Source organism: Eumetopias jubatus, unplaced genomic scaffold, assembly GCF_037043125.1.
Source record: "Eumetopias jubatus isolate StellerSeaLion01/CBP00866 unplaced genomic scaffold, mEumJub1_p1.0 scaffold_8, whole genome shotgun sequence".
Taxonomy (NCBI): Eukaryota; Metazoa; Chordata; class Mammalia; order Carnivora; family Otariidae; genus Eumetopias; species Eumetopias jubatus.
Window position 1 is genome coordinate 48,983,972 of NW_028274814.1, and position 259,127 is coordinate 49,243,098.

Here is a 259,127-nt window from a genome sequence, read left to right on the forward strand (position 1 = left end):
ACTAAGCCAACATTAATTCTTTCTCCTAAGCTTCCCATTGCCTCTAGTAGACTAACCAGTTCCTCTCTGCCAAGTCTAAGATTCAAGTGTAGGCAAAATTTATCACCATTTCTTCCTTTGACTTTAGAGATGACATTAGCATCAAGTATGAGGTTCTCTTTGTTCATCGGGAGTGTTTAGCAAAAGTCAAGTTAGTTTAAATCTGCTGTCACAATTAAACTCTGCTTCTATGCCAGTGTGATCTCTGTAACCATTATCCATCTTCCTTCTGTTTATACCAACCCCCCAACATTATTGCTTCAATTCCTTTATTTTGTCTTCATTCGAACATTCTAACCACAACTTACAGGATTTCCTTACAGGTGTAGAGGAGGGAGAAAACCGTTTTCCTTAGCCTATTAGGTACCTCACCTGGGACCCTGCAAATTAGACAAAGGCAGATTAACAACAGAAAAACAAATATAAGTTTATTAACACATACAGCTTACATACACATGGGAGAAACTCGGTGATGAGTAACTCAAAGGGGTGGCTAGAACTTGGGGCTTATATAGCATCTTAACAGAAGAACAATACATCTACACAACTATAGCAGACAAAGAAGCAGTTATTAACAGGCATGCAAGCACTGGCTGTGGCCATCCCCCAGGGCTCAGAGCAAAGGGAATAGGCAAAAATCCTCATCTTTGAGTCTTACCCAGGAAAGTGCACTTTACAAGCTGCTGCCTGAGGGTCTTGCTTCTAATTAGCAAACATCTAAGTGCTAACTGCAATCCTTCCTGGAGCCTGAAAGAGCTGGTCAGCACTTTCCCTGCCTCCTCCCTCCTACTGGCTCCAATAATAAAACCAAATTGTTGGTATCTCCTTGGAAGGATCTAGATGTGTCAACACATCTAGTGCCTCAACTTTTAAGGCTGCCACCTGAGAAATGGGCTGCCAAATCACTCAGCTCTGATAGCCAACATGGCCTGCCTCTGCCTTCTCCCCCTAGCCCATTCCAAATCACCAGTGTCTCCCTGGAAGGAACTTACACACATGTGTGGCACCCCAGCTTTTGCAGATGCCGGCCAAAGGACAGACCCCCAGATCACCTGGTTCTGAAAGCCAATAGGGCTTGCATTCACAGATCCCACAGGACTGTAGCAAACAATGAAGCTGTTCTTAATGGGTGCAAGAGCACCCACCTTCACAGCTATACCCTGAGGTCCAGTGCAAAGGGAGCAGGCAAAAAAGCCCGTCTCCCAGTTTCTACAGGAAGGGCCCTAATTACATACTTTCCCAGCTGCTCCCTAAGGGTTTGGCTTCCAATCAGCCTGCATCTAGGTGCAAACCATGATTCTCCCCTTTGGGACACTGACAGGCACACCCTCAACTACTGGGCGCCACTAAGAACAAAGCATGGTTAATCACAAAGAGAGAGGCAACTAAGAGCCACTAGTAAAGAGATTGAATCAGTACTCAAAAGCTTCCCAGCAAAGAAAATGAAGATGGCTTCATTGGTAAATTATACCAAATATTTAAAGAATTAATACCAATACTTCTCAGTTTCCCAAAAAATAGAAGACAAGGGAACACTTCCAATCTCATTTTATAATATCAACATTACCCTGATACCAAAACCAGACAAGAACACTACAAGAAAAGAAAAGAAAAGGCTAATATCCCCAGTGATTCAAAAACCCTAAAAAATATTAGCAAACCAAATTTAACAATACATTAAAAGAATCAATACACTATAATCAAGTGGGATTTATTCCAGAGATGCAAGGATGGTTCAACATTCACAAATCAATATGATACACCACATAACAAAATGGAAGATAAAAATCATATGATCATCTCGGAGAAAACATTTGACAAAATTCAATTCATCTCATGATGAAAACTCTCAACAAACTGGGTATATAAGGAACATACCTCAACATAATAAAGGCCAAACATGACAAACCCACAGCTAGCATCATACTCAGTGGTGAAAACTGAAAGCTTTCCCTCTAAGATCAGGAATAAAACTAAGATGCCCACTCTAGGCACTTCTATTCAACATAATACTAGAAGTCCTAGCCAGAGAATTAGGCAAGGGACAGAAATAAAAGGTATCCAAACAAGAAAGGAAAAAGTAAATTCATCTCTATTTGTAGATGACATACTATAACCCGGAAGATTCCACCAAAAAAAAACCTCTTAGACCTAATAAATGAATTCAATAAATTTCAGATACAGAATGCAATATACAAAAATCAGTTGCATTTATATATACTAACAATGAACTAGTGGAAAAGAAAAAGAAAACAATCCCATTTACAATATCCCATTTACAGTAGCATCAAAAATAATAAAGTACTTACCCATGAATTTAACTAAGGAGACAAAAGATCTATACCCTGAAAACTATAAAACACCGGTGAAAGAAATTTAAAAAGACACAAATAAATGGGTAGATATTCATGCTCATGGATGGGAAGAATTATTGTTAAAATGTCCATACTACCCAAAGTCATACACAGATTCAGTGCAATCCCCATCAAAATCCCAGTGGCGTTTTTCACAGAAATAGAAAAATAATCCTTATAAGGATCCACACACACACACACACGCACAAAAGGCAATCCTGAGCAAGAAGAATGAAACTAGAGACCACACTTCCTGATTTCAAACTCTATTACAAAGCTGTAGCAATCAAATCAGTACGGTACTGGCATAAAAACAAATACATAGATCCATGGAACAGAAGAGGGGGCCCAAAAATAAACCCATGTGTATATGGTCAATTAATTTTCATCAAAGGAGCCAAGAATATGCAATAGGGAAAGGGTAGTCTCTCAAAAAAAACAGGATATCTTCCTGCAAATGAATGAAACACACAAAAATCAACAAAATTGATTAAAGACTTGATTGTAACACCTGAAACTGTAAAAACTGTTAGAAGAAAACATATGAGTTAAACTCTTTGGCATTGGTCCTGGTGTTGATTTTTTGGATTTGACACCAAAAGCAAAGGGAACAAAAGCAAAAATAAGCAAATGAGACTACATCAAACTGAAAATCTTCTGCACAGCAAAGGAAACCATGAACAAAATGAAAAGTCAGCATATGCTGTGCGAGAAAACATTTGCAAACAATATGTCCAATAAGGGGTTAATATCCAAAATTTACAAGGAACTCCTACAACTTAATAGCAAAAAAAAACTACCAATTTTTTAAATGGGCAAAGAACCTCAACAGACATTTTGCCAAGAAAGAGTTACTGATAGCCATCAGCCCATGAAAAGATGCGTGCAATCTCTAATCATCAAGGAAATGCAAATCAAAACCACGATGAGTACCAGCTCGCACCTGTTAGGTTGTCTATTATCAAAAAGGCGAAGGCACCTGGGTGACTCGGTTAAGCGACTGCCTTCAGCTCAGGGCATGATCCCAGAGTCCGGGGATCGAGTCCCGAATCGGGCTCCCTGCTGAGCGGGGAGTCTGCTTCTCCTTCTGATCCTACCCCCTCTTGTGCTCTCTCACTCTCTCTCTCAAATAAATAAGATAAAATCTTAAAAAGAAAAAAAAAGGCGAGAAATGTTAAATGCCCGTGAGGATGTGGAGAAAAGGGAACTCTTGTCCGCTGTTGGTGGGAATGTAAACTGGAACCCACTCTATGGAAAACAATGTGAATGTTCCTCAAGAAATAGATATAAAATAGAGTATTTTCAGCCTTAAAAAAAGAGGGAAATCTTGCCATTTGTGACAACATGGATGAAACTGGAGGGCATTATGCTAACTGAAATAAGCCAGTCAGAGAAAGACAAATATTGCGTGGTATCACTTATATGTGGAATCTGAAAAACAAAAACAGACTCATAAGAAACAGGGTAGAACCAGGAGCTGGGAGGTGGGGAAATAGGAAGAGGTTAAAGGTTACAAACTTTGTTCTAAGACGCGTAAGGTCTGAGGATCTAATGTATAACATGGTGACTATATAGTTGATAAGACTGTATTGCAAAATCAAAATTTAAGAGAGAACTTAAGCATTCTCACCAAAAAAAAAAAAAGTATGCGATGTGATGAATATGCTAATTAACTCCATGATGAAAATCCTCTCATAATGTAGCAGATATAGTTTCATATACCAATCATGATGTTGTACATTTTAAACATATTACAATTTTATTTGTCAGTTACACCTCAATAAAGCTGAGCGGGGGAAAGAAATTTGTATAGAAGTGATAAGACAAAGTAAAAGGGCTTTAGGGCTTTTGGGGTGGCAGACTGTGGGAAGGTAAATATACGGGGGAAACTAATGGAAGATTAGGGTTGTTTTAGTAAGGTTTCTCTGTCGATTCCTCTGGTGCCAGCTCTAGGCTGGTCCCTATTATGTGCTAGCTTGTTGGTTATGGGAGTTGCCAACTTGAATGATTAACGGGAGTTCTCTGTCCTTGATGAGCCTACCTCCTTGTGCCAGATGCCCCTTTCTTGTGTTTGTACTTAACCTTGCCAAGACCTCATGGGATTGTAAAGGTTTCTGCAACCAGTGTTGCTAAGTTATACGACTCTAGCCCATACTATGCGATTTAGTTATTGATGCTATGCATTTGTTGATTCTTGAACCGTTTCAAATGAATCTCTCTCTTTTTTTTTTAAGACTAAGTTGGTTTTTTAAAAGATTTTATTTATTGAGAGAGAGAGCATGTGCGCACATGCGCACAGGCATGAGCAGGGAAGAGGGGCAGAGGGAGGAGAGAGAACCTCATACAGACTCCCCACTGAGCGAGCGCACAGCCCCATGTGGGGCTTGATCTCATGACCCCGAGATCATGATCTGAGCAAAAATCAAGAGTCAGACGCTTAAACCACTGAGCCACCCAGGGACCCCAAAATGACTAAGTTTTTTTAAAAAGAAAAACCATTCTTAATATTTTGTGACCCCCTAAGTTGACTGACGTCCACATGTCATACGCCGTAAATACTAGTTTGCTGGTTAACACTCACTTTGAGTCACCAAAGAACTGACTTTCCCATAACCACTTTCCGTTTGTTTCTCCTGGATCTGTTTGCCTAACATTTAAACGGCCAGTTCTTCCTTCACTTTTATGAAATTAGCCTTAATTCCTCTTTCCCCATTCACACTTCCTTCATCTTCACGTTTTACTGGCAGGCTCCCAAGGTTTCACGATCACACGTATGGCCATAAATGTCTCTTTCGGTTAAGGATCTGGATAGAATGTAAAATCATTTTTAATTCTCTTCTTTCATATACATAGGGAACTCCATCTTTAAAATTGTGGGGGGGAAAATGAGTTTTTGTGGCTTCCATGGCTGGGGTTAGAGTCCATTTTTAAGGCTTGTCCAGTGGTTCCATTTGAATATAATCTTCAAATCACAGAGGAGGGGTAACAGGATATATAACGTGAAGCTAGGAGGGCCAGGCTTTGGCTTTCAGCTCCACTGACAGGCACCACTAACAAAATACGTTGCTGCCCGGAGCCTGATTCCTCATCCGTAAAATGGGAATCCTAGCACCTGCCCCTCCGTATTAAGATTAAGTATGTGGACAATGCCTGTCCTCTATCAGGTGGCCTGTAAACATTTGCTAAACTGATGAAATGTAAAGAATGTAAAGAACTATCAGGAAAACACCCACTTAATCTTCCAGAAGGGCAGCCCAAGGTTTTGATAAAGGATGCAGAACTACTTTTAGAGTCAAATTACGTGGGCAAAGGTCGGCCCCTCCTTCAGTTAAAAAGCTGGGGGCAGGGCTTAAGGAGGAAGTGACTGTCCTTCCCTGAGCCTCACTTCAGCCTTGGTCCTCAACCTGAGGAGGCTATAGCCCATGGAAGTCTCGATCACATGAGCCTCCCTCCGTGAGAAGCCAAGAAGACCTGGTGAAAGTTTCCTCTTAAGTTCTGTGTAGAGAGACTCAGGTCTAGAAATATCCTTGCTGCCACCTGACCTGAAGAGGCGGAAACCCGTGCCAGCCGCATTCCCAGGTAAACCCAGGAAGCACCAGTCTTGGTTCTCAGCCTTCCCAGGAGGACACAGTTGGGTCTTCAGTCCTGGTTTTGCTAGGGAGGCAAATCTAATCAAGGGAGAGGTTTATAGGGATTATTAGAGAGTTCTTATCATGTCAGTCTCGGGAAGCAAAATGACAGCTGAGAATCTGGGGTGATTTCCAGGAAAAGGAGAGAAAAGATATATGAGGGGTTTCCAGAAAAAGGAGAGAAAGATATATGGGGTTTCTCTTTCATTTCTCCTTTGCTACAGAAGGTTTGAGATAGTGCAGTTAAGCATAAATAACTGGCTGAATCACTTTTTAACATTATGCAGTCCCCTCTCATTGAGTGTGTGACGGCTTGTGTGATAACGTGACCGCAGGTGGGTGGCCAGAGCCCATGGAGATGCCGACTCCCTCGCCGAGAGCAGGGATGGGGCTGAGGACAGGAATCCCTGGGTTTGCCCGAGCACCTGGTGGGAACGTGGTCTAGCTCTGGCTTGACCCTCATTGGCTTCCCTGAGGACAAGGCCCCAGTAAAATGGGCAATCCCTCTCCCTTCCCTCTAGAAAGCTCCCTCCTCTCTGAGTCCCCGCCCCACTCTGAGCCTGGGTGCTTTTTCACTAATGTGCCCCAAGGCTCTCTCAGTTTAGTTTCTCTGGTGGGGAAAATGAAGACAGGTTAACCTCATTTCACCCTTAGGATTAAAAAACAGGTCATCCTCAGAAATGACAAACAGGGGACAGGCATGGAGATACTAGGAAGTCTGAAGTTCAGGGAGGAAGGGAAAAAGGCAGAGAGGCTCCGAAGGGCCGAGGGGGCATAGGGTGCTGACAGGGAGGCTCCAGGCAGCCAGACATAATTTAGCTGACCATCTGGCTTGGGAAGCCCCCTCGGGGATGAGTGTCTAGGGGCGTGAGTGACACCCGGGCCTCACCGGTCTGTCCCGAGCAGTGGAAGTCAGCCGTTCTGCTGAGCCTGTGCAGGTGCCCTCCCCGCCCTGCCCCCCCACCTGGCAGGCCCAGAGCACAGGGGACTGAGCCAAATTCTGCCCAGTTTGCTCCAGGCACTCGTGGCAGCGTCTGCTGGAACCATGAAGCACTCATGCTTCTGCATGACCCGCCATGGGAAGGGAAGTGAAATCTAATCTCAGCAAGTGAATCCACTGCTAAAAATTCCCAAAGCGTGTCTGATGATAACAACAGAGGAGCTTCCCAGCAGGTTTGGCCTTCTCGGCTCCGCCAGTGCTCCCCAAGGCCAGGCTGCGGGCACCCCGGGGGGACTTTGGCCATTTAGGAGGTTGGGGGGAATGGAACCATGAGAGAGGGAAAAGAGGCAAATTCAAGAAGCTAAGCTTGGTAACCTTGCTTTTGGAAAGTAGATTTGCGGCCGTTTGTTCCAGATACGGATGTGAACAGAAGGTGGGAGGGGGAGGCTTGTGCCCCCGGAGTCCCTGAGTTAGCATAAGCCTCACAGGTGTTATTCTGCAGCGGATTCCCCAGTCGTGGGTCTGATCCAGCCGGTGGGGGAGCCGGGCTTCCTTTCCATATATGTGCATAACATGTATGGTGTAAGTTTCCATAAACCCACAAGTCGGGCTTTTACTTTCAGCACGAATGGCAGAGAGCACTAGGGATCCAACCTGTAATAAACTAACCCAGTGCTGCTTTAAAATAAGACTTAGCTACAAAGCTCACAGTAACTCTCCCTTCACTCACAATGAGGATCAGTAGGGGGGGAAAAACCCTCTGCTTGTTAAATGCATTTAAAGTGTTGGAACCAATACTTTGATGTGTCCACTATTTTGTTTCAGCCCAGTGCTTTCCAGGCCCTGGTCACAGCACACCCCCGGCCCGCACCCCCACACCCCCCGCACCCCACAGTGGGGTTGCCTCATCGGGGCCATTCCAGAGGAATGAGCCCTGCAGTGCTTTCTGCTTCTCTCTCATTTTTGGCCCCCAGCAGTTGGGGGGTGGGGTGGGGGCAAGTACTCTGTTTCTTTCCCTGCCCATGATACGACAAAAATCTCTTTCACGAAATGGAAAGACCTTGTGCTCCATCTTGACCTCATTGGTTTTCCCCTTTCCTGATGTTGCTCCTGCATCAGCAGTCAGCAAACTTGTTTCTTAAAGAAGTCAGGCCCTTCCTCCATCAGTGCTGCACACACACAATTTTCCAGTCTTCCTGCTACATTAGAAAGTTTTGGGGTTTTTTAACTTACATGCAGGTGTCTTTGGAAGCATAGTATGTCTTGAAGAGAGGGCGCACCCTCCCACCCAGGACATATATCCTGCGGAACCTGAGTGTATTTCCTGCCTAGAAATACCATCCTGAGCTGCCCAATTCAAAAGGAAGCTTCATATTTAAAACCTCCTTACTTCTGTCCTGACACAGTTCAGCTCTGGGCTCTTGTCTGGGCGCAGCTCCTTCCACACCCCGCCCGCTGCCCCAGTTCTGGTCACCTATCCTGCTCGCCTCACCCTTTCTGGCTGCCTCTCTTGCTGGTCTCAGGTTGCTCACTCCCCACCACCCCTTGGTCCACTTTAGTCGCTTACAGTGTGCCTCAGTTCTCAGTATTTCTAGGCTACATCTTTTGTTCATAGAGTTGCCAGCTTTGCATAAAAATGCAAGACACCCAGTTTAGTTTGCATCTCAGATAAACAACCGATATATTTTTTTTAAGTATAAGCATGCTCCATACAATATTGGGGACATATCTATACCAAAAAATGTTTATCTATCTGAAATTCAAATTTAATAGGATGTCCTGTCTTTTCTCTGGCAGCTCTATAACTATTTTTCATTCGTTCATCAAAAAAATATTTGTGGAGAACTTACCATGTGGCAGGCATTGTGCTAGGCGCTGGAAAAGCCGGCCAGGTCCCATAACTTACAGAGTATATACTTTACACACACATACACTATATACATATACATATATCTATGAACCTATAGGAAGAGGGTGGGTTTTGTACTAAACCTAATATTGTATGTCACTAGTTTCTTTTTTTTAAAGATTTTATTTATTTATTTGACAGAGAGACACAGCGAGAGAGGGAACACAAGCAGGGGGAGTGGGAGAGGGAGAAGCAGGCTTCCCACGGAGCAGGGAGCCCGATGTGGGGCTCCATCCCAGGACCCTGGGATCATGACCTGAGCCCAAGGCAGACGCTTAACGACTGAGCCACCCAGGCACCCTGTCACTAGTTAGTTTTAACTGCTGCATTTGATGAGCTTGCTTTTATAAACATTAATATTTACATAACAAAAAGTCACCTATTAAAATAATTAATAAATAATGGATGCCAATATTTCTTGAGCATTTATCATCTGCCCTGCACTATTTTAAGTGATTTACACACACTAATTCTTTTTACCCACATACAGAGCTGATGAAGCAGGGTTTTTTTTTTATCCCCATTTTGAAGATGGGAAAATGGAGGCCCAAATAAATTAAGAAATGCACCCAGTCACACAGCTAGTAAACAGATGACCCAGGATGTGAACTAGATTATCTAACTCAAGAAACCAACAGGTAAACCACTACTCTGTACAGACCAACACTTGTTTTAAGGATTTTCAGTTTGTAATTCGTTCTCCTCCATGACTTAGATAATATGAGTCACATCTTATAAACAGGAAAACTACACCACAGAGAGGCTAGTGATTTGCCTCAGTCCCTTTGCCAGTAAGTAAAAAAGCAGTTCTTCAACCCAGCTTCTCATTCCAAATGCTGCCCTCCCCCCATGCCATCTGAAACCCCCTTGGAGCTTAACTAAAACAGTGGTGCCCAAAGTGAATTTCATAAATATTCTTTAATGAAAGACTTAATCAAGCACTTGTTCAAACACTTAAGTTCTACTCTAAATACTTTACAAATATTAACTAATTTGGGGGGCTGGGTGGTTCAGTCGTTAAGCATCTGCCTTCAGCTCAGGTCATGACCCCAGGGTCCTGGGATTGAGTCCTGCTTTGGGCTCCTTGCTCAGTGGGGAGCCTGCTTCTCCCTCTCCCACTCCCTCTGCTTGTGTATTTCCTCTCTCACTGTGTCTCTCTCTGTCAAATAAAAAAAATCTTAAAAAAAATACTAATTTAATCTTCATAGCAGTATGAGATGGGTATGGTTATCATCTTCATTTTAAACACGACAAACTGAGGCATAGAGGCAAGTCACATACCCACTAATGGCAGAACCAGGATTTGAGCCCAGTCTGTCTCGGAATAGGAAAAAAATTCCACAAGTCATTGTCAAGTGCCTTTTTGTGCCGGGCATTATTGTAGGCACCGGGCCTGTGGCAGAGACAGAACAGCACACAGACATGCCTGCCCTCCTGGGGCTTATCTTGTGTTGGGGAGAAGAGAATAAACCTGGACAAACTTGGGAAAGGGTCCTAATGAGGAGTGATTAACACCGCACGGGGTGGGGCCTGTGAGACCATGAGGCGGGGGGGGGGGGAGAGGAGTGACGGGCCAAGGGGGGCAGAGGTGGAAAAGCAGGAAGGAGCATGTGCTTTCCGGAGATGGTGAAGTGACTCCAGACAGCAGAGGCGGCACGTGGTGCATCACGTGACCGTGAAATTGGGAGATAGTGAGGGAAGAAAGATTGTCAGATTGTCCAAGCCTGGAAGAGGATGGGGGTATGAGGAAACGGTGGGAGCAAAGCAATCATGACCCCTACCTCATGCCATAGCCCCCAAGCTTTGCTTATGTTCAGTTACCTGAGGCAGGTGTGTGGGGCTTAGATGTGTACAAGCCAAGGCAGAGGATAAAGGAAGAAGGAAGAGAGGACGGGAAGGGTCAGGGACTGACGCAGACATTTGCCTTTGCTGAGTCAGCCTCCCTCTTTGCCCACCCAGCCTCCCCCAAGAAGCCCTTTACCTGTCTCCCGTGGTCTAGGGCTCCTTTTGCGATGTGCTGATGGAGCCCGAGAGAAAACGCAGAGCTTTCAGCGGCACAGTCAAAGGCCCCCATGGTTGGTCCCGTGGCCATTTCACTTCCTGTCCCTCCACACCCCTCAGACACCGCCCCCCTCCGTCCTCACAGAGTGCCTGTGCATGCTCTGCTGCTCTCTCACCACTCTTCAAACTCATCCTGACCTCAACCGGAGTCATCTGCCCTCTGCTCACCCCGTCCCACCCACCTGCGTAAACCCTTTCGGTCTGTCAAGGAGACCTGGCTTGCCGTCTCTCGGAAGCTCCCTGTTCCCCCCGACACTGGCTCTCTGCACCTCTGATCCCCCCTCCTCGCCCACTCTGTGTGGAGCTGTCTGTGTACCTTCTCTCATCCTGGTCTTTCACAAAGAACCCTGGATTTTCCATTTCTGAGGACTTCCTGCCTCCCTGCACAAAATAGAGTAGGTGCTCAATAAATGTTCGTGGAGCTCCAGGCCCGTGCCTCCTGACTCCCAGAGAGTAGCATGCCCACGGGTGAGAGGGCACGTGTGGACTTTGTCGTTGCAGGTCCGCCATGTGCACCACCAGTTCCTGTGACCTGGAGGAGATCCCCCTGGATGATGACGACACAAGCAGCATAGAATTCAAAATCCTGGCCTTCTATGCCAAACACCATGTCTTCAAGAACAGCCCCGCCGTCTTCTTGCCGAAGCTGCTGAGAACAAGGAGTTGGTCCCAGAAAGGACTGGGGGGTTGGTCAGCAAACGAGTCACGGACACAGGTGTCATGGCCTTGCAGAGATTCCCCATGCAGCGAGAAGCCCCTAAACCTGGCCAAGAAAAAGTCTTCCTGGAGAACACTCTTTGGAGTAATAGAGAAGGAGGAAGATGCACCGAGCTCACCTGTACCCGTTTTGCAGGGTGCCACAGCACATCAGGCTGGTCCTCAGAGTCAGCAATGGTCTAGGTCCCTCACTAACGTAGAGCAGCATGCCGAGCGGGAAGGTAGGCTTTTAGGGGCTGCTTCTCTCCCAGGACAAAATCTTTCCCTTCTTTGTATTCGTGGTATTTCATCTCCTCTCAGCTGGTAATGTGGCCTGAGGCAGGGCACTCCACTGTGTGGAGTTACCCAACTTATTAATGTTCAGAATAATTGCCCTGCTTTTCTCGAGACTGAGTAGAAAGAAAGTAAGAGGCTGTCAGTGAAGGGTGGCAGGACTGGTTTTCTGGCTGCACTGTCTAGAAATAAGCTTGCTGCCCTAAGTCCTGATCCTCTGTGCCAGAGACCAGTATGGAGGGAAGAGCCCTATGTGGGGGCTCAGGCTGCCGTTCTTCTTGAGGTAAGTCAACTCACCTTTCTGGGCTTCTGTTTCCAGCTGTGTATTGGGGTATCCCACCCTCCCTACGTCTTAGGGTGGTGGATGGCAAGACCACGTAGCTACATACAAAAATACTTTTCAAAGTATAAAGCACTCTAAAAAAACAAAAACAAAAACAAAAACTGACAAACATTTTAGTTTGGGTTTTTTTTTAAGATTTATTTATTTATTTATTTATTTGAGAGAGAGAGAGAGAGAGCATGAGCACTGGGGAGGGGTAGAGAGAGAGAGAAGCAGACTCCCCGCTGAGCAGGGAGCCCCATGCAGGACTCCATCCCAGGATCCTGAGATCATGACCTGAGCCGAAGACTGAGCCACCCAGGTGCCCCAGCTGAGAAGCATGTTGACAAAACCTTTTCTCAGTGGGACAAAATACATTATATTGAATAAAACATTTTCATGAAGGACTTCACCATAGAGAGTTGCCCTTCATCCACAAACCTTGGCACAAGCATCTTCTTCCCCTTCAACAATGCCCAGTCCCTGCTGCCCAGGTTTTGAAAGAAAACCCCCTCTCCTGCTGAGTTTGATTGCTGGGCTAACTTGTCAGTAATTAGTCAACAGGTGGCAGTAATGTCTCAATTTTAAAATGGTGTGACTCTCCCGGCTTACTTGGAGAATCAGCCCACAGTTGGCGGTTTTTGATCACTCACTAGGACCAAGGAAACTTTTATTTCCCAAACTTTTATTAGTCCCATAGACTAATAAAATTTTAGAACAGGAGTTAGGGGTGAGATTATCTGGGGAACTCCTCCTTTCCCCACCCCCCAGTGATAGAGCAAGCTCCTGCTGGAGATGGTAGCTGAGCTTGGGGCATCAACAGTTTGGAGGTACCTAAATAGGCTTTTCTGCTTGCCTATCCTTTGGACTTCACTGAGACGCAGAGGGAGCATTTACAGAATTTAATCTTCTGGTTTCCTGAGATAGATGACATTCTGTATTTCATAGCCACGGAAGTGTCATTTGACCTTTTTTATTTAGTAAAATTTCAAGATCTTTATATAGATAAAGATATTCTCTAAAATAGTAGAAATGATTACTTCCTAGGGAGCCCTTGCCGTAGACATTTATGTTCAGTGTATCCTCCCTTCCTACCTTTCTCTTGCCCACTTTCTTGTTTGGTGCGTTATGTGGTGGTTAGTTGGTTTTACATTAGATGTGACTCAAGAGAGCCTCGCGTTCTATTTCTGTTTTGCCACGTATAAATCAGAGCTTAGCAGTTGGTGTCACCTGGGTTCTTTTAACTGAAGATCACAATTTAGACCTCGCTGCTGTGTCCAGGATTCAGACACCAGGCCTCAGAACTATAAGCTATGTCCCAAGATCAAAGCCTAGAAGTGAGAGGTCTTAGGAGGTAGAAAAATGGGCGTCAGTACCAACCCAGGTCCTTTGACTTGTGAACCCTTGTTTGTCCACAGCTAGGATTTGCTACATGTGGAATGTTACAGTTACGATTAGGTTCGGATACATAGAGTGGAAAACTCAAATAACTGTGGCTTCAATAATGTAGAGATTCTTTTTCTCTCCTATAAGAGAAGACCAAAGTTTGGCATCCCAGGGCTCATATGGCAGCTCCAGCAATCATTAGCGGTTCTTACTCTGCCATCCCTTGGCTAGTGGCTTCCAACCTCAAAATCACCTTGCATTCCAAGTTGGCTGCAGAGACTTCATTTCAAGCAGGAGGAGGAGGAAGCAAGGTGTGGGGGCCACAAAATGGTGTCTTCTTTCTAGATAATTCCCTTCCCTTTTAGAGAGCTTTCTTGAACCCACACTCAACTTTTCTTAACTTCTCATTGGCCACTCCTTACTGTAAGGGAGGCTAGAAAATGTAGTCTGTTCAGCTCAACCCTTGCTGCCTGTAACACCTCGGGTGGGGCTCTTGCCAAGGAGGAAGAAAATTCATTTCTTACAGGGAAGGAAATAGCAGTCTCAACCATAGAAAAATGCCGTACCCCTTCTATTTAAAACAAATGCCTCAGGCCCTGCATTGGGCCCTGAGCTCAGCGGGGAATCTGAAGATTCTCTCTCCCTCTCCCTCTGCCCCTCCCCCCGCTCGCACTCTTTCTCTCTCTCCCCCTCTAAAATAAATAAATAAATAAACCTTTTTTTTTTTTTTTAAACACATAAATGCCTCAGGCTGGCTGGCACCCTCTCAACTGTGCTGTGCTCTCTTTCTCTCCTTGGCTCCATAGTGACACCCCCCCCCAAATAGACCCCAAAGGATGGGCAACCTTTCTGTTCTCTCCCTACCCCATCCAATTCTCCCTTGCCTATCAGATGAGATCAACTCTTAATAAGAAGGGAATCTTTTCTCAGTGTTTAAAATTAAGGTTTTTAAAATGGGAATCTCAACTAGAGCTAGTTCATCTGAGTCGAAATGTGTTTGCTTATCCTGTTTCCTGCGCATACGTCACCTGCCTCTCTCACTCCGTATCCACCAATTCATAGAAATGGATATGCTGTAAGCAAGCGAGCCAGGGTGGCTATTTCTGTGCCCGCCAGTGGTCTCCTGATTACCTTGCCACAGGATGGGGGCTGGAGGATGAGGAGGGACCACCTCTGGGGCCTTCATCTGCTTCCTCTGAGTGCAAGATCGGGACAGTGTGACTTCTGGTGGGAGAGCCACGCGCTGACCACCACAGACAGGCTGCACAGGGTTACAGAGGAAGAAGCTTTCCTTTCCCATTTTCTGCGGACACAAGGGAAGGCTCCCACTGGCTTTGGGATTCAGCCGTTTTCCCATTTCCTTGCCAGGGGCCATGCATGGCCAGCATTACATAGGAGGCTGGTTGGGCTGCAATAAGGTGAAAAGTATATATTTGCTTTGATTGTTAAAATCAGAAGGAAAAGCATCGGTCCTTTTCTCCTTGACTTCTCTCCTAATTCTTCTCTCTCAGTTCTCTCCTTATCTGTTTTTGAACCCGATGTGCCAAGCATGAAAAAGTGTGGCTTTTTAAGAAAACCATTATGCCCTTCTTTAAAGGAAAGCATTTTGTGGATAGCACTTTATGTATCCTGGTTTCCCTATCGACGTTAAGTAGATGTTTCCCATTAGACGTGGAGGAGAGAGAAGACACGTAACTATATGAGCAAGAGCAAGGGGAGTTCGGTGTTTTCTTGATAATGGGCTTTGAATAATGAATATGGCCTGAGAGCAGGGATATTTCTCTTTCCTCAGTGACAAACCCCCAAAGGCTTGTCAGACTATTGAATGCCCTCCAATGCACATAGGGGCCAGCTCTTCAAGATATAAAGGATGTCCAAAAAAAAAAAAAAAGAATAAAAATAAAAGCATAATGAGCATTCCCTCAAGCAAAGAACTAAGCACTTTCTTTTGTGTTTCTTCCCTTGCAGAGAGGAAAGGGGACCCTAATTTTGCAAGACTTCAAAAAGAGGGTGCAGAAGGGCAATTGTTTCAAGGTGGCAATCATTCCTCGGTGCACTCTGCCCCCACCCCAGCCTCTGCCAGGCAACTCCCAGTGCTTTCTGAAGAATGGCCTCCCCCCCCCACCTCCCCCCTGCATGCACACACCACAGTTTCCCTCTAGGCTGGCCTTTTCATTTCGGGCGACTGTGCATACCAATGAGCTAGACAAAGTTCTCCTGGGAAGGGCCGCTCAGCCCCATTTGGTCTCGTTTCAGCTGTGGACCCCAAAGTTGTTTCCATCGCCCATCGTGTTGCTGAAATCGTTTATTCCTGGCCCCCGCCCGAAGAGTTCCAGGGAGGAAGCTCCAAGTCCAAGGGGAATTTTGTCCATCATTTCCCCCACCGCCAGGGCCAGTGCTCCCAGCCTCAAGCCACCAGTACTAAGAAAGGTAAAAACTTCCCTTCCACACGCTTGGGTCGGGTTGAGTGTTTGCCAGGCAGAGGTGCACAAGCATCAATGTATTAGCCAGCACCAGGCTCTGCCATTGAAGCATCCCTGCTGCCCTGGACCAAAGGCATGACAGCAACGTGCTGGAGGCGCCGCCGACCTTTAGCTTTGGAGACCAGCCCAGGCCCAGGGGAGTGCGCCAGCCACACTCTGAAGCAACAGGCCAAGCTCCCTGCGAAGTGCAAAGAGAAGTCTCCTCCCGGTGGGGGGGGGGGGGGGGGGCGGGGGGGTAGAAGTAGAAAGTGGGCACGCCACCTTGTCCACAGAGGGCAATGCAGTACTCGATTCAGTCATGTGGGCGACGGTCAAGGGCAATGGCCAGTTTGCTTATGGAACTGCACGGGGTATAGATGGCACATCAGCCCGGGGATTTCTAACACTGCCAGGGGCTCCTGGGAAAAAGCAGGGCATTGTCAGACACCAGGTCTGGTGCAGCCCATGAAGCAGACACGAGAAGTAGTGAGCAGAAGGCAGTCAGTTGTCAGCAAAACTGGAGCAGGAGCGAGGACCGGAGTTCCCATTGGATGGGCAGGAATTGAGGGGAGCAGAACCGAACGCCACAGGAAGAGACATTTGGTCCTTCTTTCCCTCTCTGACCACACTGTCCCTGCTCCTGGCTCCCTTTCCCCAAACTGCAGCAGAGGGGCTGGGGCAGAGACGGCCCCCTGGGTTGGCAGGGTGCCCATGTGCCAGGAGCTGGTGTCCGCGACTCCCAAGCCTGGAAGCAGAGTAGTGAGTCCGCCTGCATCGTGCTGTGCTGTGGGGCTTAGAGTGAGTGGCCAGAGGAGGTCCCTCTGAGTGCTCAGAGAAGAAAGGTGTCTCTACTTTATTGTGATCTCCTGGGTGACATAAAGCCATACCCCGCTGCAAGCTCAAGCCAAGGCTATTGGCCTCCGTGCACATGAGAAATCCAGGCTGTTGTTAGAGCACCTTTCCCCGGGAAGACGCAGAAGCAACAGAGAAAAACTCCACACGGGCGATGGGGACCCGCGTTCTTGCTTCTCCCACGGGACTTGAGTCTCAGACTTCCCACTTACCTTGCCTTTCGTTGGACCTTCTTGGGATGTGACGGGCTGGAATGATGTCCTGGCCTCCCTTTCCTTCTTATCTAGAACAAACAGGAAGACTTCACGACTTCAGGGATTGGGCCATAAGTGGAAAGTGCCGCTGGATCAGTAACTAGCTTTTCTCTGTTTGGAGTCTGTTCTGTGGCAACAGCCATTTTCCTTATGGTCGGTGGTTGGCTTGTTTTGAGATAAGAAAAATCATACTCCACCTCCCCCTCCCCTGGCCCCCCGTTCCAACATATACCCCACAGCAACTGTAGCCGTCTCTCTATCCACCTGCCATTTTTAGCCTTCAGGGTGGGAGAACTTAATCATTTTATTTATTTATACCCCACCTGGTTATAAAGACAGCAAAGTATGCACTGTTAGTAAGATCAAATAAATCCCACTTGAAAGATAGTGGAAAATGAAAACACTAGCGGGGAAAGAAGGTGGATTTAGGAATAAGTTTAATTCCCAAAATGCAGGCCAGGAAGACTGTACCCCCTCTTCGATGGGGGCCACAAACTTGGCTCTACACCTTCTCGCAGCACAAAGTGGGGAATATGAACCAAATGGAATTTATGGTGTCCACGTGGAAAAAGCACATCTGCTCAGGGGAATCCTACAGACCAGAGAGAAAGTTCTCCTAAATATCTTCAGAGATAGGATCGTGAGCAGTGGAACTAACGTCTTCAACAACATTCTTACAATAAATATATGATGCATTTCGTGGTGAGAAGGGGGTTGCTGAGGGGAAAAAGGAAGAAGAAAGGAAAGGAGGGGTCTGTAGGAGAGGGTGGCTGGAGTGGTTTGTGCGTCATCACGCAAGGTGAGGCAAGAGTTAAGTTGCTAAGAATTACAAAGCACATGTCTCCCTCAATCCCTAAGCTGGCTACACGTATTGTCCCTGGGGGAAAAAGAATTAAGATTATATCTTTTCTTAAAAAAAAAAAAATAACTGGAATTTTCCCCTGACAGATGGAGAAGACCAAATTATAGCCAAAATCGTTGAGCTGCTGAAATATTCAGGGGATCACTTGGAAAGAGAGGTATGGAGCTTCTTGAACTAATGTGATTTCTTTCTGTGCCCACGCCACTGGGACAGAGAAAGGAATTGTACTCCAGATTGTATTCCTTTGCAAGTTCTGATTTCCACTTAGTCCTAAATTTTATTTCCCTTGGAGTGAAAATTCTTCATGCTGGCAGCATCTCAAAAATGAATCACTTTGGAAAACATAAGTAAACCTTCTGGAGCCTCCCTGGAATTTTTGGAAATGAAAAATGTAACTTTGTTATTGCAAGAAAAGACACCAATAAATTAAAATTTGCTGAATAGAATTATGAATCTAGTTCCCCATGTAACTGATCCTTGGGGAAGTTTAGACTCTTGCATTTGCCCTGCAGTCTGGATATCGATGTCCACGCCAGCTCCAAGGCTGGAGGTCTTCCCGAAATCTCCCCTGAGAGTGGCCGGACTATTGTCTGCTCAAGGTCTTTCTTAGCAGTTTGGCCGGGCGGGGGCGGGCGGTTGGGGACGGGGCGGGGGGGGGGGTGCGGGTTAAGTGTTACTTGGAACACTTTGGCCTTCCTGCCATTTAGAAGTCGAGACCCCATCATTCTGGTCAGGGAGGTATGAGAGCGCCTTCAGATACAGAGCTGGTGAGCAGGACCCCGCTGTAGTCAAAGAGAAGTTCTGTGTGGTTACCCACAGACTGTCGAGTAGTCTCCAGGGCGCGTCAGTCAGGCCCTGGCCTGTGGACCCTTTTCCTTGTCCTACCAGGATCAGTGGGAGGAAGTCAGGCCCCATGGGGCTTGTGCAGGAGGGGAAAAGCACTAACTGGCCAGCCAGCCTTCCCCAGTCCCAACATGCTCAGCAGCTCCTCTCTCAATGCGTTTGTCAGGGGTGTGCCCAGCGGATGGTGACCGGGATGGTGCAGAATGAGAAACGGAGAAAACCAGGGATATCAGATAAAGAAAAGAGAACAGGTTATGTGAGCTTCAGGTCCGCAAGTAGAGGATGAACAGGGGTTCAGAGAAGGAACACAGAATGAGCCCTCCTATGTTTCTCCAGAACTAACATCAATGGATAAGGAATGATGGGGCGATCGATTTTCTCCATTTTAGGAATGACCTTTCTAGCACTCAGGACTGCCTTGTGAAGGAATGATCTTCCTGTCACCAGAAGAATTTCAAGGAGATCCCAGTGACCAGCCAGCAGCGCAGTACTTGAACTGGGAGGGACCTATTCAGATCCTCCAGGATTCTTTACAGCTTGAAGATTCTGTGGCTCTCTCATGGCAGCCTCCTTCCCAGCCTCCCTAAGCAGTGACTTGCATTGAGTCATGGAGGCAAGGGACAGGAGGTGGTAGAAAGCCAACCTCCGTGGTTAGAGAGAGAGATGCTTTCCTTTTCACCCCATAAATTACCACTTTAAAAAATCTCGCTTTTCTTGGTGATTTGGGGTGGTAACTTTACATTCTCTATGTAGAGAACATGGTTGATTCCCCAGTAGCAGACTTTGGTAGCAACACACAGAGGGTCTGACTTTGCTGTGTGGGTGCGGGTTCCCACTAGGCCAGGACAGTGACGATGGGGGGGGGGGCGCTCCCTCCGTGGCTGCAGGGTGCCTGCAAAGCCGCTCATCCCTGAGAGCCTATGTCAGCCTCATCCAGCACCTTCCTGAGAGGCCAGACAGCCAGGGGCAACCCAAAGGAGCAACGCTGGGACGGGCCAGGGTCCTCTGCAGAAGGTGTTTCTTTCTGGTGTTTGATTCTTCCACTGTTTTAGCAAGCCCAGGCTTCCAGCTACCCACTGGGGTTTTGAATCTAGCTTCTTCAACTGGGTCACTGTTCAAAAGGAGTCCATTCTTGCTGTCAAGGACACTAGCCCTTCTTCTTCAGATTTATAATTCAGACGGGCCCCCTGTGTCTCAACGGAAGTTGGGGGGTGGGCTGGGCTCACATAAAGAACATTGCTCCACCAAAACCTTTACATAGCATCAGGTGCATCCCCAGAATGTCCCTTTTAGAAACAATATTTGTTGAGAAGCTGCTTAGCTTAGCATTCCTCAAAGACAGAACTAGAGGATTTCCAAAGAAACATGTAGCCCTCGCTCACTAAGTAATTTCTGTATGACTGGAATCGAGGGTTTCCGACTGGGTGTTTTGGTGGCCCACTGCTGAGCTAGAGTCTGCTTCACGGGGCCAGGCTGCTCAACTGAACGCATATCGTCTTGTACGCAGTTGAAGAAGGACAAGACTTTAATGAAGAGCTTCCAGAACCAGCTATCCTACCCTGTTTTCAAGACCATCACAGACCACTTCTTACGGGGTGTGGACACCAGGGGAGAATCAGAGGTCACAGCTCGGGGCTTTAAGGCTGCCCTTGCAATAGACGCCACGGCAAAGCTCACTGCCATCGACAACCACCCCATGAACAGGGTGCTGGGTTTTGGAACCAAGTACCTGAAAGACAACTTCTCACCCTGGGTCCAGCAGCAGGGTGGATGGGTAAGTGCATCCTATTTCAAAATGAATCTTCCCAGAATCCAGAGGAGGTGGAATGGAAAGTTATGGGTTTTTTGTTTTTTTCAGTGAAGGGAACACATCTTTGAAGCAGCTCCCAAGGATTTAGAACAGTTGAGTGGCAAGAGATAGATCCCAGTGATGGGAACATATTTTTAGTGATTATCTTCATCATTAATAAATATTTACTGGGCTCCCAAAGGGTACAGGGGGTATGTATGTTGGAGGAAAAGCACTGGTCAGATAGAACAGGAAATGAAGAGATGGTGAGATATAAAATGTTTAGATAGATGTAATTTCTGTTTTCACGAATTGTGCAGGCAGCAGAAGTCTGGCAGTGAGACAAGGAGAGGCAGACAGTTCCTTATCCCCTCAGATGCTGACAGGCAGAGAGAGAGAGAGCGCTCAACATATTTGGTCATTGCTGCTTGGACCCAGCCGTTTTGACAAGGACATTTTGATACAAACCAAAAAGCAAACTGTTAGATTTGTGTCTTTTTGGTTTTTTTTTTTAATGAAGTTTATTTATTTATTTTTTAGTAATCTCTGCACCCAATGTGGGGCTCAAACTCACCACCTCGAGATCAAGAGTCACAAGCTCTTCCCACTGAGCCAGCCAGGCGCCCCAAATTTGTGTCTAATTCCTTGCTATCAAGCAAAACAGACACCTTCACCCCCATGCCTTCTCCCCCATCCTTTATCCTCATTCCTTGAGATTTCCTCCAAGCTACCATAACCTCTTTTAAGTTTAACCTCTTCAAAACGCTTTAAGGCATCACTTTAAATCTCAGTAGGCTCAGGGTATTTTTGTCTATTCAGACCCTTCCTTGGAAGGACAGACCTTTGTCCCACATTACCCTTAGTCCTCTTTCCACCAAAATGGTCCAAGGGTAGCAGGTTTGAGTCTGCTCTACACATGGCCTCCAAACAGGCTTGGTCTCTGGGCTACCAGAAGGAAAGTACAGCTGATCTTGCCAAAGGGCTGAAGTGCCCACCATGGTCTTCGGTGGCTGCCTGTTGAGCTTACCTAGTCTTCTGTTCCTTCCTGTTTTCCACATTTGCACCAGATATGGTAGCCTTAAGTGGCTCATCTGAACAACTGAGGCCCTCAAGTATTCTCAACTCAAGCTGCCTTAACTCATGCTAAAAGAAGGATAGATTCTTTGACACTATTTTGGCTTTAACTGTTCTTTCTTCCAGACCCCCTCAAGTCCCTCCCCTGCCCCAGAGCCTTTCCTGACCAGTCTAGCTTAAAGGCCTCACCAGCCTCTGACCTCCTACAACACTTCATGTCTGCACTATAATTATATACAGGAAAGAACCATCCTTGTTGGTCGTGTAGGTATATTTTTCCCAAAGAGATTGTAAGTATCAGCTGGGCTTACAGGCCAGTTCTCAAAAGCCTGTTTAGTTAGTTAATGCAGCTGAAATGCCAAAAGTGTTCTAGAAAAAGGCTACACCAAAAGCACAAACAACAAAAGAAAAAATAAATTGGACTATATCAAAATTTAAAATCTTTCTGCTTCAAAGGACACTACCAAGAAGTGAAAAGACAACCCACAGAATGGGGGAAAAAATATGTTCAAATCACATATCTGATAAGGAACTTGTATTCAGAATATGTAATAAACTCTTACAACTCAACAATAAAAAGACAAAACACAATTTTTTAAAATGGGCAGTGGATTTGAATAGACATTTCTCCAATGGCCAGTAAGCACATGAAGAGAAGCTTGCTTTACGTCGTCATTTCAACATTAGGGGAGTGCAAATCAAAACCACAATGAGGGGTGCCTGGGTGGCTCACTTGGTTAAGCATCCGACTCTTGATCTCAGCTCAGGTCTTGATCTCTCAGGGTCATGAGTTCAAGCCCCATGTTGGGCTCCACGCTGGGCTTGGAGCCTACTTAAAATGTAATGACAACAAAACACCATGAGGTATCACTTCACTAGCCACGCTTCCCCTTTGGAAGCAATTTAGCTGTTCCCCAAAATATCAAACATAGAGTTACCAATTCTACTCTTTGGTATCTACCCAAGAAAATAGATAACATAGGTTCCTATAAAAACTTGTACATGAATGATCCTAGCAGCATTCATTATTATACTCGCCAAAACAACCCAAATGTTCATCAGTGATGGATGATGAATGGAAATACCAAATGTGATCTACCCATACAATGGAATAGTTTTTAGCCATGAAAAGGAACAGAACAGATGGATGAACCTTTTATTCCATTTGTAAAAAGTTTAAATTTAATTAATTAACATATAGTGTACTATTAGTTTCAGAGGTAGAGTTCAGTGATTCATCAGTCTTATATAATACCTAATGCTCATTATATCATGTGCCCTCTTAATGTCCCCGATAGATGAACCTTGAAAACATTATGCTAAGTGAAAGAAGTTAGACAAAAGGGCCCTATATTGTATGATTCTGTTTTCATGAAATGTCCAGAATAGGCAAATTCACTGAGACAGATGAGAGGTGAGGGAATGGGGAGTGACTGACTGCTAATGGATAAGGAGTTTCTTTTGGTGTGATGAAAGTGTTCTAAAATCAAGCAAGGGTGATGGTTGCACAACTTTATGAATATACCAAAAGCTACTGACTTATATACTTTAAAAGGATGAATACTGTGGTATATTTCAGTAAATCTGTTACGAAAAATGGTGGTTCTAATTCTAGTAAGCAAATAAAAAGGAAAGAAGAATATATTTTTATTTACTTATTTTTTAATTTGGCTGCTGGTGCTAGAGAGCAAAACAGTTCTAATTAGAGAAAATAGATGGATTTTGGGTAGAAATAATAAAGGGCATTTTCAAAAGCTTTAGAATTTGACAGCATTTTTTTTTTTATCATTTGTAATTTATTAGTTTACTTTTCCGGGCCATCATAAATCCTAATTTTAAATCTTGGCCACATTTAGGTTTAATTTGGAACATGTAGCTGGAAATTAGGAGAGGGAGGAAAAAGAATAAGAAAGGACTAATTTTCCCAAAGCTGACAGAGGACTTGGAAAAAATAAGGAGGATGTTGATAAAAGAATACTTATGAGTTGATTGATAGGCGCTATTGAAGTGTGGAGGAGATGTGGACTGAGACTTGTGTTCAGTGTCCACGAACAGGAAAGAAGGATGATGCGGGGTGGCAAGAGTCTAGGGACTTCCATTGACCCTTGGTATTTTGGCTCTCCAGGGTGTCCTTGTAGTAGTGAAGGAGGAGGAAAATGATTCCCATGCATAAGGTTTCCAGGGTTCCTGACTATCTCAGTATTCCGCATTTCATGCAAATGTATCTAATCTTCCCAACTAAACTGCAAATCTGAGGGCAGGCTTAAGTATTTTACGCCTCTTAAGTATTTTATGCCTGTTCCTTCTATATACGTTGTTCACATGTTCAGCCAGTACTCCTAACATAATGAATTAGTCAATCAAATGAATAGCAACTGTATCTAAAAGGCATGCTAAACAAGCTACCATGAGATTTCAATTCACTTGTTGGCCCTTTTTCCTCATTGTAAAGCACTGTTCAAACAGTTACTCTGTGGTCCTGCAACCTCATCCATTTTACAGCACTTTGTAAGGAGAGGTTTGCAACCTCCACAGTCCTCAACCTTTCAGCATCTACTCTTTTGAATGTTAAATACAGCATCAAAGCCTTTTCCCATCTAGCTTGTTAGCCTTGGATATATAACATAAGTCCGTAGCATATGTTTCCCTTTCAGAATACCAAGGACACTGGTCATCTTTCCAAACCCTCCCCCAAACCCTATCATAGTCTCCAAACCCTGGGTCATGCCTGGGACATGAGAGCAGAGTTCACAGGTATATGTTTTCAGTTCAACCGTGAATCAAACTTGGAATGTTATGAGTCTGTTTCTCTTGTTTCCCCTCTAGGAAAAAGTATTTGGAATAGCACATGAAGAGGTAGACTGAAGAATCAGAAGAGTTGTCGTCTGGAATACTCATTATCCAACTGGGATCCTGTCTACATTGGTCTCACCATAGAGTGTGGGAGGAAATACAAATGTGCAAGGCAGAGGGAGCATTGAAGTTTCCAAATCATCGTTCCTGTGAATCCAGAGGCATGAGGAGAGGCCTCGTCTGTCTCCAGGTCATAGAATGGGTAGTAGCATGGCCTGTGACATCCATGTTTTTCAGGTCCTCCCTTGAGTGTGGGAGAAAGTCTTAGGAAGACAAGTGGTAATTTTCCTTTCAAATGTTCAGAACAGAAACTGTCATCTTGCCTCTGTTGGCCAATTTAGGGAAATTTTGTTACAGAAATTTGCTGATCCCATGAGGGCAAAATGATAAATCGTGCATGTGCTTACTCTTTGGTTTCTAGTACTGTTTATTTTGAAACTACACTTGCGATGGCCTAATAATGGCATTGTTTCAATGCCTACCTTTAGGAAAATGTTGCTATTCATGTTGGTAAACATAGTTCAAAGAGACCCGAGTTCACTGCTATATCCACTAGTTTGGGGAGATAGAGCCATATCTGCCTTTTGACTCACTTCCCTAGAAAAATTCTTTGGCAGTTTGAAAAAGTTGCATTTGGCAGAAAATAATTACTCCTACCACCCTTAACCGTCTCAGTGACCCCACCTCTATTTCTCAAGGTCTCTGAAACTTTCTTTGTTATTTTTTCATGGTAGTGTAATGATTAGTCACTGGTAAAATAAATATGTGGAAAAACCACTGTCAAAAGAATATCTTGTGGTTAAAATAAGTAAAAAGTAATAGTACTAAGATCTCTCTGAGGATCAAATGAGTTAATTTATAAAAAGCGCTTACAACAGTGCTTGGTATTTAGTGCTGAGTGTTCAGTTATGTTCAGTATTATGTGCTGCCCTCAGCTAAGATGAAAATTTCTTCTCAAAGCAATCACTGATTGTTTTCCTGAAATTGCTACTGCTCAGAATGAGGTTCTATAGTAAGTGAAATATGTTTCACAATTGTTTAACAATTATTTAAAACAACAATTATTAAAATAACTTTAAAAATGCTGTCAAATTATCTTAAAACTTTCTGGATCTGTTGCACCCAGAATGTAGCCTGATATAAAACAGGTGTTTAATAAACCTTTGATGAACAAATAAATGGATGAATTAATCAGACTTACTTTTAGCTTCATGGGAAAATTGGACCTATCTAATATCCCATGCTTCACTGCTCTACCCATCTTAATTAAAATGAGTTATTCTCTTTTACTTCCTGCCCCCCCCCACACACACACACAGAGAAAAATCATAAGTGTTAGGGATAAAGAAGTTTCCTTTTACAGATGGAGACACTGGAGATGGCCTCTTCTCCCATGTTGATCCAGTCATTCCACACTATTTGCAATTTCCCAAATGTATCATGCAACCTTGTACCTCTAAGCCTTCATAACAATACTTTCTCCATTTGGCGTGTCCTTGCCTCCTGGTCCTCTCTCCCCTTATGTCCACTAATTCAATTAATTCCGGCCCATCTTTCCAAATTCACTCCCTCATCTCCTCCAGGAAACATTTTCTAACCCTCCCTTGGCTGCCATAGGGCTATATTTGGACGTCTTCAAAAGGATGTTCCATAACATATTGTTTATAGACATTATATTTAATACATTATGCCATGAGAACCAGTCTTTTGCAGTGGATTATAAACTCTTATAAACAAGTATTATGTCTAATTTAACTTTGTCTAGCTAATGCCTGGCACATTTTAATGTATAACTCAGCCTCACTGCTATAACCTGTAAATCATTGAGATTGGACTATGGCCCAAAATATGTGTCATTTTAACAAACTTGCCAAATGTTCCAATATTATCTGCAGCTTCCAGCCAAGATGAAGTAATAGTAACTGAGTTTAATCTCCTGCTTAAAACACTGGAAAAAGAAAAAGACAAAATGTATGAAAGACTAGTTTTCAGTTTTCAAGACGTTGTACATCAGATAATGAAGAACTTGTCCCTGAGAGATGAGAAATAAAGTGAGCCCTGTGATTGCCCTAGAGTACTGCAGATAGAGTTTTTAGGCTGTGCTGGAGGGAAGGGAACCCACATAGGGCTCAGCAGTCTCCCAGACTGAAGGAGATAGAGCCTTGGAGTCCAGGAAGGCCAGGGAGATCAAGTCTGCAGGACAAATAATGGACAGAAGAGAATGGCACACAAAGTTCCAGAAATTTACAGAGAGATCCCCTCAAGTTTTCAGCTGAATACTGATCAGCATGTGCATGTGAAGAAGTTATTGAGGGGAACACTCCAAGGTTCAAGTTCACACAGGACTGGGAGTAGTCCCTATTTCCATTAGCCAGAATGGAAAAACCTCAAAATTTGCATGGCAATAGGTAGAATACCCAGAAGAATTTTGCTTCAGTAGTGGGGGAAAAATAAGCTCTAGATTAAACATGCTGGCTCTGTCCAACAAAGATGAAGAGCAAGAACCAAAAGGATTAAGCTGCAATCAAGTAACTTAGCTATGTTCCAGAACAAAGCTCAAGATCTTTATAGGATCACAAAAATATCCAATACCCAACAAGATAACAATCACAATGTCTGACACCCAATGTAAAGAAGCAGGAAAATGAGACCTACAATGAGAAAAATCAAGAAAAACAACCCCAGAAATGATACAGTTGATATAATTATTAAACAAGGACATTAAAACTACTGTAACCATATTCCATATATTCAATAAGCTGGAGGAAAAGCTGAACATGTGAAGAACACATAGAAATTATACATATGACTCAAATCAGAAGAAATCTGTAACTCCGAGATGAAAAATACACTGGATTGAATTAACAGCAACGAGACATTATAAAAGGACAGATAAATAAAGACAATTTTTTGAGCCTTTGGCTCAGTTCAGGATCTTGGGGTCCTGGGATCAAGCCCCACATTGGTCTCTGTGTTCAGCAGGGAGTCTGCTTCTCCTCCTCCTTCTTCTGCCCCTGACCACCCCTCACTCACTCTGTCTCTTTCTATCTTGAAAAATAAAAAAAGAAGCCAGAGAAAAAGGTACACTACATACAGAGAAACTAAAATAAACACAGCAAATTTTTCTTCGGAAACGATATAGGACAGAAGAAAGTAAAGTAACATCTTCAAAATAGCAGAGAAAAAAAAAACTGTCAACACAGAATTCCATACCCCCAAAAAAGAAGGTGAAATACTTTGTGAGATGTACAAAAGCTAAAAACTCCACACAAGTAGATTTAAGCTACAAAAAATATTAAAGGAAGTACTTTAGGCAGATGAAAAATTATACCAAATAGAAATCTTAGCTACAGAAAAGAAAGAGCACTGGAAATGATAAATGTGAGTGAATATAAGACTTTTTCTTATTTAAATCTCTTATTTAAAAGATAATGGGGAGCGCCTGGGTGGCTCAGTAGGTTAAGCGTCTGTCTGCCTTTGGCTCAGGTCATGATCCCAGGGTCTTGGGATCAAGTCCCACATCAGGCTCCCTGCTCAGCGGGGAGTCTGCTTCTCCCTCTAACCCTCCCCCCTGCTCGCTCGCGCTCTCCCTCATGCTCTCTCTCTCAAATAAACAAATAAAATCTTTTTAAAAAAATGATAATGGATTGGCGCACCAGGGTGGCTCAGTTGGTTAAGCGTCCGCCTTCGGCTCAGGTCATGATATCAGGGTCCTGGAATCAAGCCCTGCTTTGGGCTTTCTGCTCAGTGGGAAGCCTGCTTCTCCCTCTCCCTCTGCCTACCACTCTCCCTACTTGTGCTCTCTGTCACATAAATAAATAAAATCTTTAAAAAAAATACATAAAAATTGCTCTATTAAAAAAAGATAATGGATCATTTAAAGGAAAAATAATAATATGTTGTAGCATTTATACACAGAATAAAATATATGACAATAATAGTACAGAGGCTGGGAAGAGAGAGATGGAAGCATAATTGTAAGGGTCCATACTACACATGAAGTGTATAATTTCATTTGAAAGTAGACTGGTAAGTTAAAAATGTATGCTATAAATCTAAAAAAAAAACACTGAAATATATATATACACCTACATAGTCACATAAGGTTTATAGCTAATAAGCCCAAGAAAGGTGATAAAATGGAATCATAAAAAATACTTAATCTAAAAATAAAGCAGAAAAGGAGGAAAAGGGGAACAAAGAACAGACAAGACAAAAAGGAAACAAATAACAGTTTGGTATATTAAATCAAGCCGTATCAATAGTCATGATAAATGAAAATGGTCTAAATATCCCAATTAAAAGGCAGAGATTACTCGGTTGAGTTAAAAAGCCAGGCCTAGCTATCTGTAGTCTACAAAAAACCACTTTAAATATAAAGACACGAGGCCAGCCGGCCGCCGGGCACACACCGTCCTGCACGCCCGCGCCCTCTGCAACACGTTGCGCGCCGCTGCGCTCGCCGCCGCTGGCCTCGGGCCCCGCCTGGGCCGCCGTCTCCTGTCGGCCGCCACCACCCGGGCGGTGCCGGCCCCCAACCAGCAGCCTGAAGTCTTCTACAACCAGATCTTCATAAACAATGAGTGGCATGATGCTGTCAGCAAGAAAACATTCCCCACCATCAATCCATCCACCGGAGAAGTCATCCATCAGGTAGCCGAAGGAGACAAGGAAGACGTGGACAGGGCAGTAAAGGCTGCCCGGGCCGCCTTCCAGCGGGGCTCACCCTGGCGCCGCATGGATGCGTCTGACAGGGCCGCCTGCTGAACCGCCTGGCTGATCTGATTGAGCGGGACCGGACCTACCTAGCAGCCTTGGAGACCCTGGATAACGGCAAGCCCTATGTCATCTCCTACCGGGTGGATCTGGACATGGTTCTCAAATGCATCCGTTATTACGCTGGCTGGGCTGATAAGTACCACGGGAAAACTATTCCCATCGACGGGGACTTCTTCAGCTATACCCGCCATGAACCCGTCGGGGTGTGCGGGCAGATCATTCCGTGGAACTTCCCGCTCCTGATGCAAGCCTGGAAACTCGGCCCAGCCCTGGCGACCGGAAATGTGGTTGTGATGAAGGTAGCTGAGCAGACTCCACTGACTGCCCTCTATGTGGCCAACCTGATTAAGGAGGCTGGCTTTCCCCCTGGCGTGGTCAATATTATTCCTGGATTTGGCCCCACAGCTGGGGCCGCCATCACCTCCCATGAGGATGTGGACAAAGTGGCCTTCACAGGCTCCACCGAGGTTGGCCGCCTAGTCCAGGTTGCCACAGGGAGCAGTAACCTCAAGAGAGTGACCCTGGAGCTGGGGGGAAAGAGCCCCAATATCATCATGTCAGATGCAGATATGAACTGGGCTGTGGAGCAGGCCCACTTCGCCCTGTTCTTCAACCAGGGCCAGTGCTGCTGTGCGGGCTCCCGGACCTTTGTGCAAGAAGATGTGTACGCCGAGTTTGTGGAGAGGAGCGTTGCCCGGGCCAAGTCTCGTGTGGTCGGGAACCCCTTTGACAGCCAGACTGAGCAGGGGCCGCAGGTGGATGAAACTCAGTTTAAGAAGATCCTTGGTTATATCAAATCTGGGAAGGAGGAGGGGGCGAAGCTGCTGTGTGGTGGAGGGGCGGCTGCTGACCGTGGCTACTTCATCCAGCCCACCGTGTTCGGAGATGTGCAAGACAGCATGACTATCGCCAGGGAGGAGATCTTTGGGCCAGTGATGCAGATCCTGAAGTTCAAGACCATAGAGGAAGTCATTGGGAGAGCCAACAATTCCAACTATGGGCTGGCTGCAGCTGTCTTCACCAAGGACTTGGACAAGGCCAATTATCTGTCCCAAGCCCTCCAGGCTGGCACTGTGTGGGTCAACTACTATGATGTGTTTGGGGCCCAGTCCCCATTCGGTGGCTACAAGATGTCCGGGAGCGGCCGGGAGCTAGCAGAGTATGGGCCGCAGGCATACACCGAAGTGAAAACCGTCAAGGTCAAAGTGCCTCAGAAGAACTCTCCTGAAGAACTGTGCCGACTCCTGGCGGAGGTTGACATCAGCAGCAAAACCAAGAAAAATGACACTTGTACACTAGAAGTCTCGAAAGAGAAATTCTCTCACAAAATCTCTTGATCAAGAAAGTCTCAGGGGCGCCTGGGTGGCTCAGTTGGTTAAGCGACTGCCTTCGGCTCAGGTCATGATCCCGGAGTCCCGGGATCGAGTCCCGCATCGGGCTCCCTGCTCAGCGGGGAGTCTGCTGCTTCCTCTGACCTTCTTCCCTCTCGTGCTCTCTCTCTACCGTTCTCTCTCTCTCAATAAATAAATAAATAAATAAAATCTTTAAAAAAAAAAAAAATAAATATAAAGACACGATTATATTAAAAGTAAAAGGATGGGAAAAGTACTATGATAACACTAATCAAAAGAAAGATGGAGTGGCTATATTAACATCAGTTGAGCAGATTTCAGAGCAAAGAATATTAATATTATTAATTAATTGTCATTTAATAATAATAAAGGTCAATTCTTCAAGAGGACATAACAATTCTAATGTTTATGCACCTTCCAGTGTGTTTTTTCCACACCACTAGGAATTCTCTGACACCAGCCGGTTATCCTACAGTTCAGCTCAATTCAACTGTCTATCAGAGATAATGTCAGAGCCCACAGGTTAAGGGCCTAGTCCCATGAGATTGGCTTCCCGAAACACAGTCTTTAGACACAATCTAGGTTTTTGACCAATAGGCTATAAATCAGAAGTTCCTATGACCTCCTCCTTGGGTTCAATTAATTTGCTAGAACAGCTCACAAAACTCAGCGAAGCATTTCACTGACTAGATTACTGCTGTATTATAAAAGGATAGAACTCAGGAACAGCCAGATGGAAGAGATGCATAGGGCAAGGTATGGGGAAAGGAGCATAAAGCTTCTATGCCTTCTCTGAGTGTGCCACTCTCCCAGTACCCACATGTGTTCACCAACCGGGAAGCCCTCCCAACCTCATCCTTTTGGGTTTTTATGGAGGCTTCATTACATTGGCACGATTAATTAAATCACCAGCTATTGGCAACTGATTCAACCTCCAGCCCTTTCCCCTCCCCCGAGTCAGTGGGAACTTTCAGTCCCACCCTCCCAATTCACAGTGTTGGTTCCCTTGACAACCCATCCATAGGTCACCCAGGGACTTTCCAAAAGTTGCCTCATTAACATAACAATAAACACCTTCATGGCTCTCATCACTTAGGAAATTCCAAGGGTTTTATTACTTCTGTGCTGGGAGGAGCAGGGACAAAAACCAAATGTATATTTCTTATTGTAAATCATAGTGTCACAATCTAATTACAGCTTCAAAGTACCAAAACGGATAGAATTGCAAGAACATAGGACAAATTCACAATCATAGAGATTTCAATGCCTCTCAATAATTGATAGAACAGGTAGACAGAAAATCAGTAAGACTACTGTAGCCTTCAATGCTGCTAACCCACTAGACCTAATTGACATCATAGAGCATTAAAACCAACAATAGAAAACACATCTTTTTCAGATGCATGCAGAACACTTACAAACTATATTCTGGGCCATAAAACAAATGTCAGTAAATTTAAAAGGATTCACATAATACAAAGTATGTTTGTTGATCACAGTGGAATTAAATTATAAATTGGTAATAGATATCTAGATAATCCCTAAAATGTTTGAAAATTAAATAACCCATGTCTAAATCACCCATGGGGAGATGAACCATGAGAGATGATGGACTCTGAAAAAACAAACTGAGGGTTCTAAAGGGGAGGGGGTTGGGAGGATGGGTTAGCCTGGTGATGGGTATTAAAGAGGGCACGTTCTGCATGGAGCACTGGGTGTTATATGCAAATAATGAATCATGGAACACTACATCAAAAAAAAATTAATTAAAAAAAAATAAATCACCCATGGGTTAAAGAGGAAATTTGAACTTAAAATGAAAGCATAGCATACTAGAATTCATGAAGGGAACTTAAATACTTAGGGGGGTACTTAATACTTGAGGGGAAATTTATAGCACTTAACACCTACATTAAAAGGAAGGGTCATTAACTGATGACTTCAGTTTGTACTTTAAACTAGAAAAAGCAAATTCAGAGTAGGTATAAGAAAGGAAATAAAGGGAATCAAAGAAATAGAGAAAAGCAATGAAACCAAAAGATGGTTTGTTGAGCAGATCAGTACAATCTCTAGCCTGATTGACCAGGAGAAAAGGCACAAATTACCAAGAAATGAGAGAGGGAACATTACTATAGGTTCTACAGATAGATAATAAGAGAATATTATATGACAAAATTCAACAATTTAGATGGAATGGACAATTTTTTTTTAAAGATTTTATTTATTTATTTGAGAGAGAGCATGAGCAGTGGGGAGGAGCAGAGGCAGAGGGAGAAGGAGAAGCAGACTCCCCGCTGAGCAGGGCCCCGTGGGACTTGGTCCCAGGCCCACCCCCCAGGTCCCCAAAATGGACACATTTTTTAGAAGACAAACTACCAAAGCTCACTCAAGAAAAATAGAATGTAAAATTTTACATTTCCAAAATGGAAAACATTTTAGCAGTTTCTTTAAAAGTTAAACATCTACCATATGACCCAATCATTTCACTCTTAGGAATTTATTCAAAAGAAATGAATTTGGTCTAAAACTTGTACCAAATGTAGTAATTATATTTGTGAAAGCCCTAAATGGGAAACAATATCAAAAGGTGAATGGGTAAACAAATGTGGTATATCCATACAGTGTGATACTATTCAATTTAAAAAAATAAGGAATGAACTATTGGTATGTGCTGTAACATGAATGTGAATCTCTAAGTGAAAGCTAAACAAAGCACACACTATAAATTTATTTATATAAAATTCTAGAAAATGTAATTAACTTATTGTGACAGAAAACAGGTTATGGATTACCTGGGAATGGAGGGATGGAAAGAAGGAATTACAAAGAGGCATGAGCATTTTGGGGTGATAGAACTGTCCATTACCTTGTCTTATTATTTTGTGGGTGTATACAACACAAAATTAATTACTGTATACTTCAAATACATGCAGTTTATTGTATGTTGATTATACCTCAATTAAGCTGTCATAAATTTTTTTTTAAGTGAAGGCAAAATGAAAACATGTTGGACAATCAAAAGCACAATTTGTCATGATCAGACCAACACTGTAAGACATGCCAAAGGAAATTTCTTCAGCCTGAAGGAAAATTATACCAGAAACCCAGATCTATAAAAAAGGAATGAAGAGCATCAAAAAATAACTATATGGGTAAGTAAAAATATTTTTCTCATGTTTAAATTTTTTTAAAAGATAATTTTTAAAAAAGAAAATAAGTAAATTTTTTAAAAAAGATAATTGATGGGGCGCCTGGGTGGCTCAGTCGTTAAGCATCTGCCTTCGGCTCAGGTCATGGTCCCGGGGTCCTGGGATCGAGCCCCACATCGGGCTCCCTGCTCCGCGGGAAGCCTGCTTCTCCCTCTCCCACTCCCTCTGCCTCTGCCTCTAATATCAGTCAAAGTGGACTTCAAGTCAAGGAATATGGCGGCAAAGAGGGACATTACATAATAATAAAAGGGTGAATTATTAAGAAGACAACAATCCTAAATCATGCAGAGCTCAAAATGAAGCAAAAATTGACAAAACTAAAAGGGGGAAATAGACAAGTCCACAATTACGGTTGATTTCAACACTCTTTTCCAGTAATTGATAGAACAGAACAGAAAATCAGCAAAGATCTAGACGACTTGAACAACAGTATAAACCAAACTGATCTCATTGAACTTTATTGAACACCATATCCAACAACTGCAGAATACTATTGTTAAATAACAAAAATTGAACCAAGTAAATTTTAAAGATCTAATTGGCTTTACTGAACCATTCATGAATTGGCAGCATCCCATCTGGCAAGTAGAGGATAGCTCCAAAGGGCTACAGAAAAGGAAAGGTTTTTAAAGGGAGGACAAGGAAGTCATAAACAGGAAAAAGGATTATTTCGGGTGATGTCACCTGCCTTTGGGGAACAAAAGGATCTTATTAGGTGGATTGCTTCATCTTCCTTTGGGGATTGGGGAGGGCCCATGTGACGGATTACCTTATTGGTGCTGACCAGAAAATTCCTGACAGGTTAAAACTACATTTCTGGGGGAAGTTGAAACTGCAATTAAGTTAAGCATTACACTCTGGTTTGTTGATGTGGCCTAGCATAAATGACTCCCTTTTGGGCCTGTGATTTTCTTTTTAACACTACTCAAGTGCCCTTAAAACATTCACTATGATCACTATGATAGGCCATAGTCTGGCCCGTAAAACAAGTCTCAATAAATTCTAGAGTTAAACTCATACAGAGTACTTAGGACCCTTATGGAACTAAATCTGAAAATAACAAAATGATATCTGGAGAATCCCCAAATATTTAGAAATTATACATACTTTTATGTAATCCACGGTTCAAAGAAGAAATCACAAGTGAAATTAGAAAATGTTTTAACTGAATGATAATGAAAACATCAAAATTTGTGGGATGCAGCTAAAGCATGCTTAGAGAGAAACAGACAGCTTTAAATGCTTTTATCATAAAAGAAAGGTCTAAAATCAGTGACATAAGCTTTCGTGTTAAGCAACTAGCAAATTTAATCCAGATAAGTAAAATGAAGGAAATAATGAGCAGAAAACAATGAAACAGAAAACGAACATACAATAGAGAAGAATAAGAACAAGAGCTGATTTTTCCAAAAAAAGATCAATAATAGATATACCTTCAGTTTGACCAAGACACAAATTACCAATGTCAGAAATGAAAACAGACACTGAAAGGATGAGACACACTTTATGCCAATAAACTGAAACTTAGAGGAAATGGACAAACTCCTCAAAGACATAAAAAGACAAAATTGACATGAGAGAAAATATAAAGAGCTCCAGCTCTAAATTGAGTTCTTTCTTAGAAACCTCGCCATGATAGACATCTGCACCTAAGAATTACAGGATTGCATAAAACTTGAGGCCCCCTAATCCTTTCCTTCCCAAGGAACCCCCAAGAAAAAAGGACTCTTAATTACAGGACAAAACACAGAAGTCTTCAAGGCCACGACGTTGGGTAATGTAGTAGTGGGGGAGCTTTTGGTAGGATGACCAGAAGTCAAAAAGCTCTTAAACTTTTGTCTGCCATACAGCTAGTGTATGATGGGCCTCAAAGTCTCTTGTGAGAGGTATAAATTACTCTGGAATGCAGAGCAAGACTAGAGAAGGGACCAAGAAGGAAGGATTCCTCCAATAGACACCTGCACAGAATAAGATACCTCACAGGTGTTTGGCCTCCAGCAGACTCTACCTTGTAATACTATTCATTGCCTAGAATGCCTTAAGTACAAGCAGCTCTCTGGAACAGGTAGTGGAAGTGGCCAATTAAAGAGTCAGGGTTCAGAAAACCCTATTAGAGCCTAATACCAACAAATACTGAGAGATTAAATGAGTTTGGACATGCCTTGGCAGTTAATTAAAATGGAACAGAGATTAGAATCTCAATCTCAATTTAGTGTCCTTTTTCCTCCACCCACTGCCAACTGCCTCTGATCAAAATTTTGCACTGGAGATTTTCATACTCAGACTGGGCATTTCCTGTCAAGCTTGGGTATTAATCAGCTGATTATTGAAGGGAAAAAAGGGTGGGGGGACACTTAGCATAGTACCTGGTGCACAAGTAAATGCTGCACAAATCTTAGCAAAATTATCCCTTATTTTTGGCCTCTTAATTGGGAAAGATTGGCTTTATTAGGTGATTAATGATTAATTTACAAATGCAAATCTTGGGTAGATAATTTGCAGGGTGGGGGAGGAGGGCAGGGTGGTGGTGGTGTGGAGACTGCATGCCAACAGCAATCTGAACACAGCGTAGAAAAGGAAAAATATTTTTTAAGTTCTTGAGTTGGATCCCTGTAACATAAGAGATCAACAAGAGAAACACATACAAATGTATTAAGTTTTACATAACACAGGAGCCCTCATGAAGAAATGAAGACCCAAAGAAATGGTTAAACATGTGTTGTTGTTGTTTTTTAATTTTATTTGACAGAACACAAGCAGGGTCAGCGTCAGGCAGAGGCAGAAGGAGAAGGAGTATCTCTTCTGAGCAGGGAGCCCGATGGTGGGCCCCATCCCAGGACCCCAGGATCATGACCTGAGCTGAAGGCAGACGCTTAACCGACTGAGCCACCCTGGCACTCTTTAAACCTGTGTTTTATGCTGGGTTGGATGAAAACTGGAAAGTCATGGGAAGATATGATAGAACAGAGTATGGGCTATGTGTAACAAACCGAGGCAAACTCAGCAAGGCCGGCTTGTTCAGATTCCTCTCCTGTGTCCTTTTGTCTTCTGAAGTAAGGATGCTCCTTTCCTCTGAGTACAGGGAGGGCACTTCTCACATTAGGGTTTGTGACCTGCTTCGGGGGAAGGTCAGAGTGTTCTTCCTGCACATGCCATTTCTCAGATTCCTTCAGCTTAAAATATGCACTATGCTAAGGTGCCATAATTCGGGGTATCATGTCCTGAACCCCATCAACAGTCATTCACCCTTTATTTTCACTTTACAGAAATAACGCAAACTGTACATGAAACAAAGGATTAAAATAAAAAAGACTGTATAAACTTAGCAGAAAACCCACCCGCAGAGAGAAGGACCCAACAGCTTGCACTGTCCTTCCCATTCTTGAGCCTGCCTTCAAATCCGGCAAACCGAAACCAAGGTCTGCCTCTCCTTTCTTTGACTAGATTGGTAACAGCACAACTTGTGATCTTTGTTTTCCAGAAGAATGGGATGGGTCAGCAAAGAAGTCAAGGTGAGCTCACTTACTCAAGAGCATCTGCGAAGAAAAGACCTTTACACTAACATTAGTTTCATCCAACCCCCTGATATTTGAGCTTAACTAATGCCAAGTAATAGAACTTTCCTCTCTTGGGGCGCCTGGGTGGCTCAGTTGGTTAAGCGACTGCCTTCGGCTCAGGTCATGATCCTGGAGTCCCGAGATCGAGTCCCGCATCGGGCTCCCTGCTCAGCAGTGTGTCTGCTTCTCCCTCGGACACTCCCCCCTCTCATGCTCTATTTCATTCTCTCAAATAAATAAAATCTTTAAAAAAAAAAAAACTTTCCTCTCTTCCTGTCAAACCAGCAAAATTTCACTCACGCAGGGATCTAGTGATTTTGAGTTCTCCTTGGTTCTTTCAACCCTCTCTGGAAAGAGTATTGTGAGGAAAATAATATTCTGTCTATCCAAGTTCTTAGCTGAGACACTTGTAATAAAAAACAGATTAACAAGAGAAAAAACAGAAATTTATTAACATGTACACTCTATGTATACATGGGAGATAACAAGAAACTCCCCCAAATAGCTTAGAACTCAGGCTTAAGTAGCATATTAATAGGAAAAGGGGAGGGATGATGTAGGCCTCTTAGGGAAGAGTGATTTTTAGGAAAGATGAATGGGCCCTTAGAAGAGCAGGTGGGAGGGATGATAGTTGTGGCAAAGTTCATCTGGCTGTTTTTTCTAGTCTCCTCTTCTGTGATAAGAATCAATTTTCCCTGTTGATGAAACTCTCAGGGAGGGGGATTTATGATTTATGACAAGTTGTGTTCCTTTTAGAGGAGCTGTCTTTAGGCAGATAAGGGGAGCTCAAAGAAAGCCTCTATTTGTATTTGCTGTTTTTAAAGTGCCTACCCGACTCAAAACAATCAAGATGCCTAAGTGGCATATTTTGAGGTGGTAAATTCTGCTACCCTTCAGTATCATAGCATATTGGGCTCTGCATCAGGAGGAGCAATGTTCACTTTTAAATCTAATCTGGAGAAGGGGGCTATTCAGCGTCCACAGCAGGGCTCCTTCCAGGAGTTGACTGAAAACCAGAGCAGGAAGCACAAAATGTTTTCCTTATTCTCTGTTCCCAATACAGGTATGGCCAAACACTGAACTATGCAACAGGCCTTCTCAAACCTCTCTTCCAAGGTTGTATTTTATTTGAAATGCAAACAATAAAGGTGGGTTTTGTTGCCTCTGAAACACAAGTCACAGCAAAGCACAATCAGCTGTTTTAATTTCTTGCTAAAAAGAAATGACGCTTTTATTTTCCACTGTTTTATTATAAAAATCAACATTTCATTTATTACAACTCAGCTTATTGTAATAATCAAAAGGGGATTTATACAAGGTATTTTTATACAGTTTACAATTAAAGCACTTATTTTACAAAAAGGGGGAAGTGAATAGTGGACAAGGGCTGACCAAATGTTGGCCATTAAAATATAAATACATCCTTGCAAAGCACCATCGTACCAAAGTCCATGAACAAGAACACCAGGTGACTTAAAGACAATAACAAAGATTAAAGCTTAAGAAAAAATTTAAAAACACAAAGGATAAACATCTGAAAGCAGCACCAGATCCTTCACTTGCAAATAAGGCTAGTCCAGCTTAAGCTTCTTGGTATCCTCTTAACTCTTTTCAAATTTTCCTAACCCCAGATACTTAATTTCATGTAAAATTAGATTTATTCACTTTCTTTTCCTTGTAACATTCATATTTAGGTATATCTATCTATCTACAGATATAGATAGACTATAAATATAGATAGATAGATGATAGATAGATAGATATCCCTGCCCTGCTTATATTTGTTTTTAAAAAAATGGACAGTTAGGCATAAGCAAAAGCACATTGTCTCTAAATCTTTGGTGTAAACTTCTGGGTAAACCCTAGGCAGCAGTGAAAATCTACAAGTTAGTTTTTGTTAGGTCTATATTCTTGAGTACAAGAAATCACATAGTCTATAGTTGTATCTGTAAAGTCATGAGGATTTTTTCCAGCAATAAACTTAACAATAGCTTAAGGATGCTTTATGAAAAAGAAAAGCTGAGCAAAATTTACCTGGACTTAAGGAGGGCAAGAGTAGTCAGTAAGAATCTTAGATCTAAGATTCTTCTACTCAGGTGCAGGCTTAGTTTAATGAGATGCAGAATCAAGGCAATGGAAATATCCTGAGTTATATGCATTCACAATGCTCATAATTTAAAAGTTTTAAACTATAAATGTAAAATGTTATCCCCTAAAACTGAAAATTTCATAAGCCAAATTTTGGGACTATTATAAAATGATGCCATCCCAGAAGTCAGAAACCACACATATGCTACCAGTACTTTCTAAAATCATCTGTTATTTCTCTTGGCTCATTTTAGGCTTCGGATAAAGAAAGGAATACCAAATAAAATTAAATTTGAGTTTAAGAATTCTGAGAACATGTTTTAAACAACGCTTGATTATAAACTCCTGACTCAGTCCCTGTCTACACTTAGTGTATAGTCTCACTTGTGGATGCCCAAACATTTGTTGGCCAACTGATACTCACATACTCATAGCCACACTCCAAACATACTATGTATGTCATCATACAGACTTATGCTTATTAAAAGCTTGGGGGTATGAAAAGCCCAAGACTTTTGTTTCTCAATTTTGTTAGATGTGTAATGGTAACCAATACGCAGCTTTTATGGCATGCAAATCAATGAAGTGGCAAGCTTCCCCTGCAGGAGAAATAACAATTTGAAACACTTCGTTTCTAGGAATCGAATCTAGGCACAGGACGCCACCAGCACAACCATCACAGAGAAGCAGAAGTAGTTTATTATGATTGCTGGTGTCCCGTTACATAAACATACACAGATTCATCAACAGGCTAGGGAAGCCACAGCTACTAACTCGCCTTGAAGTATTCTTCATTAATAGGCCTTGATGGCAAAACAAAAAGATTTTACCCCAGAACTAATTGCTACCTAATGCAGATGGGCCTTATACAAATTACTGACCTTGGAGGATTTTAAAATGATGAACAAATATAATCCTCAATTCATGCTACAATTTTACTGCTTAAAAGTCCCGCTCCCAAATTATTGGCCTGTTAGATGAAAATGTACTGTAAAGTCATTTCTAAGTATATATCGTCCCTTTATGGTAGCTGTACTCAAGGATCCCATATACCTCTTGATGGTATATCACAAAGTATTTTATATTAAAATTAAAATAAGGAACTCTAATTTTCTGCTAGACAGACATCTCACGAATGCTAGTATAGAAGAGCAGCCAAGTGTCAAAGGCGTAAGAAAATTCCATGAAAGAAAAATTAATACTGAGAATCCCTTCTATCCCTTAACTCCATTTTTTTCCTTGTGACTTAAGCAGCAAAATCCCTTGGGCCACTGTTCAGAAGACCAGGGCTCTGAAGGAGACAAGTCCTAAATTATAAAAGTTCGGAGTTAAAAAGACCACCTCAATGAAGACTAGTCTACTATATAGTGCACAAAAAATATGCTATGCTAGAGCTCATTTCTCAGATAATTTCAATCACATCAGTAAATAGGCATACTTTAAGACATATGTTCAAAATTAAATACTTTAGTATTTAAGGAATCTAGTAACATTTTATTCCTTTTTTCATCATGGATAGGGAATATAGCGATACATCAAATTCCAAACCCTTTTCCACTTTTTTTGTGGTGTTTATTTTTTATCTTCAGTTTCTCCAATTAAACCTCTTGTGTTTAATAATCAAGAGAGTTTACTTAAGCTTAACTGTCCATGTAACCTGAGGTCCAATCTTTCCTGAATTTTGATAATTCTCTCATTTAAAGGTACCCTCCCCCAAATATTAAGAATCCATCTCAACTACCCCAGAAAGAGGATTCTGAGATTAAGCGGAACTGCCTTCAAATAATTTCAAACAAATTGGCACACAAATCAGTATTTTGCAAGAAGAGGCCATTGCCATCGCAGTACAAGCACTTGGACTGAGATATAACAAGGCAATATTCTTCTTAATTCGTTATAGTGCAAGTTTCCACATGGGAAGCCCACCGGATAAAGATGCACATTAAAAAATGTAAACATATAGAATTCTCAAATTCTAATTGATACCCAGTTATTGCTAACCTTTCCATCTTCATTTAAGCATCAAAGGCCCCCCTGTCACAGAATGCAACTCCAGTGTCCATTCTGTTAGACTGTGAGCACTTTGTCCACCAACAGGAAGAGTTAATGCTTGTCTGACTGAAATGCAAGACACTGATGGATCACCATTTATTTATATGCAAAATCAAGTGCACCTGATTCGTATAAGGAGTCCCCAACAATCTAAGCATTATTCTTAAACCACATTTTTTTCTCTTTAAAAAATTTCCTTAGGTATTTTTAATTGCTTAAAAAGTTACTTCATCCCCGCCAAAATTCTGAATCTTTTCTTCCATTGTTTTCTCTTGGGCCCTGAAATCCAGAGAGGAGGCCTCAGCAAGACAGAATTAAAAAAAAAAAATCATTCAGTAACTGACCGACATCTGTTAAAGTAAAAATACATTAGTTTAAAAACACATTCAGTTTTAGCAGAGAAGTGCTGGAAACATGTAAAAAGCAGGAAACTGACTGTGGCAAGGTGGCAGAGCAGTGCTAGAATCATCCCACATGTCAGCCCTAAGAGCTGAGGATGCAGCAGCCCAAGGACCACACAGGTCAGGCAGATCATGGAAGAGCCTTCCATTATTCCCCTCCACCCAAGTTCTGACAGCTGAGAAGTTACTATTTGGCCTTCTCATTTAACCCATACTGGTAAATTTGTTTAATCATCTTAATCTGTAACGGGATAAGAGAGAACACACACAAATATACGAGGTGAGTTTAAGAATAATTTGTGGATAATTTGAAAACAATCTAACATTCACATTGGGTAACAGGAAGATATTAAACTCATGTCACACATTAAAAGAGGTATGTATGTAGACATCATTCTGAGAAAAATTGGCCTAAAGAACATGAAAATGTCACAAACAGTTAATAAAGGGAAAACTTAATGATAACAAAAAAATTCTCTTTTTAAATAGATTGTCTCTAACCGGAACATATTTAAATGTTTTACTAGGAAAAAATATATATATATATAAATGATTTCATATTGTGATATTATATGCTGAAAGTACTGCAAGGATATATGATTAATTTACAACAAAAACATAATGGTTAAATTTGTAATTCTTAAACATTGCCTATATGTGTTGTAAAAAGAGATTTTAATGAGCATTAAAACAATCTTGGAAGAGGAGCAATAATATGTCTACCCTTTGATCATTATGCAAAAACAGCAGTCAAATTCAAGAGCTAAGCCTACAGAGGAATGGAGCTAGTAGAAATATTAAAATGAAATCTTAATTTAGAAAATTTCATTTAATCAATCCTCAGATAAAAAACTGTGAATAAACTGTGATATCTTGGCAAAATGGCCTACAAAGCTGCTGGGGGGAGGAAGCAAGGTAAAAACGCCTAGAGAAAAAATTAATTCTTTTGACAGAGGTTGTGGGTTCTAAGGTAGGGACGGAAGACTTGCACACACAAAGAGCCCCACACCGTCTTCCTGGACAGCTGATCTCCTACAACAGCAACACCCAGAAGGGATTTTTATAAATACCTATTTTCCTCACTAAAATAACTGGATTCCTAGAGAAAACAAAGCCCTTTGTTCAAAGTTAGTTTTAATTCCTTTTTTTTTCCTTTTGTGATTTCTTAAACTTGTTGGCCCTCAAATGTTAGTTAACATGAAGGCTATTTGGCTACTTCCAAGTATCTATGGTTTGCTACTCTCAGATGGACTTAAATTTTTCTTCTTCTTCTTCTCTCTCTCTTTTTTTTTTGGTATCAATAAAGCCCAGACATTCCTGGTCAGTGATGCCTTTATTATTCCTGTTTCCTTTGTACTCAGTCACTTCACTGGGTTTAAGGCATGCTTTGTGTATTTAGTTTGCAAAAATAAAACTTTTAGTACAAATTTATTTTTTATACAAATTTTTATGGCACAAGCAGCAAATCTGCTGTTTTAAGAAAATATATAAATATCCTTTTCTTCTGTACAAATATCTCCAGTATTCCCTACCCCATTTATAATTTTTAACTGTACATGGTCTGCCTCATCTTTCTCTAATAGCTCCCTCCCCCCCTCCAGATCTCAACCAAATTTGTATTTACAGTTTTGCATTGGAGGCAGTCAGAGGAGGAGGGCCCCTCCTCAGGAGGAGTCTGTACAGGGAGAGGGGGGCGGTGGGTAGAGGTGATGAGAGTAGCTCCTCTCTGTGTATGGAGAAGGTGGGCAGCTTTCATAGTTCTCTTCTGCTGACAGGTATTGGCTTCGGGGTGTGGGAGGCGGGGGCACAGGCTCTGAGTCATAGTTCAAGTCACTAGTGTAGCCCTTGGCTGTTGCCACTGAGGTCATTCTCCGGCTGGGAGCATAGTCACTGTCACAAACATCTGTGCTGCAGGGTGTGGTAGGGGGTGCAAAGTGCCGGTAACTGTATGGCCTGTAGCTGGTAAGGGGGAAAATCAAGAGAAGAAGACACTTAGTTTTACAGAAAAGCTGTTTTCCCTATCAGAATACAGAAGTATTAGATGTAAACTTCACTTTGAATAGAATACGCTACTACAATTTAAATTTGTACAGACCAGGAGGCAATTTGCAACGGCCAATTAAAGGAGGAAGACAGCATGTATTTCATATTTGCAAATAAAATGTGACTAGAGGCATTTAAAAATGGATAGGATGGGAATGCAGAGGTAAACTCAACCTAGCCTCTGGATGTGTTCTTATACCTTCTTCAAGTTAAACTGTATCACTGAATAACAAAGAACTATTCAAAGTTGTACTTAATGATCATCTCTGGAAAATCTGTTACGCACATTTTGCATTTAGTCTATACAGCGGACGGACCTCACCAATTTCTGCTGTTCCACAGTCTGTGAGAAGAATGGGTCTTCACATATTTGATCCTACTCAATCATGTTAGTATTCTTTTAACATTCTTTAACTGCTCTATAATTTACCTAATGAATAATTTAATGATGTCTGAAAACTTCATTCTCTCTTTAAAACAAATATTGTGAAAGCCATGCTGAATTCTGGTAGACAGCCTAAGGGGCATATCTATCCCATTACTGTTACTATCAGCAAAGACAAAGTGCTATGGTTTGGGGGAAAGAGTTTTGATCCCTTGTGTACAGACAAGCATACTGTCCTAACAACAAAATGATCAATTCTAAATATCCATGTAGGACCAGTGTATTTTCTAATATGTATTTAGAGACCTAATTTACTTCTTATACTTGTTGTTCCACCTTTTCAAATAATCTATAGCTATAATCAAGTTTGCAGCATGGTTAACTAATAAAAAAGGAACTGAGAAGACATGAACACACTAGTGAAAAGAGCTAAAAGTGCTAGCTTTCCTATCGTTTCTGCTTCTATCTGTAACCTCATATACAACTTATATTCCAAATATTGTAGAGCTGATCTTATTTCATATTTATTCCAACCAAGGTTTCTTCATATGCTTTGTCACCAAAGTGACCCACAAGTGAGGGACAGGAGCATGTGTAAACCTGAAGGAACAATCCATAAGATGCCCAGTACTACAGACTGCCACAAGATACTATCCCAAGACATAAACCATTTGATATCACCCAGGGTTTGCCTCAAAAAAAATGGCTGCCAAAAGACCAAAAGTTACATGACCTGCTGAGCAGGTTCTCAAGCGTTTTTACTATCAATATTGACATGATGTCATAGTACTTTTTAGGTTTTATCTTTCTGTCCAATCAGGCATTGAGTCTTGGTGAAATTTCTTGGCTCAACATTTAAAAGGCCCAACACTTCCATTTTCATGGGGGTAAAAAAAACAGCTAAGAAGAAAGGAAATAAAATTAACAAAATTCTTTTATGTTCTAGTCTGGACAAAAATCTCAACAAATGATGAGAAGTGTGACTCAGAAGAAAAAAAGTGGGCTTAATTTGAGACCTGGGAAATGGTCAAGTAAGAAATGTTTTTGATGCAATTATGTTCATTTTAATCAAACAATGTTTTATTCAATTTAAATAAATTAATTTTTCATTTATTTTTTCTTTTTAAGTAGGCTTCAGGCCCAACACAGTGCTTGAACTCTTGATCCTGAGATCAAGAGCTGGATGCTCTGTCAACTGAGCCAGCCAGGTGCCCCCCAAAAATTTTTTAAAAATAAAATTTTAAGTCTTTCATTTTGTTTTTCCAGTTTACGGTTTCTGTAACTGAACAATCAAACTAGTGGCAAGGAAAGCAACATTTATAATAAAACATAAAAACATCAATTCAGAATCAAGCCTGTCTCAAATAGTCTTATCTATAAATTGAAATCCAAGTTCTGAGTAAGATACTATAAACAGTTTCCACTTGGTTTTTATATATCTGTAAGGTTATATCAGGATAATTTGACTAGAAGTCTACGAAACACCTTAACTAGAAGATAACAGGCACTTGAGGGATGCCAATAAACACAACACTCAGCATTTAGAGACTATCAAGCTGCTGACTTTCTGCTGGCCTTTGAAAGAAGATGAAAAGAGTGCTCCCTTGGGCAGCACATATATTGAAAGAGGATGAAAAGACTAAGAATTTAATACCTAGTACTTCACCTGCTCAATATGCTCTACAGACACAAATCAGCAGAAAGGCATGATTTCCCCCCTTTCTGTCTTACAAATATATTTCACTTATTTTAGTGAGCCATGATTTATTCCAAGCAATTTTATGAGAATTTTTTCATTCCAGCTTGTAATACACTATGTGAATGAAGCAAGGGCTGAACTTCAGCTTCTCTCGACTTCTCTCCAATTCTACGCTCTTCGGCCCCCTGTTACTTACAGCTCTCACAAGTCTCTGAAGTTAGGTTTGACTGACAGTCTAAGAATGGGTTATTGGACAGTCTTATGTCAATCGACTATCTTACGTCAATTAGATGATCAATCAAACCTAACTTGAGCAGTAACCTATTTTGAGATCAGTTATTTTGGTGGGTAACTTTTCCTTAGAATACTACCAAAAAAATTAGGGGCTCTACTTTATTACTCTAAAAGCTAGCATTTGTGACTCTCTTTAAAAAAAATGTATAATGCCCGAAAGAAAAGGATGTGTGGTAGGGGCAACATTAGCATTACCAAAACAAGATGCCTATTCTCTCTCAGTGACCATCATCCACTTATGCAGGGCTATATCACATCCACAACCAGAGTACTTCTTTCTTCTAATAAATACTTTGATTATACTAGAGGAAGATATGTATTACCTGTAGGACCTATGAGTGGAAGGACTATTTGAAGAATAACCAAATTCCATAGTGTAATGTGATCGCTCTGTGGCTGGGGATGGCGGAGGGTTCAGAATCTAAAGGGAAAAATAATTAAATTATTAAATTAACAATAGTCTATGCCACACAAAGACCATTAGACTTTCCTACATGCTCTTGCTTCATCTGTTTGTATTCCTTTCCATTACACAGGTAGCACAATCTTTCTTTCCCAAAGAACTGACCTCAAATAGTACTTTAGGAGTGGGGCTCTCCACTTCCTAAAACAATTTCATCACGGCTCAACAGTGCAGTGTGATAAGAAGGAAATCTGTACGTCACTGGTTTAAGTTCAGCACAGCTGGGTTCTGATTTTTTTAAATTATAAATGTTTAGAGAAACATTACTGACTGAGGAGAAATACCACGTATGCTTCCTTTTTTGGGGAGGTCACAGAATGTAGATTCTAAGCCTCTCAGGAGATACTATTCAGTAGTTCTACTTTTACCCAAACTATGAAATTACTGCCTAGTGCTTTCAAATATGCTGGTTACTACACAGTAAACTTAAAGATTTAGATTTAAGAGTGCTTGCGTGGTGGTGGTAAATCTCACCTGAGAGCCTTATATGCCTAAACTATATACTAAAAAACTCTTTACATTACCATCATTGAGTACCCCCATTTAAATAGGTCAAAAATCTAGGATCCTATTCATCTTGGCATTCAAAGTCAAACAAAGGAAAACAGACTGCTTACTGCAGGGAAGTAAGTGCCTTTGGTGCTTGAAGAACTACTTGATGATGCTCCTGTGACATGAGCTCGGTCATAAGGGGGTCCACTGCTTCCCCCCATGATACTTAGGGAGCTGATCATTGATTTACCTCGAGACATTCCTAAAATGAAGGATAAATACTGAAGATGAATAAGATCTATAAAAATTATTTCCACGCATGTTTTTATTCAACACTAGGATTACAAATAACAATAGCCAAATGGTTTGATTTTAAAACAGTTATGCCCTCTTTTCCTAATAATCAAAAATACTTAATGGAGAAGGGAAATGAATGTTCTCTAAACATGAACACTGCTGAGAGCTGGCCTAGAACAAGGCTAAGTAAATAGTTCCTATCCCTTCTCTCCAAGGACAGAAGCAGAGCTCTTCAAAATAAGAAGTTTTCAACCTTAGAGGATTTGCAGAAGAAAACGACTCTGGGGAGTGGAGGTTGTAAAGCAGGATAGATTAAAGAACAGATTTACTTAAGAGGAAACTAAATCCACTTTTAAGGGCATTAATACAAAGTACGGATTACTTCTTCATCTTCTGGATGCAAATGTTGGAATCACAACCACCAATGCGAAAGAAGAAATTCTATTATTTTCCAAGTGATTCCCATATTCCACTAACTGAAAATAGGTATAGCAACAAGGAATCATTATCATTAATAGTTTCAAAATCGTATCTGTTTTCTTAGATTTACACCCAGAGTAAGTTCTTATTTTCTGAGAGCTTTTGCCTCCTTCTCCATATTCATTTAAAAAAAGGCTTCTTTTCACTATGGGCACCAGAAGGCACTGAAAAGAAAGTCGTACTTCCCTAGGGCAATATGGTCTACCCAAACACATGGAATTTCTGGCTACTTAGTTATTGTTTAGGCATAGCCTAAGATAATATATCCCTCCCTGTTATCACCCAGCTATTTCTAATCTTTGCTGAAAAGGAATCTTAATCTATTTTTTTCCCACCTTTAATTGCTGGGCTCCATAGTACTGAGGTCCCCTGGTAGGGCACCTAAAGGACCTGTGGTTTATGACTCTTCAACAAATGTCTAGCTATTTACTTTCAGGAGAGTACATCCAGAAATGCAGTACATGTAGTATGTGCAATACACGCAGTTGGTATGTATAAATACGGGTATTATGCATTTGCTTTATAACCTTTCATAAAAAGAGACAGTGCTAAAAGTAAAAGAGAACATTTGTTCTTAGAATTTTTTAAACCCAAAGTAGTCTAGTTTGGAATAGACTCTAGGCAATATCCTGTTTCCACAGTGGAAAGTTGGCAATCCTGCCAGGATCCCAGACTTGATTCTCAACGGATCAGTCTTAACTCACCTGGAAGAGATCCTGACAAAGAACTCGGATGTGGCACATAACCAAGGGGCACAGAAGCTGGTCCATGAACTACATAGTCATTAGTCATGGTTTCCCCATCTCCCTTCATACGTGGACACAACATTCTCTGGCAGATAAAGTATATGGTTCCAGACACAAAAATGGTGACAATTACTCCAATAACTGAACCAACCGTGTTGGTGGCCTGTGGAGCTGGTTCCTCAGTTGGATCTAAAATGAGAATGCAGTAGAGTTATATAAAGGAGAAACAACTGTAGACTCAAAATAGTTATCAAAAAGAGGGCTTCTGAGTAGAATGTGAGCTAGTGAAGACAACTTAAAACCATTTTTTTTATTTCTATGAATACTTATACACCATGCCCCATTGGGTATATAGGTAAATATCATTAGAAATCAAAATGAACTATTTTTTTTTTAAAGATTTTATTTATTTATTCATGACAGAGAGAGAGAGAGAAGCAGAGGGAGAAGCAGGCTCCCAAGGAGCAGGAGCCCGATGCGGGACTCGATCCCAGGACCCTGGGATCATAACCTGGGCCGAAGGCAGATGCTTAATCATCTGAGCCACACAGGCGCCCACAAAATGAACTATCTTTAAGTGAAGACAGAAATAAAACAATACATTGAAAAGTGTATCTATAAATTCATAAAAACAAAGATGTAATCATAGATTTAAACATCATTAAGTTCTAAATACACAGATAAAATTTATCCTACTTCATTTTGTATATCATAAAATAACATGCTTATTTTGAATTTCAGAGAAAATTTTAGGGCCGAAAGGGATGGACCTAGGAAAGTCATCAAATGTTTTACCTGGCATAATGAAGAAGCCAAAAGCAGCTCTGAGCTTGATTTTAGGTTTGAAAAGCGACATACAGGCCTGGTGAAGGGAGATTAGAAGCTAAAGAGAGCATTAGCTCTCAGGCCCAATATGCTGGTACCTTCAGAGTGAATCTATTGCCTGAGGGCAAGAAACGTAAGGTCTCTGATACTTGAGTACTTACAAAGGCCAGAGCCTGAGAGCACTAGAGGAAGACCCTGCTTACCGGATCCATGAGTTATGAGGCTTTAGAAGCCAGAGGCATCAATATTACAGGTAAAGGTAAATAGTAAAAGGGCTCGTCAAGTTTAGAGCGTTACTCTTCTATTTGGAAGGAAAATCCTTCCATTCTGAAGAGTCAGACTATATCTCACACTGCAGATCTTTTATGTGTGTGTATGAAATTTTTTTTGAGAGAGAGAGCAAGAGTGTGAGCGGGGAAGAGGGGCAGAGAGGGAAGGAGAGGGAGAAAATCTAAAGCAGACTCTCCACTGAGCACAGATCCCTACAACAGGCTCAATCTCATGACCCTGAGATCATGACCTGAGCCGAAATCAAGAGTCAGATGGCTTAACCAGCTGAGCCATTCAGGGGCCTTACACCTACAGATGTTTAAAAACCTCTCTTCTGCTTCATCTTACCTTAAATCTCCCACCCACACAGCTAAACTTGACCTCCGACAGATTAAATGAGAGAAAATGCTATCATTAAGTTACAGAGTATGCAGGGGCTGCCAGTTACATATGTTGTCTATGGACTCCGGGGTGCAGATTCTCCCTAGTCCTTGTGAACAGCCATCTATCTTTCTTATTCCTTTCCAGTGCCTTGGCATTGCTTTTTAATGCCAAGCTTCAAGAAAGAATAGTTTATACTCACTATCTCCAATTCTTAGTCTTCACATCTTAACTCACTGAAATCAGGCTTGTATCCTCACGGCCACAGTAAAACTTGTCTGACAAAGGTCAAAGTTCTCCTATTTGCCATATTCACTAAACTCTTCATCTTACTGACCTCTCCAAACATTCAATACCGATGGCTCTTGTTTTCTTCTCAAAAATGTCTAATCAATATCCTTCCAAAATACCACTCTCTTAGTTTTACTAGCTCTGATTATTCTTTTTCTGTTTCTATTTGTTTCCTTCTCTTCCGTCTCTTAAGTGCAGAGTTCTTGCCAGAGTTCTATGTCCCACTATTTTCCTCTACTTAACTCTCTCTGAGACTTCATCCACAATGCCTCAGCTTTAATTATCTTTAATAAATTGAAGAGGCCAAATCTCTCTCTTGAGCTAAAGACCCACATAATCGACAACCACTTCCTGAACAGCTTCATTGGGATATCCCATTGACAACTTGAATGCAACCTATCTACCCTGCACTTATCTTCACCAATATCCAACAGGTTTTGTGGCTCCCAGGAGTAAAGCAGATCATAAATAAATGATGGCACCTGTGGCAAATCAAAGACATTTAAATTAAATTTTTAAAAAGTAATAAAAAACCTGTATCAGACAAATATTACATCTGGAGCCCAAGATACAGAATGATCCTTCAGTTTTCAGTCTGTGCTATATATTCTAGTTAATGACTCCAGTCACTCAGTGAGTCAACCTAAACTTATCAACTACATCTAAATGGTTGCAAAACCTTTTTTACTCTATTTCTGAAATCTATCCCCTCCTTTCCACTACCAGTGCTCCTCTTGATTTAGATAATTATCTTCTGCCTGAACTATAATAGCCTCCTAAGTATTTTTAAATTAGAGGCTGCAAGTCATTAGATGGTGAAAACAATTTAGTGAGTTGCAATCAGCATTTTAAAACAGGAAATTTCAGAATACATTCTATATCATATGGGTAAGTACTGTTGTATGACACTTTTGTTTCTTTATGTGTACACCCACATCACTGTATTCCTCTTGATGTGATCAAAACGTGTGAAAGCAATCAATCTAACATTTCCCTGCCTATTATCTTATACTTCCAATCCATCTATTTTTACAGCTTTCACAATTACATAGCCATGCCAGTCCTTTACTTAAGCTTTTCAATGGCTCTCCGTTATTCTGGATGCTGTCTAGGCTCTTTCAAAGAAAAGCAAAGTCTTCTCTGATCTTACCTTTACCTATGTTCTCTTGCTGATACCCCTCCTCAAGACACAGCTTGTATTCTGGCAGTCCTAGTTATATGTAGTTTCCCAAAGGTGCCTAGTCCACTCTGTTTTTGAATAGCATACTCTCAGCTTGGAATATAATCTCTCCATTTACCTATATAATTAACACTATTCACTGATCAAGACCCAATCTTAAGTATCATTTTTCTAAGATGTCTTCCTTGATGAACCCCATGTTCATTCCTGAAGATCTGACCACTCTCTTTTTTGATGCTACTACTTGTACAGATCTCTATTATAGCACATTTAATACCACTTATCACACTCCTTTATCAACAGTGTCTACTATGAGCCAGGCTATAGAGCTTATATACATTGAATTGTTTAATTTTCTTACAACCACCAGGCTAAGTATTATCTTCATTTTAAAGATAAAGCAACTCAAGTTTAACAACAAATAATTTGCTGGTAAGAGGTGGAGCTAGAATTCAAATCCATCTCTATTTGGCTTTAAAATCTTTATTCTTACTACTAGCTCAACCAGAGAGGACTTTGAGAAACTTGGTACAGGAACCATGTACCCTCAACACATGGCAGGTATTCAGTAAAAGTCTGCTGAATAAATGAGTAAGTTCTAAAAGTCTTAGTAAGGATCCCATTTGAATTTTGTAAAAATACCAGCTTAAAGTCTTCATTATGTGTAAAGAGTTTTTAAATGAATTCTACCTAAATTTCATTAAATCAGTTTGACAGGGTAGACCTGGCTTACTCTGTTTTTTAAAAATTTTATTTATTTATTTGACAGAGAGAGAGAGAGAGACACAGCGAGAGGGAACACAAGCAGGGAGAGTGGGAGAGGGAGAAGCAGGCTTCCTGCGGAGCAGGGAGCTTGATGCGGGGCTTGATCCAAGGACCCTGGGATCATGACCTGAGCCGAAGGCAGATACTCAACGACTGAGCCACCCAGGTGCCCCCAGACCTGACTTATTCTGAATTCCATTCAGAATTAAGTTTATCAGTTTGGGATATAGTTTAAGTCAGGGCATTTGTCAACAGTTATGAACCTTGAAGAAACTATGAGTTATGTACCCTAGAGTCTTTAGGCATAGGGGTATATGTTGGCATAAGAATCCTACGGTGCATTTTAAGGAAGCTCTTAAAGTCACTGAGAAACTGGTGGAAACATGTCAAGAAAAAAGTCAGAGATGATAAACATGGGATAATGTTCAGAATCTCAAGTTCATACCACTGACTGATTTCTACATATCTAAATAGTTTGAGACTTTACTAACTTTAGTTGTGGCAAAATAATATTTATTCTTTTCTGATGCTTTCCTTAATGTTTCTGTGAAGATTTTTGTGCAAAGAAAACTGCTGTCTTTAAGGAATTATTAAAAGCAAAACAAAAAATCCTGGTACAAATAACTAGCTTAACATTAATGCTGGTTTCTTTTCTTCTTCTTCTTTTTTTAAAGATTTTTATTTATTTATTCTAAGGAGAAAGAGAGAGCGCAAGTAGGGGGTAGAGGGAGAGATTCTCAAGCAGACTCCCAGCTGAGCAGGAAGCCCGATGCAGGGCTTGATCTCATCACCCTGAGGATCCTGACCTGAGCCAAAATCAAGAGTTGGATGCTTAACTGACTGAGCCACCCAGGTGCCCCTAATGCTTGCTTCTTAATAAAGAAATACTAATTATAAGTGAAACTCACCCATGAAGAAAAGGAAAAAAGTATTTTAAAAATTCTCCCGTAAGAGTAATATATAAGGTTTTAGTCCTACTTACAACAATCCAGTTCATCTGACTTGTCACTGCAATCCACATTATGATCACATTTCTTATGTTTTCCAATGCACTGACCGTTGGAACAGCGGAACTGATCAATTAAACAAAGCACTGGGGAAATAATGTAAATAGTTTTCTCATTTTTACTAGCATGTAAAGTCAAACTCTGGCAAGAGTCAAAAAGTACTTTCTAGATGTAAATGAAAAACAAATTAGACTTTAAAATATAACTTAAAAATTATTCTCTGGGGATTTCCATTGGTAGAGAGAAAAGAGTAGAAAAAGAAATCCAGCAGGAAATTTCCTATTTTGTTCTTTAAATTTCATCTTTCACTAATAATTCTGTTAAGAATTAAAGAATTCTATCTACATGCATTTCTTTCTTTGTTTGTTTTATTTATTTATCTGAGAGAGAGGAGAAAGTGCACACAAGCAGTGGGTAGGGGCAGAAGGAGAGGCAGACTCCCCACTGGGCAGGGAGCCCGAACCAGGGCTCAATCCCAGGGCCCTGGATCATGACCTGAGCTGAAGGCAGAGCTTAACTGCCTGAGCCACCCAGGTGCCCTCTACGTGCATTTCTAGACACTAAAAAATTATAGAGAATTTGTTTTTACCATGTTAAAGGTTAGTGGTGCAAAGAGGAAGATATGAAATTATTTTACATTGTAATAAATAAATCTGATTCAGAGTTCAATGGAAACAAGGACTATTTTTACATACTGAAGGTCTAACTTTTGGGCCTCATCTCTCAATCTGCAAAGCTTATTAAAGTGTATAAACCTTATGCATGATAAGTGGATTAAAACAACAATTTGGAACATGCTACTAGGTTTAAACATAATAAAGTCAAATGTACTTGAAAAAACCCCAAATCTACCATTGAGCCAAAGCAATACTCTGAATTTCAAACAACTGAACATTAATGGAAAAAAAGACGACACAACCAGGCCCCAGGAATTTCAGATACCTTCACAGTTCTTCTCATCTGATTTATCCTGGCAGTTTGCATCTCCATTGCATCGGAGGGCACCATCAATACACTGCCCACTGGCACACTGGAACTGGGACTCTGAGCATACAGGACAATTGAGCTCGTCACTGTGGTCTTCACATTCAGTAAACCCATCGCAGCGCCAAGCCACAGGAATACAGTCAATTTCTCCCGTGAAACAAGTGAACTGCTGAGGAGAACATGTTGGGGGTTCTTCAAATGAACAAGGGGGAGAGGAGTGACAAAAACACAACAGTCACACAAATGTACAAATACACTTGAGTGAAGCTCACTTAATAATTAACATATGCAAAACACTTTTTCATAGATAAAATCTGTAAACTACCCCATCTAACCAGAAAATAAATACAATTTTTACACTACTACACTTAGATTTACTAACTTGCAAAACTATACGACAGAAAAAAGTTTTCTCGTATATTATAATTCAAGTAGGATTATTTGCAATCCATTATAATCTCACACATAACTGAGGAATAACCACCATAATCATCCACCTACAAATATTTTAAAGTTAGCCTACAATTCATAAATTTTTTAGTGATGAGGTTCTCAAAGAGCAGCCCAGGAACCCTTAGGAAAGAGGATCTACAAAGTCAAAACTATTTTATAATAATACCGAGATGCCACTTGCCTTTCTCACTACACTTGCCCTGACTCAACAAAAGGAATGGCTGGTAAAAGTCTTGGCAAAGGAGCAAATTCAAGTGTTATCAAACTGTTATTAGTAGTCACTGCATTCTGCACAGCCACACACTCACAGTTTAAAAAAAAAAAGCCAGTTTTAAATAATGTTCTTGATGAACCAGTAAAAATATTAACTATATTAAAATCAACTCTTGGAATACATGCTGTCTCTTCAATAGCATTTGATAAAATGGGAAGTATGTATAAAGCTCATGTTGCATACCTCAGTATGATGGTTTCTCACAGGAAAGCACTTTGAGTTCTAAGCTCAACCCAAAATGGAACACCATTTTTATTTTAAAATTGAAAGAACTGACAAATAAACTACAGTTATTTACACTTAGGTATCTGGCAAGAAGTTTAAAAAAATATGAATTAGCGAGGAGACAGTCCAAGATGGTGGAGGAGTAGGAGACCTGAGTTTCGTCTAGTCCCAAGAATTCAGCTAGATAGCTATCAAATCATTCTGAACACCTATGAATTCAACCAGAGATCTAGCTGCAACTCTACAAATAGAAAAGTGACCACTTTCTGCAAGGTAGGAGGTGCAGAGAAGTAAATCTGAGGCCATATATTGGAAGATAAACTGAGCGGGGAGGGAGCCTCCATAAGCCGGCACCCGAGAGTGATAAGAGCAGCAGAACACAAGATCAGAACTTTCAGAAGTCTGCTCTGGTGAGGGATGTCCCTGCCTGAAAGGTGTTCAAGTGGCGAAGTGGGGTGGAATCCTAGGTGGGACAGTGTGGTCTCAGGATCTCTGGGGTCAGAGGAAGACAAGGGGTGCCTGACTGCGGCAGAGCTCCCAGGCACTGGAGCAAGGAATATGGCTGCAATCAGCGAGCCCAGGAGTGGGCTCTCAGCTTGGGGTTGCCATATACCACCAACCCAGGCACCGTGGGGTTTAAACATAATAAAGTCAACCGTCCTCTCTGAGCAGGGGGCCCAGTGGGCAGCAGAACTGCAGCAAGACCCCACTCTCTCCCCCAGGAGCGGCACAAGTGCAAACCACACAAGTCTGCAGGGTTTGGAGCCTTGAAACAGGGTTGTGGGCCTGAGACAGAAATACCTGGTCACAAGTTGGGTGAGCACGGAGTGCAGTTGGAGACCAGGGAGATGGAAGTGATTGATTGCTTTTCCCTGAGGGCACACTGAGGAGTGGGGCCCCCGCTCTCTGCTCCAGGGCTGGAGATTGGGAGGCTGCCATTTTCACTGTCATCCTCTAAAGAGCACAGAAAGCCTTCAGGGAACAAAAGGCACATAGAGCAATCTGGAGCTGCTTACTTAGCCTGGCCCCCTGGCAAGGGTGGTGCAGTTCCACCTGGGACAAAGACACCCGAGAATCAACGCAATAGGCCTCTCCCTCAGAAGACCAACAAAAACATCCCGCTAATCCAAGTTTACTAATCATCATATACAACTGTAAAACTACAGCGCTAGGGGAAAACAGTATATAGAATTCATGTTTTTTCCCCCATGATTCCTTAGTCTTTCAATTTTAATTTTTTTGTCTCTTTCCTTTTTCAACCAATTTCTTATTTTATCAATGCTTTTGTAATTTTCATGTTTATAGTTATATTCTATCCTTTCGTTGTATTTAATTTCTGTATATAAGTTTTTCTTTCTTTACAATTTTGGGATGCAGTTTCTTCTAACAGACCAAAATACACCCAGAATCTAGCGTATGGACCTGTTCTCTTCACCTGTCTGATATTCTTTTTTTTTTTTAACTTTTCTTATTTTTGTTAAAGTCTTTTCAAAATTTTTATCTCTACAATTACATTCTATCCTTTTAATGTATTTAATTTTATTTGTGTGTGTGTGTGCGTGTGTGTGTATGTATAAGCTTTTCTTTCTTTACAATTTTGAGATGTAATTTTTTTCTAACAAACCAACCAAAATACACTCAGGATATAGTATATTGTGTATTGCTCTGTTCTGTTCACCTGTTTATAATCTTTCTTGTTTTCTTTTTTTTCTTTTGTCTTTTAACTTTCATTTTTACAGTTACATTCTATCCTTTAATTGTATTTAATTTTATTTTTGTACATATATAAGTTTTTCTTTCCTTACAATTTTGGACCTAGTTTTCTAACAAACAGACCAAAATATACACAGGATCCAGTGTATTGCTATTCATCTGTCTGATTATATTCTATTTTTTTTAAATTTAATTTTTTTCTTTTTTCTGTTTTGGGTCTCTTCCGATTTGTTTAGTGTGTATTTCTCTGGGGTTGTCATTGCCATTTTAGTATTTTGTTCTCTTGTTCAGCTAATCTTCTCTGGACAGAATGACAAGACAGAAAAACTCACCTCAAAAAAGAAAACAAGAGGCAGTACCGACTGCCAGGGACCTAATCAGTATGGACATAAGTAAGATGTCGGAACTGGAGTTCAGAATGACAATTATAAAGACACTAGTTGGACTTGAAAAAAGCATAAAAGACACTAGAGAATCTCCTTCTGGAGAAATAAAAGAATTATAATATATATAATAATATATAGAAACAGTGACTTTACAGGTAATACAATGGCACTAAATTCATATTTTTTAATAGCTACTCTGAATGTAAATGGGCTAAATGCCCCAATCAAAAGACACAGGGTATCAGACTGGAAAAAAAGCACCACCACTGATATGTTGTCTGCAAGAGACTCATTTTAGGCCCAAAGACATCTCCAGATTTAAAGTCGGGGGGTGGAAAACCATTTACCATGCTAATGGACATCAAAAGAAAGGTGGGTGGCAATCCTTATATCAGATAAATTAGATTTTAAACCAAAGACTGTAATAAGAGATGAGGAAGGACACTATATCATAATTAAAGGGTCTATCCAACAAGAAGATCTAATAATTGTAAATATTTATGCCCCTAACATGGGAGCAGCTAATTATATAAACCAATTAATAAAATTAAAGAAACACATTGATAATAACACAATAGTAGTAGGGGACTTTAACATCCCACTTTACTGCAATGGACAGGTTGTCTAAGCAGAAAATCAACAAGGAAACAAGGGCTTTGAATGACACACTAGACCAGATGGACTTCAAATATTCAGAACATTCCATCTGAAAGCAACAGAATACACATTCTTCTCTAGTGCCCATGGAACATTCTCCATAAGAGATCACATAGTAGGCCACAAATCAGGTCTCAACCAGTACCACAAGATTGGGATCATTCTCTGCGTATTTTTGGACCACAATGCTTTGAAAATGGAACTCAATCACAAGAGGAAATTTGGAAAGAACTCAAATACAGGGAGGCTAAAGAGCATCCTACTAAAGAATGAATGGGTCAAACAGGGATTAAAGAAGAATTTAAAAAATTCATGGAAACAAATGAAAATGAAAACACAACTGTTCAAAACCTTTGGGATGGAGATGCAGCAAAGGCAGTTAAGAGGGAAGTATACAGCACTACAAGCCTTTCTCAAGAAAGGGCTCAAATACACAACCTAACCTCACACCCAAAGGAGCTGGAGAAAGAACAGAAAATAAAGCCTAAACCCAGTAGGAGGGGCGCCTGGGTGGCTCAGTTGGTTAAGCGACTGCTTTCAGCTCAGGTCATGATCCCAGAATCCAGGGATCGAGTCCCACATCAGGCTCCCTGCTCAGCAGGGAGTCAGCTTCTCCCTCTGACCCTATCCCCTCTTGGGCTCTCTCTCTCTCTCTCATTCTCTCTCTCTCAAATAAATAAATAAAATCTTAAAAAAATAATAAACCCAGTAGGAGAAGAGAAATAATAAAGTTTAGAGCAGAAATGAAATAGAAACCAAAAGAATGGTAGAACAGATCAACAAAACTAGGAGCTGGTTCTTTCAAAGACTTAATAAAATTGATAAACCCCTGGCCAGACTTAACAAAAAGAAAAAAGAAAGGACCCAAATAAAGAAAATAATGAATGAAAGAGGAGAGATCACCCAACACCGAAGTAATACAATTATAAGAACATATCATGAGCAATCATATGCCAACAAACTGGCAATCTGGAAGAAATGGATGCATTCCTAGAGATGTATAAACTACCAAAACGGAAACAGGAAGAAATAGAAAACCTTAATAGACCCATAACCAGCAAGGAAATTGAAGCAGTAATCAAAATCTCTCAAAAACAAGAGTCCAGGGCCGGATGGCTTTCCAGGGGAATTCTACCAAATAGAAGAATTAATACCTATTTTTCTGAAGCTATTCCAAATAATAGAAATGGAAGTAAAACTTCCAAACTTGTTCTATAATGCCAGCATTGCCTTGATCCCAAAGCCAGACAAAGACCCCACCAAAAAAAGAGAATTACAGACCAATATCCCTGAAGAACATGGATGCAAAAATTCTCACCAAGATACTAGGCAAAAGGACCCAACAGTACATTAAAAGAATTATTCACCACGACGAAGTGGGATTTATCCCTAGGCTGCAAGGTGGTTCAACATCCGCCAATCAATCAATGTGATACACTACATTAATAAGAGAAAGTCAAAAACCATATGATACTCTCAATAGATGCAAAAAAAGCATTTGGCAAAGTACAGTATCCTTTCTTGATTAAAACTCTTCACAGTGTAGAGATAGAGGGAACATAGCTCAATACCATAAAAGCCCTATACAAAAAGCCCATGGCAAATACCATTCTCAATGAGAGCTTTCCCCCTAAGGTCAGGAACAAGGCAGGGATGTCCACTATCACTACTCTGTTGAGTACTAGAAGTCCTAGCCTCAGCAATCAGACAACAAAAAGAAATAAAAGGCATTTGAATTGGCAAAGAAGTCAAACTCTCACTCTTCCCAGACTACATGATATTCTATGTGAAAAACCCAAAAGACTCTACCCCAAAATTGCTAACACTCATACAGGAATTCAGCAAAGTGGCAGGATATAAAATCAATGCACATAAATCAGCTGCATTTCTCTACACTAACAATGAGACAGAAGAAAGAGAAATTAAGGAGTTGATCCTATTTACAACTGCACCTAAAACCATAAGATACCTAGGAATAAATCTAACCAAAAAGGCAAAGGATCTATACTCAGAAAACTATAGGACACAAATGAAAGAAACTGAGGAAGACACAAAGGAATGGAAAAATGTTCTATCCTCATGGACTGAAGAACAAATACTGTTAAAATGTCTATCCTACCCAGAGCCATCTACACATTTAATGCAATCCCTATCAAAATACCTTCAACTTTTTTCACAGAGCTGGAACAAATAAAATTTGGATGGAACCAGAAAAGACTCTGAATAGCCAAAGGAATGCTGAAAAAGAAAAGCAAAGCTGGTGGCATCACAATTCCGGACTTCAAGCTCGATTACAAAGCTGTAATCATCAAGACAGTATGGTTCTGGCACAAAAACAGACACACAGATCAATGGAACAGAACAGAGAAGCCAGAAATCAACCCTCAACTCTATGGTCAACTGATCTTCGACAAAGCAGGAAAGAAAGTCCAACGGAAAAAAGACAGTCTCTTCAACAAATGGTGTTGGGAAAATTGGATAGCCACCTGCAGAAGAATGAAACTGGACCATTTCCTTACACCTTACACAAAAATAGACTCAAACTGGAGGAAAGACTTAAATATGAGATAGGAATCCATCAACATCCTAGAGGAGAAGAGAGACAGCAACCTCTGTGGCTTCTGCCACAGTAGCTTCTTGCTAGACATGTCTCCAACAGCAAGGGAAGCAAGGGCAGAAATGAACTACTGGAACTTCATCAAGATAAAAAGCTTTTACACAGCAAAGGAAACAGTTGATAAAACCAAAGGACAGTCAACAGAATGGGGGAAGATATTTGCAAATAACATATCAGATAAAGGGCTAGTATCCAAAATCTATAAAGAACTTACCAAACTCAACAGAAATGGGCAGAAGACATGAACAGACATTTCTCCAAAAACATACAAATGGCCAACAGACACATGATAAAGCGTTCAACATCACTCAGCATCAGGGAAATACAAATCAAAACCACAATGAGATACAACCTCATTGTCAGAGTCATTAGTCAGAATGATAATTGTCATTAGTCAGAATGGCTAAAATTCACAAGGCAGGAAACAACAGATTTTGGTGAGGATGCGGAGAAAGAGGAACCCTTCTACACTGTTGGTGGGAATGCAACCTGGTGCAGCCACTCTGGAAAACAGTATGGAGTTTCCTCAAAAAGTTGAAAATAGAGCTACCCTACAATCCAGCAATTGCACTACTGGGTATTTACCCCAAAGATACAAATGTAGTGATCTGAAGGGGCATGTGCACCCCAATGTTTATAGCAGCAATGTCCACAATAGCCAAACTATGGAAAGAGCCCATATGTCCACTGACAGATGAATAAAGATGTGGTATATATATACTATGGGCTACTACTAGGCCATTAAAAAAAAATGAAATCTTGCCATTTGCAACGATAAGGATGGAACTAGAGGGTATTGTGCTAAGTGAAATAAGTCAATCAGAGAAAGATAATTATCATATGATCTGATTCATATGTGGAACATCATAAGAAACAAAACAGAGGATCATGGGGGAATAAGGGAAAAATAAAACAAGATGAAATCAGAGAGGGAGACAAACCATAAGACTCCTAATTATAGGAAACAACCTGAGAGTTGCTGGAGGGGAGGCGGTGGGAGGATGGAGTAACTGGGTGATGGACATTAAGGAGGGCAAGTGATGTAGTGAGCACATATCTTATAAGAGTATTATATAAGACTGATGAATCACTGACCTCTACCACTGAAACTAATAATACATTACATGTTAATTAATTTAAATAAAAAATGAATTAGCGAGCCTTTTACTTCAAAGAAAACAATGGCAAATCATAACACTGTACTTTTGCAGCATATTATAACACTGGAGCTTTCAACCAGAAATTGTATTTTGGAAAACCTGTATCCAACACTGTAAGTTTGAAAGATTCCCCCTACTTAAAAGTTTTTTCTAATGAGATTGGTGGTGATATAAACATGTGTTTTTGATACTGTCTAAAATCTGAAGATCTAGAATTTCTGATTGGAATTCTAGTATTCCAAATGACCATGGTGTAAGGTTACAAAATCATGCCTGGGTAAAATATCCATTCAGAGCACAAAGTAGATCAATGGATTTTAATGTAAGAGATTATGAAAAAATATGGTTTCAAATTCCACATGGCAACTAAACCTACAGAAAACTACCATTGTAATATCTGGTATAGAATTCAATATATATGCATAATTATTTGAAAAGTCTATTACTATAGCTCTCCACCAACTACACTTCTGTATGAGGCTAAATTTCCTTACATATTTCAACCAAAACCACATACTACAACAGACTGAATGCAGAAGTAGACATGAAAATCCCGCCATCACTGAAGAGATTTACAAAAATGTAAAAACAATGTCACATTTCTCACCAAAATTATTTTGTTTCAGAAAATATAGTTAACTTTCTTAACAGGTTTAACTTGAGAACATGTAAGGGTTTATTATTATTTTTAATAAATATTTTTTAAAGTTCTTGGTTTTAATTTTAACCACGGAATCTAGATAAACATAACTTATGCAAACAAAAGCTGTTTGGGGTCCTCAATAATTTTTAAAAATGTAAAAGTTGCTGAGGTCACTCGGAGAATTGCCATTCAAGCCCAATTTCCTTGTTTTTGCAAATGAGGAAACTGAGGCTCAGAGAAGCTAAGTGACTGCCCAAGGTCACAGAGCTTCCTAAAAACAAGGGATAATTAAAAATAAAAGACAGGACCAGAAGGACAGTCTCCCTAGTTTTAGCCCATTGCCTTTACTACTATATCACAGGCTCACTGAGTTCTTTTAAAAACCTGTTAGTAAATTCACTAGATAACATAACTTTTTAAATATGACTATGGATCAGAAAACCTTTTAACATTTTTTTAAAGATTTTATTTATTTGCGAGAGAGTGAACGGGTAAGGGAGGGAGAGAGAAGAAGAGAATCTGAAGCAGACTTGGCGCTGAGTGCAGAGTCTGAAGTGGGGCTCAATCTCATGACCACGAGATCATGACCTGAGCAGAAACCAAGAGTTGGATGCATAAACAAATGAAGCACCCAGGCACCCCAAACCTTTTATCTTTAAAATAGAGAATACTGTAAATTACAGGAGAACATTTTACATGGGGAATTTGAGATATTATTTAGAGAGGGAATTTGAGCCTATTATGTATTCAGCACTATACCAGATCATGTGGAGAATAAAAATAGGTAAAATATATGGTCCATGTCCTTATAGAGCTTTGAATTTGACTGGGGATGATGGGCAGAGACTCATGAATATACACAAAACATCACTCTGAACTACATATCAGGCAAACTGTGGTAACAGTGCTACAATTCAGAGAAAGGGCAGAACAATAAGAGCTAGTTAAGACTTAAAGATTATGAGGAGATGCTCCTTGAAAAATAAGAAAGATTTAGGACGGCATGCGAAAAGAAAAAAACATCTCTGAAATACCACAGGTCCACTGAGGCAAAACAAAACAGAACATGCAACAGTAATCATCAAACTCTAAATAGCCAAGCAAAAATAAAGTGAGATACAAAAGGAGATGAGTAGGTAAGGCAGGCTCAAATGAAAACACATCTTGAAGGTCAGGTAGATGAATTAAGATTCTGTATTTCATTTACCTCCACAGTAAAATCAATGTTAAATTACCAAAAAAAATTTTTATTTATTTGACAGAGAGAGACACAGTGAGAGAGGGAACACAAGCAGGGGGAGTGGGAGAGGGAGAAGCAGACTCCCGGCTGAACAGGGAGCCCAACGTGGGGCTCGATCCCGGAACCCCGGGATCATGACCTGAGCCGAAGGCAGACGCTTAATGACTGAGCCACCCAGGCACCCCAGATCTTTTTTTTTTTAGGATTTTATTTATTTATTTGACAGACAGATAAAGAGCACAAGTAGGGGGAGCAGCAGAGGCAGAGGGAGAAGCAGGGTCCATGCTGAGCAGGGAGCCCAACGCAGGGCTCAATCCCAGGACCCTGGGATCATGACCTGAGCTGAAGGCAGGCATTTAATTATCTGAGCCAAAGGCAGACGCTTAACTGACTGAGCCACTTAGGCACCCCAATAAATAAAAATTCTTAAAAAAAAAAAAAAGATTTTATTTACTTATTTGACAGGCACCACACTATGCTTTAACAAAGGAATGTACCGATTTGTTATGCTCTCATGAGTGAGTGAACCAATTTCACTACATTATTAGAGTGCTATTAATTTTTTTTTTTTTTTTTTTGCTAGGTAAATAAGTAAAAACAATAGGGAACTACCAATAGGTGTGAATAAAAGAATGTTCTTTTCACTGGATACATTTCCTGCAATGATATGTAAACTTGGTAGAATCTAGATCAGTAGATGGAGATTACAGGAGGTAGAATTAATTCATTTTAATACACTCTGGGGTGAAAAAAAGCTACTTTATTATCAGGAAATACATTCATTCACAAAATTAATTTGCCCCAAAATAAGGGCACCTCCACCTCAGTCCCAAGATTAGGTTACATCTGTTACATATCATGATGCATTCCCTCTCAGAATAACCCAAAAGGCTAAGATAGTGCAGATGAATGGAATATAAGTGACTAATCAAGTTAGGAGAAAGAGCAATTTCATTGCCAAATCACAGAATGCCAGATTAAGTCATAGAACATGTTAATTGGCATTTGGACCTGCACAAGAAAATAACATATTTACCTCCACATGATAGCTCATCTTGAAGCAGAACCAAGTGCATGGGGCAAGAGCACCTTGTAGTACCATCTCCTTTTACAAGACAAATATGTGAACAGCCACCATTATCCTGAGCACAAGGGTGCTGTCCTGAAAAAGAAAAACAAGAAGAAGAAAGAAAAGGAAGGGAGGGAAGGAGGAAGGGAAGAAAGGACAGCTTAGTCAAAATCAATTATTTATGAATTACCAAGAAAAACTAAATGTAAAATTACCTTGGACTTTAATCCCACTAACAATATAATTCCTCACTGTATCCCTACACAATTACAAGAAAATGAGGACAATTTAATAATGCAAAATATTTATATCTAACCACTGTCTTTAAATATTTATATATATAAAAAATTGATTATTGAAACTAAAAACATTGCTAAGGAGAATGCAGAGACCTGGACATTATTCTACTTAAAATATAAAAAGTCTTCCAAAGATTTTAACTCAGAAATTCTACCTTTCTAAAAGATGATTTTACTCAAAAACTATAGTTTAATGAAATACGGAAAATTAGAGTTGTTACGTTAGAAGAAAAAAACAAGTTCACATGGCAACCAATCAAAATGATTTGCTTAGTCAATTGTAAAAGGTAACTTGCAATGTTACAAATGTTTCATTTCCTTAAATTTGGGATAAATTAAATAAATACGAACTTAGGCAACTTTTCAAAGTCTATTTTACAAATTGGATTTAATGAAGTTGCTCTGAATTTTCTACTTAGCCTATGTTATAAGCAACTTGACATCTGTCATCAAAATACCAGCATCTAATGTAGCCACCCATCTATTATCTGTGTTCTCAATAACACATCAGCCCTGCTTCAGTGTGTGTTGATGAGACTCAGGGAGGCAGCTATCTGTAACTGAGCAGACAGGTTATACTACATAGATGTCCCAAAACAGACATCAGTCATATTACACTAGAATATACAACCTACCTACATATAGCACAACCTTTTAATTCCATGACAGTTTTTGTTTTTTTTAAGATTTTATTTATTTATTTGCGAGAGCGTGAAAGTAAGAGAGATCACAGAGGGAAAGGGAGAAGCAGACTTGCTGCTGAGTGGAGAGCCTGATACAGGGCTTGATCCAGAACCCTGAGATCACGACCTGAGCTGAAGGCAGATGCTTAACCAACTGAGCCACCCAGGTGCCCCCCATGACACTTCCGATAAACAAAAATCTCACTCTTGTTAATGTTATTAGAAATTTGAAAAAAAAATGTTTTTCCAAATATAAAACCATATTTAAGTGTTTAATTATAAAAAAAGACATCCCCCTAAAATTCTGAAAACCTCCATTGAGATTTTCTGCAATAAAATATTCATTTGTCAACTGAATAGCTTAGAAATTAAGGCCTTATTTCTATTAAATGTTCAGCATGAGTCACATGCATTAACTTAGAATGACAACAATTCTAACTCTAATTCTCAAATGCCTCTAACTTCTAAGTTCACGAACAGTGACAACAAAATGAAGACCTGAACAAGCAATGGTGCTCTCATTCCACTATTCTCCCCTTTCATACTCCAGTTTGATTTGAAAGCCTCAGGTTGAGAAGTTCAGGCGTTCAATAGTTCTCTCTTTAATATTTCATTTAACATTAGCATTCCTGGTACAATCACACAACACCCATAGTAGTGACTGTTATTAGAAGTCTTTTGATATTAACAAGAAATTAAGGCAAGATGATAAGCCATATTTAAAAGCTTTCAGTAAATTAAAAAAAAATTTATGGGTACTTTTCTAAGCTGAGAATTGAGAAATTTATCTAGGAGGAAGAAAACCAAGCATTTGTTAATCAGTCTTTTCTAAGTTCATTTCAAAAACTTCTGAACACACTAATTTTTAATTTGTTTTTGCTTCATAAGGTTATTCCAAGATAACTATATTCATTATTATGTAAATATAATTATTGCTTTTGTTCAAACTATGGGGGCACACAGGGAAAAGAAATATATATACTTTATACCAGTATTCTTAAAGGGGCTGAAGGTGAGAAAGAAGGCATGACAAGCAGTCCTTGTTGTATCTGAGGAAATTTTTAAAAATGAGCCAGACCACTTCTTTCCCCCACTTTTGTTTTATGGGGAAAAGGTGTTTAATTTGAAAAAGCTCCCAGGTGAGTTTGATGTAGGCTTTAAAAACACAGAGTTTAAAAAATGCCAAAATTAAAAGTGTATGAAAATCTTTAAAGAAAAAGGTAAGAAGGAATGTCTGGGTGGCTCAGTTAGTTAAGCGTCTGCCTTCGGCTCAGGTCATGATCCCAGGGTCCTGGGATCGAGCCCCACATCGGGCTCCCTGTTCGGTGGGAAGCCTGCTTCTCCCTCTCCCACTCCCCCTGCTTGTGTTCCCTCTCTCGCTGTGTCTCTCTCTGTCAAATAAATAAAATCTTAAAAAAAAAAAGGTAAAATTTTAAAAAGGTAAGACGACACAGAAGAACATCTTAATTCTATCTTAATTTCTTATAACAAACATGAGTCCTGCAATTAACAGTATGCCATCAGCACTTACTATATTCCTGAAGGTTCAGCTCTTTCACTGCATGAATGTCACTAAGCTGGGCAATTCGAGCCTGGACTTTGGTTCTACCCTCTCGGCCTGTCATGTCAATTTTTTCAATCATCTGCTGCTGCTTATCAATCCAGTATAGCCAGTTTTCAAACACAGTCAGTCCCACAGGCTGCAAGATATTAGAGTCTTCTAATACTATCCGGTTGGCACCTTGGAAAGGAGAACATGCAACAGAAATGATTCATGTGGGTCAAATCATACATTCAGCAACTACTGATCAAATACCAGTTAGATTCCAACAAAAGTACTGAAATGGAAAATATAAGGTATCTATCACAAAAATTAAAAATCATTCTGAGAAGATATATACATACCAGAGAACAAACTAGACATTTAAGTACAAACAAAAGTAAGTGCCCAATACATAGTAAATAGTCTAGTTCACAGAAACATGGAAAAGACAGAGTAACTTTCAAATTTTTTTAAAAGCAGAGTCCATTTCTCAAATTACATTTTATGAAAAGCCTTAGCATATAAATCAGATAAAAATGGGACTTCTTTGGATAGAGCCCGGAGCTCTGAGCTCTTGGCCTCCCCTACTTGCTGAGTATACCTGAGGCCTCTGTGAAGAACCACTCCACTCACACTCCATCTGGCCACTCAGAACACAGAAAAAATGACTGATTCAAAGGTTACCTGGTTCAAACCTCACCACAAAATAAGAATTCTTTCTACAACATCCCAGACATGGGATGTTAACTCTTAACAGGCAACTGTTCTACTGCTGAACTATAAGAAAATTCTTTCATTCAGTGTGTTGAAATCTGTGCCCCACTCTCTCCATCCCCATAGTTTCTCCCTCATTCAAAAAGAAAAAATATATATTCATTCCCTCCCTGCTCCCCATAATAGTCCTTCAAATATCTATAGAACATATTCAATGTTCTTAAATGATGAGAGTTTAATCAAAGAAGGGCATTAGTTCGTATTTTAGAAATATCAGGGGAAATTCTAGGAAAGAGGCAAGCATAAAGCTAAGTTTTAAAAAGGGAGAAAAATGGGGAGATATTCCAGACGAGAAGGCGCTGCCTAAGTCATCATGCAGATCCAAGGTGGGTTAAACACAAGTTTTCTTAGGCTCCTTCCTAAAATTGTAGTAGAAAATGAAGGTATAATCCATAAGGGCAAACAGGACAGTAGAGCACAAAATGATACAGAATTCAGGAGCTGGAGCAGACCAGGGACACAGCAGCCCAGAGAAAGCTAAATGCCTGCAGCTGGTGAAGCCAACAACAAAATCAATTAGCTCAGAAACTGGAAGCAGCAGGGAATTCAGGACGGAGCAAAAGGAGGAGTTACATGGCTGGGGCTGAGAGAAAAGGACTGACTGAAAAGAAGTACAGGAAGTTACTCAGCTCCTGGGTCTCCTTCCTTCCTTTACTAGAAGACGAAGATAGACTTTCTAAAGAGGCTGAACCAGATTTCAACATACCAGACAAAGAGGTAGTGCCATACATGGAATTTTACAGGGGAATTAATGAAAAGTCTACTTTCTAACTGGGGAGATTCTCCAATGTAAGTTGTGCCCTTTTCCCACTAGATTCCAAGAATACTAGCAGCCAGCTTTTATCCTCCTACAGAAGACCGGAAGATATTCCTATAGGAAAAACAAACCACCAACAACAATAATCAAATAAAAAACCTGAGGTATCCAAGAGAAAAGAACTTCAGATAGTGTCACCTTGGAGTCCCATTAGAAAACAGCCAGGTGTCCATAAGAGGTCCACTCCTTCACAGGCAGCAGCAATGGGAAAGGCAGCATTTTAATGCCTCACTATTAAACACGGACAACTAAGGAACACCAGATATTTAAAGAAAACGACTTTATATTCAAAGTCCAAAACAAACAGAATAAAAGAATTTAGAGAAACAGATGGAATTAAAAGCAGAAAAAAAAAACAAAATCAATAGCAACAAAAACCTAAAGAACAGGATGTTTTGATGGGGGCAAGGCATCCCGGAACACAAGAGTCCTTGGAAATTAAAAATATGATACCTGGAAAAAAATCCAAAGGGAGGGCTGGAATATAAATTTGAAAAATTCTCTCAGAAAGCATAACAAAAAGATAAAGAGACGGATAGTGAGAAAAATACAGTTATAGTCATGATCCAACAACTGAGTAAAAGTTCCAGAATGAGGAAACAAATCATTAAAGAAACATTTAAAAAAAAAAAAAAACCCAAAACCAACTTTCCAGAGCTCAAGATATAAGTTTCCAGAGAGAAAGGACTCACCTAGTAACCAGTTCAATGAAAGAAAGAAAGAAAGAAAGAAAGAAAGAAAGAAAGAAAGAAAGAAAGAAAGAAAGAAAGAAAGGAAGGGAAGTCAGAGAGGGATCACATGAAGGCACATTATCATTAAATTCTAGAACATCTGGGAAAAAGAGATGTTAAAAGCTTCTGGAGGGGAAAATAAAGGATCACCTATAAATAGTCAGGAATCACAATGACATCAAACTTCCCAACAACATGAGATGCTTGAAGACAATAGAGCTCTGCCTTCAAAATTGGGAGAAAATAGTTATGGAACATGAATGCTATATACATCCAAGTTATCAACCAAGTGTGAGGGGAAAAAAATTCAGACAAGTAAATGAAAAATTTTAACCTCCTATAAACTCCTTTCAAGAAGCTAACAGAGGATGTGTTCTATCAAGAAAAAGAAATTAGCCAGAGAAATGGAATCCAGTAAATAGGTTTCAGCACCAAGGAGAACTGGCAAGTGCATTTCCAGAATAATAGTGAAAGGAAGCTGGCCTTTAAAAAGCAAGCAAATCCAGATTGGAGCAAGATGATAAAGAGGTAGTGCTTCCAATTAAAAAGAAAAAAGATGGATTGCTTGATGCATCTGTTCTGTAGGTACTGAAACAATATTTAGACAAGATTAACTTCAGGGGAAAAAAAGCTATAGAAAGAAACATGCTAATGGTAATATTTTCATAGCCATCAATAACAATTATGACCTTAAAAATTATGTTATAACTATCCTGGGAGGATGGGAAGAGAGTTCATATGAATATTTTGGGGCTATACAGTTTAAAACAGCAAATATTTTATTTTCCATCAAAGGAAGTCAACTTGTGATGTCTAAAACTGAAAAATCAAGAAATAGCTGTTTTAAAAAAGCAAGTTATAACAAAGTAGATGCCTCAGAGTGGGAACTGAGAGTACGTAGAACAGTAGACTTGTTTTTTGTTATAAACTAAGTAGAAGCATTTGATTTCCACAAATATTTACATGTATCACTTTGATGAAAATTAAAATTAAACCTAAAATAGTAAGAGTGAATAAAAAAGATTAGCTGGTGGTAACGTAAGGATGGTTTCAAGTGGTCCTTAAGAAAAAAGAGTTGTCAACAGTGTCAATGCAGGATTCCAGATATGATGAGGACTGGATCTACTTTAATGGCAGTTATAAGTAAAACACTGGAACCAACAATGAAAAGACATGTTCATTTACTCAATAAACTATGCATGTACTAAATATAATCCTAGTAAAAGGCTCTGTGGGAGGCTAAAGATATAAAGCTGAAAGAGATCCCATGACAAAAGTGTTTGATTGTTTGTGAATATATAAGGAAGAAAAAAAAAAACAACTACCAACATTATACTAACCTTTTGCAGAAAACAGAAAAAGAGGAAACAATTCTTTTCATGAGGCCAATGTAACCTTGATGGCAAAACGTCAAGTACATTATAAGAAAGGAATATTATAGGGTAATCATTCTCATGAACACAGACACAAACATCTTAATTAAACAAAATCCAGCAATATATAAAAAGGAAAATGTATCGTGCCAAGTTTGATTTATTCTAGCAAACTAGGAACAGAAGGGAATCTCCCTAATCTGATAAAAATGTGATCTACAGAAAAACCTTAGCAAACATAATTCCTCATCATGAAGTACTGAATGCTTTCCCTCAAATCAAGAAAACCAAAAAACCCAAGGATTCTATTACTCTATTCAACATTGTAGCCAGTGCAATAACGCAACAAGGAAAAAGAAACTTTCATTAATTTGTAGGTAAATGATTTAAGAAACCACAGATAACTGAATTTAGCAAGGTCCCTGGGAACGAGCTCAATATAACAGAATGGGAGACAAAAGGAAACTATTTTTATATTCCAGCCACAGTCAGAAAATGAACTATTAAAAATTTAAAATACTCTTTACCACAAGCATTCAAAAGCCTCAAATACCAAGGAATACCTCTAATGGAAGATGGGAAAGATCTCTACACAGAAAACTATAAAACACTGAGGGAAATTAAAGTTCTAAATAAATGGAGGGATATACCATGTTTATGGTTTGGAAGACTAATATAAAAAATAATAATTCTCCCTAAATTGACCTATAAATTCAAAGCAAACCCAGTCAAAATTCTACTAGGTTTCTTTCATTTTTAGTGGAAACTCAGAGGCAGATTCTAGAATGTAAATGGAAATACAAAGAATCAACAATAGCCATCTTAAAGAAATATTAAAGACAAACACTGCCAGATAAATTTCTTAAAACATTTTAACAATTAGGACAATAAAATATCACGTAAGACAAAGTGACCAAGGGAACATTAGATTCCAAAAACAAACTCATACAAATACAGTCACTTCATTTATAACAAAGATGATGTTAGAGAATAGTGGAGAAAGAATCATCTTCTCAAAAACTGATGTTAAATCAAAGAGTAATATGGGAAAAAAAATTTTTTTTAATCCCTACTTAACATGCACAAAAATAAATTCCAAATGGATCATATATCTCAATGAGAAAAGTTAAACAAAGTTTAGGGGGAAAAAAAACACAACAAAATATCTTTGTGACTCAGCAATAGGCAAAGATTTGTTAAATAGAACATAAAAGGCACTAATCATAATGGGAAAAATTAGTAAACTGTATTGCACTACAATTAAGAACTTTTTCATCTAAAGATACCACTGGAAGAATGAAAAGGTAAATTACAAATTGGAGGAAGATTTATGCAATATATACCCTTCTCTACAGAGGAAAGTGTAAAGATGGACTAAAAATTATCAAACAAGACCTAAACAAATGGAAGGATATACTACAGTCATGGATGAAAAGACTGAATTTCTTAAACATGCCAATTCTCTCCCAATATATATGTAACTTGATAATGGATTAATAGTCTGATAAAGAATTTTTAAAAATCAGTAATAGAAAAATGGGCAACAAATAGCAATTCACGGAAGAAACATGAATGACCAATAAGTTAATATCAAACAGGGAAATGCAAATTTTATTAATGAGATATAGCTTTTAAACTACTGGACTGGTAAAAATTTAGAAGTCTAACAATACCAAATATTGGAGGGACAAGTCCTATACTTCTGGTGAGGATTTTAAATTGATATCATCACTGAACAGCAACCTGGATGTATCTATTCAAGGTGAATGTATACATAGCACATTACATAGCAATACTACTAAAAGGTTTAGGCCACAGAGAAATGTTCAAATATCTGCACAAGAATACTCACTAAAGCAGTGCTTTTAATGCCATAAACACTGGGAACAGCAGTTTAGATAGAATAAAGTGTAGAATGATTCATACAATGAATACTATTTAGTGGTAAAAATAAATGACATAGAATTGTGGATCAACAGGGATTATCTCAAAACCATGATATATCTGAAAAAAGCAAGCTACAAAGGAATACATGAGACTATTATATTAAGTTTAAAAAGTGAAAAAAAAGTTTAAATGCATATGTGTGTATGTATGGTAAAAAACACACACACAGAACAAAATATGCATGGCAATGAAAAACATCAAAAGTTACCTCAGGGAAAAGAGGGAGGAGAAAAGAACTGGGAAGGGATACGTAAGGGCTTCAGAATTCTCTCTAACGGTTCATCTCAAGGAAGACAAGGATGAAGGGAAGCAAATATGGCCCCAAACACTAGATTTAACAAAGCTGATGGCAGGAACTTTATAGTTTCTGTATGTTGGAACCATTTCATAATGAAGGGTGGAAAAAAATGCATTAAAAAAATGGAAATTAAAGTGTTACTAAGTGTTACTAATGATGGTGTTTTGGATTTTTTTCTTCTTTTCTAAACTGTCTTTAATTGACATGTATTACTTTTCAAATGAAAAACAAACATCATAAATGAAAAGAAAGAGAGAAAAGGAAAGAAGGGGGGAAAACCCCACCCTCAAGACTAATAAGAATTAAAACACTGACATAAATAACTATTATTCAAATTAGAGGTGACGTAAGAGATTACAGGTGATCAGATGAGGGAAAGAATATACCATGTGAGGTATGTGTACACACATGTATAAATGTGTGCATGACTAGACTGAGAGAAGGCATAATGGAAGGAGGCATTTGAACCTGAAAAGATAAGAGTATTTTCTAGTTTTTAAAAAAATTACAAATGTATTCAAACATATAAAAATTCAAATGATACAGAAATAAATACTCTTAACATAGTACGCTAGCCTTCCAGACCTTTCTCAAGGTGTATCTGCTTGCCTATTCCATGAGGAAAATACAAACATATATACTCATATGTTTCTTAACAGTATGTACACCTATTGGTATGTGTGTATATGTACACAGGTGTATACATAGTATAAATATTTTTAGAGGGCAAGCTGTCATCAAATATAGTGTGTGTGTATACATATATAAAATTAATTTAAATTTAAAAAAAAACTTGTGGCACCTGGGTGGCTCAGTCAGTTAAGCATCTCCCTTCGGGATGCAGCCCCACATCATCAGGCTCCCTGCTCAGGGGGAAATATGCTTCTCCCTCTCCCTCTGCTATTCCCCCGCTCTTTCTCTCACTCACTCCCTCTCTTAAATAAATAAAATCTTTAATAAATAAACTTTAAAAAAATTAGGTCTTAATAAACATTGTTATGCAACTTAGTTTTTAAAAATTATCCTTCTATGTCAGTGCACACAAATCTACCGCATTTTTTTGAATGATTGTAATATTCTATACACTAGATATACCAGAATGTATTTCTCTCTGACAGACTATTATAACTAACGCTAAGCAGGGACCCTTGTACAAATGGGTATTTCTGTAAAAAAAAAAAAAAAGCTATCTAAAAGGGAAATTCACTGACAAATTGCCCTCCAAAAAGATCTTACCAATTCCACTTATACCAAAGTACATGAGAGCATGCCATTCTCTACCATTCTGACCAATATTGGTTATAATCAACTTTAACATATTTTTGCCACTCTGGTAGACATAAATAGTGTATTATTTTAATTTCATTTACCTGATCACTAGAGTAAGGCCACACAGAGTTATTTGGACATCAGAAATTCGGGGGCGGGGATGGAGGTGAAGTAACTATGCTTGTAGACAGAGGTGTGAAAACAAATAAGAAAGTAAATCTGAAGAACCAACAAATGATTTAATTTGGTTAAAACACCAGCAATGGTAAGATTATTTGAGTTTGACGATGGGTTTGTGAAAATACAATTAGACTTTTTTCTTCAGGTTATGAGACTATCCTGAAGATTTTTTTAGTAGCAGTGACATGATTAGAAACCATGCTTCAGAAAATTAATTTAGGAACAGCGTATAAGCTTTCAGGGGGGAAAATCAGCAGGGAGGAGATTTCACTGGCTAGACCTCAGGCCAGAGAAGATAAGAACATAAACCACAGCATAAGAATTAGGAAGGGAGAAGTGATGCATTAGAAATATGTTATTTACAGAGCCCAAATCAAGAAAATTAGGAAATTATTAGATAAGAGAGGAACTAATCACGTTGATGGTTAAAGAAAAAGTACTTCCCAACCAACATGATGCTAACTACCCTTTAATAAACAGAACTGTAAAGAAACGTGCATAAAAATAATACAATGGAAGAAAAATACAAATTCTATTAATGAATCATCTCAATAACTCAAATTAAAATAAGGAAATACATTTCTTGGGTACCTGAGAGATCACTGCTTTCAATTCGCCGGAGATCTGAATCTGCCCAAAAGAGCTTGCCCAATCTGCTATCAAGGGCTAACGCAATTGGTTTACTTAAGCCACTGAAAAAGAGGACTTCCCGTTCTGTTCCATCCAAAGCAGCCCGTTCAATTTTGGGAGACCTTTCCTGAAGATTGGTAAAATACATATACCTGAAAAGAAAGGAAGAAACAGTAAGTTCAGCAAAGTAAGAAACCATACAAAATGAGAATATGCTTAAGATAAAAGGAGTATTTTAAAATCTTATTTTTAAAAGTTTAAAAATTTATATTTTTAGAGGCCATAGGATACTTTTATTACATTCAATAATCGTAACACAGGGTACATAGAAGTTCTTAGGGAGCTAATTTTCATGGATTAATGAGTGGTAAGGGTGCCTGGCTGGTTCAGTGGGTGGAGCATGCAAATCTTGATCCCAAGGGTTTTGAGTTCAAGCCCCACATTGGGTGTTGAGATTACTTTAAAATAAAATGAAGTGACAGACACAGGCATACCTATGTTTTTGGAATATTACAATACATAAATAAAATAAAAGAAATAAAAGAACAGTTAACCAGGAAGACCTGAACACCAAATTTTAAATTCCTTCTTCAATTAGTCTATTTCATATCTAAAAATAAGTCACATATGAATTATTTCTCAAATTTAACTTCTAGAGCTCATCTCTTTCCTGTAACTCTTTTGAAATAAGCTACATCCTCTGATGAATTCCTTATTCATTCAGGTGCAAATAAGTACTGTTGACCAAATGTAAATCTCTGTATTGAATGAAAGGAAACGTATTAGTTCTTGTCATAAAGGAACCTAAAGCCTAGTAGAAAATATAACCTGAAAAACAATTAAGTGTAAGGTAGAGGGCTAAGCATAACTAGAGAGGCACAGATACAGAGGGCTGGATACCTGGGAGAGGGGAAAATCACACCTGGCTGGGGTGGGGTAGATCAAGGAAAACTTCGTAGAGGATGTTGAGGTTCCAATGGTCCTGAAGGTATGGTTAGAAATTAGAACTATAGCAATAGTGACTAAGGAAAGAAATTCTAGGCAGTAAAATCAGAGAAAGCAAGTATATAAGAAAATGCAGGGGCAGGTGGATGGAGAAAATCAAGTTTTTCACTGGAGCACAGGATACTTAAAGGTAATTAACACATGAACTGAAAAGGAAGGCTGATGAGGGTCTCGGATGCCAAGATATCTGAATGAACTTTAGTAACATACCCCTTCTCCGGGTTCACCACAATGGCCCGAGGTCTGTCTTGCTCGCCTTTTAGTACCACCCCAATTGATCTGCCATCTAATCTTGTTACATTAATGACATTGGTGGCCTCACAAGTCCAGTAAATGTAGCGGCTATAAATATCAATGCTGAGGTCATAGGGTTGTATTTCTAGGTTCTGATTTGGAACTGAGCTCACAACCACAGTAAAGCCCTGAGGAAAGAAAAAGACATACACATAGAAAATTAGACTCCAAGCCAGAGACCCCTGAGGTGATCACTCACAATGCTTACACGTACGCGGTTACAAACCTGAGAAGGAACTTTCCAGTCTCACCAGACATTTCTTAATACATTTTTTTATGGGTAATGTGCTTCTTTGTTACCATGCATTTCAGATGTTCCCTTTGGTTATTATGACATGGGGCAGATGAAGGAGCTGAGGCCGTATTAGTTGCTCTAGGAACCTGAAGTGCACTGATCAGAGTGAGGAGGTGGCAGCTGTCTCCTGTAAACTGGAGACAAATGGAGCCAGAACCACCCCTTAGAAATACCACTAAAAGCACAGTGGTTCTTAACTCGGGGCCTTTGGAACGGTGTAGAGACATTTTGGATTGCTATACCTATGGGGCTATAACTGGCATCTAGTGGCCAGGGGTCAGGGGCGCTGTTAAACAGCTTACAATGTACAGGTCATCCCTCCACAACAAAGACTTACATGGCCTAAAAAATGTCAACAGTGCTGAAGGGGAGAAACTGCTTATTGAGACAAGAGCAATTAGGACTATAAACCACATCTACCAGTCATGTCTTTCTCCAATCCTCAAACCACCAGAAAAAACATTTTTTTAAACAAAGCAAAGCCATTAGAGAGGTTTAGTTCATCTGTCCTACCCAAATAAATGGTATTTCTTGTACTTGGCAACTCTGAGGTAACATGTATCTTAATGAGGCTATCTTGTTTATCTTCTGTGTCCTTGGCTGTATAATAACACCACTATAACTATACCCCCTCAAGGATCCCTCAACAGCCCTTAAATACATTATCTCTTCGCCCTTTTTTCATGAGATATTAAGACATCAAAAATTAGTAATCCAATCTCCCTAAATTTCAATACACTCAAAATCCAACATCACTGCTATAAGGAAGACAAATAATTATTTATAGTAATCCCAGTCTAAAACTGCTTAGCCACAGAAAATCATGTAGTATGATAGTATGCAAACCGTGACTGCTGTGTAAGCATAGACAAGATTTGTTGATAGTATTTTCATTTCCATCCCATAGTCACCAAGTAATAGCCTCCCCACATCATTAGGTTAGTGATAACATATCCTAGATGTTTTTAATTTTACTGAGAGTGTGTTATAGATTTCCTAACCTCTGAACCTTCTAAAAATAGTTAATAATAAAAGAACTGTTATTTACTGAGTCCCTACCTCCTATGTCACAGATAGTGGGCTATACGCTTTGCATAGTTTTCAGCTAACAAGTTCATAAGAGGGGTGCCTGGGTGGCTCAGTCCGTTAAGCAGCCTACTCTTGATTTTGGCTCAGGTCATGATCTCGGGGTCCTGGGATCAAGCCCCATGTCTAGCTCCATACTCAGCAGGGAGTCTGCTTGAGGATTCTCTCTCTCAAATCAATCAATCAATCAATCAATCAATCTTAAAAAAAAAGTTCATAAGAATCCTAGTGAGTGACAGAGCGAAGATCAAAACCAAGGTCTACTTGATTTCAAAGCTTCTAACATTCCATGTAAACGGAACCATAATGGAAAAAACTATATGAACAGGTGTGAGTGGCACTGACAAAGTCATTACCAATATATGAGCATAAATTTTCCTTATACAATTTTTATTCCAACGCCATCATCAATTGTTTAGTCAAAGATCATTAGGAGGATAAAAAGCTGCTAGGTCCAGAATTTTAGTTTCCCTCTCTCTCTCTCTCTCTCTCCCTCACACACACACACATTCTCTTTCTCTCTCTCAAGAATTAAGTAAAATAGGATGGTTGGTTACTCCAATTACCAGGCCAAAGAAACAGATTTTGAACTGAGCCCTGAATTACCTGGCTGCCGTCTTCTTGTGCTTTTCGGATCATGTTTTGTCGTGAGTCAATCCAATAGAGTTGCTTGTCCAGTGGGTCATAGTCAATGGCCCGGACATTGCGAAGGCTGTGGATAGGAAGGATGATGTCAGGGCTCTGCTGCTCATCAATCACCATGCGGTTGATGGCACTTTTTTGACTGAAGAGCAGGAAAGTAGTTGGAGCTTAAAGAAAGAGCAAATTTGAAACACAATTACTCTAAGTTTTGTATCATCCAAGTATTTGATCAGCTTGTTGCCTGAATTTCATACAAAACAAACATTGATACTGAAGAGGTAAAGTTGAGGACAAAACCCTTTGGAATGTTTCCAGAAACCCTCCTCAAGGTGACACTAATCAGCACCATGCTACCAAACCAGTTATGAATTCACCCAGTGACACAGGCCCCTAGCCTATTTTGTTCCATCTTGTCCAGTGTGGTATAAAAGGAGACTTGATTTCAAAAAAGCATTTGGTAAAGATATCAAAACTCTCCTTGTCTACCAAGTAAATAATCCTACTCTTCCATAACCTATTCTTCTGGGTGGCAGGAACCCTAGCTCCCATAGGTCAAAGCAGAAACTTTAAGACTGGTTTTAGTCTCAGCTCTCTTACTATCTAGTCACTTGATCATAACTAAGTCACTGAACCTCTTTGGGTCAAAGTTAACTCAACTCTAAAATAAGGATATAGCTATCTTGTCCTGCTCATTGAGTTGCTATAAGAATTTTACAACAGATATGAAGATAATTTATTTTTTTTAAAGATTTTATTTATTTGAGAGAGAGAGAAAAAGAGAGAGGCACATGAGAGGGGGGAGGGTCAGAGAGAGAAGCAGATTCCATGCTGAGCAGGGAGCCCAATGCGGGACTCGATCTTGGGACTCCAGGATCATGACCTGAGCTGAAGGCAGTTGCTTAACCAACTGAGCCACCCAGGCGTCCATGAAGATACTTTAAAAACTGTAATGCATTATGTCAATTACACTTCAATGAGAAATTATATAAATGTAAAGTAAAAATAACTATTGTTTATTATTATCAGTAATAGCAATAATAAAGTTGGTGTTAATAGAAATTAAACAAACCTTCATGGACTGCAGATATAGGTTTTATTTTGCACTGTGTATATGTGATAACTGTAAGAAGAGAAGACCAGTAAAAATCTCTCTCTCCTCTCCTCACCCTTCCTCCCTCATTTTCTCTCTTTCTCTCACAAATATACACACACACAAAACTAGTAATAATGAAATCTTTTATGTTCATTAACTCTAATCCTCATAAAAAAAAACCTTGTATTTATATTTTCACTAAAACATAGTCTGCTCTGATGCTAAGATGATGTCCTAAACTTATGAAATGGGGAAATGCAACAGAGACTTAAATTTCCCTTTCCTGGGGACTAAGCCACTGATTACTATGTAATTATCTTTAATGCAGGCAAACATCTAGAAAACAACAGCACTTGACAGTGCTACCAACAACTTCAAAGTCTACTAGCATTTTGAACATCTTCATTAAAACATATATAAAAATTCCATAATTATACTCTATTCTCTTGGTATTCAGTCTACTGAATCCAGTAGAATTTTGTCCTTCTCATGGATATAAACATAAATGGCCAATCCAGAACTCCTTGCTTTATTTCTTCCTAAGCCCCACTCTTCACAACTCCATTATGTGTGGTTCCCTGGTTCACTTTACATTTACACCCAAATGTACAATTGACTTCAATCCCAAAGAAACTCATTGGTATTCATAAAGAAACCTGGTATTCACAACACTGAAATTCTTTTTTTTTTTTTAAGTGAATCATAGTTGACACACAATGTTACATTCACAACACAGAAATTCTGCTTTATGTAAGTTCTTCACTGGCTAAAAGCCCATACCCAGCTTGGAAGATTTAGTAAGTATTTCAATGATCCCACTGGAACCCTTCATTATCTGGAGTCGACTCCATCACATACTGACTTAACAACTTTTAGCAATTTTAGTAGAACCCATGCCTTAAGTAGTAAGAATACATGTCACAACAGAGTAGCTTTCTTTTCTTTTTTTTTTTTAAGAATTATTTTTTTGGCAGTACTACTTTCTTGTAAATCAAGAAAAAAAGGGGGGGCAGGCTCTAAACTGTAAGTTTCCAACAGAATAATCACCACTTTACTAAGACATACAATGAGGCTTAGACTCCAGAGTTTTAGTTGCCAACGTTTTTCCTGCCTGGGAAACAATCAAATATATATTTGGCTCCTACTATGTTTTACTGGGTACTTTTTTTTTTAAATCAAGTTTTAATCTTCAATTAGATTCTATAGTTAGGTGTTCTAGAAATGTAGATTAAGATAAAGCCAAATATGGCTCCAAATAAATGCTTGTTGGTTTTGTTTTTTTTTTTTAAGATTTTATTTATTTATTTGACCCAGAGAGAGAGAGAGAAAGCGCACAAGTAGGGGGAGCGGCAGAGGGAGAAGCAGGCTCCTTGCTGAGTGGGGAGCCTGATGTGGGTCTCGATCCCAGGACCCTGGAATCATGACCTGAGCCGAAGGCAGATGGTTAACTTACTGAGCCACCCAGGCGCCCTAAATGCTTGTTTCAAAAAGTCTGTGGATGACATTAACAACTACAACTGATTGGCTCAATATTTCTAAGAGGAAGCTAATGTTCTCACTTATTTCAATGAAGCCTTGATTCAGTCATTCAGTGCTTAAAGTGACAAAGAATATGCAATTTTGTAAACCTAAATCCATCTTAATTTATGTAACCTCTAACCCCCTTATCTAATACAAAACGGTACTTTAAAAAATTGTCATCCAGGCTATCTGAGTCTTGCATTCCCACAACGAAGACAGCTACACACACAAGCTGGAAGATGAGGTGTTATGTAGGAGGGAGGTTTTCAGTTCTCTTCTGAAGGTACAGCTGTTCCCCTGCAGCTTAAAGGGAGGCGATGCTCTCGTGTAAGACCTTCATACACCACAAGGCCAAGTCCATCGCATCTGACTGTGCCATTTGTGCACTATGCCAAGGGCACTGAGTAGGGACCAAGTTCCAGTCCACACAACATTAACCAAGCCATGCACCTATGTGCCTATGACTGCCCAAAGGAAACGTCTTTTCCTAATTTGCACCAAGGTGCCATAGAGATATTCCACCTCAGTACTGAAGAAGGGATTCCACAATTTGGCTTTCTGTTTCCTCCGTGACTTAATCTCTTTATTCACTCTATGTCAGTGACACTGGCCTCCTAGGTGTTCCTCTAATATGCCAGACCGTCTCCCTCCTCGGGCCTTTGCATTTGCTATCCCCTTTACTTAACAGGTCTTCTCCCAGATATCCAGCTAGCTCTCATTTCCTTACCTCTCTCAGTTCTTGACATAATGTCACTTTATCACTAAGGATTTCTCTGATCATCATATTTAATGTTGTAATCAATCCTCCTCCTCACCCTTTCTTGCTCTTAATATTTCTCCGTAACATTTACCTCCTTCTAATCCGTGATACAGTTTACTTATTTAGTTCAATATCCGTCTCACTAGAATAGAAGCTCCGTAAGGGCAGAGACCGATGTCTATTTCATCCACTGCTACATTTTCCACTGGCTCAAATGATGCCCAGTATGTAGCATTCAGTAAATATTCATTGAAAGAATAAATGAATAAACACATAAAGAAATAAGCATTAGATGACAATAACTATGGAAAGCCCTGTAGCCATAATTTTGAAAGTAAAAGAATAAAATTATTTCAGAGAATTGGGAAGGAAAAGAAACAAACATATATTTAAGACCTCCAATATGTCACTCATCATTTTAGATGTTAATCCCCAAAATTATCACCTCCATTTTTAGGTAAGCAAACTCAGAAAGGTTAAGTTTTTCCCCAAGGTGACAAGGTTGTTGAATGGAAGAGCACATGTATTTTTCCAAGACCTGTCGTGCTTCTTCACCTTTTATTTAACAATGATTTCTTGAATCATTACTATTTACCAAGCACTGTTGTAGGCATCTAAGATGTAAGATGTATAAGTGAAAACACAAATCAAAACAAGACAAAAAAATGCTGCTTTGGGGAGTTTATATTCCAGTAGACAGACAAAAGCGATTAACATAATAAAGAAGTTATAGTATATAAATATTAGAGCATATAAATTGTATAGGATATCAAAGAGTAATAAGTGTTACAGGAAAAAGAAAAAGTACAGGTAAAGAACACTGGCAATGGTAGATAGGATGAGCTAGATAGGATGAAAGGATGATTTGCTTTAAATAGGGTAGACCAGGTCTCACTGTGTAGGTCACAATTAAGCAAAGACTTGGAGGTAAAGTATATCCATGTAAATATTTGCAGGAAAAACATTCCAAAAGGCAAGAAGCAGTACAACAGTCCTGAGGTGGAAGTAACTGGCATATACGAAAATAACAATGAGGTTAGTGTGGCTGTCATGAAGAGAACAAGGGAGAGAAGAGTAGAAGCTGAGGTTAGAGAAGCAAAAGGAGAGGGATGCAAAGTGTAGGGTATGGATCATGTAGGCACTCATAGGCCATTATAAGAACTAGGTTTTTACTTTGTGTGAAATGGCGAGCCATTGCAAGGCTTTGAGCAGAGAAACAACACAATTGGATTTCACTTTTGAAACACAGGTCAGGGGCACCTGCATGGCTCAGTTGGTTAAGCGTCTGCCTTTAGCTCAGCTCATGATCCCAGGGTCCTGGGATCGAGCCCCACATCCGGGCTCCCTGCTCAGCAGGAAGTCTGCTTCTTCCTCTCCCCATGCTCCTCCCCCCTGCTCGTTCTCTCTCTCTCTTTCAAATAAATAAATAAAATCTTAAAAAAAAAAAAGGAAGAAACACAGGTCAAGGAGTAAATCACACACAATGCTCGAAAACTTTCTGACGGCAAGTACTTTGTGTTAAAATTCTCTCATAATCTGCCTTGGAATCTAACATTATCTCTACACAAATATTAAATAGTACTCATTATAGAAAGAGCACACAACAGAAAGTCTCTTGAAACACTAGTGATCTATCACCAAAAGGTACCCAAAGACAGACGGATATTAGGGACTGAAAGCACTGATTTCTCATGGCCTTCACTCACCAACTAATATGCACAGATATCAGCAGCTAAAACAATGATCTCAAAAGGTCTTTCCGTATTCCCCTTGTCTCCATCCTCCATCAGTCATTACCTCTATTTTCTCCTTCCATTCAAAGTCAAACTTCTTGAAAAAGGTACTACCTCCCTTTCCCTTTCTCCATTCACATTCTGACCAACTCTAATCTTTCACCATTATTTCCCTGCAATTACTCTTAAGGGTTACTAATAACCACCTTATTCAAAAATCTAGTGGCTACTATTTTAGGATTCACCTAACTCAACCTCTGCAGCATTCAACGCAGTTCTTTTTGGGAACAATCTTATTTCTGGTGCCTACTTTTCCTTCACCTCTCTGGCTGTGCTTTCTCTCCTCAGAGTTTCTTAGCTTACCAGATCTGTTCCTGTCTCTACACCAGGAGTTGGCAAACTATAGCTTATAGCTGTTTCTTGGCCTGCTGCCTGTTTTGGAATAAAGCTTATCAGAATTCAGACACATTTTAGCAATGTCTTGATAATGGCTGCTTTCATGCTACAGTGGACAGAGCTGAGCAGGTATGACAAACTGTATGATTCACAAAGCCTAAATATTTACTCTCTGGACCTTTACAGAAAGTTTGCTGACCCAGCTCTAAACCTTCTCCCTAAGTAATCTCACCCATTTTAAATACATGGTAGCAATTCCAAAATTTATTTATCTTCAACCTCATGTCTCCCCTCTTCTACCCAACTACTTATTTAATGTATCTATTTCAATGTTCCATAAGAAAATCAATACAAACATGCTGAAAAATAAACTTTTTATTTCACTCTGAAAACGAGTCTTCCTCTCTAGTCTTCTATCTCCTATCAACTATTCAAACCAAAAATCTAAGTCATCCTTGCTCTCTCTCTCCTCTTCTTCCTCACATCCAACCTATTCACAAGTTCTGTTCACTCTAGCTTCAAAACATACCTTTAATCCATGGCTTCTCTCCATCACCACTGCCACCATCCCATCACCAATGCCAATATCCCAAGCAAGTCTACCTGATTACCACACCAGTCTAGTTGACTTCCCTGCTACAACATCTTTTTCTCTTCAAATACCGTACACACAGCAATCAGATCATGTGATACCTTAATATTCACAGCAACCTTACATGGTAGTTAGTATTATTCCCATTTACAAATGAGAAATTTAAGGCTTAAAAAATTTGTGCCTTGGGGCACCTGGGTGGCTGAGTGGGTTAAGCGTCTGCCTTCAGCTCAGGTCATGATCTCAGGGTCCTGGGATCGAGTCCTGCCTCAGGCTCCCACTCAGCGGGGAATCTGCTTCTCTCTCTCTCTCTCTGCCCGGCCCCCACACCCCACACATAAAAAAAAATTTGTGACTTGCTTTAGTAAAACACAAAACTAATATGTGGCAAAGACTCCATATCATTAAACTATAAACTTACAGTCTTTTTCACAACTGAAGGCTTGTGTCAGAACACAATGAATCCTTTCCTGTGTGACTTCTTATACTTTCAGGCACAGAATAATTTCAATAGTTAATTGAATAGTTAATAGTTATTTTATATCATATTATTATTTGTTAGATTATTTACTATAATTATATGTTATACTTAAATATGTTTATATATTTATATATGATATATAATATATAATTTATGTAATATTTTCTATATTACATATTATGCATGTTATATATTACTAATTGAATAATTAAGTTAATCTGATATCCTATATCAGATTTGTTACCATTTACCCTAGTGAACCATATCCTACAATTCTCTGCCATGAATTTACTCTTTCCAATTGAATTCTCTATTTCTTTATCATATCTACCAATTAGTTCTTGTTTATCCATCAAGACATGGGCCTTCACATATACTTGAGTCATAAACCAGGTTACCCCAAGCCAACAGTGTTTGTTACACACTGTGTTTTGCTCTTATTAGCACAGTGTGTGTGTGGTTATGTGTGTTTAATATGTAATATGTATTGCTAATATTTAAATATCAGAAGATATTGCGGCCAAAAAAAAAAATCTGGATTCATGACTGCATGAGTAGATCTGGTAACATCAACTGGAATTAAGTAGCGACCACCCACTACGTTCAGAGCATGTGCTCTCTAGTTCCCCATATATTTACAACTGTTTCATACTAGGCTAAATTTACTCATATGCATTTTCCACTTGGCCTCTTATACACTTAAATTTTTTACCTTTAGTCTATTCTATGAACTTCAAAGGACAAGGAAGTTGTATTTTGAAGATTTTCTTTGCTGTACTGTTTTTACTGCTCTTCTTTTATAAAAATGAATAAATATAAATTATGTAGAGTAATCCATGTTTGACTGCCTTTCTCAATGAAGCTATGCAATTGTGCATTAAATATTTAATGCTCAAAAGACTTAATTTTTTTATTATATCAATTTTTCCATAATAGCAACTAGCTATCATCAAATAGTAAGTTACAAAAACTTGCATTTTTCCATCTTTAGTCTTTCTCTTTTGTTAAACAAACGATCAACTCTGGACTTCGACAACTTTTTACTCTAGAAAGAATATGAATTACACAGTGTTTTCAAAATCCTGTTTTCTCCTTGAATTCTACTTTGCTTTGGGGTGGGGAATGCAGCTTACCACTACAAGTCCTGTTGTCAGCATTAAGAGAGTAGTGGGCAGGGCATCCACAAACAAAACCTCCAACTGGTACAGCCAAGCAGAGGTGGGAGCAGTGCCCATTGCTGGAAGCACACTCATTCCACCCTGCTTGTCGAGAAGAGTGAAAGACGAGGATGTCCATCACATAATCCAAATGGCCCTGAATGATGGTGCGGTTTTGGCCACTGGTTTTGTTGGCACGTTCAATGCTGCGTCGGCTCCAGTCTGTCCAGTAGATGTAATCTTGGTACTGAGTTAAGCCAAAAGGATGAGGCAAGTCATCTGCTATAACTTCACGGTTGAGTCCTATTTTCAGAAAGGCAGCAGACAGGGCAGAAGCAGAGGTATGAAACATGTGAGAGGTACAAGTCTTATTGGCCAAAAGAAAAAAAAATTGTAACATATAAAATATTACATTTGTAAGCAATTTAAAATAGAACAATTTGGTTAAAAGCAATTTTAAAACCAGACCAGTCCTCTGAAATCAATCCATCTGCAGTCTGACCCCATGCCTCAAACTTATATTCTTGCTATAAATCACTGAGTTTGTTTTAAACTCCTACAAATGGTCTATTTTGACTGTAGTCTTATTTTCTCTCCATAAGGAGAAACGACTGTGAGAGCTGAACTTTTCTTCTTCCTTCAATAAAAAGATGGAAATGAATATACTGTATTTTACTAGTACAAAAAGTCACTTCAGGAATATCTAGGGAGTTATAAATTCCATTATAAGCCCAACAATAATGAAATTTCCACAAAATAAAGAGACGTGAATCCAAGTACCTGGCCCACTATTAATAATAATAAACAGGATACAATGCCAGACAGAGGAAGAATCTAGACATTCATATAAAGTTCTATTAATAGTACCTAACCAATGGTAAATAGCAGCCACAAATTTCTGCATAGAAAGAATAACATACTATCTGTCTGAATAAAAAGAAATACAGCTTACCAAGCATATTTGAAGATTCTATTAAGTTGGTATCCAGGTCTGTCCAATAAAGCCTCCTTTTAGCATAATCAATAGTTAGGCCATTTGCCCGCCCCACATTTGGAACTAATGTAGTACGTTCACTTCCATCCATGGCAGCTCGGTCTATCTTAGGTTTTCCACCCCATTCAGTCCAATACATAAATCTAAATTCAAAACAATAGATATTTAACATTTCACTTTTGGTTATTTGGGAGAAAGGGCCATATTCACGTATAGTAACTAAACAAAGAAAATACACTTTAAAACAAAGAATTTGACAAAACAAAATCATTGTTATAATTTTTTCAATTACTTTGGTATCCTCAACTAAATATTTTTTCTCATATCCTAAAAAGGAAGTGAGTCAGCTTTCTTTAGTCTTTCCAATGAATTTGTTCCATCCAAAACCCAGAAACTGGAAATAAACCAATGATTTCCTTACTGCTGCTCTTGCATTTATAAAACTAATATTCAAGAAGAGACCAAAAAATTAAAGCTGTCTCAGAATCCGATTCACTTCTGAATCAAACATTTTTACATCTTTTTATATATTTCTGAACACAAGTAATTTGAGTTTTTAAATTTTTAGACTTATTTTTCGACTTATATAATCAACTCTCCCCAAAAACAAGCTGTAGTAGTACATCAAAGGTAAAAATTAATAGCCTTTAAATGAAGTTAAAAAGCGAAGTTTGAAATGTATTTGGTCACACAGTGCAAGGGAACATAATATATGTATAAGAGCAAGGAATCACGCTTTATCGTGTCAGCTGGGCAGTGACACTACTACTATAATCCCTGTGAAATTTTAGAATACTCTCTTGCTTTTGTTTTATTTTTTCAAGTTTTTCACATTGACCTTAGAGCACCCCACAGTATAGGCTTTGTACAGATGTAAAGAGGTTAAAGCAATAAAAGAAATGTGAATGATCTAATTTCTTCAACTCAGTCACATGGCAGAGCAAGAACTAGAACCTAATCCTTAGCTAAATGCCTTTTCAAGTAAACTAGTGGGGTGCTAGTTCTGAGACATTCTTAGTACTGGGACTAGGAAAGCACTCCACATGCCACCTCTCATCAAATACCTGAGGACAGACACTCCTCAGCCCGTCAGCTGATGGCTGACTTGACAGCAACGCATGAACATGCTCTTCTGAAAATTAAAGTTAGTCCTGGGCTTTGTTTGTATTTGCACTTGTCAGCTGACAGGCACATGCACACAAGAAGCAAGGAGAAACGACTGTGAGAGAAATGTCATGGTTGCCAGCAGCCACATAAACTAGCATCCTTAGTCCCAGCTATTAAATTTGTCTGTCTGGTAACTAATGCTTAGAGTAAAGATCACCATAATCCAACCACAACATGTCAGCACAGAAAACTTTCTTTGCTATGGCCTTCTAACAAGATGGTAACTAGCCAATAATGCAATTAATGTGATTTCAAGGAAACTATTTTTAATTACATATATGGTAAATATGCTTATATGTTCACACTGTTAACTTCTGCTTTTAAAAGTGGAATTACTGGGGGGCGCCTGGGTGGCTCAGTTGTTAAGCATCTGCCTTCCGCTCAGGTCATAATCCCAGGATCCTGGGATCGAGCCCCGCATTCAGCTCCATGCTCCGCGGGAGGCCTGCTTCTCCCTCTCCCACTCTCCCTGCTTGTGTTCCCTCTCTCGCTGTGTCCCTCTCTGTCAAATAAATAAATAAGATATTTAAAAAAATAAAATAAAATAAAAGTGGAATTACTGGGACACCTGGTTGGCTCCGTCGGTCAAGCGTCTGCCTTCGGCTCAGGTCATGATCCCAGGTCCCCACATGAGGCTCCTTGCTCAGCAGGAAGCCTGCTTCTCCCTCTGCCTGCCGCTCCCCCTGCTTGTGCGCTCTCTCTCACAAATAAATAAATAAAACCTTTTAAAAAATAAATAAATAAAAGTGGAATTATTCTTCAAATTCCAGATTTCTTAGCTGTTGGCTTTTTAAAACTTGCTAATTCATGTAAGAGGATCACCTTTCCTTGAAAAACATAACATGTTATAAATAAACAACTTACTGTTTATTGAAAAGTTTACTATTTAATATCAAAGTTCTCTAAGCTTATAACAGTGGTCAAACTAATTGTCCATTTTGAATTAATGACTATTCTAAAATGGAGCTTTTTAAAATGCAACTATTTCTTAGCACATGGCATTATTTCAGTGGGTTTTGGAATGTGGTTTAACTTGAGAGTTAAATCAAGCAAATGCAAACTTGATACCTTTAAAAAGGCGTTTATTAGCATATAAGTATGATTGGTAATATTTAAATACTAATCCATTTCACTAGTCTTTCTCTACCTAATGTTAATAATGACAAGAGCAAAATTTAGCGAATTTACTCTAAATCAGTGAAATCTCAACTAAGGGGTTTTAAAGATTTTGAGAGAGAGAGAGAGAGAGAGTGCAAGCACAAGTGCAAGCAGTGGGAGAGGGAGAGAGAGAATCTCAAGCAGACTCCATGCTGAGTACAGAGCCCAAAGTGGGGCTCGATCTAATGACCCTGAGATTACGACCTGAGCCGAAATCAAGAGTCGGATGCTTAAACACTGAGCCACCCAGGCACCCCTCAACTAAAGGGTTTTAAAATAAAGCCTCCCTATGGTTTAGTTAACAGATTCCTAATCAGCACTACTTAAGATATCAAAAATACAATCCATAATTAGGTTATGTGCAACATAGTTGCAAAGAACGCATACATAAAAGTTGTTTACCCTTCAGCAGGGTCCAATGCAAGAGCTCTGGGACTATCTAAGTCTTTCCACACCAAAACCTGTCGGTGCTGCCCATCCAACTTTGACACTTCAATTCGATTCGTTCCTGTGTCTGCCCAGTACAAATTCTTCCCAAGCCAGTCTACTGCCATGCCTTCTGGATAATCTAAGCCGAATTCTACCACGTGTTCCAGCGCACTGCCATTCATAAAGGCTCTGCTGATGGTCTGCAAAAATAAGATTAACAACAAAAACACATGGCTTAAGTACAAAACACTATCCAGAAAGAATGTTTGTTTTGGTTTTTGTTGGGTGGGAGGATCCAGAAGAGCCAGGGCATAGTTTCTTAATACAAGTCACATATTTACAAGCACAGAAAAAACCTGATGTCAATCTCTAATAAATGCAACTGTGCCCTTAAGTTTTATTATCAAGCCAGGGAGACATTTTTATAATTCTTAAGGACCAAAAACTTATTCTAGTAAGACAGTAGAATGACCTGGCTTTTAAAATCTATTAATAATCTATTAGTAATCAAGTGAAAAACATGACCAGAATGTTGTAGACTCATAACTGGTAGTCAGCTTCCTGAAGGTTCTTGAGAGTATGGCATACTCTCAATGTGTCAATCTGGAAAGATCTCAACAACCTTATACATTATAAAATGTATATAACCATTATCACATTATTACCACTGTAATTCTGAGTCCCCCAAAATTTAAAATCATAATTCAAGCTATTAATAATAGCTGCTACTTCTTGGCAAGCACTACCTTAAGTCCTTTGTACACATATATTTCCTCAAAATATCCCTACAAGATAGGCATTATCTCTATTTTCAAGATGAGGAAATTTAGAAGGCCATACAATACAAGCCAAAATACATTTACTTACTTTATTCATTCACTCAATTAATAGATTTTACTGAACATCTTTAGAAAATTCAACTCTGGCTCCAATACTCCATGATTTTTGCCTATTAGACAAATTTTACACAAGTTATCTGAAATAAGCCCAGAGCTATCTAGAAGAAGGAAAGATGATTCTCCAGATTTTCTGGTCAGGAGCTCCTCCTTGTTATTGACTCAGTATGTTTTTCAATATTTATTTTAAGAAAAAGAAAATAAAGGTATACTCTAACTCTGGAGTTTTCTACCTCAGCCAGACTACAAAATTTTGTTTAAAATAAATTAAGAGTCAAGCTTCTATAAGCCATTTATATAACTGCTTACTCTTTACTTGTAGAAAATGTCACTCATTATCCTCATGTGGAACAAAGCAGAGGAAGTTTATGTCTTGCAGATTTAGAACACTCAAGCAAAGTATATTTTTAAAAAAGCACTTAATTAAATACTGAATGGACCTTCCCCTTGACTTCCTTTAAAAAGTTATGGGCTTTTGTTGAATTCTGCTTACTAAGCAATGAGAGAGAGTGATCATAGTATGAAGACTCAGACATTTTAAAGCTCTCCCTTCTAGTCTTCAGTTGTAACATTCCAATTCTTTTGGCTAACCTTGAGTGATATATCCGTCCAGTAAATGCGGTTGTCTGTTACATCAAAATCCAAAGCAGAAGCTTCTTTGACACCAGTGAGAGGAATGGCCACATTATTATTGTTAGTTTCCAAAGAAATTCGCCGGATATCTGCTCTCCGTGAAAACAAAAGGAAAGCCTCTGGGACAATGCAGGTCTTCATGTCACTGATGAGTTCAAAGCCTATGGGGCAGGCACAGCGGAGGCCCTGAGGCCTATAGAGGCAAAGATGACTACATCCCCCATTTTCCTCAGCGCAGGGGTTGGAACCTAAAAGGTGTATTAATTATAAAAGGGCACAGAAGGACAAACACATCGACACAATCAACATATTTTCACTTGAAAATGACTAGGCGTGTGGTTCACAAACACATGATTATATCTGCTCCCAACTATACTATCAATTCTAATCTCACATAAATAACCACTATGAAGATTAATAGGGAATAAAAAGCCAGGCGCAGTGGTGCAGGCCTGTAGTCCCACCTACTCGGGAAGTTGAGGCAGGAGGAACACTTGAGCCCAGGAGTTCTGAGTTGCAGTGCATCCACTATGTTAGTCGGCTGTCCACAAGAAGTTAGCATCAATATGGTGACCTCCTGGGATGCCACCAGACTGCCTAAGGACTGATGCAAGGGCCCAGGTCAGAAATGGGCCTATGCACTACATTGAATACTAAGCCTACATTTAAAAGGCCTACTCCTGGTTAAAAAAGAATTAACAGATCATTTCTATATTCCCATAAAACATCAACAATTTACAGTGCTGCTGTACAAGCCACTATCTCTGTATTTTTCTCATTCTTGGTTTCCATCTCTGAGGGAATTTGGGAATTACTTACCAATGATTCGATGAACGTTTGTGGCCTTTAGGCCCATGAGGTCAGGAAGTTGATCTATGATGATTTCCCTCTCTGCACTTCGTTTGTGTACTCTTTCGATGCTACGCCTCTGCCAGTCAGTCCAGTAAACATAGTCACCCAACAAAGTAAACCCAAATATGTGAGGAATTTTGTCTTCCACTAGTACTCGTCTCCCAGTGCCATCAGTATTCATAACCTTCAAGTTTAAGTTTAAAGACAAGAGGTAAAGATGTGTACTTATTCTTCAAATGCATATAAAAATAACAAATCCAACTGCCTTTGTATCAACACTGAAAAGTGTCATCTTGGTTATTCCTACTACAAAGCTTTCTTTCAGAAAAGGACAACATGCTAATTTAACAAGAATGATTTCAAATACTTAGTATATAAGCTCATATTTTATCTCTATTTCTCCAATCTCTTACTACCCTTCCTTCTAAAAATTCTGGCAATATTAGCTTAGTATGTATCTCTTCTATTAAGTGACTACATAAAAAATTAAAACTACAGTATCATTTTTGTACATTTGCTTTTATTATAACATACCTTTGTACACATTATTTTATTACATATTTTGTTTTATAACATATTTTATTATTCCTGAGAGTTTTGTCTTTTTTACACTGAAGGAAACTGAAATTCATATAGGATCACACAGCTTGGAAACATAGTTATCTTTTTTAGGACTCCTTCCACTTACTATACTGCTTATTTCATTGTTTTCATTTAAAATTTTTTTGAAAGCCCACAGATAAAAGGGCTCTCAATACATCTCTCAGTCTCCTATGATTATAACTGTAAATGTATCTGGGGTTTATAACACTCTCTGCAACTAAGTTTCAAGTAACTAGGATGTACCTACGCTTTCCAACTATGTAGCAACATTATTAAATTCATTCTGACACTCTCATTATAAAGGTCAGCAATTTCCCTGGAAGTGGCAAAGGCTTTTCTGTCCCTGACATTCCTGCAACATGCACTAATCTTCTGTTCTAAAAGATGGAGTAAGTCTTCTAAAGTACCAACACAAGTCACCAGCTGAGACCATTTCTACCATTAAAGTGGCCTGTGTGCCAGGCAAAGTGGCTTTCAGAAATGTTATTCTGGTAATAAAAACAAGTACATGCAAACAATGTCTGCCCCACATCCTCCTAAAAAACAGTATCACAATCTTTTATGCAAGTATGAATTTTTTTATCCATAAAATTAGTAGGAAATAGTCTACGTAAGTCAATACTGTGAGTGCCTAAATGGAATGACAACCAGATGTTATCTTTATCTCTCCTCTCTAAAATTTTAAAATTCTTGCTGACCTTCCAAGAACAGCCAAACCTTGAAAACAAAGTACTTAAAAATTGAGTGAGGAAAACTGTGCTATATCCCTGTATTTTCACTAGCATATATCAATAAATATTTCAGTTATATCTGATAGAAGAGATTATATTAACTGAATGTTTATCTGTTCATATCAGATACAACAGGACTTCCATTAAGCCAGCTATATAATCGGTATTTAAAAGAATTAATAAACACTCTTCCAATTCCTATATTAAATACTGTTTAAAGTTAATAATTTCTCAATTTGAAACATGAGTCTAGATTTTTTACATTCATATCTTCTTACAAGAGATCATTCCTGGACATACTTTATGTCTATATCTTAAAATTACTTTGGTATTTAAGAGTAAAAGTACCAAGCAGAGAAAAAGGGTCAATAATTTGTTTACATATCTAACTAGAATGTGACTTCTAGAATAGCAGGAACCTAATTCATCCATTTATGTGCTGACCACTTCTACTATTAGTTTGACAAAGAACTCAACAAATATTTGTTAAATAATTTTTAAAAGGAGATAATTTCCTTAGACACTCAGGAAACCTCCCTAAAAATGGAAATGAAAATTTATGTAACAGTTCTTATCCTTAGATTCTACAGCTTAGCCATTTGAATGAATGAACGGTATTCTTGCCCAAATTTTAAATCCATGTTAAAAAAAACAAACAAAACAAAAAACCACAGTACTCCTTATTTTTGGAGAATGAATACATTTCTGATCCCTCCTAAAAGCAAAGCTCCAAGAATTTCTGGCCCCATTGTATTACTGCCTGGAAACTGTGATCAGAGTGAAAATCTTTCCTTTATTAGACATACAACAGAAACACCTTTATTTTAGTAGGGAAAGTTTAGTTTTCAAAACTCTGTATTTTTACCCGCATCCTAATACAAAGATTATTTCTTGACCTCTAGCCTCTTCCTCTAACCCCCTTATAAGAACTTCCTCTCAGTACTACTTCCTTCCTTCCCAGGATCTTCAGTATCTCCCTCTCCATAGGGTCCTTTTCTCTGCCTTTATCATAATACAATTTCTCCCAACTTAGACACAGTTTAAAAGTAGAATGATTCTGTTTTTACTGCCATACTCTTTGAATGTGATCTGTAACAGCTGCCTCCACCTCTTATCACCACTCATTCCCTTAACTCTCTACCACTGACTTCCAATCTATGACTCAGAGGAAATAAATCGACTGAAAATGGTCAATGATACTTCCTTGCTTTTCTCAGTTCTTGTGCTCTTTTGATTTTTTTTTTTTTTTTAAACATTCGATACTCTTCACCACCATCCAAATGCACTGGATTTTCATGGCACCGGGTGACCTTATCTCTTTATCTATAGCGAGGATAGCTTTTTATCTCATTTTACTGGTTCCCCTTCCTTCTTCAAATCTGGTTGGATATTTTCCAAGGCTTCCTGAGTTCTTCTTTGCAAACCACCCTTTAAAGCCTATCAAATCAGGGTGCCTGAGTAGCTCAGTCGGTTACGTGTCTGCCTTCGGCTCGGGTCATGATCCAGGGGTCTTGGGATCGAGCACTACGTTGGGCTTCCAGCTCAGCGGGGAGCCTACTTCCCCCTCTCCTTCCTGCTCTGTCTCTCTCTGATTAAAAAAATAAAGCCTATCAAATTTTATAGCTTCTACTATTATCTTATGTAAAAAAAATATGTAAAGTTCTAATCTAAGGTCTCATTAGTTTCTACTGCAGTTATTTCCAACTGCATCTCCTGGAAAATGTACTGCTACCTTATCTAAAATATCATATACTTAACAGTGAACTTCTGTTCTCTATTAGGGGGAGTTCATCCCATCAGAGTGTCTAACACACAGTGCTAAGTATTATGCATTGTAACACTCTAAAATACTACTCTTACAAGCTTATGATATATTAAAACATGTCTGACTTGATTTTATTCCTAGTTTAGTATTATCTTAAACAATTATTCTGCATTATCTTACATTTAATAAATTAACGCCAATTTTGCTGTACTATGCCCAAATACTGGCCTTCCTATTAAAATTTACTTGCTGATCTAAAGGCTACGCTAAATGCCTAATATTGAACTTCTTTGTAAAAATAGAATTTAAATTTTTCCCCCCAAAACGTCATAGGATCAACCAACTCTCCTTTCAGTTGTTTCAGCCTGCAACGTTTCTGTTTGTTCATTTTGATAAATGAACAACTTAAAAGATGGCAGCTTAAGTATGAATTTGGATAATGGGCGAAGAATGAAACTGAAAATCACAGTGAGAAAAATAACAAAAGCACAATTCCAAAAGATCCTTTTAAGTTTACACAATTAAGCATCTTCTATTTAGCGGTTACTCTCTCTGTTTCTGCTCTCTACAAATCTCTAATCATAAGCAAACAATGTTTTGGCACAACCAGACAGTCTAAGATTTCAAATATAAGCTCTATCATTCACTAGGTACCCTTAGGCAATTTCTCACAAGTAAAATAGGAAGAGAAGTTATATCACTGAATTATTTAAGGATTAAAGAAAATAATATTAAATATATAGAATAGTATTGGATATGTAGATGCTCAGCAAATGTTAGTTCTTGCCCTTTAAAATTATTTTAATAAAATGCTTTAGTCCCTTAAGGTAATATAGCTATGTTTAAATGGCTGTAATGTATAAATTTATTAAAATGTAATATTTCAAAATAAAAACGGATACATTAATATAAAAGAATATGTGGAAATAAAACACCAAAACAACCACACACTGTTAAACTGAAGTATAAAAACAATACAGACCCTTTCTATGTCCTGGCAACTAGTGGAAAATTACAGGGCTGCAGCCTTATTCCCATTCCCAACCCCCAATCGTATTGTTTGGCTTATGCTACTTAGATGTACGATAACTAAAACAGTAAATAAAAAGGAGCAAACAATTTGGTAATTAGATCACATATACTTTTGCTGCTGTACCAGATCCTCACTCCACTCCCCCAGTCCAACATCAAGCACTGACAAACATATCTAATGAATGCAAATCATCATGAAAGACATCATGATGAATGCTCAGAAGTTTATAAGAGGGCCTCTTCTAGCAAAGGGATTACAATTTAGTTGAGGTAAACTATATTTACATTAAAATCATACACATATACCCCTCTCCGGCCTGTAGCTTATCAGGAAAAAGTGTAGGAAATAGTAGGAGCTCAAATCATCTTGAAGAATTAGAAGAATTGTGACAAAGAGAAAGAAAAAAGGATTTTCCAGAATATAAAAGAAATAACACATGTTAAGACATAGTCAAAGATGCCTTGTGTGACTGACTTTGAAAGAAAGGCGTTGAGGCAGAAAGAAGACAAAAGGGACTCAAAGGAGACAACATTAGGCAGATACCATCCTACAGCAGGTATGAAATTCCAGGATGAGAACTATAAAAAACAAGATACTTCTGAGAGCACTTAAAGGAGGGTGACATGACAAAATTCTATTTCAGGAAGACCTCATTTACCTCTGTCACTGTGTTCTGATCGTGCTAATAATAAACATCTTCAATACAGAATTATGGTTAATAAAATATTTTCATTTACTGTGGGATGGTAACGGAAGTCCAAAATCTCTTATCTGAAAGCCTTAAGGCCAGCCATATTTCCGAACTCAGATTTTTAATGGTATTTAGAAGGGTGAATACAATGCACATAGCATATCACCTCTGCCTGGGTCCAGGACAGCACTTGTTGCCAAACATGTTAATATTTTGTGCAGCAAAACATACACATATTCCCATAAAGGGGGATAAATGAAGAGTCCAGATAGTCTTATGTTGCTTCAGGTCAGGTTTTCCACCAAATGAATTAGCAGAAATAACTTGGTTTTGAGAGCTTTTTCATTTTAGAATTACACATACAGGATTATAGATTAGAAACGCTTTGGTCTAGGCCCTTGTCAAAACCGGTGTTTGGATCAGTGTTAATGCTACTCTAAGTGCAAGCCAGGGTCTCAGGAAGAAGAAAAAAGAGCAAAGGACATATTAAAAATAAAAGGTTTTTAGCAACATCTGTCGAACAACAACAAATGGTAATAAAGATCTTACAAAGATCTTTAGATTAGCACAGTGGCCAGGAACTCAAATACAGTTCCCTAAAAGCCACTACTGAGGATTTTGTAGCTTTACCTACTAGAGCATTAGTCCCTTTTAGCTAATCCTTCTTCTTTCACTTTAAAAGCAAAAACCAGAAGTCCTCCCCCCGCCCCCCGTGGGAGGGAGTAAATAAAGTGCACATTAAGGCTAGATATATCACATCTACTTCCAATTAAACAATGTAATTAAGATGTGCTAAAGATTTTTTAATGTAATTTTATAAGCACACTGTTTCCCTTAACTCCCTATCTTCCTGTTTTTGTGTGTTGTAGTTTTTACAGCAGGGTCAAGTCTAGAACAATGCTGCCCAAGAGAAATATTTAAGCCCCAAATGTGTCATGTGTGTAATTTTAAATTTTCTAGTAGCCAGATTTTGAAAAGGAAAAAGGAACACGTAAAATTAATTTTAATACTGTATATACTGTATTTTATCTAATCCAATATAACCAAAGTATTTTTATTTCAACATGCAATCAATACTTAAAAATTTATTGAGACTTTTATGTTTGTTTTCATACTAGGCCTTCTTAGTATGTATTTTACATTTCAAGCATCTCTAGTTAGAGTAGCCACTTTGAGTGCTCCACAGCTATGTGTGGTCACTGGCTACATAATGGACTGTGTAGGATTAGAATTTCATGGCGGTGACTATACAGCCTACAACAAAATTAACGTACTCCTTTAGATTACATCTCTGTCCCCTCTCACACCTGCTGTGACAAGGCTGCCCTCTATACCCTTCAGGCTCAGTAAAGCCACAAAAACAATTAAGTGTCTTCCATTTGGTCTTTCCTCCCTCTTCAGCTATACTATACTTAATTCTAATATGGGTTAAAATTATTTTTAAAAAATTATTTCCGATGGGAAAAAATTAATAATGCTTTTTTTCAGTCTTTATCACATTTGAAAGTTTAAATTTCAACACTAGCTGAGACAAGTGAGAACAAGGACAAAGGCTTGATTCTTTCATTTCTTTTAGGTTATCCCAACATTACAACCACAGTTATATTAATAGATAATCCATACCTGCCATCTCCTTGGCTCTCCCACTAAGAGAATATTCTAGGTTGACCATGTACTAATAATAATGGTTAAAGCTGATGGTTCGTGAGAATCTTTATTCTGCTTTACTGTATGTCTGAAATTTTTCATAATTAAAAAAAGGGGGGAAGGAAAGATAAGGTGCAAGTCCAAGGGCACCTGAATAATAATAATAATAGCTGTCATTAACAAATGCTGTTATCATTTTTGTTGTTATGATGTGGAAAGCAATTATAACAATCCTCTGAAGAGATTAAGGGATCAACAACTTAAAAAATCTGATTGTGAGACTTTACATCTAAAGAACCATATAAATCCCTTTATACAGAGTCCAGTGATTCCTTTCTGAACTCTTATTTCCTCCCATTACTTTTGTAGCGGTGACACTTCTATTAGAAAATGGCTTTTTCCCTAAATATTTCTTTTACCAGCCACACAATCTCTACTGGGCAGAAGCAACACAGTGAAAAAGAACATGCTGCTTTGTCTCAAAGAAAAGCACTATTACATCTCTCATACCCAACAAGTAACAGTTTTGGACAGGTTACTAGGTTTGTAAATATGGTTTTAAGCCCCTTATGTTTAAAATAACAACACAAATCCTGGTTAAAGCTTGCTTGTACATTCTGAACCCAGAACAAATGAACCATTTTAAGTGATTCCAAAAGATTACCCTTATGCTTTAAAAGTTGAGCCAACACTAATTAAATCTTCTGGCAGCTTTTGAGGGTGTGCTTCGCTGTATTACCTCAGAGTGGTTTAATTAGTTAAACTGAAATTGGGCTTCTGTCACTTCTAAAATCTACCTCCAAATCTGAACCAGAGTCTCCAGTGGTTTCAACTGCTTCAACCACATTGTGGTAGGGATTTAACTATTCTGAGGCATTCCCAAATATTACAAACCACACTGAGAATATAGGCTACAACAGGAAACAGATGTGGGTTAACCAGAATATCTCCACAGAAAGGAGGTAATAGCAAACCTTCTATAGCTATCACATTTGGTTTTTTGAGCAGTTTCATCAGCTTATTAAATGTCAAGACAGGATTACCCATGAAATTTAGGTATGCAGCCAGGCTACTACTAAAGTTGTTGCTATGCAACTTCACTTGACTAGACACATTCCAGAAAGAGATGACAACAGGACAACCAGGCACCTATCATAAAATGAGCTAGAGTGGGAATACTATGACATCCAAATTATGCTCACAATGAACCATTCCTCTCTAATGTTCCAGCCAATATCCAAAACAAATAGTGAATTAATATTTATATATAAAGAGACAATAGATCTCATTGGAGGCTGACTGATAATAGGGTATAAAATATAATTTCACAGAAATGGTAAAATGGAATATACATCCAAGGAAAGAACAACTCAATCATGCAGGATCTCACTGGGGTGACAAGTAAAGAGAAACGCTTTGGAACTGGCAGGGGAAGTAAAGAGATACCATGCACCTGTGTAAAAGAGCATAAGGGCAGTCACAGTCCTGCATTTACAGCCTTTTAACCTAGTTCAAGTAAATACAAGAGATTTTTAATGTGAAAAGAGAAATATCATAGTTTCATTGGGTAGTTTTATTTTTTCAAAGAGTCATGCTTACAGCATTAAACAACTGCAGTTAACTACTATGCTCTTTTACAGATAGAGCTAAGAATTGCTGTGACCAAAGCTTTCTAAAACCAAAATTACTCAGGAAAACTAGAAAATTAACATATTTTCAGTTCAAGGCATCATAATGATAAATACAACACCACCTTGTTCAAGTATACTCAACTGCTTCATGAGACACTTGAGAGTGCCACTGTCCTAGGGCCTTCAAAAAACTCTAATGCAGGAAACATGTTAACAAGGGAAAACTGCTCTCTTCCTTTCTCTTCAAGCACAACTAAAATAAAGTCTATTTGGAGTCTGAGTAGAAATAATAATCAACACCTTATTATTGAAAGGCAAAGTACTTCAGTACCAGTGAGTATGCCTTATGTTCAGGTATTGGCTTTATTTACTTTCATTTTTTAAAGTTTTTTTTTTTTTTTTTAAGTAATCTCTCCACCCAATGTGGGGCTCGATCTCACGACCCTGATCCAGCCAGGCAGCCCCCAGATATTGATTTTTAAATACTATTCTTCAGGAGTGCCTGGGTGGCTCATATGGTTGAGCATCTGCCTTTGGTTCAGGTCATGATCTCCAGGTCCCGGGATCGAGCCCCTCATTGGGCTCCCTGCTCAGCGGGGAGTCTGCTTCTCGCTCTCCCTCTGCTTCTCCCCCTCTGCTTGTGCTCTCTCTTTAAGGGATAAATAAAATCTTAAAAAAAAAAATACTATTCTTCATTAAACAGAACTATGGCTCCTTAGAGTAATAGTTAATTCCAGGGCTAACGCAAGATAAATGTAAGATAAAGCTGAATATATTGTTGTTCCAGAAAGTGCTTTAAAATAATGGAGGTTCCTTGAAATACAGAATCACCACATGATCCAGCAATCCCACTTCTGGGTATATATCTAAAAGAACTGAAAACGGGATCTGAAAGAGATATTTATTTGCACATCCATGTTCACTGCAGCATTATTCATAATAGCCAAAAGGTGGAACCAACCTAAATATCCACTGATGGATGAATGGATAAAGAAAATTCAGCCTTTAAGAAGAGAGTCTTGTTATATGCTACAAAATGGAGGAACTATGAGGATTTCATGCTAAGTGAAATAACCCAGCAACAAAAAGATAATACTGTATGATTCCACTTTAGTATCTAAAGAAGTCAAAATCTTAGAAACAAAGTAAAATGGTGGTCACCTGGGCAGGGAGAAAAAGGAAGTTGTCTGACAGAATTTCAGTTTTGCAAGATGAAAAAGTCATAGAGATTTTATTGCACAACAACATGCATATAATTAACACTACCCTCTGCTTAAAAATGGTTATGATGGTAGATTTTGTCATGTGTTTTTTTTAACCACAATTAAAAAAAAGAGATGGAGCCTCGTGAAAAGGTCACAGGAATCAAGTTGAATGGGCTACTAATGCCAATTCTGGGACAATTTTTGCAACAATAATAATGGAATATAACCTTATAATATTCTACAATTTTATAGAATAAATACCCATGGTTCCATATTAATATACATATAAAAAACTGAATAGAGGAGAGTGAACAGCTCTTCCTTACAGGAAAATTCCAATTAATAAATATAATAGGCATAATGGAAATCGTATCAATGTTAATTTCCTGGTGTTGATAACTGTTCTGTAAGTATGTAAAATGAAACTGGCTGAGAGATCTATTGCAAATTTTTTGTAAGTCTGAAATTATCTCAAATGAATAGTCTAAAAAAAGAGGCAACATAGCACAACACCGAAAGTACTGTATTAGGAATCAGGAAATTGGAATTCATCTTTTTTTTCCTAAATAGAAAGTTTTATGACCTTAGGCAAATAAAAGAAACAAACTAAGCAAAAAGTGACAAAGAATGCTGAATTTTAGGAAGAGAAACCTCGGGCAGAAGGAACTAATGTTTCTGTGAGCATGATATCTAGAAACCATAGCTAATTTTATGAGAACTAAAACCAGTTTTTTTTATGCAAAAACAGTTTTGAAAACCCATGAAACATTGTTTACTTACTATCTTGAGACTAATGAAATCTATTATGGCATAGGAGGGTTTTTTTCATATTTTAAGAATAACACTGTAGCTAAAACATAAAAGCAATATTACAAATCTCAACCAAATAAAAAAGCCAAGGCATTTAGTCAACCGAAAATCAAAAATAAATGAACAAAAACAAAAAACTCTGAATAGGGGTGATATTAATTGCATAAAGCCTCTAATTTCATTCCTACTCAGAAACTCTAGAAGCCTGGAAAATTTCAGAAGCTCATAATTATAAATGAAATACTGAACAAATACCAGTCTACTGAAAATCTCACTGCAACCAAAGGAATTCTAATCCTTCTCTAAGATTTAGTTATTTCAAATCAAATCTAACAAAAAAAATTATAGTACAATGAATGAACAGTTTGGGAAATCTGTGTGTTCAACAAAAAAATCTGAGAACCTGCATTGTAATATTCTTAGAAGGTCTAAATTTTTAAATTGTAAACTACACTTAAAGTGCAAAAAAAATGGAGAAGCCTTTCTTCATTATGGGTAACTTCAGGAATAACTATTACACAGAATCTTCATATAGCTGGTGATAATTTTAAATTTAAGTAGGAAGTTAAAAATACTTGTCACTTTTAACTGCTCAGTGTTTTGCAAAGTCCCTCCCAAGAAGTCCCAAAATTGTGGTCCTTGCAATTGTTTGACTGCCTACCCTTTCCAAACTCTCTAAAAACAGTAAATCTCTATGACCCCTGTAAAAGTATAATAGTTTCCCACCTATAGAGAAATAACCTCCTAAAAAATAATGTTTTACATGAACTCCTTTAGTAAAAACATTTACATGCTTGGCTAATTTCAAACAACAGCTTTATTTTTTTTTTTTTAAAGATTTTATTTATTTATTTGACAGAGAGAGACACAGCGAGAGAGGGAACACAAGCAGGTGGAGTGGGAGAGGGAGAAGCAGGCTCCCCACTGAGCAGGGAGCCCGATGCGGGACTTGATCCCAGGACCCTGGGATCATGACCTGAGCCGAAGGCAGACGCTTAACGACTGAGCCACCCAGGCGCCCCTCAAACAACAGCTTTAAACATTTATTTAAACCTCCCAAGCATGTTAATAATGGAACAGCTTGTATATAGGTCAATACAAAATATAAACAAGTATTGCAAGAAGTTGATTTCAGTAAAATTGAGTTACTGAAGATTTTGAACCCCCAAAAGGCAAGTTTTCTTTAGTTAATAGGGATTCAATGCACCGTAGGTAAGGAAAAATTTAAAGAAAATATTCATGTCATCTGAATATAAGTTTCCTTTAAGCAACTCTCCCAAGGCAAATGTATTATCTGTTCTTAATCTAAAATAACGCAGTTAGTACAAAAAAACACCAGAAAATGTTATAATGGGAAGAAACCTAAACATCATCTGGTTTAAATGATCTTACTGGTCAAAATACAAAGACCAGATTATTATGTGAATTATCTAAGGTCACTCAGTTAAATGGAAAAATCAAACAAGAATTAAGGTCAGGGTCTACTATTACAAAATTTTTCTATAAAGATCTAGAGATTACCACTCATAACAACTAAATACCGTTACCAACTGTAAAGAAGCTAACTTCTCTTCCTAAGAAAGCAGGACATTAAAATCAGCACTCTTTTACTTGAGTACAAAAACCAAAGGAACCTAAAAAGGAAGTTTGAAGCTAAAAATATCTCCACATATATTATATGGTTTTATACTAAAACATGAGAAGGGTAACAACAGAACATTTTTAAATGATCCAAGAGCAAGTTCAAACTTGGTCACTAAAATAACATGACTGAGATTTTTCTAATTTACATAGATAAAACTATACTAACTCCTAAGTGAGGCAAAGCATCTTGTTTGGTGAGGCTCTAAGGGTTTGTTGTGGCATTTCAGGAAAGCATGATTATACTCATCATCAAGCAAGTTTCTCTCATTATATATGTGCAATAATTTTTTTAGAGCCAGACAAAGTAGAGTGGATAATGAGACAACAGGGCATATAATTAGATGATGTACTGCTTTGGCTGCTGTAGATTATAACAAGTTAAATAATGTTGCTTGAATTGTACATCAAAAGATAACTTTCAAATAGGAATTCAAAAATATGTTATAAAATACACCCTAAAAAGATGCAAGATGATATAAAAGGATAGCACCATGCTTATAACTCAATGAATATAAGCCCCTAATCCAGGTATTCTGTTGAGCTGAGGAATCTAATGATGGTGTTTATCAATATTCTTCAGTTACAATATGCCAGGAACAAATGAGGAAAAATATATATTCACATACACATACACATTCACATACAACACATATAGTGTTGTAAAGTAGTAGAAATGGGCAAAGATGCAGGTATTTAGGCTCATTATCTTGAATATTTCTCTAAAACTGAAAAAAAAATCAATTTTAAGGAGCATTGAATGTTATAAACTGGTAAAGATTCAAAAGGAAGTACCTGTTGGTACCTGTCATATAATCAAAAGAGCTTTATCTCAACAGCAGATGATTATATTATTATAATTTCTTAAGGAAGAATTAATCTTAGAAAGAAACGATTAAGAAAAACCATAAATGGGCCCTTGTGTACTTTAACAGACTTTCACAATACACAGGCTAAAGATGCCAGACAAAGAAATTACAAAGAAATATGAATACTTGGAAAACAAATTAGGATATTGACAAAACAGAGGAAGTTGTCATGAGGGGAAAATGTAGTCCTACAATTACAGGCTTAGAATATGAACTAGATCATTCACCAATTGTCAAGTTTTCAGCACACATCCTACACAATAATACCCTCTTTATTCAAAATTTCTTTGTACTTAAGGCTCTAATAATCTCTGTTTCCCAAAGTTGTGTCAGGTATAATTAAATGTGGACAAAAACTACCTGTGGACATTATATTCTCCAAAGCAGGGAAATTTATAGTAAGAGAGTAAAAACAAATCTACATCCCCTTAAAGTAGGTAAGAAATCTTTTTTTATCTATAACTAGTAGGTGTTGTGTTTGTCAGAAGCTCAGAAATGAAAGAAGGAAAAATGAAATAAAAAGCATATAATAAAAAAATAAATTGAGAAATATCTGACAATGTCATTTTCAATAAAACCAGTGATTCAAAACACAGTGATTAATTTTGTCAATCAGGTAAGTTGTATATAATGAGAAAAGTATCCTCAAAACAAAACAAAAAATAACCCAAGCTGATGTAACATTCTTAACTTTATATAATGGCAAGAAAATGCTTTAAACTTATAAATTATCATTGATAGTTTATAAGTCTTTGCTACTGAAAAGCAGTATTGCATGCCCTCAGTGCAACAGATGTTTTTGGCAGTAAAACCTGACCAAGAAAAATACAAATGTTGTTAAGACACAATGTGCTTCTGCCTACTGTAGGGTCTTATAAAATAGAAATAAAGGATTATTTGATGATTGTCCTATCAGAAAAACAGAAATGTTCCTTTCTGCTAATGCTTTAGGATTATATAAGGAAGCCCCAGAACACTATAGTAATACTCGGGTTGGCCTGGGGGTGGGGAGTGGGGGGGGAGCTCAGTGCAGACAAATAAATAAGAAGCTTGTTTGTAAAAGGTGATGAAATTATTTTAGCATAATGAATAAGAAGCATAAACAAGTACCAGCATGTACCTTTTATATAACACCTACAGATAAGTGGTCACTATCATCTGACAAGTAGGAAAATCAGATATATCCTAACAGACACATTCTCTCTCTTTTTTTAAGATTTATCTATTTATTTTAGAAAGAGAGAGTGTGAGCACAGGGCGAGAGGGAAAGAGAGTCCCAAGCAGACTCCTTGCTCAGCATGGAGCCCGACATGGGGCTCGATCCCACGACCCTGAGACCACAACCCAAGCCAAAATCAAGAATAGGACGCCCAACCAACTGTGCTACCCAGGCGTCCCTAAACACATCCTTATATTAACGTGCCAGCCAATATTATGACTATCTTTTAAAAAATGTGGCATCATTAGCAACCCCGTGTCCCATCCCTCTTTGCAGAAGCTGGTTATAAACTTAGATAAACCTATTTGTTCTTTCTGCAGCTCTGCACAATAAAAACCAAATCTGAAACCTGCAGCTCTCCAATATATCCAGCATCTGGTTATATCACCATATTACCACTTACAGAAAAGGGAGTGAGAACCTGATCTAAGGAATCTCCACTGATGGCACAGATAGCATGAACATTCTGAGCTCTTCCCATAAGACCCAGTCAAAACAAAGAGTTTCCTATGCCTTACAATTGCTACATAAAAATTTACCAAATCACAATCTTTTCTTTTCAAATGTACTATAAAAACATATAGGGCAGTTTGATCCCAAGTGAACTCAAAGTCTTCCAGAAGAGAACAGGGCTATACAACTATTATTTAATATTTTCTTAGACTCCCAGGAAAAAGCAACTTTCATTCTTGGACATGACAAAAAGCTGGGAAGCTTTCTTTTTTTTTTAAACTGTAGTTGATACACAATGTTACATTAGTTTCAGGTGACTGGACAAGTCCACTGGGAAGATTTCTTAAGAGGATAGACTGGAAGGGAGCATGTCATCACCTAGACCAGGGTAAGATCAGTAGAGTTAGGATCACCTGCTACATAACAGAAGGCTAGCAAATAATCTCTTTAGAAAAAGAAGCATTTAAAAAATTATATATTTTTCCAAAAATTTTCAAGTTCACTATATTCAACCTACTATCAAGTAAAGTGAGATGAAAAGCTGGTTGTGGTAGTTGCTCCTATAATCACCATTAGTCTCAGAAAGAGAAACTAACAGTTTATGCAAGATTAATTTAGATGAAGAGCTGTGCTCCTTCCTTAATAAGCTGTATACCAAAAATTTTACACATCATCATAAATTAAGAAGAGAATAAATAACAATACCTGCTCTCTTTACTTCTCAGATGTGTCTATGAAAAGAAAATGACAAAAGCACTGATGCTCAATTAGAGAAACTTCATCAGAATCTCCAGGGGAAAGAACAAGAGGAGGTCTTTGTATGTATAATCTGGTGGAGGTAGATGTACCACTAACCCCAAATAATCTGTCAAAAAGAGGACAGAGAGCAAACCTGGAAGAGGAGAAATAGATGTGAAAGGCAGGCTTTAAGGATGCTGGTACCACTCAAGGAAGAAAAGAAGGAAATGAGGGAGGAAGTGACACCACTGCATACACATGTATATAGCTCAAGAACACAGAACAGGCCAGAATGAATGCTAATTTTAAGATCTACTGTACTTACTGCAAACCAAGAAAATAAATCCTGTTTAATCAATATTATATGTTGTTATATGATGTGATTCATTCTTATTCTCATTGTCACTCAGAACCTCCAAAAGTTCTCGCTCGTCTACCTAAATCCCTCCTAAACAATTTGTGATTTTGAATAAATTTCTGTATCTAAAGTACTGAAAGTGACCTGAAGTGTGGAAAATAAAGACATGAAAAATTCCCAGTAAGAAACAAATGTCTCATTTACAATCTAATCAGTCACAGTAAGTTTTAAAAGATACCAAATATAGAATTTTAAAAATCCCTACAAAATAATAAATCAAGTGTTCTTCGCTTATGTACAAACATTCTCGTAGGACACATGAGCTTTAAACTGTTTTTCTAAGAGTAGTAATACCTATACCCTCATGTATGGTCCAAAGCTGGTCAACAATACACATTTGTGAACTGCTCGGAAATGGGTGTGCAATTTGTACTTAGGCTGACCCAAGCAGGAAGCTAATAGCCTGTCTAAAAAAAAAATGAACCCATAACTTTGGTTTCATTAGCACTGCACTCTAAGCTGTTAAAGATTCAAATACTAACTTGGATTTAAGGGGGAGGGGGGCAGTGAACACTAGGAGGAAATTTGTATAGACAAGTCTATGCAAAATTTTCTATTAATGCAAACCAGCTGCACGAATAAGAAATACAGTTTTCAGTATTTGAGCCTTATGGAACACTAACGGGTTTTTCTATTCCAAGTTTCCATTCTGAGAAGACCCTTTAATTCATTATTCCCTCAGAGTCCCTGGCACTCCTAAGAACTACCTTTCTAAAATAATGGCTCTGGAGCAAAAATTATGTATCTGTTAGGAGATATGTGCTGTGGCTCTGAATAGCCATTCCAAGCCATTCCTTATATGACGAGTCATGCATCCCCAAAGAAATACTGTGAAAGAAAGTATGTGAGCCGTAAGTATGTGATCCATAAGACCTATAGCACAGCTTAACTCAAAGTTGTGAAAGTTAGAGTTCATATTCAACATCTAGATATATGCCATCTACAAAGCACTGTGATAAACCACTGATTTATTGTGATTTACCACTGGTTGTTTCCACCATAACTCTATTCTGGTTGCTACAACTTAATTCTACCATATGGTAAATATTTTCCCCCAAGCTTTGATGAATTAATCTTTCTCCTATAAAGCTCATAAATCAATTTAAAAACTGTTTGCATGTAACCACCTTAATACTGAATATATGCCACCACCTGCCTCCAACACCAGTGACAACAAAAGTTATACATGCACATATGAGCTTTGTTCTCCTGACAGAACGACCAGCTCTGCCAGTATAATATTTGATTTGTACAGAAACTGTCTCTAGGAAATTCATACAGTGGCTTTATCCATAATGAGGAAAATCACTCACATAAGCTTTTAGGACTGGAAATAGAGGAATATCCATTTCTCATGCCAATATAGCTCAGAAATCTTAGAGGTTTCAGTGGAAGAGAATACATAATCCCTAGCATCCTGAAAGTTGAATAAAATTTCCGTACAAGATACCTCTGGCAACCCAGACAGGAGGCAAAAATATCTGCATCAATTAATATCAACTTAAAAACCATTATAAAACTGGTTTTAAAAGGAAAAAGCAAGAACAAACCTCAATTTTGTCTGTTTTGGCATCTCCCCAGTATATTTTGCCTTCATCATAATCCAAGGCTAAACCATTTGGCCAACCAAGAGAAGTGTTAACCAACACTACTCGGTCGGAACCATCCAGAGCTGCTCGCTCAATTTTCGGGATTTCTCCCCAGTCAGTCCAATACATGTACCTATAGAAGTATACAGAAAATGAGCTAAAAACAGATAATAAACTGTAACCTTCAGATACTCTAAAGGTCCACCCCTCACATGACACTGGTATCAGTTAACACCATAGAAGGGAAAAAAAACAGGACTTAAACATACTCAAAATTCATGTTTAAGACATAACAGCAGTATATGCATGCTTGTAGGAAATTTTCAGATCAGTGTTTTCTAGAACTGATCATAAAAATGCCTTCCAATAATGAGATTCCACTTTTAGTTATGTTTCTTCAAAATATTTTGTGCTCCTTCCCACTAACAGTCATCTCTTTTTCTTTTTTTCTAAACTTTTTATTTATTTAAGTAATCTCTACACCTAACATGGGGCTTGAACTCATGACCCCAAGATCAAAAGTTGCATGCTTTTCTGACTGAGCCAGCCAGACACCCCAGTCATCTTTTTTTCTTGCTGGCTTGTCATCTCTGACACAAAAAGGCTATCCCAGTAGTAATATTCAGATGACAAACTGAATTCCCAAAATAACTCTTTCTGTAGTGCTAAGTAATTGCTGTGGTTCCTGGGAGTTTAAGTGGCTCCAAGCATTGATATACACTGAAGTGTAATAATTTGTCACTATGTTCACCCTTAGAATGAATCTCATAGTAACAAATAACATTGGTGAGTATACAGAAAGCTGTGTTCTTCCCCAAACTGTGGTCAGAGTGTTATGACCCCCAAAAAATTCAAGTCATTCACATAACTTGGGATATAAAAAGTAAGATATATCCTTTACCATATCATTCTAGAAGTACCAAAAATGGGATGAAATTAAATCTTCTAGGGGAAGAGAAAGAGTTCTGAAAATAATTTCTTTCCACATTTTTCATGGTCATGATGCAACCTCAGCAAAATCTGTAGCCAACACCCAAAGTCAGCAAGCATTGACTTAATTTAGAAAAATATTCAAAACAGTCAAGGAAAAAAATTAGCAATTCTTTAACTTGAGATTTTATTCCAATCACTATGTTCTAAAAATGAACAGCCACTGATGAGCTGTTTATTGAAAACCAACACATACTTCATATTGTTTTTGTCAATGTTTTTAGGAACCTGTAGAAAACAGAAACACCAGGCAAAATTTTCTATCAGCAGAGCTTCTTACCCAACCATGGGATCTAACACAATAGCCCGGGGTTCCTCCAAGTCCTCTGAAATCAAGATCTTCCTCATGGTCCCATTGAGCCTTGTCACTTCTATCCGATCAGTGCCAGTGTCTGTCCAGTAAAGATTTCGGGCAACCCAGTCAACAGCAATGCCATCAGGATGCGCAATTTGAGCGGTGACCACAAACTGACTGCCAGATCCATCTATGAATGAGCGGCGTATGGCCCTCACTTCATCATCAGTCCAGTAGATATAGCCTTCCACAGGATCATAATCTATGGCAATGGCATGACGGATGTCTTCCAACTGTAAAACAATGTCTGTGAAATCTGGTGTATCCAAAGAAATGCGTCTCAAGTCTGTCCTTCGTGCTAAAAGCAGTAATTCAGTGGCACCTAGAACAATAACGTGAGATAAATGAAGAAAAAATTCAAAACCACAGGCAAAATTTAGTCACTCTAAATAAAGAATGCAGAATTTCTTCAAGAATTGAAAAGTAAAGGAGTATAAAAGGATACTCAGGGTCCATTTAGGGTGAAAATGGAAAGTAACATAGTGAACCAGGAACAGCTTGACTATGAGGTCAAGCTCTATAATGGCTCAGCTCTCCAAATCAAGTTTTGATTCCTTCTCTGGTTCCTCTGTTATATAGCCCCTGAAATTAATAACAGCTACTTAAAGGTATAATGAAGAATGACTACGTAATGACTAAGAAGTTGAGTAGCTGAGTATTAAAGGAAGGAGACATAGGATATAGGTCCTTTGTTTGAGAAGTGTGTTTACAAAGGTAAATGAATCCAAGACAAAGATCTTTTGTGTTTGATGAGAATGTTCTAAAATTGGATTGTGATGGTTTCACAACAGTAAATTAGTTAAAAACCACTGAATTGTACACTTGAAATGACTGAAATTTATAACATGTAAATTTTATTTCAGTTAAGCTGTCTTAAAGAGAACTATAGGGCAATGCTGGACATAATTAATGACAGAGAGAGCTATGGTGAAGGAAAAAGCAGCAGCAAAGAGAGGGAATCAGATAAATGTAACATACTGGTGAAGAGGAAGAGTTGTAGATCTGACAGAACTGTTGGATTCAAGTTCCTATACAAACTTAGGCAAAACTTCATCTCTCTAAACCTAGTTTCTTCATTTATATCTCACAGGGCTGCTGTGAGGATTAAATAAGATCCATGTAAAATTCAGGAATGTACTGAACATATAAGTATTTGATAAATACTAGCTAATATATTATTACTATCATTAGAAAAGAAACACTTTCAAGTTTTTATTTCACTGAGTTTTAAATCAGATTTATTTATGAAATGTTTTTAACTCAAAGTAGTATTCAATAAAAACACAGCTGAGAATGAGGACATTAAGCTCAATCTTTTTGTTTTGATTTTTTAACGTTCAAGAACCAGTAAAATCATCTAACTATAAAAGACAGTAAGCAAGCTGACATCTGAAAGAGTGAAAAAAGATTCCCAAAGAAGTGTCTAAAAGAAAATACTGGCATTTAGCTTCACATCAATCTAGAATTATAGCTGAAAAAACTGAGAAGAGGAGTAAAGCTCTCAACAACAGCTTTTTGACTCAAGGACTAATTATAAATGAACTCAATCTTAGAGAAAATACAGCCCTAAATGCCATAGCAGGCAACAAGCAGGAGTAACTTTGTACCATTCACTGCCTCTGCTAACTACCAAAAGAAGCCAGCCCCAAAACTCTGCAAACAAAGAAGTCATAGAAAGTGAAGCTGTTAATTTGAGCAAGGTGATCAAAACAGAATAGTTAACTTGAAGCTACGACATGTAAAATGTACTCTAAAATTCAAAATACTAGTTAAACATGTACATTTGCCCTGCTGTGAGTGAGTAGACAAACCACTATTGCTAAAATAAATCCTCTGTTTTAAAGTCAGGCTACATTTTTAAACAAAAAAGCAACATTACAAAAACCTTTTGTTTTAAATTGAAACCAAATTATTGTTTGCCATGGAAACCATCTGACAAGAGTCAGCCAGCTTCACCTTTGACTATGAGGATAATTTATCAATGCCAAGTCATGACAAATAACCTGTACACCAGCTCAATTCCATCTCTCTGACTCCCTGACCCCCTTACCAGGAACTCCCTAACCCACTCTGAAATAAAGGCTTCTGCTTTTCAGAGTTTATAAAGAAGCCACTGCTAAATGTAACAATTTTTTTCCAGGTCTTGCTGGTGACTAGAAAACCAGACAGTGATCAGTCTGGTTGAAGAATGAAGAATAATATTCTCATTAAGAAGAAAAAGGGAAGAACTGGTGTTCTCCCAAACCAGAAGTCCCTTGAAATGTCCTAAATCAACATATTTCTCCAATATGCCCTCTTTCTATAGGGAATTAAGAGAGTAAGGAGAAGAGGCAGTGGTTAAGTACAGAATGAGGTTGCTTTAAAAACAGAATATGGAATTTTTTTCTTCTTCTGAAAGCACTTCTCTGTTGTTAAAAAGCAATTAAAAATATCATTCAATAATTTTTTAGGAATATACCAACCTGATGATATGTCGTTATAGTTGAAAGTTTAGTAAACAGTATTTCCTTGCACAGAGGTCCTTTATTTACAAATGCTACCAACTGTTAAAAATATATTCTTTAAGAAAAGCAATACTCATTTTCACAAGAATCAATTGTGGTATCAATGACTGACATTTCATAAAAAAAGAAATAGCACCTAATTTTTTTCAAAAATAGCATGTTAAAGATTTAGTTAAAATGCTAAACTTATAAAACAGTATTAAAGAGATGCCCTAAAACACAAAACACCCCTGTTATAGAACTGATTGTGAAGACAAAGATTAAGCAACAGTCTCCCCAACACTGCAACCTACAGAGCTTATTATAGAGAAAACAAAATAAATCATAAAGAATTCCAGTTGCTATCTGAAATATGTCCTTCTTGGAGACCATCTTCTTACCATCTTTGCAGGTTTTTCCATTCTCCAGGAGTTTGACCCCAGTTGGACAAGCACACTGATAAAAAGGCTTGACTGGAGACATCAAACACAAGTGGGAACAACCACCATTATCAATTCCACATGGATTTGTAGCTGTCAAATATAAATCACACTGATTAATACCAATGATTATGGATGCCCTCCCTCACTCTAGGTACACAAAGGTTAACAACCATAACATGAGCAACTGCGATAAACCAAATTACTACCAAATGTCATCCAGGTGCTTGACTACCAAACCATTTGCAAGGAAGAGAATTAATCAGTGACAACTGACTTAGCATTTTGTACCCAAAGAGGAATACACAAGAAATAAAGGAGACCCCTGCCCTAAAAGAGCTTACAATCTAGTCAGTATGCCAAAATTAACAAACTAGAAAATACAAAACAATGAAACCAAGTGCTATCTTGCACATGATAGACCATCAATAAGTATAGAGTCAAATGGAAAGTAAATCACTAAGGATTAAAGAAGAAAACTTTCAGGGAGGACATAGGACATGAAAGGACCTCTGAAGGATAGGAAAGACTGATAGGAGGACATTTCAAATGTGGTAAAACTGTATAAATAAAAGCTTTGAGGCTGTACATTGGGAGAGATAATAAGGCAAATAGTCTAACTAGATATTAAGGTTTCTGTTGACTAATAAGAGCTAAAGCTGAGTGAGCACAGAGAATGGGAACAAATTGTGGTGGAGGGCACTGAAAGCCAAGAAAAGTAATTAGAATGTTGAAAAATCCACTTTGGAAAGATTAACATGGAAAAGATATACATAATAGATTAAAATGAGAAGCAGAGATTAATTAGCACTTTTGTCAAAACTATGGAAAGGGATGGATTTAAATAATAATATTCATAAAAAATCAACATAAGATGGAGACCAACAAAATATGAAAGATAAAGCAATGATAACTGCAAATTTTGAAACTAGTAAAATATAAAGGATCAACAGTGCCATTAAACAAAAACAAAAAACAAACAGGGAAATTCCTAAGGGCTAAACATGAAAATAAAAAATTCATACAATACTTTTACAAAAGGGCAACACATACATTTAAAAACATTTTTATGGACTCATGATCATCAGATTCCAATATAATATGTTCATTATTTAACTACCTCCCCCTAAATGGATAGAGCTAATACAAAGCAATGCAGAATCCAAATCCTTTATTTTTGGCTATGGAATACAATCTGAAATATACTTAGACACATGCCAGACATTTATTTATATACAAGTGCCAAACACTTAACATTCTCATATTCCTTTTAAACCTAATTCTACTCCTCTCTTACAAGAAATTGTTGCCAGCAGCCGAAGCCCAAGTCACTGCAAAGGTTGACCAAAAATAGAAGCAAAACTAAGAAAAAGGGACGTGGGGGGTGGGGGGAGTGTGCACAGAAAAAGCAGGTATTTTATTAGGCAACCTAAGGTACTTAAATTCACCAGTTAGATTCACAGAGGTTTCTATTTAAGAAAAGTGCTTGTTTGTTTTTAAAAACACATTAGAGAGAAATAATATAAAGAAGAAATGCATTTGTGTATAAGCTTAGCTATCTCAATTTCTTATTTTATTTCTCTCTTCTCAGACACCCTAACCCCAGACCCAAACAAAGGGCTGAGGTGGTCAACAGTCATAGATAACAAGGTACAAATGGTTTAGGCTGCCATTTAAGCTGAACTATATTTTGACATTCTCCCCATGTTTTATTCCTTCCTACTACCTTTGGATATGACCTCTCTGCTCCTGCCTTCACTAAAGCCAGACATCTGAGTGCTAAAGCTATTCCAACTTGCAATTTAAAAATCAGGATCACTTACCATTTGGCTGCCTCTGTTGGCTGAAGGCATGTATATCCATGGGAGAGAAGATGTTAGAATGGATTTCACGCAGACCCTCGCCAGTGTACTTGTTGCAAGCCAAAATGGAGTGGGTATTCCAGTCAGTCCAGTACAATGTGTCCTCAAATAATGTCAAGGCAAAAGGATGTGGAAGGGAACCTTTAACCACTGCCTGCCTATTAACAAAAACAGAAAAACTCAAACATTTCTAAATTTTCTTTTATCAAAACTTGCTTTTGCCCATTAAAACATCTTGTTTTCTACAATAACACACACAAATCCCAAGTAACACATATCTCAAGGTCAAACACACCTATGAAAAATAAGTCACGTAATAAATTTGAATATATTTTCATAGTGTCCAAAACTCCCAACCAAGTACTTGGCAACAGGCCCCAGGATCATTACAAACTAGCAGAGAGAAGGCTCAAGTACTAGCACTGCTGTCAGTTGCCATCTCTGAACTCACATCTTCCATCCTTCCACAAAATTCATGTTGTTAGAAGACAGGTGGGCAAAAAGAAAAATCCCAAGGTTTAAAGTTGGCACTGTGAAGTAGTTTTAAATCTGCAATAGGTTTTCCCCTTCTTGATGTGTAAAAACAAAGAATCTGAGCCTGTTTCTTCCATCATCTCATATGGTTTTGGTAAGTGAAAGTAAAAACATATACTTGAGGCTAAAAAAGGTGTTCTGGTGGAGCTCTTTCTGCAAACCCCAGTCTAGCTCTGGTAAAGCATCATTTCTGCTTGCTTTCTGCTATATGGTTACTTAATCTCCACAAGTCAGGTAGCAAAAAAAAACAAACAAACAAGTGCTGCCACAGGCATCATATGTTCATGAGACGAAACAGACCCAAAAATCTCTCAAGCAATCCATACTATATGAAAGGAAAGGCAGAGAGCCTGATTAGTGCTCAACCACAGAACTTTGCAGTGTCATGGAGAGTTATTAGTAAATATTCCTGAAAAATGAACAAATCATGTTCTGCTCCAAAATAATATTAAAGAAAAAAACTCGATATTTATCTAATGTCAAATATAATATTTTCATAAAGAGACTGGGAGGGAGGAATGGGAAGTATAAGCAACTGAAGAGAAATAAAGAACATCACATATTTTAGAGAAGATAATCCAGTTTTTAGGTCCTGGACATCACTTGATGATCTAAAATACTGAAGAGACCACCAGCATACTAAATTAAATTCAAGAGCAATAAGATAATTTTTATCTAAGCAGACTTAATATCTGTTATTGTACATGGAATGGTCCTAGCCTAAGGTGTTTTAAATTCAGGCCCGATTTTTAAAAAACTGAATACAAGATTAGCATGACCAGTTTACCAAACAAATTTTCTGTTTTAGACACTCATCCCTACTCTGCCAGCCCACATCACCACAATTTTCTCCTCTCATTTTTCTTCTTTTTCCCCTAGCAGATTACTTTTCCTTCTCATTTCCCTAGAAGAACTGTCACAATGTCAACTTCTGAGGTGGTTTCTTCCACTTTTTATTTTTATTTTTTTATTTTTTTTTCTTCCACTTTTTAAATGAATGGCTTTTACCAAAGTGGTTATGTTATTTACAGGAATGAAATCATAGTTTAAATCCAAATTTAAATAGGTCTATATATTTCACACTAAAATCTACCAAAATTCAGTAAAGGTAAGAGAGTTCTGAGAAGCTGCCAAGAAAGAAGTAACACAACTGAAAAAGGAAGAATAGTAATAAATGACTTAGCATTTCATTAACCACCCTAAAGAACTACAAATTCCATAATCAAATCTTTGAAAAACTTTGGGAAGAAAAAAAAGCCTTCTAAGTCCTTTGTACATTATTAAATAAAAAGTTAAAATTCACTCTTTTTTTTTAAGATTTTATTTATTCATGAGAGACAGAGAGAGAGAGAGAGAGAGGCAGAGAGAGAAGTTAACACAGGAAAATAAACAGGAACAACAAAATCCTTCCCTAAAAGATACACTCACTTTATATACTGACTAAAAACATTTATATATTGGTAAGAAATCAGACAGACCTGAGTTCAATGTCCCTCTGACACTTACTACTTACATCGTTTCTGCAAACTTTATTTTCTTTATCTATAAATGAAAGATAATAATCTATCCCCATTGAGTTACTGTAAACATTAAATGATAATATATGCAAATGGATTTAGCATTATGCTTGGTACTTAATAAACATTTCACAAATAATCCCTCAATTTTAGGATATATATTTTCAATATTTTAATATTCCTGAGATGGGGTAACATTTTACAACTGAGGTGTACATTTCCTGTATTAGTTTGTAAATCAATAAAAAGTTCTTAAAATCAATATCATATTAGAATCAAGTAAATACTAGACTCTGACTTATTTATATTCCCATGATCTCACACAATACTGTGTACACAAATTAAATGGAATGATTAGACACTCAGTAAATGCTTGATAAAATTAAATATCTAAATGATATATGTAATTAACAGAGCTGAACAAAAAGCAGAATTAAGAAGGCTATCACTCATTCTTAACATATTCTTTGGTATTTATTGATTCATCCAAGCAATGGTGACTTGTTTCTGAAAATAGAGATAACTGTACATAGTCTTCACCTTTCATCTCTCTGGTTGGGATTACTAAGTAGGCCCACCTCTTGGTCTCTCCCTGAAAATGTAAGTTTCTTCAAGGAGGAGTTGATCATGGGTACCAAAAACAAACATGGCAGGCAAGATCAAAGCCCAGTTCTTCATTAGTATGTCACAACAACAGGAGTTAAAAAATGGATCTCTACTATGAAGACCAAAGGAAAAAAACTGAGACCGCTGTTGATACTTTGATTTAGTGCTGACAACCTCTGAGTATCATCCCTTCCCTGTGTCTGTCATTTTCAGCAGTGTACTGATAGGGCTCAATCCCACCAGTACCCCCAAGTACATGAGCCACTTGCTACCTCTTTCGTATTCCATGCTTCATGGGTGCCTCTTTCAAATTCTGCACCAACTGGACTTACCCTTTATAGAACACCTGTGCACTTGTATTTACTTTCTGTTTCTGGACCTCTTCCCAGAAAGCTGTCCTCTGCCCCTGTTTCAGAATTCCCCCACCTGTGTGGGTAATAAATCTTTGTTTGGTCATACCAAAGCACTACTGTCATGAATTCTGACATGTGAACCTAACCTTGGAAGGGAGTATCCCTCATCGTAGTGAAGCTGTTATAATACCTAATACATTGTTATATGGTGAAGCTGTTATAACACCTAATATATATACCACTGCTACCAGTGGTAGCAGCACTGGTTTGGAAAATCTCCACAAGCCCTCCACATGAAAGCACAACTAGGCAGCAAAACCAAAAACCCATGGACAACATTCACAACAGAGCTAAGTAAAAGAATATTACCACAAAATCCAAAATCCAAAAAGGTATGGAAAACTACTAACAGCCATAAGACCTGACTGGCATCAGTACTTCTGCAGGAGGAATCAGAAAGAAGAAACAGGACCTTCAGGAGACCTAAGAACAGGAGAGCACACAAGATAGGTAACAATGAAATGTAGGGCAAATACGAGAACATCAGCTGACTAGGAGGGGTTCTGGCCACTCCAAGAACCAGTGAATACAATGAATTCATGGTTGGCGCTGAAAGGGCTAGTACACTTTAACCCACTGTGAACTCTCAAAGCTGACATTCCGGGGCTCCCTTCCAGACAAAGCCCCATACTGAGGATAAATTACTGGGAGCAGAATGAAAAATGAGAATGATAGGTACAAGATAGATAATGGAAAAATAAGGTACAAAAAAAAGTGGGAAAAGGAATCAGAGTCAGGAAATGTCAGAAAGCAAGCTGCCAGGACAAGAAATTTTTTAAAAATAAAAAGATATGAAATACAAAAGACAGGGGAGAGAACAGAATTATCCTGGAGCAAGGAAATGACCAAATGGTAACTTAAATCCTCAGGAAGAATTAAGGAGTACCAGAAACAGCAAATATGTAGGTTAATACAAAAAGACTCCAGGCAAAAAAAAAAAAAAAAGACTCCAGGCACCTGGGTGGCTCAGTCAGCTGAGCATCTATCTGCCTTTGGCTCAGGTCATGATCCCAGGGTCCTGGGACAGAGCCCCACATCAGCTCCCTGCTTGGCGGGAAGCCTGCTTCTCCCTCTACCCCTCCCCCAGCTTGTGTTCCCTCTCTCATGGTCTCTCTCTCTGTCAAATAAATAAATAAAATCTTTTGTAAAAAATAAATAAATGACAACAGCAAAAAGGAAGGGAGAGGGAATGGAGACACACTAGAGTAAAATTTCTATAAAGGAATTAACTCAGTATTATCATAAAGTCAATTTTAACAAAAAACATATTGCAGCCCTTAGAATAAACACTATAACTGTTTTATTCTCAAAAATATAGTTCAAAAATTGGGGCATGTGGGTGGCTCAGTTAGTTAAGTGTCCAAGTCTTAATTTCGGCTCAGGTCATGATCTCAGGGTTGTGATATCAAACCCCCGGGATGGGTTATGTGCTAGGCGTGGGGCCTGTTTAAGATTCTCTCTTCTTCTCCCTCTGCCCCATCACACTCTCTCTCCCACTCTTAAAAAAAACAACAACAACAAATCAACAAAGGAATTATCTACTAGAAAATATCTACTTGGGGCGCCTGGGTGGCTCAGTTGTTGAGCATCTGCCTTCAGCCTAGGTCATGATCTGGGATCAGCCCCGCGTTGGGCTTCCTGCTGCCGGGGAGGAGGGGAGCCTGCTTCTCCCTCTCCCTCTCCCACTCCCTCTGCTTGAGTTCCCTCTCTCTCTGTGTCTCTCTCTGTCAAATAGATAAATAAAATCTTAAAAAAAAAAAAGAAAAGAAAACAACGGTCGCCTGGGTGGCTCAGTCGTTAAGCGTCTGCCTTCAGCTCAGGTCATGATCCCAGAGTCCTGGGATTGAGCCCCACATCCGGCTCCCTGCTCAGCGGGAAGCCTGTTTCTCCCTCTCCTGCTCCCCCTGCTTGTGTTCCCTTTCTCACTGTGTCTCTCTCTGTCAAATAAATAAAATCTTAAAAAAAAAAACAAAAACGAAAACTAAAAGAAAATATCTACTTAATACAAAAGAAGGCAGAAAAGAACAAAAAAAGATATGAAAAAACAAACATCAAAATGTCAGATGTAAGCCCAACTGTATCATTAATAACACTGAATGTGAATAAACACTTCAATCAAAAGGCAAAAGGTTGGGGGATGCCTGGGTGGCTCAGTCGGGTAAGCCTCTGCCTTCAGCTCAGATCATGATCCCAGGGTCCTGGGATGGAGGCCGAGCTGGGCTCTCTGCTCAGCAGGGAGCCTGCTTCTCCCTCTCCCTCTGCCTGCGACTCCCCCTGCTTGTGCGCCCTCTCTCTCTGTCAAATAAATAAATAAAATCTCTAAAAAAAAAAAAAAAAAGGCAAAAGTTTGAGCACCTTAAATATATACAGTTTTTCCTTTTCAAAAAAATACCTCTACATGTATAGACAAAGATTGTTAGACTGGGTAAAACAAAACAAGGTTCAACTATATGCTGTCTACAAGAGACACATTTTATATTCACAGATACAAACTTGAGAGTAAAAGGTCATAGTAAACAGTAACCATTAAGAGAGATGGAGTGACTCTATCAGACAAAATATACTTTAAGACAAAAAATATACAAGGGTAAAGAAGCACATTTTATAATAACAAAGATTCAAATTATCAGGAAGATACAACTATAAACATATACACACAAAAAACAAAGCCTCAAATGAAGAAAAACCTGACAGAAGTGAAGAGAGCAATAAACAGTTCAACATTAACAGTCCAAGGTCTCACTCAACATCCTACTTTCACAGGATAGAACTAGACAGAAATGAGATGCTTGGCTAGCTTAGTTGATAGAGCATGCAACTTTTTAAAAAAATATTTTACTTATTTACTTGACAGAGAGTGTGCATGAGTGGGGGGAGGGGCAGAGAGAGAAGGAGAGGCAGACACCCCGCTGAGCAGGGAGACCAACGCAGGGCTGGATCCCAGACGCTGGGATCACAACCTGAGCAGAAGGCAGACACCTAAATGATTGAGCCACCCAGGTGCCCCTAGAGCATGCAACTCTTGATCTCAGGGTTGTAAGTTTGAGCCCCACATTGGGTACAAAGATTACTTAAAAATTTTTTTTAACAACTGGACAGAAAATCATCAAGGGTATGGAAATCTGAACATCATCAACCAATTTAGCCTCTAAAGAAAATTCTCATCCAATAATAGGAGAACATACATTCTTCCAAGTATGCATGGAACCTACTCCAGGACTGACCACATACTAAGTCACAGAATAAATCTCATTTAATTTGAAAAAAGACTGAATCAGGGGCATCTGTCTTTGGCTCAGGTCATGATCCTAGGGTGCTCGTACGTGCGCTCTCTCTTTCTCTCATATAAATAAATAAAATCTTAAAAAAAAAAGACTGAATGATATAAAGTGTATTTTCTGAGAACTACAGAATTCATTAATAAATCAACAACAAAATTTGAGAAATTCACAAATGAGAATTTTCTAAATTCTTCCTTAATGTCTTCTCAGTAAGCAATGGGTCCAAGAAATCACAAGAAATTCTTTTAAATATTTTCAGATAAAAGGAAATGAAAACACAGCAAATAAAAAATTTATTAAAAAATGTATGGGAGGGACGCCTGGGTGGCTCAGTCAGTTAAACATCTGCCTTCAGCTCAGGTCATGATCCCAGAGTCCTGGGATCGAGCCCTGCATCGGGTTCCCTGCTCAGCGGGGAGTCTGCTTCTCCCTCTGCCTGCCGCTCTGCCCACTTAATGCTCTCTATCTCTGTGTCAAATAAATAAATAAAATCTTTAAAAAAAATGTATGGCATACCACCAAAGCAATGCTTAGGGTAAATTCTATAAATTAACCCCTCAAGTGTCTGTATTAGAAAAGAAGATAATCTCAAATCAATAAATTAAGCTTCAAGCTTAAGAAACTAGGGGAAAAAGAGAGCAAACTAAATGCAAAGCTAGCAAAAGAAAGAAAATAAAAATATTAGGGTGGTGATCAATGAAATATTACAACACAAAAACAGTAGAGAAAAAAATTCAGTAAAACTGCATGAAAATTTTATGAAAAGATCCACAAATCTGAATATCCTTTAGGTAGACTGGGCCCCCCAAAAGAGAAAAGACGTAAATTGAGAAATTTGTGAATAAAATCATGAATATAAGAGGGACATCACTATTGACCTTACAGAAATTAAAAGGATTATAAGGAGATATGAATAACTTTATGACAACCTAGACAAAATGGAAATATTCCTAGAAACAAATTAACAAAAGTGAAAAAAATTTAAAAAATTAAAAAAAAATAAGAAGATTGTAGGAAGGGAAAAACGAAGGGGGGGGAAGTAGAGGGGGAGATGAACCATAAGAGACTATGGACTCTGAGAAACAAACTGAGGCTTCTAGAGGGGAGGGGGGTGGGGGGATGGGTTAGCCTGGTGATGGGTATTAAAGAGGGCATGTACTGAATGCAGCACTGGGTGTTATACACAAACAATGAATCATGAAACACTACATCAAAAACTAATGTAATGTATGGTGATTAACATAATAAAAAAAGAAAAAAAGTGACTCAAGAAGAAATTTAAAAAAATCCTAAAGACCTAGAACAATTAAAGAAATTGCCTTAATAACTTAAAATCTTCCCATAAAGAAATCCCTAGGCCCAGATAACTTCTACTAAATATTACAGCAGAAATACTATCTATCTCATACCCTAGAGGAAGAGGAACTTCCCACCTCATTCCATGAAGTTAGTATTATACTGATACCAAGGCCAAAGACAGAATAAGAAAAATAACTACAGACCAATACCTCTAATGAATAAAGACATAAAAGTCCTCAACAGAATGTCAGCAAACTGAAACTAGTAACATCTAAAAAGGATTCTAAACCATGACCAAATGGGATTTACCCCAAGAATCCAAGAGTGGTTTAACAACTAAAAACAATTAATGTAATTCATCATGTTCACAAAATAAAAAACAAAATCACATGATCATCTCAATAGATGCAGAAAAAGCACTGGACAAAATATAATACCAGTCATGGTATATATTGTGAAGAAACTAGGAATAGAAGGAAACTTCCTCAACCTCATTAAGGTGTCTACAAAAAACCTACTGCTAAGATCATGCTCAATGGCAAAATAATAATAATAATAATAACAATTAATGATTTCCCCCGAAGGTCAGGATCAAGCAAGGATGTCTTCTATTCAACACTGTAACAGAGGATCTAGTCAGTACTATCAAAACAGGAATAGAAAGAAGGCATCTAGATTGGAAAGGAAGAAGTAAAACTGCCATTATTCATAAGTGTCATGATTCTAAAAACAAAAATACTAAAGAATTTAAAATATATATATACACAGAAATAAACTGCATTTCTATATACTAGCAATGAAAAAAAACAGAAATTCATATGATCAACTAATATTTGACAAGAAAACCAAGAATACTCAGTGGAGAAAAGACAGCCTCTTCAATAAATGGTACAGGGAAAATTAGACATGCACATGTAAAAGAATGAAACTAGACCCCTATCTTATACCACTTACAAAAATTAACTCAAAATGGACTAAAACCTTAAATCTAAGAGCTGAAAAACATAAAATACCTAGAAGAAAACATAGGGGGGAAAAGCTCCTTGACATGGTTCTTGACAATGATTCTTTGGATATGACATCTAAATCACTAGGAACAAAATCAAAAATAAGCAAGTGGGACTTCATCAAACTAAAAAGCACTACACAACAAAAGAGGTGATCAACAAAATAAAAAGGTAACCTACAGAGTGGGAGAAAATATTTGCAAATCATGTATTTGCTAAGGGGTTAATATCTAAAATATACAAAGACCTTATATAACTCAGTATCAAAAACAAACAAATAATCCAATTAAAAATTGGGCAGAAGACCGGGGCACCTGAGTGGCTCAGTCGTTGGGCATCTGCCTTCAGCTCAGGTCATGATCCCAGGGTCCTGGGATCGGGCCCTGCATCGGGCTCCCTTTTCAATGGGAAGACTGCTTCTCCCTCTCTCACTCTCCCTGCTTGTGTTCCCTCTCTCATTGTCTCTCTCTGTCAAATGAATGGATAAAATCTTTAAAAAAAAAAAAAATTAGGCAGAAGACCTAAAACAACATTTTCCAAAGAAGATATCCAGATGGTCAACAGGTACATGAAAAGATGTTCAACATCACTAGTCATCAGGGAAATGCAGATCAAAACCACAATGAGGTATCACCTCATGCCTCTTAGAATGGCTATCATTAAAAAGACAAGAGATAGCATACAGGGAATATAGTCAATGGTATTGTACTAGAATTATTTGGTGACGGACAGTAGCTACACTTGTGGTAAGCATAACATAAAGTATAAACTTGTCAAGTCTCCATGTTGTGCACTTGAAACTGATGTAAGATTGTTCGATAAAAAAAAAGGAAGGAAGATTCACCCATATCTAGAAGGAGGCAGGATGATGTCACACTGGCTGCGCTGTGTAACTGTCTGACTCCCAACTAGAATGGACCTCTGGAAGGCAGCAATGTTATTTGCTCTGTGCACTGGATTATGGTCATGGTCAGTGCCGAGAAAGTTGCCTGAACCTAGTGGGGCTTCCTATATATTTGATGACTGTCCCATATGCTCACCCTCAGCGATCTCTGCTTTGGATTCACCCAGACAGGGACTCTACAGACAGAATCTCAAATCTTTTCAAATGGGAAAAAAGCTTAGTCCCAAGCCATGCGGGACAGTGAGGAAAGAGGCAAAAGCCTCCTCATGGGGACAAGGAAAATGATCAATCAGCTCAACCATGGGCCCCCCAGTAGTCCTTTCCACAGGGCTAGACACACATTAACAAAAAAAAAGAAAAGAAAAGAAAAACCATGAGATAGCAAATGCTGGCAAGAATGTGGAAAAAGGGGAACCTCTGTGCACTGATGGTGGGAATAGAAATTGGTACAGCTACTACAGAAAACAGTATGGAAGTTCCTCAAAAATTAAAAATAAAGGAGCGCCTGGGTGGCTTAGATGGTTAAGCATCTGCTTTCGACTCAGGTCATGATTTCGGGGTCCTGGGATCGAGTCCTGCATCAGGCTCCCTGCTCAGTGGGGAGAGCCTGCTTCTCCCTCTCCCTCTGCCATTCCCTCTGTTTGTGCTCTCTGGCTCTGTCAAATAAATAAATAAAATCTTTTAAAAAAAATTTAAAAGTAGAAACATATGATCCAGTAATTCAACTTCTGAGTAAACATCTGAAGGAAACGAAATCACTACGTCAAAGAGATATCTGTACACCCAGGTTCACTAAGAATTATTTAAAGTAGCCAAGACACGGAAACAACCTAAGTGTCCATGGACAAATGGATGGATAGAGAAAATGTGGTGTGTATATGTACAACAGATTACTATTCAACTATTAAAAAAAAAAAAGAAGGAAATCTTGCAACAACATGAATGGACCCCGGGGACATTATACTAAGTGAAGTAAGTCAGAGAAAGACAAATATTCTATGATCTCATTTTTTTAAAAGATTTTATTTATTTATTTGAGAGAGAGAGAAAGCACATGGCGGGGGGAGGGTCAGAGGGAGAAGGAGACTCCCTGCAGAGCATGGAGCCCGATGCGGGACTCAATCCAGGGACTCCAGGATCATGACCTGAGCCAAAGGCAGTCGCTTAACCAACTGAGCCACCCAGGCGCCCTATGACCTCATTTAGATACGGCATCTTAAAAGAATAAATACATAAATTGAAATTAACTAAATAATTCATTCACAACACCATAAAAAATAACTGAATACCTGAGAATACATTTGACATAAGAGTGTAAGATGCCTTACAGAAAATGCAGCATAAATCTGAATATAAGAGTTAAAACAATAAAACTCGTAGAAAGAAAACATAGTTGTAAATCTTCATGACTTTGGATTAGACAATGATTTCTAAAGACATCAAAAACACTTTTAGCAAAAGAAAAAGCTAACGGATTACACTTTATCAAAATCAAAAACTTTTGTGCTTCAAAACACACCAACAAGAAAATAAAAACAAAAGCCACAGGTTGAAAGGAAATAATTCTAAATCATATATGCAGTGAAAAAAGTGTTTCCAGAATATATAAAACTCTTACAACTAAGATAAATAATTTAAAAGTGGATAAACGACTTGAATAGTGTCTTATACATCTAACTGGGCCTCACATGAAGGAACTACACTGTGTTCAAGAAGACTGTAGGTAGGCCAGACAGAAGTAAAGTTAATACTATATCTGAGTAGAAAGAAGAGAGAAACATTAAAGGCATCTAAACCATTTCATCAAAATCTGGTATTTACTTTTTTTCCAAAGTAATTATTTTTTCCTGATTATATAAAGAAATACATGTATGTTCCCCACAAAAATTTGGAAAGAGAAATGAGAGAACATCTAGTCCTTTATTAAAGCATGTGTACAATACATACATGTATATATACAAATACAAGCAATTCCCAAACATCAAGAAATGGAAAAACTGGTTTCTATTTTTATAATAGTTAAGGTACAACGGGAAACCAACTAACCAAAAAGGTTTAGAATTTAAAATTTGGGGCCGCCTGGGTGGCTCAGTCGTTTAGCGTCTGCCTTCGGCTCAGGTCATGATCATAGAGTCCTGGGATCAAGCCCTGCAACAGGCTCCCTGCTCCACGGAAAGCCTGCTTCTCCCTCTCCCACTCCCCCTGCTTGTGTTCCCTCTCTTGCTGTGTCTCTCTCTGTCAAATAAATAAATAAAATCTTTAAAAAATAAATAAAATAAAATTTGGTAAAAATCCATTTGCTCTAAATCATAGCCCCCGAAGGATAAAAAGAAAAAAGCTGAGCCAAACCAAGAAATGATGGAGGTACCTGCACTAAGCCAAGAATAAAGAGCATTTAGCACCCTTAATTACTCAGCTTCTTCACTGGGAATATATGCAAGGCCCCAAAGTCCTTATTTCTCCTCAACAGTGGTTAATCTGCCTTGAGAAAAATGGTTATTTTGAAAGACTCCAACTCATCCTCTCATCTTGATTTTTTTTTTACAAAAATGAGTTTTTGTAAATTTGTGGCATTTACCGCACCATAATGACCTGTTTTCATTTAACAACGAATTGTAAAGATTTTCACGTTATTAAACATTTCTTTCACATTATTTTTGATGGCTATATAACACTACATTGAATGATTGTGCTATAAACATCCATATTGTTCAAAACTCAAGATTATATATTGAAGTGTTTTTAAGCAGAAACATACATTAAAAAGATTATGAAATGATCAGCTGATGAAAATGTTTTGACCACAAGCTAGCAGGAATCTAATTCTGTATTTCCCAAGAGCACTGATTCTGTATTCACTATCTGAGTGTTTGCAACAACTTTAAAGAATTAAGTACCATGAATAATGAGAATCCACTATAATTAACACTATGGAAAATACTCGCTTTTACCAGTAACGAAAAAATCAATAAAATACATTTAAAATTTCAAAATGGATAAAATTTTTTTCTTAATGTAAAAAAATGATAAGAGATTCAGACATACACTGTGTGACAGCGGAAATCATTAAAATCATTTCATGAAAAAAAATGGCCTTAAAATCTCTATGTACCTTGATATACAAATCCTACTTCTAGTAATTAATTCTAAGTATGTAATCAAAGATACAGATTCATAAGGCTCCTCTTTATTCCAACAATATTTATAGAAGTAAAAAATTATAACTTAAATGTTTCACAATAGGGCAGTATGGTTAAAAACAGATATTGTTCAACATTCAGATTATAGAATCTATATCTTGCATCTATATTTAACAGCATAACTGCTGGATCCTACTCCTTCTTAGGCTGCCCATTTTTCTTTCCTTACTCTCCCCCTTTCCCCTTTTTCATGGACTTTTCCCACAAATTGAGTTTATGTGCTCCCTTTATGTCTCTAGGGATCTGGAGGATATACAAACTGTTTTACTCAAATTCAATTATCTTTAAGTCATATTTGATCCAATTTAGATAACTATCAATTGCAATAACAGGCAGTATCTCCTGATAGCCCCATGTAGAAGGTAAGACGTTAAGATGGTTTTACTCCTGCAGGCCCTTCTTCCTCATCTAACCATCCCATCATCATTTCTCATTTTTACTATTAACACTTGATATTTACATATTATATACTTTTTAATCTTCTATTTCAAAATATTTCATGGTCTAAGTTTTAAAAACACATTAACAGCAATTACTAGATTTAACTCCACGTTTAACTAGTTTCATTCTTCAAAAATATTTAATTATCTGACTTCCTCACTAAAGCTCCACATTTTAATTCTAAAGCATATCAAATAACTTTTTCGGAAAGAGCACTGGAAATAGTATATTTTGATTCTTTACATATCTCATATCTTTCTGTTGCAGTAACACATGAACAACCCCTGCATCAACCTCCAGACCTCACATCTTTTCTTCCATCATTTTCATCTCTGTTTCTCCAAGTTCTGGGAGAATTTCTCAAGGTTAAATTCTACTCCACTGATTTGGCTTTTTTGGGGTTTTTTTAGTCCTCAATGCTTAAACTGTTTTAAACAATCATGCTTTTTATTATCATTGTTTTTACTGAACTTAAATGTATTCTTTCATACTACTTACTCTATTTGCATGTATACTGTGTCCTCTTAAACTCATGATAATTTTTTTTTTCCTCTATCTTACAGGAGATTACAGGAAGACATTTGCTCTGATTCCTTGATACAGGTCATTCTTTGGACTGTAGTATCTTCTTGTGTGCCCCTTTTTATTTTTCCCTATTTGCTTGTATTTCAGAGGGAGGTCTGTACTTTACTGGAAGTTGAGATCAATTCTGTTATAGCCTAAAAATTCCTGGTCCAGGCTTTCAGATCAAGAAGAGAGAAGGTAAATAAATTTTCAATTTGCAGTTTTACTTAGTTTGGAAACCAAATCACACAGAGGGGAGGAGGATTTGAGGCTAGCAATAATAGCATATTCATGTATTTTATTTGCATGTTTCTGGTAGCACCAGAAAGTCTTTTAATATATGTTGAGTCTGCTTATTCTCCAACACCATTGTGCTAATTCACAGCCAGCTTTAGCTACACCTCTGATCTTTGCCTAACATGCTCAATCACGTCAAGTATGGTTGCCATAACATAATGTGTCCTTCAGTACCTGGTATGGCTCCCAGAAGTGCTAACAGAATCCAGATGAGGCCTACTTTCACCCTAGCCCACCTCCTCCTCATCATCACCCTCACCTCTAGACATCATCTCTGGACAGCTGTGGTTTTACTGTTTATTTGGGCAAGTCTCTTCCACTTGCTTCTTTGGGAAGTAGATTCTTCACAAGTTCAGTATGTAATGAACCATGTCAGTCTGCCTAGGTCTGAGGGGTTTCCTGAAACCCAGGCAAAAAGGGATGGTTAATCACACAACAGCTCAGTCAGACTGGGACATCCTTCAATCTTGAACCCTGCAGAAATTCTTCAAGGTTTCTGGTATTTTGTTACCTTTGCCTAAGTCTCTGGTACTGATACAAAATTCCCCTATGTTTGTAGTTCATGGTTTTAATAGCCATTAACTTGATAATGACTATAAATCTGTATCGCCCTGTGAGACTGCTCTACTGAGCTGCAGGCGCACAGATCCAAAGCTCTCCAGACTTCATAACCATAGTTTTCTCTAAGCAACTCAACTGCAAACATGTCTAAAGCTGAACTCAACCTCACTCTCTTCCAACATTAAAAGAAGAAAGAAAAAAGAACCTATTCTACTTTTCTGAATCCATCTCAAAGGAATGGCACTTCCATCTAACCAGCCATTCAAAGCAGAAAAAGGAGTCACCACAGATCTATCTTCAGGGAGCTACAGGTAGTTTACCAGGATTGGGTCTTAGTGTGCAAGGAAGGAAATGGTGAGGACGTTTTTCTAAAATGAGATAAAGGAATTAGATCATTTAAGTCGCAATGAAGAGTTTGTACTTCACCTGAGAATAATGATGATTTACTGGAAGATTTAAGGAAGTGAACTAATTACAAATAATCTTCAAACCATTTTCTATACAACTATCAAATTGGGATTTCTAAAAGATGAATCTAGCCAGGTCAGTTTGCTACCTGAAAATCTCCAATGACTCCTACTATTTTTCAGGATAAAATTCCAAATGCCTTATCTTAGAATACTAAACCCACACGATCTGGCTCCTACCCATCCTCCTAAACTTGCCTCCAACCATTCCCCCACATTTCCTACTGCTGCTTAATAACACTGACAAAACAAAGTGTTCTTTAATAACCTTAACTTAAAAACCTGACTCTAGTTATTAGGAATTGTTTTCCAAAAAGGCCTTAATTACTCCCTCAAGATGTTAAAGTTTATTATTTTTCTTCAGTATCTGTCAAGGCAGGTTAAAATAGCATATTTACACCCTTGATATCTACTTTAAAATCGGTTTACTATATATGCACCTGTTTCTGAACTCTATTCTGTTCCAGTGGTCTCTATCCTTAGATTTAATACCTCATTGTTTTAATTATTCTATCTTTACAGTAAATCTTGAAATCAAGTTGAAAGATGGCATACATTTTTTTACCTTAATAAAATCAACTGAACTATTTTAATAGGTTCTAGACATTCCCATACAAATTTTAGATCCAACTTGCCATTAAAAAAAAAGTATGCACACATGTGTGCACAAGCATGTGCACATACACACATTCAAAAACTCCTTTGAAATTTTTGTTGAGACTGTATTGAATCTACAGATCAGTTTAGGGAGAAATGCCACCTTAACAATACAGTTGACCCTTGACAATGCAGGGTTTAGGGGCACTGACCCCCAATGCAATGGAAAATCCACACATAACTTTTGACTCCCCAAAAGCTTAACACCAATAGCCTACTGTTGATCAGAAGCATTACTGATAACATAAAGAGCCAATTTATCAAATGTTTTGTATATATATTATATATTATATTCTTATAATAAAGTAAGCTAGAGAAAAGAAAATGTTACTCAGAAAATCATAAGGAAGACAAAATACATTTATTGTACTGTATTTATTTTTAAAAATCTACATGTAAGTAGACCTGTGCAGTTCAAATCCATGTTGTTCAAGGGTCAACTGTATATTGATAATTGTTTTTTTAAGCAGGCTCCATGCCCAGCACGACCCTGAGATCAAGACCTGAGCTGAGATCAAGAGTTGGACACTTAACTGAATGAGCCATCCAAGCGCCCGTTGATAACTTTTTTCTTAAAAACTAAATATTGCAGTCTTTCCTACTGCAGTCTTCCCACTGTTGCAACTGGAGATGAATGAACTATGAATTTTATATCTCACAAAGCACATAACAGTCTCACAGGTAATGTACCTTCTGCAAAGACAGTGTTTAGGAGTATTAATGTAGGTTAGGAAATGCATATGAGAGCCTTGAGTTATCTGTGTCCAAAAGCAACTACATTCCACAGCTTATATGAAGACTGTTTGAAAGGAGATATACAAATATAAATAACTAAGTATACACTAAAAATTCCTGTTGTTTATTTTCTTTAAAGGAAGAGGGGCAGTAATGAATCTTTGCAGTTCATCATGGAAATCATACAGCTCATGTGGGTTTTTCAGATTTGGAATCAACAATTATGTAGCTTTTCCCAGAACTGAATGGGTTAAGACACTTTTTTTACTTCTGTGTGAGATTTCTTTGCAGAATGTAACAGATCTAAGGTTAAGGATATTGTTCTCAACTGATGATCAATTGGCTTACTCCTTCCAAGACCAAACTGCATCCTTCAAGTATTTGTATGGCTTTTTGACAAACGCATTGGCGTTCTCTCAAAAGGAACTCCGAGAGTGTGGAAGTTTAAGAACAAATCCATTATCACTGGAAGAGCAGCTAAAAAGATCATGCGTTGCTGATGACTAACCGAAAGCACCATTTTCATAAAGAACAGCACACAATTATTCTTCTATAATAAATAATATCATCTGATCCACATTTACTAAACACCTAATAAGTACTAGGTACTGTGGTCTGCTACATGCTCTTATCAAAAGCAAAAATCAAAACACTGATGACTGAAGGAAGGCTATTTAAGGGATATAGAGTTTATTCTTTCCCTGGGTACTCTAAGGTCTACCCTTATCTTAACTTCCAAAAGATTTCTATCTCAAATAACATTAGCTTAATCATTTGTAGAATTACCTCTACCGTATTATGCCCCAATTTTAAACAGAGACCACCACAGGAAAGTAATATAAAATTAACATACACACAAAACTGCATTTTTAAAATACATTACATCCCTTAGTGACTACATGTGAAAATTTTTTTCCTCAAATTTAATCTGATGAAAACATTTTCTTGCAAAGAACTCCTAAGTTTCCACCTTTCCAATGTATGCTGGTAATTCATTTTCCTTTATCTGCTAAGAAGCTTCAAGGTAACTTGTTTACCTTTTTTTTTTTTTATAAAATAAGGCTGATACAGAAAAACCTAGTGTAATCCTCACCCAGACACCCTGTAACCTTCACCCAAATCAGGAAAGAAATTTGCTAATCACCTCAGAAAACTCTTCTCGACCCTTCTTTCTCCTCAAAAGTAACCACTATTCTGACTTTACAGTAATCACTTCCTTACTTTTTAGTTTTATTAGCTGAGGGTGCATCCACAGAAAAGTTTAGTCTTGATGACCTATTGTTTTTTGTTTCCTATGTCTGTTAAGTCTCAAGACTTTATTTTTTTTAGGGTAGCTTTAGGCTCACAGCAAAATTGATGAGAATGTACAGAAAATTTTCTTTTAAAGAAAAAAATATTTTATTTAGTTGACAGAGAGTGAGAGACAGCAAGAGCAGGAACACAAGCGGGGGGGTAGGAGAGAAAGAAGCAGGCTTCCCGCGGAGCAGGGAGCCCAATGTGGGACTCGATCCCAGGACTCTGGGATCATGGCCTGAGCCGAAGGCAGACGCTTAATGACTGAGCCACCCAGGCGCCCCAGAAAATTTTCCACATACCTCCTACCCCCATTCACAGTCTTCTCCATCCTCAACATCCCCCACCAGAGTGGTACTTTTGTTACACTTGATGAAACCGCACTGACCCATCATAATCACCCAAGGTCCATAGTTTACATTAGGGTTCAGTCTTGGATGTTGTCCATTCTACAGATTTGTACAAATGGATGACATGTATCCATCATTATAGTATGATGCAGAATTATTTTCATTACCCTAAAAACCCTGTGCTCAGCCCATTCATCCTTCCTCAACCCTCTTTTCAGTCTCTTTTAATCTACAGGTTCCATCATCATTCTTTACAGTTTATCTGTTGAAGGACCTGGGATATATTTGACCTCTGTGTCCATATCCACTGATGCAAACTCATATAGCAGTTGAATATGTTTCTCTGTCCTCTGTTTCTCCTGCAAATTCCAAGTTCAATCAGACTCATGTTGAACTGATACCTTTGGCAAAATGAAAGATGGTGCACTTTTCTTCCAACAGCAAGGCAAATAATGTCTATTCTTTTTCTGGTTGTGATGTTAGCAGCCATTGATGTTCACTGCCTAGATTCAATAGTTCATTGGAAGTTATAAAATGCTGATATTCTAATTACATCATTTATTTTTCACGTATTAGTGGGTACAGCTTTCCCATATCTACTTTTTTGTTAGCTACTGGTAGATTCACGTAGGAAAGGGAAAATAAATTGCTTCTTTTCCTTTATTACCAACATTAGGGGTAATGATGAATTGGTTTCCTATCATCCTTTCAAACTGACCACTTCCTTTCTACAATATCATTATGAACTCAAGGATTTAAACATACTTGATGAGTTTCTTTCCGTTCTTGAACCGAGAGAGGCTTCTCAAGTTTTTCTCCAGGCTTATTAAAATAACCCTAGAGTCTGTAACAGATTTTTTGCTATCTGGTATGCCATATGTTCTAGCTCACCTTGTACACTTCTTGCCATAGACACAGAATCAACAATTTCACCTGAAAGATATGATTTCTTTTAAGGTGGAACAGTTTTCCAAGATTATAATATGGGTGGTTTTATTCCCATTCCTCTTCAGTGGTCATAGTTAGGAAATAAATGTATTTGTGTGTATTTATCCATGTAACATAAAATACCTAATGAGCTCATGCCAGTACTTCCAAGTAAAACTCAGAATTATCAGTTTTCCTCAGTTAACCTCTAGAGTATTACATTTATTTCCTTTCACACTGAAAATCCTGCATATGCAAGGGCAATAGAATACACCCAATGATTACTCACTTAATCCAACATTAAACAGTCTCAAAAAAAAAAAAACACACCAAAAAAACCTCAGAATGAGTATTAATATCAATACACCAATGTAGTTACTATGAAGAGTTTTACAAAATTTTTGCATGTAGTACCCTCTATTTTCCCTCCAGTTTTTTATAGTGGTACTTTACCTTATCTAAAAGTAATTGTTACATACTATACCCTCTCAATTTGAATCCTTTAACTTTCATACTACAAGTAATTATATATTTAATGTTCTTCATCAAACCTTTTTTGATATCTCACTCATCATTTTGGTGGTCTAAAGCTCAGACACTACCACATTTTCAGGAATGACTCAGGGAAATAGTATTTCTTGACTTCCTGCATGTTGGTAAGAGTGGCAGACTAGGAGTCAGTTGTGATGTATTTTTTTAAAAAAACCTGCCTCACATTTTTTTCACTCTTGAGTATCTTGAAAATACTACTCCATTTAATTCTGACGTGAAGTGAAACTGTGGGAAAGTCTGATGCTAATTCAATTTTCTTTTCAAGTAATTTATTTTAGAGGCCGAAAGAGTACTTTTTTTCTCTACAGAATAATTTTACTAGAATATGTCTTGGTGTTGTTTGTTTTGACTATTATTCTCAGGTACATAGTTTTTTTTTTTATTTAAGATTTACTTATTTATTTGAGAGAGAGAGAGATAGCACACACAAGCAGGGACAGGAATGGAGGGAAAGGAAGAGAATCTCAAGTGGATACCCCACTCAGCATGGAGCCCACCACAGGGCTCAATCCCACAACTCTGAGATTATGACCTGAACTGAAATCAATAGTCAGGTGCTTAACCAACTGAGCCACCCAGGTGCCCCCATAGTGTTTTCTTTCAAACTGAACTTTCAAATCTTGTTTTAAGCAATTTTTCCTGAATTATAGTTTTTCTTATGTATTCTATTCCCTTGCTTTGGTTATCTTCCTAAGAGGGTCTTTTATCTGTGTTGTTTCTTCTTTGACTATCTTCAATATTAGTCACTTCCTCTCCCACCCTTTTTACATTTCCTTTTGGTCTTTAAATTTTTCTTCCTTTTCAACTCCTAAAGATCTTTTCTGTTTATTCACTCAAATAATTTTTCTTCTTTTATTTAGAATTCTTAGTTCTGTCATCTCATTTCTGAACTTTTTTTTTTGTTTTTTAAGTAGGCTCCACGCCCAGCGTAGAAGCTCGAATATGGGGCTTGAACTCACAACTGTGAGATCAAGACCTGAGCCGTGATCAAGAGTCGGACACTCAACTGACTGAGCCACCCAAGCATCCCTCATTTCTGAACTTCCTGATTTTAATTTGTTTGGTTTTTGACATGGGATATTGGTGTCTCAATTACTGACAGTGCATTTTTAAATGGAGGTTTGATCTGTTCTGTGGGCATATCCTTCTGGAGAGTTTTCTGTGTAAGGACATTAATCTGTTCCTCATTCTTTTGCCTTATAATAATTTTTTTCTTCAAGTTTATTGAGGTATAACTGACATAAAACTGAAAGATGTTTAAAATGTACATAGCGATGATATAACACACATATAAATTGTAAAAAGATCCCATCTAGTTAATCATCACATCTCACGCATTTTTCGTTTTTCTTTTTATCGGGGAGGAGGAAACACTTAAGTTCTATTCTCTTAGCAAATTTCAATTACACGGTACAGTGTTATCAACTATAAGTACAATGTTACATATTAAATCCTCAGACCTTATTCATCTTATATCTTAAAGTGTATACCCTTTTACAAAAGCTCTTCCTATTTACTCTACCCCTCAACCCCCTTTTCTTCTCTTTGTTTTTATGAGTTTAACTTAAAAGAAAAAAAAGATTCCACATATATATGATACCATGTAGTATTTGTCTTTATCTGGCTCGTTTCACTAAACCTAATGTCCTCAAGGTCCACCCATGTTATCACAAACAGCAGGATGTCCTTCCTTCTCATGGCTGAATGATATATACATTGCATTGAATATATACATACCACACATCTTTGTCTAGCACCTTTTCCTGTAGCTGACAGCCATGTGCAAATCCTCCTTGGAAAAATTAAACTAAGTTCCTCTGTCCATTTTTTAATGAGATTTTTTTACTATCAGGCTGTATGAGTTCTTTATATATTTTAGATATTAGCAACTTTTTCAAACATATAATTTACAAATATTTTATCCCATTCTGAATGCTGCCTTTTCATTTTGTTGATGGTTTCCTTTACTGTGCAGCTTTTTAGTTTGATGTAGTCCAACTTGTTTATTTTTGCTTTTAATGCCTTGCTTGTGTTGACAATTCCAAAAAATCAACACCAATAATGATGTCAAGGAGCTTACCCTATGTTTTCTTTTAGGAGTTTTATGGTTTCACGTTCTATATTTAAGTCTTTAACCCATTCTGAGTTGATTTTTGTGTATGGTATAAGATACAGGTCTAGTTTTATTCTTTTGTGCATCTGCCCAATTTTGCCAACATCATTTATGGAAGAGACTATCCTTTCATTATTGTACATTCTTGGCTCCTCTGTCATAAATTAATTGTTCATATATGTACTGGTTTATTTCTGGGCTCTCTAATCTGTCCCATTGATCTATGTGTCTGTTTTTATGCCAATACCATACTGTTTTCATTACTGTAACTTTGTAATGTAGTTTGAAATTAGGAAGCATGATGCCTCTAAGCTGTGTTCTTCATGCTCAAAACTGCATTGGCTATTAGGGGGCTTCTGTGGTTCCATACAAATTTTAGGATTGTTCATTCTATTTCTGTGAAAAACTTGACTGGAATTTGTTAAGAATTGCACTTAATCTGTGGGTGGCTCTGGGTACTATGGAGATTTTAACAAATTAATTCTTCCAACCATGAGCACGGATTATCTTTCCATCTATTTGTGTCTTCAAATTTCTTTCATCAGTGCCTTATAGTATTCAAGGTACAAGTCTTTCACTTCCTTGGTTAAATCTATTACTGTGTGCTATATACATATATTTTTTGATGCTATAGTAAATACAATTGTTTTCTTAGTTTCTCTCCCTTTTTTTTTTAAAGATTTTATTTATTTGAGACAGAGAATGAGAGAGAGAGAGAGAGAGCATGAGAGGGGGGAGGGTCTGAGGGAGAAGCAGACTCACTGCCAAGCAGGGAGCCCGATGCAGGACTTGATCCCAGGACTCCAGGATCATGACCCGAGCCAAAGGCAGTCGCCCAAACAACTGAGCCACCCAGGCACCCTTAGTTTCTCTTTCTGATACTGTTACTAGTGTATAGAAATGCAATTAATTTTTGTATATTGATTTTGTATCCTGTACCTCTACTGAATTTATTAATTCTAATAGTTTTGTGGCGGTTTTACAATTATCTCTATATAACATCATATAACATAACATGTAACTGCAAATACAGTTTTACTTAATCCTTTCATTTATGGATGCTGTTTATTTCTTTTTCTTGCCTAAGTGCACTGGCTAAGATCGTCAGTACTAAGCTGAATAATAATAGCAAGAGTGTTTGAAAAGAAAGCTTTCAGCTCCTCACTTTTGAGTACAGTATTAGCTGTGGGTTTGTCATATATAGTTTAGAAAAAAAAGCTTTCAGCTTCTCACTTTTGAGTATAGTATTAGCTGTGGGTTTGTCATATACAGTTTTTATTATGTTAAGGTATGTTACCTCTATACTCATTTTGTTGAGACTTAACATGAATGAATACTGAATTTTGTCAATGGAATATATGCCACTTGATCATGGTGTATGATCCTTTTAATGTACTACTGAATTTGGTTTGCTAGTATTTGTTAACGATTTATGCATCTATATTCATTAAGAAGACTGGCCTGTAATTTTTTTAAATTTTTTATTGTTATGTTAATCACCACACATCATTAGTTTTTGTTGTAGTGGTCCATGATTCATTGTTTGTGTATAACACCCAGTGCTCCATGCAGAACGTGCCCTCCTTAATACCCAACACCAGGCTAACCCATCCTCCCATCTCCCTCCCCTCTAGAACCCTCGGTTTGTTCCTCAGAGTCCATTGTCTCTCATGGTTTGTCTCCCCCTCCAATTCCCCCCCTTCATTCTTCCCCTCTTGTTTTTTTTTTAAATATATATTGTATTATTTGTTTCAGAGGTACAGATCTGTGATTCAACAGTCTTGCACAATTCACAGCACTCACCATAGCACATACCCTCCCCAATGTCTATCACCCAGCCACTCCAGCAACCCTCAGTTTGTTTCCTGAGCTTAAGAATTCCCCATATCAGTGAGGTCGTATGATACATGTTGTAATTTTTCTTTCTTATAGGTTCCTTGTCTGGTTTTGCTATCAGGGTAATATAATAGTCTCATAAAATGAGTAAGAGTTCCCCCCTCTTCTATTTTGTGTAAGATTTTAAGAAGGATTGGTATTAATTCTTCTTCAAGTGTTTGGTAGAGTTCACCAGTGAAACAGTCTGGTCCTAGACTTTTGTTTGTTGAAGGTTTTTGATTACTAATTCAATCTCCTTACAAGTAATTGGTCCATTCAGATTTTCTTTAATTATCTGACAGAGACATAGCAAGAGAAGGAACATAAGCAGGGGGAGTGGGAGAGGGAGAAGCAGGCTTCCTGGGGAGCAGGGAGCCCAATGCGGGGCTCGATCCCAGGATCCTGGGATCATAACCTGAGCCGAAGGCAGATGCGCTTAACGACTGAGCCACCCAGGCACCCCTCCATTCAGATTTTCTATTTCTTCATGATTAAGTCTTTTTTTTTTTTAAGATTTATTTATTTGACAGAGAGAGAGAGACAACGAGAGAGGGAACACAAGCAGGGGGAGTGGGAGAGGGAGAAGCAGGTTTCCCGCTGAGCAAGGAGCCTGATGTGGGGCTCAATCCCAGGACCCTGGGATCATGACCTGAGCCGAAGACAGACGCTTAACGACTGAGCCACCCACCCAGGCACCCCTCCATTCAGATTTTCTATTTCTTCATGATTCTTTTTTTTTAAGATTTTATTTATTTATTTGACACAGAGAGAGAGACAGTGAGAGAGGGAACACAAGCAGGGGGAGTGGGAGAGGGAGAAGCAGGCTTCCTGCTGAGCAAGGAGCCCGATGTGGGGCTCAATCCCAGGACCCTGGGATCATGACCTGAGCCAAAGACAGACACTTAACTGACTGAGCCACCCAGGTGCCCCTCTTCATAATTAAGTCTTGATAGGCTGTATGTTTCTATGAATTTATCCATTTCTTCTAGGTTGTTCAATTTGTTGGTGTATACTTGTTCATAGTAGCCTCTTCTGATCCTTTGTATTTGTGTGGTATCAGCTGTAATGTCTTCTCTTTCATTTCTGATTTTATTTCAGTCTTTTTTTCTTGTTAAGTCTAGCTAAAGGTTTGTCTATTTTGTTCCACTCTTCAAAAAGACCTCTTGATCAGACAGATCTTCTCTACTGTCTTTATAGTCCCTATTTCATGAATTTCCACTCTGATTCTTTGGTATTTCCTTCCTTCTGGCAACTCTGGACTTAGTTTCTTCTTATCTAGTTCTTTGAGGTATAAATTTAGGTTGTTTGAGATATTTTGTTTCTTAATGCAGTCATTTATTGCTAGGAACTTCCCTCTTAGAACTGTTTTTGTTGTATCCTATGTTTTGGAATATTGAATTCCCATTTTCATTTGTCTCAGACATTTCTTTATTTCCCTTTTGATTTCTTCCTTGAACCACAGATTGTTCAGGAAGATCTTGTTTAATCACCATATATTTGTAAATTTTCCAATTTTCTTTTTTTAAAATTAAGGAATAATATATATTATGTTTGTTTCAGGTGCAAAATATAAGCATTTGATATTTGTATATATTTTTAAATGATCACTACAATAAGTCTAGTTAACATCCATCACCATACATAGTTACAGAGTATTTTTCTTCTAAGGAGAATATTTAACATTTACTCTTAATAACTTTCAAGTATGCAGTATAGTATTATTAACTACAGTTGCCATGCTGTACATTACATCCCCCTGACTTATTTATTTTATAATTTAAGTTTGGACCTTTTTCTTTTGACTCCTTTCATCCATCCTTTGACCATGCCCAACTCCCTGCCTCTGGCAACCACCAATCTGTTTTCTGTATCTATGAGCTTGGTGGTTTTGTGGGGTTTTTTGTTTTGTTTTTTCAGTTTTTTTTAGATTCTACATACAAGTGAGTTCAGTATTTGTCTTTCTCTAACTTCTTTCACTTAGCATAATGCCCTCAAGGTCCATCCATGTTCTTTCAGATGGTAAGATTTCATTCTTTCTTATTTCTGAATAATATTCTTTTTTGGAATTCAAAGATTTTCTTCATCCATTCATCCATCAAAGGACACAGGCTGTTTCCATATCTTGGCTATTATAAATAATGCTGCAAAGAACATGGGGGTGCATATATATTTTTAAGTTAGTGTTTCTGTTTTCTTCAGATAAATACCCGGAAGTGGAATTGCTAGATCACATGGTAGTCTTTTTTTTTTCCTTTTGAGGAATCTCCATATTATTTTCCACAGTGGCTATGCCAGTTTACATTCCCACCAACAGAGCACAAGAGTTCCCTTTCCTCCACATGCCTGCCAACAATTAATTCTTGTCTTTTTCATAACAGCCATTCTAACAGGTATGAGGTGATAATTCTCCACTTTTCTTCTCGTAACGGATTTCTACTTTCATACCACTGTGGTCAGAAAAAAAGCCTGATATGATTTCAGCCTTCTTAAATTTATTAAGACTTGTTTGTGGACTAACATATGACCTATATTGGAGAATGTTTCATATACACTTGAGAAAAATGTGTATTCTGGTACTATTGGATGGAGTGTTTTTAAATGTTCCTTAAGTCCACCTGGCCTATCAGGTAATAAGGCCAATGTTTCCTTATTGATTTTCTGCCTAGGTGATCTACCTGTTTAAAGTGGGATATTGAAGCCCCCTACTATTGTTGCATTGCTTTCTATTTCTCTCTTCAAATCTGTTAATATTGGCTTTATGTCATTTAGGCACTATGATGTTGAGTGTATGAATATTTACAAAGTTATATCCTCTTACTGGACTACCCCCATTATCATTATATAATAAACCTTCTTTTCTCGTTACAGTCTGTGGCTTAAAGTCTATTCTGTGTGATAGCAGTAGAGCTATCCCTGCTTCCTTTTGGTTTCCATTCACATGTAACATATCTTTTCATCCCCTCACTTTCAGAGTGTGTGCTCTCTTAAAGCGGTCTTGTATTTTTACCCATTCAGCCACTCAACATGTTTCCATTAAAGAATTTAGTCCAGGGGCGCCTGGGTGGCTCACTCATTAAGCATCTGCCTTTGGCTCAGGTCATATTCCCAGGGTCCTGGGATCAAGCCCCACATCAGGCTCCCTGCTCAGCAAGAAGCCTGCTTCTCCCTCTCCCACTCCCCCTGCTTGTGTTCCCTCTCTCACTGTGTCTCTCTCTGTCAAATAAATAAATAAAAGAATTTAGTCCATTTCTATATAGTTATTGATAGGTATAGACCTAATATTGTCATTTAGTTCATTGTTTTCTGGCTGTTTTGTATTCTATTTGTTCCTTTGTTCTTCTCTTGCTCTGTGATTTGAATTTCTGTAGTAGTATGCTTAGATTCCTATTAATCTTTTCTATATATACAGATTTTTTGCTTTTGGTTATTACCAGGAGGCTTAGACATTGATCCCAGCAGGGTTCAGTGCAGAGGAAACAATCAGAAATACCCGTGTCCCAATATTCCCCTGTAGGAAATCTATTTCCCTGAAAGTAGCCTGAGGTCAGGCTTCTAATTTAGCAGACAACCAGGGGCTGACAGCAACCCTCCCAGGAGACCAGGGAAATCTGCAGATACCACCTCTGCCTTTTCTCTCTAGCCTAATCCAAATCTCCAGTATCTCCACACAATCAGCTTATACACACATCTGATGCCCCAGCTTTTACAAATGCTACCCAAAGGAAGGGCCCTGGATCACCTGTCTCTGAAAGCCAATGGGGCTTGCATTCATAATTTGCACAGGACTGTAGCAATGAAGTAGTTCTTAAAAATGGTAAAATAGCAACCTCTTCAGTGGCTGTATACCTGGGTCCAGTGCAGAGGGAGCAGGCAAAAATGTCCACCTCCGAGTCTCTCCCTGGAAGGCCCCTAACTATATACTTTCCCAGTTACCGCGTGGGGGATCCAGCTTCCAATCAACCTACATCTAGGTGCTGTGATCCTACCCTTTGGAACACCTGACAAATCTTGGCACAACCTCAATTACTGGGAGCCACTAAGAATAAAGAAAGCAGTTTGGGCAATCACAAAAATCTGAGAGAAAACCAAGAACTCAGGCCAGGCTGTTAATAAGGTTCATCTCCTACAGAATACCATTCCATCAAGACTGGGAAAGGAGCTTTTTTATCTAATGCATAGAAACCAACAAAAAGAGTCAAGAAAAATGAAGAAACAAAAGAACATGTTCCAAACAAAAGAGCAAGATAAAACTTCAGAAACAGACTTTAATGAAACAAAGATACATGATTTACTTGATAAAGAGTTCAAAATAACAGTCATAAAGATGCTCACCAAGGTGAGCAGAACAATGCATGAACAAAGTGAGAATTTCAACAAAGAGACAGAAAATATAGGAAAGCACCAAAAAAATCAAAGAGGGAAAGAACACAAACCAAACTGAAAAATTCAATAGAGAGGTTCAACAGACTAGATCAAGTGGAAGAAAGTATCAGCAAATTCAAAGACTGGGCAATAGAAGTCATCCAAAGAAGCAGAAAGAAAAAAGAATAAATATGAAGATAGCTTAAGGGACTTTTAGGAGACCATGAAGTAGACCACCACTCACATGATAAGGGTCCCAGAAAGAGAGGATAAAGCAAAAGGGACTGAAAGTTTACTGAAAGAAAATGTCCCAAAAATGCCCTAACCTGGGGAAAGAAATAGACATCCAGATATAACCCACAAACTTTCAAATAAGATGAATCCCCAAAAAACCCATATCAAGACACACTGTAATTCAAATATCAAAAGTTAAAGACAAAAAGAGTATCTTAAAAGCAACAGGAGAAATAGAACTTGTTTCACACAACTGAATCCCTGTAAGACCATCAGTATATTTTTCAGCAGGAACTTTGGAGGCCAGAGGGGGGTGGCAAAATATACTCAAAGTGCCAAGGTAGGAGGGTGGCAACTGCCAACCAAGAATACTCTACCCAGCAAAGCTGTCTGAATGGAAAGAGAAATAAAGAATTTGAGACAAGGAAAAGCTGAAGGAGTTAATCACTACTAGATCAGCCTCACAAGAATTGTTAAGGGGACTTCCCCAAGCTGAAACAAAAGAGTGCTAATTACTAAACAAGAAAACATGAAAGTATAAATCTTATTCATAAAAAGCTAAATATATGGTTAAATTCAGAATACTCTAATTTTGTAATACTGGTGGGTAAATCACTTACAAATCTAGTATGAAGGTTAAAAAATTATAGTAAAAACAACTATAATGTATTAATGGAGAAACAAGGTAAAAAGATGTAAATTGTGACATCAGAAACGTTAAATGTGGGAGGCAGAGTAAAAACTATAAAGCTTAAGATGCATTCAAAGTTGTTATTAGCTTAAAATACTGTTATAAATATGTTTTTTATAATAACCCTAAATGGGATTTTTACCTTGATACTGCTGTGTGTCTCATGTTTATGGATAATTAGTTTTCCTGAATTTTTAGAAGAAGGTGGTGTTCAAGGTAGTTTTTCTAACTTTACAAAATTCACTCTTCTGTTGTTTTCATGTAATGTTAAACAACATGGTAGTTTCCTTTCTGAGAACTCCCAGCTGTTATCTGAACCTTCTCTTTTCTTCCTCTTTTGACCCTCTAATTTTCCCTGTTCTGCTCAATTTTGATGCTACTATTGTATTCAATTTTGTTTCCATTCAGTGTAGAACCCTGTGCTGGTAGAGATCTCTAGCAGCTTCATTTCAAGAATTATTTGGAGCCAAATTGTTCTATCCTGTCTTTACAATGAACACACTGTACTTGGTTGATACTGGACTGGGCAAACCCCCCCCACCTCATTTCAGCTGCTGCTCTTAATATAGTCCACCACATTGTCTAGTAAATAGTTGAGGCTATTTTGGAGGTCTCCTGCTTTTAAGTTCTATGAAACACCCTACTCAACTCTCTCTGCATACTTTTGCACAAACAGTAATACTAGGGAGGTCTTGTAGCTGTTAGTGGTCTGCTCTTCTCTGCTTTTATTTCTGGATGCCTGAGGTTAGTTTTATGGTATGTTTTTGGATTTGCTATCTAGTTTCATTAGTTTTTGTGTGAGTCTTCCGAGGAAGTAAAAAAAAAAAAAAAAATGATATGGCCAGATTTACTTCCTACCATCCCTCTTAAAGCCAAATTTGAAATTCAAAGCAATTACGTTTTTATATTCAACATATATTTATTACTTCTCTTGACTTATTTCTACTTATTTTTAAACCACCTTGTTGTCTTTTCATTCTTTTTTAAAACAAGGCAAAAAAATACTCCAACTCCATAATTACAAAAACTTTATTTTAAAAAATGCTTTAAATCTTCAATGATTTTCAATACTTCTAAATGCTTCCTGATTCACAGTTCAGATAACTCACAAATGTTTACACTTGGAAAAAATTCCTTCAACTACCTAAGACTCTGTTTCTGCTGAGACCTTAAGAATGAGACCACCAGAAACCAAAATAATCAAACACAAGAACATAAAAAGATAGTGCCCTTAAAAATCTGAACATGATCTGACTAGAAAATCCATGTTTATGTATTATAACTTTGTTTTCCTTGAATATTGGTGTGCAGCATGCATTCAGATTTTTTCCTAGTCCTGGGGTCAGCAAACTATGGCCCACTGACTTATCATATGTTTTGTAAATAAGGTTTTACTAAAACACAGCTGTGCCCGTTCCCTTATGTATTATCTGCAGCTGCTTTCACACCTCAACAGCAGAGGTTAAGTAGTTGCAACAGAGATCTTATGACCCACAAAGCCTAAAATATTTACTATCTGGCCCTCTCCTAGTCTAGAGATGTATCAAATGAGCTTCCCTGAGCAGCACCTGGGGGCTCTATGGATAGTTCTGAGTAGGATGACTGTTGTGCTAGGTGTCCAGCACACTGCGGGATGTTTAGCGTCTCTGGCCCCCCATAAACTAAAGCCAAAATGTCAGCAGTACTCCCACTCCTCGTTAACCAAAACTTCCCACACTCTGGGAGAGAGGAGAAATACAATCCCTGTTTAAGAATCACTAAAGAACTAATTAGCTCAGAGTAAAGAAAAAGAAAATACAGTCGGTAAATTCTAAATCCTACCAAGATAGATGAAAATGTAGTTACCTTCTTTTAAGAGCAAACTAAAAGTCTACTCTTCTTCCTCTTTGACAGCCAAAAATACATTAATTTCTTCTTAATAAAGTTAGGCTTTATAATTTGATTATGATATCAAAACACCATGATGTTTAATTAAAATTTAAAATTAAATTTATGAGGCCAGCTTACCTATTTGTTCCATCCAGATTTGATTTGTGGATGAAATTGAGTTTTGCATCTGCCCAATAAAGCTTCTGTTCCTCATAATCCAAAGTCAGTCCATTTGGCCAGTAAATTTCAGTGTTTATTATAATGAAGCGACTTGAACCATCCATTCCAGCACGTTCTATCTTTGGTACTTCTCCCCAGTCTGTCCAATACATGAACCTAAAAACCATATAAACAAATAAACCCATGATATAAAAGCAGGTTAACAGCCAAGTATTTTATAATTATCACGATTAGACAAAGAAAGCTCTCTCAGGAACATTAAAACTGAAACCCTTAGAAATTATCAAAATTTTAATAATCTACCTTTTTGTCACCACCATGATAATAACTGATTTAGGCAAGCATCATCAAGCAAGCAAAAAACTATGTGATCAAAGTTTACTGAGAAAAAGGGTATTTACACTGTCTTAATGTATCTCCCCACAGATTATTTATTAAGGACAAAAGGGAAAATGGTATAAGCACATCATCTAAGTTAACATCATCGAGAGAGGGACCAAACTGGTGTCATGTATGTGGTGCACTGGCAAGGACAAACCATCTTTCATGCAGATTCTCTTACACAGTATTCCTGCCAAAAAATGTATAACCTGAACAAAATTATGAGGAAAGGGAGAAAACCAAATTGAGGAACATTCTAGAAAACAACTGGTCTTTGAAAATATCAGTGTCACAAAAGTCAAAGGATGGCCGAGAAACAATCTAGATTAAAGAGGAATAAAGAGACATGGCAACTATAGAGTGCATGATTCTGGACTGATCAGTTGAGGGAAATGCTATGAAGACATTATTGGGAAACCTGGCAAAATCTGAGGGACTGTCAAATTATATAACAGCTGTGTACTGATGTTAATTTCCTAAATATGATCACTATACTGCAGTTAGGGTATATAGGATTTCATAGTACCATTTTTGCTTCTATTCTACAAGTTTAAAATTTTTTTCAAAATAAAAAAAATGGAAGTCTATTATTAATAGTCTCATACCAAAGGTAAAAACAAAATTTTCCTTGTTAAAGGTAAAACTCTTAGTGTGTTATATTTCATGGAGTAGGTTCCATGCCCAGTGTGGATCCTAATGCAGGACTCGAACTCACAACTGTGAGATCAAGACCTGAGCTGAGATCAAGAGTTGGATGTTTAACCAACTGAGCCAACCAGGTGCCCTAAAGACATATTTTTTAAAGGTAATGAGGGTGCTATGAATTAGATATTATGTACTCAATAAATGTGTTCACACACAATTGGAATTCAAGTAGAAATTTTACTCAAGAAGTTGGTGAAATGGTAATACTAAAATAATTCCACTTGTACAAATACATATTTCATATAAACTGCTTACTCAGTGAAATTATGGGAAGAGAATAGCAGGTAGGGAATAACATACTTCCTAGACACAAGGCATTGTGCTAATGGTTTTACATATACTATCTCACTTAGGCAGTGTCATGAAATATTATTTGTCCATCACCGTACGTATTTCAGATGAAACAACTCAGTATATTGCTCAAAGTCACAGAGCTAATAAGTGCGGAAATTCAAACCTACATCCCCAGATTCCAAAGTCAATTCTTATGCCACAGGTCAGGGCCTTGATCTATAAGGAAGAGAAGGCAAAGTGTTCCCTAAAGAAGATAATGACTGGATATTGTCCAGAATGAGGAGCAGGGGAATGGTTAGATTTATGCAAGATAAAACTATATAAAAAAGCAAGGCAGACAATTTTAGACCATGTTAAAATTTTGGGTTTTTATTCTGAGAGCAACATAAAAACACTTGAAGACTTTTAAGATTGGAGGTGAAATGACTGGCTTTGTTTGGGGGAGTAGGACAGCTGAGGAAGAAGAAACTGGCTACACTGTAGAAAAAGACTAGAGGAAAACTAAAAAGAATACACAGAGGCTCTCCTCTAAACCAAAGTAAAAACAGGAAAAGATGGTCAAAAATAATTAAAGTCTCTGAAACATGATCAAAGGATAAACAACAAAATGAAAAGCATTTACTAAAGAAAATGAACTCTCAGGAGGAAATGTGATAATTCAGCCATAAGGTACTCACACCACCACCCACGCTGCTAGGTTTATGGCACAAAAGCGCTACCCCAAGCAGACGTGGCAGACCCTAAAGATTGGCAGCTACATGGCCCTGCAAGAGGATGCTGACTTTATTTGAAGTAATGGAAAAATCTATATACCCAGGAATGCTGTCAAAAGTAAGAATGCTCTCAGAGCACCTGGGTGGCTCAGTTGGTTAAGTTGCTGCTTTCGGCTCAGGTCATGATCCCAGGGTCCTGGGATCGAGCCCCATGTCAGGAAGCCTGCTTCTCCCTCTCCCTCTGCCTGCCTCCCTGCCTACTTATGCTCGCTCTCTGTCAAATAAATAAATAAAATCTTTAAAAAAAAAAAAATAAGAGTGCTCTCCATGGCAAACAATCAGGGAGGGCTATTATCCCAAGCAATACTGGTCCAAAAAGTGTAAATGTAATGTAGGTAAATTTTAATTTTTTTAACAAATAAAAGACTTTACACTGGCTACTTCACAAAAGAAGATACATGAATAGCCATTTGGCAGATAAAAAGATGCTCAATTTCATCAATCATCAAGGAAATTGGAACTATAGTAACAAAAAATAAAATATAAATAAATAAAACCTTAGTAATATACCAACTCCACACTCACTAGAAAAAGGCTGACATTTAAAAGACTAACAATACTAAGTGTTGGTGACAAGCAACTGGAACTCTCGTACACCACTAGTTTAATCACTTTGGAAAACAGTTTGGCAGTTTCTTATAAAGTTAAATGTACATTTAACTCTGTGAATCAGCAATTTCACTTTTAGGTATTTATCCAAGAGAAATAAAAACATATCCACTCAACAACTACACATGCAAATTCACAGAAACTTTATTCATAACAGCTAAAAATTAGAAACAACACAAATATCCATTAATAGGATGATATACAAACTCTGGTATATTTATACAATGGAATACTACTTAGAAATACAAAAAAAGTAACTATTCTTACATTCAACAACGACGAATTTTTAAAATTAGCCTGAACAAAAGAAGCCAGACTCAAGAGAGTAGTGACTTCATGACTCTATTATATGAAGTTCTAGATCCAGCAAAACTAGTCTATAGTGATAGAAATCAGATCATTAGTTACTAGGGTAGAAACAGAGGTTGACTTGAAAGGGACTAGAACAGCTTCCTGGAATGAGGTGATGGAAAATTTGGGGGGAGTAATGGTAGACAAATACATTTATCAAAACATCAAACTATAAATATAAAAATATGCATATTTCTGCATATGTTATATCTCAATAAAGTTGCCTAAACACAAATAAGAAACAAGAGACAATTTTTAAAAGCTAATTCAAAAGTACCTTCTTTTCTGTAGAAGCCTTTCCTAGCTTGCCCAGTGTTTCTCCCTCCTAGGTGCTCCTAGAGCATGTTTCACTGTGCTATAGTACTTATCACACTTCGTATATCAATTATGAAGAACTCATATGGACTGAACATCAGCAGTTTGCACACTATCAAGATGGATACAGCAGTAAGTGGTGTTGTCTATTCTGTATAATATAATTTAGATAGGTCTCACAATTGTCATTAACCTAAGCATTAAACTTATAAATTAAGAATCCAGTGTCTAGTTTATGGTGAAATAAAAAGTTAATAAAATTATTTAGCTCAACAAGAATTTTAGTACTAAGATTATGTACATGCTGCTGCTTATCAAAGCTAATAGGTAACTCTCACATTACTTAACAGTAAAAAAATAGATCAGGTCATGTTGCTTCAAGGATAAAGGCTTCAAATACAAAGAGGGAAACAGACATTTGTTAAGATGAGAATCTGATTAAAGTTTAGAATTTTTAAGTGAATTTTGCAGATATTTTCATTTGTTCAAATATTTAAAATGCAAAATAAATGTTATCTATAAATACTAAAATTTCCCTGTTATTTAACATTTAAATTAAAAACTCATTACAAATTTAATATAGAAAGGGAATGAGGCACAGGAAGTAGAAAAACAGAGAAGTGTTTTATAAATTGCCAAGATATTATTCAATTTTTAAAAATGTACTAAGTACCTATTAGGAGCTAAGCATCATCCTTGACATAATACAAAAATAAGCAAGGCAAAACAATTGCCCCTATGAAAACTGCATCCCAAGTAAGGAGTGATAAATGTAGCATGAGATGTATGAACAGGGTGCTATAAGAGTACAAGGAAGTGATACCCAATCAAGCTAGTAAATGTTAAAAGAGTTGTCAATAAAAGCTTACCAGAAGAACAATACTTTTATTTAGGCAGTTGCCAAAATGAGAAACAGCATTCCAGGAAGAAGACATAGCATATGCAAAAGACATCAGAAGTCATGACACGTTCAAGAACCAGCAAGAAGATCAGCAGAGCTGCAGCATATAGTGTATTTGCCGTGGGGGACACCAGGCAAAAAAAGAAGTCCCACAGAAGGGACCTATTCTGCTGTACAAAGAACTTGAACTGTATAACCTACAGGTGGTGAGAAGGGACTTCAGACTGTAAGCAGAAAAGTAAAATGGTTAAGATTATCCTTTTAATTACTGGTGATAACACTGAGGGACTGGCTAGAGGGGGAAGGAATTAGAGAAAGAAAATTAAAGCACAAAACTTCTGAAATATTCCAAATGAGAACTAATGAAGACAAAAGTTGAAAGATGGATCAGTGTGAGAGAAGAAAGATAAACGAGAGAGAGAGTAGGATGGCTCTCAAGAGTTGGCAAATGTGAATGAGTCCATGTTGGTGTCATTCAACAAAATATGGAATACAGACAGTTTAGGGGGCAACATGATGACTTCAGATAAGGATGAAATGAGTATCTTCATCTCATTGTTTTTCCTTATATATCCAAAGAACCAGTCAATTGAGTAAAAGAAAAACTAGTGTAAAAACTAAGGGAAAGTAGGATAGAAAAGGTAAATAAAATTAAAAGGATGTTAATAGTCAAAAAAAGTTGGACTACAGTAACAGGGCAAAAGAAACTGCAATAAAAAGCTGCATATGAAACCAAACCAGTCCCAAAGTGTAAGAGTCATTAGGAACATAATGGGACAGATACATGGTGAAATTTTACAACCAGTGGGAAAAAAAATTCTAATGAGAGTGAAAAGAAAAGGTATCATGCAAAATTCACGCATCCTTCCTCTTCCTGATCCCTGAGCCAGTTCCATCTTACACTGGTTAAGTAAACTGGGCTTTTACATGAAGAGGAGATTGGAGATTTCAAGGATATGTTTCCTGATAGAACTATAAAGAAAAAATGAACTGTGACGAAGTCTGCTATAACTCCACACTTCCCCTCTACTTGATTATTTGTGTTGGTATCATATTTCAATAATAAGTGATGATTAATAAGACAGTGAAAGCATTCATTTTAGAGGATTCATCTTTAAAGAAAATGTACAGTAATCATTCTATTGAGGGACAAGAAAGAACATGGAGATGGCTTTGCTGTGACAATATCCATCATAACAGAATTCTACATGTATAAACTGGTTATCCCAGAGAAAATTAGATTGCTAAGAATGATCCTTAAACGCCCAGTCTAGGTGATTAATTTTTAAAAGTTAGTGGACATAATACAAAGAATATATTTAACTCAGAAATAACACTGTATACCACTACTAGAAGATAAAGCTTATAAACCTGGGAATAAACAACATACTAAATCAATTTAGTTCCCTACTATTATCAAAGAAATTGCTAGCTATAGTACAGGCATACCTTGTTAGATTACATTTTGCGGATATCATGTTTTTTACAAAATGAAGGTTTGTGACAACACTGCATCAAGAAAGTCTACTGGAACCATCTTCCAACAGAATCTGCTCACTTCATGTCTCTGTGTCACATTTTAGTAATTCTCCCAATATTTCAACTTTCCATCATTATTATATTTGTTATGGTGATCTGTGATCAGTGATTATGACTGGCTCAAAGTTCAAATGATGATTAGTGTTTTTTTAGCAACAAAGTATTTTTTAATTAAGGTACATATACAGTTGGTTTAGACATAACACTACTGCACACTTAACTGACTAGAGGATAGTGTAAATATAACTTTATATGCATTGGGAATAGTTCCTTTGACTCACTTCATTGTGATATTCACTTTATTGCTGTCATCTGGAACCCCCAATTATCTCCAAATTATGCATTTTCCCAAATTGCTGTTATCTACGATCCTCTTTCTGAAGAAATCTTCTTCAGAAAGAAGTCTTCAGAAAGAAGAACTTCAGAAAGAAGTCTTCAGAAAGAACTCTTCTTCAGAAGAGTTCAAACAACTGCTCAGCTAGAAAATGCCAACCTGAAATAGCTCCCCAAATAAAACTGAGTACTCTCTCCTTTGTTCCCCCACTGTACAGATTTCTATAACAATACTTATAAAGCTTTACTGCAACAATATTTCCGTAAATTTAAAACTGGTTTATACCTAATCTATTTTTAGATAGTTAAATTAGTCTATCTATTTAGTAGAGAGTCTACTAATATAACTTGTCTATTCTATACATCGTAGGTGATGCATTTTGAGCTCCTCTAAATATAATAATGATGATATATTAACTGTCTGGAATGCCTCTCTCCTCCTTCTATACTTTCAAAATATCCTGATTCTTCAGAAGAGTTCAAATGTCACCACACCTTGGTGAAGCATTTCATAACACCCTCAAGCACACTCTCCTCTGTACATTTCAAATAATACAATATTAGGACTGTTTACACATTTCCCACCTCTTCTTATTCCAGGTCCTTGTTTTATTTATTGTTGTATCCTCTATCCTAAAACAATCTCATATAATGGCAAGTGTATTTACAGTCAGCATTCAAATGCTTAGTAATGGTCTGTACTCACCTGCTCTTGGGCCATTCTGTGTGTATTATTACAGAGCACATAGCCTTAAAAAATAAAGGCAGAATTTTATTTTAATGAATATCATTATTCTTCTACTATGCTCCCGTAACAAGCTGTTTGCTATTCCTTGAATGTGCAATGGCATGAGAGTCTGGCACATAGTGTTCCTACTGACTAAAAGCTATTACCTTGTCTCCCTGGAAAACAACTGCTCAGCTAGAAAATGCCAACCTGAAATAGCTCCCCAAATAAAACTGAGTACTCTCTCCTTTGTTCCCCCACTGTACAGATTTCTATAACAATACTTATAAAGCTTTACTGCAACAATATTTCCGTAAATTTAAAACTGGTTTATACCTAATCTATTTTTAGATAGTTAAATTAGTCTATCTATTTAGTAGAGAGTCTACTAATATAACTTGTCTATTCTATACACGTTTTGCTACTAGGCCACCTCAGAGGGTATACGAGAATATCCCATCACCCAAAGCTAGAAGCTCTACATAGATAGCCTCACTGACTTTTTCTTAATGGTCTGGTAGAGACAATTTCTTTTTTCAAGATAAAATTATTTCAGTCATGCCTTTAATTACTGTCTGATATATTACAGGAATCTGGAAATTAGTTTTTGAGGAGAATCTTGCCGTTACCACCCTTGAGTATTTCCTCAGTTCACTTCTAAAGCTCATCTTTTTTTTTTTTTTTGTTAGTCACCATACATTACCTCATTAGTTTTTGATGTAGTGTTCCATGATTGTTTGCATATAACACCCAATGCTCCATTCAATACGTGCCCTCCTTAATACCCATCACCAGACTAAACCATCCCCACATCCCCCCACCCCTCTAAAATACTCAGTTTGTTTCTAAGAGTCCATAGTCTCTCATGGTTCATCTCCCCCTCCGATCCCCCCCCTTCATTTTTCCCTTCTTACTACCTTTTTTTTTTTTAACATATAATGTATTATTTGTTTCAGAGGTACAGGTCTGTGATTCAGCAGTCTTACACAATTCACAGCGTTCACCATAGCACATACCCTCCCCAATGTCTATCACCCAGCCGCCCCATCCCTCCCACCCCCCCACCACTCCAGCAACCCTCAGTTTGTTTCCTGAGATTAAGAATTCCTCATATCAGTGAGATCATATGATACTTGTCTTTCTCTGATTAACTCATTTCACTTGGCATAATACCCTCTAGTTCCATCCACGTCGTTGCAAATGGCAAGATTTCATTCCTTTTGATGGCTGCATAATATTCCACTGCGCGCGCGCGCGCGAGCGCGCGCACACACACACACACACACACACACACACACACACACACACACACACATCTTCTTTATCCATTCATCTGTCGATGGACATCTTGGCTCTTTCCATAGTTTGGCTATTGTGGACATTGCTGCTATAAACACTGGGGTGAACGTACCCCTTCGGATCACTACATTTGTATCTTTGGGGTAAATACCCAGTAGTGCAATTGCTGGGTCGTAAGGTAGCTCTATTTTCAACTTTTTGAGGGACCTCCATACTGTTTGCCAGAGTGGCTGCACCAGCTTGCATTCCCACCAACAGTGTAGGAGAGTTCCCCTTTCTCCGCATCCTCACCAACATCTGTCGTTTCCTGACTTGTTAATTTTAGCCATTCTGACTGGTGTGAGGTGGTATCTCATTGAGGTTTTGATTTGGATTTCCCTGATGCCGAGCGATGTTGAGCACTTTTTCATGTGTCTGTTCGCCATTTGGATGTCTTCTTTGGAAAAATATCTGTTCGTGTCTTCTGCCCATTTCTTGATTGGATTACTCTTTGAGTGTTGAGTTTGATAAGTTCTTTATAGATTCTGGATACTAGCCCTTTATCTGATACATCATATGCAAATGTCTTCTCCCATTCTGTCAGTTGTCTTTTGGTTTTGTTGACTGTTTCCTTTGCTGTGCAAATGAAGTCCCAATAGTTCATTTTTGCCCTTGGTTCCATGGCCTTTGGCGATGTCTCTAGGAAGAAGTTGCTGCAGCTGAGGTTGAAGAGGTTGCTGCCTGTGTTCTCCTCTAGGATTTTGATGGATTCCTGTCTCACACTGAGGTCTTTCGTCCATTTTGGGAGTCTATTTTTGTGTGTGGTGTAAGGAAATGGTCCAGTTTCATTCTTCTGCATGTGGCTGTCCAATTTCTGAACACCATTTGTTAAAGAGACTGTCTTTTTTCCACTGGACATTCTTTCCTGCTTTGTCGAAGATTAGTTGACCATAGAGTTGAGGGTCCATTTCTGGGCTCTCGATTCTGTTCCATTGATCCATGTGTCTGTTTTTGTGCCAGTACCATACTGTCTTGATGATGACAGCTTTGTAATAGAGCTTGACGTCCGGACTTGGGATGCCACCAGCTTTGCTTTTCTTTTTCAACATTCCTCTGGCTGTTCGGGGTCTTTTCTGGTTCCATACAAATTTTAGGATTATTTGTTCCATTTCTTTGAAAAAAGTGGATGGTATTTTGATAGGGATTGCATTAAATGTGTAGACTGCTCTAGGTAGCATTGACATTTTCACAATATTTCTTCTTCCAATCCATGAGCGTGGAACATTTTTCCATTTCTTTGTGTCTTCCTCAATTTCTTTCATGAGTATTCTATAGTTTTCTGAGTACAGATTCTTTGCCTCTTTGGTTAGATTTATTCCTAGGTATCTTATGGTTTTGGGTGCAATTGTAAATGAGATCGACTCCTTAATTTCTCTTTCTTCTGTCTTGTTGTTGGTGTATAGGAATGCCACTGATTTCTGTGCATTGATTTTATATCCTGCCACTTCACTGAATTCCTGTATGAGTTCTAGCAGTTATGGGGTGGAGTTTTTTTTTTTTTTTTTTAAAGATTTTATTTATTTGAGAGAGAGAGAATGAGAGACAGAGAGCACGAGAGGGGGGAGGGTCAGAGGGAGAAGCAGACTCCCCGCCGAGCAGGGAGCCCGATGTGGGACTCGATCCCGGGACTCCGGGATCATGACACGAGCCGAAGGCAGTTGCTTAACCAACTGAGCCACCCAGGCGCCCATGGGGTGGAGTCTTTTGGGTTTTCCACATAAAGTATCATACTGTCTGCAAAGAGTGAGAGTTTGACTTCTTTGCCGATTCGGGTGCCTTTTATTTTTTTGTTGTCTGATTGCTGTGGCTAGGACCCCTAGTACTATGTTGAATAGCAGTGGTGATAGTGGACATCCCCGCCGTGTTCCTGACCTTAGGGGAAAAGCTCTCAGTTTTTCCCCATTTCTCAAGCTCATCTTACCTGCTTTTATTATATTGTACTTTGCCCTGATACAGCAGGAACAAATGCCAAAGACATTTGTCACTGTGGGTATTATAGCAGCTTTCTTATGAGTACTAATGGGGGTAGAAATAGGTTTCATTATCAGGAGTAAATATGATTTCTCAGAGAATGACATCTACCTAAAGAACATTAACCCTTAAAATTAGTGTTTTCTTTTTTAGATTGGCTTACATTATTCCTGGGGCCCATTCCAGTTACAAAATTTATAGTTAACTGTCTTCCTTTATATCCACCATCATACCTCATTCACTTTTTCAACACTAAAAAGGGGGAAAAATAGAAACAATACACAAATCACAGCAAAGATATCCACAGGTCCTATGATCATGCACTCACAAAATGTCTGCTGTGGATACCTGGCATTTTAGGGAGCTATAGAGTGTCTCATCTACCTTCCTGTGTTTAAAGAATCCTCTGCTTCATGAGGCAGAGGCACGTCCTGAAAGCACAAGATATTTGCTTTCTAAATCTCCCTTGCAGTCGGGACAGGGGGCATAATATTTGGGTTTTGTCTGTCAGACAAACCGAGAAAAAGAGAAAGTGGAGGCAGAAGAGAAGGAAGCAACAGCAGAGAAGCAGCAGCAAGGACCACAAGCAACCCATGCTGGTGAGGTTGGGGGCAATAGCAAAGGCTCATTAAATCCAGTTTGAATTAATTCATCCTTCTTTAATACAGTTTTGCAAGGAAGCACTAGCAACAGCTTTAGGAGTATCTGTTGCCTCATGTCAGTGAGAGTACAAACGGTGGTAAACATGCTACCTAACAGTGGTGCCATCACTGGGCCAGGTCTGTGGTATGATTTTTAGCATTGTACCTGGCTACAGACTCCAAGCCTGGTTCTTCTACGATTTAGGAAATTTTATGAGTAACCCAATAACCTCTTTAAAAATACTTTTTCTGTTTAAACCACAGAGGTTTCTATTACTTAAAACTATGAACACTAACATGCATTTTTAGATCCAATACCATCCAAAAGCATCACTTTAAAAGTTTAGATGGTCACTTCAACTCTTCTACCAACAAAGCCTCTTATGTTAGAAGTCCCCCCATCCCAACATCTTACAAATGGCATGTTCAAAAGTTTCACAGCTCTTCCCTCAATCTACTGGGACTCCTCTCCTAAGGGCCAATGTCAACATTCATAAGAATGACTGGCAGAGAACTATCAGGCAAATTACATCCTGAACCTTCCATCTGTACACTTATCTAAAACATTATCTTGATGAAAACTGATATAAAGGGAACACTCTGTGACAGACAGAAAAGCCAACTTAACATTAAAATTTGGTATTTATGTCACCATAAACAATGAAATAATGAGGTGTAAAAGAAAGAAAACTCAACTAACCTGTTTGATTTACTCACACTTTCATAATTTCAAAACCCAATAATCATTAATACATAATGGCCATGACATAACCAGTTCTTGAATATTCAGAAACTAGAATTATAAATATAATTAACAATTATGCTATGGTCTGAAAGTCTAGTCACCCCCAAAACCCATATGTTGAAATCTCACCTCCCAATGTAATGGTATTAGGAGGTAGGGATTCTGGGGGTGATTAGGTCATAAGGGTGGAGCCTTCATGAATAGGATTACTGCCCTTATTAAAAAGGCCCAAGAAAGCTCCCTTATCCTTTTCTACCTTGTGAGGTTTCAGTGAAAAACAGCCATGGAGGAAGCAGGCCCTCACCAGACACCCAAACTGTCAGCACCCTGAGCTTGGGTTTTCCAATCTCCAGAATAAATTTCTGCTGTTTATAAGCCACCAGCAATGGTATTTTGTTGTAGAAGCCTGAATGGACTAATACAAGTTTTCTTTAGCACAGTGTTTCTTAGGCTGTGCTCCCCGCTCCACACACAAACACAGTAATAACAATAATACTAGTGATGATGATGATGATGCCAATTTTCAGTCATGGCAGCATTTGGGAAGGACTTCAGAAACTCTTAAAAATATCAGCAACTTGGGCTCTTCCATCAGAGATTCTCATTAAATGGGTCTGGGTTGGGACCCACATATCAATATTGTCTAAAAGCTCCTTGACCTTCTGACTGGCACCGGCTGTTGGCACGTTCCATTGCAGCGCAGCCCTTGTGGCATCCGAGCCCACGGTGCCGGGCCCCAGTGAGGATCTGGGCATGCTGGTGGAGGCAGGTGCAAGAGGCAAGGACGATGGCCTTGGGAAAGCAGAATATGCTGCCATCAACTCCATGGTGGATCAGATCAACTCCTGTCTGGACCACCTAGAGGACAAGAACCACCACCTCCATGTCTGCCTTCAGGAGCTGCTTGAGTCCAACTGGTAGACATGCCTTGGGTTCCAGCAGCAGCTTGGGGAGGTCCCTAGAAATGCCAGGCCCTAGGCTCTGGGAGCCACCAACCAGCCCCAACCCTGCCTCCCTGGGTTAGGCTCTGGCCTGGACACGTACCATGGCTTAGATACTTTCTCAAGGGCTGGCCTTACAGGTTCCCTGGTGGGTCTGCCTGCCTGGGCCACCCTCCTGGTACTGCCCTTGGTGTGCCTGGGCCAGGCCCCACTGCCTAGCATCCTCTCCTGGGGTTAGGTGTAGGCCTGCGAACCAGCCACCCTGCTTGCCTGCCCAATTCCAGGGCACTTCCCCACTCTGCTCGGACATTAACAGGTGGACAACAAAACAAACAGTATTTTTTCTTTAATTAAAAAAATAAAAGCTCCTCCAAGAATTCTAACTCACTTAAGGTCTAGAAAGAGTGAAGAGGGATCTGACTTCCTGAAGTATCTGTTTATCCATAGCACTCTTTTACAGTGATGTTAATATATTTAACTCACTAACCAGCTGGCCCTAAATATTATTTAATAAGTAGCTCTTAAAGCTATGGAAGATTATATAAGGAAGCAAAGCACCAAATAAACTATTTCCCACACAAGTCTTCCATATTTCCCTCAAAAGTTTTATAACTTGAGAAATGGGATTTTTAGACTTCACAATTACTGCTTAAATTGTACTAAGTATAAATATCCAAAGATATGTAAGGATGAAAATAGATTTTCAAATTGTTATTACAAATTTCCAAACTTTTAGATTCCAATTCTTTACATATAAAAATATTTACTGGCAACCCTCAATGGAGTTTTAAGTTTGCTTATTCATTGAAGATCTTACACACACGAGAGTCTCATTTTACTTATAGGATATGAACAAGTGAATATAATAAATATCCCTTTAGAGCTCTTATTCTCAGTTTAGAACATGCTGTCAAAATGCTTTAAAAAAAGGCACGTTAAGTTACCTATGATTTTCATAAAAATATATACAATAGTCACTTTGACATTGTATTACTTTGACACTGGGTGACTTGCATCTACCCTTAGCTATGCTAACTAAAGTGTGAAAAAGATCACAAAACTAACATTTTTTAAAATAATTATAATTTTTTTGTTTTGTACTTCAGTAGGTCCAGTCAAGTAGGAGATCAATATTTAAGAAGCCAACATGGGGCGCCTGGGTGGCTCAGTCGGTTAAGCGGCTGCTTTTGGCTCAGGTAGTGATCCTAGGGTCCTGGGATCAAGCCCCGCATTGGGCTCTCTGCTCAGTGGGGAGCCTGCTTCTCGCTCTCTCTCTGCGGCCTCTGCCTACTTGTGCTCTCTCTCTGTCAAATGAATAAAATCTTAAAAAAAATTAAAATTAAAAAAAGAAGCCTTTAACAAAACTGCATTACTCAAAAAGCAATTAATAATTCTAAGATTTCACCAGGGAAAATTGGTATACTTCCAAGTGTTTAAACACTCATGAAAATAAAAGTCATCACTTATTACTCTCTTTTTCAAATCCACACAGATCAAGCAGAGAAAAGTCTGCAACCTTAATCAGACACCCACGCTAGACAGACACACCCTAAAGCCAACCCACTCTTTGTGGAGGTCGGGAAGACATTAAGACTCTTTGAGATTATTACTGAGTCCATTTCTTTCTGAGACTCCAAAAATCAGGGTGAAATATGATCTAGAAGATCTCCAGTCTTCTGATAATGGTGCTAATTTTAGAGCTACCTAGATACTATCTAGGGCCAAAAGGCAAGAATAAGTTACTTCTAATTTCACCCTGGAGTCAAACAAGTCAAAGAAAAAACTTTAAGGTAACCACAGAAGAAACAAGACAGAAACAGTTATTTAATACTTATTTTTTAAAACATCAGAAACATATATTTTACTTTTTTATTTATATATTTTTTAAAGATTTTATTTATTTGTTTGACAGAAGAGATAGAACAGGAACACAAGCAGGGGTAGTGGGAGAGGGAGAGGCAGGCTTCCTGCCGAGCAGGGAGCCCGATGTGGGGCTTGATCCCAGGACCCTGGGATCATGACCTGAGCCGAGGCAGACGCTTAACTACTGAGCCACCCAGGTGCCCCAGAAACATATATTTTAAATAGGTTCATTTCACAAAGATTTAGTTTGCAAAAGAACACAAAGCAATGGGTAAGATATTAATTTGTTAATAAATTCTATATAAACACCACTTAAAAAGCTGAACAGTATGTTTCAGTAGGCATTCATTAATCTACCAGAGATGGGAAGCATGTAGAAAAGAAGGACAAAATCATCTGAAAGCTACACAATAAACTTTTTCCTTCAGTTGAAATAAATGACAAAAAGAAAATGGGAGCAGACTACAAATTAATTTCTAATCCAACTCTCAAAATTTATCAAATTGGAAATCTAGTATATATTTTTAAAACTCATGGTGGGAGGTTCTTTTAGAGTCTCATTCTACTTCACATCTCCAAAAGTAAAGAATTTAATATGATGTATGGTGCAAGCAAGGAAGCAACCAGTATGAAGAACAAATTGTACTGATACTACTCTATTGCTTAGCTTGTATAGTAGGCATACCATTGTTCATTATGTAATTCTTTTTATCTTTTTTGTAGGTATGAAATGTAAGTTTATGAGTGTTTAAAATATACAAAAAAACTAAACCATATGGGGTGCCTGAGTGGCTCAGTTGGTTAAGGGTCTGCCTTCGGCTCAGGTCATGATCCTGGGGTCCTGGGATCAAGCCCCACATTGGGCTCCCTGCTCAGCAGGGAGTCTCCTTGTCACTCTCCCTCCGCACCTCCCCGCTGCTCGTGCTCTCTCTCTCCTTCTCAAATAAATAAGATCTTAAAAAAAAAAAAAGCTGAAACAAAAAAGGAGAAGCAGCAAGCTGAACATACTTAACGCTTCTCAGTATTAGAAACAGTGCAACATATGAAATCGTACAGAAAAGAAATTGTAAATATTGGGGAATGGAGAGGACAAAAAAACTTATAAAATCTGTTTTTGGCAAAATGACAGACTAGAAGCCCAGAGAAACCTTCCTACTAAAGAGCACCTAAAAAATGACAGATAAAAGTATAAAAATATTTTAAATGCATGTCTGTACCCATAAAAATTAAAGCAAATATTCTGAGCACAGGAAACATAGAAAGGAAAAATTGAGAAAGGAGGAGAGGAGAGATGGTCTCTATAATCTATACAAGGTAGCCCCCTTAGATGAGAGAATACACATAATGCCAGAAACCCCAACTTAAACACTCTCAATGGGTAAGCTAAAAGGAAAACACACACACACACACATACACGGAAACAGTAGAAATACCTGACTATAATAGACATAATTAATGAACATGAAGATAATTCTGGATAATCTCTAGTGCTAAATACACAAAGAAATGGATTCATGAAAGAGAGGTTAAAAGAGTAAGGAAAACAAATGTCTAGTTAAGAGTTCTATAAGAAAAGAAAAATGATGTAAAAGCAATATTTTAGGAGAGTTTTCTAGAACTGATGAAAGACATCAGTCCACAGAATCAAGAAACCAAATACCAATTAGCATAATAAAAATCTAGATAAATTTTTTTAAAACTAGATAAATCACACTAAAACTGTAATCAGAGAGGAGTGGTAATAATGGATAGTTTCAACAACAACAAAGAAAGCCATCAGACAACAGAATAATACCATTAACATGGTAAGAAAAAATATCTGTTGACCTGGAATTGTATCCTATACAAAAAAATTTAAAACAAAGGCAAAATAAAGGTAGATTCAGATAAACAAAGCCTGAGAGAGTCTGCCCCCAACAGGACTTCACTAAAGGAAATTCTAAAGATTTAGAAAAATTATCCCAGAGTTCTAACATGCAAGATAGAATGATAAATCTAAATTTTAAAAATAATGTCTTATGGGTTAGAAACAAGGAAGCAGAACCTAAACTCAAGATAATGATAATATATAAGCCAGGAAAGTAATAAACAGAGGTAAAGTATACTAAGAATTTCCTAAGTGTACATATTAAAAATTCCCAGAATTTAAAAAATTTTTCCAAATAAGATATTTTTTTTATTCTCAAAAAGACTGCAAATTTGTAGAAGGGAAAAAACTGACAAAATATAATCAATAAGAAAGACAAGAAAGAAAAGAAATGGGCAGAACAAATAGAAGGAACTCAAAATAAGAAGTCAGATATGAGTACAGCTATATTAGCAATTACAATAAGCACAAGTTGTAAAAGGACTGAAAAAAGCTTCAGTAGAAGACACATTTTTTTTTTTTGAAGATTTTATTTACTTATTTGAGAGAGAGAGAGCAAAAGCAGGGAGGACGGGCAGAGGGAGAAGAAGAAGCAAACTCTCCCGCTGAGCAGGGACCCGATGCCAGGTTTAATCCCAGGACCGTGGGATCATGACCTGAGCCAAAGGCAGACACTTAACCAACTGAGCCACCCAGGTGCCCCTAGAAGATACATTTTTAATGATGGATTTAAAATCAAACCAAAAATTCCAACTATACGCTACTTAAAAAAGAAACACCTAGAAAATATAAACACACATAATGTAAAAAGATGGAACACTATATATGATGCAAAAATTTACAAGAAAGTGGATATAGCAAGTGATACCTAACAAAAAGGACTCTATGGCAAAATGCAGTAGTAGCAATAAAGTCACTAAATAATGGTATGAGGTACATCAGGAAGAAAATTCCTTATCTACCTGTATTTCAAAACACAGCCTCAATGCACATAAAGCAAAATAGGCATATCTATAAAAAGAAATTGTCAAATTAATTACCAAGTGTAAGATTTTTTAACGCACTTCTCTTAATAAATCAGACTTAAAAATCAGTTAGGAATCAGAAAATTTCAACAGTACAAACAAGTTTGATTTAATGGACACATCTAAAACACTGCATTCAAAAACCACAAAATATACAGTCTTTTCAAGCACACATGGAATATTTTTTTGAAGATTTTTTATTTTTTTCTTAGTAACTCCACACCCAAAGTGGGGTTTGAACTCACAACCCTGACAGCAAGAGCTGCATACTCCACTGACTGAGCGAGCCAGCCATCCGCCCCAAATGGAGTATTTTTTAAATATAACCACACACTGGACCATAATGCAAACCTTAAGTATAGGACTAATACACATGTCGAAGAGTAAATGTAATTAATTAACCTAGAAATAATAACTAGGAAAAAAAATCCATATCTGTCTGTCTGGAAATTAAGATTCACATTTCTAAAAAATAAAACACAATTCAAAGAAATCTATTATATTATTACAGAAGTATTAGATGCAAATAATGAAACTTTGAAGTACAGGTAAAAAGAGTACTAAAGACATTTAAATTATTAAAAGCTAAAAGGATGAAAAGTAAAGAGCTAATCCAAAGAAACTATAAGAAAAATAAAGGGAGAAGAGATCCCCAAAGTATTAAAAAAAAAAAAAAGCACCACAGAGAAAAGCACAGGAAAAACATGAGCTTACAAAACTATATCAAGACAAGTTTTTAGAAACCTGAATAAGATAAAACTACTAATAAAATCAAAAGAGTAAATTTATCTTTCCCAGGTGGGAGAAAAAGGGAGGACATAGCCCACATACCTACTGGTAAACTCTCTAAAATTCTCAAAGACCAAAAAATTCTAATCTTAAGACAAAAATTACTGCACTGCACAGGAAAAGGAAACACTCCAAAACAGAATGAACAGTCTTCTCAAGTACATATAGAATATTCACAAGAATATGGGCCATGCAACAAAGAACTGAAATCATATATAGTAAGTTCTCTGGCCACAAGAGAATTAGACTAGCCCCTGTAAGAGGACATTATCTACAAAATCCTAAAAATTTGGAAACTAACCAATATACTTCTATATACATATATGCAGTAAATGATTAACCTTGCCCTAGGAGAGGTCTGGTCTTTGCCCTCAGCCAGTGAGAGGTAATTTCTAAACCCCTGGACTATCTCATTGATAAGAGTCTTTTAGACTCTGTCTGAAGATAGTCTTTTTGTTTATCTGAGGCCATGAGCCACCTCAGATAGTCTAGGCCAACAATGTGATTTATAGTAGGAGCTTTGGGCCACTCAGTATTAAGTCCAATCTCTAGAGGGGCTAGAGACTAAAGTCAGTCAAGCAGGAAGTAATGACCTGGTTGGCATTACTCTGCATGTTGTCACACAGCGCGGGAGAAGTAAACGCTGTCCACACAACTAACCCCACTTGGAGAAGACAACTAGAAGCTCTGCATTTGGAACTCTAGTGGACCCTGTCCTGTGCACCTCTTTCCCTGGCTGATTTTTATTCATATTGAAATAAACCATAACTAGCATATAACAACTTTCAGTGAATTCTGAGAGTCCTAGTAAATTAGTGAACCTAAAGTTAGTCCTGTGGACCCCCAATCTGCAACTGGTGTCAAAAGTGAGAGTGGTTTTAGGGAGGGGGACATGAGCAAAATAGGTGAAGGGGATTAAGAATTATAAACTTACAGTTAATAAATAAGTCAGTTACAGGGATGAAAAGTATAGCATAAGGAATATAATCCATAATACTGTAATAACTTTGTATGTCAACAGATGGTAACTACACTTATCACAGTAGGCATTTTAATAATGTATGTAATTGTTGAATCACTATGCTAAACACTTCAAACTATTATCATATTTTATGTCAACTACACTACAATTTAAAAACTAAGATCTGTAGGCTAAATTTAAAAGCTTTAGAAAGAACTGTATTTTGGGTGGGGGGAGAGAGTATTCATGGGGCGGGGGAATGGGGGAAGACTCAAAGAGAGATGGAGAGAGAATCTGCAGGCTCCATGCCCAGTGCGGAACTTGATGGGGGGGCGCAATCTCATGACCTGAGATCCTGACCTGAGCGGAAATCAAGAGTCAGATGCTTAACCCACTGAGCCACCCAGGTACCCCAAGTACTATATTTTTAAATATTATAATTATGGAATATAATTTTTAAAATGTTTCTGTCTAAAAAACCTAGAGTAGTTTATGTTTTACTAGCCATACCCTGACTTAATGCCTAAATTGAGAGAGCCTAAGTTGGTAACTTTACCCAGGGATTAATCAGCCCTCAGAATGGGGGCCATCTGCCCCCACCAAGCTGGGAACCACCACCCTCCATGCATAGAAGCAGCATATGGCAAGGCTCAGACTCCACTGCATTTATACTTGAATCTTCCTTTGGTATCTCTAGAATGATAATTGTAAACAACCTATGAAATGAATATGCTGTATACTATGAATTCTGCAAAGTGGCTCTGAATAATAAAGCTGATTTGACAGTGTTTAAAACACACACACACACACACACACACATATGAGATACCACTGCATACATATAAGAATAGCTTAAAGGAAACTAACTGACAATTTCAAGTACTGGTGAGGATGCAAAGTTACTTGAGCTCCCATACACTGCTAGTGGGAATAAAAAATGGTATAGCCACTTTGGCAAAATTTCAGTTTCTTATAAAGTTAATTATAGTTACCACAGAACCCAGCAATCTGACTCCTGGGTATTTACCCAAGAGTAATGAAAGAGAAATAAAAACTTAGGTTCACACAAAAACCTGCATACAAATAGTTATAGCAGCTTTACTTTTAATTGTCCAAACTGGATACAACCCAAATGTTCTTGAACTAATGAATGGATAGACAAACTGTAATACATACTGCTCAGCCACAACAAAACTACTGATACACACAACATAGATAAACCTCAAACGTATTGTGCTGAGTCAAAAAAGCCAATCTCAAAAGGCTATACATACTGTATGATTCCATTCGTATGACATTCCAGAAAACTACAGAACAGAAAACAAGTTAACTTCAAGGAGCTGAGAGTGGGGGCAAGACGGTAAGTACAAAAAAGCATAAGGAAATTTTGGGGGGTGATGGAACAGTTCTGTACCTCAATTGTGGTGCTGATATTGACAAAGAGTCTCTGACTGAACTCTAGCCAGGCTCCACTGAGTCGCTCAGCTAGGCCTCAACTTTGGCCAAAAAAGACTTGAACAAAATACTAACTAACAGTTTCTAACAGCTCAAGGCTGCATCCCTAAGATGACCCTAGTCCCTCGTAAAGTGCCTGCCTGAGAAACTCACTGCTGCCAAAAGAATTTACTGTTTGTTCCAGCCAACACCTGAACACAGGGCCCCTGTCTGCCCGTCTCTGTGGGAGGAGAGGAGCCTCTGATAAGTGCCAGTTAGCCAACCCAGATGGTTTCACATAGACCAATTTCCCCTTCCAGCTTTTTGTAATTTATCACTCCCCTGACTCTACTGAACCCCTGCTCACCCCCTCCCTACTCCCTCATTCTCCCTTTAAAATACTGAGTTACCCATGTACAAATCAAAGTAGAGTTCCATTTATGCCGTACTCTTTTCCATGTTGCAATAATATATTACTGATTAAAATCTGTTCTTACTGTTTTAACTAGGGTCCAGCTTTTTCATCTTTGGCGATACACAATTGTATGCATTTGTCAAAATTCATATTATCATACTCTGAAAAGGGTGAATTTTACCATATGTAAAATTATACCCCAATTAAACTAAGGAAAAAAAAACCCACAGCAACCAACTTCTGAACCATCAGCGATAATTCACCTCATTAATATGTAAAAGAAAAATCATATGGTCATCTGAAATACAGAAAAGTCACAACAAACATCAATTCTAGAATTTTTGCTTATATCAACAACTAAATGCATACACCCTTTCTCTAAAGCAAAAATAGGCAAACTATGGTCAGGGGGTCAAATCCAACCCATGCCTTGCTTTTTGTATGACCCTAGCTAAAAAGGGTTTTTATATTTTTAAAGGTTGTTAAAAAAAAAAAAAAGAAAGAAAAAGAAAGAAAGAAAGAAAGAAAGAAAGAAAGAAAGAAAGAAAGAAAGAAAGAAAAAGAAAAAAGAACATCCAACAGAGACCATATGTGGCCCACAAAGACTAAAACATTTATAATCTGGACCTTTCTAGAAAACTTCTGCACACCCTTTGCTACTCAAAATGTGGACCAGGTACCAACAGCCTCAGCAAATCTCAAGTTCTACCCTGAACTAAATCAGAATCTTTAGTGTTCTCTCTCATTCTCTCTCTCAAATAAATAAATAAAATCTTTAAAAAAAAAAATCTTTATTGTAACCGGAGAACAAAACCAAAGTATTGGTTACCTTTCCATATAAATATGTCTTTGTAACATCAGAGAACACCCAGTAAACACATAATAATAGAAGTAATATACACAACTCTAGGAAACACTAAGCAGTATTTCTAGGATAAATCTACATCAATTCAGAAAAAACATCAATTAAATCTCAATGATATTGTGACTGCATTTTCTGAACCCAAAATTATAGCTGACACAGTCCAACACCAAGATAAAGTATTTTAAATCATTCTCCCAGAAAATGTGGTAGGCATTCATGCCATTAGCTAAGCATAATACAAATTACAAAGATGCTCCAAGGTTTTTAAGAAGTTATTTCCCTAATTATTTTATTCAAGCCCTTCATTTCATCAAAAGAAAAAAAGAGGACCTGTATTTTCCCAAGCCCTTATATGGCACGCTATAGTCATTTATCTCAGCCTCCCACAAGGACTTGAAAACGGCCATTCTACAAATCCTGCCACAAACTGTTTAATTTAAAATTAGGTACAAGCATTACCTACACCAAAACTGTTTCTGTGTTTCCTCTTGGGAATGAAAGAGAAGCAAGCAGCATACCACATAAATTTAACAGTAATTTAAAGAAAGTTACAAATACTGCAAAATATAATCATTACTCTATGATCAAGGGTTATGTATTTGTTTGTATCAATACAAATCTCCCTCAGCAGAAATCATTCAACAATATGGTAATACACATGTTTGGACTTAGGACTCTCCCACATTCTGTGAGACGTGACAAATCCTAGAATACTTTTTAAACCAAATGCTGAAAATATTAACTACAACATACTTCTCTACTAGTCCTACCTTAATTATAAAAAAACTGTACATTAGCTCCAGGGCTGAAATTTTTACTTTTGATTGCTTTGAAGTTAATGAACTAAACTCATTTAAAATGTACACTGTATATTAAGTTAAATATGAGCTCATACTGATGTCTTCAGTTCATTCTAGCCTCCTCTCATTGTTTATCTGTAACTTCCCACTCCAACAGTAAGAAACCAGGTTCCCACCACATACCATCTATTTTATTTGTTTCATTCTAGTATGCAATCAGAATTGTTCATTGTACCTCTGTGGGAAGCAACACTGACAACTAGAGCACACTGCTTATGTGCAGTTCCTTTTGCCTTTAGTCTTGCAGGTTCCATGCATTTCCAAAGTTAATTAGGTCAGCACTTTTCCTCCCCAACTCTATCCAGTGAGATTCTTTCATAACTTCTAAGAGAATTAGATTCTTCTGTCTCAATCTGCAATATATCCTGGGATGCCCCAAACTCCTAAATGATTTTTCTAAACTTTGCATACATTAAGGTTCACTTTCTGAGGTAAAGATCTAGGGGTCTTTTTTTTTTTTTTCTTTTTTAATATGGAACGCTTCATGAATTTGTATGTCATCCTTGTGCAGGGGCCATGCTAATCTTCTCTGTATTGTTCCAATTTTAGTATATGTGCTGCCAAAGCGAGCACAAGATCTAGGGGTCTTGACAAATGTACAGTGTGCTTTTTTATGACGCTTCTCATCTTCTATAAATATAAAACATCTTACAAACGATTTTACCACTCATACTTCAGGCAAACACACACATTTCCAAAGCCATCTTCAATTCTACTAAACAGGATACAGATTTACATGTTTGTAGTCTTATCTCCATGCACATACTACTTTTTTCACAATCTCTGAGGAGACTCATTTGAGAAAACTTTGCTTCCAGATTACTAACAGTTGTCTGCTCCTGATTAGGCTTCGAATAAAACAATGTTACAGTTACATAAGAAAACAGATTTCATCTTATTTTACAACCAAGTTTTTTTTTTTAAAGATTTTATTTATTTGACAGAGAGAGACACAGCGAGAGAGGGAACACAAGCAGAGGGAGTGGGAGAGGGAGAAGCAGGCTTCCTGCGGAGCCAGGAGCCCAAAACCGGGCTTGATCCCAAGGACCCTGGGATCATGACCTGAGCTGAAGGCAGACATTTAACAACTGAGCCACCCAGGCGCCCCTACAACCAAGTTTTGAGAGTTTCACTTACACTTCTATCATTAATAAAGAAACGAAAGCTTATAGACAGTTACGAATTCATTTTACTGATTTCACTTCCACTTTGGTCTTCCTATATATAAACTGAGATGATGTAGATTCACTTACTCAGCTCAGTCTCACTATAAAGATTTTTAAACAAGGCCAGTCTAGTCCAAACAGTATCTGCTTACTGTAGATAAACTATTTTAATAAATAACAGTATTATTAGATCCAATACCAATGGTTCAAGGAATTTGACTGAGGGTATAAATAAGAGTATATAGGTTCTATTCCTGAAAGCCTGCCCCAATCCAGATAAAAACCTTTGAATATTCCCAGAACTCATCTATCAAAATTAAAATTCCAGACTATACTATGTAAGATCCTTCTAGTTAATAGATATATTAGTCTTTTCCCATACTTCATATATTCAGATTTTCAATGCAAAAAGTAACAGTCCAGCATGCAAGCAGTTGAGAAGCCATCACTCCATTCTAACAAGCAAAAACCTGAACAAACTGAAAAGTCAACAATTCTAAGATCCATCAGAGAAGTAGGGTTACAAAGCAAATTGCTGCCCTCAAAACTGGAGACTATATTTGACTTGCAAGAGGCTTAGTGTGGACACATCTGAAAGTTAAAAATTCCAGAGGGAACCAGTCATGAGGGGGCCCTCACACTTTTGTAAGTTTTACCTCCAAGAACTCTACCAGGTCCTCACAATGAAGATCAATGAAAAATCACCTCATGCTTCCAGCAGCGGGAAGAATAAGCTAGCCATTTTTAAATACATCAGCACATTTTATTCTTCTTAACAAGGCCTGTCCTCAAGAAAAACAATTTTACCAGAGCCTAACCAGTTGGGATTTTATCAGGGCCTAAGTGATCTAAGGGAAGGGAATTCCCCAACTCCAGCATCCTGCAGCCATCCTGCCCCACCAAGGGGGGTAAAACAAACTGAGAAGCATTTGTGAAGCTCACAACTCAGGAGCACAGGCTCACTAAAAGACTGAGACCTACTCACAGAATTATAGAATGCTTTTCCTCTTCCAACACCTCAACACATTGCTAAAGGCCTATTTACTACAATTCCTTTTACCAAGTATATCATGGCCAGCTTTCAACAAAAAATTATAAGGCATAACTAAAGGGAAAAAAATCTTGAAGAGACAGGGCAAGCATCAGAAACAGACTCAGATATGGTAGGGATGTTGGAATTATCAGAGTATGAATTTTAAACAACCATGATTAATATGCTAAGGACTCTAATGGAAAAGACAGGCAACGTATAAGAACAGATGAATAATATGACCATTGAGCTGGAAATTCTAAGCACCAAAAAAATGCTGGGGATCTAAAACACTGTAACAGAAACGAATGCCCTTTTATTTTTTTAAAGAGAAAAGTTTTACTTATTTATTTGTCAGAGAGAGAGAGAGGGTACAAGCAGGGGGAGCGGCAGGCAGAGGGAGAAGGGTAGAGGGAGAAGCAGGCTCCCCGCTGAGCAAGGAGGCCAAAGCGGGACTTGATCCCAGGACCCTGGGGTCATGACCTGAGCCAAAGGCAAATGCTTAACCGACTGAGCTACCCAGGTTTCCCAAATGAAGACCTTTAATGGACTCATTAGTAGGTGGGACACAGCTGAGGAAAGAATCTCTGCCCTTACAGATATATCCATAGAAACAGCCAAGGAGAAAAAAAGAAGGGGGGGTACGGGGTGGGAAACAGAACAGAATATCCAAGAACTGTGGAATAACTACAAAAGATATAACATATGCATGATGAGAATACCAGAAGGAAAAGAAAAAAAGGAATATTCGAAGCAGTGATAACTTAGAATTTCTCCAAATGTCAGATACCAATCCACAGATCCAAGAAGTTCACAAACAGCAAAGCAGCATAAATACAAAAAACCTAGGCATATCATATTCAAACTCTAGAAAATCAAAGATACAGAAAAAATCTTGGGGGAAAAAAAAACACCTCATATAGAGGTGCAAGGATAAGAATGACATCTGACTTCTCCTCAGAAACCATGTAAGCAAGGAGATTGGAGTAAAAAGATTGAGAGAGGTGAAAGAGGGAAAACCTACCAAGCTAGAATTCTGTACCCTGCAAAATTATTCTTCAAAAAGTGAAAAAAGATGTTCTCAAACAAAAATTGAGGGAATTTATTGCCTATAGACTTGTCTTGCAAGAAGTTCTGCAGAGAGAAGGAAAAATGATATAAGTAAGAAACTTAGGTCTACGTTAAAGAAAGGAAAAGCATTAGAGAAGGAATAAAGTGATTATGAAATAAAAACTTTTATTACAGAAGGGAGGAATTAGAAATATTTTGTTCCATTCAATTTTGCTGTGAACCAAAAACTGCTCTCAAAAAAAGTTTATTAAAAGAAAAAAAAAGACAAAGACAAAGACCGGTCTGTTTCAGTTTGCTGTTCTATAAAGCTTGGTGCTCATTTGTACTGGTCAGTAAGATTGGTACCAAATCCTCAATTGGTACATTTTCCCAAAGGCAGCTAAATTACGTATCCATAATTTATTTATCCATAATTTATTATGTATCCATAATAAATAAATGTTATTCCTAAAATTTAACAAGTGTCTCCAGTAATGCAATGACCTGACAGCAGAATGAGACTCTGTGCTTGGGTCTTCTCCACAGCAGTCACACAATATTTTTCCCTAGGCTTCAGGCTCAGAATCTGCCTTATCAGACTTTGTCCTTCTCCAAGGAGTGCAGTAAAATAGCAATTTTACTCCTAGAGAGTCAGGAGAGAAGCATTCATGGCACTCAAGGATGCATCAATGAAGCTGATCCAAAAGGAGTGGAAGCTACTGAGCCCTGCTGAGAGGACCCTATACAGGGATGTGATGTTGGAGAACTACAGCAGCTAATCTCAAGGATAGTACCATTTTGCAAACCCAAACTCATCATTCAGCATGAGGGGAGGAGAACAACCCTAGACAGAGAAAAGAAAGCATCTAATGGGATTTGTCCTCCAAAATTAGACAAAGTATCTTCTGTGTCCAATGTAGATAAAGAAGATTTACTCTGTAACTTGGGTTATGATTATCTGAGGACTTTATTTGGGCCACGTGAGGAGAAAAAGTTGAGTCACAGTATTTTAACTTTATCAAATGAATACCAATTTATATCCCTTAGTATAAGTGTAGTGCAAGACAAGACTAGCATGTTCTGCCCTCAAATATGCATAATCCAGACATGGTACAAAGACAAAATACCCCTACAAATGTAACAGACATCTAGGTACTAAAAGAAAGTAAAGGTCCATTCTATATGTCAGAAAGATTATCTGAACTAAAAAAATTACAAGTTTATAAAAGAGTTTTAAAAATTCCCCAGTAAATGGGACACCGGGGTGGCTCAAGCAGTTGGGCGTCCGACTCTTGATTTCAGCTCAGGTCATGATCTCCCAGTTGTGGGATTTAGCCCTGTGTTGGGCTCTGCACTGAGCAGGAAGTCTACTTCAGACTCTCTCCCTCTCTCTCTGCCCCTCCCCCTGCTTGCGTGCATATAAATAAAATAAATATATAAAATAAATAAATCTTAAAAAAAATAAATAATAAATAAATCTTAAAAAAAATTCCCAATAAACTTTAACTTTCCAATTTTTTCACATCAATTTATTATATACAGATAATTTGAAAACAAAATTGGATCCTTTAGGGATTTTTGTCATTTTTCAAAATAATTTTGACTTCGAAATTTCCAGAAACAGCTAGAGCTGCCAATACAAAGCATCATGGGGAGCAATGAATGTCAAATATGTCATCAAGAGTTATAGCTGCATCGGAAAGGGAAGGGAAAGCCATTTCCAGCACTAAAATATATAACATATACAAAGTCTGGCTGTAATCGTTAGGCTGCATAAGAGATTGTGAGAAATCAAGCGGGTTACGACAAAGGGCACCTGCTAAAAGCCTGAGTGACACACTAAAGTATCAGACTTAATAAAGAGCAATATTTAGGTGTTGATATTCTTAATACAGGATTAATCTTTAAAGGGAATTGGGCACCAGCCAATAAGAGAAAGTTGTAAACTTCTTATTTAAAGATCCACTAGTAGAATAAAACATCAGACTATAGCAGAGTAGAGATTTCAGGACGCAAGGGAAAAAAGAAGATTCCTGAGGAAAAAAACATCCTCCATATTCTCTGTTAGGATATGACATAAACATTTTGTTATTAGAATAAGGAATATTTGACACTGAGGCTTCAAATCTCCCCCTTAAATCAGAGACTTAAAAATTAAGACTACGAGGTTGAGGCACCTGGGTGGCTCGGCTGAGCATCCAACTCTTGGTTTCAGCTGAGGTCATTGGTCTAATGTCATGGGATCAAGCCCAGCGTAGGGATCCAGCCCAGTGTAGGGCTCTGCTTGGAGATTCTCTCCCTCTGCAACCCCTCACTCACACGTATGCTCTCTCTAATAAATAAGTAAATCTTAAAAAAGAAAAAATTAGACTACGAGGTAAACTCCTTGACTACATCACTATATCTTTCCAAAAATAAAAAATAATTAGGGTACACAGATTAAGGAGTAGGTTTGTTTTGGCTTACTTGTTTTGTTTGGGCACTTAACCTGGCTTAGAAACCTATGATAACCTAAAAGTACTTAACAGTAAAGTTGCTAAATTCAACTAGCCGTGTCATACATTCTGCAAAGGCTTTTTATCAGCATTATTTTTAAAAGCCAATTTCAGTATCCTTTAGGAAACAAAAGAGTGTTTGATAAATATGTCCTGTGGCTTCTCAAAAGCCAGGCTATACAGGCTCATATAGAAGAAATCTCTCTTCAGCAACAATTATTACTAACTCTCCAATTATGTGGTCTATTTGGCCCCTAATTTATTTTGGCTTCAATGGGTTCTATTTTGGCTTTGACTTAAGAGAAGATAAACATTCTTACTTGATACTGAAGAATTAGATATATATGGTTACAGCGCCAGTTTGCGATAGTATTCACATCTGCTATTCATCAAAAATCATGAACCAGTACCAGGTTGTTATATGCTGTTCACTAGTTTCCATACAAATGTAATTTTATTGTTGTATCTGGCCTGATATCCACTGCAATACTTTCTGGAAAATAAATTTTAAATGAAGTGAAGGGTAGAAGACAGAGGCTTTATTTTAATTAGGAAGTAATTATAGTAGGTAAAGAAAATATTAAGTTTTCAAAACATCAAACTGTCTTATGACAGAAAATAAAAATACCTCAACCAACAGACTACATTCCAGCCATTTTATACAAATTTATTTTATACAAATTTATTACATTCTAAAGCATATAATGTCTACAATTAGGCAAGGGTAAAATAATAAATTTTGCAAAATATTCACAAACCCCTCATCTAGTGTGTTACTCAATCTGAATCCAGTTTCCCCTAACAAAAATATTCAGAAATGTTCAGTTTCAATAAACCTAAACTGAAGGGATAAATTTTCACCCTTTACAAGATGTAATTACACACAATGGTGGCTAATTAAGAAAACATTTAGAATTGAGTCATAAAAATGAAGTGAACCAGATCTATAAATCACTTCATGATCCTTGAAGTTACTTATACAATCCTACCTATAATTAGAAGTCATTAATACACGTATTAGTAAGTATGAATAATGTTCAACTATCATGTACATACATCCACAGTAAGAAAAGGCAGTATTTAAAAACATAAAGTTAGAATTTCTATTTCTGATAATTTAGTAACAAAATAACCAGAAATCCCTCCTTTCACAAAACCTCTAGAACCACTGGTTAGTCTTTTTATTTGATTTATATACATTGCTATAGTCTGAATGTTTGTGTTCCCTCAAAATTCACAGGTTGAAATTCTAACGCTCTAAAGTGACAGTATTAGCATGTGGGGTCTTTGGGAGGTGCTTAGTCATAAGGACAGAGCTACAAAGCAAACCCTAAGCTGTTCCACCACGTGAGGACACAGCAAGAAGGCACCAGCTATGAACCAGGAAAGCGGCCCTTACCAGAAGGGGACCATGCTGGCATCCTAATCTCGGACTGCCCAGACTCCAGAACTGTGAGCAATAAATTTCTGTCATTATAAGCCACTCAGTTATGAGCTACTGGGTAGTATTTTGTTAAACAGCCCAAAAAGATTAAGACATACATATATACCAAATAAAAATATATCAACACTCTTAAATGTACAGCTAAAATATCAGAAAGTAGGAAAATCTCCAGAGAACGAAAAATGAACAGGGAGGTAAAAAGCAGTGCATGTTTGATGCTACAACAATCCTGTAGGATTTTCTCATCTCAGAAACTGAGGGACTTCTGTTTCGACAGCAAAACAGGGAAGAAGATAAAGCCTTGACACATAAGAACACTGTGTTAGAAGTAAGATTCTTGTGCAAAGCACAGACCCTTGGGGAGCAATGAAGTAGAAAAATTTGCCACTGGCAAAGAAAGGCAAAGAAGCTTTTCAGTCTTGGCCTAGGCTCTGAAAAGGTGGGAAAAAATCCCCAAAAATTCTGTAACCACAACACTGCCCTCACATAGGTTTAGAGTTTGAATTAATTCTCTGTACATGGTACAGGAACTTCTAACTCCAAAAATTAAATATAAAAAGTAATCTCTGCTTGAACGAGATGATAATATAGATGTACACATTTGTCAAAACTGCACGATTAAGGTCTGTGCATTTTACTGTATAGAAATTATACTTTAATTTAAAAATAAAAAAATAAAGTTGTTCCTGGAAACACCTCTAGGGTGCTTGGGCAGAAGCAAACTAAAACCTCTCTGGAGGAATATACACCCCCAAGAGGCCACTCAGGATTCTCAGACAACCCCTCTGAAGATCAGCTCATAATCCAAAACTATACGACATCTAAGGAAACAGTTCACCTTAAGCAAGAATCAGCAAATATAACAAAGAACAGAAGTGATTTTCTAAGAATTTCAGACAACTGAACAATCTGATAGAAATTATAAATATTTAAAATGATTAAAATGCATAAAAGATGGAATAAAAATACATGAGATAAAACAGTAACAAATATCTCTAATGAAATAATACAAAAAAATGATCCTCAGTGAGTGGTAAAACAATTAAGTGATAAGGAACTGGATATTGGTATGGTACAGAAGGATCATCCCACAAATTATTTACAGGATACAAGAGGAAAAACTCAACTTTATAATAAAGATATTAACTTTCACCATCTGAACCTACCGAACAATCTCAGTATCACTACAAGTAGGACAATACATTATATAGTTTCTGATGTGATGAATACAAAGTACTCAGTACTGTATTGCCTATGAAGCATTCGTGCAAAATACTGAATTTGTCACTTAAGTCTTCTATTCTAAATCTCATTTTATAAGAAATATAAAGGACAAAAATAAGTCAAACATCACAAGAATCTCTTAAAAATCCAAAATCTAAAACATTCTAATGGACAACTATAGAATCTTTCCCATAAGTCAACAGGATGAGAGGGAAAAAATGGTAGGGGGAGGGGTAGCAAGGGGATGCTGTTCTAGAGAAACTTAAGAGGTATAACCAAATACAACTTGTGAACCTTGTTTTGGATTCTGATTCAAACATACCAACCATAAAAGACATTTCTGAGACTATTTTGCATACCTGAATATAGACTGAATAATTTATAATATTAAAGAATTGTTCATTTTGGGGTGTGTGGAAGATAATGGTACTATGGTTATGAAAGAAAATGTTTTTCTCAGGGCTCCTGGGTGACTCAGTCATTAAGCGTCTGCCTTCAGCTCAGGTCATGGTCCCAGGGTCCTGGGATGGAGCCCCGCATCGGGCTCCCTGCTCGGCGGGAAGCCTGCTTCTCCCTCTCCCACTCCCCCTGCTTGTGTTCCCTCTCTCGCTGTGTCTCTCTCTGTCAAATAAATAAAATCTTAAAAAGTTTTTCTCTTTTAGAAATGTAAAATGAAGCATTCACAAATGAGAGATGACTGTGGGTTTGCTTTAAAATACCTGAGCTAACAAAACAGCCTAAATGTCTAAACATAAGAGAGTGGCTGAATAAACTATGGTACATTCATACAACAGAATACTACTATCATTGCAAAAAAGAATGAGAAAGAGATCTATGGAATGATATTCAGGATGTACTGTTAAGTAAAAAACAAAGAAAATGCAAAAGAGTACTTTAGTATGTTACCCTTTCATGTAAGAAAAAAGAGAATACAAGAAAACACTCATGTATTAGTTCATTTGCGCTATTTTCAAGAGGGAGGCGCCTGGGTGGCTCAGTCGTTAAGGCTGAGGTCATGATCCCAGGGTCCTGGGATTGAGCCCCACATCGGACTCCCTGCTCTCCCCACTCAGCAGGAAGCCTGCTTCTCCCTCTCCCACTCCCCCTGCTTGTGTTCCCTCTCTCGCTGTGTCTCTCTCTGTCAAATAAATAAATCTTAAAAAAAAAAAAGGTTTTCAAGAGGATAAAACCAAAAATTAATGAAAGTAAGGTATCTATAAATAAGAAGAAACAGATAAGAAAGAAAGGGAGAATAGGACCAGGGTAGAAGGGATGGGGAAGAAGGACACTACACAGAATATAACTTATGTCATCTCTAACTCTTAAAAACGTGGCAATTGTTTCACATAACTCCAATATAAACCAATACTTAAAATCAGCTAGGATATTGGGGGAGATATTCAAAATGAATACAAACTATGACAAATGTATTATAAATGAATAATATAGCCATGCAACAGATAAGAAATTACCTAAATAAATTTGGAAAACAGTGTTTCGACTCTGCAGATAGTAGTTTCATAGTATTGTATTCTAGACAGTAAATATGTTGCTCATAAGAGTATAGGCTGCACACAATATATGACAATATATTGTATATTTGATAAATATTTGATATTTATATTGATAAACCAGGTTTCTCACTATCAAAGAATTGACCAAAAAAGAAAAGGGACAAGACTATAATGTAATATTTTGGTGGTGGATTGGAACTGGATTATGATGGAGATACCCACATGAACTCATGTTTTTTTAATATATAGATAAGGATGAAAACACACAGCACTACGTGTATGTGTACACATCCATGTATTTCTTAACTATGTCTAGGGCTTAAAAGTAATGAAAACCGGGGCTCCTGAGTGGCTCAGTCGTTAAGCGTCTGCCTTCGGCTCAGGTCATGATCCCAGGGTCCTGGGATCAAGCCCTGCATTGGGCTCCCTGCTCGGCGGGAAGCCTGCTTCTCCCTCTCCCACTGCCTCTGCTTGTGTTCCCTCGTTCGCTGTGTCTCTCTCTGTCAAATAAATGAATAAAATCTTAAAAAAAAAAAAAAAAAAGGTAATGAAAACCTAGTAGCAAAGACCCCCACACCTAGCTTCCAAATCTTAGTTTCTAAATACCAATAAAAGGAGACAGAGCTCCTTGGAGGAATGGTTGATTCCAAGCATGAAGCAGAAAAAGGACGAGTCTGAAACATCTGCTGTCAGACCATAAAAAAAGTCCTTAAAAAATGATGAGGGCCTATCAAAAGGACCAGGAACAAACTTGAAGGAGTTCCCAATGGCCAAATCTGTGACAGCTTGAGCAAGAAATGATGACAATAATGGTCTATAATCTATAGAATAAAAGAAATGCCCATGAGTCTATACTAATATAAATAACAATATATAAATAAGTGCAAAGGACAAGACAGCTCTTCATTAAAGTAGAATTTAACTAAAAATACATGTGGGAGGAGCAATGGAACTAGAAAAATCACCATGTGGCAAACACCATAGCAATAACTGTTGCAGGCAAACACCATCAAAGAATGCTTAAATTAGTGGATAAAAGTATAATGAGAAACAAGATAATGGCATAACTTCCAATATTTATTACAAGGAAAAAATAGTAAACACAGTTTAAAAAAAAACTCTGGCAAACACTGTAAGTAAGTAATCAAATGTAACATCACCAGTATCCACATCATGTACACCCTGTTGATAATGATGTTCTGAGAAAAGCACATATCACTCCTGTGGTATTCTTGCCAAAAAAGTATAACCTTAATCAAATCATAAGAAAACATCAGACAAACCCAAAGTGGGAGACATTCTACAAAATGACTGACCAGTAATCTTCAAAAGGTCAAGGTTACATAGGCAAAAACTGCTAAAATGTCCCAGACAGGAAAGACGACAGAGATAACAACTAAATGCAATATGGGATCCTAGACCAGAAAAAGGACACTAGTAGGAAAATTGGAGAAATTTGAATATGATATACAGATAGTTAATAACTATATTGACATTGATTTCTTGGTCTAGATAACTGTTCTATGGTTAAATAAAATGTTAATATTAACAGATGCTGGGTGAAAATTATACTATGTATAGTATATTTCAGAACTATGTACTTTTATATTATTATCTATTTTATATCTATCTATATTATCTATCTTATTATCTATATTATCTTATATATATAATATATATGTACTATATTATAATCTATTTTATGTCTATTATCTATCTTATTATCTTACATCATCTTATATTAATTATATAAATATACATTATATAATATATATTATATTAAAGAACTATGTACTATTTTTCTAACTTTTTTGTAAGTCTAAAATTGATACATTATTTTCTCTACTTTCACGTAAGCTGACATTTTCTCATCATAAGTCTTTTAAATGAGGGGCACAAAAAACTTCTAGAAGAGCAAAATATAGTCACTGATATTAAAAATTCAATGGATTCATTAAACTGCAAAATTAAGCACACCTGAGGAAAGAATTAGTTATCTGGAAGACAAGTGAAAAAATAAACCACATACTAGCCAAGAGAGATAGATGATATGAAAGCAAGATTAAGAGGCATGGAGCACAAAATTAGACAGTCCATCGTACATCAAACAGGAGTTCCAAGGGAATATAAGGTTGATGAAGGAAAAGTAAGAAATAATGCATAATCTGTTTCTAGAACTACTGGATAACAATAATGATTAGATTCTACAAACACGAATTCTAAGCAGGATAAATAAAAATAGAGCCACATCTAGACACAGGGTAGGAAAAGCTGCAAAATATCAAAACCAGAAAACAACAACAGATAAAGTATTTACAAAGCGACAATAATTAGGAAATACCAGACTTCTCACGGCAACAAGAAAATCATAATACCCTCCAACAACAGTGAAAATAACTATCACCCAGATTCTATCATCAACTAATTATCATCCAAGAATGAGGGTAAATTAAATACATTTTCAGATGAAGACCAAGAGTTTACTATTAAGCAACTTTTGCTGAAGGAAATATTCAAGAACATACTTAAAGCAGAAGGAAACTGAACCCAAATGGATTAAGTGGCTGCAAAAAGCAATGGTAAAATAAGAAACGGATACAGTGAGTATATCTAAAAACAAAGAATTTACAAAATCCTCCTTTAAATAAAGCTATCATGTTGCATTTTTAAAGAAATTCAATTTGCAAAACAAAACACATTGCTTCAGCAAGATACTTTTCATGAAGAAAAAAGCACCAAATGTGGAATTGGAAAATCTCAACTAAGAATCTGGCTGTCTCTTATTTTAGCCAAGGCCTTGGTTTTCTTCAGCCACAAAGTGAAGGCATTTAGCTAAAAGATCCTCAAGATTCCCTATCAGTTCTAGGATTTAATCAATAGAAAATAGGCTTCCCCAGTTTACCAAGACATTTTTCAAAACTGTAAGTTGTTGAGAGTTTGGAGCAAGATCCTTCATACACAGAACCAGTGCTTTTAAAGCAAAGTCCAGTATGAAGCTTTATATTTTAGGATAATTGGCTATCTGCTTCTATGCAAAAGCTGTGGAAATGGATATAATCTCAGGGAAAGAATAAAGAAAATGATGTACTTTATTGAAACTGTTCCATATTTCAAGAGCTAATGAAGAAGGAAGGAAAGGGTGGTCCAAGTGGTAGAAAAACCAAACAGTATAAAAATCAGGAAGTCTTAAGAGAAAAATTTCTAAAAGGAATATAATATCAATATTAAACGCTGCAAAAAAAAATACTAAAGACAATCATTTTAGGGGCGCCTGGTGGTTCAATCGGTTGAGCGTCTGCCTTCGGCTTAGGTCATGATCCCAGCGTCCTGGGATCAAGCCCCGCGTTGGGCTCCCTGCTCAAGAGGAGTCGGCTTCTCCCTCTGCCTCTTGTGCGTGCGTGCTCTCTCTCTCTCTCTCTAATAAATAAATAAAATCTTAAAAAAAAAAAAAGACAACCATTTTATTCCTATTTCACAAATTAGCTATCTGGCAAACTCCTCCTCCCAAAATCTTAAAGGCTCAATAGCACAAATACTTGGTGCCAGTCAAAACTAATTTAACTACATTTCTAAAGAGCCAGTCACAGTGGAATACAGCAAGGGTACATAAGATCACCAAAATACAGAGAGCCAATACTCAGTTAAAGGTATCCTATTCTTGAATCTCACAAAATTTCATTCTTCTTTCTGCTAAGGCTGAATTAAAAGGTCAGTGCTGCAAGCAAGGAAAGCTTTTATTTAAAAAGCAAAGCTATTAAGAGACAGGGCTAGGTAAAGTCATTAGTTATACTACAAATATTCCCTTTCAATGTTCCTTCAATGAAAGTGGGCCTGGAGATATGGGACATAAAAAAATTTGACTACATTATTACAACTCAGTCTAAGGGTAATAGATATCACTAGATATAAAGAACTAAAAATTGGATGAGGGTTAAGATGTTTTTTAGGTAAAGGGAAAAACCCTACACTAACATTTGAGAATAAACATATATACACACACTTACTTATTCTTAAAAAATTGTTCGTTTGTTTGTTTTTCCATTTTCAAGGGCCTTGAACCATATCCCAGAGGCTGGTAAAGCCAAGCCACTAATCCAGACTTCCTGGATTAGTGGCTTTTCTAACACATTGCTCTTAAATTTGGGATAATCTCAAAAACCCCACCTCCAAACTATATTGAATCTATATAATCTGCCTGAAAGTAACTGGCTACAGTTTTCATTCTTCAAACAAAAAGAATCTTCTGACATTTTAAAGTATTTTCTAATTTACATCCAGTGGAAATCAGCAAACTGGTTTTAGGGGTCAAATAGCCATAAAAAAAGAGGTTGAGTATGATGACCTACACAATAAGGGCAGTAGAAACAAAATTTTAAGAATCTGTTCCACAGAAACACATTCTAAGTGTAGCATACCTAAATTAGGGACTTGTACAATGTCCATAATGTGTAAGTGTAAAATACAAATTTAAAAATCAATATACTTATTTAAACACCTCACTTTTTAAACTTAATTTCGAAACTAAAAGGAATCCTCATTTTAGAGATGAGAAAACTGAAGTCCAAAAGAATGAAGTGACTTGCTGGTAAATAAGAGAGCTAGATGTGACAAAAACAAGCTCTATTATCCTGATAACCTGAGTTGAAAAAACTAAAAATCTTAAATATGTTTTAAATAAACAACTATAATCAAAACCATACTGGGGTAGAATTCACGAGATAATGCTAAAATTTGTATTTGCTTAGAAAACACTTTCTCCTCTAACAAGGAAAACTAACAGGGAAAACTAACAGGATTATGAAAGAAAGTATAAGGTCCAGTCACTCAAAAAATATTTATTGAACACCGTTATGTGGTAGGAATGATTTTAGTCATCTGGAACACACCAGTGTAGAAAATACTTCTAAACATACTCAAGATATGACAATTATATGTATATAACTGTTAGGGAAATTATACATTATTTTTTCCATTGAGTTAGTTCTGCAAGCATTTTTAAAGCAGAACTTTAGTGTTATAAATATTATTCTTAAAGATGATAAAAATGTATTTTAAAAATAAGTATCTTTCAAAGCTGTTCCGTATGAATTCACTTCAGACTGAATCACTAAAGTTTAACTTTTTAAAAAAATATCCAAAAGAATTTGGAATAGGAACAGATCCTTAACAAACAAAAAACCCTTAAAACTACTTTATTTGTACCTGAAACAGCTGGCCCTCAACATCACTAAGAGTAGTACAGTCGTGGAACAGACTAAGAAACTCCACAGGTAGAGCAGCCAAACAGTCAGGAATTACCTCTTACCATAAGGGGACTGCTTCCTGTAACTATGGTTGTTCACTCCTGGAACAATTTCTGTACACATGTTTTCCTGTTCCTTATTCTGAATTCTACACTGCCATCACTGAAAAGAAAAAAAAATCTCAGACTAACAGAGGCCAAATTTAGGTAGGGAAATAAAAATCTTCCTTCAGTCTAAATGGACTGATTACACAAAGAACTCCATACATGCGAAAGCACACAGATGTCTGCACTAGTTCCCAGGGCTCAAACAATACCAGTCATTCAATAGCTTTCCTTTTACATAACCTGATGTGAGAGAGTTCAGTCAGCTCTTCTGAACCTTATAACCCAGGATACTGGAACTCTGATAAAGCCTACATTTTTCTTCAGCACTGTTTTCATGTACTTTCTCTGGAAAGTAAACTTCATTTCTCCCCGCAAAAATAAATCTGGAAATCATCTCTTCCGTTTGATAAGTGATATACTCCATCTAAAATTACTTTTCCAGTAAAACTACATAAATCTAAGATCAACACCGAAGACTGATAGAATATATTTTTAAATGCATGAGTTTAAAATATAATTTTACACTCTATCATGCAAAATACCAAAATGTATACCATTTGGCTGCATTCTATTTATTTTCAGTTGTGAAATTTTAAAAATAGCCATATGACACATAACTTTCCAAAAATTAAAAAAGATTTTAAGAAGAGGGGGGAGAGGGGAAATTTACACACATTCATACACATAAGCAACACGAACCACAACCATCAAAAATAATGAAAAAAGTATTTCACTGTTTGACCAAAACTTAAGGTCTCAGGAAAAATAGTGTTCACTGATCATCCCTTAGAAGCTTAAATAATACTACTTTCTACCTTCAAAGCACACTTTTATTGATTCTTCCAGTAATATTCTTGATCAGCTGAGTCTCTGGCAGGCAGTTTCTCACCTTCAATACTAGGAAGTTTCATGGGTAAACTAAAGCCACAGAAACGCTAATGCACACTTTTATTGATTCTTCCAGTAATATTCTTGATCAGCTGAGTCTCTGGCAGTTTCTCACCTTCAATACTGGGATGTTTCATGGGTAAACTAAAGCCACAGAAACTCTAATGTAGTTTTTAATAATATGGTAAACTTATTTCCTAAGACACTTATCAGACCTGACACCCAGAAGTAAAGCTCATTAGTTTAGGGCACGAAATGAGAATGATTCATTTAATCATTAGATGATTAGATCCTGAACAGTCAAGAATCACCTATAAATTCAGCTCCCTTGAATATGTACTATCATAAAATCATTATCACTTGTAGAAATGACTTAGATGCTACTCTGGAATTGTGGTAATCAAGCAATTTTATCCACCCATCCTCCTTAGGAGCTCTTGTGGCTCTTCCAATTCCCTTTAACACTCTTCCTCTCTCCACATACATACTATATAATACAAATAAACATGCTTTTGAAGAAGGAAAAGTTCTCTCGTCCAAGTTTATTGTCCTTAGACTGTAAATCCTTAAAGATAGTCCCCCTCTCTCCCCAACAAGAGTACAAAAAACAGAGCTCTGAACATACTACTTAAAAGACAGTTCGCTAAATTGCCATCATCGCCCTTACAGTTATAAGATTAAATTTGTCAAAAACAATTTTTCTAAGAAATATTTCTCTTGAGGCGCCTGGGTGGCTCAGTCGGTTAAGCGTTTGCCTTCGGCTCAGGTCATGATCCCGGCGTCCTGGGATCGAGCCCCACGCTCAGGGGGGAACCTGCTTCTCCATCTCCCTCTGCCTGCCTGTCTGCCTACTTGTGATCTCTCTCTGTCAAATAAACAAATAAAATCTTAGAAAAAAAAATTTCTCTTTTCTCCAAAGTACTATTCCCTAATGACCACTGAAAGCACCAAAACCCCGTGTTCTATAAAGCAGTAACCTCACAAACATTTCAATACTCTCTGCGACTCACAAACTTTGTTGGCAAAACACAGATTCCATTTCTCAAAAATATCTTGCAAGTTCTCAACAACCAAATTTTTCATCAGTACGGTTTACTGCATATCCAACATCTCTGACCTCCTCCTTGGGACAGTCAACCCTTTTTCCTACCACGAGAGCCACTATATTTTCTGATGCTTTATTAAGAGACCATCTGACTTTAGCAGATACTTCTTAACGTCCCTCTAAAAATATAATTTTTTATATATTATATAAATTATATATATGTGTGTTCCAGAACTTCTCACCCTAAAGTTTCACTACACTGTTGCCCACATTATCTTTCATGGACAGACAAATCTTTTAATTTTCCTACAACATGGCATCTTCTTTAAACTTTGTCACCAAATAAGGCCTGATATCAAGACAAAGGAACACATAAACCTTTCTTTCATTTTCCCCCACGTTCTATTACATACTATTAATCCACTCCCTTCTATAAATATGTTTTAAAGCATTCCAACATACTTGAAAGTCAAAGAAAACAAAGTGTTAAAATGGTTATTTGCAGGTTACTTATCTTTACATTTTAAACAATTATGAGTAACTCATTTCAGGTTAATGTTTAGTTATCTACCATGACAGACTCTGGCATAACAACATATTCAATAAACAAGTATCAAGGAATGGTATGTGGCAGAAGCGAAGCACAGTAACAAGCATGTGAGGACACAGTTCACATTTTCTAATGGGATTTACCCATAGCTTTAAGCTTCCCTTCTCATTAGAAATAAACCTTTACAGCAAATATATGCTTAACTAACTAGAAATGAGTTCTTTAACAACTTAATTTTTATTTTTCATTCAATACTGACATATTAAATAACACTTCAGAGTTTAATAAAAAGACACTAGTATAACAAAATGATTGCATATACACTAAAAGTTGTAAGATCGGTGAGATTTTTTATGTTGTCTTGAGCTATCAAGTACTTGTTAAGTCTTCATCCCTTCTCTGCCTTCTAATTATCCTCTCGTAATTATTAAATGCAGAAAACAGACCAAGAACTCTATGTATGGCTATCCCATAAGTGATGTGAGAAACACAATATTACAATATTTACAGAAACATCTTACTTTAAGACCACAACATAATTTCCCACGTTCAAGTCTACTTGACAAAGAAGCTCAAAGAATCTAAAATTTGGTTTTTGATCTTTCTTATCTCTTAGGGTTAGGGAGGGTTGTCTATGCTAGCGGACAGAAACCAGGAAACAGAGATGCAATAGGCTTTGTACATTGCACAAAACTTACCCACTTGAAGGATCTAAGGCAATAGCTCTGGGTTGATCCAACTCTTGCCAAAATAAAACTTTTCGTAAAGATCCATCTAAATTAGAAACTTCAATCCGATTTGTTTCAGAATCTGTCCAGTATAATTTTTCTCCAAGCCAATCACATGCCAGCCCATCAGGGGACAATAATCCAGAGACAACAACATTCTGTACACTCTCAGTTTTGTTAAACTCTGTTCGTTTAATGGCTTCTTCGCTGACATCACTCCAGTATATCAAGCCATGACCAAACACAAAGTCCACCGCAGCTGCATCCTCCAAGCCTCCAACTACAATCGTAGCATTCTCTTTGCCATTTGTAGCATCAACCAATCGCAAGTCCCGTCTGTTTGCATAAAGCAACAAAGGGGCCGCTAGAACAAAAAAAGAAAAATATGTAAGTAAAAAGAAAGGAAATGTAATGGTTCCTATAAACTCAGTTTCAAATCAGCATTAGTGAACAAATACTATCAAAAATAAGAGTAAATAAATCTTCTATAGAAGACTGTCTTAAAGTCTTCACAAACAAAATACTATTTTTGCAGCATTTAAATACAAAAAGTTGCAAGAGCAAAGAAATAATTCTACTAGGACAATCTTTTCTTATTAAAACAGTCTGTCGCATAATATTAAAAAGTTTGGCCATACCAAGAATTCACAAGGATATGGAGCGAGTGGAACACTCACACTCTACTCGGGGGAGCATGTAAATGGTGCAGCCACTTTGGAAAACAGTTTGACAGTTTCTTAAAAGGTTAAACATACATCCTAGCATATGATCCAGCCATTCCATGCCTAGGTATTTACTCAAGAGAAATAAAAGCATATGTCAATACAAAGACCTATACATAAATGTTCATAGCAGCTCATATGAAATAAGGCCAAACTGGAATCAACACAAACGTCATCAACAAACTAGTGGATGAACAAACTGTGATACATCCATACAATACAAAGAAATGAACTATTTGTACATGTAACATGGACTCTGATATAACATGTGAATCTCAAAATAATGCAGAGTGAAAGAAGTCAGATCAAAAAAAAGTACAGATTGAATGACTCCATTTATATAAAATTTTAGAAAATTCAAATTACTCTATTGTGACAGCAAGCAGATCAGTGGTTGTCTGGAGGTGGACAAAGAGGGTGAAGAAGAACAGGGATTATACAGAAAGATTATAAAGAGGCATGAGGAAACTTGTGGGTAATAGGTATATTATGTCTATGAGGATGGTTCGTGAGAGGTACATATATCAAAACTTATTAAATACACTTTCCATATGCACATTTTATTGTATTCTCAATTATATCTTAATAAACCTGTTAAATAAACAATCTGGCGGATAGTTCTTGACACAACTATTTTATTGTTTTACATTATCATCAGAATGACCTCTAAATAAGACCTAATATCAAAACTAAATATAAAGCCTATCCTAAAGAAGTAATATTAAACTTTGAGAAGGCTGAAGCTGTTAGGACTGAACTTGTATAAATTCTATGGTTTGAGGAGTTTTTAAGTATCTATTCCAAGTTCCTGACATCATTAGTAATTAAAGATCTAGAGTACAACTATCCAAAGGAACTTTCTCGGATGACAGAAATACACTCTCCACTGGGCAATACAGTATCCACTGGCCACATGCTAGGGAGCACTTAAAATGTGGCTAGTGTGACTAAGAAATCAAATCTTTAATTTTATTTAACCTTAATTCATTTAAATTTAAATAGACAAGCGATCATATTGAATAGCACAGATCTAAAGGCTGCGATGAAGAATACAAATGAGGGAAGGAAAAATGATGCCAGAGTTATGCAATAATGTACATAATCTTCTCTCATGATTACTAAACTAAAAGTCTAAAACTCTGTCATCCAAAGGCAATACCAAGTACCATTTAAAAGTAATCACTATCTCTTTTTTAAGAAATTAATTTCAAAAAAATTAAGGTCAAAAAAGTATAAAGAAAAAAAGTGATGTTCATCCAGTTTATGGATTATGGCTGCCAAGTGGTAGTCATCTACAAGTATAACATTAATTTCTCTACTACCTAAGCTTAAATCCATCTGTCTTAGTCAAAAACAAACAGGTAGATAGCTTTTTAAAAAAGTGACTAAGAGCCCTGTCTGCTTATTCTATATATCTAATACTGCTATTAGCAAATTGATAAATTTCCCTCACAGATTCACTTTTAACTAATTTCAAGGCTTCATTCATCACAATGATTTATCAGTACTCACAGTGTCTTATATTGAGCCCTTCATGCTATGAGCCAATTATAAAAATCAGGAAAAGGGTCTCTATTAGTTAAGGGCACAATGCTAAGTACTACACAGGGCTAAGCAACTGTCTGAGAGCACTTACAATTTAAAATCCAAGAGTGATAATAATCTAATATTTATTGAGCACCTTTCTTTATGGCACTATCCTTGGAAAACTGTGTACCAAATGTGTATGTGGCATCAGGTATTAGCTACATCTGTTAAGTCTGTTTATCACTTTCAAGTCAAACATTAATATTTCTACTGAACATTTAGTCTACAAAATCCAAAGAACCTTTCTGATCATTTAAGACCTCAAAAGCCTTCTAAGTACAAGGGGATAAAAAAAAAGGGTTGGGATGGGGGGGATAGGTTAACTTCTTTTAATTTAGCAGTACTATTTATTTATTTATTTAAGATTTTTATTTATTTGTTTGACACAGAGAGAGATAGCGAGAGCAGGAACACAAGCAGGGGGAGTGGGAGAGGGAGAAGCAGGCTTCCTGCCAAGCAGGGAGCCTGATGCGGGACTTGAACCCAGGACCCTGGGATCATGACCTGAGCTGAAGGCAGACGCTTAACAACTGAGCCACCCAGGCACCCCAGCAGTACTATTTATAATTAAGATTTCTAAGGGATTATTCGTAAGGGTGCCTGGCTGGCTCAGTCAGTACAGCATGTGACTCTTGATCTCGGTGTTGTGAGTTTGGAGCCCCATGTTGGGTGTGGAGATTACTTTAAAATCTTTTTTTTTTTTTTTAAATAAAGAAAGAACACCATGTAAACCTACCAACTATTAAAAGGAAATCCCAGGGTTCACCCTAACCACCCTTCTGATACTTGAATAACTTTCTACTATATTACAACCAATAGATATTGGTACCAATAGATATTCAGCAATATATTAAATGGGGTATCTGAAAGGTATAATTTGACTGGTAATATTGTTTTAATCTATGAAAGAAATACACTGGATCCACACACACACACCCCTAGTTATAGCATATATGCCATGCATTCCGTTAACTTCCATTCCAAAGAGCTTACCTTCTAACTTCCAAATAGCCAGATAACCCAAATATCTGCCAACATATCCCTTCAGTGGAACCTGCACAGGTGCTTAGGAATCCTCATTTTCCTTTATTAACTTCTACCAAACTTTCTCTAGTAGCCTTTCTAAACTTTTTCTGCTTTCCTGAAGACAAATTCCATGCTTTGAATCCTTCCATCTCAGATCATCTCCTAAAATAATCTCAGTGAGGCAGGGAGCAAGGTAAATGTCATTATCCCCAACATCTTAATTTAAACTTCTCAGAAATCTCTATATATCCCACCTATCCTCCTTTATCTTGTCCTCAGTCTCAAATGACAAGTTACTTTTTCTCCTTTATGGTTAAAGCAATACTTTGATTCAGTCTCCCTACTTCCTCTCTGCAACTTTGCTCTACGGATTATTCCCTATTTCTTGTCTCTTCAATGGCTCCTGCCAGGTCCCTATCAAAAAACTTTGTCCTAGTAACACTAACCTTGCTATCACCAAAAGAATTATATTTCTCCTAACCACAAAATCTTTTTTTTTTTAAGATTTTGTTTATTTATTTGACAGAGAGACAGAGAGAGGGAACACAAGCAGGGGGAATGGGAGTGGAAGAAGCAGGCTTCCCACTGCGCAGGGAGCCCGATGCGGGGCTCGATCCCAGGACCCTGGGATCATGACCTTGAGCCGAAGGCAGACGCCTAACGACTGAGCCACCCAGGCACCCCACAAAATCTTACAATATTGAATACACTTCATACCACCATCTTAGTCTAACTTAGACTAACTTTCCATTTATCACTCAACTAAAACTGCTCTCTCCAAGTCTCCAGAAGCACACAAATCCAATGGCCTTTTCTCCGTCCTTATTTTTGACCTCTATGTAGCATTCAACAATGTTGACCATATCCCTACCTATGTACAATTCTCCTTATACTACACTGTTACTCTTGTTTTTCTGGTCATGCTTCATCTGCCTTCTAGTTTCAAATCTTCCTCCTACTTCTCAAATATGGGTATCCCCAAGATTCTCTCTTGTTCCAGAAATGCAAAGTACAGAAGAGAACATGTGCAAGTTCACCTCGTCAAGTCTATTCAGGTAATTTTCAAATCATCATCATCTCCAGTCTAAACTTAGGTACTGCACCTATAACTTCTTGTTGGCCATCTCTTCCATCCATTAAATTAAATTCATAACCTCCCCCACAACCTGCCCAAAAAAAATCTTCAAGAGTCAATGGTACCATTCTCCTAATCTTACAGGTACACAGTGGATCCCTCTGACACCTCCCTTTTCCCCCAGTCTGCCAAATACTGTCTTGCTGACTCTTCTTTAGCATGTCCTTAAATCTGCCTCTTTTCCATTTTCAGAACCACTATCCTACTCTAGACCTTCATGACCTCATGCCTAAACTACATTAATAGTAAGTGATCTCAACACTCTCCCATCCATTTTCCACTTCTAATACTTCTTCTACTTTATCCAACTCAAAAAGTTTTTTGATTTCCTTTGCCTAAAATAAAAAGCCTCAATACTTCAGGCCACCACCAGGTGACTTCTACCTAAGACTCTAACTTAATTTTATAGCCTCTGCATCATACAAACTGGTTTTGAAGACACTGACTGTGAGCACATCATACTACATCACCACAGTGTATTCATTTTGCTGCCCACTCCATACTTCCCTCTCATTATCCCAACAAGCAAGTTCTTCAAGGCCAGATTCAAATCTTATCTATTCCATGAATCTTCCCAATTGCTTCAGCTTTCCTTCTGAAAAGGTGGAGCTCTTACAGTCTTTACCACTTTTTTGCTATTAGCATTTTCAAAAATATATTTTCTACTTCAACTAGGATCTCTGCCCCTTGGGAACAGGAGCAATATAACTAAGTTTATCCCCAATATCTAGAAAGAGTTCACTGCCCTTAGAGAGATATGGTAAACAGATCTACTAATATCTAAAAGGAATTCTCCAGAACCTGATCTAACAATATATTTGTCATAAACCCAAAAGAATTTTACATTAATTCTGGCCAAGTGTTCACAAATGCCCATTACTTACCTATTGACTTGTTCAAAGTTTAGTCAGGCTTATCTCCTCCCCACAGACCCCTAAACTTTAGCTAGCTCTCAGCTTAAGCAAAACAACACAGAACATCCTCTCTTAAGGAATCATTCTGAGTATAAGGTGACCACAAGAAAAAAAACATCTGTTAAACTACCGTGGTGATGTCATCTCCCAACCCCCACCGGCTTATCCCACTCTCCCACAAAGATCCTGCTGGCACTTCAAGAGAAAAGTCTTTTTGTGTTTGATTTTGAGATACCAACATATCTTGTGGTCAGAGAATTCTACCTATTACAATAACCTTTTCAAATAATCTCCCTGAGTAGGGATTTATCTTTGACATTTGTATGGTGACATGACTTGGATGAGGACTGGACTTCACACACACCATTCCCACCTTGATAATGCTATTTAAACTCCTCTCCCGTCCAGAGATTCATGTATCTTTCCTTAAGTTCAACTCTTGAACCAGTGCTCCAGACATCTAGTCTGTTGCAACATGGTACTTTGATGCTTTTCGGCAGAGAAACTTTTTTCTTTGGCTCTTTGAGAATGACACCAACTCTTGAGTAGGAATATTCCCAGCTATTCTATCTTCCCTTGACTCCTCCAGTGGAGATTACAGTGGGAATTTCCTTGGCTCAGGGAATACAGGCACACCTCATTCTATCACACTTCACTCTACTGCACCTCGCAAATACTGCATTTTTTACAAATTAAGGATTTGTGGCAAACCTGCATCAAGCAAGTCTATTGGTGCCATTTTTCCAACAGCATTTGCTCACTTCACGTACGTATTTCACATTATGGTAATTCTTCCAATATTTCTAACATTTTCATTATTGTTTTATTTGTTATGGTAATCTTTGATCAGTGATCTTCAATGCTACTACTCTATTTTAGGGCACCACAAAACTGTACCCATGTAAGACAACAAAATTGACAAATATTTTCTGTGTTCTGACTGTTCTACCAACTAGACATTCCCCTGTGTCTCTCCCTCTCCGCAGGCCCCTGTATTCCCTGAGACACAGCAATACTGAAATGAGGCCAATGAATAACCCTACAATGGCCCCTAAGTGTTCAAGTGAAAGTAAGAGTCACAGATCTCTCACTTTAAATCAAAAGCTTGAAGTAATTAGGCTTAGTGAGGAAGGCATGTCAAAAGCTGAGATAGGCTGAAAGCTAGGCCTCTTGCACCAGTTAGCCAAGTTGTGAGTGCAAAGGGAAAGCTCTTGAAGGAAATTAAAAGGGAAAAATGAAGGTGGGGAAATTGGAGGGGGGATGAACCATGAGGGACTATGGACTCTGAGAAACAAACTGAGGGTTTTAGAGGGGAGGGGAATGGGGGGGATGGGTTAGCCCAGTGATGGGTATTAAGGAGGGCATGTATTGCATGGAGCACTGGGTATTATAAGCAAAAAATGAATCATGGAATACTACATCAAAAACTAACGATATAATGTACGGTGACTAACATAATAAAATAAAATTAAAAAAAATAAAATTAAAAAAAAAAGTGCTATTCCAGTGAAGATACAAATGATAAGAAAGCACAACAGCCTTATTGATGATATGGAAAAAGTTTTAGTGGTCTAGACAGATCAAACCAGCCACAACATTCCCTTAAGCCAAAGCCTAAGCCAAAGCAAGGCCCAAACTCTCTTCAATTCTATGAAGGCTGAGAGAAGTGAGGAAGCTGCAGAAAAGTTTGAAGCTAGCAGAGGTTGGTTAATGAGGTTTAAAGAAAGAAGCCATCTCTTTAACAAAAAAGTGCAAGGTAAAGCAGCAAGTACTAATACAGAAGCAGAAGCAAGTTATTCAGGAGATCTAGCTAAGATAATTAAGGAAGGTGGCTACACTAAACAACACATTTTCAACGTAAACAAAACAACCTTATATTGGAAAAAGATGCCATCTATAACTTCCAAAGCTGGAGAGAAGTCAATTCCTGGCTTCAAAATGTCAAAGGATAGACTGACTCTCTTGTTAGGGGCTAAAGCAGCTGGTGACCCTAAGGTGAAACCAATGCTCATTCACCATTCTGAAAATCCTAGGGTGCTTAAGAATTATGCTAAATCTACTCCGCCTGCTCTGTAAATGGAACAACAAAGCCTGGATGACAACACATCTGTTTGTAACATGGTTTACTGAATGTTTAAAACCCAATGTTGAGACCCACTTCTCAGAAAAAAAAAATGCCTTTCAAAATATTACTGCCCACTGACAATGCACCTGTCACCCAAGAGGTCTGATGGAGATGTCCACCAAGATTAATGCTGTTTTCACGCCTGCTAACATGACATCCATTCTGCAGCCCACAAAGCAAGGAGTAATTTCAACTTTCAAGTCTTATTATTCAAGTAATATATTTTATAAGGCTATAGCTATCATAGACAGTGATTCCTCTGATGAATCTGGGCAAAGTAAATTGAAAACCTTCTGGAAAGGATTCACCATTCTAGATGCCACCTCTCCATGAATCATGGAAAGAGATCAAAATATCAACATTAACAAGAGTTTGGATTCCAACCCATATGGATGACTTTTAGAGGTTCAAGACTTCAGCAGAGAAAGTAACTGCAGATGTGATGGAAATAATAAGAAAATTAGAAGTGGAACCTAAAGATGTGACTGAATTGCTGCAATCTCATGATAAAGCCTGAACAGCTGAGGAGTTGCTTCTTACAGATAAGCCAAGAAAGTGGTTTCTTGAGATGGAATCCACTCCTGGTGAAGATGCTGTGAAGACTGTTGAAATGACAACAAAGGATTTAGAATATTACATCAACTTAGTTGATAAAGTAGCAGCAGAGTTTGAGGGGACTGACTTCAATTTTTAAAGAAATTGTACTATAGGTAAAATGCTATCAAATGGCATCACATGCTACAGAGAAATCGCTCATGAAAGAGTCAATCGATGGCAACAAACTTCATTGTTTTCTATTTCAAGAAATTGCCACAGCCACCCCAACCTTCAGCAACCATCAACCTGATCAGTCAGCAGCCATCAACATCAAGGCAAGACCCTCCACCCTCAAAAAGATTACAACTTAATGAAAGCTCAGGATATAGTCAGCATTTTTTAGCAATAAAATATTTTTAAATTTAGGCATATGTGTTGTTTCTTAGACATAATGCTAATGCACACTTAAAAGACTGTAGTACAGTGTAAACATAACTTTCATATGAAGTAGGAAACTAAAAAATTTATTTGACTTGCCTTGTGGCAATATTCACTTAACTATGGTGGTCTGGAAGCAAACCCACAGTATCTGCAAGGTACACTTGTACTCTTTCCCAGCTCTTTTGAACTCTTATTTCTGATTTAATCATTTAATCCCATAAGTAACTCCCATTCTGTTGAGCACCAACCCTCTTCTCCCATTGACTGCATGCTTCACCATTATAGCACTAATTCAACTCAGTATCTTCAAAAATGGCAAAACTTTACTAGAGACAATTTAGAACTTCAATGTCCTCCTTGCAAAACTTGGGACCTCCCCAAACTGGCTCAGCTAAAACCTCTCCTTTCCCATTACCCTCTGCTCTTCCTCTATCCTTTTTACCACCCTCAACCTTCCTGTCAGTTCTCTTGAATCCTTTATCTATCCTCCTTTAATACCCCAATCTCCTCCAACCCTCTATCTACCGTATCAGACCTTTCCCTTCTCACTCCAAACCCTCAACTCCCTATAGTCACCTGAACTTTAAGACTCCCTTTTCCCTACTAGAGACTCATGAGGGGCTCTCAGGGACCTGAGTTAAAAATATGATTTGGAGGGGCACCTGGGTGGCTCAGTTAAGTGTCTGCCTTTAGCTCAGGTCGTGATCCCAGGACCCTGGGACAGAGCCCCACATCAAGCTCCCTGCTCAGTGGGAAGCCTGTTTCTCTCTCTCCCTTTCCCTCTGCCTCTCCCCTCCACTTGTGCATGCTTTCTCTCTCAAATAAATAAAATCTTAAAAAAAAAAACTATGGTAAATTAATTCATGGGTATTTATTAAATACCAAAGTCATTTCTAATTAAGACAGAACAATAAAGCATAAGCATTTCAAGTTTATACTTTTTTCCCCCTCTTACTTTTATGGTACCAAGCAGCTATATATATTTGAGTTTATTTATAGGCGTATTCATTTTTGCCATATTGAGAAGTGTACAGCTAATAAAAAGTTGTAAGACGTATATTCATAAGCTCTGCCAGTCTACTGCAAAATGATGGTGCATGACTCTTCACAGTTATGCAACTCCGTTTTCTCTGTAAAACAGCAGTAATTTATAAGTCATAATCTTATATTTAAAAGAGATTCTAACAGGAGAAATAGTGACAGAAAAGAACAACTTTGTATAGGGATATGTATAATGTGTTTTTATTAAGAAAAAGAAAATAATCCCAAAGTAAAATGACTAATTTTTCTGGAACAGAAAGAACAAGATGTAGGACAAAACCTGAATGGATATAAAACGTTATAAAAAGTTGGGGCGCCTGGGTGGCTCAGTCGTCAAGCGTCTGCCTTCGGTTCAGGTCATGATCCCAGGGTCCTGGGATTGAGCCCCGCATCGGGCTCCCTGCTCTGCGGGAAGCCTGCTTCTCCCTCTCCCACTCCCCCTGCTTGTGTTCCCTCTCTCACTGTCTCTCTCTCTGTCAAATAAATAAATAAAATCTTAAAAAAAAAAAAGTTATAAAAAGTTTATGAAAAAAATTTTTTTTGTTGTGGTCAAAGCTGGCTAAGATCTGATGCATTTATTTTGTAAGAGTTTTGAAAAGTGCTTTAGTATCAAATATTGTTACTTGCATAAAATGAAAATCTGATCTTCTATTAAATGACAAAATTTTCTTGAGTCATTGGTCTGTTCTTAATAAAGAGGATATAAGGGGGGTCTGGGTGGTGCAGTCGGTTAAGTGTCTGCTCCTGGTTTTGGCTCGGGTCATGATCTCAGGGTTTTGAGATAGGAGTCCCGCACTGGGCTCCATGTGGAGTCTGCTTGAGATTCTCTCTCCTTCTCCCACTTGGGCTCTCTCTCTCTAAAATGAATAAATAAATCTTAAATGAATAAAGGTTATAAAAAGTTTTTCTTTGCCTTCTGAGTACTCTCCCCAGAAGGCAAAAACTGCCTTATCAGAATTTCCAGTGCTTGAAATTGACTTTATCATTACCTTGATTGTTTAAAAAAACAGTCTCACTTTTGAAAGAGCTTTGGTTCATCATGTTCCTTCCTATGTTTACTTTAAATAAAATTTTTTGACACTTTAGTAAAATAGGTAGCCAAGTATTTCTTCTCACTGACCCATGATCTTAACCAAATGTTCGAATCTCTAAATCTCCTGACAACTTCTGACATTCTGCCTTTTCAAAATCAAATCCTAAATGATGTATGTTGCCCCTATGACTATTATTGAAATTTCCCAAAGGGTTCCTGGGAATCCACAAAGAATTTCTTCTTTTACCTTGTAAAGAGAGGTATTAAAAATAATTAGATTGGGGTGCCTGGGTGTCTTAGTTGGTTAAACCTCTGCCTTCAGCTCAGGTCATGATCCCAGGGTCCTAGGAACAAGCCACACACTGGGCTCCTTGTTCAGTGGGAAGTCTGCTTCTCCCTCTCCCCCTGCTTATACTCTCTCTCAAATAAATAAATAAAATATTTTTAAAAAATAATAATTAGGTTTACTTGATCAATGTTATGATTTGCATGGGAAGCACTGTCAAAATCAGAAGTGATGCTTACCCTCCCTAGGTTAAATCTATATGAGTAAAATATTATTATTACTTCTGAAGTTATATGAAGTCTAGAAATTTATCAATACTCTCATCATCCATGATATGTTTCTATTTATCAGGAGTCCTGGTGCTGCTTTGCCTAATATTAGATAACAATACTGTTGTATCATCACTGATAATTTCAGTTATATATATTTTTTTATGTTAACTTGGTCATATACAGTATATCTGAATATACTATATTCTACCAGATAGGCCAGTGTTTCTCAATCAGAATTCTCATCACCTACTTATGGAATTTTATTATACAAATGTTTAGGACTTATTCCAGACTTACTAAAATTTTTTACTTAATAATCTTGATATATTCTTTTGGTTGTTTTTGGTTCCCTTCCCACCCTGCTCCACCACCACCCCTTCCTAATCTTGATATATTCTTGATGTGCTCTAACTATATGTTTGATGGGACATATGGCTCAGGATTATTACATATTTTATGGTTTTATTCTCTGCAAAGATCATATACATTTATAAACATAAATTAGATGTAATATCCACTCTTCTTTAAAATAAGGTTAATTGGGCACCTGGGTGGCTCAGTTGGTTAAGTGACTGCCTTCAGCTCAGGTCATGATCCTGGAGTCCCAGGATGGAGTCCCGCATCAGGCTCCCTGCTCAGCAGGGAGTCTGCTTCTCCCTCTGACCCTCCCCCCTCTCATGTGCTCTCTCTCTCTCTCTCTCATTCTCTCTCTCAAATAAATAAAATCTTTAAAAAAAAATAAAATAAGGTTAATTATTATGCTTATAGATATTTTGTCTAAAACTTTTTTGGATTGAACTGACTTTGGTTTGCATGCCACAAAACAACCAAATTTCCTCATCACTCACATTATGTTTTATAACAAACTCTCATCAGATCTTTCACTATTAAAATTATCAGTAGTGGGGCACCTGGCTGGGTCAGTTGGTAGAGCAGATGACTCTTGATTCAGGGTCACGAGTCTGAGCCCCACACTGGGCACGGAGATTATTTCATTTAAAAATTAATCAATTAGGGCGCCTGGGTGGCTCAGTTGGTTAAGCGACTGCCTTCGGCTCAGGTCATGATCCTGGAGTCCCGGGATTGAGTCCCACATCGGGCTCCCTGCTCAGCAGGGAGTCTGCTTCTCCCTCTGACCCTCTTCCCTCTCATGCTCTCTATCTCTCATTCTCTCTCTCTCAAATAAATAAATCTTTAAAAATAAATAAATAAATAAATAAAAATTAATCAATTAATTTATCAAGAGTAACTTAATCACTACCATTTTAAGTCTTTTGTCATCTACAGATAATTTTTTTGTTTTATTCTGATGCTTCTCTGAAAATGCTTGCAAATCAGCTATAAGCTAGAGTGCTCATCTTCAACAACAAAAAAAAGACTGTTGAAAAAGGACTATAACCAGGTACTCTTGGACTTCTGATGGCATCACTTAAATAACTTTGAGACTACACCAGTGGACTAAGTCAGGATTTCCAAAAAGCTAGTGGGGAAGCAGATAGATTCATAAGACTACTAACCAAAGATGTAGCCGAACAAGAATAGGACAGAATAAACTGATGAAGGATGACTACGAGTTTTATTTAAGATATTGCTGATGCTTTAATGTTCTATTTTCTGGATATAAAGAACTCTTTTTTCTTTTATGTTATCTATAACTCATTAATGATTTAAAGCAGAATATGCTTTTGTAAACAGAAATAAAACATCTTTTTCTCCCTGCCTGACTCTTCCATAATTCAAAAACTTTTATTGTGTATTCTTATTTTCACAGCAATATAAATATTTGCACAGGTTCGATAAGAGTCTGTCCCCTAGGTGGAAACATTGGTTATGCAACTGAGGTTTTGACTGGAATGCCGTATTTGAAAGCAGTGCTCATTTAATTAAATACGACCAGAGAGTTTTAAGGAGCTATAGCTGACTTCACGAAGCCAGTGCTCACAGTTCTCTTAGGAAACTGGTACCTGGCCTAAAGTTCCCAGCCTCGCAGGTGAAGTAAGCGAGATCACTTCCAGGCAGGCCCAGGAACTCTACGCTATGTTTGAGAACCTCAAGAATTCACCAGAATCTATAAGTACTACAAGTGAAACCTGATAGTGAATTCCTGACTTGGGGTTCCTTGGCTTCAAGAGGTTTTTGTTTTTTTTTTTTTTAAAGATTTATTTATTTATTTATTTGAAAGAGAGAGAGAATGAGGAGAGAGAGAGCACATGAGATGGGGGAGGGTCAGAGGGAGAAGCAGACTCCCTGCCGAGCAGGGAGCCCGATGCGGGACTCGATCCCGGGACTCCAGGGTCATGACCTGAGCTGAAGGCAGTCGCTTAACCAACTGAGCCATCCAGGTGCCCTTCAAGAGGCTTTTTTAAAAGTGAAATCCAGGGGCACCTGGTAGGTGCAATCAGTTAAGCATCCAACTCTTGGTTTCAGCTCAGGCTGTGATCTCAGGGTCATGAGATCAAGCCTTGTGTAGGCTCCTTGCTCAGTGTGGAGTCTGCTTGGGTTTCTCTCAAGGAGAGAGGAGAGAGGGGGAACTCTCTTTCTCAAATAAATAAATCTTTAAAAAAAAAAATGTAAAATCCATTGGGACTACACCAGAATCACTTTTGCACAGCAAAGGAAACCATCAACAAAACAAAAAGGCGACCTACTGAATGGGAGAAGATATTTGCCAATCATTTATCCTGATAAGGGATTAATATCCAAAATACATAACAAACTTATACAATTCAATGCCAAAAAAAAATCTGATTAAAAAATGAGTAGAGGACATGAAGAGACATTTTTCCAAAGAAGACATATGGATGGCCAAGAGAGATTATGAAACAATCTCAACATCATTAATCATCAGAGAAATGCAAATCAAAACCACAATGAGATGTCGCCTCACACCAGTCAAAACGACTATTATTAAAAAGACAAGAAACAAGCGTTGGCAAGGATATGAAAAAAAAAGGAACATCACGCACTGTTTTGGGGAATGTAAACTGGTGCAACCACTGTGGAAAACAACATGGAGTTTCCTCAAAAAATTAAAAACAGAAATACCATATGATCCAGTAATTTCACTGTGGGTATTTACCCAAAGAAAACAAAAACATTAATTCAAAAAGACATATGCACCCTTATGTTTACTGCAGCGTAACTTATTAATAGCCAAAATATGGAAGCAACCCAAGTATCCATCAATAGATAAATGGATGAAGATATGGTGTGCATGCGCACGCGCGCGCGCACACACACACACACACACACACACACACACACACGATGGACTATTACTCTACCATAAAAAAGGATGAAATCTTGCTATCTGTGACAACACAGAGAGACCTAGAGGGTATTACACTAAATAAAATAAGTCAAACAAAGACCCATAAGATTTCACTCATATGTGGAATCTTAAAAACAAAACAAATTTAAAAAGCCAGACTATTAAATACAAAGAACAAGTTGGTGGTTGCCAGAGGGAAGCTGAGTGGGGGGATGGGGGAAAATGAAGGAAATTAAGAGGTACAAACTCCCTCTTACAAAATAAATAAGTCACAGCGGTGATAAGGACAGCACAGGAATATGGCCAATAATATTGCAGTAACACTGTACAGCGATGGAGGAGGACTACACTCATCATGATGAGCACTGAGTAATGTACAGAACTGTCAAATCACTATATAGTGTATACCTGAAACTAACCTAACACTGCATGTCAATTATACTTTAATCATCATTTTTTCTTCAAGTCCAATCCAAGATTCCTTACAAAAACATTCAGCAGGGGTGCCTGGGTGGCTCAGTCGGTTAAGTGTCTGCCTTCGGCTCGGGTTGTGATCCCGGACTCCCAGGATCAACCCCTGCATTGGGCTCCCTGCTCCGCGGGAAGCCTGCTTCTCCCTCTCCCACTCCCCTGCTTGTGTTCCCTCTCTCACTGTCTCTCTCTCTGTCAAATAAATAAATAAAACTTTAAAAAACAAAAAAACGGGGAGCCTGAGTGGCTCAGTCGTTAAGCATCTGCCTTTGGTTCAGGTCATGATCACAGGGTCCTGGGATCGAGCCCCGCATCGGGCTCCCTGCTCAGCGGGAAGCCTGTTTCTCCCTCTCCCACTCCCCCTGCTTGTGCTCTCTCTCTTGCTGTGTCTCTCTCTGTCAAATAAATAAATTAAAAAAAAAAAAATCTTTAAAAAACAAATTAAAAAAAACGTCCAGCAAGGCAAACTCACAAGGCCTATACCTACATAAATAATCAGGTCAAATCTAATGATAACAGCTTCACAATCACTCTTCTTCTACCCTGTTAGGGACTGAATGTTTGTGTCCCCCAAGATTCTTACACTGAAACCCTACCCCTACTACGTGAAGGTATTGGGAGGTGAAGACTTCGGGGAGTATTTAGGCCTCCTTACATGAGGTCATAAGAGTGGTAAAAAAAAGGGGGGGCATGAGGATGGAGTCCTCATGAGTGGAATTGGTACCCTTTTAAGAGCCGAGAGCTTATTTCTTCTCTCTTGCTATCCACCCTGTGAGGATACAAAGAGAGGTCAGCAGTATGCAACCCAGAGAGGATCCTCACCAGAAACTGTCCATGGTGGCACCTTGATCTTGGACTTCCAGCCTCCAGAACGGCGAGAAATAAATGTCTATTGTTTATAAACAATATAAACTGGGTGGATTTTACAAACCACCCAGTCTATACTCTTCTTGTTATAGCAAAAAGCTAAAAGCCTCAACTGATTAAAACATAACCCTAATAGTGAAAAATTTTGTTTTAAACAGGGGAACTGACCAAGTGCTCACAACTGTTCATTACATATCCACTGATTTGGCTTACAAGCCCCTAAACTTTGGCTTGCTCTAAGTTTAAGCAAGCAGATACAGAACTTCCTCCCTTAACAGGTCATTCCAAGTATCAGCTGACCACAGGGGGAAAACAAATCCAGTTAAGTTATCCTGATCATGTAATCTGCTTACCCCCACCCTCTTGACTCACCCCCATATAAAGGTCCTGCTGGCTTGCTTAGCCTTCTCTACGCAAGTTTTTTTTGTGCTTGATTTTGAGACACTTGCAGATCTTTCAGTCAGAGCATTCTCCTTATTTTAATAATCATCTTGAATAGTCTCTCTTTACCTAAATCCAGACTGGTTTTTATTTAACAGTTTTATGACAAACCACCTATTTGCAAACTCCAAAACAACACTGACATTTACTTTCCTCTATTAAAAATGACTGGTATCATTTCCAAAACTGTAATAAGGCCCAAGTAAAATGAGGTACATACAGAAGGCACTGCATGTGAAATTACTGTCCAGAGTACCAGCGACCTAGACTTAACATTAGTCATTCACCTTTCTACTTTATAAAATGAAGAATTTGGGCCAGTAATTGTTAATATCCCTTCTATTCTATAAATCTAATATGCATTTGGTAAAAAAGTTTAACTGAGACAGGGCTCTATGTAAGTCAATACACAGAAACGAGATGCTGGTGAACTGAGTACTTCTCCAGCAGAAAAGCAAGAACTTAGATTTTTTTTTCATGTTTATTTCTATAACTTCAAAAAGAGATTTCAAAAATAATTTCTGAAGATCCCAATGATCAAACCCACACTCATTAGAAAGTATTTCCTGTATCCACACAATGGAATATTATTCAGCCATAAAAAGGAGGTATTGATATGTGCTATAAACATGAATGAACCTTGAAAATATTATGCTAAGTGAAAGCCATACACAAAGGCCACCTATTGTAGGATTCCATTTATATGAAATGTTCAGAACAGGCAAATCCATAGAGACAGAAAAGGAGATTAGTCATTACCAAAGGCTGGGGCAAGAGGAAATGAAAAGTGACTGCTAAGCGGTACAGGGTTTCTTTTTGGGGGTGATGAAAAGGTTCTGGAATTAGACAGTGGTGATGGCTGTACAACCCTGTGAATATACTAAAAACGACTGAACTGGACACTTTAAAATGGAGAACTTTATAGTATGTGAATTAGATCTTTAAAAAAAAAAAAAACTGGGTTAAGGGGCGCCTGGGTGGCTCAGTCGTTAAGCTTCTGCCTTTGGCTCAGGTCATGATCCTGGAGTCCCGGGATTGAGCCCCGCATCGGGCTCCCTGCTCTACGGGAAGCCTGCTTCTCCTTCTCCCACTCCCCCCCTGCTTGTGTTCCCTCTCTCACTGTCTCTCTCTCACTGTCAAATAAATAAATAAATGAATAAATAAATAAATCTTTAAAAAAAAAAAACTGGGTTAAAAAAGTGCTTGAGCATGCTAATTATATTACCAATGCAACAGTTATATCCTAAAACCAGAAAACACATTACATAATCCACATTTCAAATTCAGTCTCAGATATAAACACACTGATTTATTTCTAATTATTTTTCTCTATCTAATCTGTGCTAAAAAAAATTATAGTAGCTACAAATTTATACCATGTCTAATAAATAATTTGAGACAAAACACAAAATGAAGTTCCAAACAGACTGTATAAATGTCATAAACATTCACATCTTTTAATATTGCTTTAAATGTAAAATTTAGAATACTTCATATATGCAAAGCTCTGGTTCATAGTGGTATATGAAAAGAAAAAAATCTATTCCTGAAACACTTTACATCTAACAAAGAGCTGTTGTGTTCACTGGCATAAATCAAGAAACTTACAAATACAGACCATATAAGAGTGTAGCTAGGAGTTCATGTTAATGAAGTTCAGATGTAGCTTTCTCAGACTTGCAAAATATAGAATCTTTAAATTGGATATATGGATACACTTAAATTACACCTCCCAATAAAGCTGGCCAATAATGAGAAAGACTCCTATACCCATACCCTGTACTTGATGTGATTTTGGTCTAACAGTGATAAAGTGATGACTAACCAAGGCCATCAGAGAAAAATGGCTTCCTGGCCAAACATACATAATTTGATAATGGTACAGTTTTCTAATATATGAATGACTACTTTCTTGAAAAACAGGACTACTGCAAATCATATTTACCTCTGCATTTTTATTTTTACTAAGAATATAATCAATAACTTTAGGCCTAATGTCAATTTATAACTTAAAGATTCACTTAATAAAATTTTTGCCTAAAAATATGATTTCACTTTGCATCCCCAATCTCCTGGCCCTTCCAAGCAAGGTATCACAGAAATAAAAGTTAGCAAGTTATGGGGCACCTGGGTGGCTCAGTCACTTTAAGCATCTGCCTTCAACTCAGGTCATGAGCGGGGGGTCCTGGAACCGAAACCCCATTTCAGGCTCCCTGCTCAGTAGGGAGTTTGCTTCTCCCTCTCCATCTGCTCCTCCCCCTCCCCACATATGCATGTGCTCTCTCTCTCTCAAATAAATACAATCTTAAAAAAAAAACTTAGCAAGTTACATTACAGCTAAGAGGATCACGGCACTGAAATACCAGTAATTTTCACCAAATAGAGCCAAGGCACATTTTAATATTTTCCTGTCTCACATCTGAATGTCTTGAACTGTTTGTCAGGATAGTCACTGCCACAAATAACACAAGTTTGAGAAAACAAGTATGTGTTAATAATATCAAATACATTATTTTCCTTGCATTTATGATGAATTATATTTTAAATTAGTAATTTCAAGGGCAAATATCCTATTCTTAGGTTGCCTGGTCTACGTATTTGACTAAATTTCGAAGTTATTCACATGGAGGTGTTCTAGTCATTAAGATGAGGCTCATTTTACAGAACATATATAAATACTCTCATACAAAGAGTTAAACATGCAATGCAGGAACTCAGTATAGCATTTACCCATCCTGCAGGGAAAAGTCTATCAACTGAATAATTTTAACTGTTGTAACGAAATAATACAATAAAAATTTTGTCAATTAAACAATGTTTTGATAAAATTATTTTGCCTATACTTAACTCTTAAATAAGTAAATAAGTATCACAATCAGCTGCACTATTTACCTTCTAGTTTATTTATAATAGTCACCTAGAACAGTGTTAAAGCTGCATTTCTTTAAGGTAAAATAAATTTAATATAGTGGCCATTTTAGTTATATAAAATAGAAAATATCAGAAGCAGGATGACTAGCTGGCTCAGATGATGGAGCATGTGACTCGATCTTGGGGTCATGAGTTTGAGCCCCACGTTGGAGGTAAAGATTACTTAAAAAAATAAATAAAAACTTAAAAAAGAAAATATCAGAAGTGAAAGTATTTCATAGAACTTCTGCTTTGGTTGCAGAAGAGTCAAAAAAAAGTTCAAAAACCACTGGCCTAAAACTATTGACTCCCTGTAACAGTGCCTGACACTTAAATGTTTTACCAGTCTTTCCTGAGCATTAATATTTCCTTTAACTTAGCCACCTTAGTATGAGCAACAATTTATTCAAAGTCTACTATTGACTATGCACTATACTCTCCCTTTGCAAATATTATTCCATCAGTTCTCATAAAAATCTTATAAGGTATTATCCCTATTTCACAGAAGAGGACACTAAAGCTAAGTAACTTGTCCAAGGCTATATAAAGTAGTAGAAGATCTGACCTTGGTTTATCAACAAAGCCCATACCTTCCTGCTATAGTGCCCCATTATATAATCTTCTTTGAATATAAACTTGCAATGAAACTTCCATGATGAGATTGAATTTTCTCAAGAATATTTACCCATGACCTAAACAGGTTACTGTGTTTTTCCAATATGTTTAAATTTTAAGTTCACATAAAATATTCTCCATTTATATACCCTCCACACAGTCTTCTTTGATATTCAAAAAAAGACAGTCCTTTCTGATGGCCAAAGCATGTATAACTGTATGGAAGAATGCTTCAGTTTAGCAAATGGAAAAACCTCCAATTATAGCAAAACAAAAAAGTCTCTGAGAAACCAAACCATGGGAAATCACTGTTAGGCCTCATGATAACAATGAGTTATAACCTTACACATAACCAATCAAATTTTTCCCTAGCCAGATAAGGAAACCAAAGGCCAAATAAGGAAGTAGGAATGAATTATCAAATTCAACTACATGAAATTATCATCAAATATCAATCACACTAATCAACCTCATGCTCAAAGGGCCATCCAGTCCAGCTCTCTCCAAGTGTGTTCCTTGGATCAAAGGTTCAGTAGAATGTTAAAAGGATTTATGGAAAAAATATCAAGTTTGGAAAACAGCGGGTTAAATAAAATTAAAATTGGTCTCTCTACTTCACATTCTCTCAGAGCCCTTAACATGTTAATGTGAATTACACATCTCCAAAAGGATTCATCATCCTCACGCAAATAAGAGGTACAGAGATTAAGCGACTTATCCAAGGTTACAACACAGATAATTAATAGCAAACTTAGAATCTAATTCTCCTGATTCCCACTCCAAAATTCATTCTACCTCCTCAAGATTTTATATTTGATATTAAAGAAAAAGCTTTTCCAAGGACCACTTCTCTAAGATGGAAAACACTAGTGGCTTGTCTGCACAATATTTTCCACCATCCCACCAAAACTAATATACTTTTTTAAAAACTAAGTAGCAGAAAATGTTTATAAACAACAAAACCTCCTCAAGCCCAAAGTATGTGCAGATTATACACAAACCGGTATTCCAAAATTTATTCTTATAAAAATATTTCCTCTAGAAAATCAGAGACATAATCTTTTCTAATCAGTACCTAGATGGAACTAAAAGAATAGTAAGGAAGACAACCCAGATTGTTAGGTCCACTAGAACAGGGACATGTCTATTTTACTCGCCACTATAACATCAGAGCCTGATATACAGTAGGTATTCCAAACATATTTGCTAAAAGAATGAACAATAAATCCCTACCATTAATAAATCCCTAGTATCCCTCTACCATTAATTAGCTGTAGGAGCTTAATCAAATCATAATCTCTCTGAATCTGAGTATCCCCACTTGCAAATGAAGCTGTTAGAACAGAATAATCAAGATCTCTTCTACCTGTAAGAATCTATAGATCTTACACAAATTAAATCTCAAATTCCTAGCATTTGAGGATATGTCCACAATAAAAAATTATAACAAAAATAACGTTAGCAAATCATTGATATTCATCATTTCATTTAATATGCCCATTAAACATGCAAATCAGATCGGTATTACTACCTACATTTTACAGGTAAAGAAACTGAGGCCCAGAGAAATTGACTAGACCAGAATCACAAAGTTATTAAGTAGAGAAGCACAGACTTTAAAACCCAAGATTTTAGTGTCGAAATCTCCAAATCTTTCCATCACACTCTGTCCTCCCATGGTAGGGACAGGGATGCAGCCCAGAGGATGACAGCATTATTCCTTGGCCTTCAGATATTGATTTAACAGCACTACAGGACAAAAGGTCTCCCAAACCCTCTCATCATCCCACCATCCCAATGTTAACTTCTCAATGTTAACAACTCCTCTGTGAAAAAAAAATTATTTCAACGCAACAAATTAATCACATTTTTCTCCTCAGAGTCCAAGGTTAACTAATGCCACTATTGTAACAGAGAACGACATTATCGAGGAATGAAACGAATCTAAAATATGAATAAAATCTTTCACATCAAAATACCATTTTAGTTCAAATAATATGTACTCACAGTCAAGTACTGTTAAATTTGAGGACCACCTTACAGCATTAATATGCTACATTTAAAATGAGAGGTCTACTTATGCAAACTTTGCTAAGAAATGAGGGAGTTTAAACTATTGACTCCTTCATCCCTTAGAAATGAGGGAGTTTAAAATATTAACTCTCTTAGGTCTTGTTACATAACACCATACCTCAGATTAATACTTCAAGTGCAACTTTTCTAAACTCCAGGAAGGAACAAACCCAACTCTAGGCTCAAATTTGGTGTTAAAATAAACAAATGGCATTTACATCACACTCTTACCCTCAAAGAAATACAACCGGGCAACCAGAAGTATCCCAGGTTATGGACTTCGATTTCCCCAAGACTTTAACCAATCAGCTGACTCTCATATTTAACTCTACTTTCTGTTTTAAAAAATGTACATATTCTTATGTCAAATACGTTTCTCACAGCTATAGCAAAATCGCCTTTCAACAGAGTATGCTATAATGAAATAAACATACACTTATTAAACCTCTCAAAGACACAACACTGCATTAAATTCTCTGCCAAGAAAATTAAGTGAGCGCTATCTTTAAGGGGTTACATGTGAAAATGCTTTGGAATATGCTTACAGTGAGTCAATAATTATTAAGTACAAGTAGATATAACATGCAAATGTAATAATCCTTAAGAAGAGTAACCAAAGGAAAAAAATTCCTCCTCCTCCAAAAAAAAAAGTCAATCGCATTCATCCAAAATAAATATACACGCACAGAAATGGCATACTGGGCTCATTTGTGCAAGATCATAAGTGCCCTGTAAACTTTAGCGAGTTTTGGAGGCTTAACAAAAGTTTAGCTTGTTAAATTAAGAGCCAAAAATCTCCATAGACTCAAGAGGTCTTATACCTGAAAAGAATTTACCATGAACACAAATGAGAATTTTAACAAAACCAAAGCCAGAGCTATTGCATCGATCCGTACTTAAATTCCTCGGCTGGTAAATGCTCAATAGCACCAGACTCATCACCTCTTCAACACTGGTAAGTTTGAGAAGAGCTGTTGAAATCTTGCGGGCCAATCAAAACCTTAGTGAACTGTCACAAAATAAAAGTCACAGCGTATGTGACAGCTTTACAGGCCAATTCAAAAAACTAAAGGGCCATCGAATGTATGCGATTCTCCGAGCAAATTATCTAGGATAGCCCATGTTATTTACCAAAGTGCAAGCAGTCCCCAGGAGAGCGCAGCAAATGATAACTTAGGTCCCAGGACGGGCTCCTCTTCACACAAGGATGACTTTCCTACTTAGTGCCAACTGTACACTTGCATGCTCTGAAAATAGGGGCAAGTCCTGAATACCAGGGGTTACAAGGGCAACGTTTCTATTTTATCATGGGCTGAAGCTCAGAAGAATCCCAGGGCTGAAACGCTCGACCTATAACCTCGGAGTCACTTTCCAACTGTGCTCTCACCCAGGATCATTATATCCCCAACGGAAGCCAATCATTAGTAGTAACAAGGCCTGGAAAAACAGTAAGAAGGCTCCAAAAGTTCACGTAAGAGACACGGAAAAGGTGGGGGCTTCGAGAGAGGAGACCAACGTTAAAGCATCTTGGGCTCAAACATTTTAAAAGCCAAAATATATACAAAGACCCTTCTCCCAGATGACTCCTGGCAGAAAGACACACACAGACCCTCAGTCATTGCGACAGAATGGGGCTCCAGGAATTCACCTAGACAAGCAGCCCGCACTGAGGCTCCGATTTGTCCAGGGAAGGGCCGGAACCCTGGGAAGGGGTCTGCACTGTGGCCAGGCGGAGCGCACAGCCCCTTCTCCCGGGCCCCTTTCTCTCTCCTTCCCCACGACCAGGCCTCTCCTGGCTCCTCTTCCCCTTCTCCCTTCCTCCCCCTCCCCCCAGTCACACACAAAACAAGGCCACCTCCCCCCCAAATCCCACCAACTTTCGCGCCCCCCCCCTTCCCACCTCTCAGGAGCGCACAGAAACTGCAGGCCAGGAGGCTCCTCAGGACGGCCCCCATCTTCCCTTCTCGCGTTCTCTTCTCTCACCGGCGAGGGGCGGCCAGAGGAGGGGGAGGCGAGGACCCGGGGCGGCCGCCGCAGCGGCAGGTCTGCACGCTCATGCTTCCCAGCTTTCCAGAGAGAGAAGAAAGAAAGGGGCACGTCAGGGCTCCGCGCGCGCCGCCGCCGCCGCCCTCTCTACCGCGCCGCTCTGCCGGGGGCTCGCGCGACGCCAGCGTCTGCTTCCATCCCGCCGCCTCCTCCCCCGGCGCCCCGCTTCCCCCGCGCAGCTCCTCATTCAGCCTCTTCCTCTCACGCAGCGGCGCAGGGATACCGCGGGCCCGCCGCCGCCACGGGTCGCCGCGAAGGTCTCCCTGCGCGCGGGCGAGCCCCTCCCTCGGCGCCGCCTCCCGTGCAGCTACGAAAGAAAGTGGGGGACGGCGCGCACGGCCTCTGCTTGGAGACCCCGGGAGATCCGCCAGGCAAGCAGAGGCGAGCTGGAGGGAAAGGGTCTCCCGCCGGCGCATTCCTATGGGATTCTTTCCTGGGCCGGCCGCTGCGGCCCTCCCCGCGGAGGGCGTGAAGCGACGTCGAACAACATCGGCCCGGCGTGGTCGGGACTACTTTCTGCGGCTCGGCCGGGCCGCCGCCTGCTCCGCTCTTTGTGCGGTCGCCGCCGGCCGAGCCAGGTGGAGGTCCGGGCACCCGCTGGCTGACACCTGGCCCGGGGGGTGTGGGAGGCGGCGGCCGGCTGGCGGCCGGCGGAGCGGCAGGCCGTGCTCGGGGTGCCGCGCCGGTCCCGACTCGGGGCGGTGAGCTCAATCTTCGGGCTTGGAAATGGGCTTAAGCTTTTTTCTTTTAGGGAAAATAAAGACGAATGCTGCTTACACCAGCTTTAAACGTGATACGGTGAAGGATGTTCAAACGCCAACTCAAAGCAGAGCTTTTTCTTTTTTCCTGGCTTTGCAGAATTACAGACTGTCCCCAGAATTAGGTCCAACAAGGACTACAGATTTCTAAACTGGCAGGTAAAATTCCAAGATAAATGCGTCAGCACCTAAGACAGAGCAAAGGGACAATTGGTAAGGACCGTGTTTGGGATTTTACAAGTTGCGATTATAGGTAAGTGTTTGGCATTTTTGATCAGCTCGCAGCTTGAGGAGGAAAAGATTCACCAGAATCTCAGACTGGTTTTGCACAGCTTCCGCTGCCCTTGATGCACTGGGCTTCCAGGTGTAACAGCCCAGACACCCCCCCCCCCCCGCCCCCGTAAAAAGAAGTGGCAGCTTCAGCCTAGGAAGGAACTCCAGCCGGAGTTAACCGTAATGGAGCCATCAGGTGCATTCTGTCCAGCTGTCACAGGCACTTACCTGGAGGCAGATGGGCGGGGATAGTGGAGCAACTCCCACAATGTTACTAATGCAGCAGTCCCCCCTCATCAATAAGGGGATGCCTCCAAGACCCCCAGTGGATGCCAGAAACGATGGATAGTACCCAACCCTGTATATACTGTTTTTACCTAGACATACATACCGAAGATAAAGTTTCACTTATAAATTAGGCACAATAAGAGGTTAACAACAATAACTAACAGTAAAATAGAACAATTACAACAAAATACTATAATAGTTATGTGTGTGGTCTCTCAAACTATCTTATTGTACTGTACTCCCACTTCTTGTGATGATGTGAAATGATAAAATGTCTCCATGAGAGATGAAGTGAGGTGAAACGATGCCGTATTGTGAGGTAACCTTAGGCTACTATTGATCTTTTGACAATAGTCAGAATCATCTACTTCCCAACTGTGGTTGACCTCCGGTAAATGAAACCGCGGAAAACAAAACCTCAGATAAGGGGCCACTACTGTACCTCAGTTAACATTGGAGTTCACTAGGTGCTTGCACACACGTCATCCCATTGGACACTCAAAGCTAGCCTGGAGTGAGGCAGATTTTGTTACTTATCCTCATTGCATGTGGGAGGAAAATGAGTTCAATGATTTACCAAGGCCACTCAAGTAGCGAATAGCAGGATTCAAACCCAGCCCAGGTCTTTCAACTTCAGAGAATGCTCCTTCCAAGAAATGCGTGCTGAACCAAGGTGATACATGTCTGTTGGCAGACAGAGGGCAGAAATAATCACTTTCTCCCAAATTCACCTGAGAAAGTCTAACCACCACAGTTTTAAACCACCTTCTTCCAAGAACCCTGTCAAGACTGCAAGTTTTGGGACACCTGGGTGGCTCAGTCTGTTAAGCGTCTGCCTTTGGCTTAGGTCATGATCTCAGAGTCCTGGGATCGAATCCCACATCGGGCTCCCTGCCCCACGCGAGTCTGCTTCTCCCTCTCCTCCCCACTCATGCTCTCTCTCACTGTCTCCCTCTCAAATAAATAAATAAAATCGTAAAAAAAAAAAAAACTGCAAGTTTTGTCTTCTGGCCTCCTCAAAACAGGTAACTGAGAACCAGGTTTTTCAGCAACAGCCTAGAAAATATTACTATGAAGCTAGCAAGGCTGTGGAGACACCACAATGTAGTGGAAAAGAGAAGGCATGAGCTTTGGACTGAGACAGGATCCAAACCCCACCACTTTCAAGATGTGTGACTTTGGACATGATATTTACATACACTGCACCTCAGTTTTCTCATCTGTAAGGTGGGGATCATACCTCCTTCAGGCTTATAGTAAGGATTAGGTTAAATAATATATATAAAATGCTCAATATATAATAGGTGCTCAATAAGTGATCATTTCCTTTCTCAACTTCTTCAAGGTGAACGGTGTCATAATAACTTGGAAACCTTGGAAAATAATGGGAGAGAGGAAAAAAATCACATGCTCAAAATACTTACTGCAGGATTATTTATAATTGGAGTTAAATCACCGTGAAACTGATGAAAATTAACCTTCAGGATGCCTCACTTTCACAGGCCCCTTCCAAACCCTGGGAGGAGCCCTAAGAATGGGTTGATGGTTTGCAAAAGTGAGATAATTTTGTATTCTTTTCTGAAAACATCTCTCAAAATTGTATAAATTTCAAGTCCCACAAAACCTGGATCTGTTCCTATTTATAATAGGAAACGGAGTACAGCCTAACCTCTTTAGGCTGTCAACCTAAGTAGGGGAATGAAGTATTATACATTGTTAAAAATGATAGTTTAGATGACTTTGCAACAGTGTTGGAAAATGTTTACAGTTAGAACAATAAGATTTTGGGTGCTTGGGTGGCTCAGTTGGTTAAGCGACTGCCTTCGGCTCAGGTCATGATCCTGGAGTCCCGGGATGGAGTCCCACATCGGGCTCCCTGCTGCTCCAGCAGGGAGTCTGCTTCTCCCTCTGACCCTCCCCCCTCTCATGTGCTCTCTCTCTCTCTCTCATTCTCTCTCTCTCAAATAAATAAATAAAATCTTTAAAAAAAAAAGCACACCTCATTTTTAAAAAAAATAAAATAACAAAACCATAAGAAAGTGCATGTACATTTTAGCTACGTAAAATATAAATATATATATTTTTTTATTTACCACATATTTGAGCAAAGACCAAAAGTAAATAATAAGTGTGTTGAAACAGGCGTTAGAATGGTAAAATAAGGGGCGCTTGGGTGGCTCAGTCACTGGGTGTCTGCCTTCTGCTAGGGTCATGATCCCAGGGTCCTGGGATGGAGCCCGCATCAGGCTCCCTGCTCCACGGGAAGCCTGCTTCTCCCTCTCCCACTCCCCCTGCTTGTGTTCCCTCTCTCGCTGTGTCTTTCTCTGTCAAAGAAATAAATAAAAATCTTTAAAAATTAAAAAGAGGATGGTAAAAGAGTATGAGATTACTTTTCTGTTCTTAAGTTTCCATTAATATATTCCTATTTTTTCCAATTTTTTAAAATGTACTTAAGTGAAAACCTATGGCTTACAGTTAGACCCTAGCCTGCACATTATTCTCACTAGTTAACAAATTTATTTTTGCATTCATTCAAGTGCCTATTAAAAATATTCAATACCAGTCACTGTGTTAAGTGCTGGGGAAGCAAAGATGAGATTAATCATGGTCCCTACCCTCAAGAAGCTTACAACTTAGTTTGGAAACACTAATTGATAAAGACAAATAATTAAAATGTTAAAATTGCTATGGTGAAGGTTGTTAACATATCAATAAGGAACTTAAGTGTTCATCTGCCTGAAGCGTTTGTCTTCCTGCACAGTTTTAAAAAAGGAAAATAACCCTAGAGCTGAGGCTTGAAATTTAAGTCGGAGTTGGTCAGGCCAACAAGACTGACAAGGAATTCCAAGCAGAAGGGTAGCAGGTGCAAAGGCACTGAATTATTAGAGAGCTTGGCATGTTGGGGATTTGAAAGTAGATCCATATAGCTGAAGCATGGGGTGCTTCTAGAGACCGTCAGAAAACGAGGCAGACCATTAAGTAGATATTGGATAATAAATAGCTTTTTTTTAAAGATTTTATTTATTTATTTGACAGATAGAGACATAGAGAGAGAGGGAACACAAGCAGGGGGAGTGGGAGAGGGAGAAGCAGGCTCCCCACTGAGCAGGGAGCCCGATGCGGGCTTGATCCCAGAATGCTGGGATCACAACCGGAGCCTAAGGCAGACGCCCAACAGCCTGGGCCACCCAGGCGCCTCTGGATAATAAATAGCTTTTGAAGTCATGCTTAGAAGTTTAGATTTTAGCCTGTTGACAGTGTGGACATTGAAGCCTTTTTGTCACGGTAGAGAACTGATTTGCATGTTAAATAATTTCTCTGACCCCAGTGTGTCTAATAGAAGGGAGGCAAGGCAAAAAGTAGGAAGACCAAAGAGGAAGTTATTTCTAGTCTGTGGAAGAGATGGTCAGGACAGCAACATTGGGGATTGGAAAGAGATCAGTCATGGATTTGAGGAATATGGGCGGAAACCGCAGGACTTGGTAACCTATCAGATCTGAATTGAGGGAGGTGGAGGTAGAGAGGAAGAGTGACAGAAGTAGTCTAGGATGAAGTTCCAGGTTTCTAAGTTATGCACCCACGTGAATGAGAGTCTCATTTACTAAGAAATGCATAAATGAGGAGGATTTCAAAAGAGGTGATGATAAGTTAAACAATGGGTCTTTTATATTGGTCCTCTCTGAAAAACACCCAGCTGGAGATAGCCAGTATGCAGTTTTGATGTAGAAGTTTGGACTCAGGAGAGGAATGGAAAATAGAGCTGTTCAGTGATCTTTGTGGAGCTGGCACACCACACAACCCAGGAATGTACTGTAGAATATTGAAGAGTGATTGAATAGCTACTACCACAGTTTTCTGGATGATGACAGTAGGACATCAGGAAAGGAAGGCATTTTCTAATCCAGGTGAAGGCAACTTTGGGCCACTTCACTGGTGGGCTAAGGGTAAAGATTATACCTGAAGCCATAACCCTACTTAAACCATAACCTTACTTACTTACTTACTTAAGCCATAACCTCTAACCTTACTTAGAGCAGTTAGTGTGACTAGAAAAGTAAGCGAGAGGATTCATGTGGAATACAAATATCTAGGAAAAAACGGAGGGATCAGCTCAGGCCATGGTCTCAGGGTCATGGGATCCAGCCCCGAGTTGGGCTCCATGCTCAGCGGGAAGTCTGCTGGAGATTATCTCCCTCTCCTTCTGCTCTTCCCCCTGCTCTCTCTCTCTCTCTCTGTCTCAAATAAATAAATAAAATATTTTTTAAAAAATAATGGCAAATACAGGGTACGGTGGAGAAGTCTCCTATGAGAAGCACTGAAATGAGATCACTGTGACTTATAACTTCCAAAAAGGTCACTGATGGGAGCATACATTATGCCAACATTTTAGGGATGCAATCAAGGAGTAAAATCTTTCGCCTTATACACACCTTCTAAACTAACATCCCACCTCTTGATATTTATCCACAGGAACAAAAGTTTACAGAGATATATGTACATAGATATTTACTATAACATTGCAACAGAAAATGAACAAAACAGGGGCTCCTGGGTGGCTCAGTTGGTCAAGCATCTGACTCTCGATTTCGGCTCAGGTCATGATCTTGAGGTCATGAGATCGAACCCTGTGTCAGGCTCCATGCTCAGCAGGGAGTCTGCTTGAGATTTTCTCTCCCTATTCCCCTCCCCCCTTGCTCTAAAATAAATAAATAAACCAAAAAAAAAATGAACAAAGCAAAAAAAAAAACCAAGCCTACAAATATGGTAGTTTTATATGGTTCAATCTAATTTTTAAAAATCTGAACACATTTCAATAGGGAATAGTTGAGTAGACAACAGTATATCCTCATTGTGGAATACTATACAGCTGTTAAAAAGAATCATGTAGATTTATATGTATTGATTTGGAAATATAGACATAATATACTGTTAATCAAAGAGCAAGTTAGAGAACTGTAGGTTCTGTGTGGTGGATTTTGTTTAGGAAAAGAAGGAATGAAGGAAGGGAGAAAGGGAGAGAAGAAGAGAGAGGGAGAACGCTGGATGGATTGGCCCTGGATAGGAGGAGGAGGGGGAACACCACTTCCGGATAAGGGAGAAAGAGAGTGCCTATCAAAAGCTGCTGAAATTCCAGCTCCCTTCCTCCACCCGCACTTTCACAGGCTTCTCCCAGAGGCCATAGGAGGGATCATGGCAATGATATAACATGGTCATGTGTTTTTATAAAATTTACAAAGGTAAATTTCTTTGTATGCTTTTTTTTTTAATTCCTCCTTTCCTGACTGTATATGCTCAGCCATCACAAAACCCGAATCTGCCCCTTGTAGTGATACATTTGGGGGCAACGGAATAATGGAGACAAAAATTCAAAAGACTTTGCCTTTATTTGATTTGATTGCCTCTATTTTCTTATTGTGGTAGTCCCCCTTACCTGCAGTTTTACTTTCTGCGGTTTCAGTTACCCACAGCCAACCCCAGTCGCTATCATCGGAAGGTCAAGAGTAGCCTCATGTTATGTCACAGTGCTTAGTCATTCACCTCACTTCATCTCATCACGTAGGCATTGTATCAACTCATGTCATCACAAAAGGAAAGGTAAGCTCTCTCTTTTTCGCCGCCATCCTGCTCTGCGTGGCTGGCTGCTTCTCGCCATGTCTTCTCACAAGACTTTCAGAATCAAGCGATTCCTGGCCAAGAAACAAAAGCAGAATCGTCCCATTCCCCAGTGGATTCGGATGAAAACTGGTAATAAGATCAGGTACAACTCCAAAAGGAGGCACTGGAGAAGAACCAAGCTGGGTCTGTAAGGCGTCACACGTCAGGAGATGACACACCTAATTGGCACACATATTTAATTAAGCTGCGTGAAGATCATGTGTTCTGTCATTCTGTAAACATCCTTCCTACCTGGCCATAGACTTGTCTTATCATGGAAATGATTTTTCTCTCTTTACTATGCCCCTGCACCAGTAGGTTGGTTCAGTAATAAATGTGAGACCTCTCGGCTCTAAAAAAAAAAAAAAAAAAAAAAAAAAGGAAAGGTAAGTACAGTACAATAAGATATTTGAGGAAAGAGAGACCACATTCACACAATTTCCAGTATATTATTATAATTGTTCCATTTTATTTTTATTTTTTTAAAGCTTTTATTTATTTATTTATTTGGCACGGGTGTGGGGAGGGGCAGAGGGAGAGGAGAGAGAGAGAGTCTCAAGCGGACTCCTTGCTGAGTACAGAGCCCAACACAGGGCTTAATCTCACAACCCTAAGATCAAGACCTGAGCCGAAATCAAGAGTCAGTGCTTAAGCGACTGAGCCACTCGGGCGCCCTGCATTTTATTTATTTATTTTTTTAAGTAAGCTCTCTGCCAAATGTGAGGCTGGAACTCACAACCCTAAGATCAAGAGTTGCCTGCCCCACCTACTGAGCCCGCCAGGCACCCGTTGCATTTTATTATTAGTTATTGTTGTTGATCTCTTACTGCGCCTAATCTGTAAATTAAACTTTATCTTAAGTAGGTATGTTTAGAAAAAAAAACAAAAAAAACAACATAATACGTGTAGGATTCAGTACACTCCATGGTTTCAGGTACCCACTGGGGGGTTTGGAATGTATGCCCCATGGTGAAGGGGGACCACTATAATCAAAAAGCAAAGTTAATCTATTCAGAGTGAAGTAAGAATACAGTGGGGGTTTCAGGAAAGTGATGAAGACTTAGAAGAGCTGCTGCTGCTGGAAGAGGGAAGCAACAAAGGACGTTTTACAGGGTTCCCTAACATCGAAAAGGGTACGCCTGCAGCTGCCTACTATAAATTTGGTGCGTACCATAAAAGTGACCTTCTTGCCTCCATTTTTCCGTCCTTGAATGGGAATAATACTTTTTACTGGCTATAGCTTGAGAGTATTGCATGGGATGCCTAGTTATAGTTACAGTTTGAAAAGAAGTATCCTTTGTGTCTAATACTACTTGTTTCTTATTTCATCCTTGGCTGTATAAGCCCCCAGTAAAACCTAACACTTTTTTTTTTAAAGATTTTATTTATTTATTTATTTGACAGAGAGAGACACAGCGAGAGAAGGAACACAAGCAGGGGGAGTGGGAGAGGGAGAAGCAGGCTTCCCGCTGAGCAGGGAGCCCAATGTGGGGCTCGATCCCAGGACCCCGGGACCACGACCTGAGCCAAAGGCAGACACCCAGTGGCTGAGCCTAATACATTTTTTTAATTAGCGATAAATGAAAATACTGTGCACTAAAGTACTTAAGTTAGCCCCAGCGGGAGGAAAGGACATCTACAGAGGACGGTACTCTGTCACAGGGAATCGGATCCAGAGCAGGGGGGAGGGGGTCCATGCAGGGAAGGGGATGAGAATGGGATCAGAATATTGGTTACATCCAGAGAGATTAATCGAATGAAGAACTAAGGATAATGGAAGCTCGGTTTCTGTTGGAGAAGGGAGTTACAAATACAAGGGCAATAGATTGCTGCTGATGTCAATGAAAATGGTGGAGTAGGGAAATCTAAGGGCCTGTCTCTTCCCATTAACACTGAAAAAAAAAACTGGCAAAAACTAGCAGAATCACCTTTATCAGAGCTCTAGAAGATAGTCAAAGGTTTATAGCAACCAAGCGAATGCTTAATCAAGAGAACGAGCCCTGAAACGTGGTAGAGAGGTTTGTCATGTTTTCCCTTGCCCTTGCCTGCCCCTCCTTCTGTAGTGCTGCAGCAACATAGAAGGTGACAGCCAGGGTTCCCAGGGAGACAGAGAAAGGGGCAGAAGGAATATTTGAAGAAATCAGAGCCAAAAACTTCCCATATTTGATAAAATAGATGAATGTACAGGTCCGGGTACCTCAACGCATACAAAGGAATTACAAATACAGAAACAGAAAAAACTAGAACAGATGCTGTGATGCTGTATTGGTATGTATGTACTGATATGAATTCATAGTTTTCAATATATGTGGATAGATACAGAAATAAACATAGCTGTAAATGTGTACGTGACCGTGTGTGCACGCACAGGTGTGGGTATTCCCTACCTCTGTCCACCAAGCAGACGTGTCAGTTTGTTTACTGAGAAGGAGCCACCAAGACAGGATTAGATGTGCAAGAGATGTATTGGAGGAGTGTGACAGCCTCCAAGGTGGCCCCCAACGAGTCTCACTCCTTGGCATCGCATCCCTGTGAAATCCCCTCCCACACTGAATAAAGCTGACCTATTGCTGCAATGACACAGTGTGAATTTAAGGTTAGACAATAAAAGACATGGTGGTATTAAAAAACAAACAAAAAAACCCCCAAAAAACAAAAACAAAATCCAACTGGGTAAATTTTAAAGACCTTACTGGCTTTAGTCAACGATTCATGAATCGGGCCGCAACCCATCTAGGAGTTAGAAAGTAGCTCCAAGGAACTATAGAAAACAGAAGACTTTTATAGGCAGAAGGGAGCGGGACAAGAGAGTCATACTGCAAAAAGTAGATTCGCTATGGCACAGTTACTTTCCTTCAGGGAATGGCAAGGGTCTATCAGGCAGATTACCTCACTAGTGCTAACCAGGTGATTCCTGATGATGAGTGTAAGATCTCATTTCTGGGAGAGGCCAAAACTGTAATTAAGTCTCAGATTGGTGACATGGGGCTTAGCATAAGTGACCCCATTTTGGACCTGCTGTCTTGTTTTTAGCAGTGGTTTCTGCTTTCTTCTCTCAGAGCACTTGCTGTAAGGAGGAAATCAGCCGCCATGTCACAAGGGCACTCAAGTAATCCTAGTGGTGTGTGTGGGGATGACCTGAGACCTCCTGCCAATAGCCAAGTGAGCCATCTTGGAAACAGATCCTCCAGGGGCAAGTCAAGCCATCAGATGACTATGCTGTCTGTGGCTGACATCTTGACAGCAACATCATGAGAGTTTCCAGACCAGCGAATCTGCTCTCGAATTCCTGACCTGCAAAAAGTGTGAAATAGTAAATATTTATTTTGTTTTAAGCTAACATAGTTCAGGGAAAATTGCTACCCGGTGATGAGGTAACTAATACCAGTAGGAAACAAGAAGGGAGAGAGATCCTTCAGACTGAGATATATTCTGACATTTGCAGAAGGATTAGAGTACGACAAGGCTTGAACAGCAGCACAGTTCCAAGAACGGATTTACTAGGTAGAAGGGGAGTTCCCAAGTCAAAGTTGTCCATTGAAGAATCCCTATGTCTTGCCGGAATGGGCCCATGGAGCCTGCTGTGCTTAAGTATTGACAAGGAGTAACCCTTGGAAAGTATGGCCTCACTGCAAGCAGGTGGTAGATCCACGGGGCAATCGTTGGGGCTGTCAATCAGTTATGTTCCCTGTAGCCGGAGATCCAAGCGACACCTTTTTAGAGGCACCACCGCAAGTTGGGGGGCAGTGATAGCCCGATAGCAGTGAGCACAGCTAGTATCAAGATCTTGGCTTCTAAATAACATTTTCCTTTGAGAGGAACCAGGGCTCCTTAGCGAAATGACTGATCCCACATCTGGGGCAGGGAAAGTATGAGTCTGGCACACCTTGCTGAGTCAGAGGAAGGCAGGGCTCAAGGAATGACATGAATGTGTCAAAAGGACATAGAAGCCAACTTGAAGGGCCTTCTACTGGCCAAGACAGGAACAATTTGAGCATCAAAACTAAAAATGACAGTAAAATATTATCACCCACTGAATAAAATAGAAAATTACAAGTAAGAAGACGTAAATAAATGAGTACATCAAAAGTTTGATGAGGAATGGGATGTTTACATGGTTTCAATAGGAAAAAGAATATGTTCACGGAGGATATGCCTGGCAGATACTACCTTAAACAAGGAATCAAAGTGAACATCATTAGTAATGGGGCAGATTGAAATCATGTGCCACGGGACCGGAGATAATGAGATGAAAGCAGCATCACTTCTATGACATTCCAGCCAAGGTTGTGTAACCTGAATATAATCATAAGGAAACACCAGTAAACCCCAAATTAAGGGACAAGTTACAAGATAACTAGCCTATCTTCTTCAAAAATGTTAAGGTCATGAAAGTCAAAGAAAGACCAAGGAATTGTTCTCTGAGGGAGACTAGTCCATGCAGTGCATGATTCTGAACTCGATCCTGTCGCCAGAAAACATGTCACTGAGGCAACTGGCAGAACTTGAGTAGAGCCTGAGGTTTGGATAGTAGTCATGCATCAGTGTTAATTGTCTGATTTTAATGGTTGCATCGTGATTATATAGGACGGAGTCCTCGTTTGTAGAAAAAAGTATTTGTGGGTAATGGGGCCTCAGGTCTGTATTTACTCCCAAATGATTAAGGACAAAAAGTTCTTTGTACTGTGCTTAACTTTTTTTTTTTAACTTTGTGAATGTTTCGAAATAAAAAAGAAATAGAAGTACTTATGGTATTTGGAAGATAAATGTGTTATAAATATAAGGTTTTATTATTTAAATCCAGAGAGCCCTTTAACATTTTTCAACTTGATGAATAACTGCCCTTTCTTTTCTCCTCATCCAAGATTACTGCAGTTCATTCACAAGACTGAATGGAATCTTAACATTTTAAACACCTAATCACTTTCTTTCATCTTTGGCACAGATGAACTGGATTTCCCCACATGTATGAGTCACCTGATAACAAATTTCCCAGCTTAAATAGGTTTAAAATTGCACTATTAGTAAAGCAGCATTGTGAATTGTGTCTCAGATTTGAAATTTATAGTAACAATGTGTTTTTAGCATTCATGTTCTTTCTCAACATACACATTTTTCTTTCATGCCGTAAAAAGTTTTTCTGGTGTTGAAAAGTTTTCAGGCATCTATACCATAATAAAACCCCTCCCCCACTTCTCACTCCCAGAAAATCAGACAGCTTGTGTTTTTAGCTTTAATTTGAATTGTAAAACACTGCATTCTTTTCGTTTTCCCACAGAATGAAATAAAAGAAATATGCAATTGCTATTCGGGGGGCATATGTCTAGATAAATAAAATGCGGTCCTAACCCCCATCCCCTAACCTTGCCATTTCTGAGAATGATGTGGGAGAGGAATACTACAGTCAGGGAAGGAAGAATTCCTTTTCCTTCACCATTGTCAGAATCTGTTCAATTTGGAGGCTTATGAACCGAATGTTTGCCTTGGAGAAAAAGAGGGAAAAAAAATCAGCCCTTAGCAAAATTTAGTTTATCTGAAAATGTTTAAGCAGATTCCCTAGACTAGTGGTTCTCAATGGTGGGGGATGAGGGTGGATTTTGCCCCCTCTCCCAGACTCTTGGCAATGTCTAGAGACATATTAGGTTGTCAAAACTAGGGGTGGGAGATGCCACTGGCATCTTGTGGGTAGAGGCCAGGCATGTTGCTGAACAGCCTACAATCACAGGACAGTCTCAAAACAAAGAATTGTTAGTGCCAGGATTGAGAAACCCTACCCAAGATGAAAATACGGAAGAGAAAAGGCTAAGGCAAAAACAGCAACCGGGAGACACAAACACAAAACACAAAAAACTAATTATCAAACTATGCATTTTGCACAGATTTATAAAAATACAGATTTTTAGGGATTTAATTCCTATTTTGTGGCCTTTTAGGATATTGCTAAGGGGAAAGTTAAGGCCATTTTGAGTTTTTCCAGGACTAAATTTTTATCAATTCACTTGCCAAGTATTTCTTGAGCACCCAGTATGTGAGAGACACCGAGGACACAAAGATGGATGAGTGTCTCTCTTCCCTGGAGGAGCTAAGAGTTTTTTTAGTGGTGAAAACATCCTTAAGTGAAGAAGTATAATACAAAGGGCGAGAGCCAAAAGAGCAAGTGAAAGATTTATCACGGACCTTCTCTAAGCCAAGCATTTCTGTTTATCTTGAGTAATTCTCATATTAGCTCTCTCCAGTGAGTGCTAGTCCCATTTCACAAAAGAAGAAACTGTGAGATTAATAACAAGAGCTAACGAGTACATGCCAGGCACCGTTCTCAGTGTTTTTTTAATATTTTAACTCATTTTATCCTCATGACTGCCCTATGCTATGTGTACTAATCGCATTGGACATATGGGATACTTAGGGACCAAGAGCTTAGTCCCAGTTCCCACAGCCAGGCTGTCTGACTCCAGAATCTTTGCTCTTCACAATCCACTCCAGTGCTTCTCTTATGCCTCGCCCCAAAAAGTAAATGGCCCATCTGGCCATAAAAGCCGGAGTGTGACTGAAAACCCTGTGCTCTTGTCTGCAGCACAGGGTTACACCCTCCCTGTCCTAGAAAAGTACCCAAGATGCTTCGGGCTCACTGATGCTTGGCTTTGCCTGGGGAAGCCAAAGTAGACTACACGTTGGAGGTAGCATCTGAGCCCATACTGGAGGTTTAAGGAGGGAAGTCAGCAAAATGCAAGAAGAGACCAAGACAAATTTCACTATGGCTAGCAGTTTGTTGTGGTTGTGACATCGCCTATGGAAGAAGGACTAAAGACAACCTGGAGTGGTAAACAAGGGCCTGATCAACAAGGGTGAGCTGTGGCCCATAGGCAAAAGAGAATTATTAAAAGGCCATAGACAGGGCATGATCTGATCTGATATCAACCCTTTGAATGGTATTTTCGGATCTAGAACAAATCCCTTCCATTCCTTTCTGTCCCTATGCCCTTGTTCTTTAAACCCACTTCGCCTGGTTTGAATGTTTCTGGTATGTGGGAAGAGAAGGAAGAATCTGGACTGTCTCTCCCTTGGCACTTCTCCCCAGCCACCCTCAACCCCACTGAAGCCAGCTGACATACAGGAGTTTTAATGATGACAGTGCTGGTAAAAAGCAGACAGCAATGTGATGCAATTACAACCCAAATTGCACTCTCTAGACTGATGTGGTTGGATATATTTTGAGTTTGATAGGGCTCCTATTAGTAATACTCATACAGTGCTTTATAGTTTACAAAGCTTTTTCACATGCACTCTGTTGTTTGATCATCAAAACGAAGCCAGGAGGTAGGTATTATCCCATTTCACAGATGTGGAAGCTGAAGCTTACAGAATTTATGTGAGTAAGTGCAAACAATGAACACAGAACTCCAGACTTCAAGTCTTATCCTCCCTCCTTGCCTTCTTGCCTTTCCTTCCTCCCTCTTTAACAATGCCTTTTTTATATGTGTTTTAATTTTCCCACTTGTGTGGGACAGGAAAACCCAGGAGGCTTGCCTTGGCCTTTGCTTCTCTTGCTTAGGGTTAGCCCACTGGGGTCCCTATTCTTGTTAATGCAGCCATGTAAAGTTTTCACAAATATATCCTGGTGTCTTTAGTGACATCCTAATGGATCAAGTATGTACCTCTTTTCATGGCACATCTGACCTTCTGCACCCTGGCTTCTAGCCAATTGTGACCAACCCTCCTGGTTTGTCTAGAACTGAGGGACAGGGGACTTTCAGTGCTAAAGCTGGGACTATTTTGGGTCAAATCAGACAGGTATGGTTATGACTCCCTCTCTAGCTCTGCATGTGGTTCTCTCCAGTGCTATCTGCTGAGAATCTCTAGTCCCAGCACTTGCTGTCCTGATGGAAATCCCTGTCTTTGATTATGCTATTCCTTTCAGCAGAAGCATATACCTCCCTCTTTTTCTCTCAGCTTCTTCATACTTATTCTTCAAGACTATGTTCTGAAGAGCAGGTACTAATTTCTCCAGGAGACTTTCCCTGATCTAAATGTCCTTTCTTTGTGCTTCCACATCACCCCATACAGACCTTTGTCATAGCATTGAACTTCACTCTATATTTTTTAAGATTTTATTTATTTATTTATGTCTTCATCTGCGAGAGAGAGAGAGAGCACAAGCAGGGGAAGGGGCAGAGGGAGAAGCAGACTCCCCACTGAGCAGGGAGCCCGATTCGGGGCTCGATCCCAGGACCCTGGGATCACGAACCGAGCCGAAGGCAGACGCCCAACCGACTGAGCCACCCAGGCACCCGAACTTCACTCTATTTGAATCATTTGGTGTTTTCTTTTTTCACTGTCTCTTGCAGAAAATGTTATACTCCTTTTTATCCCAGGCCTTAGCACAGTTCCTGTCATAGAGGAGGCAGGGAGGGAATAAAGGTCTGTGAGCTAATCCAATGGTGTTAGAACCCCGTAAGAATTGTTCTTAGTTTCCTTCCACAGACTTCTTGCCAGAGAGAAGAGGTCCCCCCTTAGGGTATCAAAGCGGGGAGACGGCTCAAGAGGGACGCAGAAGGGAGGTCATAGAAGGAAGGGGTAGAGCCTTTCATATTTAGCAACTTTCATTAATGGAACTTTGTGAACTCAAGAAGAGCCTGGGTAGGAAAAAAAGAAATGCAAGTAACCAGCCCAGCCAGAACAGACACAAAGGTGCTACACTAGAGACCTGCTGGTCTACCTGCAGTGCTATACACCGTCTTCAGGACCAGAAGCGCCTCAGAGTGTGAGTCTCCCTGAGCCCACAGGTGCACCTGGCTGGAATGAGTGATGAAAAGCAAAGTGGGATTCATTTCCTGACAGACAAAACCCTCAAATAGTTTAACTGAAGAGGCAAACATACAGGTAGGTATTGTATAAACAATGGCTTGGCCCGGTAGGTCTCGTTCTTAAATTTCAGCAAGCATCAGAATCCACTGCCCGGCTTGTTAACATGCAGGCTGCTGAGTCTTGTTCCCCAGAGATTCTGAGTCAATTGGTCTGAGGGGTGGCCCGAGAATTTGCATCTCTGACAAGGTCCCAAGTGGTGCTGCTTGTCTGGGGACAAGATTTTGAGGACCACCACCCTAGCACCCCCTCCATCTCTAGTCTTTACAGATAATCCTGCCTGTGCTTTCACTGAGACAAGAGTGGTCACCCATGATCCAAGATTTATGATGACAAAAACACCTTCCCTTGATAGAGCTACTCCTTAACATCACCTTATTTCTCTCCTTTTCTTGCAAATGTTTACAATTGTTTATATTGACCAATTTCATTTCTTCCCTGTTCATTCCCTCTGTTAATGCCCTGTAATCTCTCTTCCACTCTGCCCACTACTTGACTGTTCTTAAAGATTATCTGTAACTTCATGACTATGGAGTATATGTTAGATAGAGAGAGATAGGTGACTGTATTTGGGGTGACCATGAAGGAGGCTGGGACTCATTTTTTTCTTTTTGCTTAAGTAGACTACTGAAAAAAAAAATTTATCTTCCTGTTTTCACCTAGAGAAACCTAATTTCTCCTTGCTTTTTTTTTCCCCTGGTAGAGTTAAAAATAGCATGGATCTATTTATTGTGTGCCAATTTCCCTTAGGATGTCTGCAGATGTTAACAGATACTTCAAAGTCAATAAAGAAACCTCAGATTTTCACATTGGAGTAGGTGGAGAATAGAAGGCCCTTGATCCCTGTTAACTAACTTGGTTGGGTATCATCATCCTTGTTTTCACTGCTAAGAAATTTTTTCATAGTGAGAATATAAATTCTTTTTAAAGTTTATTTACTTATTTTTTTAGTAATCTCTACACCCAATATGGGGCTCAAAGTCACAACCCTGAGATCAAGAGTCTCATGCTCTTCCAACTGACCCAGGCAGACACCCCAAGAATACAAATATTTTTATTTTAATTTTAATGGTAGTTTTAGATCTACAGTAAATTCACAGGCATTAATTCACTCAACACCAAAACATATACTTCTCCGAACTCAGACTCACAGGCTATTTAACAGGACACATTTGACCTTAGAACGAATTAAACTGGCATGAAAAAGGAAAATTGCATCTATTTACAAATGTAGAGAGGATTTCAGGCCATCAGATCGCATGTTGACTAGTGATATTAGGGCAGTAGATTCATTTGTGGATTCATTAAAAATATTGACTGAGTACCTCTCATACACGGCACCTAAATAATAGGGGTGAATACTGCAAACACAGAGCTCGAAGTCAGTTACATTTAAGGGAAGTATAGTGTAGTTGAAGACATTAGACATATACATAGGAAAAACTAATTAATAGTGGAAAACAAACACACAAGAGATTTTTGAGAGGCAGAGAGCCAGGTGTGTGGTGGGGACAATAAGTACCAGAAGCTCATAGTCATTGGTTCCCTCAGTAGCTTGATTTCATGAAGCAAAGTGAGATTCCCTCAGAGGGAGCTGGGAGAGAGGGAGGAGAAGTGGAAGGGCTCAGATGATCACAGTATGAAAAGGGGGGAAAATAGAATGGAGAGGAATATTCTATTCAAGGAAGGCCCAGGAGCACAAGTATGTTCAGAGACCAGTAAATAGGTCAATCTGACTAGAGCCAAGATTTCAGGTGGTAAAAGCCAGGAAGTCACATTTTCGTAGCATTAGAAAATACCTAAGATTTCATCAACAAGTACCCTGGAAGAAAGAGAGACTGGAAGGTTTAATTGATCAGCATCTAGTAAAGTTGACCATGCACATATCATCATATACTGGTCAGCATCTTGCAAGAAATAGAATGTTCTCTCGCCCTGGGTTATTGAGGAAATTTAATAAAAGGACTGTTAACAAAAACACAGGGAAGGTGAATGGAAACCGAAAAAAAACAAGAAGGGTAGCAGTATCAGGGAAGCTTGGGGGAACTTCCTTGCTATCCCTAGGTCTGAAGGGGCAAAGAGAGAAAATGGTCACCAGATCCCCAGAACCCAAGGAGCAACAGTCTTAGGGAACCTTAGGGAGGCTTAGGGAGAGGAATGCAACCAACGCACAGAGACCCAGCAGGGTGGGGACCAGGAGAATATATGCCCTGATCTCAAACCCCCTTCCGGCCACCCACCCACCCCCTTGCTTTCCTGCTAGCACCTCCCACTGGTCAAATCCAACAAGAAGGTAGAGGGAAAGGGCATTCGTTGACGTAGTCCATAAAGGTCAGCTTCCTGGGGCGCAGAGCAGAGCGGGGGAGAGAGTGGATCTGAGGGGCAAATGGAGAACATCTGGAATACCACGATCCGACCTCCAGGTTTACACTCTATAGAAACTCCAAGTGTGCGAAAGGACATGCCAAATACTGTCTTATAGCATGGATCATAGTAGCCAAAAACTGCGGGGAAACCTTCATCAATAAGGGGATACATAATATTTGAGATCTATTCGTCCGTTAGAACATAATGCAGCCATTAAAATGAATGAACTGGATAGATACAAGCGTGTGTGTGCGCATGTGTGTTGTAAGATACAGGTGGCATGATAGATAACCGTATAATTATTTAAAAACAAACAGAAAAGGCCGTTGTTGTCTGCTGTTTATACCCACGCATAAGGAGTAGAAGTAAAAAAACATGAGTAGAAGAATACATGAATTGTGGTAGCAGTCTCCTCTGATAAATGAGGAAAAGGGAGTGACATTGGGGGAGATAGAAAAAGGACCTTCATCTACATTCTGTATTTTAGAAAGATCTGAAGCAAATATGACAAGTCCAGTGATAACTGTTCTGAAGGAAAAGAAAAGGCAGAGGAAGGAGATAGAGAGCATGGTGGATAATACTTGCAATGTCACTAGGGTGGCTACAGAGGCCCTTCTGGGTAGGTGATATTAGAATGGGGACCCAAATGCAGGGAGGGTAAAGCAAGCGAGGGCCAGGGCACCACTCTTGCAAGCTGGGGGAGCAGCAGGTGTGAGCGCTGAGGGGACAGCATGTCTGACCTGTTCAAACGGGAGGCCAGTGTCCATGGAGGACAGTAAGCAAAGGGGAGGGTGATAGGAAAAAGCTCAGAGGGTCAGGCTGGGGACAAGTCTGATATGCCTGGTAATGGAGATGGTAAGAGGGATGAGGAATGAAGAGAAGGCAAAAAAAGGAGGAGTACTTAAGAAAGGGGAGAAGAAGAGGGCCATTGAATGGCCAACCTCCCCACAGGAGAATATAACTGGGGCTGCCCCCTCATAGAGTAATTCCAGTGCTTGGTGTTGAGCAGGAATATACATATTATATGTATATAACATATATTGTTTACTAATATAGTATATGTTGTAAATAAATATATTTTTTTTTATTTTAATGTAGTGAGGTGAAATTCTCGTAACACGTGCTTAGCCATTTTAAGGGAACAATTTGGTAGCATTTAGTACATTCACAGGGTCGTGCAACCACAGTCTATCTAGTTGCACAACATTTCCATCACTCCAAAATACAACTCTGTACCCAGTAAGCAGTTTCTCCCCATTTCCTCCACCTCCCATCCCCTGGCAACCACCAATCCACACACCATCTCTGTGGATTTACCTATTCTAGACATTTCATATCAATAGCATCACACAATATAAGCTTTTCTGTCTGGCTTTTTTCACGTAGAATAATGTTTTCTGGTTTATCCACGTTGTAGTGGTAAGGAAAAGCTGTGTCCTAAGATGGCCGACTAAGCCCGCGAGAGAGTCCCAGTCCTTGCCCCAGGGCTCTTCTGGGTTCTTCTCCCTGCCCCACTTCGCGCATGCGCCAAAAGTGCCAAGTATGCAGAAGTAGAAGTGTATAAATTGTCCCCTTTGTTTGTGCTCGGGGCTCAGACCTTTGGAGACCACTCTCCTCTGAGCCTGCCAGCGTTAAATAAACCTCCTATCCTCCAAGATCTCTGGGTGCCACTTGGTTCTTCTGTCGGGTGAGCCAGTCCAGGTTCCGTAACATTTGGTTCCCTGACCAGGAAACCCAACCGCACTGGCCCATTGTTGCCACCGGTTTGGGGGCAACAGCGGGGCGGTGACAGATCGAGAGATTGTAATGGAGGAAGGCGCACCCTGCTTAATTTTCGGCAGCCTCCCACCCTGGTCACCTCCAGCCAGCCCCGCTCCGCTGTTTCCGCCAGACTCAAGGAGACTCGGCAGGTGAGGACCTGGTCCCGACGTCGGATTCCAGTAAGGCCTGGGGCCCCAGGACCCAGACAGACCCACCCCCATTGGGGTGGAAGGGGAGCCTGATCTCCTCCCAGAGACCTCTTAGAGGTCTCACAGGTAGGGATTCCTATGGAGCGAATGTAATAACTTCTGGAGTGTGAACGTGTGAGTGAATGTGCAGTCTGACAGACTGATTCTGTGACTCCACGGGTGGGCACCCTTAAGGTCCCCAGAAGCCTACGGAGTCTGAGATTCCATGGCGAATGGCATACAGTCTATGGCGGCATCGGAATAGTTTCCAATCGTAAGTCACAACACTGAGACGCCTACAGCTAAGCCCTTCCTAAGCTCCATCGGGACACGGCCAGACGGGCATCTGATTGGTCTCCTCACCGCCCCCCCCCCCCCGCTTTGTCTGTCTCTGTGTCACCACACACGGGGACATCACCATGGGGTCAGGGCAGAGTAAACCTATGGTTCTAGAGACCATGATAAAAAATTTCAAGAAGAGGTTTTCGGGAGACTATGGAGTCAGGATGAACCCCGGCAAGTTGAGAACCCTATGTGAATTGGAATGGCCCACCTTTGATGTTGGGTGGCCTTCAGAAGGGACATTGGATGTCCCGATGATTCGTCAAGTATGGCAAGTCATAACAGGAGAACCAGGACACCCTGACCAATTTCCGTACATTGACTCCCGGCTAGGAATTGCTCCGAGCAATCCCCCCCGGGTGCGATTTGCTTGCAATACTCAGGGACAGGCCAGGGTCTTAATCACCTCATCCAAGTGACCTAAAGAAAATCAGCAAAAGCCCCAGTCTCTACAAATCCTAGCCGGAGATCCCAAGGATGAACTGACCCTGCCCCCACTGTACATGCCCCCAGGACTGCCTACACCTGGCCCTTCAGCTCCAGACACTCCACCGCCAACGGTTTCACTGGCGTCCCTAGGCCCAGAGGATCCACTGGCACCCCCAGGCCCAAAAGATCCACTTTCTCCAGCACCAGCAGCCAGGCTGTGCCCCAGGCCGGGTGCAAACGCCCTCCAAATGCCGGTACAAGAGATGTGGGAACCTGAGAGGCACAATGAAGATGGGACGGTCCAACCTGGCCATTCCATGATGTATTATCAGCCCTTCTCCACCACCGACCTCCTCAACGGGAAACATAACACCGCATCCTACTCTGAGAAACCACAGGCCATGGTAGCCCTCATAGAATCCCTCTTCCAGACTCATCGACCAACCTGGAAAGACTGCCAACAGTTACTCCGCACCCTGTTTAACACAGAGGAAAGGAGGAGAATAATGAAAGGAGCACGGCAGTACCTGGAAGAGCACGCACCAGCATAGCCGCACCTGAAGAGCGCCCAGCATGGGACGTCACCACAACCGAGGGACAGGCCCACATCCGCCGGTACCAGGAGGCCCTCCTCCAGGGAATCCAGGCAGGAGCTAAGAAACCCATGAACATGACTAAGGTATCTTTGGTCACTCAACAACCAGGGGTGTCCCCCAGGGACTACTACAAAAGACTGTGTGAGGCCTACAGGATATACACTCCCTTTGACCCTGAGGCACAGGAAAGCCAACAGATGGTAAACAACTCCTTCATGGCTCAAGCTGCCCCAGACATCAGAAAAAAACTTCAGAAACTAGAGTTTTGCCAGGATGAACATCACCCAACTAATAGAGATTGCCAATAAGGTCTACATGAACAAGGAGGTCGCAGCCAAATGGGAAGACAACAAAAAGATGAAAAAGAAAGTCTGCCTCCTTGCCGCCGCCCTGAAAGAAAAGGACAACACAAAGGCAGGGAGACTGCGACCACTGAAAGGGGGGAAGCCCAGAACCCCCTTGGCAAGGGATCAATGTGCCTACTATAAAGAGAAAGGGCATTGGAAAAACGAATGTCCCAACCAGGGAAAGGCTCAAAAGCCCAGCCGCTACACGGAAGAACCCCAAGAGGAGGACCTCACAGGCCTTGTGGGAATGGACTCAGACTGAGGGGGACCGGGCTCTTTCCTCCTTGGCCCCCATGAGCCCGCAGTCAGAATGAAGGTGGGGGGTCAACCAGTGAATTTTATGGTTGATACTGGGGCCGAGCACTCTGTTGTCACCTCCCCAGTGGCACCTTTCAGCAAAAGGACTGCGACCGTCCTTGGGGCCACCAGGACACGGGCAATACAACAGCCCTTTTGCCAGGCTCGCCAGTGGGAACTCGGGGGCCACAAGGTCCGACATGAATTCCTTTATCTGCCCGATTGCCCCATCCCTCTCCTGGGCCGAGACATACTCTCCAAGCTTAGGGCTCAGATAACCTTTGAGCCCACTGGACACACTAGCCTCCGATTGAACCCAAGGCAAGAGGAGACGGGATCTCTAATACTAGCAATTACCATGCCAAGGGAAGAATGGAGGCTATTCTGTGCCCAGGCCCAACTGAGCAGTCCCCCAGAGTTCAGACTTGCCATCCCTTCAGTATGGGCTGAAGACAACCCACCTGGACTAGCCAGTAATTGGGCCCCTATCATTGTTGAACTGATCCCAGGAGCCCAACCTCAGAGGGAAAGGCAATACCACCTTCCACAAGAAGCTAAGATTGGCATCCAAGAACATCTGACCAAACTCAAAGAAGCAGGTATTCTAGTCGAGTGCCATTTGGCCTGGAATACCCCACTCCTGCCAGTCAAGAAGCCAGGAGGGGGATACCGACCAGTTCAAGACCTGTGGGCCATCAATAAGGTGACCATCTCTCTGCACCCAGTGGTCCCGAATCCATACACCCTCCTCGGCCAAATCCCAGGGTCGGCCAGATAGTTCACTTGCCCAGATTTGAAGGATGCCTTCTTCTGCCTCAGCTTAGCTCCACAGAGCAGCCACTATTTGCCTTTGAATGGTCTGAACCTGATACAGGGCGCCAGATGCAACTGACTTGGACGCGCCTCCCGCAGGGGTTTAAACACTCACCAACCTCTTTGGGGAAGCTTGGCTGCAGACCTCGTCAGCTTCCCAAGAGATGCCACATGATGCACCCTCCTCCAGTATGTGGATGACCTCCTCTTTGCCAGTGACACATAAGAAGTCTGCACAAAAGGCATCAAAGCCCTCCTAAGGCACAAATCTGCCAACAACAAGTCCGATACATTGGTTTTCTCCTCACCCAAGGTAAAAGAGAACTAGGGCCGAGAGGAAAAGGATCATCATCTCCCTGCCACAGCCCCAGACAAAAAGGGGCCTATGAGAATTCCTGGGGGCTGCAGGATTCTGCCCCATCTCGATCACTGGGTTCTCAGCAATAGCAAGACCCCTTTATGATCTCTTAAGGGGACCAGATCAAGAACCCCCTGCCTGGACTGAGGAAGCAAAAGCCGCTTTCACAGAGATAAAGACCGCCCTGGGCCGGTCTCCAGCCCTGAGCCCACAAGATGTAGAAAAATCCTTCAATCTCTTTATGCATGAAAAGGAAAAAACAGTGCTTGGGGTACTCACCCAGAATGTTGGACCCGGGCAACGGCCAGTTGCTTGCCTATCAAAGAAGCTGGACCCCGTGGCAGTGGGATGGCCACCGTGCATCAGGGTGCTGGCAGCCACAGTCCTACTCATCAAGGAGGTGGACAAACTTACCCTGGGGCAAGAACTTAATGTCAAGAACCCTCATGCAGTTGTGTCCCCCATGAACGCACAGGGACACTGCTTCCTTTCCAACTCTCGGCTAGCACCATACCAGGGGCTCCTCTGCGAAAACCCGCGGGTCACCCTCGAAACAATGACCTTAAATCCAGCAACCTTTCTCCCCACGGAAGAGGGGGAACCAGGCCATGACTGTTCCGAGGTAACTGATGAGGTCTACACAAGCTGTCCAGATCTGCAGGATCAAACCATAAAGAATCCAGAGCTCATGCTGTTCAGCAATGGCAGCAGTTACCTACAAGAGGGTGCCCGGAAGGCGGGTTATGCAGTAACCACAACCAGTGAAGTCCTAGAAGCTAAGGCATTACCAGCTGGGTGGTCAGCTCAGCGGGCTGAGTTATATGCCTTAGTCCGAGCCCTCACCCTCGGTGAAGGCAAGTGAATCAACATCTATACTGACTCTTGGTACGCCTTCGCTACTGTACATATACATGGAGCCATCTACAAGGAAAGGGGCCTCCTAACCACTGCAGGAAAAGCTATCAAGAACAAGGAGGAGATACTGAGACTCCTTGAAGCCATCTAGCTTCCAAAGGAAGTAGCAATCCTGCACTGTAAGGGACACCAGAAAGGAGATGACCCCACAGCGTGGAGAAATCGTCTGGCAGATGAGGCAGCCAAGACCGCAGCCAGTGAGGACATGGACAGAGCCCTTTCCCTCACCATGGCCCTAACACCTCCAGAAGAAGTCCCTCTGCCCAGTTACACTAAAAAGGAAAAGGAATGGGGCATGGCTGAGGGAGCCACTCTGACTGAAAAGGGATGACGGATGATGCCAGACAGACACATCTTTGTTCCAACAGCAACTGGAGGGCATCTAGTCAAGGAATACTACCAACTCACTCATATGGGAAAAACTGCAGTAGAGGCCCTTCTCAAGAAGCACTACGTAACCGTGCTCATTTGTTTATACATTGGCTGTGGGTACTTCATAATGCTTGGTCTGTACCACAGTCCCTGCCAGGTGTCCAGAGGATGGGAGCAACCCTCTTTGAAGAGCTAGAGGTAGACTTCACAGATGTGCAGCTGAGCAGGGGGTTCAAATATCTCCTAGTAATAGTATGCACATACTCTGGGTGGGTCGAAGCCTTCCCGACTAGGACAGAGCAAAGCTGGGAAGTAGCTAAAGTCCTCTTGTGGGAGATCATGCCCCGGTTCGGCCTGCCATTAACAATCCATAGTGACAATGGACCCACATTTGTGGCAGACATTGTACAGGTCTTGACCAAATCTCTCAACATCACCTGGAGACTCCACACCGCTTACCGGCCCCAAAGTTCAGGGAAAGTAGAGCGAATGAGGCGCACCCACAAGGGAACCTCAGCAAAGTTTTGTCGGGAGACTAACCTCCCATGGCCGGATCTGCTACCCCCAGCTCTCCTGTGTGCTCGCTGCACACCCGGGACATCAGGTTTCTCCCCATTCGAATTAATATATGGACGGCCTCCCCCATGCTTGGGAAGCCTTCCAGGAAACTTGCATCAGGTTGGAGATAAAGGGATAAAGGAGCAGCTTTGGGCCCTGGGGCCACCCTAAATAAATTACAAAAGCACACCATTGAGAGGACCCCAATCTCCTTAGGGTCTCAGGAACATTCCTTCCAGACAGGGGACTCAGTTTGAGTCAAAGATTGGAAGAAAGACCCCCTCAAACCACAGTTGACAGGGCCCCACACTGTTTTTCTAACCGCCCCTACTGCCCTCAAGGTCTCAGTTGTCACCCCGTGGGCCCACCACTCCAGAGTGAAGAAAGCTCATCATTGGGACGAGGAGCCGCACCAGTGGAGGGTCCAGCCAGACTTCACAAACCCACTCTGGCTTCACCTTCGACGAGACCCCACCGACTGATGGACACCTGCCTACCATGGTCCCTGGCTCTCATTGGCGTGATTTTCCTCTTCTTGGGAGTCGGACTCTACACTGTTGCCCCTCCTGACTGGACCTTCCCCCAGAGGCTTACTATTGTCATTGCTTATTGGGTGTCCCTAGGGTGTATTACTGCACTCACTTGTCACTTTCATCTGCTGAAGGGTTAGCCATGATGGCTCCCTCTACCTAAGGTCATAGATCCCACTTTTACTGGCCTTTTGCTGTCTACTCCTGAACGCATTTCACCATGGTTTTCCTGACCCCAGTCAGTCCTGGTCTTCTGCTACCTGGTGTGCTGTTCCTCCTCACTGCCTCTAGCTTTCCCGGCCAGGCAAGGGGGGGCAAATTCTTGTATCACCATTACTGGCAAATCAACTTTCCAGCTTATCCCCCTCAATCCTGCGCCAGCACCCCACTGACTTCTTCCACCTGGGATGGGCACACACCAAAGGTTAACCTCCATTTTGATGGATGCCAGCTTCTTGATACCTCCTGGGAACCTCATAGACGGTATTCCTACGATGGTCCTCACTCTGGTTACCGGCTGGTAGGTAATCTACATCTGTGGCGGCCCTACGCCTCAACAGCCAAACACCTGCCCTCAGTTCTGCTCGCAAGCCTGGGGATGTGAGTCATGGGTGGCGACTTGGCCGGGAATGGAACGATGGTCCACCAGGTGGTGGTGCCTCACACAGCGCAATGACATCCAGATTTCCTTGTCATGCAACGCCACCCCATCCTCTTGCTCTAACAATCACTGTATACCGCTCACCCTCTCAGTCTTAGAACCAAATGCCACATCACGGGCTACAGGAATCATTCTCCTGTTGGGCCAATATCACCCTATGGGAACCGACCCCATGGCCAAATTTATGATTAAGTCCATGTTCACTCCAAGCCTTACAGTCAACCCCCAGAGTCAGACAGAAAATAACTCACACTTGCGCTTCCCCGGGTCCCCCATCCACACGCAGCAAGCATCTATAGCGCAACTGTTAGATATGATTAACGCCTCCCACCAAGTGCTTACCCACTCAAATCCACCCCTAGCGTCTGACTGCTGGATCTGTATAAAGCCTGGTCCCGTCCAATACCTAGGTGTCATCCTCAACCAATCTACCGTGTCACCTCCCACCTCAGCACCGGGGACGTCAGATTATCCCTTTCTGGCTCCGGTACCACTGTATGGCAACTCTTCCACTCCCATCACAGGCCACAGTCAGGTCTGTGTGCCTAACAACTCTTTTCTGGCTTGTGATCAAGGTGTATACATCTGCATCACCCCACACGACCAATCATGCACGCTTTTCAGTCTCTTACCCCATCTTTCAGTCCTTCCCGGGAGTGATGCCCCACTCATATGGAGACCTCCTAGCCGCCCTCGACGCTCCTCCGAGGCCATCCCCCTTATCATGAGCCTGCTGGCTGCATCAGGTGTTGCCCTCAGCACCACTGGCATCGGGATGTATCAGGTTCAGTACCAGGGGCTAACTCAACAACTCACAGTGTATTTTTCCACCCTCACTCAGTTGGCCCTGGCCCTGCAGCACCAACTCGATTCACTGGCCTCAGTGGTCCTCCAAAACAGGCGCAGGCTAGACTGGCTCACGGCCCCACAAGGGGGGCTCTGCCTCTTCCTACAGGAGGAATGTTGTTTCTATGCTAATGAGTCAGGGGTGGTCCAAGAAACTCTGGCCCAATTACAGGAATGAGTACATCGCCGGTGGGAAACACTCCAGTGGACAACTTGGTGGGATATCCTCTCACAATGGTTCTTCTGGTTTGCCCCCCTCGTCGGCCCCCTTCTATTACTTCTCCTCATAGTAGCATCTGGTCCTCGTATTCTTAATGCCCTTACTAGGTTTATCACTACTCAAATTGCTAAAATCAGACTTCAGTTACTCCTTACTTACTATCGTCCCTTAGAAGATGAAGATGATGCCCTCTAAACTAGGCGTTTAAAGGAGCATCAAAGAGGGTAATGATAAGGAAAATCTGTGTCCTAAGATGGTCAACGAAGCCAGAGAGTCCCAGTCCTTACCCCAGGGCTCTTCTGGGTTCTTGTCCCTGCTCTGCTTCCCGTGCACACCAATCCAGGTTCTTCTACCTGACCCGCTTCGCACACACGCCAGAAGTGCCAAGTATGCAGAGGTAGAAGTGTATAAGTTGCCCCCTTTGTTTGTGTTGGGGGCTCAGACCTTTGGGGACCACTCTCCTCTGAGCCCACCAGCGTTTAATAAACCTCCTATCCTCCAAGATCTCTGGGTGCTGCTTGGTTCTTCTGTCAGGCGATCCAGTCCAGGTTCCGTAACAGTAGCATATATCAGAACTTCATTTCTCTTTCTGGCTCAATCATACCTCATTAATATGTATTTTACAGTAATGATTTTTATGATTTTTAGTGGTAGTAAAATATGCATGACATAAAATTTACCATCTTAACTATTCGTAAGTGTACAATTCAGTGGCATTAAGTACATTTACATTGTTATACAACTGACATCAGCATGCATCTCAAAACATTTTCTTCTTCTCAAACTGAGAAGTATCCATTAAAAGATAATTCCCAGTTCCTCCTTCCCCCAATTCCTGGTAACTACCTTTCCACTTCCTGTTTCTGTGAATTCAACTGCTCTAAGTTCCTCATATAAGTGGGATCACACAGTATCTGTCCTTTGGTAACTGTTTTTTTTTCACTTACCGTAATGTCCCCAAGGCTCATTCATGTGACAACATGTGTCAGAATTTCCTCCCTTTCTAAAAATATTTTTAAAAATTTCTTTTAAGGGACACCTGGGCGGCTCAGTCCACTAAGTGCCTTCGGAGCAAGTCATGATCTCAGGGTCCTAGAATTGAGCCCTGTATTGGGCTCCCTGCTCAGCGAGGAGCCTGCTTCTCCCTCTCCCTCTGCAGCACCCCTGCTTGTACTCTCTCTCTCACTCTCTCTCTCAAATAAATAAATAAAATCCTAAAAAAAAATTTCTTTTAAGTAAGCTTCATGCCCAGCATGGAGCCCAAAGCAGGGTGTGAACTCACGATCCTGAAATCAAGATCTGAGCTGAAATCAAGAGTCGGATGCTTAACTGACTGAGCCACCCAGGCGCCCCAGAATTTCCTCCCTTTTTAAGGCTGAATAATATTCCATTCCAAATGTGCACACCACATTTTGTTTACCCATTCAGCTGTTGATGGACACTTAGGCACTTGGGTTTTTTCCACTTTTTGGCTATTATGAATAATGTTGCTGTGAATATGGGTTTACAAGTATCTGTTCAAACTCCTGCTTTCAATTCATTTGCGTATTATATTACAGTCCTCCAGAGAAACAATAGGATATATATATGGAAATTATATATATAAAGGAAATTATATATAATGAGATTTTTAAAAAAGATTTTATTTGTTTATTTAATTGACAGAGAGAGAAACAGTGAGAGAGGGAACACAGCAGGAGGAGTGGGAGAGGGAGAAGCAGGCTTCCTGCTTCCCGGGGAGCAGGAAGCCTGATGCGGGGCTTGATCCCAGGACCCTGGGATCATGAACCCAACCAAAGGCAGTCGCTTAACCAACTGAGCCACCCAGGTGCCTCTATAACGAGATTTATTATGAGGAATTGGCTCATGTGATTGTGGAAGCTAAGAAGTCCCATGATGTGCCATTTGCAAGTTGGAGACCAGGGAAGCTAGTAGTGTAGTTCTAATCCAAGTCTGACAGCCTGAGAAGCAGGAGCGCTGATGACGTAGATCCCATTCTGAGAGCAAAAGACCAATATCTCAGCTCAACCGTCAGGCAGAGAGAAAGAATTCTTCTTCCTCCACATTTTGTTCTATTCAGGTCCTCAACAGACAGAATAGTGACCATTCACATTGGGAAGGGTCATCTGCATTATTCAGCCCACCTGTTCAAATACTAATCTCATCTAGAAACACCCTACAGACACACCCAGAGATAATGTTGAACTGGACATCTGGGCATCCTGTGACCCAGTCAAGTTGATATATCTCAGGTATACACCCAGGAGTGGACCAAAACAAGTATATATGCAGAATTGGAATTACTAAATCATATGGTAATTCTATTTTTAAATTTTTGAGGAATCGCCACTCTGTTTTCTGTAATTGCTATACTATATTACATTTTTACCAGCAATGTTGTGGTCATGGTATTTTAATGTTTTCTAATTCAGTGTGTGTATGGAGGACTGGGCAGCTCGGGAGCAGATCATCACCTGCACATTGCCCGATGGGTCTCTTTCACTGGTGCAAGAGGGCAAGGCCAGGCAGACCCGAGTAAGCCAGGTGCTCATTATGGGTAACTGGGGGTTGGGAACAGGCAAATACAGAGGTAGTGCTAGAAAAGATTTGAAATCAGGGACCGATGGACCAGTTGAGGACTTAGACTAGATGATGCCTCTTGGAAAAGGAGAGAAGACCTGCTAGAATCAAAAAGTTTTATGTAATACGTGTTGGCAAGGATATGGAGAAATCAGAACCCTTAACACCACTGGTCAGAATATGAAATGGTGCATCTGCTTTGGAAAGCAGTCTGGCAGTTCCTGAAATGTTTACACATGGAGTTACCATATGATCCAGCAATTCCACTCTTAGCTACATGCCCAAGAGAAATGAAAATATATGTCCACGTTAAAAACATGTACACAAATGTTTAGGGTAGCATTAGTCACAATACACAAAAGGTAGAAACAAACCAAATGCCCTTCAACTGGTAAATGGATAAACAAAATGTAGTAAAAAGGAATGAAGCACTGATACATGCTACGACATGAATGAACCTTGAAAACAGTATGCTAAGTGACAGAAGCCAGTCAAAATACCACATATTACATGATCCCATTCTTATGAAATCCAGAACAGGGAGATCTATAGAGCTAGAAGGTAAATTAGTGGTTGCTTAGGGTTGAGGGTGATGGGGATTTTTAAGGTGATAGCCAAAGGGTGTGGGCTTTCATTTTGAGATGATGAAAATGTTTTAAAACTGACTGTAGTGATGGTTGTACCTACCTGTGAATATACTAAAAACTATAGAATTGTATACTGTAATTGGGTGCAATCGTAATTGTAAATGAGGGAACTGTATGGTATGTGAGTGATATGAAAAGTTGTTGAAAAAAAGGACAAGAAAATAGAATTTTGATTTCATGAGGGACTAGTTATCGGGGCTACAAAGAGAATGTCAAGTATTAATTCATTATGATAGGGAGAATGTGATGGTGATTTCCACCAATGGAAATAGGACAGTGTGGAAACCTGAAGAATTAAAATGCAGTTTGGAGGAAGAGATCTAATAAATTAAGAAAAAAATATCAGGTCATTGTAAGTTATTTTTAGGTTGATTTGAATTTTCCTAGCTTCTTTCCCAGAAGCTCCCAGAAAATGTGTTTTTTCACAATTTTTCATATCTCATGGGCCTATATTAAATCATGTTCCCCAACCAAACCCTGACTCAGTCTAAATGTGATAAAGATATGAATTACCCCTCAGTCTCCACACTGTCCTTTCTCCTTTTAGCAGAAGAACCAGCACTTTCTCCACTTTCAGCTTAAAACATGGCCAGTACCCAGTTTCTCTTTTGGGTGGACATGGTCATGGGTCTAAGTTCAAGTCAATGGCATGGGCGGAAAAGTGATGTGTGCTACTTCTAGATTATCCCCTTAAAGACCAAAAACTGCTTGCAGTGCACTGTCTCTTGGCTGTTCCTGCAGGTTAGAACCAGAGGGTGGAGCTGATTTAGTCTCAACCACGGGAGGAGATGCGTCACAGTAAAATGAAAGCTATCTATGTTACTTAACAGCAGGTGGCACAGCATTACCCAGCTAGCCCCAGATCTCTGACCAGTCACTTTCCTGAGAGTTAGAAGTGAATTTCCATCTTATTTAAAGCACTATTTTGGGGTCTCTTAGTTACCATAGCTTGACCTCTACCCAAATGAATACACTAGGGGAACAGGATGAGCTGATTGGCTTAATCAATTCAGCCCCACCTCCGGTGGTTGGGGGTGGGGTCGGCTTCCCCTGAAGCATGTGGTTTTATAGTAAAAGGTGAACATCTGAATGAAAAAATCAAGGTGATAGGGTGCCTGGGTGGCTAAGTGAGTTAAGTGTGGGACTCTTGATTTTGGCTTGGGTCCTGATCTCTGGGTAGTGTGATCGAGCGGGGCTCCGTGCTGGGCATGGAGCCTGCTTAGGATTCTCTCTCTTCCCCTCTCCCCGTGCCCCTCCCGCTCCTGCTTGTGTGTGTGCTCTCGCTTTCTCTCTCTCAAAAAAACAAAACAAAACAAAAAAAAGGAAAAAAAATCAAGGTGCTTTTCCAAAGAAGAGGAGGGGATAGACATCCAGCAACCCAAAGAATCAGCTTGTCCTCTTACAGCTTAGAACAGAGTTTCTCCACTTTGGTACTGTAGTCATTTTGGGTTGGATAATTCTTTTTGGGGGTGGGGGTGTGTGCGCTGTCCTGTCCGTTGTAAGATGTTAGTAGCATCCCTGGCTTCTACTCAGGGTATACTGCCACCACCAGCTCCTCGTGACCCTCTACCCCCCTCATGAAATTAAAAATGTCTCTACCCATTGCCAAACATCCCCTGGAGGCAAAAATCTACCCTGGTTGAGAACCGTTGCTCTAGAAAGAGCCTTGAGGCTGCCTTTTCTGCCTCTCACCTCTAGTCTTTTCCTCATACAGCCGGTAGATTTTCTTTTGTAACAAAAACATATCATGTTCAGAAATGACTTTACTCTGTGTGCTCCTAGACCAAAATCTAAACTCTCAAGCAGGCTTACAAAAACCCTTCCAGAAAACTACCTTTCTAGTCTCATGTGTAACCTGATTCGCAATACCCATTGCACTAGACACTGAATTTCTCACTACTCTCAAAGTTGCCACACTTTGGGAGCACTTGGGTGGCTCAGTTGTTAAGGGCCTACCTTTGGTTCAGGTCATGATCCCAGGGTCCTGGGATCGAGTCCCGCATCAGGGCTCCCTGCTCCGCGGGAATCCTGCTTCCCTCTCCCACTCCCCCTGCTTGTGTTCTCTCTCTCGTTGTATCTCTCTCTGTCAAATAAATAAATAAAATCTTAAAAAAAAGTTGCCATGCTTTTTCCCCTCATATGCATTTGTACATACTATTCTTTCTGCCTGGAGTACCACTGTCTACCTGCTCTTAGGGAAACTCCCACGTATCTACTCTTCAAGACCCAACTTGCACATGACTTCCCCTATTAAAAAAAAAAAAAAGCCTTGAATTTCCTAAGAAAACTTTGTTTCTCTGTGCTACTTTGTTCATACTTCTAGGGTCATTCATGGCACAACTTCTTATAATGGTGTATTGTCTTTGAATCACCGGTTCCTAACACAATGCCTGACACCAAGACGTTGCTCCGTCGCTGCGTGTTAAATGGGTGAGGGAAAGGAGAAAAAATTGTCACAGTACTGCCTTCAAATGTCACTAATAAAAATTGTAGATTGGCCAAGATCATTGGCTTTTATGAACTCAGATTGCCTTTACAACAGGTGTCTCTGTCACTGAACTGGGAAACAGGTGGAAGGCTAACCTCAGACAGGGAGTTAAATACTTTCAGCCCTGCACCTCGGTAGCCCATGGATCAGTGAGCCTGAAGTGTTTAAACAGTAATTTCCAGCTGCTGCTGCCAGCCAGACATTGAATGATGCTCCACACAAAGTATCACGTTCGACTTTGTTACACAGAAACCTCTGCAAGGGTAAACTGGGCGGGGTGTGCATGAGACAGCATGGGCTCAGTCTTTTCAAACACATCCATTTGTCTCTTATCTTTATAAAGTCTTGATTGAAGGAATTAAAAAGATATGTTTTGGATATATAGCTAGATCTAGTTCCAGAACCATATGAGGCCTGCACAAGTCTCTAAAGCAAAATCCTGGTGTCCAGATAACACAAAAACGAGAAGAGAGTGTCTGTCTTTTTACAGAATTACAAGGCTCATTTTAATCTTACCGGGCCGCAGGTCTCCCTTCACTTTAGGATATCAGAATATGCCCACTATGCTGTGGAAACAGCCTCCAAACTTCCTTTCTGCTTCTCATTACTAGTCTCCTTCTCACAAGACTCGCAGAATAATCTTTCTGTTAACACAAATATGCCATATTGGGAACTGTAGAGTCTGTTAAAGAATACAAACCTGCAGTTGGGTCTGAGAATAATAAAAATGTCATAAATGATCCCCCATGCTCTGGTGGGATTTTTATTTTATTTTTTTAAGATTTATTTAAGATTTATTTATTTATTTGAGAGAGAGAACGAGAGCGAGAGAGAGCACGGGGTGGGGCCGGAAGGCAAGGGAGAGAGAGAATCCTGAAAAGCAGACTCCCCACTGAGCACAGAGTCTGATACAGGGCTCAATCCCAGGACTGTGAGATCATGATCTGAGCCAAAGCCAAGAGCTGGGCCACTTGACCGACTGCACCGCCCACGCACCCCGTTATTTATTTGAGAGAACGTGCAAGAGAGTGAGAGTGCATGTGCATGCTTGCAAATGGGGAGAGGGGCAGAGGGTGGGGAGCTTGATATGGGGCTCAATCCCATGACCCATGAGATCACAACCCAAGCCAAAACCAAGAGTCAGACATTCAACCGACTGAGCCACCCAGGTGCCCCTGGTGGGTTTTTTAAAATCAAAAACCTTAATTCTCTATTAACTTCAGAGCACAAATATCCACTTTATAAGCCAGATAGAAATTCAAGAGGGAGAAAAATGGAGAAAGGGCAGAGGGAAAGAGAGCCCCTTGAGTTAGTGAGAGACAGGAGCTCTCAGGGTCTACTGTCATGGCTTGCTTACCCTGATCCTACGGATCTCAACCCTGTTTGCACGCTAGGACCACTTGGGGAACTTAAGCAATACTGAGGCCCTGGCCCCAATTGAATCGGAATCTCAGGGGATGGTTGGTACAGCCAGTGCTTAAATAGCCAATCACATATCTGGAGTTTGAAAGTCTTATTTCATAAACACATTTCCTATCCCCATGTGAGGGAAGCAGAGCACTGTGAGAGTTCCACCATGACTATATGGAGCCAGGGAGGAATGGTTCCCCCACTTTGCCCCTTCCTATCCCTGACACCCACCAAAAAGATAGGCTGGTGTTGTCAAAAGAAGCAGAAGGGATGCTGGGCAGTGGAAAAAATGAAAAATAATTACTATAGTGGGTCTAATTATGCCTAGCGCTTAAAGTCCACACACAGCCTGAAGAGCAATTACTAGTTGTGCCAAAGTCTTATTTTAGTTCAGGATCAGGGCGGAGTTGAGCTGGAACCTATAGGTAAACAAGGCTGGGAACACAGGATCCAACACAGGTAGCAGCAAAAGATATGGGCATATTTTCTCAGCTTTGAGTGAAGGGCATAAAAATCAGGAGGGAAATTCCCTTTCTTCTTCCTGTTATGGTTGATATAATGTTGGAAATTTGAAGGTAAACATTTATAATCCCTCCCCAAAAGGTTTCAACTGAGTTATATAACATATAGCCAATCGGATTAAGGTATGATTCATGATCTATATGTGTGATTCTGTTTCTTAACCATAAAATGTATAATGTTTGTGAACGCTATGATTTAAAGCTTATGAGAAGAAAGTGAACTCTGCTTTGAACCCCTCCTATCCCAACAGAGACCAATAAAGACAGAAAAGCCTCGTTTTTACAGGCTGCCCATACAGGTGTGGTACCGAGAAGAAGCTGGTGCTCCAGGTGAAAAAGATTTGCTCAAAGATAAAATAAGCCGCATGTCATTATGAGGTCCCCTCGACCTAGGTTCCTGCAGGTCTAGAGGGACCTGTGTCCCAGGTGCACTTTACTGAAGAATTTCTAGACTTGGTCCATTAGGCAAAATGTTTGGGAGGAACATTGATTCTTTTTTCTTTTTTTTAAAGATTTTATTTATTTACTTGAGACAGAGAGCACATGTGCAGGAGTGGTGGGGGGAGGGGAGGAGAAGAGGGAGATGGACATGCAGACTCATGCTGAATGTGGAGCCTGTCTGGGGGCGGGGGGGGCGGTGTCTCCATCTCACGACCCCAAGAGCATGACCTGAGCTGAAATCAAGAGTCAGATGCCTAACCAACTGAGCCACCCAGGCACCCCAAGGAACATTGGTTCTTAACTACATACACCCAAGTCCCCATTTGATGAAAGTCGAAAAAGCGCTAACAATAATAACAGTAGTGACTTTAATTTATTTCTATTCTGTAGGATCTGGGCTGGATATTTCATCTGCCATGTTTTATTCTATCTCCACTATAACCCTGTGAGGTAGAAATTAGCACAAAGTCACTTGGCTGAACTGAGTATGTCTGAGCTAGGTCTTTCAGGTACGTCTCTGAAATCAAGGTTTTCCCATTTTAATGCACAGTCTCTTGAACTGAGGGACCACATGCGCTGGTTCCTTCTTTGCCTCAAATCACTTGTAAGTTCCAGTACCTGGAGTTGGTGCCTGAGTCCCTGCTGCTGAATCTCCCTCTTGCCAGTGGCCTCTTTGGCCTTCTTCCAATCACCTGCTGCTGCCTGCTCCACCCCAGTTTGGGCTGACCTTCAGATTCTACTGTGACTTGGTTTATAGACGTCAAAGTCCATCGTCTTTTCCCCTTAGGCTTATCTTTTGGTTTTGGTATTTTCTTCAAGGCTTACATCCTTAGCCATGCACCTATGTCCAGGCCAGGGCCTCCACTTATTCCCATTGGTATGCCTGATTTCTGGCCTGTCCTGGTCGGAGTTTTTGAAAGACATGTTTAATGAAAGGGATGACTGTTCAGACTCCAGACACATGATTGGATATTGAAGCAGTGGCTACGTAAATTTTCATATTTATAAGTGCTGTTGCAAATGCTCCTTCTCCAAAAAAATGTAAATTGTGGATCCTTATCTTTTGGGGGGGACTGGAAGCCTTTGCATTAAAAATATAAATGTGGGGGGCAGCTGGGTGGCTTAGTCTGTTAAGTGTCTGACTCTTGATCTCCGTTTAGGTCTTCATCTCACGGTTGTGAGTTTGAACCCTGCATTGGGCTCCACACTGGGTGTGGAGCCTACTTAAAAAAAAAAAAATATATATATATATATAACATATATATGTAATATATTTATATATAATATTTATATATAAAAATATAAATAAAAACATATATGGTATTATAACTTTTAAAAAATAATTTTTGTGTTTTTCTAATTATAAAAATGATATTTTAGTATCACAGTATTTAGTATAAAGAAACAAAATCACCCAAAGTCCGATAACCCAAAGATGGATAATCACTGTGAGTGTTTTGGTGTATTTGGTAAATTTTCTTTACACCTTTATGCACACAAAAACACACATATATGCAAAATGGAGATAATACCTAATATGGTCTCATATTTCATTTAATATTATCCTGCTAGAATTTCCTTGTATCATTAGAATTCTTTCCCTCCCAGCTTTATTGGAGTATAGTTGTCAAATAAAGTTACAATATATTTAAAATATACAACATGATGATTTGATATATATATATACATTTTGAAATCAAATCAAATTGATCAAAAATAAAATTAACACATCCATCATCTCACAGTTATCTTTTTTTTGTATGTAAGAATGCTTAAGATCTACTCAGCAAATTTCAAGTATACAATATTATTAACCATTGTCACTCTTCTGTGCATTCGATCCTCAAATCTTACTCATCTTACACCTGAAAGTTTGTATGCTTTGACCAACATCTCCCCACTTCCCCCCTCCCACCCCACCCCCGCCCAGGTCCTGGTAACCATTGTTCTACTCTTTCTACAAATCTGACCTTTCTTTTCTTTTTTCTTTCCTTTTCTTTTCTTTCTCTTTCTTTTAGATTCTACATATATATGATACTATGGAGAATTTGTCTCTCTCTTTCTGATGTATTCCACTTAGCATAATGCTCTCTATGTTCATCTACATTTTTGCAAATGGCAGGATTTCCTTCCTTTTAAAGGCTGGATAATATTCATTGTATATGTAGATATATACCACATTTTCTTTCCCATTCATCTGTCAATGGACACTTACATTATTTCCCTATCTTGGCTATTGTAAATAATGCTGCAATGAACGTGGGGGTGCATATATCTCTTCAAGATAGTGATTTCATTTTCCTTGGGAGTACACCCAGAAGTGGGATTGCTGGATCAAATGGTAGTTCTGTTTTTAATTTTTTGAGAAACCTCCATGCTGGTTTCTAAAGTGGTTGCACCAGTTTGCATTCCCACCAATAGTGCACAAGGTGTACAACCCTTGCCTTTTCTCCACATCTTTGCCAGCATTTGTCATTTCTTGTCTTTTTGATACTAGCCATTCTGACAGGTGTGAGGTGATATCTCATCGTGGTTTTGATATGAATTTCCCTGATGATTAGTGATGATGAGCACCTTTTTGTGTACCCCTTGGCCATTTGTTTGCCTTCTTCGTAAAAATGTCTATTCAGGTCCTTTGCCCATTTTTTAATCAGGTTTTTTGGGTTTGGTTTGTTTTTGTTTTTGCTATTGAGTTATAAGAGTTATATATTTTGGACATTAACACCTTATCAGATATGTGATTTACAAAATTTTTTCCCATCCCATAGTTTGCCTTTTCCTGTTGTTGATGGTTTCCTTGGCTGTGCAGAATTTTTTAGTTTGACATGTCCTATCTGTTTATTTTTTCTTTGGTTGCCTGTGCTTTGGGTGTCGTGCCCAAAAAATCATTGCCAAGACCAATGTCAAGGAGGTTCCCCTATATTTTCTTCTAGAAATTTTATGGTTTGGGGTAGTAGATTTATGTCTTTAATCTATTTTGAGTTGATTTTTGTGTATGCTGTCAAATAATCATCCAACTTCATTCTTAGCATGTAGGTACAGCATCTTCCCAACACCATTTTTTGAAGACTATCCTTTCCCATCTGTGTATTCTTGGCAGCTTTGTCCAAAATAGTTGTCTGTATTCATTAAAATTCTTTTTTTTTAAAGATTTATGTATTTACTTGAGAGAGCGAGAATGAGAGAGAGAGAGAGTACATGAGAGGGGGGAGGGTTAGAGGGAGAAGCAAGCTCCTCACTGAGCAGGGAACCCGATGCGGGACTCGATCCAGAGACTCCAGGATCATGACCTGATCATGACCTGAGCCGAAGGCTGTTGCTTAACCGACTGAGCCACCCAGGCGCCCCTGTATTCATTAAAATTCTTTGAAAACGTGTTCAGTAGCTGTATAACATTCTACCTTATGAATGTAATATGAATATGTAACGAATCCTGTTCAGAGGCTTGAGTTGATTATACTGATAAAAGTGCTGCAATGAACATACTATACATGAATTTTTATGTGCAATTCTATGTTCTAGATTACTGGGACAAAAAGTAATATTATCTAAAGCAGTGATGAACAAATGTTTTAGTCTCAGGACCCCTTTACACCCTTAACTATTATTGAAGACCTAAAGAGATTTTGTTTATATTGGTTATAGCTACCAAAATGTACTATATTAGAAGTTAAAAATGAAAAATTTCAACAATATTTAAAAATTTCACTTAAAAATAACAGTAAGAAACTTAAACATTATCCAAAAACGTTGTTTTTTGATAAAAGGGTGAATTAGTGAGAGGTAGAAATCAAGTACACCGCCTTTCTCTAGGGGCTTAAAGAAATTCCCGGGTTTCTACTGGTCCTGTCACTGAGATAGGAAATAGAGAAGCAGAGGTGTGGCTTTAATGGAGGTAGAGATGGGAAAGATGGTGAGTCTGAGGGAGTGTCAGCCAGTCTTCTCTCAGGACACATGGAAGATGTTTAAGGTTCTAGTTCACTATGTGAAACTCTAAAGGCACAATCTTCCTTCTCACACTTCTAGAATGCCTCCTAAAATACCTGCTTTGTAGAGTTCAAAATACCTGCTTTATAGGGTCCTTGTACAAACATTAAGCCACTTATTTTTTTAAGACTTTATTTTCAAGTAATCTATACCCCCAACATGGGGCTCATACCCACAACCCCGAGATCAAGAGCCACACGCTCCACCGACTGAGCCAGCCCAGGTGCCCCAAGCCACTTTTAAAACCAAATGATGAGATACGCGACCCAGATAGGAATTTGCAGCCTATTTGCAAGGAAACTGGTAGGTTATGTGACTGGTCTCAGGCTGGGGTTGGGGGACGAACACAATAGAACCACCACATCTAGAACCCAGTTGTCCGAATTACGAGCCTGGTGGTATGCCCATTGATTCTGGAAAGGGAATGCCATTAGTCCAGGAGTCTCTCTTCGAAATTTGCTGCTTCCAAAAGTGATTGAAAGGTATAAAAAGTACTAGCTACTTCCAAGACTACTAGGCAGGTACCTAGTTGTATCAGTGCGTATTTGGATCCCTTCCACCTCTCATTTTCCATGTATATTCAGAGAGATTGAATATACAAATGGGCAATTGCCAAATATATGACCTATATGGCGGCAGAACTCTGACCCACTACCTCTGCTGCAATCAGCCGAACAAGCCACGCAACTTGGCTTCCAACTCAGGATCCCTACCCCCTTTCCAACCAGGACCAACCTGAGAAAGCCAAATATGCTCCCCAAACCATTCACTTCTAGATAGCCCATCTCCACCTTCCGCATTGCCAATAAACTCCAATTAGGGATTATCTGAAGCCTTCCCTCTTTCCCACTCTAGGGCTCAGCTAGTCCAAAGCCTGGCTCGAGTCTCCGCCAAAGGCAAGTGATGTTGGCTGACTCCCTTACTATAGCAAGCTCTGAATAAATAGCCTCTGTGCTCACTTGGCGTGTCTTTATTTATTTCCACATCACTGAATGAATAGTGAAGGATGTTATAAAGCCAAGTTATGAAGAAAGCATCGGCGATTGAACATTTGTAAAGTGCTTTTCAATCATTTTAGGATGCCTTGTAAACACCTTGTGAAACACTGACATCCCCATTCTAGAGCTGAGAAAATTGAGAAAGAACCAGGAGATTAAATGATTTGCCCAGAGCTGGGATCAGAACATAAGCCCCCACTCCCTGTCGTGTTTGAGGTCTGTTGTTTATCCACTGAGCTTAGGCTGCACTTTGGAATCATTACCATTTTAAAGCATTTTACTCTGGGTTGAGTGAATATTAAGGAGTAGATCACATTTCAGCCTGGCAGACGCTAAAGTATTGTTTTTAGTTTGTTTTTCTAAGTTTTAGTAGACGACATATGGGCTCCATTAACTTTACTATGTAGCACAATTTCGAAGATAGTTTCTCTTCCAAAATATTTTTCACCATAATTTAACATTTTAAAGTTCAGCACACACCATCAACCCCTAATACTTTGTTTTTCTCAAAGTCATGCCCTTTTCCTCTCCCCTGCAGAGGGGAGGAGTATAGGTCATAAATCCAGCCAGGGGTATCGGTCTGTTATTGCCACTGCGTGGGTGGGGGGGGGGGGGATGAGTCCTCCTAAAGTAAGGGCTTTCCACCTTTTTTTTTTTTAAGATTTTATTTATTTATTTACAGAGAAAGAGACAGCGAGAGAGGGAACACAAGCAGGGGGAGTGGGAGAGGGAGAAGCAGGCTTCCCACTGAGCGGCTCGATCCCAGGACCCTGGGACCATGACCTTAGCCGAAGGCAGACGCTTAATGACTGAGCCACCCAGGCGTCCCTCCTTTTTTTTTTTTTTTATTTTTAAAGATTTTATTTATTTATCTGAGAGAAAGAGTGAGCATGAGGGAGAGGCAGAGGGAGAAGCAGACTCCTGGCTGAGCAGGGAGCCCGGGATCATGACCTGAGCCGAAGGCAGATGCTAACCAACTGAGCCACCCAGGAGCCCTCCCATTTTTTTAAGATAAGAAGTTTCTGGGGGGCAGCCCCCCACTGCCATCCACCACCACCAGGTCTTATGATTGCTGATGATGTTGACTGAAGGCGACGAGAAGAAAATCAGGATGTAGAACCTGACTGGAGTATAAGGCCCACCTGGAAGGCAGAGGCAGGCCGGAAGGGATGATCCTTGGTAGCTCCTTGCTGTCTGCAAGAAAACATTGATCGCTGTTCCTCTCTACCCTGGGGCACTCAAACATGAGAAGGTGCGGTAGCAGCTCTGGGCCTGTGTGGTACTGGCCCTGGTCAGGCCAGAGTGAACACCCTCGTGGCTGGTTAGCAGTCACTGGCCAAGGCCGATCAATTTAGCCCCATGTATACTTCCCTTAAATGTAAACCAATGACATCGATTTGCTGGCTCATGGTTCATCTGCCCAGTCCCTGGAACCCTCTCTTTCCCCCACTCTCCCTCCCTCCCTCACTTATAAGCATATATACGCTAGCTCCAACTTCTCTTCCTTCCACAGTATCCTTTCAGATTTCTTCATTCTTGGTTTGTTTGGTTTTTTTTAAGTTGATTATGCACGAGCCTGCATTAAAAGGCCCACCAATGTACAGGGTCAGGTATGTGTTGTGATAGCTGGTAAGGTTTTCCTCTGATTCTGCAAGCGTGTGGCTTTCAGTGACTGTAAGAACAGGTCAAGGCTCTGAGAAGGCAGGCAGCTCAAGCATCCCATTTCCCGTGGGAGCCATGCCACAGAAGGCAGAGGGGATTCTGCGGGAGGGGGGGCGGGGGGGGGGGACATTGCTCTCAGGCCCTGAGGAGCCGAGGGCGGTGCTGGGGGGGAGGAGACCAGAACAAGACAGATGGGGGCGGCACAGGCCAAAAGTATGGAAGAGCCCACCACCATTCCTAATTTTTATCATTTTTGTCTAGCTGTATTTGGGCTTCCCTTCATCCCACAAAAGATAGGCCCTAAGCCTTGGGGTTCAGAAGTCTGCAAGATGCTGCAAGTAACAGATGCTTACTGATCACTGATCCAATGCACAGGCCAGCAGGAGTTGTTGCAGCAGAAAAAGCAAGGATGGAAAGGCAGAGGGCAAGGTTGGGCAAGTCCTTTAATTCTCTGAACTGTATTTGTCTTATCCTTTAAAGCACTGTAATTAGGACTTGGTGAGGAAAAAAAAAAGAGGCCTGAGCCTCTAGCCACAGGTGGCAAGCAATAAATGACACTAACAGATAAAAAAGAAATGTAAGAGGAAGTGCTAATCTTCCAGGCACTTTTCCATACTGCTGGGAAGACAAATTGTCCATTTAAACAGATGAATACAAAAGGTTGCATAGGTAATTTTGTTGACCCTTGCTAAAGACAGTATTTTAATATAATCATTGAGACAGAATTTAGTCTTTTATTCAGAATTTAGTCTTTAACAAGTCCTATGTGTCCTTATTTTCGATTATTTAAATGTAAATGGATATTTCCCTTGAGAAAAGATGGCAAACAAATATGACTAAAGACATTATAAATTGCATAATGTACAATGAAATTCAAACTCAAATGGGCACCCTCCGCCCCCCTCCCCCCTGGCTGTTTCAGTCCATAGAGCGTGCAACTCTTGATCTCAGGGCTGTAAGTTTGAGTCCTATGTTGGGTATACAGATTACTTAAAAATAAAATATTTTTTAAAAAATTGGACCTCCTTAACGTCTGGGTGAGTGTGATACTAGATGCATTATTTCTATAGAGACACATTCCTGCTGAAGTGGTAAAGTGTGGTGGAGAGAATATTGAATCTGAAGGCTAGAGCTCTTGGTTTCGGTTTTGACTCTTTTGCTAAGCAACATCATAATTTGGGGACAGGTAGCTTAGATTCTGAGCCTGATTGTGGCTGTAGAGGTATTCTAAAAGTTACCTTTAAAATAATTAATGGAAAATAGAGACACCCGAGTGGCTCAATCAGTTAAGCATCTGCCTTTCAGTTCAGGTCATGATCCCAGGGTCCTGGGATGGAGCCCCATGTGAGGCTCCCTGCTCAGCGGGGAGCCTGCTTCTCCCTCTTCCTCTGCCCCTCCCCCTGCTTGTGCTCTTGCTCTCTCTGACAAATAAATAAAATCTTAAAAAAAAATTTATGAAATAAATTAACCAAAAATATAAGGGCACAAACAAAAACAAATTCTGTCAGCTCACCCTCTCTACAGGCTGACCAAAGTGTGCTACCTCAGTTCTAAAGAGAGAAATAAACAAAACCAAAATGCTTATCGTCAGCACATGGTTTTAGTTAAAATAAAAGTATGCACTTCAATGCCATATACCTGGATTGTATCCCATTCTCCCAAAAAAGGCATGTAGTGGGGTCTTGACTGGGTTTTCTCTCCATGATATAGAAGCTGTTGCATGTATAGCCGATCGTGTTACCGTCCATCGCTGAAAGGAATGAACTGTAACGAACAGGCTTTAAAGTTCACACATGATCATTTGTCATGTGTCTACTCTGTGTCAGGCCCACTATTAAGAATGGGGGACTCAGACTAACATTGCTCTCTAACATATCAGTCCAGTGGTGGAATATATAGACTGATATGTTATATGTGAGTGTCTTGCTAACAGTACAAATCAACAGCCATGCCAGGAATCTGGGAGGAAGAATACTCTCCTGGGAGACTCTGGGAAGACTGTGGTGGAGGCGATGTTTGAGCTAAGTCTTGAGAGATGAGTGGAAATTTGCCAGGTGAAAAAAAGAGAAGGGTATTTATGAACAGAGGGAATAGCATGGCTCATGAAAGTACCTAGCATGTTCGAGAAATAGCAAAGGGATGTGAAACTGCAGCCCAGATTTGGGGGAGGGAAGGTAGATGGACAGAGAGTTTGGGGCTAGAGCATGGGGAGCCTTGTTGTACCACACTCAGTGGGGAGTCACCCCTGTAGTCAACAGGGGGCCACACGGGTGTATTGTGTGTGTTGTGCTTCTATCTTATTTTTATTTTTCAAAAGATTTTATTTATGTTTATTTACAGTGCGCACACGAGCAAGTGAGGGGGGGAAGTGGCAGAGGGAGAAGGAGAGAGAGAATCTTAAGCAGGCTCCGCGCCCAGTGCAGTGCCTGACACGGGGCTTGATCCCACGACCCTGAGATCCTGAACTGAGCCGAAATCAAGAGTCGGATGCTTAACCGACTGAGCCACTCAGGCGTCCCAAGATTTTATTTTTAAGTAATCTCTACACCCAACATGGGGCTTGAACTTACAACCTTGAGATCAAGAGTCACCTGCTCCATCGACTCAGCCCGCCAGCCAGGCGCCCCACATGTGTTTGTGTGTGTTGTACTTTTAAGGTAACAGGAGGTTGTATGAAGGTAGTGTGTAACTTGGGAGTAAGGAAAAACAGGTTAGGAGACCAAATGGGAGGTAGCAGTGGGAAGAGCTGACTTTGAGAAGCATTTCTGAAAGAGAAGAGATAATATGTGGTAAACACTGGATGTGGAGGCTGAGGGGGAGGCAGAAATAGAGTGTGACTTTGAAGTTGCTCAATACAAGGGAGACTGGGTGGCTGGTGGTACTGTTAACTGAGGTTAACACAGAATAGGGTGGGTTCTCTACTCCAGTGTGCTCCTGACTTAAGAATTGCCATTGACATCGGCACAGGTGGTCAGTGCCTGAACAAGAAGACAGGATGTCAGCGGCTGACAAAGTGCATGAAGCCTACCCCAGAATGAGACCGCTGATCTTAATTGCCAGGCTCTGGGCTCAAGGTAAAACATCACTTAAAAGCTCTTTAAGGGGTACCTTCGTGGCTCGGTCAGTTAAGCATCCAACTCTTGGTTTCAGCTCAGGTCATGATCTCACGGGTTGTGGGATCAAGTCCTGAGTGGGGCTTGGGATTCTTTCCCTCTGCCCCTCCTCCACTCATGTGCATGCGAGCACAGTCTCCCCCCAACCCCCACCTCAAAATAAATAAATAAATCTTTTTAAAAAAATCTCTTTAAAGAGTTTTGAACAGTTTGGTTCAACACCATTTAAAAGCTTTTATCTAGAATATGTCTCATCTATTGCAAACCTCTTTTTTGGTTACCCTGTGCATGATTTCCAGTTAAAAGAATGATTTCCAGTTAAAAGAATGTGTAGACTGGGAATGCTGGAGCCAGATTACCTGGGCAGGTGACCCTAAGCAAGACACTTAAACCTCTTGTGCTTCAATTTCCTCACTTGCAAAATAAGAAGTTTTTCATGAGGCTGTTAATAGGAATGAGTTCGTAAATGTAAAAGTGTGCCTGGCACACTGTCAAGTACCTTATAAGTATTTGCTATCATTATTAATAAGTAATGAAATACTCAATTAAAAATGGTACAAATGTTAGAAACTTATCACAGAACAAGATTTAAAGTGGGCAGTTCCAGAGCTGGTGCTGTAGCTTGATAACCAAGTTATTGAGGACCAGACTCTTCCCGTATCCCACTTAGCCATGCTCAACTTGTTAGTGTTTTCTCCCCTCGTGGTGGCAAAAAGGCTGCAGTTGTTCCAAGTATCAAGCCCTTAAATGACCAGCATTCCAAGCAGGAAAGAAGGATTGGAAGGAAAAGGGACTTTTTTCTTTGTGCCGCCCTCCTTTATCAAGGAAGCCCCCAGTAGGTTTCCTTTCAGCCAGAATTAGGCCACAGGCCCATCCCTAACTTCAAGAGGGGCTGGGAAAAACTCTGACACTTCTAACCTACAACAAACAAGGCAAAACTGGGATTGGGGCTGGCTGTTGCAGGGATAACCTATAGTGCCTACCACAGTCTGAGAAGCAGTTTCAAGGATGCCTCACTCAGGCCAGGAGTAATTGAGAAACAAGAATGTAGAAGTATTTATTCATAGTGAGTCAGCCATAGGCTTCACCCTTCAGAGGTCATCAGCTGTTTTAAGAATATCTTTTTAACCCAGGTAAGTGTCCCGTTGGTAAAATACGGAGAGGATATTTTTGAGCAGGGCCTCCTTCCTAATATTCTTGCTTCTTCTAGGCTGTCACCTTCCCTACCCACAAACCAAAGGAAGTGGCTCATAATTCAGTTCGCCTTGTCTAACAGGTTGGCCAGGCTAGTCACTGTTAATGTTACTTACAAGAAAGCATAGGGAGACTCCCCTCCCCCCCCTTCACTGATCCTTGCAGCAGGGGGTAATAAGCAGGGAGCGCTGTGTGAGAAGAGCTACTCTTTCCCCCTTAGAAGCATGTCTTAAATCAGCTGTTTCCCAGCAATCCACATCCCCACACTCATTGCAAGAGTCTGGGCCCAAAGCATCCCCCATCTGGACTCCTGCTCAAGTCTCTCCTTCGCCAGAAAGAATGCAATGCAGTAAGGTGGACAGAGAGCTACGAAAGAACCAGAAGAAAACCTCTTCTAAACACCCACAGAAAGCCTAATTCCCACTAACCAATTCTGTTAACAAAGAGAGGAGAAATTTTAAAATTCCAAGGCACTTAGTTACTAATCTGATTCTGGCCTACATGCGGATATTCAATAAATACTTGTTAAATTAAATTGATTCAAGGTTTTATTTATTCAGCCTACTTAAAGCTTATGTAAACCCCTCGGAGATTTGTGTCAAGCTCTTAAGTTGGAAAATATATGAAAAGTAGAATTTTCACTAGACCTGCTTTCCTCTTAATGAGCTTTATGAGCTTAGTGTAAACTGGTGTGTGTGTGTGTGTGTGTGTGTGTGTGTGTGTGTGTGTGTGTGTGTGTGTGTGTGTGTGTCCAGGAGAGGGGAGAAGGAAGGAGGTGGTA

The 259,127-nt window shown here is 39.1% G+C and overlaps 3 protein-coding genes, 1 non-coding gene and 2 pseudogenes across 4 annotated transcripts; 4 read left to right on the top strand and 2 right to left on the bottom strand.

Moving 5' to 3' along the window:
• Positions 1–5,795: 5,795 nt before the first annotated feature.
• BCL2L14 (BCL2 like 14) lies at positions 5,796–25,699 on the top strand. The gene is made up of 6 exons (XM_028119784.2): positions 5,796–5,972; positions 11,434–11,870; positions 15,887–16,060; positions 18,147–18,217; positions 20,411–20,677; positions 24,593–25,699. Exons 2-6 carry the CDS (start codon positions 11,441–11,443, stop codon positions 24,629–24,631), a joined length of 981 nt encoding a protein of 326 aa, XP_027975585.1. The 5' UTR covers positions 5,796–5,972; positions 11,434–11,440; the 3' UTR covers positions 24,632–25,699.
• A 3,642-nt stretch (positions 25,700–29,341) lies between these two features.
• Positions 29,342–30,735, top strand: LOC114221667 (aldehyde dehydrogenase, mitochondrial pseudogene; annotated as a pseudogene).
• A 12,011-nt stretch (positions 30,736–42,746) lies between these two features.
• On the bottom strand, positions 42,747–211,810 carry LRP6 (LDL receptor related protein 6). The gene is made up of 23 exons (XM_028119851.2): positions 211,724–211,810; positions 188,027–188,420; positions 146,888–147,085; positions 115,962–116,158; positions 114,100–114,231; positions 111,141–111,537; positions 109,832–110,003; positions 92,795–93,011; positions 91,934–92,223; positions 90,420–90,646; positions 87,651–87,835; positions 86,675–87,001; positions 78,930–79,132; positions 76,859–77,070; positions 75,605–75,795; positions 67,613–67,822; positions 65,067–65,192; positions 54,618–54,854; positions 53,651–53,761; positions 48,915–49,145; positions 47,559–47,695; positions 46,802–46,899; positions 42,747–44,016 (listed from the first exon to the last, which is right to left on the bottom strand). Exons 1-23 carry the CDS (start codon positions 211,776–211,778, stop codon positions 43,722–43,724), a joined length of 4,842 nt encoding a protein of 1,613 aa, XP_027975652.1. The 5' UTR covers positions 211,779–211,810; the 3' UTR covers positions 42,747–43,721.
• On the top strand, positions 157,882–159,530 carry LOC114204008 (bublin coiled-coil protein pseudogene; annotated as a pseudogene).
• On the bottom strand, positions 170,039–170,145 carry LOC114221747 (U6 spliceosomal RNA). Its single transcript, XR_003611799.1, has one exon. It is a non-coding gene; the product is annotated as a U6 spliceosomal RNA (small nuclear RNA).
• A 6,984-nt stretch (positions 211,811–218,794) lies between the features above and the next one.
• On the top strand, positions 218,795–219,194 carry LOC114221683 (large ribosomal subunit protein eL39). Its single transcript, XM_028119765.2, has one exon. It carries the CDS (start codon positions 218,840–218,842, stop codon positions 218,993–218,995), a length of 156 nt encoding a protein of 51 aa, XP_027975566.1. The 5' UTR covers positions 218,795–218,839; the 3' UTR covers positions 218,996–219,194.
• The last annotated feature ends 39,933 nt before the right edge of the window (positions 219,195–259,127 follow it).

Coding starts and splice junctions, on each gene's coding strand:
- BCL2L14 (XM_028119784.2), top strand. CDS start 11,441: ATGTGCACCACCAGTTCCTGTGACCTGGAGGAGATCCCCCTGGATGAT. Junction 16,061..18,146: donor AGCCACCAGTACTAAGAAAG/GTAAAAACTTCC, acceptor TTCCCCTGACAG/ATGGAGAAGACCAAATTATA. Junction 20,678..24,592: donor TCCAGCAGCAGGGTGGATGG/GTAAGTGCATCC, acceptor TTTCCCCTCTAG/GAAAAAGTATTTGGAATAGC.
- LRP6 (XM_028119851.2), bottom strand. CDS start 211,778: ATGGGGGCCGTCCTGAGGAGCCTCCTGGCCTGCAGTTTCTGTGCGCTC. Junction 77,071..78,929: donor CACAAGAAGACGGCAGCCAG/GTAATTCAGGGC, acceptor TTCTTTCCTCAG/GGCTTTACTGTGGTTGTGAG. Junction 75,796..76,858: donor GTGGTGAACCCGGAGAAGGG/GTATGTTACTAA, acceptor CTTTCTTTTCAG/GTATATGTATTTTACCAATC.
- LOC114221683 (XM_028119765.2), top strand. CDS start 218,840: ATGTCTTCTCACAAGACTTTCAGAATCAAGCGATTCCTGGCCAAGAAA.